Source organism: Lutra lutra, chromosome 5, assembly GCF_902655055.1.
Source record: "Lutra lutra chromosome 5, mLutLut1.2, whole genome shotgun sequence".
In the NCBI taxonomy this organism is placed as follows: Eukaryota; Metazoa; Chordata; class Mammalia; order Carnivora; family Mustelidae; genus Lutra; species Lutra lutra.
Genome location: NC_062282.1, coordinates 140,005,488 through 140,290,840, shown reverse-complemented (window position 1 = coordinate 140,290,840; position 285,353 = coordinate 140,005,488). Strand labels below are relative to the sequence as shown.

At 42.3% G+C, this 285,353-nt stretch overlaps 1 protein-coding gene and 1 long non-coding RNA gene across 9 annotated transcripts; both read left to right on the top strand.

Moving 5' to 3' along the window:
• Nucleotides 1–82,558: 82,558 nt before the first annotated feature.
• On the top strand, nt 82,559–241,762 carry SNCAIP (synuclein alpha interacting protein). 8 transcript variants are annotated; one of them, XM_047731135.1, is made up of 13 exons: nt 83,109–83,288; nt 91,161–91,617; nt 161,161–161,264; nt 174,412–174,484; nt 202,260–203,128; nt 204,784–204,963; nt 210,552–210,665; nt 218,382–218,507; nt 222,041–222,210; nt 227,735–227,821; nt 228,232–229,300; nt 230,591–230,661; nt 241,015–241,762. In XM_047731135.1, exons 3-13 carry the CDS (start codon nt 161,208–161,210, stop codon nt 241,097–241,099), a joined length of 2,901 nt encoding a protein of 966 aa, XP_047587091.1. In that variant the 5' UTR covers nt 83,109–83,288; nt 91,161–91,617; nt 161,161–161,207; the 3' UTR covers nt 241,100–241,762. The 8 variants fall into 8 exon arrangements, with proteins under 8 accessions (XP_047587092.1, XP_047587095.1, XP_047587091.1 ...); XM_047731136.1 differs by lacking the exons at nt 83,109–83,288; nt 91,161–91,617 and adding an exon at nt 82,559–82,677; XM_047731139.1 differs by lacking the exons at nt 83,109–83,288; nt 91,161–91,617 and adding an exon at nt 82,729–82,841.
• Nucleotides 241,763–246,437: 4,675 nt separating this feature from the next.
• Nucleotides 246,438–260,451, top strand: LOC125101083 (uncharacterized). The gene is made up of 3 exons (XR_007127763.1): nt 246,438–246,600; nt 251,173–251,273; nt 260,352–260,451. It is a non-coding gene; the product is annotated as an uncharacterized LOC125101083 (long non-coding RNA).
• The last annotated feature ends 24,902 nt before the right edge of the window (nt 260,452–285,353 follow it).

Sequence of the window (285,353 nt, the reverse complement as noted above, 5' to 3'; positions counted from 1 at the left end):
TCTCTGCCAGCGGCCCTCCCGCCAATTAATTCACTTCTGTGCCGATATTTGTACCGTGAGAAGAAAATAATCTAACAGTCGTTGGCACCTCCATGAACCGTGAATTTGAACCTAGCCGTGGTCCCGGTGGATACTCTCCTAGATGATGACAAGCAGACCCTAGATGAAGGTACTTGGAGCTCCTAGGCTCCCACGTCCACTCCCAGCCAGGCAGTTACTGGTCTGGGCTGCGTGAGTATTAGAGGCATGGGCAACACTGCACTGCCCTCTGCCGCTCCACTAACTGGGGCTGCAAACTTCCCTTAGATTCTCCTCTAGGAGGGGAGTGGGGTGGGGCAGGGAGTAACCAGGTGCAGGGAGTGGGGGGGGGCGTTAATGAGAGCAGATGTGAGGAGCATTGGGTGTTACAGGCACCTGATGAATCGCTAAACTCTACCTCTGAAACGAATAATACACTCTGTGTTCATTAATGGAATTTAAATTAAATAATAAATAACAAATAAAAGTTTAGGAATTGAAAAAAATCCCCTCTAGTTAAGGCTACAGGAAGGGTTTCAGGATTTCTGGACGCTCATTTGCATCTTCCATTCACATCGTAGGTGCAGGGGATGTCCTCTCTGCAGGGAACCCTGGGGACCCTGACTAGCAAGTCCTAGCAGGAGTGTGGAGAGGAGGGATCTCCTGCTGTGAGTCTTCCTCCCCACCCCGCCCAGAAGTGGAAATCTGTTAAGAGCTCCATTAGAGGGACTCTCCAGGAAGCCTCCTCAGAATATTTTCTGACACACAAGTATTTCTAACTGGGGTCTCCGGGCTGGCTCCTGGAAGACATTGCTTTGGCCTGAGGAATTCTGACCCTTGTCTGTTTGTGGAAAAAGAAGCTGTTGTGGCTCTGGACAGGCAGACTCATTTGCGGAGCAGAGTTGAGAGAGAGAGAGAGCAGGTATCCAATGTGTCTTCCTCCTGAGAAGAGCCCTGGGTCTTTCTGTATTTGTTCCCTTCTGACATTAGTAGCCTTTCTTCTCTACACCCCTATCTGAACTAACCTGTGTGGCTTTAATACTGTATCAGGTCAGGGCTGAAAGTTCAGGCCCCTTCTTTCCCACATCCTGAAGGATCCTTTCTTTTCTATGGCGACTGTTCTTCTTCCTTTACCGTTTACTACTTTCCTAGTGACCCACCATCGGGCCCATATATAATGGTGCGTCTCTCCTGCTGGTAGGGCCCGCTGTCTGGGAGCGCTGTGAACAGAGCCGAGACAGGAAGTTTTCCTGTACTTGGAGGAAATAGACTCCTTGGAGAAGCAGTCAAGTTTCCAATGGGGGCCAAACTGGGAGGTAGAGAGAGAATATATACTAGGACATATATGCTTTATCATAAGTTACTATATCTTTATACTTAGTTCTGCTTACATTTTGTTACAAAAATACTTAAATAAACACAACTCATAGGAAAAGTATAATGCAGTCTTATGTTCTCTACACCCAGGAAAACTCTCTTCTTGACATCTCACTGGAGTCAAACTTGAATGGTTTAAATTTCAGCTACTAATTTGGGGGGCAAAAGAACATAGGGCAAAACACGGGGCAAAAAGAACATTTTGGGGGCTGTTGAGAACATAGGATTCCAGGGTACCTATGATAACACCTTTCAGTTCTACTTACGGGAACATGAGATCAAGCCAGCCATGGATATCAACTTCAACTTAAGATGTGATTTAAAAAAAAAAAAAAAAAAAAAAAAGGAGAGAAACCTGCCCAAGGCATTATGAGGCATGGTCCTATCACTGAAATACTTTGATCACCTACAAGCCAAGGGTTTTCAGATGATCCTTAGTTGAGAATGTGGTAGGCAAAACAATAGCCCCCAACACTGGATGGCCAGTCCCCAAATCTTCTGAATATGTTATCTCACATGATACAAGAGACCTCCCAGATGTGATTAAGGTTGTAGACATAGAGACTGAGAGATGATCTCACATTATCTGCATTATCTTGGTGGGGGGGGAAGGGACAATCTGAACCACATGAGTCCTGAAAAGTGGAATAAGAAGGGAAGGGGGGCGGTGGTCAAAGAGGCAGCGGCATAGGAAGGATCCATCATCCCATTGCTGGCAGAGATGTAAGTAACTCCGTGTAAGGACCAGAGAGACGTCGTCAGGGGCTTAAGTGTGGCCCCAGCCAACAGCCAGTGAGGAAACTGGAACCTCAGTCCTACAACCACATGTTCCTGGATTTTATTAGCAACCTCAATGAGCAGGGAAACCAATTCTCCCCAGGAGCTTCCAGGAGAAAACGCTGCCCTGCCCATCCTGTGTTTTTATCTGGTGAATCCAGGGTTGAACTCCTGTCCTCAAGAGCTGTAAGAAAACAAAGGTGAAAAAAAAAAATGCATTGCTCAAGCCAGCAAGTTTTCAGTGATTTATTTTGGCAGCCACAGAAGACGAATAGAAGCAACCAGATGGCATAGGGTAGGACCAGTGTAACTACCGAGCAGAGCCGCAGTGCTCACATCTGTGAGGGACACCAGCCACCGCCATGGCTGGCCTCAGGGAGAGGAGAACACAACCAAAATTGGTCAGGGCAGATTGCCCAAGAAAACTGGCTCCAGGATTTACCACCCCTGAATACACAGGTGTTTCACAACATATCATCATCTGGATGCACATTTTTAATGTTCTGTTTCATCACTGTTAATTTAATGTCCTGTGAATATTTTGGGGGGGAGTGAAAACTTTTATATTAGTAACATATAATGTATTTTTTGTTTCAGGTGTACAGGTCTGTGATTCATTAGTCTTACACAATTCACAGCACTCACCATAGCACCTACCTTCCCCAGTGTCCATCACCCAACCACTCCTTCCCTCTAACCCCCGCCTCCAAGCAATCCTGTTTGTTTCCTGAGATTAAGAATCTCTTATGGTTTGTCTCCCTCTCTGGTTTCATCTTGTTTCATTTTTTCCTCTCTTCCCCTATGATCCTGTTAATATTTTTAACCACAAAACCGACTGTCGTACACACACAGTTGTTTTAAAACTAATATGTGGACAGATGCCACTGAATTATTTGGTCACTGAGTTTGGTGCCCATAACCCCAATGGCCTGGCTCTGCCCACCTGTCTGTCCTTTCCATGAACCAGGGAGAGAAAAATAACTTCATCATCTGAAATTGTTGTTCTTGTTAGAGGAATCTCTAAGGAAGGTCCTGACTGAAAAACAGTGGAAACATCCAAACCCTGAAAGGGCACGTATGGTCACGTTTGAACAAATCCCAAAGATCGCTGATGACTTTCCACAGGGCTCTCCTGAGGGCTGTGGGCAGGTCTAAAAGGTGGGCTGAGCCATCAAAATCACTCAAAATACAGAGCAAGGGTTGACAACTGATCTGGGACTGGTATTCAGCCAAAATTATTGAGTAAGACGTTTGCCTTCAATGCCTTCCTCTCCCTTCGTTGAAACTTCTGGTTCTTTCTCAAGGTTTCTCCAGGATCTTATTTATGGTGCCACATCCCACCCACTGCTGCCCAGGCTTCTGTGTCCACTGGAGCAAAAAATCAAGGGCTCCATGCTCCAGATATCCCTCAAGCTCTTCTTCAACCATCTGCCCTTCTACTTAACGGCCTGTGTCCCTTCCACGACTTTTCACTAGATGTTTCCGTAGAAAGAAATTTGACAAAGTCATCTCTGCAATGGGGTAATGAAAGGGAATGGTTTTATGTGCTCTTTCAGGTGATGTAGTTTTTTAAAAAATTTAATTCCAGTGTAGGTAACATCAGGGGATGTAATTTTTTTAAAGAGAATCTTCCTAAGAATATTATGTCTTTATCCAAAGTAATGAGATCTATGTGGTGAGTTTCAGACAGAATGTTGGGATGGAAGTCACAAAGACATGGGGGACAGGCCTCTCCTTGACTCTTAAGTGTCCATCCTCATACCATGCAGACCTCCGCTAACTCCACATCTCAGCAGGGGTGTCTCTGACGTATCCATTTATAGCTTGTGTTAAGGGGAGGCTAACTGGGGTACTAGACCCAAAACATGATGACCGAAATAATGCCAAAGTTTATTTTTTGCTTTAAAAGGAGCACTGGCCAAGTGGACAATTTAGGGGGTCTCCCCTCTTTGTGAAATCACTCTGAGCCCCAGGCTGATGAAGTCTCTATAATTTTCAGCATGGACCATTCAAAAGTTGGCCAGGGACAGCCTCTCCTTTCCACCCAGCCAAAAGGAGGAAATAGCATGTAGTTAGCAATTTGTCACTTTTGCAGGATCATACCCAGAAGAAATGCTCACCATTCCACTCACACCCATTGGCTACATCTCAGCCACAGGGCTGAGCCTAAGTGCAAAGCAGGCTGGGCATTGTTTGGCAAATTAGGGCCAAAACAGGCAAAAGTTTGAAAAATTTCGATCAGGAGTGCCTGGCTGGCGCAGTCGGGAGAGCCATGGGACTCTCGATCTGGGGGTCGTGAGTTCAAGCTCCATGTCCGGCATGGAGCCTGCTTATTTAAAAAAATAAGTAAATAAGAAAAATTGCAGTCATATGCACATATCAGGATACTAGCAGCATCATTTGATATTGGAAGGAAAGACTCTTTTTATTCGAGGAAACTCTTTAAGGGACTTTTCTAATACACAAAGCTTACCCCTGGTTTCAGTTTCATACAGGTGGCTGACACAAAGAAGAGAGGAACAATTCTGTAAGGGCATGGGAGTAGCCACCTTGACGGAGGACAGAGCTCCAACTTTGGGGAATTACTACTATATTTCATCCTCTGGGACTAGGGTGGGACAAAAACGAAATTGAAGTTTTGGACTCAGAACTGGGTCCAGGGGCATTCCCACTTTTATGAGGAGGGATTGAAATCATAGCAACATGTCCACAAGACCGAGGGAGGTGAGAGACATTAAGTAGGGGACTCCATACGTTGGGAGACGGCTGCTGGAGGTGGGAGCAAGGGTCCCTGTTACTAAGTTCTGAAGATTCCTGGCACATATTCCCGTTCTTATTATGTATCCTCAAGCTGCCTTGTTGTCTGTGCTGGGGTGGGGGTAAATCTGTATAATAAGAGGCCGAAGCCTACATAGGGACAAGCGGAGTAGCGAGACACTTGAGCCTGCACCGCGCATGCCCAGCAGTTAGCACGGGATCAGCCCTGCCGGTGCGTCTCTCCGCTCATCTTCAGTATCCTCTACGCGGGGGGCGGGGATTCGTGACGTCATCTAACGAGGACTCAGAGCTTGGTGGTTTCGGCCAAGCCAAGGGGTATGCAGCCCTGGAGGGCCAGAGAACGGGGCTAGAGGATTAAACAGGCTCCGAGGAAACGTGTGTGAATAACCCCAGAGCGCGTGTCCTCGTGCCCAGTGGTGGTGGACGGGCCCTGAGTCCTGCAGCCAGGGGGGACAGGGCAGCTGACACGATTAGGAAGACCGCGTAGCCGAGGGACGCCTGAGCTGGCCCTGAGAGAATGAATAGGTAGAGGCAGCTGGGGTCCTGAAGGACACCCCAAGAAGGACACCGCAGGAACCGTGGGCCGCCCCAAGAATTACGGAGTTCGGTATGTTTGGTTTGCATTCAAATCGGCTTTTTCCTTGTTACTGCTTGGGGGCCTGTCCACAGGATTTCCCGATGACGTGATAAGGCAAGGGCTTTGCCTTAATCTGGGGTGCGTTTTCTAGACCCCAGCTTCCTAACCAGTGTGCCCATTATTGGCCTGCTAACACATTAATCCCTCTGTCCCCCCACTCAGGCTGTCTGCCTGGTTGCGGTGGCCTCTGACTGTGAGCAGCCTCGGTGGGTAACGCCAGTGTGCGGGTCCCCAGTAAGCATTTCCTAGATATGCTCTAAAGCAAAGCACGCAGGGGAGATCTGCAGCCTTGGTGTTGGGAAGTAACGTTGCCCCTGATAAAGACCAGAAGGACGGAGGCTTTCCACTGTGGCATCCACTGTAAAAGAGTCATCAGAGTTCACTCTTTATAGTTACTTGCCCTGGCAGAAGGAGCTGTTTCTCTTCTTCTTTCTTCTTCTTCTTCTTCTTCTTTTTTTTTTTTAAAGATTTTATTTGTTTATTTGACAGAGAGAGATCACAAGTAGGCAGAGAGGCAGGCAGAGAGAGAGGAAGGGAAGCAGGCTCCTTGCTGAGCAGAGAGCCCGACGTGGGACTCAATCCCAGGACCCTGAGATCATGACCTGAGCCGAAGGCAGCGGCTTAACCCACTGAGCCACCCAGGCGCCCTCTTCTTCTTTCTTTAAACAGGCTTCCTTCCCAGCTTCTATCACCAATGTGGAACCCAGATTCAGCAGGTGGCAAAGCAATTCCATATACCATTTAGCAATAAGGGGAAACCCCTGGTGCCATCCTGGGAAGGCTCCTCAGGGGTTGGGGGCAGGTTCCAAAAGCAGGTCTGCTGCGAGTGGGAGGTTTTGGGGACAGGGACACGCACAGCAAGTCAGAGGAGCAGGTGAGGCAGGAGAAAGGGTGCCTGCGGAGTTTATGTACGAGGAAGAAGAGGGGCCCTGGCAGTGGTGCCTTCACTCTTCCAAGCCCTCAGCTTGCAGTGAGCTGCTCAAGCAAAGTCAGAGGAGTTCTAAGACTTGACTGTTTTTCTTCAGGTGGACGTTGGACAAGATCAAGGAGGACACACGGGGAGTCAGTGAAGGTTGGGGGGGGGCTGTAGATGGACCTGTCCCATTTTGTTCCCCCGTTTGTCTCATGGGGCTATTCATTCCTGTGTGGTATCCAGGCCTCTGTTCCCATCTTCCCCAAGCAAGCTCCTGTGTCTCCGCTCCACCAGTAAGCACTCTGACCAGAAGAGGGCAGCATGTGGAAGCAATATTATACAAATTCTGACCCTGCGAGACAGGAATGGCCTGGCCAGCGGGCTTCTCTGTTCTTGCTTACTCTAGAAGCAAACCTATAAAAGGGACATGAATTTACAGCTGAAGTCATATCGAGTGACTCCCTCATCTCGTCCCCTTGCCAGATTTTCAAAGAAATCGTAAATATTTAGGGTATAAATATCAACTTGGCTTCACAACAGGCCACGTCTTGGCCGGTTCTCTGAGAAAACGTATGCGGAATATAGAATGCAAAGATCCAGATCTCTTGAGTGATTTGCTTAAACTGTGCCTGCTCTTATAATGCGGTTGGCAAGTCGAATTTGTATTCTACCCAGTTTTTTGTTTTGTTTTGTTTTCAAAAATGATTGCACACATTGCAGATCAACTTTCCCAATACCTACTTTTTGAGTATCTTTTTGGGGTCCCATGCTGGCTGGACAGAGGGGGGTATGCAGATGAGCACAAGGAGAGGTAACAGATGATGTGGATGGATGGCATGGGATTGAAAGAAATGGGAGTTTGGGGAAAGGAAGAGAAAGTTCTAAAAAGGGAGAGCACGTAGGAATAAAGAGGGTGCTTGCCCCATCCCCAGGCACCGTCGAATATAGGGTATGGGAATCTGGCAGGGGACAGCTAAAAATGAGTTAGGGTATGAAGAAGAAGTCTTTTCAACATTTAGAGAAGAAATTGAGGGATGCCTAGGTGGCCTAGTCGGTTGAGCGTCAGCCTTTGGCTTGGGCGATGATCCCGGGGTCCCAGGATTGAGTCCTGTATCGGGCTCCCTGCTCAGTGAGGAGTACGCTTCTCCCTCCGCCTGCTGCTCCCCCTGCTTGTGCTTGCACTCTCAGTCTCTCTCTCTCTCTGACAAAGACATAAATAAAATCTTAAAAAAAAAAATAGAGAAGAAATTGAGATTACATTTTGCTGATAAAAACTATGAGGCAATAAAGAAAGGGTTTAGGGATGAACACGTGGGCAGTCTCCTGAGTGTATCATCTGCACACGGAAGGGACCCATGCTTGCCTTAATGTCTCACTGTCACCATCATAAAATTCCTACTCATTTTTGAAACAGGGACCCCACCTTTTCATTTTGCACTAGATTCTGCAAGTTATTATGGGAATCACAGATATGTGCAAGTTTGGGGAAAGTGATACTAGGGAATATCCAGATCGGTCTGCAGATAAGAGTCTCCATGAGGCCCTGGGAAGCCTGAATTTCTGGATAAAGTGTATCAAGTGAATGGGTATAATTCCCAACAAGATGAGTGCTGATGGTCTTTTAGAGAATGGCTGTTTCCACTTCCAGTTAAGGAGGCACTGTTCAAGACCACTTCCTGTTGTGTGGGTCAGGAAAGGTAGGTTTGACCTGGAGTACATGGGGCCTCGCTTAGGTTTAAGGGTACTTGGTTCTCAGTCCTTTCCTTTCTGCACTGTAGTGTGAAGTGTGGTGGGAGATGAAAGGGAGCTTTATGGGCTTTCCTTAAATCCCACAGTAGGCAACGCTGTATCTGGAAGAAAGGCATCTTACCAGGAAGTAGTTAAACATCTGAATGTGGTCAAGTATGTTAGACTTAGGCTTACTGAGTACGATGTCAAGCTTAAAAGGCCTCTCCATTCCCCCTGCCCCAAGACTACACAGACTCTTAAATTTCTCCTCTTCTTTTTTTTAAGTAGGCTCCATGCCCAACACAGGGCTTGAGCTCCCCTGAGATCCACGAACTCTAGCGACTGACCTACCCAGGTGCCCCGACTCTTCAATTTCTTCTAACAATATTTAGGGGGTTTTTTGTTTGGCCCTTTAAATCACCTGGAAGTTTATGATTCTATGGTATATAGTAGGGCTCTAACTTTTTTCTCCAATAAAGTGTTCCAGGATAGTTTACTATTTGATCCCATCTATAAATATGACCTTTTTTTTTTTTTGATGGAAATAGCATTTTATTTATTTATTTTTTTAAAGATTTTATTTATTTATTTGACAGACAGAGATCACAAGCAGGCAGAGAGGCAGGCAGAGAGAGAGAGGAGGAAGCAGGCTCCCTGCTGAGCAGAGAGCCCTATGCGGGGCTCCCTCCCAGGACCCTGGGACCATGACCCGAGCCGAAGGCAGAGGCTTTAACCCACTGAGCCACCCAGGTGCCCCTAAATATGACCATTTTTGATGTGCCATTCTGCTCTACTGATCTACTTGGCTGTCTCTGCAGTGTTATCACACTAATTACCAACTCTGTCTTTCCAGCATATTCTGATGTCATCTAGCAAAGACCTCCTTCTTTTCCACAGTTTTGCCAGGTCTTTTCCTCTTCTAGATGAATTCTAGAATCAACCAGGTCAAATCACATAAATAATTTTTTTAGGCTATTACTTTGTGTTGAATCAAATTGAAAACATCCCTTCGGGAAGAATCAGCATTTTTTCCCAAAAGGGACCCTTTCCCAGAAACACAGTATGCAATTTATGTTTAAAATCACAAATCCTCAACCCTGAGTTCCATTCACCCACCCGTGCTAATTTGTTTGTTTTGCTGATAACAATCCTTTTGCACATTTTCTGCTTTCTGTGGAACCCAGACATCTTGTTTTTCACAGCCATGTGTTTTTACATAACTGAAGGGTAGAGAATACACAACAAATTAAGAGTTTGAAGCCAGTAAAAACTGCATACTTAGGAGTTTTCTAACTACTATGAGACTTTGTTCATTTTTAAAATCTGTATTGTAAATAGTTTATTCTCTTAAGCACTGTGGAAAGATTTGGAATGTTTTGCCTTTGAGTCTGAGGACGTCCGTATCAACAATCCCTCTATAATCAGATGGTTAAAATATAAAGCCAGGTGAAATTAAATGCCAAACATTGCAAATGAATATACAGTTGCAAAAGCATTCCCTATATGTAGCTCACTATATTTTTTAGAAATCCAAAACCTTCCGCAATACCCATCTTGTATAATGAGGGTATTCAGAAAGAAGTGACTCATTTTTATTCAGCCAGTCGCTTATTCCACTGTCCAAAGCTAATCAAGGCATGTGATTAATAATATTCCCTTAAAATTGCATCGTGGGAAGTGTTTTCACTTAGGTTTAATGAAAAACACTTGGAAGCAATTGAGCGCTGTGGAGAAGTGGTTAGTGATTATCCTTGTTTATGAATTAGCATGACGCTGAAGCTTAAAGTTTCTAATCTCTTTTTCATAACAGTGTTTCATTGAAACAGAAACAGCAAGATTGACAAATGTCAGAGGGCATCTAGCCTGTGAAAGGAGCCAAAAGCCAGAGATCCAGAGTCTGAGATGGAGGACCGCGTAGCCAGATGGAAACGAGGAACCCAGCAGGGGGCAGTAGAGGCTCTTCTGTCCCCATCCTGGGCAGGCATTTCCAGTTAATCCAGCTTCTGAGCCCGTCATTAAGACAGACCTAATTCCAATCATCTATGGTCTCCTCGTTGTCATGGAAACAAAGGTAGGCGGAGTCAGAGTAGAACAGGAGGAATCAAGGTTTGTACATAAAATCCAAACCCTTGAGAAGGATTTTGTTTTTCCAAACCACAGGAGACTCCTATTCATAAAGAACGGGTAAGTTTCTATAGCCTCTGGACGTGTTATTTGTGAGGATTTTTTTCTTTCTCTTTCAGTTGGGACGGGACAATAAAACTTTAATCAGCAATAGTTTGCAATTTAATAGTGAGGCTCTTGGCAGACTCCTATGGCTTATTAGTTCAAAGGGAGCTCATTGAAATGTTTTAAATACTAATGATGGTTAGAAAAAGCAAAAATTTAAAAATCCCAAGTGTTCTCACGCAGAGCCTCTAGGAAACGATGTTACTCACAAGAAGGATTAGGAGGAGGGACACTTCAGGAGTAGGCTGGATTAGTATTTGCAAGGCACAGCAGTGTAATTCTCCAGGATAGTTCCCAAAGATCTGTCCTGAAAGGAGTAAGGCCTTTCTTTTAGTCTTTATTGTATTTGTAAATTATAGTTGGTGGAAACAACATGGACTTTGGAGCTTACAAGGTGCACTCAAAGCCCACCTGCACCAATTACTACTACCTGTGGGATTGTGGCTAAATTACGCTTTCTCTTCGTGCCTCAGTTTTTTGTAATCTGTAAAAGAGTGTCAGTATTTACCTCGTAGGGTTGTGTGTAATCAGCACGAAGCACTGTGATGCTGTGATTTATAATAAATACAGATTTGGCCTGTGTCTCTGTTTCCAGCACAGAGGTCTTAAAAACCTTTGGAATTTCACAAAGGGAAATGGGACCACAGCGGAGTCTCTTATTATGTTAATGAGGTGTCTTTTGGAAACACTTAAGGGAGAGTTCAGTTGCCCGGAGAAGGAACCAGGTGATTTGAGGGTTGGAACTATCAGTCCCACCCCGAGGCCTTCTGGGACAGAGGGGCTGGAGCTTGAGTTGGTGGCCAATGGCCAACAATTTCATTAATCCTGTTTGTGTAACAAAGTTTCTGTGAAAGCCCAAAAGGACCAATTCTGAGTGTTTCCTGGTTGGTGAACACAGGGCAGTTTGGGGAGAGAACTATACCTCTCTAGGGCATGGAAGCTCAGAGCCCTTTCCGCATATCTTGCCCTCTCCAACTTGAGGGTATGGCCACTCCTCATGACCCCAGTGCAGCTCTTTCTGCCCATGGGTCCTGTCCCCCGTGCTTTCATAAAACCACCATTTTCCACCAAAGACATCTCAAGAATTCATTCTTGGCTGTCAGCTTCGAACCCTAGCGTATTTCCTTAAGCTCAGGTGTCCTTCTGGACTTGGCAACGGGCATCTCAGTTAGTGGGGAGGGGGTTGTCTTTTAGGACAGAGCCTTTTACCTGTGGAATTTGGGTAGAGAGTGTCAGAATTGACTGGAATTGTAGAACACCCAGCTGGTGTCTAAGAATGGTTATTGGTATCGAAACTGCTCCCAACCCCCTTTCCCCTACTCCCGGGGAATTGGGTGTGGGACATTTAAGGGCTTAGAACTGTATAGAAGTACTTAACAGACATTGATTCTTGTGGCAGAGACAATTAGTGCTCAATACCGATTTATTTGTTCCACTGCATTTCCCAGCCTCCTCTGCATTGATTTTAAGACCATGTGCCTCATCGTAGTCCACGACCAAGAGCAGCAGGACTGAAGCAGTTAAGAGCTGCTGTGCTTTCATGGTCTCTTTCCCGAGGAAGAAAATGTGGAGGTTACATGTTCCCAATGGTATCGCTCCAAGATGGAGGAAAGCCAGCCAACCCCCGTAAAGGTACGATGAGGATGAGAATTGTTGTGTTATGTCCCCGAGATTTCAAGGTTAACTTATTTTCACAGCATAAGGAAGACATGAGATTTGACTATTAGAGTTCTTTATAATTACTGTTCGTTCTAGATAATGACTAACAGAATGTTGAGGTAGAATAAGTAGCAGACTGACTTTCAGTTCTTAATTAACAGAATGTAATATTCTTGGAGAGTAAGACATTTTTCTTAATTAGCACTGAAACCCCAGTGCCTAAAATAGTGCTCAGCTAACTAACTGCTGTATGTGTATTTCATGCATGCGTGTGTGTATGTGAAGACACTGCATTTCTCTTGTGCAGAACATTCTTAGTACATTGTGTAATACACAAGAAATTAAAACCAGGTCTTTGCCCTCAAGGAATATATAATCCATATGGGGGGACAGATGCCCTTTCTCTTCCCTTACTGTTCCCACCCCCCAGGTGCACAAAGCAATGACACTGCTGCTTCAGATGAGATGCCAGATTTAAACACTAACTTATACCACAGACTGAAGATAGGCAGATAAGGCAACACCCAGCCAGAGTAACAAAAAGCAGGGACCCGAAGATATAATACCTCAACAGGTTAGAGAAAGAGAGGGACCTGAATTCGAGAAAAGGTTAGTGAAATAGCTGGGGCAAAGACCTAGGACTCTCAACCGGAGACTACACCTGTTAATGCGGCAGGACCAGACTGAAGAATAAAACATATTGGAGAGGGGAAGAGAAGGAAAAGGGATGCTGGATGCCACGGTAGACCACCCAGGTCCTTGCTTTAAGACTAAAACAACCGCTCCCCAGATGCTTGGACTGTTGTCTGTTCAATCTCTCTGCTGAGACCCCTCCAGAAGTTGCTTCCAGCTGAAGGGAGCCCCCTGGGCCAAGGTTCCAACCTTCCTCCAGGGATAGCCTGTATCCAGTAACTGATGGCATTTAAGATACAAGGGCTGGGCTTCTTGCCTCCATGAAGAACCCATTCTGAGGGGTCATTCCAGCTCCCCGCATCCCATGGGATGGTCAGAGGCCTCTGCTCTGACCATATCACGGCCGGACGTCTCTTGCTGCTTCCCTCATCCAGCTTCCCTCACTTCCCCAAAGATAAGAATTCCCCAGTTGGCCCAGTGCTTCCTACATGCAAATCCCCACCTCAAAATCTGTTCGGTGCCAGATAGTAAGGGTGACACAGATGTACAGAGGGTCCCACAAGCCAGAAGGAGCTTAAACTTGTTGCAGGAGGAAAAGAGGGTCTCTGATGAACTCTGAGGAAGAGGAAGAACGCCTAGGAAGGATGTGGCCTGGTAATGGAGGGTAGTTGGAGGCAAAGATCTGTTTGGAAAGGCAAAAATCACTTTCAAGAATTTTGCTGAACCATCTATGGAGCCCTTCAATGCACTTCCACTGTCTAGACCCCAGAGTACTGGCTGGAATATGTCTAGTATTTCGAAGTCCACTTAGGACTCTGAGCTACAAGTGTGATGAAAATCAGGGAGTGAAATTCCTTCCTTGGCTCCATTTCCAACAGGATCATTTGACTAGAGAGGAGTTTGAGGAGTAGCCAGATTTAATGAGAATTCTAGGTTTCTTGAAGAAAAATCTCACTGTTTTGTGACCTTTCACAATGTAGAACTGGGATTCTGAGAAAGAGCCACTAGAAGCAAGACTACATCCTTATATGGTAGAGCTGGTCAGAGCTGTCTCATTCTTCCCCGTCAGGTCTTAGTGTTCAGTGATGGTACTGGCCACAGAATTAGAGACTACAATAGTAGTCTGTCAGGACACACACACACACACACAAGCGCACACACAGAAAAACGAGGGCAGATAGCCAAGAGTAGCTAAGTAGACATAAGCTATGAAAAACATTTATCAATAAATGTTGATTGTGTGATGTGGTCGCATTTTCAGACATAATTTATGTAACATTTAGTAAATTGTCTGTACACAAATAAGACCTTTTCTCTCTGCTCATCTTTCTTCTTAATTCTTAGTTCTTGCTTTAAAGATGGTTGTGAGACACTGGGCAGTACTGGAACTTCATGTCTTAAATCTGATCGCTCTGAGAATGATGTTCATTTGACAGAAACCACGTGCAAATCTAATAAATTTTATCAATGGGGTCTTGGGAAACGGCCATGTTGACTGGAGCAGTTTCTAGGAGGGTTGATTGAATATTTAAATAAGAACTTTGGGAAAAAGCTTAGCCTTCTAAAATGTTTTTATAATGGGGCCATTAGCTCCAGTGAGTTTGGCATGGTATATTGGTGATCACAGGCTGATGAAGCAGATGTTCTAAGGTGTAAATGTGGGAATTTATGTATTCAAAGGAAAGCACAAAGACGGGACATCCTAAAGACAGGATGTGTGCCATGAATGGTTTTGACGCTAATGAGCCCAGTAGGGTCGGAATTGTCTGCTTTCTAAACTCATTCAGCAAATATTTCTGGAGGCTTCACCCTGTGCCAAGCCCTACATGGGAGGGTGTTTGGCAGATTTAGAAAGAATTAGAAATGATAAGGCTTTCTGAATTCAGAAAGATGAGGGCAAAAAAGGCAAAAGAAATGAAGGGTTTGGGGAGAGGACTAAAACTTGTAATTGATGAATTAAGAGACCTGAGTGTGGTGGTGGTGTTAACAGCAGCACCTGCTGGGATTGTTGCTAGAACTTAATAAAACAGTTCATGTAGAATGTTCTATGCCATGCCTTGCATTCCCTCAAAACCCTTGAATAGAGGTGTGTGTGCTCTATGATGGTGCGTGTACTGTGTATAGGGAAATGAAAGGGTACCTGTCCTTGAGATGCAGTCCTTCCAGAAGTCCTGCCTATGTTCTCTAGGGGATGAGAAGGGAGAAATCACCCAGCCCAGCAGCATAAGGAGCAAAGCTGAGCCACATTCTCTTAGGACTCCTTCATCTCCCCACAGCTGTCCATACAGATGTGTAATTTCTTTTCCCCGTGAGTTTGTAGGCTTACAGGATGTCTTAGCTTCTGATAGACCACAAGGAGCTTCTGGAGACACTGAAGCAATTTTCAGAATTTTTGCTTAATAAGAATAATTCAGTCTAAGCGCTGAGTCTGCATAAATACTTTCTGACAGATGAAACAGTTTATAAATCCTTACGAGCTTCCTACTGCACTTGAAAAACCCTTTTCCCTATCTGTGTGCCCTAAGAGCCTGGTGTATGGGAAGGCCTCCCACTCTAAAGGACAAAGGCAAGGTGTTACTGTTTTCTTTATTTAAACAACAACAACAACAAAGATGTAGTTGTCTGGCAGGCCTGAGGTTCCCTCTGACTCAAATCTCCCCAATTCTGTCCAGTTGGAGTAGAGAGGCACTAGCAGGAGCAGGAGTGAGCCAGATTCTCAAGATTTCCCTGTTAGTGCTCCTATGTCCTTGCTTGACAGGTGACAAATGGCTTTTCTTCTTTTTTTTTCTTTCACCCTTGCAACCCCCGACACGTCTGAACTCTTGCTCTCGAGTCTTCTCTGGCCTTTGAGGAGAACAAAGCAGCTGTGTGTTAGGCAGAGGTGAAGTAGCCTTTGAAAGGGTTATTTTGGCTTTCATAAGCTCCAAATAAGAATAAAGAGAAGTGATTTAACTTGCCCCAAATGACAGTATATTCTGACAGGAGAGAAGAACAGCATATTTGGGGTTTTCCTCATCATTGTTTTTGGCATCATTCTGTAACTCCCATCTGACACACCAAAGCCAGGAGAGAGAAAAGGAGTGTTCACCTCCTGCCCTTTCTTCAGAGCTGGACACTTGGCTTTCAATCCTCCTGACATAAGCATGTGTGTGTGTGTTATGGACAGTACTTGGAGACCTATATCTTTGTGTATTTCTTTGGACATATTTTTGTGTATCATTTACATTAATGAAGTCCCTAGGGAAAAACCTACAGGAGATGGGGTGCTGAGAGACAATTCTCCATGAGTCTCTCAAGTTTCTGCCCATCTTGTGAAAAATACTGACAGTCCTTTCTTCTGGGCCAGATTTCTAAGGAGTAAACAGTCTTGGACACTGAGTATCTGCCTCTAGAGCAAAGCATGGACAGGCTTACTGCCTGTTATCAAAGATCCAGGTTACCTGAGCTCAGCTATGACCCACAGTGGCATAAAGCACTGCATGTCCTCGTGGGTTATGGCTTCCATCGCAGTGCCCTGTGGGACCTGGAGCTACTAGCAAAGAAATCTTACCGTAATCTCTATATGCAATAAGCTGTTCTTTATCTCTGATCCAGGAATCTTGTATCCTCTGCCAGCCTCCATGAAGCTGTGGCAAGCTAACTTGTTTGTATGTAGCTTAAACTGTCAGACTGTTCCAAGTTCTTGATCCATGGTCCCAAGTTTAAGATGATACAAGGAGATTGACTAGTGTACAAAACCCCTGACAAGGTTCTTAATGTGTTGCTATTGTATTAGACTGCTCAGGATTACCCAGTGCTTTCACAGACTCTCGGAAACTTATCCTGTGTGTGTCTAACAGGAGGTGCACTCATTCATGGTTTTCCTTGGATCATTATTTCTGGAAACTTCTTAAAAGTTAGCAAAAAGAGCATTCAGCTTTCAGACCACTGTCTAAATGTTGTCACAGCTTTGATCCATGCACCGAGGATAAAGCCCTGTAAATGGTTAGGACAGATTGTGTTCACTAAGCATACAAATGGTGTCTTTGTCCCCATTGTAGAGACAGGTCCACTTATTCTGAGCCACTCAGAATTCAAATCAATTTATGCATTTACTTAAAAATCTATTACACAGAAGTAACTAAGACAGGCCCACTCAGGTGTTCCTGGAACTTGTAGGTAGATGAATAGGGAATAGGATAGGATACAGTAACATAAAAAATAGTTACATAAATATTAAGTTATACATATAACAAGTAAAATAAAGGCTATGAAGTGCTCTGAAACAAGATAGAGGATGAAGTGGGTGATTTTTTTTAAATTCTTCAGATTTCAAAGTTAGCATAGGTTAGCAAAGAACTACACACCACAAAATTACAAAACTTTGAACAGCTCATTTTTTTTTTTTTTTTTGCCTTGGATCTTATATAGATAAAAAATAACTAAAATATCTGTGTTCTTCACAGCTTTACCTAAAGTAACATTTTCACTAGGTAAAGTGAATTTTTGGAAGGTTTCTTGAAAATTTCTGTAGAGAAAAAAGACCTTGCTTCATTGACCATCTTTGAGGAGAAGCTGAAGTTTGTTGGGCAGTTGTGTAGTGGTTAGAGCTGCTGGGAGTGTGGGAAAGGAAGAGGCACATTTCACTTCTCAAAACAGTAGGGCAGATTTAAGACCTGAAGGAATGTTCTCACCTTTCTCAACAACATTTCATAACTATATTTCGGTGACTACAGCCTATGATAAGCCTCTGATCCCTTAAGTATTAAAATCAGTCAATTGAAATAATGAGGAGGAGGGGAATGAATATAAAACAGTAGTTACAAACATCATGAATTAAAATTCCAGAAAAGCAGAAACTTGTAAAATTTTCTAGTCCGCTCTCAGCTTCATTTGATTCATGGGTTGATTTGAGCAGAAAAATGGCAAAACAGCAGAATCAACTGCTGTTCTGTAGGGAACAGTCTAGGTATCCTATTTGTCTGTCTCTCTGTCCCTGTCTCTTTGCCTGCACGTTTGTGAAATATATTTATCTAATCAGTTTCCTGATTAATTCAAACATTGATGTTTTCATTTGTAAATTTATTCTAAATTAAGCAGATAATTTGCTAAAATCTGTACTTTTGCCTAGTGTGGGTAAAATATAATCATAAAATCCAAGAAATAAAAGCTATTTTTAAGTGGGAATGAAGAAAGCATGGGATAGGGAGGGGTTTGATTGAGGGATAGTTAAAAAAGGGGGGGGAGGTATTATTATGTTCATCTAGATTAAAGGAGCCTAATCCACTTGAAATTATTCTTTTAAGGTGCTGCCAGAAAGGAATTTATTTTTCTTTGTAGTAATGCTAGGACTTGAAATAAGTAGTAATTAGTTACTTTGTGGGAACGAAAAATCTTATTTGTGTTTGCTTTACTAAAAATGAAGGCAAAGAAGCCAAGATGTGGTAGACCAGTTCTCTCCATTTGTGAGCAATGGTAGATGTTTATCTGTTTTTCCTTGAATGCTGCATATATATCCAGATGAGGCTGAGACTCACTGCCAAAGCAAACAGATGGATTCTTGCTATCCAGCAAATGATACCACTCCCAGCTTTCCTTCTGGTTTGATGACCCTCACTGCACTGTGCAGCTCATTTTGGACAGGGATCATTCAATATACACTGTCCCTTGCTCCTAAAAGTAAATGCCTTACAAACTGATGTATGATTCCTGGTTTGATGTCAGAGCATTGTTAGATAAGTATGTTTTCTCTAACCATTAGAGGCACAAACGCCCCCTCGTCCAGCATTTTAATTTTCTGAGACTTTCATCCTTGCCATCAAAGTCAAATAAAAGTTCAAAAGGCTATGTAGCCTTTTCTTTCATTTCTTCATCTCTGTGAGGGAGGGAATCCTGGAGCGAGGTATAAATGGGGTTAAAGGCCTTTTTTGAGTAAGAGGCAAGACTTCATTGTATTGCCTGTGTTTGGAAACACCCACGTGGCATTCACATCCAGTGCGGACACATAGCAATAAAAATCTGCTGTTTCCTGTAGGACTCTTGGTAGCTGCTACTACTTTATCTGAAGTATAGCCTATAAAATGATATAAACAACTAACTCCTATTGTGGTTTAATAAAGGAAATCCTCCTGCTGGATCCAAGTCAGTCTCACAGTGCCTGAACAGAAAGCAATTGTGCTGGGTTTATAATGGCATTCTTAGTCCAATCCATCCCTTAAAGAGTAGCTCTAAGAGACACCTTGAGAATTTTGTATAGAGTAAACCATTCCCATTTAATGGCAACTGAAACTAAAGTGAATATTTTCTTCTTTAGAAAGTTATCGTACAAAAATTTTCATTGGCAATTTAAGTGTTGCGAATCAGTGAGGTTTATAGAGAGTATACCTTTGGATGCACTTTTAAGTAGGGTAGAGTATGGGCTCTTGGTGGGCTCTGGCTGTTAGGCTTATAAATATAGAGACATTTACCTCAAAGACTGGTTTTTGGACTAGCCACATCATACTCAGTGGGGGAATTTTAAAAATTCTATAGATTAGGGGCGCCTGGGTGGCTCAGTGGGTTAAGCCGCTGCCTTCGGCTCAGGTCATGATCTCAGGGTCCTGGGATCGAGCCCCGCATCGGGCTCTCTGCTCAGCGGGGAGCCTGCTTCCTCCTCTCTCTCTGCCTGCCTCTCTGCCTGCTTGTGCTCTCTCTCTGTCAAATAAATAAATAAATAATCTTTAAAAAAAAATTCTATAGATTAGAAGACACTAGTCCCAGAAATTCTTACTCCGTATGAGGCAAAACTTTGGAATCAGCACTATTTATATCTCTTATTCAATGCTAAGATATGCCACACTTGGGAAACAATTTTCAAATCCCTAAGATACTTCAGTTACTTTTCTTAAAATGCTTTTTCATGAAAACATGAAGAAATAAGAACTTTGAACCATGTCACAATAAATGGATCATTGCTCTCCTGTTTGGTTGGGTCTTTATATTTTCAAAGAAAATGTTGTGGTGGCAAAGCCCTGGGTGGGAAGAGCCAGCTTAGGCAAATTTAGGTAATTTGTAAAAAATGTTTTAGGTACTCTTGGGCCCTCTCTCTGTCCACGGTTGCCTACGTGTCTGTACCAGCCAGGGTAAATTAGGTTATACTGTGGAAACAAACAGCCCCCAAATCTCAGTGGCTTAATACAGCAAAGTTTACTTACTGGGCATGCTGCAGATCCATATGATCGACTGCAGCTAAGCTCCACAGCATTTTCTCTGGGGCTCAGGCTGACAGAACAGCCTCTGTCTAGAACAGTGCTGGTTATTATGGCAGAGTGGCAAAGGGGACATGGTGAATCACGTGCTATTAGGGCTTCTGCCCTGGGAGGGTCACACAGCTATGCCTGAATTCCATGGGGAGGGCTATATAATCCCCCAACAGGAAGAGACAGCAAATATTTGAGAGTGCACCACGTAATTCTTTCTAGAAGATAAATAGTCCTAGTCTTAAACTGAAAGCAAGTATTTATTGAGTACCTACCATGTTCCAGGCACCAGGAATACAATAGTAAGTGGAAAACACAAAATCCCTGAAGTCTGAGGTTTTCATTGAAGGAGTGGGGGGAAAATAAAATTAAATATTGTTCTCTGAAGTAAAGGAGTAAGAGTGATAAGAGTCTAGGGAGTTGTGTTTGACATCATCAAGGAAGTGTCTTGTGAGATATTTGAGTATAGAATTTGAAGAAGAGAATGGAGACTATTCCAAAACTTGAGCAGGAAACGTTGAGACAGAGAGCAGCTAATGCAAGAGTCTGGAGGTAGGAACATGTGTGAACTGTTAGGAGGTACAGAAAATCCAGAGTGATAGATCCTTCCAGTCCAAAAAGGAGAAAAAGGAAAAACAAAACAAAACAAAAAATAGGGAGGGGTGGGTGGGTACCCCAAATAAGTCCCAATAGGTTCCAAATAAGTCCAGACTTCAACAAAGTCCATGAGATCTTAATGCTGAAGTATCATCCTGTCTGGTTTCATGTCTACCCTCCAGTCCAGGTGGGGCAGAGGTCCCACTTTCCAGACACACTGTGGTGGAATTCCTGCCTTGTGGACCCGCTGGGGTAGAATCTTGCATCTGAGCCTTTCCCAGGTTGGGGTGGGACCCCTCCCAAGGCTCTGGGAAACCCTACAGTTTGGGCAGATGGCTTCCCCTTTTGCAAACAAGGAGATGGTGCTATTCATCTCTGAATCACTGTCAGGGTTGTTCTTACGTTGTCGAAGAGTAGTGCACTTTCACAGGTAAATGGCTCTAGGGTTTTGTCTTACAAATCCCTGAAGCCTGAATTCTTTTTTCTTCCTTCCTATCTCCTCCCCTTTCTGTGCAACGGCCAGTTTTCCTGTTGAGGTGGCTGATTCAATCTTTGGTGCACAGATATTCTTATCCTCTTTATCAAAGTGAGGATGGGCTACCCTTGCTGTCCTTATTTTTTGCAACGTGGATAGGCTGAGCATTTCTCAGATCTTTGAGTTCTTCCTTTTTGCTTAATGATTCCATCTTTAGGTCATTCCAGCTCTCCCACGTTTTACTATAAGCAGTCAGAAGGAGGCAAGTCATACCTTCAACACTTGGCTTGGATATTTCTTCAGCTAAATAGTGTATTTCTTTGCTCACAAATTCTACCTTCTGCAAAACACCAGAACAGGAATGCAATTGAGTCAAATTCTTTGACACTTCATTTAAAGGATTGCTTTTTCTCTGGTTTTCATGAACAGTGTTCCTCATTTCTTTCAGAGACCTCATCAGAATGGGCATCATAGTCCATATTTCTACCAACGTCCTGTGCAGGATTACTTAGAAATTATGTAAGAAGATTAAAGCATTCTCTATAGCTCTCTTCCTCTGCTGAGTACTTACCAGAGTCATCCTCAGTGGTCTGTTCAGAGCATTATAGGGTTTTTTTCTAGAATGTACCTCAAAACTTCTCCAGCCACTGTACAATGTCCAGACTCTAGAACTGTTTTGGTATTTGTTAAAGCAGTGCATATCTTAGTTCATTCAAGCTATTAGGGACATAGATAAGAAATGTTATTTCTTACAGTTCTGAAGTCTCAGCAGTCCAAGTTCAAGGCACTTGGCAGATGCTCTGTCTGGTGAGGACTCACTTTCTGGTTCCTGGACAGCTGTCTTCTTGCTGTGTCCTCAGATGGTAGAAGGGGCGAGGGAAGTCTCTGAGCTCTGATTTACAAGGACACTAACTGCCAGAATGACCTAAACACCTCCCACAGGCCCACCTCCCAAAACTATCCTCTTGAGGAATCAGGATTTCAACCTATAAATTCTGGAGGGGCACAAATATTCTGTAGAATGGAAGTTCATTGGTCATTTTGGCAAGAGAGGCTTAAGTGAAGTTGGTAAGGATTAAAAAGCTTGACTGGAGTGGCAATGGAAACTTGAGAATTTGGAGAACAGATATAGACTTTTTTAAAAGGTTTCATTATAAATGCGAACAGGAAGCTAAGACACGTGGCTTATTAGTTCTTTTCTATTGTAATTGTACCATTTTATATACTTACTAGCAGTACTTTTAGACTTCCGTTTTTTTCTACGTCTTTGTCAACACTTGGTATGGTCAGTTTTTGTTCATTTTAACCGCTCTAATGAGTATAGAGTTTTATCTTTTTTTTTTTTAAGATTTTATTTATTTGACAGAGAAAGAGAGTGCGAGAGAAGGCACAAGCAAGGGGAGCAGCAGAGGGAGAGGGAGAAGCAGACTCCCTGCTCAGCAGGGAGCTGGATGCAGGGCTCTATCATAGGACCCTGACACCATAACATGAGACGAAGGTAGACACTCAACCGACTGAGACACTCAGGCGCCCCTAAAATAGTATCTTTTTTTTAAAGATTTTATTTATTTATTTGACAGACAGAGATTACAAGCAGGCAGAGAGACAGTCAGAGAGAGGAGGAAGCAGGCTCCCTGCTGAGCAGAGAGCCCGATGTGGGGCTCGATCCCAGGACCCTGGGATCATGACCTGAGCTGAAGGCAGAGGCTTTAACCCACTGAGCCACCCAGGCGCCCCCTAAAATAGTATCTTACAGTGGTTTTAATTTACATTTCCTTGATGACTAAGGAAACTGATCATTTCATGGGTTTATTAACCATTTATATAGCTTCTTTTGTAAGGTTCTCTTCAAATTTTCCACTTTTTTATTAGGTTTTTAGTCTTTATAATTGAGTTATAGAAGTGCTTTATGTATTCTGGATACAAGTCCTTTGTCTGATACCTGACTTGCTAGTAGTTTCCCATCATCCATGGCTTGCCTTTTTTTTGTTTTCTTGGTGATGTCTTTCAGGAAGAAAATTACCAATTTTGAGGCAATCTGGCTTACTAATTTTTCTTTAATGCTTCATACTGTCACTATTTTATCTAGGATAGAATCTACCTACCCCAAGGTCGCAAAGATTTTCTCTTATGCTTTCTTTCAAATGTTTTCTCATTTTGTGTATTACGTTTGTGTCTAAGATCTTTTTTGAGTTAAATATTAGGTATCATGTGATGTGAGGTTTGATGCTTCTATTTTCCTTGTGGATATCCATTTGATCCAACAATATTTGTTAAAATCATTTTCTTATTGAATTGCACTGGCAATTTGCCAAGACTCAGTTGACCATACATGTTAGCTTTACTAAAGAGTTGGCCAGTGGTCCCTCTTCCTCTTTTAAAAAAAAATATATTTGAGTAATATTGGTATTAGTTTTTCCTCTACTGCTTGATAGAATCCACCAGTGAAGCCATCCAGACTTAAACTTTTTCTTTCTGGGAGGAGTTTGGTAACAAATAAAATTACTTTAATAGACATAGAGTTACGCGTTTATTTTTTTCTTATGTTAACTTTGGTATCTTGTATTGTTTGGAAATATATTCATTTATCTCCATATTCTGATTTCTAGCATAAAGTTAGTCATAGCATTGTCTTATTGTTCTCTAATATTTGTATTATTGATAACCCTTTTAGTTAGTAATGTTGATGATTTTTATTCTTTTTTTTTCTTGATTAATCTTGCTAGAATTCTGTCAATTTTGTTGATCTTTTCAAAGAGCCAGTTTTTGGTTTTGCTTTATTTATTGTCCACTTTCTATTTCATTGATTTGTGCTCTTACCTTTCTTATTACTTTGCTCCTTTCCTAGTTTTGTGAAGTGAAACTCAAGTTAGTGCTTTTAGATCTTTCTTCTTTCTCATGTAATCATTTAAAGCAGCATTGCCCTCTAACCCCTGTGTGAGCGGCATCCTACAGATTTTGAAATCCTATATTTTCATTGTCATTCAAATCGAAAATATATCTGAGTGCTTGGGTGGTTCTGTCAATTAAGCATCTTCCTTCCGCTCAGTCATGATCCCAAGTTCTGAGGATCCAGGCCCACATCAGGCTCCCCGCTTAGCAGGGAGTCTGCTCCCTGTCCCTCTATCCTCCCCCACCACTCAGGCTCTCCCTTTCTCTCTCTCTCTCTCAAATAAATAAATAAATACAAATAAAAAATGTTTTCTTAATTATCCCCATGATTTCATTTTTAACCCATGACTATTATTTTAATTTCCAGATATGTAGGATCTTCCTAAGATGTGTTCTTGTTACTACTCTCTCATTTAATTCTTTATGGTCAAAGAACTCACTTTATGTAGTTTTGATACTTTTACTTCTATGAAAACATGTTACATGGCCCTACATATGATCTCTCTTTGTGTCAACGTTCTCCGAGCACTTGGGGAAAAAAAAAAAGGTGTATGCTCTAGTTTTTGAATGTAATATTCAGTAAATCAGATCAAGATGGTTGATAGTGTTATTCAGGTCTTCTGTATCTCCCCAGGTTCTTTGTCTCACTGCTCTATTAGCTGCTGGGGGATGGGTATAAAAATCGCCCATACCTCACGAAGTACTTAGACATGCATAGGTCATACTGAAATTGGGGCCTGCCCCCTCTAGTTCTCCTCCCCGTGGGGTCCTTCTCATTCTCCAGGCCCCAGAGACTTGTTTCCCTCACCCCTCTGACCAGATAGATATATGGGATATTTCTTGGAATTTTCACCACTCAGGGTTATCACAGCACTCCAGAAAACAGCCTGCCATTGGGGCAAAACCACAAGAGAAAAGAGGAAAAAGAAGTTCATCCCTATGCAATCACTTCTCCCAGCTGTGACTCCTTTTCACAATCTGCCTGCTTTTTTTTGCGTTTCAGGGTTCTCAAGTAGGTTGTTGTTGTTTTTTTTGTTTTTGTTTTATTTAGAGTGTTCAGTCATAATCCATGAGAAGGATGGGGCATATGTGGATGGAGGTTTTGTGCCATGCCGGTATTGAAATGTCCAAAAAGCTATAGAAGGTTCATGTAGAAAAAGTTATCTTTTTCACCAGGGATTCTGAATTTTGTATTTTTTCCTATAACATATTTCTTATCCTAAAAATGTATAAAAATATATATTCTATATTGTTTCTTTTAGCACTTTCAAGGTTCTTTTGTTTTGTTTTGAGCATACTTACCCAACTAAAATTCATTTTTAAATTTTTAACATGGGCTAAAGTGGAGATCTAACTTCAATTTTTTTTTTCACTTTAAATGGATAATTGTTCAAACATCATTTATTATTGTATATCATTTTCCCACATGAATTTGTTTCTGGATTATCCAGTGTGTTCTCTTGATCAACTTGATTATTAATTCCTCATATTATTATTATTTTAGTCCCTTTTTGGTCATAATGTTTATTATTCTTGTTTTATACTTACCATGTTTTCTAACTTTCAAAAATTTAATGAAGTAGAAATATAACCTTTTTTTAAAAGAGAATCAGTTGTTTCAATACCACATTTTGTATAGTCCCTCAGTCACTCACACACACACACACACACACACACACACACACAAATGCGATTCTAGATTCTCTATACTGTTCTACTGACCTATTAGTGTATTACTTTTCCAACATTTAGTAACACTGTGTTAAATCTTTTTTGATCATGATGTGTATGTGTATTATTCTTTTAAGGAAGTTCTAGTATTTTCTATAACTATGGTGAAAATGTGAACAAGACTTATTCTGGTGATCATTTCACCATACATACAAATATCAAATTATTCTGTTGTATACCTGAAACTAATACAACATTATATGTCATTTGTACCTGAATAAGAAAAAGTGCTAATATTTTATTTACGGTTTTTACATCTAGCTTTATAAGAGCGGGTGTATTGTGTTTTCTTCTTTTAATCTTCTAGTCTGATTTCGTATAATCCATCCATAAAATGTTGTGGTCCTGGTTTTTTATTATATTTTCCATTTTGTTTATGCTGCTGGTCTATTCTCTTTTTAACTTTCTGATATAATCTTACTAATATATATATATTTTTAGGAAAGTCAATCATTTTGATTTTAAAAATTACTTTGCATAAGAATGTTCTCTTATTTTTAAAAGTTTTGGGTTTTTTTTTTAAGATTTTATTTATCTATTTGACAGACAGAGATTACAAGTAGGCAGAGAGGCAGGCAGAGAGAGAGGGGGAAGCAGGCTCCCTGCTAAGCAGAGAGCCCGATGCGGGGCTCAATCCCAGGACCTGAGATCTTGACCTGAGCCAAAGGCAGAGGCTTTAACCCACTGAGCCACCCAGGCGCCCCTTATTTTTAAAAGTTTTAATCTCTTTATCATTCCATGGTTTTTAATTCTTGGTCTCTTTAGCTGTTTTTTATTCTTCTTAGAATTTCCAAAGAGGCAAGATTTGAGTTTACATGTATATTCTGTTGTCCTTATCTCTTCTAATGAATTAAATTCTAGTTTTATCTTTTAAGTCCTCTTCTAGTTTCTTGTGTTTTTCTCATTTTTTTTCTCTAGTTTATTTAAGTATTTGATTCATTTATATTTAGTTTTTAATTAAACATTTTCAAGACTTTTTTTATTAGGATTATCATTTTACATGTTTTTAAATTTCAAGGTGAATTGATTTTCCTACTTAGGTTTCTCTTTTTTTCTATCCTTTACAAGTTTTTGTTTGTTTGGTTTGTTTTTATTGCATTTTTGTCTACTTCGTGTGTGTGTGTGTGTGTGTGTATTTGTGTATTTGTTTTGTTTTTGTTTTTATCTCCTTGTGGTATTTTTTTTAAAGATTTTTTAATTGTTTATTTGACAGAGGTCATAAGTAGTCAGAGAGGCAGGCAGAGAGAGAGGAAGCAGGCTCCCTGCTGAGCAGAGAGCCAGATGTGGGGCTCAATTACAGCACCCTGAGATCGTGGTCTGAGCCAAAGGCAGAGGCTTAACCCACTGAGCCACCCAGGTGCCCCTTCTGGTGGTATTTCTTAGAAAGGTTTGTTAAGGTCTCCCAAATTAGAATACTCTCTTGTTACTGGACTGGGCTCAGAGCGTACATCCCAAGTTACCTATGGATTGCACTTTTTTTTTTTTAAAGATTTTATTTATTTATTTGACAGAGAGAGATCACAAATAGAGAGGCAAGCAGAGAGAGAGGGGGAAGCTGGCTCCCCACTGAGCAGAGAGCCTGATGTGGGGCTCTATCCGAGGACCCTGAGATCACGGCCTGAGCCGAAGGCAGAGGCTAAAACCACTGTGTCACCCAGGCACCCCATGGATTGCATTTTTAATGGCTTTCCATAACCTCTGGAGCCAGCTCAGAGTTCCAGAGGGAGAGAGCTGAAAAGACAATACCCAGAGGTCCTTAATGCAGTGCCTCTTGCATCATGTCTTTATCTCCCTAGCCAGAGCCAGATCAGCAGTACTTTTGGCAAGCCAGACCCTCTTTTTGGAGGTAACTGTATGTAAGTAATGAGCAATGCAGTCTCTCTCTGTATATGACATTATTTATAAGATCTTGATATGTTGAAGGAAATTGGAAATTCTCTGGGGGAAATCTTTGTATCTGCTCTGAGCACTTACTTCCGTAAGATACAAATGTCTAAACTGTTAAATGACCAAACAACTTTGACAATAGGACCTCCTTTTCAAAGAAAGACATTTTGGCTTATAATAAGGCTGAAAATGTCATAGCTTCAGAAAAGTTTTTGCAAAGTAAATTAAAATTCACGTGTATTGTAGTTCATAGAATATTTTCAGATACACTAGATAATTTTATATTAGTGACCATCCTGTAACAAAAGTAAAAAAGACATGGTTATCATCAACATGCTGACGGACACCATTGAGTATCAGAGACCAGAGGGACTTGTTCAAAGTTACACATCTAGGCCAAGATGAAGTCAGTATTGGAGTGCCCATCTTACACCAGCAAAGGTCAAGTTACTTGCACTTTACCTCAGCAATGTCCTAAAACCTAGTGAGTCTATTGCCATGGGAAAAATTTCCTTGGATTCCAATCTATGTAGATGATGGAATTTTGGAAATGAATTCTTCAAGTGTGGTTGTTGAATAGACATTGGTTGATTTTTTTAAATTCACTAATTAATTTTTTAAAGATTTATTTTTTAATTTAGTTTAATTTGTGTGTGTGTGTGTGTGTTCCAGAATTCATTCTTTATGCACCTCACCCAGTGCTCCATGCAATACGTGCCGTCCATAATGCCCACCACCAGGCTTACCCAACCCCCCACCCCTCCCCTCCAAAACCCTCAGTTTGTTCCTCAGAGTCCACAGTCTCTTCATGGTTTGTCTCCCCCTCCGATTTCCCCCAACTCACTTCTCCTCTCCATCTCCCAATGTCCTCCGTGTTATTCCTTATGCTCCACAAGTAAGTAAAACCATATGATAATTGACTCTCTCTGCTTGACTTATTTCACTCAGCATAATCTCCTCCAGTCCTGTCCATGTTGATACAGAAGTTGGGTATTCATCGTTTCTGATGGAGGCATAATATTCCATTGTATATATGGACCATATCTTCTTTATCCATTTGTCCATTGAAGGGCATCTTGGTTCTTTCCACAGTTTGGCAACTGTGGCCATTGCTGCTATGAACATTGGGGTACAGATAGCCCTTCTTTTCACAACATCTGTGTCTTAGGATAAATACCCAGTAGTGCAATTGCAGGGTCATAGGGTAGCTCTATTTTTAATTTCTTAAGGAATCCCCACACTGTTTTCCAAAGTGACTGCACCAACTTGCATTCCCACCAATAGTGTAAGAGGGTTCCCCTTTCTCCACATCTTCTCCAACACTTGTTGTTTACTGTCTTATTTATTTTGTCCATTCTAACTAGTGTGAGGTGGTTTCTCAATGTGGTTTTTTTTTTTTTTTTTAAAGATTTTATTTATTTATTTGACAGAGAGAGATCACAAGTAGACGGAGAGGCAGGCAGAGAGAGAGAGAGAGGGAAGCAGGCTCCCTGCCGAGCAGAGAGCCCGATGCGGGCCTCGATCCCAGGACCCTGAGATCATGACCTGAGCCGAAGGCAGCGGCTTAACCCACTGAGCCACCCAGGCGCCCCTCTCAATGTGGTTTTGATTTGAATCTCCTTGATGGCTAATAATAATGAACATTTTTTTCATGTGTCTGTTAAGCATTTGCATGTCTTCTTTGGAGAAGTGTCTGTTCATGTCTTGTGCCCTTTTGTTGACGTGATTATCTGTTTTGCGTCTGTTGGGTTTGAGGATTTATCCCTGGGATGCAAGGGTGGTTCAACATTTGCAAATCAATCAATGTGATAGAACAAATCAATAAGTGAAGAGAGAAGAACCACAAGGTCCTCTCAATTGATGTAGAAAAAGCATTTGACAAGATACAGCATCCATTCCTGATTAAAACCCTTCAAAGTACAGGGATAGAGGGAACATACCTCAACTTCATAAAATCTTTCTATGAAAAACCCACAGCGAATATCATCCTCAATGGGAAAAAGCTTGCAGCCTTCCCTTTGAGATCAGGAACATGACAGGGATGTCCACTCTCACCACTGTTGTTCAACATAGTACTAGAAGTCCTAGCAACAGCAATCAGACAACAAAGAGAAATAAAAGTTGTTCAAGTTGGCAAAGAAAAAGTCAAACTCTCTCTCTTCACAGATGACATGATACGTTATATGGAAAACTCAAAGGACTCCACCCCAAAATTACTAGAACTCATACAGCAATTCAGTAATGTGGCAGGATACAAAATCAATGTACAGAAATCAGTTGCTTTCTTATACACTAAGAATGAAAATATAGAAAGGGAAATTAGAGAATTGATTCCATTTACCATTTAATGATTCCATTACCAAGAACCATAAGATACCTCAAAATAAACCTAACCAAAGAGGTAAAGAATTTATACTCGAGGAACTACAGAACACTCATGAAAGAAATTGAAGAAGACACAAAAAGATGGAAGAACATTCCATGCTCATGGATCAGAAGAATAAACATTGTAAAAATGTCTGTACCACCTAGAGCAATCTATACTTTCAGCGCCATCCCGATCAAAATTCCACCGGTATTTTTCAAAGAGCTGGAACAAACAATCTGAAATTTGTATGGAACCAGAATAGACCCCAAATTACTAAGGAAATGTTGAAAAAGAAAAACAAAACTGGGGGCATCATGTTACCTGATTTCAGGCTTTACTACAAAGCTGTGGTCATCAAGACAGCATGGTACTGGCACAAAAACAGACACATAGACCAGTGGAACAGAGTAGAGAGCCCAGATATGGACCCTCAACTCTATGGTCAAATAATCTTTGACGGGGTGCCTGCGTGGCTCAGTGGGTTAAAGCCTCTGCCTTCAGCTCAGGTCATGATCTCAGGGCCCTGGGATCAAGGCCCGTGTTGTGCTGTCTGCTCAGTGGGGAGCCTGCTTCCCTTCTTCTCTCTTTGCCTGTCTCTCTGCCTACTTGTGATCTCTGTCTGTCAATGAATAAATAAAATATTTTAAAAAAATAATCTTTGACAAAGCAGGAAAAAATATTCAGTGGAAAAAAACCAGTCTCTTCATCCAGATGGCCAAAAGACACATGAAAAAGTGCTCCACATCACTCGGCATCAGGGAAGTACAAATCAAAACCACAATGAGATACCACCTCACACCAGTCAGAATGGCTAAAATTAGCAAGTCAGGAAATGACAGATGCTTGCAAGGATGCAGAGAAAGGGGAACCCTCCTACACAGTTTGTGGGAATGCAAGCTGGTGCAACCACTCTGGAAAATAGCATGGAGGTTCCTCAAAAAGTTGAAAATAGAGCTACTCTATGACCCAGCAATCACACTACTGGGTATTTACCCTGAAGATACAAATGTAGTGATCCAAAGGGGCACATGCACCCGAATGTTTATAGCAGCAATGTCCACAATAGCCAAACTATAGAAAGAACCTAGATGTCCATCAACAGATGAATGGATAAAGAAGATGTGATATATATATATATATATATATATATATATACACACACACAATGGAATACTATGCAGCCATCAAAAGAAATGAAATCTTGCCATTTGCAACGACGTGGATGGAACTAGAGGGTATTATGCTCAGTGAAATAAGTCAATCAGAGAAAGACAATTATATGATCTCCCTGATATGAGGAAGTTGAGAGGCAACATGGGGGGTTTGGGGGGTAGGAAAAGAATAAATGAAACAAGATGGGATCGGGAGGGAGATAAACCATAAGAGACTCTTAATCTCAAAAAACAAACTGAGGGTTGCCGGGAGGAGTGGGGTAGGGAGAGGGTGGTGGGGTTATGGACATTGGGGAAGGTATGTGCTATGAAGTGCGTAAATCTGGCGATTCATAGACCTGTTCCCCTGGGGCTAATAATACATTATATGTTAATAAATAAATAATTTTTATATAAATTATTTTATATAAAAATTAAAAATTTTTTAAAAACAGTCTCTTTAATAAATGGTGCTGGGAAAACTGGACAGCTATGTATATATAGAAGAATGAAACTCACGCATTCTATATATAGAAGAATGAAACTCACACATTCTATTATACCATACACAAAGATAAACTCAAAATGGATAAAAGACCTCAACATGAGGCAGGGATCTATCAAATCATAGAGGAGAACATAGGCAGTAACCTCTTCGACAGTGGCCATTAATTAATTTTTTAATCGAAGTACAGTTGACATACCATGTTGCATTACTTTCAGGTATACAACATAGTGATTCGTCAACTCTGTGTTAAGCTTTGCTCATAAGTGAGGCTACCATCTGTCACCATACAGTCCTATTTCATACCACTGGCTAGCTACTGGTTGATTTTAATAGGAAGGTGCTAGATCTCTTCCAGTTGTTCCTTCCTGCATTCTGCCATGCTCTGCACACCAGGAGGCCGACTTATACTCAGAGTTGTGGGCTCCCTTGCCTTTTCAGATTTGGTAAGATTGACCAACAGAGTGCCAGCAGGATACCTGAGGGAAGAAGAGAGTGAAGTTCAGGCTTTTATTTCCATTTACTCCTTCAGGTTGACTTGAGCTGGCAAGGAAATTAAAGATTTCAGCCTTCTTTGCCTTTTTTTGTTCTTTGCCTTCTTTGTCTTCCCCCCCTCCCCACCACCATTATGATAGCAGTTTCCTTCCCTTGACTTCTTAGGCCTAGAGTTAAGGTGCTTTTTTTTTTTTAAAGCAACATTACTTACCTAAGTACTGCACCATCCCTTGGGGTTTCTTTCTTTCTTTCTTAAGATTTTTTAAATAATTTATTTGACAGAGAGAGAGATCACAAGTAGGCAGAGAGGCAGGCAGAGAGAGAGGGGGAAGCAGGCTCCCCATTGAGCACAGAGCCTGATGCGGGGCTCCATCCCAGGACCCTACGATCATGACCTGAGTCGAGGGCAGGGGCTTAACCCACTGAGCCACCCAGGTGCCCTGCTTTGGGGTTTCTCTACACCCTGCTCATACCTTTGCAAAGGTCTCTTCTTAAATCATCCAGTTTGAATGTGCCAGCTGTTTTTTCCTTTGCAAGGACCCTGACTGATAAAGAAAACAAATTACTGTAAAAGTTTATAGCTTAAGTTAAAAAAGATGGGGTAAAGGAACGAGTTTCCTACCCAAGCCAAAAGCTATTCATATACTAACATCTGATTACTACAGTTTTGGAAAGAAATTGGCTCTTTTAATATGTTCTTCATTGGGGATTACACATTTTTCTGGACCAAAATCATAAATCCAAAAGCTTTCTAGTACTTTGTATATTCTTAATAAAATTTAACAGTAAAAGGAAAAAAGAAAGAGAGAAAAGGAGACGACAACCTCTCAGTTTCCAAAGCAGAGTGAAAAAATAGCACATTATTCCTCAATCACTCTATTGCCATGCAAACTTCTTTGCCATATCACCCGAAGAAATCCCTTGGAAGACTTAGATCCTCTTGATTCTGATTCTTTGGCAAGCTAAAACTAGCATGGGGCAATCCAAGGGCTCACTTGTGAAATTCAGTGGACAAAGGGAGTGGGAATGTTGATTATATGTGAAGAGAGGGATTGAAAATACATTTTTAATAGGCATCTATGTGCACATGACGATTCACACATAGACACACACACACACACACACACACACACACAGCTCTAGAAAGGCAAACCTATAGAGAAAAATGTTACAAATCTCAGAATTCATTCGATGCCTGGGCACTAGATGGGAATGGAGGCTATTACTTTCGTTATGAGCCACGGCAGGGTGATACTGTGACATGTTTGGTCTTTTCTGCTAGTTGGCCACAATTTGGGTGGGTAGGAAAATAAATATCATTCCCATTCTCCTCCCTTATTCCCCTGCCATGGGTTAATTTTTAATATCATGCCATAAAGCATATTGTAATTCAAAAAATAAGAAGGAAATCAAGCTTTGTAATTGCTTTATCAATAGAGAATAGATTTCCACTGTCAGAGTGGAGTGGAGCATTATCATCCAGTGGATTTGTTTTCCTGTTATTTGTACTAGAGGAAGACTGACTACATTTCCCTCTTTTGCATTTTAGTGATAAGCGGGAGTGAAATCTAAAATGTAATGGCTGTGCAGTCACTGAAGGGTGTGACGTCAAGCAAAGGAAGAGTGGGTCATTTCTGCTAACAGTTTTCGTTTTTGAAACAGTCTCTGCATTCTCATTCAAGGTAATGAGATAAAGTGGCCTACAGGAAGTTTAAGTTTTTAAATTTGTGTCCTCAAATAATTATTGTTGCAGTTGCTAATCCCTTGGTTCCATTTTTAGCAATGCAATAGATATTACTCTAGACCACCAACTCAGAGGTCCAGGTGTGGCATAAATTAATAATAAATCAATTTGTATATCAGCTATTTCAGGTTTGGAACAAGAAAGACAGTGAACACTTAAAAACTGAAATTATGATTGCCCAAATGAACATTTAATTCCTAATTTCTCAAACTGAAGAGAAATAGCTATGCTTAAAATGCAAATTGGTAACTTGAGAACCATAGGTTTAAACATATTATTTAAAACTATAATTGCTATTTGAACTTAAAATAGTCTGGTTTTCTTCATATGTTAAAAAAGAAGATAGCAAAGAAAGGAGACACAAGCTGTTAAAAGCAGAAAAGAACATTCATATGACAAGAAGTTGAATATGTTGGCTTGCCCATAAAATAAACAGTATAATCTACTAAATAAACAAAATGGCAGCTGGAAACTTCATGCTAATATCAGGCAGAGGCGAGCTCAAGCTAAAAACCTTCTATCATTGAATGATGCAGGTTAAAATCTACAGAGCAGGGGTGCCTGGGGGGCTCAGTGTGTTAAAGCCTCTGCCTTTGGCTCAGGTCATGATCCCAGGGTCCTGGGATCGAGCCCCGCATCAGGCTCTCTGCACGGCAGGGGGCCTGCTTCCTCCTCTCTCTCTCTGCCTGCCTCTCTGCCTACTTGTGATCTCTGTCAAATAAATAAATAAATAATCTAAAAAAAATCTACAGAACAGTTATAATTATTCTGTATTCCTTATGAGTAAAAATGTGAATAAAATACACAATTAGAGAGGATAAAATATACACTTACAGAAACAACAGTGGTAGAAGGTGACACCTCTCTTTTAATTCTTTATTGACAAAAAAGATAAAACTTAAATGCTGAATATTTGAATAGTAATGTGTATAGCAATAATTAATGGATATGTATTTGTCAAATATCCAATCCTAGAAATAATAAAATGCATCTTTTTTCAAGGACCCATAGATATTCACGGGTATTCATCATATTTTTTTGGAACAGAAGAATTTCCAAGTTCCCAAAAGTAGAAATACTGTAGGCAACATCTCTGACCAAAATGCATTCAATGCTAGAACTAATTAAAACAATTAGAGGGGCGCCTGGGCAGCTCAGTGGGTTAAGGCCTCTGCCTTCGGCTCAGGTCATGATCCTGGGGTCCTGAGATCGAGCCCCACATCAGGCTCTCTGCTCAGTGGGGAGCCTGCTTCCTCCTCTCTCTCTCTCTCTGCCTGCCTCTCCGCCTACTTGTGATCTCTCTCTCTCTCTCTCTCTAAAATAAATAAATAAAATCTTAAAAACAAAACAAAACAATTAGAAACAAAACACAAACTTACCTATTCAGTCATCCTCAGGTTAAAGAATCAATATAATCACAATTACAGATTGTCAGGAAAATACTAGTGAGAGAAAAACATTTTAAGCTGTGTACATTTATATTACTGAGAAAAAAATGGAAATAAATGAATGAGGTGCCTTTTGTTAAGTGAGAAAAATGAAAACTAAAATGAACTCTAGGAAAACAGAAGGAATTTTTAAAAGTAAGCAAAAAGCCATGAAGAGCAAAGTGATAGAAATTATAAATGAATTTAAGACTTGGTTCTGTGGGGAGAAAAAAAAAATACAATTAAATAAATTTTTTACCAGTACTAAATATGGGTGGGAACAAAAGGGAGAGAAAAAACACAAATTCATGTAACAAGAACTGAAAAGGGAAAAGGACTACAAATGATGGGAAAATCATCATATGAAAATACTTTAGGGGAGCCTGGGTGGCTCACTTGGTTGAGTGTCTGATTCTTAGTTTCAGCTCAGGTCGTAATCTCAGGGTCAGGGCATCTAACCTCTTATCCTACTCCTAGCTCAGTGGGGATCCTGCCTAGGATTCTCTCTCCCTCTGCTCATGAGGGAGATTCTCTCTCCCTCCCCCAACTCATGCACACACTCTCTTTCTCTTTCTCCGTGTCTCTCAAATATATAAATGATACTTCCAAAAAATATTTCACATAACTTTATACTAATAACTTTTAAAACCTGGGTACTTTTTTTCAAGAAGAAATAGATGGCAAATTGTGGGAGAAATTGTGAATGTTGTCAAAATTTCCCCAAAAGCTTCTGACACAGAAGGAGTCTTTGGTAATTTTTTTCATTCTTCCAGGAAAAAGATTACTCCAATATGATTTAAATTTGTTCCAGAGCAACACAAAATAAGGAATTCTCTTCAAATTCTTTTATGACACCAGCATATGTGTGTGATAGTAACATCGAACAGATTCTCTCCTACCCTCCTCCCATCTCTTTCTTCCTCACAAAAATTTTTTAAATCATATATTAGCCAAGAGAATTTAGCAGCACATCAGAAGGGTAATGCATTATAACCAACTGGGCTTAACTCTAAGAAGGTATCCAGTTCAATATTAGGAAATACATTGATTTCTTTCAATAAGACAAATCACAGTAGATGTAAAAAGGTGTTTGATTAGATTAAGGACCCATTCCTGACTTAATGAAAAATTTTTTGATCTCCCAAAAATTATAAATAAGATAGTCTTCTCATGGTAATAATTCAAATTAAGCAAAAAGATAATATAAGAGAAGTTGTAGTCAAAATAGTAATAAAAACACTACATAAAAATAAAATATACATGAATAAACTGATTAAGCATTATTCTGCAGAAGTGTAAAATTATTATGCAGAAATGTAAAAGAAAACAAATATTCTACAAAAGGGCATTAAACATAATTTCATAAATAAAAATTCCATGTTTCTATTCAGAAAAAAAAGTTTAAGGCTATTCATAGATTCACTTTCTTCAAAATACTCCTTAATATCCATGTATTTATGTTCAATATTGAAGCAATGTTTCTTTTGGAACTTGTCATTTTTTAAAATTTACTTTAAAAATAGATAAATAAAGCTAAGAAAATTTGGAAGGAGTTTAAAAAAAAAGCTATATGAATGTTTATCCTGCTAAGATATTAGTATTTGTGAATTATGTTACCTAAAACAGAACTGCTACAAGAGGCACAGAAGCAGTCTGAACTGAAACATGATAAAGTAGCCAGAAATAGACCCAAAGATATTTGGTATCAAGTATAGGATAAGGAAGGCACTTCACATTGGTGAAGAAATAAATAGCATATCCAACAAGTTACAGCTGGATTACTGGCTAGACAATAGGGGGGAAAAAGCTGAATCTCTTATGGGAAAAAAAGTTCTATGTAAATCAAAGGTTTAAATATGTACATAAAATTTAAAAAATAAGGAAAGAAATGAAAAAAGCATGAAACACCAGAAGAAAATATGGTATGATGGATAATTTTTAAAATCTTAGGAAAATCTAAGCAATATAAGTAATTTAAGATCTATAATTATATTTTGGTAAGCTTGATTATGTAATAATATAGAATTTCTGTACTATGAAATAAGCTTTTAAAGTAAATAAAAAAAAAAAAAACCCATAAAACCAACAAGCCAGGTAATAGATAAGAAAGAATTAATACACTTAGTATGTCAAGAGCTCTAGCATATCAATGAAACAACCCTTCCAACAGAAATATGGGTAAAAAAACCCAGCTGTTTCACAAAAGGAGAAATATAAGAACTGATAAACGTGGAAAATAGTTACTCTCACTAATAGAGAAAAGGAAAAGAAATCATACATATTATTTTTTACTCATGAAATTAACAGATGTTTATGTGACTGTAGGGAATGCTGAAATGTCCAAGTCTAATTGGTGGGAATGTAATTCTATAGATTTCTGGGAGGCAGAGTGGGTGTATATTATCTTAAATTAGATACCTTTGGCCTAAAAAACTCTATTTCTAAAAATTTTTCTCAAGGAGATCATTGTTTAGGTTAACTTAATATATGTGTGTGTGTGTGTGTGTGTGTGTGTGTGTGTGTGGATTTTCTTTAAGGTGTTTAAACAATCTATAGCTGTCCCTCGGTAGGAAACCAATTCAACAAATTAATATACAAAGTATAGAAAATTATATATCCAATAACATGAGAAAGCATATCTGAATATAATTACCCAAAAAGATGCTCATAATACACTTTTTGGTTGAGAAAATCAGGTTAAAAATACAATGTAAAGAATCAATTCAGTATGAAATTATATATAATAAAATCCATCTATGTAGATGTACACATGGAAGCATACAAACATTTACAATCATGTATCAGTTATATTTCCCTTCAATACAATACAGAAACTCAGAGCAAACTGACTTAAGCAGAAGGGGAATGTTTGGGCTCAGCTGAGAAATGTAGAATTTTGGTTGGTTTTCCAGGTTATCAGGAAGAGATGGTTCTTCTCTGTTTCCAGAGTTCTGTCCTGCTTCCTGTCTGGTAGCCCTGTTTTCAGAGCAGTGTCTCCCCTCATGGTGACAAAATGGCTGCCACAGCTTTTGCCACTCCTCTCCATTTCAGCACTAGCATGAAAGAGAGAAAGTCTTTTCCTGATTACTCAGTTGACAATTCTAGGTGCATCGGGCCTGGTCCACTAAGTTTAGACATGCCACCACACCCAAATCAACACTGTGATCTAGAAAATACAAGATTCTGATTGGTGTAGGCCTGTTTGCTGGGTCACATGTTCTAGCATGTATCCACATTTATATCCATATAGCCATATATTCATATATCATGATACCTATAGCATGCAGCTTGAGAGTTGGATGGAACTTTTCTTCTCTAAAGAAAATTTGTGGTACAATTACCTGGAGAAGGGTTAAGTGGTTACTGAGTTACTCTAAGAACAAAAGAAGTTTACTTCCTAATGATGATGTGTCTGGACATGTTTTTTTTTTCTTCCTACTTCTGTGTAGCATTTGAAAATTTACCATTTTTTGATTAGCACAACAATAAAAAGCTATTATCATGTGTCATTCTTATATTTGGACAGTCTGTTTTCAGTAGAAATCAAATATGTATTCTCTCATTCATGCTATCTTTGCTTTTTTTATTTATGCCTTTCACTTACTTTTCTTTCTTATGCACCTCTTGGTATTACTTCTTTCTGTTATCTTTCCATTGCTATTTATTCAAGTTTCCAAAGTCACATGCAAAAAAAAAAAAAAAAAAATCCACAAAAAGTAAAGGTATTTACCCCAGGAAGTATTTCAGAGAAAGAAGTAGAGAAGTCAAGAAATAGGTGGAGGTTTCAGAATGTTTACAGGGAGTATGAGGGCACACATTTTGAATTTTTACTCGAATAGCAAAGGTAGTTTTCTCCTTTGTTGGCAAATGTATACATGTTTGATTGCTGGAGGGAAAGGTGGCTCTCCACAGCGTGTTCCCTACTGACTTCTGTGAATGGTTCCTTTGCCTCAGTGCTTCAAATACCTTCAAATTCAAATTGCTGTGAGCCCCTGAGTCAAGTGGGAGCCTGCTTGAATACAGATTCTGATCCCAGATGTCCCATTTAGGGTGCAAGATTCTAGACTTTCCACAAGCTCCCAGGGAATATCAGTGCTACAAGCATACGCGCCAGACTTTGAAAAGGAAAGTTTGGATGACATTTCCCTATCTGTGAAGTAAAAACTCAAGCCAGCCATAGTCTGCATGTTTGTTTGGTTTATTCCCAGCATGGAGCCCAACACAGGGCTTGAACTCAGGACCCTGAGATCAAGACCTGAGCTGAGATCAAGAGTTGGACATTTAATCAACGGAACCACCCAGGCTCCCCTCTGCATGTTTTTTTTTTTTTTTTAATTAAAATGAGAAAAAGATTAAAATACAACTTTTCACTATTCCAGGTTCATTTGTAGATGCTAGTATTCTTCTATTTAGGGTTCAATTTCTTAAAACAACCAACAAAATCTGATTCCATGTCACCTCATTTTAAAATAAGGTTAAGACTTCAATTCTCTCCCCTAGTCTCTAATACAGAATCCCAAATCTGTTTTCACATTAATTCCATAAGGGAAAAAAATGGTTTCTTGCCATCTTAAATGCTATTTTTCTTGTTTGTTCTGGAACCAAAGATTACTCACTCCAACTTTGAATTACACTGGGGTTATGGAAAATCCTTTCTTGTTGAGATTTTAACAATGTGCTCCATCAAGGGCAAACTGAGAAGCTTATTTTATTGCTGTCGACCAGCATGACTTGTAAGGCAGAAGGAGCAAGGTGCAAAGAACATGTCTTGGAAGAAAAGTACATTAAAACTTCGATTCCCATGTGTGCAAAATGGTGTCCCCTCCTCCTTGCTCCAAATCCCTATGACCTTGGGCAGCAGACGCAGCCTGGACCTGGCTTTCAACACCAATATGGACTGGAGGCCCAAGCCATTGAACCTGTAAGAGGCAAATTTCTGTGGCTGCATGTGAATTCACTTTGGGTTACAAACATTTTTAATGATATTTATGTTTTTTAAACTTCACATACCCTCTCCAACTCCAGGCCCTTTGCCAGTCCCTCTTGGCTCTGCTGAGATTGATGGAATCTGGGAATCCAGATCAAGGGCAGGAGTCTGCTTTGTTCAAAAGGAGTGTGTGTTTGTGTGTGTGTATGTGTGTGTATGTGAGAGAGAGAGAGAGAGAAACAGAAATACCACTCTCCATGCCTCCATTGGTTTGTGTGCCTTTCTTCCAGCTTGCCCCAGAAGCCAGATATGCTTTTGGAAACTCCAGTAGGCAATTCCAAAATGGTAGCTGTGTTAAAATTTTAGCTTACGCATAAGCATCTCATTTGCCCTTGAGTTCCTATGTCTGTTTCTGAATAGGGCCGGCCTGTTGGGTCAGACGTGATGCTACCTCCCTTAGGCCCTTGTTGCTGTCCTGACTGCATATCTAGGTAATGTAGCTTTTGGAAGCTTAACTGGACCTAACTGGTCTGTACTTAACACCTACAACTACCTGTGTTCTTCTCTGGCTCCTCTAAGGCCACTGGCTATGTATTTTTCACCTCTATACTTCTTTAGATGTACCTCTGAGACAGTTCCTGACACTTGCTAAGAAGATGGAGAGATATGGTAACATAAGAATTTGTAACAAAAATCTTGTTGATGAAGCAAAATATCCTGACACCTGTATTTATTTTTGCCAGCCACATAGAGCTTTTGGTACCCCCACAACATCTCTTTTTTAAAGGCTTCTGCATAATAAACAACCTTTTTTTTTTTTTTTAACAACTTCTTTTTTACTAGAAAATCATGACACTTGGGTGCCTGGGTGGGTGGCTCAGTCGGTTAGGTGTGTGCCTTCGGCTCAGGTCATGATCCTGGAGACCAGAGATTGAGTCCAGCATTGGGCTCCCTGCTCAGTGGGGAGTCTGCTTCTCCCTCTCTCTCTGCCCCTCGTCCCTGCTCATGCTCTCTCTCTCTCATGCTCTCTCTGTCTCAAGTAAAATCTTTAAAAGAAAAAAGAAAATTGTAACGTTCTTTCGATAAGGAATGCTGGGTTGGCCTTTGCTGCAGCCAAAACCCGAAGGTGCGGTTCTATTTAGCCTCAAGCCTTGCCATCATGATGGTAGGAGCAGAGCTTGAAAATTCCCCTCCCACTTCCTTCTGCTGGCCTCAGGCACCTTGGTCACCCTATGGAATTGTAGGGTTAATGCCTCTAGCATTGTATATAGACAGAAAAAAAAGTCTTGCTTCTGGATGTAACTGAGTTTCAAGTGTATAAGGAGAAAATGATGTTTTAAGTTCATCGATCTTTGGGTACAAAAGTTAAGCCTTGGGAGAGAAAAAAAGATTCAAATATGTTTCAAATAATCATTTATTCTAGAGCATCTGGCAAACATAAACTTGGAAATATGGAGGAACCTCCATGTTAACAATGGCCACTTTCCAAAGAACAATAAGGGACATATATTTAAAAAGCAACAACAGAAAGGCACAAACCACAGTCTGCCACAGAAGTAATTAGTGCAGGAATTGTAAAGGACAGTGATAATAAGTGGAAGGTTATGCCTTTAAGTCTTGCCAGTGAAACCCCATTTAATGAAATGAGGGTTTAATTATGAAAACAAAGATGACTTTCACTTCTATTTTTAATTTTATGGATGAGAAGTAAGCCTCAGAAATATGAAAGGACCAAATAAAGGCATCACATAAGAATAACATAAACTCCTTTTCTTGTACTGGTTTGGCGGGGCGGGGGGGGGGGGTTGAAAAGTTCGAGAGCAGAGGATCATTTGGCAAGCAAGAGATAAATAGAAACAAACGTCTTTGACTTGGCCTTACGCAGCAACATCCGCGATGAAAACACAATTGAACGAGTCTGAGTTGATAAACACAGAGGCAATTCTTATTCTTATTTATTGGTTTATAAAGCACATCTTGCTTAATAGAAGGTGCTGGGCTGGAAAGCAGAAAGGCCATTAAAACCCCCAAATGGGGGTTCTGAGAGTTTAAGTCCCACACAGAGTATTTTCAATTACTTCAGGAAAGAAAATACCCTATGTAGAGCTACGTGTAGGACAGACTTGTGCTAAATGAGGATTGTGATTCCAAAATGAACACTGTGCCCTGTGCCAAACTGGGCATAACAGGGTGAACCCAAATAAAGGGTTTTGGCTAAAGCATTAAAACAAGTTAAAATATTTAAAATCAAATGTATTATCATTCTTGTATTACTTTAAAAGTTTTGGGGGGGGGAGTGGGAAGGTGATTGGGGGAGGGGGAAGCAGGAAGGAATTACAGAAGGACAGATGCCACAAGGGTTAAGTAAAAACTGGTTAACTTAATTCAGAGCAACTCAGTGGGAGGTCTGTATTATATTTTTTACATTTTGTAATAAACCCCAAATTCTGCTTTTTATTTTTTCTAAACTGGCAACTTCATGTGGCTATGTTCATCTATACCCAGTCTGAGTGGGCATCCCCACAAAGCCAAAGGTCTTAAAAAATTTTTTCGTCTGTTTCTGGGACATTTTAAAACTAATTTATTTTACTTTACATCATCATTGAGGGAGATTATTTAAACAGAGGCCCAGTCAACTTTTTGAATATCCTACCCTGGGACTAAAATTAGCAACTAAGCCCTTGAATTTAAACCATTCCAAGTTTTAGATCCAATCGTATTAACCTTTCTACCAGTTTTCCTGCTCAGTTTAATCTGATAGCCCCAAGAGATGGGTTCTGAAAGAGGGCCTGAGCTATTGGGGAAGGAAGTGGTTAAGAAGGAAGAAGTACGTTTCTTGGCAGAGTGTCTGAGAATGCAGCGACTTTACTCAGGGCTGGAATAGATAATGCCCAAATATCACTATCTCTAAAAACACAATTTGGAGTTGTCAAAAGGTTTACCAACTCTAAGATACTGACAGTCCCACCGTAAGTTTAGTCTACGAAATACGTTTGTTAACTGAACATTTTGAGGAGAGAGGGAACCTATCACGCACAGAGTTTTGTGTTTTGTATTTGTGGATGGTTAGAACAGGGATAAGATTATGGTCTTTGATTTCCCAAAGAGACCCAGGTCACATTTTCCAGATCATGTCGAGAGCGCAAATGGAAGCCCACATACAATATGGGTAAATATTTTAAGCCATTAATTAAAATTTTAAACAACTTTGTGGTGTCTTCAACATATAAAAGTTGTGTGTATTTAGCACATATAACTTAATGTTTTGATATAGGTGTACGTGGCAGACAGATCACCACAGTCAAGCTGAATAGCATAGCCACCATCTTTACATAGTTACAGTTGTGTGTGTGTGTGTGTGTGTGTGTGTGTGTGTGTGTGTTTTAAGGAGATTTAAATTAAGATCTAGCCTTTTAGAAGATTTCGGGTATATACTATTAACAGGTATTGTTAATGATTTTCATCAACATGCTGCACAGTATATCTCCAGAACCCATTCATTTTGCAAAACTGAAACTGCTCTCTCCACCTCTGGCAATCATCATTCTACTCTCTACTTCTATGAGATAAATTTGACTACTTTGGATTCCACATATAAGTGAGATAGGTAGTATTTGTCTTTTAAGTCTGCTTTATTTCATGTAGTATAATGTCCTCCAGGTACCTTCTTTTTTAAGGCTGAATAGTATTCTTAATTTCTTTTTTGGACATGTCATTATTAGTATATAGAAATGCCACCAAATTTTGTATGTTGTTTTTGTATCCTGCTATACTGCATTTGTTTATTAGTTCTGCTTTTTGTTGAACCTTTGGGGTTTTCTACATATATGATCATGTCATCTGCAAACAGAGATTATTTTATGTCTCTCTTTCTGATTTGGATGCATTATATTTCTTGTCTAATTGCTCTGTCTAGGACTTCCAGTACTATCTTGAATAGAACTGGGGAAAAGTGGGCATTCTTGCCTTCAACCAAGTCTAGAGGAAAAGCTGTCAGTTTTTCCTTACTGTTTATGATGTTAGCTGTGGGCTTTTCATATATGGCTTTTATTGTGATGAGGTAATTTCATTCCCTAGCAATTTTGTAGAGTTTTTATCGTGAAGGGATACTAAATTTTTCTGAAATGTTTCTTCTGCATCTATTAAATAATCATGTGGCTTTTATTTTTTATTTTGTTAATGGAGTATATCATCTTGATTGAGTTGTGTATGTTGAACCATCCTTGCATTAAGTTAGATCACTTGGTCATGGTATAGGATCCTTTTTATGTGCTGCTGAATTCAATTTCCCAGCATTTTATTGAGGATTTTTGCATCTATTTCATTTGGGGATTCTGGCCTATAGTTTTCTTTTCTTGAGGTGTCTTGTCTGTCTTTGGTGTCAAGGTGGTCAGCAACCAAAAAATGAGTGTTCTCTCTTTTTCCATTTTTTGGGAGAATTGAAGGATTCATACAAATTAACTTTTAAAATCAAAATTATTTTAAAAAATCAAATTAACTTAAGTAAAGCTGAATATATTTACATTTTGAAAACAATGAAATGTCACTAAATATTTTAATAAAAATAAAGCTATTTGCATTTTTAGCACTGAGTATCTCTTTCATTGCTAATGTAAAGAATTAGTAACATGTTCCATGCAGGTTATGTCAAGAGCTGCGTATGAATTGTTGAATATTTCAGCCACCATGGGCAACTCTTGTGAATGTCATACATCCAGAGGCATAAATGAGAACACAAAGAGAGGCAGGAAGAGAGATTCTTGGCACCACAAAGAAATGACTGTTATACAAAAACCTACTGCATTCATCTTCTGTAAAAGAGAGGATTTGACAGTTGCTAAGTTTGTCTTTCCTCTTTCCCAAGCACGTCTGTGCTCATCAAATCTTCCCCTTACTTCAGAGGAGCGCTGACTTCTCATGTGGGCAGGGGCACAGGCAACAAACCTTCCCAGTGTTCAAGTGCAGTTACCCTTGTTTTCAGGACATGAGACAAGAAACATGGACAAAGATGGTCTCTGGACCTGAACAGGTTTGTCGTAAGAGCTGGTGTTTAAGGTGGCAAGCTACATTGTGCCTATCTCCAGGGTTGAATCTCAAATGATCCAACTCCCACGGGTTTTTAAAACAAATGTAGCATTTTGGTGTTTTAATATATGGGGCTCAGGAAAGCATAGTTGCTGGGATGTGGGCTTTTGCCCAGGGTAAGGATGGCCCCACCACAGAGCCTCTAATTTAGCAAGAGAAATAGATACATGCATCATGAGCTATAGTCAGAGACCAAAAGAACAAATGTGTCACAGAGGAACAGCAAAAGTACCAACTGTTACTAGCTCCCTGGGTGCCACTCTCATGAGTGCTTTATTTCATATGGATCTCACCAGACAGTAAGTGAATACTGAAAACTACAGAACAGAGGTGCGGGAACATTAGGTGGCTTTACTCCAAGTATGTGAGTATCAGCCAGAGACTATATTTTAAAGTAAAGTTTGCTGGATATAGTGACATGCTAAATTTTATTTTAGACTTTTTAGAATACACGTTCATGAAAGGCATTGTTTCTTTAACCATTATGTTCTGGGCAGGTTTTGCATTCTCAATTTTAAAAATTCGTGTGTGTGTGTGTGTGTGTGTGTGTGTGTGTAGGTATGTATATATAAATAAAAAGAGCTAAATCTGAAATGTATATGGGAATGCCAAAAACCAAAAATCGCCATGATATTCTTACAGATCAAAGTTGGAAGATTCACAGTAGTGGATATTAAGACATAACCACAAATCTACCATTATCAAAACAATATTCAGAAAAGGGAAAACAAATCAAGGGAACATTGTAGAGAATTCAGAAATGGGCCCACACGCAAAAGGACATTTGATTTATGATAAAAACCATCCTGCCCAGAGTGGGACAAGGATAGGCTTTAATAAGTAATGATGGGCCAAATGGATATGTATATGTATATGAAAATAAGTGAAATTTCATTCTTGCCTCTCATTGTACCTGAACATCAATTCCAGGTAGACTGTATTTCTAAAAGTGAAAGGTAAAGCATCAGTGCTTCTAGAACATAGCATGGGATCATATTTTTCTGACCTTGAGGAATGAAAAGATATTTATAAAACAGAACATAAAAGCACTAACCATAAAGAAAAAGATTTTCAAATTGAACAAGATGACATCAAATTTAAAAAGTTCTTTTCTCAAAAAACATTAACAGGATGAAGTCAATCCAGAATGTGGCAGAAGATATTTTCAGTATGTATGTCTTTCAAGGATTCATATCCAGAATATGTAAAGAACAAATCCTGATTATACTACAGGAAAATGGGCAAGAAATTTGAGTAGACACTTCATAAAAGTTAATTCCACATGAGCAACAAACTTGAATGTATGCTAAACCTTAATTGTCATTAGAGCAATACAAGTCAAAATCCCAATGTTATGTAACAACGTATTTGCCAAAGGAGCTAAAATTATTTAAATTGATGATTAATACCAAGTGTTGGTACGGATGGATTTGAATGTACATTGGTACAACCACTTTGGAATCTTTATTTACAGACTGTATGTAACTGGACATTTTCTTGTTCAAAGACCTACTAATTGAACCTTTATGCATATACCCAGCAGAAATGCATAAACATGTACATCGAAACAATGGACCAGAGTGTTCATAGCACCATTCCTTGTAATAATCCCAAATTGTCCATCAGTAGTAATATGGATAAATATGCAGGATATAGTTATACAGTGAAATGTTCTGCTGTGAAAATGAATGAACCACCACTATATGCAGTGACATGGAGGAATCTTAAAGCATTATATTGCCTGAAAGAAGGCAGACAAAAAAACACATTCTACTTCATAAACTTATTATTTGTGAGAGAGAGAGACACCACATGTGAGTGAAGAGGGAGAGGCAGAGAGAGAAGGAGAGAAAGAACTTAAGCAGGCACCCCACTGAATGCAGAGCCGGAGGCAGGGCTCCACCTCACAACCCTGAGATCATGACCTGAGCTGAAATCAAGAGGCAGATATTTAACCGTCAGCCCCGTCAGCTTCATAAATTTAAAAAGACAAAGCTAATGAAGTTAGCTTCATTAGGATTGTGGCTCCTTTTGGGGTGGAAGAGGACGAATGACCCAGAGAAGCCATGGAGTGGGTATCTGGGATGCTGGCATCGTTCCACTTCTGGACGGAAGATCATTGTGTAGAAATCTGTCAAAATGGAGAGTTAAGATTTATGTACTTTTTGGTAAACATTAAATACTTGCAAACCAAATGTTGAAGTGCTGTGAAGGAATAATCTAGTAATGGTCTGGACAATAGGGAGGGAGTAAGGGAAAGGTTTAGGAAATGACACAAGAAGGAGAGCTGAAGGATAGGAAGGAGGTGCACAGCTGGGAAAATCAAATGCGCTCTGCAAAGGTGAGCGCATTACCTCAGTTTCACACAGAGAGTTTATTGCTTGATTCATTACTGCTCCTGTCATCTATCAAAGAACGAGTTCCTGTGACACAAAGTAAAATGCGTTTTGATGGACTATGGGACTGGGAAAGATTGAGAAATGGGAGAAGCTGCCTAGGGGGTCTGTGTGGGCATCGCTGAGCAGAAAGAGCCCTGAGGTACAGCATGAGGCCACTAAGTGAGAGGAAGGAAAGATGGCAGAAATGACAAGAATGAAAATGAGAATGTTGAACCCAATCTTGACCTCCTTCACAACTTCGCCTGTCCTTATCTCTGACATCAAGGGGTAGAATCAGAACCAAAAATATCAAGGAAAAAAAAATGACCAGGTGAGAAGAATGACTAAAGTTAGTCACAAAATACTGAGTTATGTGTGTGTGGCCAGTGCACATGTGTAGACCTGTTCGTGAATCCACATGAGCAAACCCACATGGGGGAACCCAACATACATAAGCAGGGGGTTTAGAGAAGAGAGACAAAGTTGAGAGACTCCATGAATAAATAGTGTGAAAAGTAGGTACATACGTTTGTTTGACATCATCTGGAAGAAAACCGAACCATTTTATTGACATTTCTCACCTTATAAGAAAACTATTATATGCATAAAACTTACGAACTGATGGGCCAAAAGGGGAAATGCATAGAAAAAAAAACAAAAAGCCTATTGAATGCCTTCCTGTGTACGGTCTTTGATAATATGAAAGAATGAACTAGAATCATATTCAGAAACAAGGACAACGCAAAAAAAAAAACCCCAAAAACACCAAAACAAAATTCATACCATGCCCACCTTCAGTGACATTTTTGCATTATTTCAAAATCACCTGGTATGTTACTCCTCCGAATAAGTAGGTTTTAGAATATAGGTGTGTTCGTGAAGAATATAGAATATATTTAGATTAGAATTAGATTAGAATATAGGTGTGTTCTTGAATATAGGTGTGTTCGTGCTTTTAGGCTAAAAATGTTGAAACAATGAACACTTCAAGCTTCTGAGCCTAAGGACAGCACAAAGTCTCACGCATTCACACACTGCTCACTCTGGCGAAGTTTTTGCAAGAATGCCACCGTGGGATCCATCTACTTTGCAACTTTGACTTCAGGTGATTGTTTTCCGCAGAAAAACTCAACACAGCCCAATTGAGCTTTGGGAGAAGAGTCTGAAATAAAATATAAAATCCAAAGACAGTTCCCGTCAGAGTTCTGAAACCATCACGGTGCGAAACTATAAAATTTACTTTTCCAGGTGTGAACCAGATGCTTTAAGATTATTTCAAGGTACTTTCTCTTCTGCAAAGACCTGCCTTTCAACATATTCCTAAGGATTACGTATCAATGATTCACACTTGTGCTGAACACATTCTTCGTTGCTTAGGTAGGAGTAAACTTCTAACAAAAATCAAAGAAAGGTTTTTGAAGATTTATTTAACTGCTGTTTTACTGGCTGTCATTTATTTTCTAGCATTTTTGGAGAAAAATCTGACAACCAATTTAAAATACAGTGGATTATTACAATTACTAAAAAGGACTCAGTGATATTAGAGGTGGTAAAGCAATAAGAAAAAAGCAGAATTCTTAAGATATCTTTTTTATGTATAGAATCCTTATTACATGTGTAATATTCAGCTCATTATAATAAAAGACTATCTCTGGACAAACAGATGTGAAATAGTTGGCAACTGAAATCTGATACCGTAAAATACGCAAAGGACAAACCCCAGCATCTTCAGGAAACTTACATAGAGCCCACACGTAGTAAAGAGATGAATAGGTATGTAGTATACATTTTCAGGTCAGGTTGAACAGAAATAATTTTATTGCACTGTAAGTAAAACTGAGAAAATATCTGGACCTTTCCCTCCAATATTTCCCACTAGGCCTGTGTGGTAAAAATAAATATTAGCAAAATACGGTGTACATTTATCATAGAATATAAAGCTGTGAGCAAGGCTGTGACAGACACCTTCAAGTCATGAAAGGAAACTGGTGCAAATCCTCAGCAAGCCAAGGCCCCCAGTGGGCATTGGCATGTCCTTCATTGACTGAACCGTCGTTACGGGAAGAGTCATGGAGGAAACAATTATACAAGGCTGAGGCATTTTTCTAGACTAATTGGGATGTGACGATAAGGGCGCGGAATCCTCTCTCTGACTGTCCTTGCTAGTTTCCAATGCCTGCAGCTGAGAGATTTCACTTCGTGGCCTTTCTCCCTCCAGGAAAACTGCGTATCTCAGGAAAGCTGGCTCTCCCCTAATATCGGCCATGACAGTGATGCGTTTGCCAGACATATGCTGGGGAGAAGCTTGGGCAGGCTGTCTACCATGCAATTATCATGACCTCACTAGAAAAAAATCGCTAGGTCCACACCCATGAAGACCCTCCCAAGATAAACATCCCCCCCCCCCCCGCCGCCCCTCTCCCTTTGACCACGTTCCCTGCTCTGCCTCCTTTCCATCTGGGACTCTGCCTCAGATCCCCATTTCTAGCCTCTCACTCTGCCTTTTTCCCCCCTTGTCTCCTGTTCTCCTGCCCATCTTGTTTTCTTCCTCTTCTTTTTCCTTCTGCAAGTCATTTCTTCTCCTTTGACCCCTTGTTTCTTTTTATCCTCCCTTCCCTTCTATGTCGTTCCCTCATCACCTAGGCGATTCTTTTGGGATGGATGCCTCCCTGAGCAAATTCTCTGTGGTACATTTTCGCAGCTGAGCCCAGAGTCACATCCTTTGACCCACTATATACCTCACCCTGTCCCACTATATACCACTGGCTCTTTGTAACCCAAATGTGTCATTCCCTTTGGGAAGGTGGAATGTTTAGAGCAGTGAACTCCCTATAGGAAATCAAAATCCTACTGATGTATTGCCATCAGCAACACATTTAGATCAGGTTTTTTGAAAAGGATTTATTTATCTGAGAGACAGAGCAGGGGGAGGGCCAGAGGGTGAGAGAGAGTCTCATGAAGAATTCCTGCTGAGTGCAGTGCTCCATGCAGAACTCGATCTCACAATCCTGACATCATGACTTGAGCTGAAATCAAGAGTCAAATACTTAACCCCGCTGAGCCACCCGGGCACCCCTAGGCCTGATTTTCAAGGGACCCTCCCTTTCAGAGTCTCCTGTATTTAAGGCTTCTGTTCGATTTATGCTTAAAGCCAGTAAGTTGTCTTCTGCAAAGAAAGAGGCGAAAACCAGTTTTATCTCATTAAAACAGATTTTCCTTTGAAAATCTGGTGGGGAAAGTTGGTGGGACATCAAGGTTCAAAAGACTGAGATTGGCCATTGCCAGGAGAATCAACAAGACAGTATGGTACCCATTGCAACCTAACGGGTTGGTTACAAGACGTCAGAGCCAACGACTGATATGGCTGTGATGGGTTAGGAGGGCTTGCATATCAGAAAGGAAATGGTTAAATTAAATCTAGGGCACCTGGGTGGCTCAGTGGGTTAAGCATCTGTCTTCGGCTCAGGTCATGATCCCAGGGTCCTGGGATCAAGTCCTGGATCAGGCTCCTTGCTGAGCGGGGAGTCTGCTTCTCCCTCTGCTTGTTATTCCCCCTGTTTGTCCTTGCTCTCTTCCCTAGCCCCTGTCAAATAAATAAATAAAATTTTTAAAAAAAGTTAATCTAAAATACTGGAAGGCATCATCTGTCACTACTGTTACATTGTACACACAAAATAGTTCGCAGTCAGAGTCAAGGAAAGAAGACCCTTTGGAGCTCTCTGGCTGTGGGTGCTCTGCTCGTGAAGTGACTGCCCATGTGACCCCAGGCATTCACAATAGCGCGATGCTGAGTCACCTCCAGGAATATTAGCCACTATCTGATAATAAATACTAATATTTATTATCTAATAGCACTAATAGATTAGGTACCCACCCACCTTTTTCCTCTTTCAAAATATGAACCCTTGGATTTTTACATTGTGGATTCTCTCATCATTTAAACAGGAGTTAAAAATAGTGCTTGTCTGTGTCGTTCTTGACAAAACTTCAAATGAAGCCATATTCTCTCATCCTGCTTGAACCAGAAAAGAAGTTACTGCCTTCCTGGTTTTTTTCTTGAATCCTCTTAGCTGTTCCATGATTTCATGGCTTAGTATGTGATCATGGCATTTCTGTGATTAACCCAAATTAAAATTTACATTGTCTGCTTTTTTTTTCCTTCAGATTTCCTAATAGGATGAAAGGAACACACTTAGCATTCCGTGGGAATTATGATAATGAAAATGACCCTAGTCAGCCATGAAGGCACTAAAAATACGTGGTTTGCTAATTACAAAAGGGGGGGGGGAGCTATTCCGTGAGATTAAAAGCTTCATCTCTTAATGGGCAGCAAGCTCAGAGTTTCTTTGTCTGAAGAGTATCTTCAAATCAGTTGTTTCCTTTGTATCAGTGTCCAAAGAGTCTGCTTTTGTTACTTGAAAAATTCAATAGAAATTTCTAGCAATATAAGGAATATTTTTAAATGGTCAAGGGTATTGTCTGAAATGAAAAGAATGCTATAGAGATAGATATATACAAAATCTTGTAACATATTAATATTTCCAAATCATAATAGAATGTTCACATTGAAGGGGATTTTACAGACCAGCCAGTGGGTCTCAAATTTAGCTCCAGAGCACCTGGAGGACTTGTTAAAATGCAAATGGTAGGCTCATACTCAGAGTTTCCAATTCAGCAGAATTTGCATTTGCAACAAGCACAAGTAATGCTGACCCTTTTGGTCCAGCAACAACTGACCCCGTGAGAACCTCTGAGCCAAGCCAACACTCTTTTTTTTTTTTTTTAAGATTTTATTTGACACAGAGAGAGATCACAAGTAGGCAGAGAGGCAGGCAGAGAGAGAGGGGGAAGCAGGCTCCCTACTAAGCAGAGAGCCCAATGTGGGACTCGATCCCAGGACCCTGAGATCATGACCTGAGCCGAAGGCAGAGGTTTAACCCACTGAGCCACCCAGGCGCCCCCCAAGCCAACACTCTTGATTTACATAGTAGGAACCTGCCATTTGAGTATGGTGCCTGGTGCTACATAGCTTGCAGGTGGAAGAGGGTCAAGAAAGAACCTGGCTGTTCTTGCTCCTGGTTCCATCCTTGGTCCTCTCCACCAGGGCTTCTCAAACTCTCATGTGCATTCACCATGACCCGGGGAACTGGTTTGAACATAGACTGTGGTTCAGTAGGTCTGAGGTGAGATCTGAGCTTGTATGTTTCTAACAAGCTCCCAGGTGCTGACCTTGAAGCTGGTTCACAGACTGACTTTGAGTAGCAAGGACTTACACTGTGTTATGCAACAGTGTTAGCTTCTTTATATGAATTATTTACCCTCCAAAAAGGTAGAACAAGTTTTTTTTTTCTAATAAAATTTATTTTAGAAAAGTGTTAGGTTCTGAGCAAAATGGAGCAGACAGTACGGAGGGTTTCCATGTACCCCCTGCCACCATGCACAACCTTGCCCGCTATCAATATCCCCAACGACAGTGGTAATGAACCTACACTAATCCATCATTATCACCCCAAGTCCATCATTTATACTAGGGCATACAATTGTTGTAAGTTCTATGGGTTTGGACAAATGTATAAGTGTGTTTCCGCTGTCATAGTGTATTACACAGAACACTTTCACTGCCTTCCCATCCATCCTTCCCTAACCCCTGGCAACCACTGATCTTTTTAACTGTCTCTTTTGTGTTTGCCTTTTCCAGAATGTTCTATAGTTGGAATCAGCTTTGTAGGCTTTTCAGTCTTGCCTTTTTTCACCATAGTTCCTCCATGTTCTTTTTATGGCTTGGTAGCTCATTTCTTTATAGCGCTGAATAATATTCCATCATCTGGATATATCACCATTTACCCGTTCAAGCACCGAAGGACATTTTGGTTGCTTCTAAGTCTTAGCAATTAGGAATAAAGCCGCTATAAACATCCATGTGTGGGTTTTTGTGTGGACATAAGTTTTCAACTCCTTTGGGTAAATACCAAGGAATGCAATTGCTGGATCATATGGTAGGAGTATGTTTAGTTTTGTAAGAAACTGCCAAATTGCCTTCCCAAGTGGCGGTCGCATTCTGCATTTCCACCAGCAACGTATGAGACTTCTCATTGCTCCACGTCCTCACTAGTATTTCGTGTAGTCGCTGCTGCACATTTTGATCATTCTAAGAGGTGTCTAGTGCTATCTCATTATTATTTTAATTTGCAATTCCCTAATGATACATGGTACTGTCCGTCTTTTCCTATGCTTATCTGCCATCCATGTATTTTCCTTGGTGAGGTGTCTGTTAAGTACTTTGGCTCATTTTTTAAATTGGCGTTATGTTTTAATTTTGGAGTTTTTAGAGTACTTTCTGTGTTTTGGGTAAGCCTTTCATAAGGTATGTCTTTTGCAGATGTTTTCTCCCAGTCTGTGACTTGTCTTCTTGAATTATTAAAAATATCTTTTAAACGACTTTTTAATTACATCAGAAGTGGAAGGGTTCTCTGAAAATGCTGAGTATTTTTTAAACTGTTTTAATGAGCAGTTGTTAAATAGCCATTGATCACTAGCTTGTATACGCGTCCATTCATTCAAGAGCCTCTATTATCAAGTGTTTTTCCTGTGCGAGGAATATGGAACACCAGAGTCTTAAGACCCAGTCTCAGGCATCAAGTCTGGTTAGAAAGGCAAGTGTAAGATGAGGAACAGAGTACACGGTTATAGGTGTGACCACAAGCAACGTATATAGGAATGGAATGAGTGCTGGGGGGAAAGAGTATTTAGAAACAACTTACCAGAGGAGGTGACTTCTGAGCTGAATTTAAAATTACACATGGGAGTTGAACAGATATTGAGAGGGGGATGGGGAAGGGACAGACATTCCAGACTGACATGTCACAGAACTTAAGAGTAGAAGAGCAAAGGTCTGAAGACAAAACACTGATGAAAGTTTATTTACATGTAGGGAGAGAGTGGAGGAAGATAAAGCAAAACAGAGTTAGGGCATCTTCAGATTCTTAGGAGAAGCTAATGTCCGGAGATAAATTTAAAAATGACATAGGTTTACCTATTGATTGTTCTTGGTCTCCAGTAGGCATAAACAACAAGCATCTAGCTTCTTATCAGATTTGTAGTCCACAGAAAACTCAATACACTATAGCTCAGTAGGACTGATTATTAAGGCAGACACACTGGCTTAACCTCCGGGACTCATATAAATTTAAAAGTTGCAGTTTTAAAAAAAAATTATCTCTCTTAAGCAATTAAAACTTTAACATATGAACAACTATTTCAAGTGAAACATACTTTAAAGCAATCCAATAAAACAGACTCATTTGGTCAGATTGGAAACTTAAGGCAGGCAAGAAATGTGACTTAAATTCATAAGGTCCTGAAAATTAATTAACTAGTATTTTTACTTTTACTCTTGCCCTTTCCTGCTTTTTAAATGTTATATATATAATATATATATATATCTAATATTTATATTTATCCCATATTTATTTTATATGCATATTACATATACATATATAAATCACATATTTATTTTATACATTGTATATATATATATATTAAGAAAGGTCTTGTTTTCTCTCTACATTTATTCTCAACTTAGCTCAGTTGCAAACCTCTGCTCTTTTTGGCAGCTCTCTTCTCTTTAGGGAGCGATCTTTCTCTGACTCAGACATTTCTGCCTTTTCCCCTCTCTCCTGTAAGACCTCTACCTAAATTTTCCAGCTATATTTCAGCTAAAATATCCCTTCTTTCCTGTGTGGATAATTCATTTTTTTCCAGTTTATTTTCTACTCTGCAGTTTTCCTGCCCTTCCCTGGAAGAAAGACCTTTTATAGAACTTTTCTAGCTCTCAACATGTCTACGCACAGTGATTGAGAGTTATGTTGCAAATTGTCCTCAAATATGACTTTTTACTTTGAGAGAGAATATCAGAATCTCTTCAGACAGAAACTGAAGTGAGACTTGAACTTATTCCATGCTAGTGAATTGATTTTCTGAACTGTTTTCTGTCTAAACTTGTGACAATAAACACTTACATACTAAACATTGTTACCAGTTTAAAGAATACTCAGTTTTTAACACTGTTAAAATAATATTTATAGACTGGCTATCAGGTCAACTCAGAAACTGTTAGTTTTTAATATGTAAAATATAAATATAGAAAAATATACTTTTCTACCATCAGGCAGAAGGAGAGAAATAATGAAGATCAGAGCATTAATCAATGAAATTGAAAACAGGAAAACAGAGAAAATCAATGGAACAAAAAGCTGGTTCTTTGAAAAAAATCAATAAAATTGATAAATCTCTAGCAAGACCGACAAAGATACAAAGAGAAAGGACACAAATCACCAATATTAGGAACAAAGCAGGAGCTATCAATACGGGTCCTGCAAACGTCATGACAAAGGAATACTACAAGCCACTTTATGCTCATAAATTTGACAGCTTAGAATAAATGGACCTGAAAATCACAAGGCACTAAAACTTAGCCAAGATGAAATAGGTAACCTGAATAGTCCTACAAACATCAAAATCAGTTGGTAATTAAAAAGCTCTTGAAAAAGGAACTTCTAAGCACAGATGGTTTCACTAGAGTATCCTACCAAACATTTAAGTAATTAACACCAATTTTACACAATCCCTTGCAGGAAATAGAAGAGGAGGGAACATTTCCCAGCTCATTGTATGAGGCTAAAGCTACCCTCATATCAAAATCAGAGAAAAATGATACAGAAAAAGAAAACCATAGGGCAGTATCTCTCATGAATTAATTGCAAAAATCCTCAACAAAATATTAACAGATCAAATCCAGCATCATATAAAATTATGTACTGTGACCAAGTGGGATTTTTTCCAGATCTGCAAGGTTGATTCAACATTTGAAAATCAATCAATATAATTCACCATATCAACAGGCTAAAGAGGAAAGATCATATGATTATATCAATTGATGTAGAAGTCGTACTTGACAAATCCATTACCTGATCATTAAAAAAAACCCTCAGCAAACTAACAATAGAGGGGAACTCCTTCAACTTGATAAAATGCATCTACAAAACACCTAGTGCTACCATCATACTTAACAGTGAAAGACCCAAGGCAAGGATATCCATTCTCACCATTCTTACTTAATGTAGGACTAGAAGTTTCAGCCATAAGATAAAGGAAGGACAGGAGGAAGGGAAAAAATAAGAGAAAATCTCTGGTAATAGATTAATAACAGAAAATCTGGTGACAGGTGTTACCAGGGAAGAGTTCTGAGACTTGACAACAATATTGCAATCCAAAAATGTAAAATTATTAAATTGGACCTCAACAAGCTCCAGACCAGGAGAAATATTTTCAAAGCACCCATCTGACAAAGGACTTAGTATCTAGACCATATTACGAGCCATCAAAACTCAATGTTACACAATGATCCAATTAAAAATGGGCAGAAGACATGGAGAAGTATTTCACCAAAAGGGGGATATAGATGACAAATAAGCATGGGAAAATACATCAGCCATTAGGGAAATGCAAAGGATAGCCACAATAAGGTATCATTACCTACCCATCAGAATGACTAAAATAAAGAAGAGCAACAGCAGCAAATGCTGGCAAGATTGCAGAGAAAATGAGTCACTCATACATTGCTGGTAAGAATGAAAAATGGTATTACTATTCTGGAAAATAGTTTGACAGCTTCTCACTCATCTACATACGCAGTTAGCCTATGACCCAGCAATTGTCTTTGGGCAATCCCAAAGAAATGGAAACTTACATTGACACAGAAACATTAATGGATGTTTTAATCATAGCCAAGAACTGGAAACAATCCACGTACCCTTCAACAGGCGAATGGTTAGACAAACTGTGGTACATCTATACCATAGAATATGACTCAACAATAAAAAGCATACCCTTTGAGAATATGTTTGAATCTGTGGGGAATTACAGAGTGAAAAGCCAATCCTAAAAGATTACATACTATAATCCATTTAGACAAATTCTTAATATGATAAAATTACAGAGATGGAAAGGAATAATTGGATGCCATTATGAAGCAATGTGGTAGGTGGACATGGTTGCAGAGGGGCAAAAAACAGGCTCTTTGCCTGTAGTAAAAGCAGTAACCTGGTTGTGATAGTTTACTGTAGTTTCATAAGATATTACCATTGAGGGAAACCGGGTCAAGTACGTGGGACCTCTCTGAATTCTTTTTTTTTTAAAGCTCTTTTATTTTATTTTATTTTTATTTTTTAAGATTTTATTTAGTCATGAGAGACAGAGAGAGAGAGTGGCAGAGGCAGAGGGGACTCAATCCCTGGGATTATGACCTGAGCCGAAGGCAGACGCTTAACTGATGGAGCCACTCAGGTGCCCTCCCTGAATTATTTCTTAAAGACTTCATATGAACCGCCAGTTATCTCAAATTAAAACTTTAATTTTAAAAATCAGTTCTGATCTTTTCCCACTTTCTAATTTTTTTTTGAAGATTTTATTTATTTATTTGATAGAGACACAGTGAGAGAGGGATCACAAGCAGGGGGAGTGGGAGAGGGAGAAGCAGGCTTCCCCCTGAGCAGGGAATCCCGATGCAGGACTCGATCTGAGGACCCCGGGATCAAGACCCAAGCCGAAGGCAGACACTTAATGAGCGTCTGCCACCGAGCCCCCGAGGCGCTCCCAACTATCTAATTATTTAATAAATTTTTCATCAATATCAAAAAAAAACCCCTGGAAATCAAATTATAATTGTATGGAGAGGCAAAGAAGAATTATTAATCTGTTTTACAAATATTGACTAATGCTTATAATATTAATAACATGTACTATAAACATGAAGTTCTCCCTATGGGATCTTGCAAGACAAACGGAATATGGCTTCGCCTCCCCAGATCTCCTACGGAGCAGTGTGGTGGGTGAGAAACCACAGGTCTATTGGGTGTGAGTACAATCTCAGATTCTCCGTCTGGGATGTTAACAAAGTGGCATTTCTATCTTCATCTCCTCCAAACTATGGCTGTCAGTAGAGTTTCTGCTGTGATTACTACTCAGGCTTATTAATGAGGTTTTTTTCTCTGATGATGGCACATTGATTAACATTAAGATAATTAACATGGGATTGTTTGTTAATTGGAGTGATTCTAAAATGCGAAATGAAAACCTCATCATTTCCATACAAAGAAAATCATTACAAGAGAGTACAGTCTCGGAATTAAGCCCTAGGATTGGATGCTGTAGCCACAAGCTCCTGTTTGTTCTTCACACAATCAGATATGGACCTTGACAGTACAGATAACATGCCATTCATGTATTATGTTATCTGTTAATTTATTCAATTTTATGTTCATTTATTCAACTAACAATTCCTGAGAATAAAGCATGTGCATTAAATTATGCTGGGCACTGAAGGAGAGCAGAGAGGTAAGAAATATCAAGAGTATAAAATAGAAAGTCTTAAATGCCCTAAGATACAGGCCATTTAAACGAAGGACAGTCGGGGTTCAGAAGAGACAAGTCTTTCCAACTCAGGGAAACTGGTGGAGGCTTTATGGAGAGAGTGATGTCTGGTGGAATTTTTAAGGAGGCGAGGTTGAAACAGAGTGAAGGTTTAGAACAGAGCAGGAGTCAAGGCCATCTGGAATTGCCAAGAAAGGCTGAGGCCACCTGGGATGATTAAGGGATAGATTTGATTCCATCTCTGCCACTGGTCACTGAAACTTGCTTGGATTCTCAGGGATAGCTCAGTGACTACCCTGCAGTGAACCTTCTTCAGCCATTCGGTGGGTTTCTTACTGGCACCTAGTTCCTTACTTGTAAGATAAAATTTACAGAAATTAAGGAACCACAGATAGCTCTAGTACCTACATGAATACGTAATTTCAGTATTTTCACCAGGAAAAAAGATAAAATAAGAGGGGCGTGTGGGTGGCTCAGTGAGTTAAAGCCTCTGCCTTCGGCTCAGGTCATGATCTCAGGGTCCTGGGATCAAGCCCTGCATTGGGCTCTCTGCTCAGCAGGGAGCCAGATTCCCCCCTCTTTCTCTCTGCCTGCCTCTCTGCCTACTTGTGATCTCTGTCTGTCAAATAAATAAATAAAATTCTTTAAAAAAAAAAAAGATAAAATAAGAGAAAGTGGAGGGCGCCTGGGTGGCTCAGTTGGTTAAGCAACTAACTGTCTTACACTCAGATCATGATCTCAGGGTCCTGGAATCGAGTCCCGCGTCGGGCTTACTGCTCCGTGGGGAGTCTGCTTCTCTGACTTTCCCCCTCTCATGCTCTCTCTCTCATTCTCTCTCTCAAATAAATAAAATCTTAAAAAAAAAAAAAAAGGGAGAAAGTGGACACAAAGTTTAGCAGTCAGATAGGAAATCAAATGCAAACATGAATTCTGGGTGGGGGGTGGGGACTAGGGTTTAAGAAGAGCAACACTCCAGGACCAGGCGACTTTGAGCTGGTGTCTGCAGGAAAAGAGAAATGCATGCTCGTTGTTGGAGGGCATTACAAGGAGTAGAATCTACCAGAAGTAAAAAATTTCATTTTTTCTGGCTCTTTGTACCAGGTGAAGTTCAGGTGGTAGATAATTTAAGTGCATATGTTATGAACTATTAACCCTTTAAAGAGTTTAAGGGAGGGGCTGAGATTTTTTTCATTGGCATATTTTGTTAATTAATTGGGGACATTGTTTCTGGTGCTCATTCTTGCACTTTCATATTGGATGCTTAGTAAAGTCTTCATGTCACGTAAAGTGCTCACAAATTTAAACGTTCTTTTTCCCTGTTCCCCAAATCTGGACACCTGCAGAAGCTGGACATCCCCCAAATATGGGTTGTGTGTGCGTGTGTGTGTGTGTGTGTGTATTTGCGTGTGTGTGTGTTTGTAAGTGCATTGGAGTACGGAAGAAAAAGACATAAAGAAAGGTGATTGTATCACATATAAACTATTGGAAAATTGATCTTAAATTTCCTTGAAATTCTAGGGAACCGCTTCCAATAACTAGAAAGTTATTTTCTTCTTAATAAAAAAGAGCAAAATGAAATGTGATGAGCCCTACAATTGTGCTGTTATGTGCCATCTGAGTAGGGGTTGGTCAGGTCCCAGACATAACTGAGTTATCAATTTCTTGATAATTTGATAAATATAATTTTAGAAACCTCAGATTTTGATCTCAAAAAATTTGTAAACGTTAGAATAGTTGGCCTTCCTTATGCCCCACCTCTAATTTGACTAACGGGAGACATAATCTGAACAACCTGTAAGCAAAGTTTTGAGATATAAACACAGAGGCCCTGCTTGCCCTGGCCTGCTCCTCCCACTTTCTAATTCCAGAGAGATATTATGAATTCATACGGCAGACCTGTTTCAATCAGCACATTGCAAAAAAAGGAAAATATTCAGATCAGCAAAGAGTGTTTTTAATTTAGCCTGATGAGCTGTATTTCAAACAGCCATGTAGATAGGAGGCTTAAGCGGCATTTGCTTACACACACAGGCACACAAACCTCCCCGTTTGAAGCTGACTCTTGTAATCACAAGATTGCAGGACTGAACTTCTTGGGAGACGTGCCATCTGAGAACCCACAACTTCACAGAGAAGTTTAATTATTACATTGCCCCATGGAGCTTACCCTCAACTCTGATGAGTAGATTCCATGTTAACCTTATAAACAAAATGTCTAAACTCTTACTGCTCGGAATAAAACATGGCTGTACATTTTCACCAGCAATCAGTCCCAACACGGAGAATCTCCAAAGAAAACAATCACTTGTAAGCCGATGTGGTCATGTCAAATACCACATCCCAGGCAAAGAGAGCCCATATGAGTTTTCTTCCTTGTGTGAAGGTCTAGTTCACTCACCTGAACAAACTGGCCTCTGATACACATTACATCATGAGTATGAGATCAGAATTTTCTTCTGTAGATAATACTTAATGCAGAAACATAGGAAGCCCGTGTTTCTCTCAAGAGCTGGAGTTACAATTATTTTAAAAGGCGCATAACTATTTGAGAGCAAACTTTTAAAGGTCCCAGATTATGAAGGGTTCCACCTCAGACAAATCATTCCACACGAAGATGCCTGACAGTTGTTCTCAGGGTCTGGATCTGTAACTCTTACCCTGGCACGTAGGTTTCTCTTAAAGTCTGTAATTACCCTGGTGTCCAAGTAGGAACTGAAAGGTAATTAAAAACAATAGTTAAAGTTCACACAGGAGACCAAGGAATCCAAGAAAACTGGTTGTTGACTATCTTTATCTTTCACAAGCATTAGCGATTGGAATTGTGGATTTGTCGTTTTGGGCAGATATGTTTCTTTTGTAGTGATGGAAACACTTGGCTGTGCAAAATGTGTTTTGGTCATGTAGACTCGGAACCCAGGCCATCCATCAGTGGGCTAATGTCAGGACTCAGATCATTTGGCAGGTGGAGGAGAACATGAATTCCCCAGGAGATGGAGCAGAGAGCAACCCCTGAATGAGTGGGTATCTGGGGGTGGTGACAGCAGCTGCGGGCCATTATCAGCTTCCTCACCCCAAGGCATATATCTGCAAATCAAAGAGTGACTCAGACCTTCTTGCATGTCTGCAGGACCCCAGTTCCTTTGGAAAGTGGGAAGAGGTCTGCCACAGGTCAGGTTGGGTCTTGAACATCTAGGTGCCTACCCTCTAAGCGGGTGGGCCATTCTAACCTCTTTTGTGCTGGGCACTCAGAGGTCTCAGCAGACTTAGAGGCATGGCCCGAACCTAGGGTAAGTACCTCCCACGATGGTCAGGTCACACCATCCTTATTCCCCCGGCAGGCGTGGTTTCTCCGTGGCCAGCCTCTTCTGAAATATAGACCAACCCAGTTCAACAATGGCTATGTACTGGTTGTGAGTTGGGAATGGGGGTAGATGACAAGGTGGCTACTCCTGACACAAATGAGCACAAATTCTCCTCTATGGGTTGTGCTCGATGTAAACAGCAAATTTTCCAAGTTGTTCTTTGTGTCTGCCCATCCTAACTCAAAGAGACTAAGACTCTTGTGTCCATACACAGGCAAAAATCCTCCCTTGAAGGGGTAACCAGGCCAGACACAGCATTTTAGGAAGCCTGACGAGTTTGCTGTGACATGAGGCTGCAATGATGCTACTATAGCAAACAGGGATACAAAGGCACTCCTTGTTTGAACTTCACCTTGAACACCTGACACTGGGTCCTCTGCCCTCCTCTGGACCACCATTCAAACTATATGACCCAGAAGGTGAGCAACCAGCAGATCCATCTTGCAGTAACAGCCTTTTAGTGTTAGGTGGGACAATAGCTAAAATATCTTCCCACTTTCTTGGACCCGCAAGTTTTCCTTATGCCTAAAGCACGCTTTGCCTTCCATGTACAACCTGGTACTGTGGGGGACCTGATAGAATTTTCCAGCTATTTTGGCTCGTGGTAAGGTCCTTTCACCAGGTGCTTTGCCTATGTCAAGGATATTTGTTTTTGAACCGCCTCACTGGTGATCCAAGATGGCAGACTGGTATTTTCACATTGCGTGGGTATGTACTTCTCCATGGTGATCTGTGCCCTCCTTGCGCCTCGTCATCAAAGCACAAGAGAGTAAGGATCTTTCACTCTTCCTTCGAGATTGAGGCCCCTCTGGCGTTCTGGGGGCTGAAGTCGGAGGGGGTATTCCTATTAATAGATGAAAGATGAATTTAATAGAAAGACTATTTAAAGATAAGCTCTTGCAGCGTGCACATCAAGCTGGCACTTGAGTTCCCGGTTTTGGTCTGTCTGGGATGAGGAGGAATGCTGGAGCCCCAGCTGCTTCTCATTTGGCTCCCCGTGAACAACGCCCCCCCCCACTGCCCCCTTTATATGTGTCACATGGTTCCACAGCTGAACGGGTTTTTCTCTAACTTGGCTGTTTCACGTGCAAAATATTTTGAGTCAGATACACATTAATGCTCAGAGGACCTTAATTTCAATCTCCTAAACTGAGATTTTTAAAAAGGGCTTGTTTTCTTTCTTTTATTTATTTTTTTTAAATTAAAGAAGGGAGGGGCTGCCTGTGGGGCAAAAGAGGTCAGAATGTTTCGTGTCAGCTTCATACCAAGATCTTCATTGGGATGGTTCCATGATTTTTCTCTCTGATGATGTTGTTTTTAGGGCCTAGGTGGTTTTATGTGTAAGAAACAAGAACCTAGACTGTTTCTGAAAAATTACACTGGAAAGAAAGAAGAAAAGCATGTTCCTTTGTAAAACCCAAACCCAATGATCTTAGGCTGATTTTTTCCACCTGATTTCTCTTTTATTAAGAATGTAAATATTTAATTAAAATCCGTTATGTGCATATTTGAATTAAGGTACAGAGTTCCGTGTGCAGACTTGGGTATTTCGAGTGGGAGAACCAATGGTCTAGCCTTTGAGATATGCTTAGATTAATGAAAAGGAAAAACTTGAGGAAAACAAGATTCATTCATGACTCTTCTTATACCGCCTCTTGATTTCTGTTCCTCTAGACACACAGGCTGAGTCCCTGGATTGACTCTTCTAGAAATAAGCTCCCTGAGGATCACAGATCCGTGATCCATTTTGACAGGAAATACAGGGAGGAGACATATTCTCAGGAAGGAATGCATGGAGACATATTCAAAATGTCTGCCCTAGGGTTGTCCTCAAGTCTTCAGGTGCCACCCTTCTCTTTCATATCCTAGTAACTTGGATCAATACCCAGTCAATCCCTCAGTGCCCCTTCTCATTATTTTCACAAATTTCCCAAAAGGATTTGTTTCCCAGTTTATCTTTTTCTCTGAATTCCTGTGAGTCTGGGACAGCCTACCTCCTTTTATATTCTCTCAGTCCATTTATTCTAGACAGCCCTAGGAATACCTTGCTGCACAGAGCTTGGGGACACTGCTCTCTTTGGAATCTACGGGGATGACATCTCCCAGAGCCCATCTAGGAGTCACTGGTGTTCCTGGCACTGGGCAATGCAACAGCTGCAAAGCTCAAAAAACAACAACAACAACAAGAAAACCTTTTTTTTTTTTTTTAACTTGCAAATGTACTATTAATGCAAGGTAGAAGTCTATGGAAAATGTTCTAATAGAGAGTAATTACATCACAGGGCAGCAAACCTTTTAGACCCTTTAGGCTAGGGGAGGAGAGGAGAAAGGGTTCCACTCTCATAGCTGAACAGAACCAGACCATGAGGGTATTTTACTGGGGGAAAAAAAAAAATTCTTGAAAAAAATTCTGCCTTCCTCCTAAGCCTTTGCCTCAAAATGCTAAAATGACAGGTATTTTTATTGCCTTGCCAGATGGCTTGAAGCGAAAGGAGGGAAGCCTGAGCTGAGACCGCGGGGATGATTTAGGACTATGGCAAAGCCCCAAGCTGAAATCCCTGGATTCATCCCCTACTTGCCACTTCGCATTATAAATTCAGCCTTCTGCAGACCGAGAGCGACGGGGAAATGCAGCTTTCAGAAACAAGTTTCTCTTATCTGTCCAGTGACAGCCAGTTGTTTACTCTATTGATTTAAAAGTCTCCCTCCTGCCCTAGGTCTTTCTTACATTGCCAATTAGCTGGTTCCTAACATCCTGTCACCAACATTAAGATCTCCTGATTAGGGATTTATAACCACAATCTTATTTTGTTAAATTTCTTGTGATGTGGAAGTTTTCCCCTACTGGGTTATTCTTGTCTTGAACATGAACATATTCAATTAAGGGAAAGGCAAATAAATTTTTATTTTATAACTGGTATAGGAGAGCTTAATGCAATCTAAATCTAAGTTTTTTTTAGAATCTAAGTCTTCAATTATTCTTTATCCTTAAAATAGCTACATTGTTGAATATTAAAACTATTGCTGTGCCTATAAATTTCCTTTATGTTGTACAAACCTATGTAAGTTGAACAAAGGCCTTCACCTATGGAAAAATTAGAAAATTCTGTGTTTAGATGTAACCATGTCCAAAATAGCTAAGTAGCCATGAAAATCTCTCCTTGTTAATGGAACATCAGTCATCTATTTCAAACTACCTTATAAAAGGACCTAATGGAACTAGAAGGATTAACAAGTGAATAATCAATTGACTTTAAGGATATTTTTGGAGGAAATACTATAGCCTATGAAGTGAATTTTTACTTATATTTAAGAAATACAAACAGATCAACTTTTTCCAAAGAACCTTAGATTGAATTTTCTTCCCTAGGATCCTAATCAAAAATCACTTATGTGATTTTTTATTTTTTATGCACATACTGCATTTTCAGTTGCTGCTTGGAAGATAAGATTGAAATCCTAAAAAGAGTCTACAGATCCTCCTTGGCTTGTGATGGGGTCACACCCCAATAAACCCATCATAAATTGAAAATACCGTGAGTCGAATACGCATTTAATACCTATGATCGTAGCTTAGTGTAGCCTCCCAGAAATGTGCCCAGAACCCTTACAGTAGCCTACAGCTGGAAAAAATTGTCTCACACAAAGCATATTTTATCACCAACTGCTGAATATTTCATGAGATTCATCGAATACTGTACTGAAAGTGAAAAGCAGAGTGATTGCATGGTGACAGAATGGCTCTAGGTGTGTTGGTTGTCTCCCTTCGTGACCAAGTGGCTGACTGGGAGTGGTGGCTGCCCAGCATGTCAGGGTATCATGCTGTACGTCGCTAGCCCAGGGAAAGAGCAAAACTCAAACTACCATTCCTACTGAATGCATACTGCTCTTGCACCGTAAGATAGAAAAGTTGTGAAGTCAAACCACGGTATGTCTGAGGCCATCTGCATACTGTTTAAAGAAAAAAAAAATCACGATATGAAACAGGGAATCTGAAGGTATCAGAAAATATGGGATTGAATTGAAAAGACAAAAAACAAAAGCCATTGCTGCATGTTTTATTCAGTTGGAACAATGCTGTCTTCTTCATCCCAGTTTGACTCCACATGTGGTGGGTATTTTTTGGGTTGGTTAATTTGTTTGTTTGTTTTGAGCTCCCTTGCTGAACACAAGGTGGTAGGCATTTACATGAGGTTCAACAGAAGCAGATAGCACGCCTAGAAACTCAGGTGCCTTCTAAAAGACGAGGGCCGGTTAGCCCCGGTGGTGGTGAGAGGTAAGTGTGAGAAAAGTCATTAGTAAAATCCACACATTTGAAACAACATGATCTTTCACTACCTCTCTCGTGCAATGTCAAGAGGCTGCCTTATGTAGGGGAATGTTCCCTGGCAGAGCTCTCTTCGCCTGCTGTGGGGAGGAGCGTCGTGACTGCTGAGTTATAGTTGTGGCTCTGTTAAGATATTCAATGAAGTTTCCTGTCAAAATGGCACTGGCAGAGAGCCGGGCTAGGTCGGTGTAGTAGGGAGCTGCCTCCTAATGTACTTTAAGGACTTTCTGAAAGCAACTCTGTCACTGAATACCACTGAATACCTCCCCCCATGGAAGTGCCTGCAGGCCTCACCATAATAGGCATTTCTTTTGCACAAAGGGGATTCTATCCAAATTTATGAGGAGCCTGTTACCTGCACACATAATCCAAGAAATGGACCCACTAGCAGCCTTCCCTTAAATAACTTTATCAGTGGGATGCCTGGGTGTCTCAGTGGGTTAAGCCTCTGCCTTCAGCTCAGGTCATGATCTCAGGGTCCTGGGATTGAGCCCCGCATTGGGCTCTCTGCTCAGCGGGGAATCTGCTTCCCCCTCTCTCTCTGCCTGCCTCTCTGCCTACTTGTGATCTCTGTCTGTCAAATAAATAAATAAAATGTTTAAAAAAAATAACTTTATCAGCTTTACTCCAGATCCCATGAGGACCCAGATGGAGTGGGACAAAAGACAAGTAGGTTTTGGTGGCATGTGTTGATTGGAGACGAAGAGTCTGGGATGTGGTACACAGTCCAGATCTAAGCATAAATTGTGGTCCTGGGCAGTGCACCCCAGGGTCAACATAGTGAATTTCCAGAGGCCAGGGAAGTGAGGGACTATTTTGAGAGAGAGAAGGCAGTTGAAAAGTGAAGTGAGGTGGTCGACCTAAGCTTTGCCTACCCCACAATTTTGCAGTCAAGTACTGGCCTTGAGGGAGGAAGGGACCCTGCCTCAATGGCAGCCAATTATGACCCACTGATGACTGCCATTGGAAAACAAAAGAACAGCCTGGAAGTCTGGTTGACCTGCGCCCCAAGCACCATTCCACATTTCAGTGTTGGACAGGAAGCTGCCATCGGGAGTTCGTCTTCCTTGTTAGCAAAGAGGCAAGGCTTGCTGTTTTTACTGGCCGGTGTTCATTGGCTAAATAACAGGCTACCATTGGAGATTTCACTAGAAAATCATCTCATGTTATTTTCTTACTTTGGGTAGAACTGAAGAAAAGAAAACAAGTGAATGTGGGCCCTACTGCCTCCCCAGGGTCCCAGGCCAGGTACCAGCACATCCTGGACCACTCAGGTTATCTGAGAACAAGCCATACATATCCATCAGCACATTTTACCTCCCGGCTTCAGGCATGAAAATGCCAGCACAAAGAAAATTAAGCCAGGTGATAAAGCACCCCAAGAAGGGATTACTTTTTCAACTTCTCCTGCCTGGAGAAGGTAGAGGAAAATATTACAGGTCATTGACTCAGGCTTCATTCACTCAGTGTCCTAAACCACCCCCCCCCACCAAAAAAAAAAAAAAAGGGGCTGATATTGTCTGCAGGTTTAATAATGACACAAAAGCAAAAAGAAAGGTCTAAACGATTTTTAAATCTCCATAAGTTTCCTTGGAAAGTAATTCAAGGCAGAAGTTAAAATAAATGGATACTGTCCACCAGGCTGATTAAAGAGTAGCAACTGTATTGTCAGCGCTGCCTGGGCTCAAACAGCCCCACGGAATCCAGAATTAGAGATGCTTGTAAGCCTCTTGCTCGAGACAAATGGACAACAGACATCTGCCTGAAGGTGAAGAGCTGTTTCACTAACTGTCTTGGCTGGTAATTGACAGAAGCCGACAACAAAAATGGCAGACGTGTAGGTCAGGAGGTCAGTCATCTGCCAACATCTGTAACTCTAGGGAAGGCAGCTATGCATGTATGGTTGTGGGTGTAGACCTCACCCGTCTTGGGCTAGATCATTTATATTCATGTTTCTCTTCATGTCACTCTTCAAACCGTGCCTCACTGCTGCCCATTTTGTGAGACCCAGTGTATGTGCACGTACAAGGGTGGGTGCAAGATGAAGATTTTAATTGGCCCTTGTTCTGATCACTACCTCATTGTTCATGAGGAGGAAACTGTTGTAACAATAATAAACATAATAAATAATAATAAAACAATAAATAAACAATAATAAAATAGTAAAAAATAAAAACCAAAAACAATACATAAATAAGAAAACAAAAAATTTAAAAAATGATAAAATAAAAAACAATAATAAAACAATAAAATCATAATTTTAAAAAGAGGAAGAGTATAAGAATATATTGAAGGTTGTTTGTTTTATCACTAGATCTAATAGTAAAAGCAAAAGCAAGCAAAAAAACTAGATAGACTGAATGTCCATCGATACACTGAAATATTAGGTACTACATAAGATGAGGTGGACCTATATATTCTACATGAAAAGATGTCCAGAAGATGCTCTTAATTGTTAAAAAATTAGGTGCGGAAACAAGATGCCAACTCTGAATTGATTTCATGTTAAAAGGAAACAAGATATTTTTGGATACACACAAGGAGAAGGATCTGGAAGAGTACACTCAAACACACACTTGAAGGGTAGGTTTGAAAAGTAAGGTTCGGATTTTCATTTTCTAATGAGTTGACTTCTTTACTACTTGCATATTTTTTTAAATGAGCAGATAATAGTTGATTGATTTTTTTAATAGTCCATCTTTTTCTTTAAGAAGAGGGAAATGGTGAAGCAGAAAAGGAATATGGAAAGAGCTAAGAGACAGGTTTCAAAAATGTGCACTTTTGCCTGCAGAGCACCTTGTATGCCAAGAATAGTCCATTTCATTGTGATGATTCAGTCTGTGTTCAATTCCAGTGAGTAAATTAAGATTGATAGTCTCTTTAGAATTTCAGAGTGTGCGTGTGTGTGTGATTTATATTAACACATTGAGAGAAGGAAGGAGAAATTATGTAATCATTTCCACTTTTCCTCTTTCCTCCTCTACTTTGGGAGGCCTGTGTTACTTTTTTGCTTTCTTTCTCTCTCTCTTTTTTACAGTTTTTATTTGCTCTTGAACATAATCTACCAGTTATAAGTCTTTTGAGGACAAGTGACAGAAACCTAGCTAAACGAGCTTATGCTGTAAAGGAAAACAGACTGGGAATTTGGGGATCATGTAGATAAGAAATTCAGGGACTTACATTTTTTCATCAATGTTTTCTTTCTTTTTACCTCTCTCAGTACTACTTTTTTCTCTGTTGGCTCCGTTCTCCATTAGGCTCTTGATGCGGTGGGGAGCAGAAATGGCCAACATGACTTCCTGAGACTCCTTTCACTCCAAAAACTAACAACCCAACAGAGCAAGAGAGAATGCCCTCTCTCAGTCACTCAACCAATCCCCCCTCTTTGCACAATCTCTAGGGCCACTAGAGTGAGAGACTCTGATGGGCTAGTCTTGGCCATGTGCCCATCCTGACGGTGAGGGAGGCAAGTCAGGGGATAAACAAATCTGTCAACTGAGGAAGGCTGAGTTCCCCTCCCCCCCCCCAAAAGATAATAGCTCTTACCAGAAGGGAGAAGGTCTGCTAAGTAGGCAAAAACTACGGATACACTAAACGTGGGATTTTAAAACGTCTCATGTTCCATATGAAGAAGTAACAGAGCCTCTCTCATCTTCTTGATCTTCATGAATTCTTGGAACTTTTCCCTCCTTAGGCTTCTGTAAGCTCTTTACAACCAACCGTCTCACTGGATTGGAAGACATGATTGCCTGTGATTCTCTTCCCTGTGTATCCTATTTCGAGCAAAAGGCTCTTTCTCTGTCTTGCCCAACTGTCCTGTCACTTGCCTTTTAGTGATTTATCTCAAAAGGAAACTCCAGTAAAATGAAAAATTCTGATTTTTAAGGTTTCCTATTTGATTATGGGAGAAGAAAATGCTTTGTTTCAGAGAGGCATTTTAAAAGTCTTGAGCTGGTGAGTTTTGCATAAAAATAACTTGTGTTCTTTTCCCTGAGCCAGGAGTCCTTTAAAAAAAGCAGGTGTTCCAGATACTAGAGATGACAAACAGCTTTATAACTAACACAAGGAAGAGCAGAGGACAGTGAACTCGTCTGCCAAGTGTTAAAGCCAAGGGCAAAATAGTCCAAAATGGATTTTTCTAGAAACATTTCAAAACAGGGGAAGCCAGAGGATTAGTAAAACAGTGAATGTACAGTCTGGTTACTTTGAAGGTTGACATATTAGCTAGTCTGCTAATGGTGTGCATTTACACAGATCTTTTCAAGGGAGATTTTTCCTCCAGCCAACTGTGAAGATATGATAGGTTTTTCCTCTGTCCTCAGCTCATGCTAAGCACCATCAACATCTGTTGCGTAGTCTACATGGAGTGGGGCTGTTGCCATGAAATTTTCAGAATATACATAGGATGCCTTAGCTCACTGACTGCAAAGGCTTATTTTCTGCTTGCTTAGTTGTTGCTTTGGAGGGAGGGAAAAGGAGGTGGGCTACAGGTTGGAGAATCATGCATGCTCCTTTGTTTAAAAAAAAAAAGCAGAAGTGGAGCACCTGGGTGACTGAGTTGGTTAAGCATCTGCCTTTGGCTCAGGTCATGATCCCAGGGTCCTGGGATCCCGTCCCGCATCAGGCTCCCTCCTTAGCAGGGAGTCTGCTACTCCCTCTGCCCCTCCCCCTGCTCATTCTCTCTCTTTCTCTCTCTCTCAAATAAACAAATAGTCTTGAAAGAAATAAATAAAAAAAAAAAAAAAACGGAAACAATCCGAAGGACCCTCAGTCACTGGGCACAGGGATAAAATAGTGTTTGGTTTTATTTTGTTTTGTATTTTTCCACTCATGGTTTCCTTCTGTGGAAGTATCTTCAGAGCACCTCAGTAATTTCCTCCAACGCTTACTGTTGAGTTTTTTGCCACGAACCCGTTCTTCCAATGCCGTGTAACTGTCACACCCACCTGTTACCTTCCACCTAAACCTAAAGCTGGTTAGCCACCTGTTTTCCCTCCATCAACACTGCCATCCATTTTGACAGAATGCTTTCAGATGGATGCTTAGGAAGCAGGTATGGTGAAGTCTGTTCCTTAGAACAGAGCCATCCAAGAGCAATACAATGTAAGCGGAATGTGTGAGTTGAAGCCTTGAAGTATGGGGATTAAAAAGATCAATGGTGAAATTAAATTTCAGTATTTTATTTAATCCAATTTAATACACACACACACACACACACACACATATATATATAATCCAATTTAATCCAATATATCCAAACATTATACAGTTATTAGTGGGATGTTTTTCCATTCGATTTTCTGTACTAAGACCATGAAATCTGGTGTGTGTGTTATATTTACAGCATGCCTCAATTTGGACTAGCATTAGCTCAAGCGCTTATAACTACCTCTGGCTAGTGCTTACTATGTTGAACAACATGGACCTAGAGGGACCCTGTAGGCTATGCTTGAAGTATTTGCTGTGGACTTGTTATGCTTTTTATATAACACTACCTAGTTCTGGGGAGTGCAGGATGCTGTGAACAATAGAATTGTGTTTTTTCCAAAAATGTTCATTTCCTCGATTCTGAATCAAGATTCCAAGTTCTTTTTCCCCTAGTCAGTCTAGCTTAGTAAAGCCGTTGCCAAGGTCATGACAGATGTGAGAAAAATGTGGAAGGTTCGAGCGGAGGAAAAGCACTCCAAATTTCGAAGTCACAATTCTTAAATTCCACATCAGATATCAAACATTTTTTGATGGATGTCCCTCATTATTTATGATCCTCATAGACCTTTTCATCCCCTGTGTGATTTCCTGCTACCCGACTTGCTCTGGAAAGTGCTTTGTGTTCCAGTCTCAATCGTCCAAGGTTTTGGAACAATTCATTGTCTTTCCACCTTGGCTACACATGTTCAGTAACAATGATTGATCTCTACACTACAGGGGATGCCGAGAACTTTCTACTTCCTCTGAAGACTCACTCTCTGGGGATGAGCCATGCAGTGATACTGTTCTCACAGATGCTTTGCAAGCACTTTTAATGGGTCAGCATGTCCATGTGTGTTTCCTGAGTGTACAGTTCATGGTGTTGTTGACTGTTTTTGTATGCGTATGGTGTCAGTCCAAGAGGTGGATTGATACGACCCTTCTTAAATCACTAATTATTTGGGAACTACTCTAAATGTTCTTTGGGCTTCTTAGTGGTTGGTGGATGTGTGCCCAGCAGTCCCAGCTGGCTCCTCCGCCTGGGACTCTCCTCTCACTGTCACAGGGTTGGCTTCTTCTCATTCTTCAAATCTCAGAGGTCTTCTCTGACCACCCACTATTATATTAGATCCTTTTTTTTTTTTAAAGATTTTTATGGGGCACCTGGGTGGCTCAGTGGGTTAAGCTCTCTACTCAGCTGTGCTCTCTGCTCAGCTGGGAGCCTGCTTCCCCCCTCTCTCTCTGCCTACTTCTCTGCCTGCTTGTGATCTCTCTCTCTGTCAAATAAATAAAATCTTAAAAAAAAAAAGATTTTATTTCTCTATTTGAGAGAGAGCATGAGGGGAGAAAGGGCAGAGGGAAAAGCAGACTCCCCACCGAGCAAGGAGCCCAATACAGGACTTGATCCCAGGACCCTGAGATCATGACCTAAGCCAAAGGCAGATGCTTAACCAACTGAAATACCCAGGCACCCCTAGATCTTTTATTTATTTATTTATTGCCACAATAGTTTGTTTTCTGCCTTCATAGCTCTTAGCAACGCTGAAATATACTTGTTTATTGACTATCTATAAGGGCAATCTGGTGTGTCGACTCTATCCACCCCAGTATAGCTTAAACTACTAACACAATGCCCAGTGCACAGCAGGTGCTCAAAATATTACTTTGCTGGATAAATGTAACAAGTTACTTTGTATTTTTCCAAGAACTGTTTCTATCACATTAATGGTAAACCCATCCAAATCATACCTTCATCCCTAGAGTTAGAGATACTGACAATGCTTCTCTGACTAAAGCCGTTTCATTTTTCAAAACACTTCCTCTTCATCTGTTTCTGCATTGTGCATCAAACCACCAGGGGAAGTCTGGGGAAAATGTTAAATGCTATTTAGAATCCAAAGTTAAACACCATATTAGAGGATCCACATTTCTACAAATCTTCGATTGTCAGAGCACCAGTGATGACACTTGAACCCAAACTGAATGGTTTCCCACAGTTCATGTCATCTTGGTGATTATAATAATCACTTATTATGTATTATATATATAATATTATTATACATATTAATATATATTAATATGTATATATTATAAATTATATATAATATATAGCATATATTATATATATACAATTATTATAATCATCTCAGTGATTATTTAAAAGTAAGGTCATGGATAACCATACACATACTGCAGGGGAAGCCAAGATGTACTTCTCCTCTGTTTATGGAGCAAAGAGCCCCAGTGCTATTTAATGCCGGGACACAGGTAGAGAAATAGTGAACCTCACAGCCCGCTGGCATAACCCTGGGCTTCAGAACCCATATTGCCAGGGAATTCATGTGGCTGCTGTCGACTTTCTAGAGTTCATTCTTTGGACAAATACTTATTCATATTCTTAGTGTTCAACTTTAAGTGCTCTTGGAATATTGACTTAATCAATTATCATAACAATCTGGTGAAATAGGCACTATTAGCATCCCATTTTGTAGTCGTGGAAACTAGGACCTAGGCACGTGTATGAGGATGGTATGAGTATGGTATGAGATGAATCTGAGATTTAAACCCAAAGAGTTTAACACCCAGAGTAGTGTGCTTACCCTCTACATTACAGGGTTGTTCTGGACTTTAAATTGAAAAGCATTTATTCTATCCACAATTACATCTTTCTCTATTCTTCCCATAAGCCGCCTTTAAAACATTTCCCATAATTTACAAGGAACATTTTTCATCGGCCATCAATTGTCCTTATCTAGTTCAATATGAATTTAGCTTTTCTCTCCTTATTTTCTTCTAAAGAGGAACATATGTCCTCAGGCTGAGGACTTGGGAACCGGAAACTATAAATTTAGAGGAAAAGAAGCAAAACTCACAACAGAGTCATATCTAAGAAGACTAAAAATCTTACTTCATTTTTCAGTTTTTCTTCCCAAAAGCTGTTTGGACATAGGATTTATTCGGGTTTGGAACAGAGGGTATTCTAATTACTTATGGCATCCCATTCATTGATGGCTTTCTTCTACAACTTAGATGTGACCAGTTCTAATGTCTTTGCATGGCTTATCCGAGGGGAAGAAGTTTTTGTTCTGTTAACCTACCAGAAGCTACTTAGAGATAAAGCCAAAAAATAGTCCATTATAGCTTTAGTCTCCATGACATCTAAATCTCTTTGTTGCCCTTCAGAGGGATAAGCATCAACAGTAGACCTACCCAGTCGTCTCCAAATGCATGAGTTTGGTTTCAAGGTAGAATAGGTAAGAAAAAAGGTGAATTCCTTATAAAGACAACAGAAACTTTGAATCCAGGCAGATATATAGAACAGTAACATTCACAGCACAGATTAGGTGCTATAGGGAAATGATTATCAAAATGAGGAAGAGAGACTGTGTTACTGCCCAGAGGACCAATCGTAATTAAAGGCACCGTGTGGTCACAGTAGGTGAGTAATCAGTGGAACGCATTTTCGTCGGGCTCCTATTCTGCATCTGGGACAGGTCCCCGGGAATGTGGTGTGGTGTTTGGAAGTTGACCTGCATTCCTCTCAGATCATTTAACCACGCTTGCTGACCTGCATTCCTTTTTATAACTATTTAATCAAATTCATTTCAAATACCAGAACCTCCAGTTCAAGATTTAATCGGTGTTTACACACACGTGTGAAATCTCTTGGTGTCCACAAGTGCCCTTGAGGACGAAGACTGCATGATTACGGAATTTCAAAAGACCTCCTGGTCATGTTGTTTCATTCTTAAATGAACATCCCTTCTCTCTTTCTACTCCCTCTCTCCTCCGCCTCCCTCCTCCTCTTCCTTTTTTTTAAATAAAGATTTTATTTATTCATTTGACAGAGAGAGATCACAAGTAGGCAGAGCAGCAGGCAGAGAGAGAGGAAGGGAAGCAGGCTCCCTGCTGAGCAAGGAGCCTGATGCGGGGCTCGATCCCAGGACCCTAGGACCATGACCTGAGCAGAAGGCAGAGGCTTAACCCACTGAGCCACCCAGGTGCCCCTCCTCCTCCCTTTCTTAAGAGGTCTTTAATCTGTGGACTATTCCAATTGTTGAAAGCACCCATCCTGCGCCCCTGTCTTAGAAATTATTTCTCTCTGCTCTTGGTCCATGTTGGAAAGTAGTGTAACCCAGTAGGCAAATTACTAACGTAGAAGCTCTGGAAATAGATTAATCCCATGGTAGAGCATAGAAAATCGGACTGAGTACTTCATAACTAAGATATTGTTATGTACACGTGTCATATTATGAAAGCAAGTATGCTGACCATTTGGCAACTTACAGCATTTTCATCTATCCCTAACTATACAGTTGGATGCTCTGATGTAGAAGGGCTATTCAAGTCACCAACAGAAAAAAGAAACCTGTGGAAAAATTGAATAATGAGACATGTGCAATTTGAAGGATTTAAAACACTGCTCAGTTATTGTTGTAGAGCATTAGGAATTTCCTTTGCAGACAAAAATGTTGGATGTAAAAGTTTGCTTAAAAATAACCATCTTAAGAGGTCTTTAATCTTAGGGGCGCCTGGGTGGCTCAGTGGGTTAAAGCCTCTGCCTTCTGCTCGGGTCGTGATCCCAGGGTCCTGGGATTGAGCCCTGCATTGGGCTCTCTGCTCAGTGGGGAGCCTGCTTCCTCCCCTCTCTCTCTCTGCCTACTTGTGATCTGTCTGTCAAATAAATAAATAAATAAATAAATAAATAAATAAATAAATAAAATCTTTAAAAAAAAAACATCTTATAATTAAATAATAGGTCCTTGGCCTCAATTCATGGCAGTGACTACAGTAGCTATTCATGAAGACGAAAAGGCACCAGAATCCAAAGGGGAAGAGGGTGGTATCAAAGCCAAACACAGGCAAGTAAGATTGATTTTATTCAGGTTCTTATGATAGCCTAAGCACCCTAAATCTGAGTATCAGAGTGTTTCTGCAGCGGGATTTTGTGTTAGACTTTTATAGGGAGGGGGAGATAAGTCGCAGGTGGGGTGACTTACAGTTGGGATTGCTTTGCAATCAAGGGAAGTCTAGGTCAGTTAGCTGAACAAGAAATGTTTTTTCTGTGTCTAGCAAGTTTCAGAGGGACAAACAGTTTAATCTCAGCTATTCATTCATGAGACAAAGAAAGGGAAGTTGGAAGGTCTGTGTCTAGTCTTGTCAACACCTTCAGGCAGAAAAGGAAAAGTCTGTGCTTGGCCTTGTCATAGGTAAACAAGGGAGCCAAACACCTGTGAATCTTACGGAGTCAGGAGAGAGAGTGGACCGTGAGTTTTATCAATCATATGGGGAAGTGACTCTTTGGGGTAAACCATTTCCCGGAACACAAAAAGGTGGGGACATCCGTTGCTGATTTCCGGGAGCACAAGGCTCAGACACATTTCGCCATTGTCAATGGCAGCCTGATTCAGACAGGCGGCGTCAGTAGACAGATAAGGAGATGGGCTATAACCCAGGGGGAGTCTGCTCCTACAGATCTGAAGGCAACAAGCCACCCTGAGAGGAAAAGCTTTCCATAAAAAGTATAGGGGGAAAAGATGACCTGTTAATAAAAATGATGTGAGGAGGATCCCTAGGAAAAGAAACCCATCCTTGGGCAGTTTGCTGAAGAAGTACCACTTCTTTAAAAAGAAAATGTTTATTTATTTGACAGAGAGAGAGAGAGAATGAGAGAGGGAACACAGGTAAGGGAAGTGGGAGAGGGAGAAGCAGGACCACAGGATCATGACCTGCGCTGAAGGCAGACACTTAGTGTCTGAGCCCTCCAGGCGCCCCTTTTAAATCAAACCTGAGGATTTATGGATGAAGCCTAGAAGAGAGGGCAGAGAGTCTCTCCCGGGCACCGGGGAAGTGGTGAGCCCAAGTCAACCTCAGGTGGAAGAAAGAACTAACCTGCAAAAATCTGGCCACTGGGTTTAAGTAAGTATAGTTAAATCCAGTCATGAAACTTACATACTGCCTGCCTGAATAGAGTTCGGATCCAGAGTTCCTCTAGGTATTTCAGCAGCTTTACAAAGTCACTGTGTTCTCTGCTAGTAACTCACCATGGAAGAGGAGCCCAGAGAAAAGACAGTGGCCCCAGATCAGTTGATTAACAAAAACAAACAAACAAAACAAAACAAAGCCAAAACCCCTGTGCCCCCGGTAGAGTCTTTTTGTATTTTGTACCAGACTGCCTCAGAACCATATGTCAAGATATTCCTTCACCTGATCCTGTTTTTGCACACGATTTAATGGTTTCCGTATAAAAATACCAACAATGAACTTCCAATGATCTATAAGAATAGGTAAAAGCGTAGTAATGGGATTAATTGAAATCCCAAAATAATCTCACTGAATCAGGTTAACAATCCATAAACTTCCTTCTATACCAAATCTTCGATTAAAGCTGCTCTATTATAAGCAGCTAAGCTGCGGTACTTGAATTTCATCTCCCTTGCAATTCTAACTTTATTAGAAGTCTAAGATGAAGCAAAAAGCTAAGAGAGAAAAGACACCCTAAAGGGGGAAAAAGTACTGGAAAGTGAAGAAATGACCATAGAAAACTTGTCATGTGAGGAGTGGCCAGTTCCTAGTCACACTCAGTGTAGGCAGGGGAAATCACACGGGTACAGCAGAGACGAGCACTGTCTAAAGAGCAGGTGGAAGAGGAGGGGGCAGGGAGTGTATCAGAGAAAGGGGGTGGGGAGAGCCAAGTGACTATGTCCTATAACCATCCCTTTCTCTGTGAAACTCAAAACTGTTCAAAAACTGAGCTCCTCATCATTTTTTCTCAGTTACGTTTCTTTACTGTGGTTTGGGCAATTTTTTTTTCAGAAAGTAAAACTTGCTATAGCATTTATACTTGGGTTCGACATCTATTCCCCTACTTAAACTCTAGGGCTTTCAGGTAAAATATACAGGGAATTTTCTCCTGTTTTATCTATGGTGAAATGTAAAATGTTCACATTTCCCCATCTTATTATTTACCAAACACTCTGGGTATGTTGTACGATGCCCATCCTTGTTCTCTTGTTTGTTTAAGATTTTATTTATTTGACAGAGAGCACAGAAGGGAGAGCAGCAGGCAGAGGGAGAGGGAGAAGCAGGCTCCCCGACATGGGGCTGGATCCCTGGACCCCGGGATCATGACCCCAGCCGAAGGCAGGTGCTTAACCAACTGAGCCAACCAGGACCCCCTCCTCCTTGCTCTCTGAGTGGTGGAGCCACATGACTAGTTCCCGCCAATGAGCTGTGAGCAGCAGTGACAGGTCTAGCTTCTAAACTGCAGCATCTAATTCCTGGTTAAAGACCCTTCTTAGTTCTCTTTCCTTCATGGAGTGATGAGCAATCTTGCTGTTAGCAAGCTGCTCCATTTGGCTGAGGCTTAAAATCAAAAAGACCTGAAGCAGAGGTGCAGCTGACCTGAACTTGACATCTAGTGAGAGTAAGAAATACATTTGTGTTAATCTATGAAAGTTTTGAATTGTTGCATGATTGTTACCCCAGGGTAACCTAACCCATCCTGACTGATACAATCACATTTATGCAAGAGTATGGTCTGATTCTCAATATAAATACCTTGTAATTACTTACATACATTTGTACAAACAAATGAAACAAACGTGACTCCAGGATAAAATAATAGTCTGCCCCAACCAAATTATTGTTCTCAACCAGAAATCAGGAAGGACTTCAAACAGATCTTCCCTCAATGACCCAGATGTACCACGAGAATTAAAAAAATCTGAGCCTTTAATACAGAGATGTTTTAGTAAAGAAAAATCTACATTTAAAAAATAGGGAAAAAAAGAATGGTTTTCGGCTTGATCAGTGACAATGTTATAGCAGGTTTATCCAGTGTTTGTCACACAATAAAGATATATTATGGGAACTGGGTAAAAGGATAGAGGCAGATGTTTAATTGTAATAATTGAATGAACAATTAGATGTCAGCTCTTTGGCAGATGATATACAGTGAAATGGAGTTTTGTACTAATTATTCTCAGTAGCTAACTCTTGAGTATAAAAATGTACTCAGTGTTGAAGATCCAAATATGAGTAATATGAACTCCCTGGCATCTTGATGGGAATCGACAGTTGAATAGTAGGGGATAAGAAATGGACACAAGGGATGCCTGGGTGGCTCAGTCGGTTAAGCGTCAGACCCTTGATTTTGGCTTAGGTCCTCATCTCTGGATCCTGGGATGGAGCCCTGATGTATGTATGTGGGGGTGGGGGGGTGTTCCACTCAGTGGGGACAGTGCTTGTCTCCCTCTGCCTCTCCCCCTGCACACACACCGCTCTCTCTCTCTCTCTCAAATAAATAGATCTTTCTCTCTCTCTCTCTCTTTTTTAAGAAATGGGCATGAAGCAGAAATATGCAAACTGCTGTTAAAGGTGCAGTGGTAGGCGTGGTGGGGAATATTCTTGAAAGGGGTAAATGGTCCAGTGGCTGCAGTTGCTAAGCCATTCCACGGTACTAACTAGCCTACCGAGGCAGCTCCTTGATTAGAAAACTGAGTATCAGAGACTGGTTGGTAATTGATAATAAGCAGCTAACAGACTAGGCAGAGTAGTTCATGAACTTGATAACTAGTCAACATGATGCTGAGGAAGCTGGCTTTCTTGCCATCCAATTTAAAATCTAGCAGGTCTCTTCCAACCCAACTACCTCACTCCTTCCATACTTTGTATATCAATTTGTGGTTTCGAGTTTAGCACCAGATTGCACAGGAAAAGCAAACCAACAAATGATCCAAGCAAAAGCAAACTCATAGACTATATAGGTTTAAATCACAGTGTAAAAATAATCACATGAAAACAATGGTAAACATGTAATCAAAAACATGTTAGAAAGAGAATAAACCATGAGAAAAGAACTATTAAAAAAACAGGGGAAACTGTCTGAAACAACATCGCAGAGACTGCCCTTTTACACTATGGCATGCTTTTCCTTGGGCTACACAACAACAGAGAATTTTTTTTTTCCTGGGACAACCCATTTTCTGTATATGCAACACAATCAGTCCCCTTCTTGAACCATTTAACATCTGGTGCACTGTTAGTGCTGGTAGGTGTTCAGGGCAGTAGGAAGAAGATACCCATTTATTATTCAACAGATTACTCCTTTGATACATTAAAATCTGATTTTAAAAAAATGGGATGTCAAAATATTTAATAGGATGGCAATGGAACTAGGCTCTCTACAGACCATGTCAAGGATGACACCAGTTTCCATCCATATCTACTGGATGGAAGCAAGATGTGCTTTTCTCAGAGTTTATACTAGGCAAAAAAAAAAAAAAAAAGGAAACACAAAAAACAGTATTTTTATTTTAACCAGATGTGAATGAATTAAGCCCAATATTTTCAAGTATTTTTAGAGCCATATGATGTCATCTGATTTTATATTTTTCTACTGAAGGATAATGCGTGTTCTTAAAATTGTGAAGCCACTTTCTATACATATACTTGAAGTCTTATATATGATCAATTACAATAAACAAATTACAACACTGCAGGACACACTCTTGGCCGATGATGTCAAAAAGCGGAGAGAGAGAAATTCAGTTTCTCAGTAGGAAATCAAATTAGAAGCATGTGAAATGTCTTCTGCTGGCCTTCAAGGGAGTCATCATCTCAAGTAATTACTGTACTTGTCCAAACAGGTCCAGAACGGATGGCGGGCCATGTCCTCCTAACCCTACAGTTTGCCTCTTTCCTGCCAACAGAGCAGCCCATGCACTGCATAGGCACTGGGTACAGTTTTACACTAGTCATCCAGAAAAGTCCAGTTTTTAAACAATCAGGCCGTTTCTGGTTGCTAGGTATTAAAGACATATTATTAACATATGTAATAATACATTATTATGGGTGCTATTAATATGTAATACATTATCTTTATTCTATGTAGTAAATATATTATCGATGATGTATTTTCAATGACAGGCTCACACATGCTGCACATCCTCAGTGCCATTAACCCAGATAAGTACTGAGTTTCCCAGGATCCTGGCGCCACTCTAGCTCCCTTGGAACTGGCAAGAGAACAAAGAGGATGGATGGACCAGAACTTGCTTCCTCACACTTTTCTCTGGGGCAAGAGCCGGCAAGCAGCCACACCCTAGAGCAAGAGAGTGGCCCTCAATAGCTTTGCTGAGTGAACTTCTCAGAGTCATCTCTCCTGGGAAAGAGATTTCTTCAAAACCATTTAAAGCTTTCCAAAGGGCAAAAAGAGAGATGGTCCTGAGCCAATGTTACCATAAATGCTTCCACTCTCCCTGATTTCATTTAGGAAATAAGGAAGGAAAGAGGCAGTCATTACGGCTGACTTGCCTACATGCCTCATCCAGCTGCCCCCCCCACCTCCGCCTCCCTTCAAGGAAAAAACGCTGAAAGTAAATTTTACAGTAGGGCTCGCGGTACAGCAAAGTTGTCGAATGAAAAAGCCATTATTTCAGCGCAAAGTCTCCATCCAGCACCCACGCCGGAGCAAAGGACAGTCCGGGCCAAGCCCCCTTTGCCATCCACTCCTCGCTGAAGCCCTGGAGGGCGCGAGCCTCGCGAGCAGGAGGGAGGAGAGGGGGCGAGGACTCCCTGCCAGCGCCACCTCCTCTGCCAAAGGCTTCTCAAGCTCAGCAGTGTCCCAGGACTGTGCCCACCTTCCGTTTCCTCTCCCCGAGTCCCTTTTCCCGGTTCAGGCTGGACCGGCGGACTGGTTTGGGGACCAATGAGGGGGCAGCGGCTGACGCGTGGATCCCGGTGAGGGGCGATTTCATTTCCAGGGGGAGAGGCCGCCGAGCGGGGGGCGGAGGAGAAAGGGGGGAGCGGGGGCAAAAAGTAGGAGGGGAGGAGAGAAGCAGCCCAGCTGCCGAGGAGCCGAGGCGGCAGAGGTGGACCGGCGAGAGGTGGAGAAGGAAGCGCAGGTTCGCGGACCGGAGCCGGGGCGGGCGGGGAGGCCGCGCGGGAGGGGCGCGGGCCGGCCGGGGAGGGTGGCCGTCAGTCCGGCGGAGCGGGACTCGCGGCCCGGGGCGAGGGGCGCGCGCGGGGCTGGGGCAGTCCCGGAGGTGTGGCCGCGCCCCCGTCCCCGGCGGTGCGCCCGCGCCGCGCCCCCGCGTCCCCCAGCGCCGGCTCCGCGCCCGGCCGCCCCGGGGCTGCCCCCGCCCCGCGCGCGCCCGTTGGGGGGCCGGGGGAGCGGCGCCGGCGGCCCGGCCGCATTGTGACGTAGCGGGCCGCGGCAGCGCCTCTGCCGCCCGCCCGCCCGCCGCCCGCCCGCTCCCGCTGCGGCGGCTCCTGCTCCCGCCGCCGCGGTCCACCCGTGCGTCCGTCAGTCGGTCCGCGCTCGCGAGTCGCCGGCGCGCCGGGCGCCCCGGGTGAGTCCAGGTCCCGGCGGGCGCGGCGGGGAGGCGGGGGGCGGCGGCGCGGGCGTCTGAGCCTTTCCAAGTTTGCACCGGGCGATCCCGGCGGGTGTCGCCCCTGCTTCCCACAGCCCCCGGGCCCCCTTTGTGCCGCGAGTCCGGGCGGCCCGGGCAGCGGCGGCGCCTCTGCAGAGCGGGTTTGGGGGAAGGTCTCTATAGTAACGGCGGCGGCGGCTGCCGAGCGGCAGCTTTCCTCTGGGGAAGGGGGGAGACAGCCCCCGCCTCGGCTGCCAAAGGATTGTTCTCTTCCTTTGCCCGTTTCGTGTGGTGGTTATCCGCGCTGCCACCTCACCTCGTGTCGGAGGCGGGAATGGGCAGGGCCCCAGCTCCTGAGAGCCCAGAGGACGAGGGGCCAAGTAATAGTAACAGCGACAGTACCCAATGACAATACTAATCAGCGCGGAAGGGGACGGCTGGGGTGGCTGCCGCTCCGGGGAGCTCCACGCGCATTCCCGGGGCTCCCTGGCTGCCTCCCGCTCCAGCCGGGGCTCAGAGCTGCCCCAGGCGCTGTCCTGCTTCCCAGGCTCGTCCGCGTCGATTTGAGCCAGAACGTGCCTCTCTCGGCCTTCCCTCGTGGTGATGACTTTCATCTGCAGGTGGTAAGTGAGGTGAACTGGTATTTTGGCTATTGTCAAATGCCACGTTTTGTTTATTTCATTTTTTACGAAAAGAAAAGAAGGGAAAATTATGAGCCATTCCTGGCAGCCATACAGTTTCCACAGGAAATACTAGCATTCTTTGAGGAACACGCTACTGCTTGCAGCGAAGAAAGTCTTTACGAAACAAAAAGGCAACAGCATTGTTGCTGGTTTTCAATGGACCGCTAGGAGGGGGGTGTGGGAGGTGGAACGTGTTGTTTTTTCCTGTGGGAACCTTGCTTTTCTTGGGAAAGTTCATTGAGGAAGCAGTACTCTTGGTGTCGGTTTTGCCCTGGCTGGTGGCTGGGCCTCCTCACTTCTCTCCACTATGAGGGACAAGTGCCCATCAGAGAGCCTGGAGGCAGGGAAGAACTCAGAGGAAGGGAGAGCCTGGGCAGGACAGTCTCACCACACACCACGTGCTGTGGAGTCCGGCCAGGGTGCATTTTGCAAAATGAAATAAGGGCTGTCTGGGGAGGTTTATGAGGATTACATGTGTGCAGAGAATGTCAGTTCTCCAAGGTGTCACTCTAAACACGTAATTTTCAAGCACCACTTTCCTTGCTGAATCTGCAAGAAGGCAAAAACCTATTTCTCTTATTACGGAGCAGACATCCCCATTGGGAATGGATTGAAATCTGTATTTCATTTGTACATATTGAAATTTTAAAAGGCAGAGAGAACAATGTCTAGGGAAGCAGTATGCTAATGTGTTCGCATCTGGGAGATGTCTATTGGCTACTCCTCATGCAGCTCAATGTTAATTTAGGCTCAGCGTGGTTCGTGGTTCGAGTGGAAGGGGCTTTAAGGGGTTCTTAAAACAATTTGAAGAAGATGTGACATTTTGCTGTCAATCATGGAAGTCTCTCCCAAAGGCAGTTCTAACTGGAGATTACCCATAGCCAAATATGTAGGAGTTCCCAGGTCTAGAATCAGAAAGAAGAAGGTGGTACTTCTCTAAGGATCTTTTGGACATCTCAAAAATAAAATAGAACAAAATAAGGGATATAACTTTGAATGTAAACTTCATTTTCTCCATCCGAAGAATTTCATGAAGGAAGGTTACAAGACAGTAGATGTGAAGTGAAGCTGCATTTATTGATTTGACATTTACTATGTGTTGATGTCCGAAAGGAAGTGACTAGCGTAGATGAATCTCTCTCTATACTATGTCACAGCTTTGCTAATTCCAGGCACTTGGTGCAGGTGTCTGTGGAAATGTAGAACAGAGGCCAAGAAACTTTGTGAGCGCCGTTGTTTTGGAAGGAGCTGTAGTAGTACTTTACTGCTCTTAAGAGGAGGGAAACCCACACAAACATCTAATACAAACAAATGATCTTTGATATTATCAGAGAAAGCCTGGAGCTGTTTTTCTTGCCAGATTTAAGGCATTGCTTGTCAGAAGAGGAAATCTCCCAAGAAGCAGGTGCACCATTATAAAAAACACAAGGGAAATTCTCTTTTAAATGCAAAAATCTAATTGAACCAGCAACAAGAGAATCAGTGACACTCTTAGAATAGAACCCTTATTTTTGGCAGTCTGTCAGGTTACAGTTGCAAACCACATAGGAGAAATCTGTGTCTTGGGAGAACAATAATATCCTGGCAAAAATCTAACAGTTGCTCCTGTGAAACTTTTACCCTTATGTATTTGTTTCCTTGGGTGCCTTTGATCGACAAGCAGGTTTAGTTACAAGGAGTAATTTATTGAAAATGAATCAATAAATCAGTTACTTGTAGGATTTATACTGTGGATGATTTTGCATTTCACATGGATGAGATAACCAGATTTCATGTATAGTTTGCATCTTCACTCTCTTTTAAGCTTTAAAGTCAGTGACCAAGTTATATGTTGAAATGATGACTATGAATTGATGAGACTGATGGCTAGGCCCTGGGCAAGCACTAATTGATTCCTAAACAGTTGCAGTGTATTCATTTCATGCATGTGTGGCATGTAAAAATATAAAGTGCACGATCTCTTCACAAGGCACTTAGAAGGGAGGAAACAGGACCCACAAAAGATACCTTATGGTCGAGCACCCAAGATGCTGAATAGTCATTGGAAAGGAGTTCTGGGGAGAAAATGACCAAATCAGCTCACATGTGCTATCAGTTAGGGGTCGCTGCCTAACCAATGACCCCAAAATGCAGTTGCTTAAAGCAGCTACTGAAGCTCATGATTCTGTGGTCCATGGTTTGGGCTGAGCTCAGCTGGGTGGTTCTTCTGCTGAACTTGACAGGCATCTTCAGTCTGCTGGTAGGTGGGCTGCTGGCAGGATAATGGGATGGCTTCGGTTACATCTGGCAGTTACCATGCTGTTAGCCAGATGAACAGGTGACCAAGACATGTACCTCCTGTTCTTGAGCCGACGAGACTGGGCGTCTTCACATAATAAACCCTGTACCAAGAGCAGCAAAAGAGCAAGCGTGAAGCCTCTGCTTATATCCTATTTGTTGCTCTCCCATGGGTCAGATCAAATCACAAGGTCACCTTGCATTCAAGGAGTGTAGAAAGATGCCACTTATAATGAGAGACAGCCACACACACACAAAATTGCAGCCCTTTCTGCCCCCCAATTTATTGCATGTTTGAACAATCATTTTGGCCTATGTTTTCTACTAAGGAAGAGTCTACTGTAAGTCAGGAGAGATTAGTGGGCAGGCCAGAATTTAGGTTAGGAAATGAACTGTAAATCACTGTCTTGTAGTCTTTGTTCTGTAAACCTGGGGTAGGTGAGGAATAATGCAGTGATAGTAAAATTTGAGTCACAACCTTCTGCCAGGGGCTTCAGATTGGTTTGGAGACAGTAGGCTGGTGGCAGAGTTGGGAGACCATTGTTGGGAGGTGAGGAAAGCTCTGGCAAAGGAGGAGGCAGAGACAGTGGAAAGGAGGGGATCACTCTGGGTGGGGGTCCCATAGTTTAGGTTTAGGTGACTGCTGATGATAGGGCATGACTGAAAGCCTCCAGTCCAAATCATTCTAAAATTTTAAAAAAGCTTAAGTGGCTGAAGGGATGAATGTGCCATCGTGAGAAACAGAGAAATCAGTAAGTGGTTTATTTGGGGGGAGAAGAAAAATTCAGTTCCAGAAGGGTTGATTAAAAGAGATAAGTTGAATGTGAAAGGACTTCATAAACTGCAGAGTATGTATAAGGTTGGCTGTGGCTTAGTGCTTAAGTTGCAGTGAATTGTATAGACTTGAGTTTCTCCAGAGTAAAGCAACAGAAACCAAAAGGCAATCTGGAGAATACCTCAGAGGTCAAAGGGAAGTCAGAAGAGCCACTTTTGGGATGGAAAGGGAATCACCATGGAGTCGGGGGAGTAAGAACTCGAGTTCTTTTCCTGCAAAGCACAGCCAGAGGTCTGCCCGTGGTTTTAGCATACCCGCAAAGAGAAAACCTTTGGGGGTGCCTGGGTTCAGTCAGTTGGGCATCTGACTCTGGGTTTCGGCTCCCATCATGATCTCAGAGTTGTAAGATGGAGCCCTGGGTCGGGCTCTGCCCTCAGCACGGAGACTACTTCTCCTCTTCTCTCTGCCCCTTCCCTTGTTCTCTGTTTCTCTCAAATAAATAAATAAAATCTTAAAAGAGAGAGAGAGAAACCTTTGGCCCAGCTTGAATGGCATGCACACTGCTTAGCTGGGCACGTTAGCTGACAGCCCCACTAAGACAGCACCCAATGGGAATTCAATAGGAGGACAGGGGCGAACTGCTGTCAGAAGTGAAACTGGACCCAGGGGCGCAGAACCAACACATGCCCAGCAGAAATGAACCCTTGCAGATTTATTTGGACCTAGCAACCCGAGAAGCCCACAGGGTGGGAGCTGACAGTTCAGGCCTATTACCTAGAGCTCTGCAGGTGCATTCATAAGAAAGAGTTAAACCCATGCTAGTGTCAGGGGCTTTGCATGGAAAGAGAGTAAAGAAAGAAGGCCCAACATTGCGCATCCTCCAGGCTCCTCCATAAAAATCAGCGGTTGTTTTATTAGAGGGGAGAGGAATTCAAAACGCGTTCAATGCTTTTTCACCTAAGGGCTCAGTGAAGGTGCGGCTTTACCAGCCTGGCTTTATTGATGGCCAGTCTGAAATTCAGGTGGCCTCGTCTGCATCAAGTGCAGCTGCGGGCCAGACAGAGCCACCTGGCCGCTCTGGCGTTGTACAATTAGTCTGCCCGGCACGCACAGCTGCTCGTTATGGAAGGCCGTGCGGATGGACCCGCTCAAATCCAAGCACACCACTTTTATTGCTGCTTTTGTACAAGTCTAAGAACCCTGAAGATATTCCATAAATGTTAATTTAATGAGTGAATGTGCCATGATCTGGTACAGTAACATTTTCTAAAGCAGTCTGGTTTGACTTTTCATTAGTCACAGTAGAATTTGCTATAAAATCCCTAAATGTCTTCTGTAGATTCAAATGTTTCAAGGTACTATTGTCTCAGTAACGGAGGTTTTTATAATCCACCACTCAACAGACCTAGCCTTTCCTTTTTTGAGACACGGTTTTCTTTACTTCTTATCTTTATGGGCGGCTCTTGGCCGCAAGTCATAGAAGCCCAGTTTATACTCGGTTAGGCAGGAAGGGGTATATATTGGGTCCCGTATAGGAAAAGTTCAGGAAGAATCCAGTTCTCATTTCCCCTCTTCTTCGTGGTGGTGAGATGGTCAACAGCAGCTTCAAGCTTAACCCCTGCAGGAAAAGAGAGTAATTTGGGATTAACTCGAATTACTGGGCACTTGCCATTGCCTGAACCAGCTACTGTGGCCAGGGGTTTGGAACATGTGATCTGGCTTGTCCTTGATAACATGCCCGGGCCTGGCGCCTAGGGAAACAGGAGGAGCAGTCTGTGTGGGGAGGCGGGAGATGGGGAATGCAGGAGCTACACAGGAGGGTGATCAGCAAAACCCTCCTAAACCCAGTGGGCTGAAAGCAGGAAAGGGGTTGTTCCTAAGAAGAAAATACAGAAAAGTAGAGAAAGGGGACACCATGCAAGCAAAGGGGCAGGTATCTTCTCTTGCATCTGTTTTCCCTGGTGGACGAATTGCCCTCTCACTCTGCCCCCAAGCCGTGAACCTGAGAATGATCCTAACGTGACCTCCACCTTGTCAGTCACCACGACTTCCTGCTCTGTCTCCACCTTATTCTTTCCCCATTAGTTTAGTTAGAGCCTCCGTTTCACCCTGCACAACACCCCTCTGAAAATGCCATACCCAGTCTATCCACTTCAACTCTGTCCTCCCCACCATGGCCCCAGTGCTCTTTCTAAAGAACAAAGACATGAACTTGAATTTTGGGTAACTGCCTAAGTGGGTGAGTAGGAGGGAGGTGCTCCGCAAGGCTTCTTCCAGCTGCCTCCGTTATCGCCATGCTGTGCTGAACTGTGCAACTCTAAGGTCCCCAAATGCTCCATCTTCTCTCATTTTCATGTATTGGCCTGTGCTTTCATCTCTATGGACTGTTGTTTCCCCTTTCGTGACCTTACTTGACCTTGAACATCCACCCCTCCTTCCACACTCAACCCAAGTATTGCTCTTGCAAGAAGCCTTTGCTGAACCCTCGGTCCAGCCCAGCCCCGCATCTAGTTGACTTTGAAACCTTGTTTCAAACTCTGGGATCTGTGACTGACTCTCCCAGAGTGCTCACAGTGACAGCTGTGTGGTGATTTTTGGTCCTTGTGTACCCCTGTACCTAGCCAGGGGTTCCTCACAGCACAGGTAGTCAAGAAGCTGCAGAGGAATGAGTGAAAACTCTGCACTGAGTCATTCATCTTGGTGATTTTCAAGGTTCACTCTATTTCCTTTAACTCGACTCTTAAATTTGCGTCTCACAGTGTTGGCTCCGAAAGCAGGTTCTCTTTGAAATTGCTGTTTGGACACTTTTCAGCTGTTTCCCCAGCTTCTTGGCGTGCTTGTTGCCTGCTTGGTTGCTAACAGCTACTTCAAGGAAGAGGCTGCAAAACATCAGTGGCCCGAAGTCAGTCTCAAAGCTAGAATGTATGGCTCAGAGAGCAGATGAGGAATGCTTCCCACCCCCCACCCTTCCCCCCGCCATAAAAGAGGTTATTTAATAGTTAATATTTATGAGGCACTTACTCTGCGTTGGGTGCTTAACAGATGACTTCCAATTATTTTCTTATTAATTCTCACAGCAGCCCTAGGAAGAAGGGATTATCATGATCCACCCTTTTTCTGCATAGGAGGAAACTGAGATTTACAGGGTTGGAGAGGCTTGCTTGCCCCTCAGGTCCTTCTGGTGCTTGTCCAGCTGTCAGACACTCTGGGTAGTTGAGGAGGAGAGTCAAGCTATGATTGGGCTCTTCCAATTCACCCATTAGGATTTTTGGTGTTACTGCTCTTACCTGAAGGGACCACCTCCTAAGAATAAAACATGCCACTTGCCGGGGCATCTGGGTGGCTCAGTGGGTTAAAGCCTCTGCCTTCAGCTCAGGTCATGATCCTAGGGTCCTGGGATTGAGCCCCAAATCGGGCTCTCTGCTAGGCGGGGAGCCTGCTTCCCTTCCTTTCCCTTCCTTTCTCTGACTCTCTCTGCCTACTTGTGATCTCGCTCTCAAATAAATGAATAAAATCTTTAAAAAAAAAAAAAAAAACCTTCCACTTGCCTCCCTTGGCCTTTGAATATGTCGAAAAGACTATGGAAACAGATGTATTTAAAGCAGTAAGGACAGTGGAAATGAAGAGGAATATCTCTCTCAGAAATTTCCTGTCATATTCTTGTGGTTCTGCTATTGCCCGACGTCTGAGGGGCTATTGAAGGCTTTTAATTTTTTAAGGATTTTAGTATTTATTTGACAGAGAGCAAGAGAGCACAAGCAGGGGGAGTAGTGGAGGGGGAGGGGGAAGCAGACTTCCTGCTGAGCAAGAAGCCCAGTTGTGGGTCTCGATTCCGGGACCCCGAGATCATGATCTGAGCTGAAGGCAGACATTTGACCGGCTGAGTCATCCAGGTGCCCCAAGCCTGTTGAGGTTCTGATGACAGTTATGGGTACTCTCCTCAGAGGAAATAGATGTGCCCCCACACCACTGAGCTCACGGGCTTTTGCTTGTGGATTTGCTATGGCTCCGTATATTCCAGGTTAGAAACCTTGTTGAGAAGCTCTAATCTAGGAGAAAGATAATAATAGCCATTGTTGTATGTTGATCACCCCCTGCAGGTCACCGTTTTTCCAGTGTTTACCCAGTGCCAGTCCTTTGGGAGAAGTACAGAGCAGTAAAGCACTCCTCTAAGATGTGGATTTTTGATCCCCATTAGAAGGGCTGGGGAGAGAAGGTAGGGGAGGAACATGGTTTCCCAGCCAGCAAGGGGTGAGAGTGGGATGGAACGCAGGACCTACACCTGAATCGTCTCTGTGCTCACTTGCTCCTCTTACCATGCTGGGCGTGAGTGACACAGGTGCCCCGGAAATTCCAAGGAAATTCCAAGCCTCCGTTAGACTGACTCCCCTCACCCTCAGCGTCCCTTTTGGAAGTGGGTCACACGCTGCTTCTGTTGGGGGAGCTGCTGGGAATGTCTCCCCTCAGGAACTGACAACAGCTGGGCAGGTCTCAGTGCCTCTCCTCTTTCCCCCATGAGGACAGCTCACACCCGCGTCTGAGACATATATCGCAGCTGCTGGAGCCTGCCTAGGTGAACGCTTCGCTCATTCCTGAGTGCAGTTTGCACACCCGGCAACCTTAACCACACAGGTCCCCTGCAGCAAAGCTGGCTGCAGATTCTCCATAGGAACCCCTTCCCAGACAGTTATTTTGAGCCCGCTGTACGCTGGGCACCTCTCAGAGCCGGAGTGACCTCACAGATGTGGTTCCCGAGCTCATGGTATTTCCATCAAGTCTATATCTCGCTGGGAAGGAGGCGAACAAGGAAATAAAGTGTGGTGTTAGTAGGAAAAAGGAAGTGTAAAGGATTGATTCCACTCCAGTTTCCACTCTTTGCGGCTTTACAACTCTAGGCACAAACGTGTCTCCTTCTCTAGCACTTTCCTCCGTCCCCTGGGATGTCAAGAGTCCTGATTTCCAGAGACTTTAATAGAGTAATGGGGACCCAGGCGCCCCAGTGCATCTCAGCCACCTCTTTGCAGAAGAGCAGGCAGAGTGACCAAATGACCAGCCAGACCGGGTAGAGACACGGGGCTAGCTAGTTGGTCTGGTCCCCAGCAGAGCGCGGCTCCCTGTAAACCACAGGCTGCTTCTAATTTATTTGTGATGTGATGATTGTCACTTTGGCCTTTATGTTGTGGTCTCCCTGCTGCACATGAATCTGGCAGGCGTGTCCTGCTCGGGAAGCAAACAGTACTAGCCTCTGCTTCGTCTTTGCAGCCCTTGAGACATGCCCCTGGGGGCTCTTTTCTATGCAGTTCCTCCTCCCTGCTCGCCCACCTGTGCCCCCCCTGCCCCTGAGCCAACCTCCCACGTTATTTCCCCAAGTGTTGCCTTATGGCTCCTTAGACCAGAGAACTGGCGGATAGCAATAATAGATCCATGAATGTGAGCCACTTAGGTAATTGGAAATTTTCTAGTTAGCACATAAAGAAAAGTAAGAGGAAACAGGTGGAATTAATTTTAACAATGGATTTTACTTAACCCGATATATCCCCCAATATGAGCATTTCCACATGTAATATAAAAAAAGATTAACCAGATAGCTTTTGTTCTTATTTTCCATATTTTCTGAAATTTGGCGTGTATTTTATTTTTAACTCAGACCCTAGGCCCACTTGTGCTACTCAGGAGCCTCGTGTGGCTTGTGGCTCCCATGGTGGACTCCAGGCTTGGGCTCTGAGGAGGCTTGGGCTCCCTTAGCAATCAGCTTGAACCTCTACTGTTGCCTCTGTTGGACATGGTGGTCTGTGCCCTAGAATGTGGGCCCTTGAGGTCAGGGAGGCATCTGTCATCTTCCTCCCCCTGGTGAGGAATGGAGTGTGTGGGAGGCCCACATTTGGTCTCTGGTACATTGGGAATTCATTAACGGATGAGGAAACGTTATTTGTTACCCTCAGGAACTGCAGGGTTTGGTGTGTGTGTGTGTGTGTGTGTGTGTGTGTGTGTGTGGTGGGATGGGGACTTGCTTCACATGACCTCTCTTTGCCTGTCACTGCCTGGCTCTGTCCAGTGCCACAGAACTGCATTTGAGTCGGACTGAATGGACAGGAAGCCTCTACCGGTGAAAAGGCATGTCCCAGCCTAGAATTGTTCTGAGCTCCTATATGTCTCCTTCAGCTTCAGGCTTCATGAACTCTTAACACTGAGTACTAGGACAACTTACACACAGCCCCATATGTTAAAGCGTACTGGTCTTATTTAATAGGATAACAACAACAACGACAAACCCAAATGAATAGGATAGACCTAACTAACACAAACAAGGCCAGCTGATATCCAGAACACTCAATATACAGGGAAGGAATCGCTGTGTCATGGAGCTGTAAGAGTCATCCTCATGAGATTTTTCTCTGTTTCCAGTGGTTTGGGAGTCATCACGCCTCCCCTGGGAGAACTGGAGAGTGGTATCCGGAGTAAATTAGCATTTGCACATACAGCTTATAAATTTTGTGAGTGCTTCAAACCCACTAACGGGCATGTGCCCATTGGTCCACTTTACCCGTAATGGAAAATGTCACTTGAAATAATTCATACAGCCAAGTCTCACAGATTGGCACTCCCATAAAGCCATACTAACCACATATTCAAATAAATGCAAAGTTTGAAAATGGAAGAAAATAAACTGTGTTTGATCTGGGAAGTCCTATAAATATTTTAAGAAATTCTTGTCTAAGAGAAGAGTATAGTCACTTCAGGCCCAATTGAAGAGTGCTTTGAAATAGAAAACAATTAGGCATAACCTCCATTTCACCATTGATGACCAGTTTCCACCTGGAAAGCTCATGAGCCTGCTTGGGGGTTTTCGTGTCTCAGAGGGCCCGTGGGGAAAAGTCAGTGCTGCTGTCACACACTATGAGGGGGTGGGACAGGGATGAATGAACCTCAGAAACGGAACAGTTCCTCAGCTAAACCGTTTGGAACAGTTTGGAGACAAGGTAGCTTGCCAGTATTTTTGCAAAGTACATTCTAAAAAGTTAAAAAAAAAATCATAGCCTATATCATAGACATCATATGGTAGAAAACTGAACGCTAGCCATGTTTAAGTATTTGGAAGATCCTTTCTTTAATAAGTCAAGGATGGTTCGAGACAGACAAAGCTTTACATCTTTTGGAGATGTAAACAGCGGTTTGGAGAATGCTGCTTTCATCTGCGTCTCTCAGGAAAGAACTCGTATCTCTCTGTGACCGTAACACACTTGGTCCAACATGATGGCTCTGCTGTGCTGTGTTGGTGTAATTGAAAACCTATAAAAAGGCTGAGAGCTACTTTTGAATTGGCTCGCTGAGCTTGGACTGGATCTGTCAAAGCGGTGAAAGGTTGAAAGGAATTTTCATAAATGAGGTCTCCAAGCTGTGTGTTAACCATCGAATTCCAATGAACTCCGAGGCCCATGAACTTGAAGAGCGCCTTAGAGAAGAGCAGTCATATCAAGATGGAAATAAATGATTCATTTTCATTCCCCGAGTTCTGCAGACATAAGCACCCTTAACTGCTGATCATCATAATTTAGCAGTACTGTTGTGCACTAAAAATACAATTTAAAAGTCTAATCTTTAATTAAATTGAGTACTCACAGATTAACATGGTTACAAATCTTGGGAGCTGGATATAGCACAATGTTTACTCATGTTGCTAGGAAATAGCAGAGCTCTTTGTAAGTTACAGACTGATTTGGTAAGTAGAGGGGTGTGGGCTTCTCCCAGTAAAGACTTGATGGTTTCTTCTCACTTTCTGTCTCATAATACATGTAAATGCATGTCGTGTAGCAGAAATCCTGCACACGAAGAGCTTTCGTTGGCCGCAGAAAGCACAGGTGTGTGCACCTGAGTAAACATTTGGGAGATCTTTGAAGGGTGATTTTACTGTGAGCTCTTAGATGAAATAAACATCATCAAGTGTTTGGGTTTTTAAGGAACTGCATTTGTCCATTTGTTAGAATTACCAAGAGAAAGAATCGCTCTTTAAAATATAAATACCGTGAGGCTAATTGATGGTTTTGCATCCTTGCCATTTGCGGGACACTGTGAAATTAGTGCAGAAATTTGAGACAGGTTGATGGTTTTCCAGAATCATTAAAACTTGCGTGTAGGAAATCAACTCTGCTATTCTTTCTGTTCTCTTTTCTCTCCCTTTGGCAAACCTCGCTGCACGACACACTGTACAATAGTTTTTAAAAATGCAAAGCTTTAGCTCGCATAGCATGAAAGGGAGTCACTTGCCTTGTCCCTGAAAAGACGAAAGATTTCTCTGTGCTATTTCAGATAAGATCAGGCAGCAAAGAGTGGCCTCCTCAAGCTCAAAAGTAGAACTGAGAAAAAACAAAAACCAAAAACAACCCACAGGGACAAATGACTATTTGATCTGTTCAAGGCAGCCTCTTTTCTTTGGAGCTGGTATTTTAAACCAGAGGCCCTTCCTGAGAGATGGAAAAATAGTAGGATACTTGATTGTCCCTAGGAACGACATCAGGGTTAGGATATTTATTACAGCGTTTTGTTTTTTGTTTTTGTTTTTTGTTTTTTTATTTGACAGATCACAAGTTGGCAGAGAGGCAGGCGGGGGGGGGGGGTAGGGTGAGTGGAGCAGGTTCCCTGCTGAGCAGAGAGTCCGATTTGGAACTCAATCCCAGGACCCTGGGATCATGACCTGAGCGGAAGAGGCTTTAACCCACTGAGCCACCCAGGCGCCCCTTATTACAACGTTTTAACCTGCATCCAAGCTCTGAACAACGTGGGGAGAAGTAAAGGATGGTGCTGCCCCTGGGGGGTGGGGGGCCGGGCAGGATCATGACTGCTCTCCCACATGTGTGCGCATGACCTCTGTTGGTAATGTCCACGCTTTTAACCTCCCTCTGGGTAATTGTTGACTCATCACTGCAGAAAGCAGTTGTTGATTCCGGTAAGAGCTGTTTTCTCAGTCTGGGCAAGTAGCTAGCGCGGCCTCAAGTATGTACTCTATGACCGGTACATACCGGCGGAATGCGCGAATCCTTCAGCATGTCTTGAAAATAAATGTATTAATATTACAAGACCTAAGGCTTACTCTGTTGCAGTAAATAGAGGTTAAGGACTTGTCTTCTCAAAAGATACTGTCATGTCACCTGTGTCATATATTTTCAGAACATCCTTCTGAGGCAGGATCCTATCAGACAAGGGGGCAGAATGCCATGTGATGGGAGGCGTCAGCCTCTAGTCGGAATTGGTGACGGAATTGTAAGTGGTGAGAGACATGCTATTATAGAACTTTTCTTTCAAGAAAGGAATTTGGGGATGTGACAATAATGAGATGGACAGATGAGGTAAAACTAGCACACCTTACAAGCTTCTTGGGGGTGGTAATTATTTACAGTCATTCTGTCTCCCCAGACACCAGACAACATGCTTACACATGGTGTGGGGTAGAGATGGTGGATGGGGGCAGAAGATCATTCTGGTTAAGAGCTTGAACTTTCACCTTGGAGCAAGGCTTGGCTCCGTCTCTTAAGACACTGTCTGCGTTTTCACATACTTGCTGAACCTCCTGATGTTTTGACATTATTTCTTCTCTTACTAACAGATACTCTTTGATTACCTCACTTATTTAGGGTAATTTTTGGATGCTTGGGATAAATGGGAATAGTGGGTAATTGGGTTCACGCTCTTCCTTTCTCCACCTGCTCTGTATGCTATTATTTTGGAACTAAATCAGCAGGTTCCTCTGTTCTCTGGCTTTTGGTTGGGTCTGGCCAGTAGGAGGCAGCATCAGGACCTGAGCAAGCAGGTGGGAAGGGAGTTTGAGCTCTTGACTTCTTGGATTCCCTCCTTAGCAGGTTACCTCTTGCTTCTGTAGGTAATGGCTCTTGGCAGGAAGCCAACTCTATCAGGCTGGTTTTTAAATTCTGGTAACTGCCCTCCTGCAGACACTTTATGCTGGTGAGCATTGTCCTTTTGACTCACTCTCTCACTGCAACGTCTCTTGGAGTTACTGCCCATACCTTTGTGCATGATCTCCTTATACCCTTGAACTGCATTTGTGTGTGTCACCTGTTTGCTTTTAGGAACCTGACCCATGTGATGACCTGTCTCAGAGGTCATTGTGAGAATGACATGATATAGGTAGAATTTAAAACAATGATGGGCTCATAATAAGTACTCAACAAGGTCTCATATTATTATCATCATTAGGTTTTTGTTTTTGTTTCTGTTTTCTACAGAGTATTGGGTTTGTCATAATAATTATCACTGCAGGGGCGCCTGGGTGGCTCAGTGGGTTAAAGCCTCTGCCTTCGGCTCAGGTCATGATCCCAGGGTCCTAGGATCGAGCCCCACATTGGGCTCTCTGCTCAGCGGGGAGCCTGCTTCCCTTCCTCTCTCTCTGCCTACTGTGATCTCTGTCTGTCAAATAAATAAAATCTTTAAAAAAAATAATTATCACTGCATTGTGTTAAAATCTTAAAAAGGTGAGACGAAAACAACTATCATGTTGCAAAGGTTAAAAATGGGAACTGCGTAAACCTGGCGATTCATAGACCTGTACCCCTGGGGATAAAAATATATGTTTATAAAAAATAAAATAAAAAAAATGGGAACTGCGAAACAGAGGGAGATCAAGGGCTAAGGTCAGCAAGTGCTCCCGTGGCAGAGCTGAAAAGTCAATTAAAGATATCTGACTTTGTTTCACTGCACAGGCTACATAGTCACCACATGTCTGAAAAAGAAAGTGACAACTTCCAAAGTCACTTAAAACATCACCTGCTTGGGATAATGGGGTCTGCTTCATGCAGCAAACCCTATTTGGGACCACGAAATAATAATTGGGCTGAATGATGGATGTGTCCGTACCTTCAGCTTCATAAGGCAGATGGTCGTCCAGACTGGATTTCTTCTAGGCTCTCGGGGGGTAGACGTGTCCCTGTATGGTCAGAGTTGGATAGGAGACCAGCACTGTGATGCTCGTGTAATAGATTTCCTGCACCTACATGTTTTTCTGACTTCTGTCTTTGAGTTCTCATTCTTGAATCCCATCAAATAGGTCACTGTGATATTTAGAGTCTTCTGTCTGTAACATATAGTACACTGATGAAACTGTTGGTCAAGGATGAAAACTTAATGGAGTCCCTGAAGAAGAAGGGACCAGCTTGAATATAAAACTTTCTATGACTTCTTAACATTTGATGATAAATTTGTCCTAGTTGTTGAAATTTCAGACTGGATGGATGTATCTTTCAGTGGCTTGGAAAAATTGTGCGAGTGTCCTCAAACTAGAGAGAGTACATTTCAGAAGTGTCTCATTTTTACAAATAAGGAGAGTCAGGGGAGGCATAGCAATTTGAAAGGCCTTTTGAGGTCAATCCAAATAAGGATTTATATATTGTCCCTTTTGTTCAAGGAGCTGAGTAGGGAAAACACATTTCCCCTTGCCAGAATTGCTGATGCTTCTCATTTGAACATTTGTATCTCTTTTTATCCTTTCAGGTTTAAGTCAAACGTAGGCAGGCTCCCTGCCTTCTTTCATTATGAAGAATATGTTTCTCATATATCGGGCACTTAGCAAATAGGAAGTTTCCTAATTCTATCTATCATCTGTATATTTATTGTCTTTAAACTGTCCTTTCTGCATGAGATATGTTAAAGTACCATCATGATCTCTCCGTTGATCCTAACGAAGCTTCCCATTGCTTTATTTCAGCCCATTACTTGCACTTGGGTTCCGTCTTTTGCTATTTTTTTGCTTTGAGTTAAGTACAGTGGCGTTTTCACCGAGAGGAACCAGTATATTCACAGCATTCATTATTCTAAATGATTACACTGTTGTCACCACATCAGTTGTGTTGACATGAGTACTAGTCACGCGGGAAAAAAATTAAATTCTTAGTCGATTGTACCAAAAATATCATGTTACTGTACCCAAGAACCTTCTGTGGCCGCTTGCCAAACAGAAGTAGTCATGAGTTCTTTAAAGCCAAGTAACTGGTGTTCGCAGATGGAAGACACATTACTTTATGCAGTCGTTCTGTAAACATGCTTTGATACCTTTCCTTCTGTAGACGCAGTCTTTTCCCTCTATGAACTTTCTGCCTCGTGGAGGAAAAAGACTTGTATGTCCAGAGGAGAGATGTGAGCAAGTTCTGTGCTAGGGAGGAGGCAGGAGCTATGAACAGCACCTGAGATGGGGAACCAGGTGGTTCAGGTCTTCCCAGGAAAGTGACCTTTGATTTAGAGCTCAAAGCCAAATGGGTGTTCACCAGGCAGAAAATTTAGGGGAAGGTGATGGGGTCTCATAGACTTGTGAAGTTCAAAGTATTTTGATGTGACTTCACAGTAAGGTAGAGGTGTGGAGAGGCAGGAGAAAATGTCAAAGGGATGACCAGAGCCAAATCTTCATCTGTTTCCCACTATGGACAAAAGGGGGCTTATGTTTCTTTCTTTCTTTTTTTTTTTTTTTAAGATTTTATTTATTTATTTGACAGAGATCACAAGTAGATGGAGAGGCAGGCAGAGAGAGAGAGAGGGAAGCAGGCACCCTGCTGAGCAGAGAGCCCGATGTGGGACTCGATCCCAGGACCCCGAGATCATGACCTGAGCTGAAGGCAGCGGCTTAATCCACTGAGCCACCCAGGCGCCCCTTATGTTTCTTTTTTAAAGTGATGCTCATAAATAATCCTACATAGATTCCTGTGACATCTACTCTCAAGGTTTATATGATCACCTGTGTTGGTGACTTCCAGGTTTTTCTCTCTAGCCCCGGAGTAGGGATTCTTTTTGTCTTCCAATCATGTACATTGTGGTTTTATTAACTCTCATAGTTTACACTCCCCAGAGTAAATCCAACCTTTCCCTCAAAATCTTGGCTTGTCTTCCATTTCTTAATTTAGTGAATGGCCCCAGCTTTCAAGGAAATTATCTGTAGTACTCTGTTCTTTTAAATCGCCCCCCCCCAGTATCTCCCAGCATGCTCTTACTCAGTAAGCCTTGCCTTGTTTGTTCAGTTATTCTCAACATCATCGACTGTTTTCCACCCACATTTCTCGTATCTTTTTTCAAGGTGTCATCATTTTTTCCCTTGATTACCATAGCAACCTCTCAACCCAACCCTACCCTTTCTGATTAGTTCCCACACTATTACCAAGTTGATCTTTCTAAAATTGATTGTGTCAGTGATTGTACCAGTATATTTGTAGTAGGTTTTCATTGCCTGTGGATAAAATAAAAAATCCTTAGCATGACACACAAGCCCTCATGATTGGCCCTGCACACCTGTCCAGCCTCATGGGTCCCCTGGCCAATCCCCCACCCGTCTCCAGACTTATTCAGTGACTTAGATCACTATAATTTCCAGTCTAGTAGTCTTCTGGGAATTGTCCTGTTTCTCTTCCCAGGCTTCTTGCCTTGCAAACTCATTACCCTTGACATCTGCCTCCACCCACATTGCAGTGAGGTGTTTCCACAACTGTGTGGTGATAGATTATTTACTTTTTTTTACCCTTTGGTATCCACTAGACTCACAGCTCCTCAATGCCAAGCTCCATGTCTCCTTCATCTCTGCCATATTCCCAGCACTTACCTTCATGTCTGGCACGTAGTTGTAGCAAAAATAAGAGTGTTTATTTATTATAGACCAGGCAAAGGGTTAATTTACTTACATATATTATCTCCTTTAAAGGGGCAAAACAACATCAAGGTCTGTTTTGAAAGGGAACATGGCAGAAAAGTGCAGGCTGGGTAAGAGATTTGTTACAGGGAGTCAACTGGGGGTAGTATTTTTTTTTTTTTCTAAATTTATTTATTTGAGAGACAGAGAGAGAGCATGAGAGGGGAAGTCAGAGGGAGAAGCAGACTCCCCATGGAGCTGGGAGCCCGATGTGGGACTCGATCCCAGGACTCTGGGATCATGACCTGAGCCGAAGGCAGTTGCTTAACCAACTGAGCCACCCAGGCGCCCCTGGGGGTAGTATTTTAAAGATTTTATTTATTATTTGACAGACAGAGATCACAAGTAGGCAGAGAGGCAGGCAGAGAGAGAGAGGGAAGCAGTCTCCCTGCGGAGCAAAGAGCCCGATGCCGGGCTTGATCCCAGGACCCTGGACCTGAGCTGAAGGCAGAGACTTTAACCCACTGAGCCACCCAGGCGCCCCAATTCAGGGTAGTATTTTAGCAACTGAGAATTTAAAAGAGAACTTTACTAGTGTTGAACCAATAGAAGTTAAGTGAAGAGAATTTATTTTAGTGATTTTTAGAGATGCTGAGTGGATGGATGGGGGCGGTGGGTAGGTAATGGATGGAGAGCCCAGCACGTGTTCCTTAGAATTTACTGTGGAACTTAACTTAGGAATCTTATTAACCTTGGTGTAGCAAGCTTATTAGGACTGGAGCAGCAACTCTCTGATGCAGGTGCAGAAGCAGGCTGCCCGGGAGCATCTGGAGAGGAAACCAAGTCCAAAGCAGACACGGTGTAAGAGAGTATTATGGGATGGCTTTTAAAAATAGATATTTAAAACTTTATGTATAAAATTATTAAATTAAGTTCAAAATTGTTCAGGTAGGTGTGGGAGTCTGTTATATCATTGAGAATTTTTTCAACCAGAAACAAAGCTTGGGGCAAAGTAATCCCCAGCTTAGGGATTGTAGGCAGAGTAATGGTCAAAAGCATGGAACTTGGAGTCAGAGAGGCTGGTCTGAATTCTTGCTCAGACATGTCAGCTGTAGGTATCGGGTCCAATTCTTGACCTCTAAAGTGGCAGCACCTCTGTTGGGGCGTTGTAACAATGAAATGAGAAGAAAAAAGTGTGTGCCACTGTGGCACAGTGGGGTGTGGTGGCCCCTCACTGAAGTCTGGGTTTACCTCTGGGTACAAACTTAGTTGTTAGCAGTCGTGGGAAAGGGAGCATTTACTGCATTTGTGGTTCACCTTATGGGTTTTTAAAAAATATTTTATTGATGTATTTGAGAGAGAGAGCGCGGCAGAGGGAGAGGGAGAAGCCAGGGAAATCAGAAAATATTTGTTGTTTTAATGAATGGCTGCCTAACAATAATGAACAGAACAATGAATGAATGAATGAATGATAATCCCTTGAAGTAGCCCTCACCTAGTGAGGTCCGTCTCACTGCTTTTTTGCTTTCTCTGGTTTCTTTGATAGTTCAAGTCCATACGTGCAGCATCTTCCCTCAATTTCCTGTTATTCTCTGTACCTTTACTTTGTGTTATTTTTTTCTCTCTTAATATTTACCCCAATCTATCCTACGTTTATTTGCTTTTCTATCGTCTACCATCGCCCACCTGAATGTAAACCCACATGTGGAAGACTTGCCTTTGTGCACTGCTATATTCCCCAAAGCTGGTAGAGTGTCTGGCCCACAGCAAAAATTGAGTAAATATTTGTTGAATGAATAAATGTACCGTTGTAAGCCTGTGCTTGGTAGAGAGCCTTAGGCAGGTTGTGTGGCCACATAAATGTGTTTTTGTAAATACTGTTTGCTGAATACATTAGGATGCTTGTTTGTGTTTATGAAAACATAAAACTGGGAAAATATGAAGTATCAGTGGAAGACTTTTTTTTTTTTTTTATTTGACAGAGAGAAATCACAAGTAGGCAGAGAGGCAGGCAGAGAGAGAGAGGAGGAAGCAGGCTTCCTGCCGAGCAGAAAGCCCGATGTGGGGCTCGAACCCCGGACCTGGGATCATGACCTGAGCCGAAGGCAGCGGCTTAACCCACTGAGCCACCCAGGCGCCCCTCAGTGGAAGACTTTTAAATCACTCTCCAACTCTAAGGCAGTGATTTCAGATTTTGGTGTGTGAGCCTGTCATGTATTTGATAGCATAATTACATGTCTTCTTGGATGTATTACTTTGTACCTTGCATCTTTTCATTTGGTATCATATCATCAGTATCTTCTTGTGTTTTTACAAACCTTTTTGTAAAGACTTCTATTTAAAAATAATGGAGGAAAAGTACATTTCTTGCCACCTTCCAAACAATGACAGGAATAAGGAAAAACAGAGAAGAAAATCCATCTGTAATGAAACAAGTCATTAACAACAAGCCCAGAGCACCTGAGGTATACCTGCCAAGCATGTCATGTTTGGACACAGGTGAAGAAAGACATAAGAACCTACACTTAATCATCTTGGACCTTGAGCCAGACCCAGATTTCCTTCAAATTCACTGCACTGCTGTAAAGACTTCTCCAGGGTCCCCGAGGTGTGTGACAAAACCTAGAGCTGTGGAGAGACTGTGGGAAAAGTTGGGAGTGATTCCGTCAATACCCAAGTGTCTGCCACTAAAAGACAGAAGGATGGCACTGGAGGAGAAACCATTCCGAGGCACCGTTTTAATTTTCTTCTCCCTAGCTTACTGGCTTGGGGAGCCTGGTCAAAATGAAGCGCAGAAAGGAGAGAGAACAGGCAGCCACTGGGGCTTTGCCTCAAGGCACATGGAAGCAAGCATTGAGAGGAGCTCGAGACAGAAGAGAAAACCTCTCTGGTAGAGCCATCCCAGGCTTCTAGGGAAATTCATTACCTATTTCAGACTCTGAGAACATGCTAAGACACTAAATAGTATATGGTGAACTGAAAGAGTGAATACTTTCCCCCTGACCTATTTGGTAGAGGGACATCGCCACTAGGGAGAAAATAACCCATTAAGATTAGAACTAAGAATGAAATAGCTGAGCTTGTACAAACTCTGTGTAGTTTACAGAAAGAGGTTAGCACGAAGATAGGAGCCATAAATCAAAGATTAAGCAACATGGCACAAAAGGGCATGTGTTTCTGTAATTGTAAAATGAGCTTTGTAGCAGAAGGTGAAGCCGAGCTTTTCAAATTTCTGGAATGTCACTGTTTATTTATGAGCCAAGATAAAACTCATTTTTAGATAAATGACTAAATTGAAATACTATAATGCATACCATTCAAGCGCTGTTATGGTTTAAAAATGTGACTATAAAAGTGTCACATTATCGTGGAAGCTATTTGTTGGTGAGGTGTTTTTCGAGTCCTATCTGCTCTGTTTATTGACTCCCACTAGGTTTCCCTGCCGCCTGCCTTGCAGAGCCAATACACAGTAGCTACTGTGAAAGCAGGCGATGGGCCATTCTACCGCATACAGCCCTGAAGATCTCGGGACCTCCTTAAGCCAGAGCGGAAGTTCTTGACCGTGATATTCGATGAAGTAGATGTAAGAGCTCTTCACTGACAGAGACTGTTTACTGTAAAGCCATGGGCTCGTCAAAATTCTGTTCGTGTTTCATTTGAAACTTAACGTCTTCCTCCCTAGTTTTTCTACCCCTGTCCTTGAGCACTCAAGCTGTGATAATATCTCCCTACCAGATCTGATCAAGGCAGAGCTTACTCTGTAACTAATTAAAAAAAAAAAAAAAAAAAGCCAGAGCACATCCTGCATATTGTATACCTTACAGGTAATGAATTGAGACCTACAGCAATGTTAGTAGCTCACAGAACTGCAAAACTCCAGTGCTGGGGGAAATAGTGAACTTGAGAGTGTTCTCATGATTCCTTTGTCTTTCAGTTTAAAATTTTCCTTTTCTTGTATTCTTTCTTTCCTTTTCAAATAGCTTTTTTTTTCCCAAATAGTTTCTTATTTTATGAACTTTTGTTTTTAAGTCTTTTTTTTAACTTTCGGTTTTAATTTGCATTTTATAGCTATATTTGTCATTTTTGGCTTCCTTTCACTGTATGCAATTTTATTTTTGTGTGTGTATATATATGTATTTTTATATATATACACTTTGTATATATATAAATATATATAATGTGTATATATATATTTCATATGTATATGAACTTTGCTTTCTTTAAAATTTGGGGCTTTAGTGTCTTCTAACAAACAGACCAAAATACACCCAGGACCAAGTGGAGCACCCTGTTTTGTCCACCTGGGAGATTATGTTCTCTTTTTATTCCCTTTTGTTTGTTTGTTTCTGACCTCTGCAGATTTGCCTAGTATGTATTTTGCTTGGGTCATGGTTGATATTTTTTATTTTGTCCTCTAGTTCATCCATTCTTCTCTGGGCAAAATGACTAGAAGAAGGAATTTACAAGAAAGGAAAGAACCAGCAGTAATTCTCTCTGCCACAGATCTGATTGATACGGATATAAGTAAAATGTCAGAGCTGGAATTCAGGATAACAATTATAAAAGCACCAGCTGGGCTTGAAAAAAGTGTAAAAGACACTAGAGAATCTCTCAGAGCGCAAATAAAATCTAACCAGGCCAAAATTAAAAATGCTTTAACTGAGAGCCAGTCTAAATTGGATGCTCTAATAGGTAGAGTAAAGGAGTCAGAAGAGAGAGTCAGTGACATAGAAGAAAAGGTGATGGAAAGGAAGGAAGCTGAGGAAAAGAGAAGAACAACTAATAGACCATGAGGGGAGGCTTCGAGAAATCAATGATCTCATAAAGCAAAACAATATTAGAATTAATAAGACCAATAAACCTCTGACCAGACTTAATGAAAAAGAAGAGAAAGGACTCGAATTAATAAAATCATGAATGAAGCAGGAGAAATCACAACTAACACCAAGGAAATAGAAACAATTGTTAGAAGTTACTACCAGCAACTATATGCCAACGAATTAAGCAACCTGGAAGAAATGGGTGTCTTCCTAGAAGCTTATAAACTACCAAGACTGAAACAGGAAGAAATAGACAACCTGAACAGACCTATAGCTAGTAACAAAATTGAAGCAGTAATGAAAAACCTTCCAAAACACAAAAGTCCAGGGCCAGATGTCTTCCCAGGGGAATTCTATCAAACTTTCAAAGAAGACGTAATATCTATCCTACTGAAGCTGTTTCAAAAAATAGAAACAGAAGGAAAACTTCCAGATTCATTCCATGAGGCCAAGACCAGGCAAAGACTCCATCAAAAAGAATTACAGGCCAATATCCCTGATGAGCACGGGTGCCAAAATACTCAACAAGATCCTAGGCAATAGGATCAAACAGTACATTAAAAGGATTCTTCACCATGACCAATAAGATTTATTCCTGGCCTGCAAGGGTAGTTCAACATTTGCAAATCAATCAAGCGATACGTTGCATTAATAAAAGAAAGGATGATAGACTTCAAGCTCTATTACAAAGCTGTAATGGTCCAGATGGTACGGTACTAGTACAAAAATAGACACATAGATCAATGTAACAGAGTAGAGATCCCAGATATGGACCCTCAGCTCTATGGTCAACTAATCTTCAACAAAGCAGGAAAGGATATCCAGTGGAAAAAGGACAGTCTCTTCAATAAATGGTTCTGGGAAAACTGGACAGCCACATGCAGAAGAATGAAACTGGACCATTCTCTTACACCACACACAAAGATAAACTCAAAATGGATGAAAGACCTAAATGTGAGACCGAAATCTGTTGAAATCCTAGAGGAGAACACAGGCAGCAACCTCTTCAACTTCAGCCGTAGCAGCTTCTCGCTAGACATGCCTCCAAAGGTGAGGGAAACAAAAGCAAAAATGAACTATTGGGACTTCACCAAGACAAAAAGCTTCTGCACGGCAGAGGAAACAGTCAACAAAATAAAAATAAAACGAAATAAAATAAAACAAAATAAAAATAAAACAACAAAAATAAAAGTCAACCTGTGGAATGAGAGAAGATATTTGCAAATGACAGATAAAGGGCTAGTATCCAAGATCTATAAAGAACTTATTGAATTCAACACCTAAAGAACAAATAATTTAGTCAAGAAATGGGCAGAAGACATGAACAGACACTTCTGCAAAGAAGACATACAAAGAGCCAACAGACACATGAAAGAACATTCAACATCACTTGGCATCAGAGAAATCCAAAGCCACCATGAGATACCACCTCACACCAGTCAGAATGGCTAACATTAACAAGACAGGAAACAACAAATGTTGCTGAGGATGTGGAGAAACGGGAACCCTCCTATACTGTTGGTGGGAATGCAAGTTGGAACAGCCACCCTGGAAAACAGCATGGAGATTCCTTAGGAAGTTAAAAAGACAGCTGTCTTATGACCTAGAAATTGCGGTACTAGGTATTTACCCCAAAGATACCAATATAATGATCTGAAGGGGCACCTGCACCCCAGTGTTCATAGCAGCAATGTCCATGATCACCAAACTGTGGAAGGATCTGAGATGTCCACTGACAAATGAGTGCATAAAGAAGATGTAGTATTTATGTCCAATGGATTATTACTCAGCCATCAGAAAAGATGAATACCTACCATTTAGATTGAAATGGATGATACTGGAGGGTATTATGCTGAGCGAGTAAAATCACTCCGAGAAAGACAATTATCATATGGTTTCTCTCCTATGTGAAGTATAAGAAACAGTGCAGATGATCATAGGTGAAGGGGGGTGGAAACAGAATGGGAAGTCATCAGAGAGGGAGATAAACCATGAGAGACTCTTAGCTCTAGGGAACAAACTGAGGGTTGCTGGAGGGGAGGGCAGTAGGAGGGATGGGGTGATGGGCATTAAGGAGGTCACGTGATGCGATGAGCACTGGGTGTTATATGCAACTGATATATTTTTGTACACTACATCTGAAACTAATGATGTACTATATGTTGGCTAATTGAATTTAATTTTTTTTTAAAAGGAAGAAACCTTTAAAGCACACTGAGATTTGACAGATGATTTCTCCGGACTATAATGTTGCACATCAGGTCCCCTGGAAACAAAGTCTGTGTAGGAAGTTGATTAGAGAGTTCTCTTGAGATCAACCCCTGTGGAAAGAAGGGAGGGAAGCAGAGGTGGGCAGAAGTAGTTGGGCTCCGATGCAGGCTTGTCAAAGGCCTCAGTGGCCCATGAGGAGCTCCGAAGCCAGGAGGGCCACTGCGAGTGTATCGAGTTGGGACAGAAAGGCCTGGCCTGTGTAACTCCATTCCAGCCAGTCAGTGGAGGCTGGCTGGCCCTGGAAGGTGGCTTGCTCCAGCCCGGGAAAATTCCCAGAGAAAGTGGACAGCTAAGGGCAACATCCTTTCCAGCAGCCGGGGAAGTAAGTCCTCTGGGTAACATGCAATCATGCTGTCAACTACTAAACTGTGGCAATTATTACTAAACTATACCAAAGTGTTTGGAAATTTTAGGATAACACTGGAAATAATTAAAAACAGTATCTGCATTTTATCCTTGACATTGAGGTTATATATGGCGTTATCACAGAAACCTCATTTTATGAAGAAAGTAAAGCTAAGAGAAATTTTGTTATTTGCATAAATCTTCTTTTGCATGGCAAAGGGGAAAAGGCCCTATCTTTAGTTACATACTGGTTATCAAGAGAATGTGAGAGTGTGTAAAAGATTGAGCCACTTTTAGTCTTGGGCTCTGTGTCAAAAGCTCAGTGTTCTGAATCTGTGGGACTCTCCTGTGAGCAAGGTGTTGTCCTGATTCTACCAATAAAGAAACAGAATCACAGAGGTCAAGTGACAGGTCCAAGATCACACAGCTAATTAGCAGTGTAGTCATGACTCTAAATCAAATCTGCCTGAATCAAAGTTCTTTTTCTTGGTCCTGTGCTCTATAGTCAGTTCTAATCCTTGAACTTTTGCCAGAGATTTTCTGCTTCAGTAGATAATTTTCTACCCTCGTTTTAATGATGTTTCCTTATCTAGGTTTCTGGTCTCCCTAACCGCAGAAATTTGATACTTAAACTGAGTGCTTATTGCATTTGACCCTTGCCATGACTTCTGTAGATAAAAGGCAAGTATGTTTATCCCCATCTATGAAGATGGTAGAGCCAATGGCAGTGGCCGGTCACCGTGTGAAAAGGGGCACTTCTAAGATGGCTTCTGCCCCCACTTAATAGATGAGTTAGCAGGTAAGGGAAATTCGTGATGCAAACGTGGAGGAGTCAGAAGTGAAGCTGGGTGTACCGATTCCAGAGCATAGGATTAGCAGAGGAGAAACTGTGTGTGTGTGTGTGTGTGTGTGTGTGTGTGTGTGTGTGTGTGTGTGTGGCGTGTACAGAAACAAACCAACCTTTAAATGACCCTACATTATAATCATTTCATTTATGATGACATTTTGGAACCAGTAGAAAGAAATCCCTGGAGTGGCCACTAGGAAAAATAGAAGCCTATAGATTTGAAGCATGTGACTTTTGGAATAAATTAAAACCTCATTTAAATTAGAATAACTTCCTGTGGGCTTCTCATTTGATTAGGATGCCTGAACTGTGTTCTCTTACACTCTGTTCTGCATGCATTCTGAGAGAGTATGGTTCACTGCTCCCTACAGTTGCATCAGGTTACAAATGATGCAACACTGCTATTACTCTGTGACAGTCGACTTCCTCCAGTTGGTTTGACAGCACAATCAAAGTAGACAAGGCTCTCTTGTTCCTTCGCTTACTTTAATAGAGTACTGCTCGTGTCAGATAATCCAAGAGGACTTTAAGACATTTCTCAGATTTTCATATCATTTTTCATCTTCTTTAATAAAAAAAAAGGGGGGAATGAGAGTCACTGTAGTCTCTTTCGTCACATATATTCTTTGAGGTAATGAAGTAAATGACAAATAAGCTCAATGTGAAGTATTTTATATCTTTTCTCAGGCACCGATTGCTTTATTCATTCGTCGTTGGTTTCAGCTGCGATCTTAATTTAATGGAGGATTTCAGGAACAGCTGGATGGAGCAGATATTTTCCCATGATGGATGCAGTGTTCCGTATATACTGTGTAACTCTGCTTTATAAATTATTAGGGATTTTAGTATTAAAAACAGGTGACAGTGCATTTGCTTTTTGAAATACAGAAAGGAGGGTGTTTTTATATAAACATACAGAGATCTGAATATATCACGAGCACATACACATGCATGTGTGTGCGTTATCAGCCTTGGGTCAGGCCCTTTGAAATAAGCATTCTCAATTTATATTGATCTAAACGTCTGCACACTGATTATCGCTACTAGCCGTCAAGACCAGCTAAGGATCTGTTATTCGTTTTTTACTCTTCTGGGTATGAAAATGGTCATGGAACTGCAGCGACACTGTTTCATATTTATACATGCATATCATGAAATTGTGTTGACCCTGACAGTTTATAAAGGTTTATGAATGAGAACCACATTAAAGATGTCTTTGGGTTCTCTTTCTGGTTTCATACAGTGAAGTCGGAAATCAGGTACTAATAAAATCCCTGAAAATTAATATCTAATGTGCTACAATTTAATAAAGACCTTTGGGTCACAATGTTATTTTAGATCCCTGTAGTGTTTGAATGAGGTTTTGTGTGTCATTTGAGTCTGTTGGCCCCTGTCTTCGAGGGAATGCTCATTTCCTAAAACCTCTTCATGGGCTAAGCCTGAGAGTTGATAAAGGGACTCACACGCCCCCCTGCTTCTTCTAAGGGCAAATACACTAAAGTCTGGTGAGTACAGAGTCTGGAGGGTGCCTGGAGACCTGGAGGGGGATCTGGGTATCAAACAGTGGGGAGTGGTGGAAACTGGCAAACTGAATGATGTAGGTATGGTCTGAATGAGGCAGCTGGGTTTGTGATCACTTGGGAAGGTAGTGCCAATTTCTCCACATCTGATTTTTAAGAGAAGACAAAAATATGGATCTTTTTGCAAAATGCCCTATTTTTAGAAGACCAAGCAGGCCCAGTCAAACCACTATGAGGGCTACATGTGACCCAAAGGTCTCCAGTGTTCATATTCTCACATAAGTCATGGAGTCTGGAGTCTCAAGTTGTCCACTATATTACATACATGGGATGCCAATATAGTTGAAATAGAAAAATAATAGAAGCCCCAAAATAGAATCAAAACCAATTTGGGATAGGTTTAAATTTTCTTCTTCAAGTGTTAAAAACAAAACAAAACCTCTCCAGATTTCTAGTTTAAGCCATGTCTATGTACTCGTCAGCCAAATAAAGAGGGGAGGAGTAGAATCCTGTTATACATGGGATATTGTCTTTTATTATTGATTGATCCAAAATTGGACACCAAATTTCCTGTTCCCATTTATATCTCAGTATGAAATTTCCTGTCTTGATTCAAGCCTTTGTGGCCCTTTTTTATCTGATCATTTGTCTGTCTGATATCCTTGATAATGTTTTTATAACATTTTTTACAGAAAATGTAAGTACTATTTATGGAAAGCAAGCCGGTTGGCTGTGAAAGGTCTCCTGTGATTTCTCAAGTTGTTTTCACGTTCGACAGATACTGGCTTCTAGAACAGAAGTCTGGGAACTAGCCTGAATGTTAGACCCCTGAACATGGGTTTCTTTCCTTTCCAAGTCTGTCTTCAGTGGCAGAGAGAAAAGACGAATGGGGATGGAAAATAGATGTGTGCCACTGAGCAGGAGGTTAATTGTATTAATTTCAGACTCAACCCAGCTTGAAGACCATATAATAATCTATAAAAAATGGAAGGCCAACAAGAAGCCAAAGTACGATTACCTTTTTCTTTCTGAGCGCACAATATGTTAGAGTCATCAGGAGCTCATAAATTGCCCTTACAAGCAGTTTAGAAAAGGACACTGTATGAAGCCTACTTAGAATTGGAAACTGGGGAGATTCTTTTCCCTGTTGCACCTGAGGTATTTTTTCCATGTGTTGAGTTTCATTTTGGTGGTTCAGTGGAGAATATGGGAATTCTGCTGGGCTCCTCCAGCATGTGATGGATGGAGGGGTCAAGATGCAATTGAGTATTTTAAATACTGAAGAGCCCAATGTAAATAGTCCTCTGCAGTGCTGTTTCTCCTTGTATATGTGAATACAGGGGTCCATCATGTTTCCCCCTCATTTGCACTAAGTCACCTGGTGAGAATTACATGGTGGATGAGAAAGGCAATGAGTAGACTGATGAAACATTCTGATTTCTTCCCACACCGACCTCTCCCTTCCCTCATTAGGGAAGCGTTGGTTCTCTCCTTCCTCAGCAAGTACTGAGAATCACTGGGCAACAGACCAGTGAGGACTGTCGATGTCTCGAAACAGAGGAATGGTTTTCAAAATCTCTACAGCACTAATGAAAGTAACTCAGAATGTCGGGTGATCTGCCCTTAAAGTAGTCAGCTTTGCCCATGGCACATACTGTCTTCAATATTGACTCCTTGTCTTATAAACATAACTTCAGTGCCCCCCCTTTGTTAAAACATAGAAACACTTAACATTTCGTTATCTCAAAGAAGCTCAGGATCCTACAATGTCTTGGAAATCTTGAAGTAAATTTCACTGTCTCATCACCTGTGTCCAGACAAATTTATTAGGCACTGGCTGATGGTGAGTAATGCCTGTTTATTAAGCTGATTTTCAGGCTACTTACAGGAGAGCTTCCATAAATTAGCTTTAGTACCTTCGAACTTAAGCTTAAACTGGAGATTAGGCATTCATAAATTGAATCAACTGATCTTGGTCTAAGATGGAAGAAAAATGTTTTTTAATGCATTTTTGGCCCGCCACCCCTCCCTTCCTTTCAACCCCAGGAGCCTGTTTTACCATAAGGAAGGATATATTTAAAGTTACAATCTCTAGTGCCAGAAATTTCTACTTTATGTCTTGGCTAACCAGTGAGGATAATCAGCACCTTGTCTCTCTTAAAACTGACAGGGTACATTTTTAAAGTGTTGAAAGAGAAGTATACAGAGCTCACAGGTTGAGCAGTCTCAATTCCCCCGCCTCGGTGAAGATTTTGAAACTTCAGTTGTTTTCAGTTGTCAGGGTAACACACTGTGGTCACTTAGATGAATTGGGCTACTTGACACATTGGTATTCTAGCTAATACAGAAAAATCAGAAGTGCATAGTCTGAAATCTAAAAATCGAGCTCATTCACGGCAGCGTTCATCTTGTTTTGGGGTTCATGGTACCTTTTCTAAAAGGAGCACTCCGGTTTCCCACTTTGGTAAGCCTGTCAGCTGTTTACTGTGTTAACAAAGGCGAACCATGTCAAGACTCAGATTTTATCTTTTGGACGTGAATCCAGTCTCAGGTTTTAAATGAACTCTACTTGAACTCTGTGCTCTCACAAGTGCAATGATCCTCCCAATTTACTTTGCTCTTCTATGTGGAAAACAGTAGGATTGCCTATGCCTCTTGTCATGGAAGTTTTACTGCCTTCAAGACCTTCTCAGAAGAGCAGTAACAATCTTCGTCTCTTCAGGTCCTGTGGGAAACCATTGTCTTGGGTCCGCCACTAGAAACCCAGCCCTTCTATCTTGGAAGTCCCGGATAGGAAGAGATACATGGTGGTGCGGTGGGAGTAGCCAGCACTTAAATCAACAATACCCCATCCTGAATTTCCAGAGTCCTTTATCTCTCATAAATTCACTTCTTGATTATGTCATAGCATCAAATGTTGAAGGAGTAAAACCTAAACTTTGAAGACAGTTTCTCTAGCAAATTTAAATAAAATATGCTTTTTGTCTCAAAGCCACTTTTCTCTCTCGGGGAGTGGAATGAACTAATGTGGATGGAGAAGTGTGGGAGGTTTTGGGTTTTAGCAGTGTTTGCCCACCAGCTACAGGTTCTCATGCTGCTCTGGCTGCCAAAGGTAAAACACCCAAAGTTAGCATTTTTTTTGTTTTGCGTTTCCTCCTCTTCTACTTTTCGGTGGTTGATCCACTCTTGTCTGCTTGCTCTAGTACTTACATGAGAGTTGGGTGGTTTGGGGGATGGAACCAGCCCAGCCCTGTTCCCTCCCAGTGGGACACCCTGCTCCCAGCATGTATGTGTTTCTGTAGCATCCACAGAGAGGACAACCGCAGGCTTCCAGCTTCTCCAGCAAGCCAAGCTCTGCCATCCCTTTACCACGATTCAGATCGTTGGATATGGATTTGGATGCTAAACAAAAGGCAGGATCATTTCAATCCACTTGCCACTGCCAGTTGTAATTGAAGCCTACAGAGTGCCCAGTGGAGTGCAAGTATTCACGATGGTGTCTCATGTATCCTCATGATAGTCCTCGGGGAAACTCGGAGGGCCACTATCCCCAGTTTACAGGGCAGCCAACTAGGCTTATAAAGAAGTCATGGAACTTGCCCCCAGTTACAGTGGAGTCAGTCCTGGCCTCAGAGCCCAGGTGCTTCATAGCGCCATGTGTCCTCCCAACTGTCTCCTTCACTCACCGATACGTAAATGCATCCCACAGTGTTAGTTCCCTTACTCTGTCCCATGTTTTCTTGGCAACAGGATGACAGCAGGCCTTGCTCTTTTTCCAATGGCAGAATGTTTAAGATACGTTGTTCTTAGAGATGGTTCACAAGTGATTTTTGCAATAGATAAGTGAAACTCTTATCTCCATATTTGCCTCGAGTAAGAAACAAAATAGAATCTCTTCCCTTCCTTCCTCACACTTGTGTTTACACTTGAATGGTAAGAGGTGTCATGGCAGATGGCATCTTAAAATAGTATTAGCAAATAAGTTCAGGAGTTAAAATTATAGAAGTTGTTCATACCAACTAGGTTTGCCTGTTACATAATTGAAACTGAATTTTTTTTTAATTTTTTATTTTTTCAGCATAACAGTATTCATTATTTTTGCACCACACCCAGTGCTCCATGCAATCCGTGCCCTCTACAATACCCACCACCTGGTGCCCCCAACCTCCCACCCCCCACCCCTTCAAAATTCTCAGATCGTTTTTCAGAGTCCATAGTCTCTCATGGTTCACCTCCCCTTCCAATTTCCCTCAACTCCCTTCTCCTCTCCATCTCCCCTTGTCCTCCATGCTATTTGTTATGCTCCACAAATAAGTGAAACCATATGATAATTGACTCTCTCTGCTTGACTTATTTCACTCAACATAATCTCTTCCAGTCCCGTCCATGTTGCTACAAAACTTGGGTATTCATCCTTTCTTTTTTCTTTTTTTTTTTTTTACAGCTTTATAAACATATATTTTTATCCCCAGGGGTACAGGTCTGCGAATCGCCAGGTTTACACACTTCACAGCACTCACCATAGCACATACCCTCCCCAATATCCATAACCCCACCCCCCTCTCCCAACCCCCTCCCCCCATCAACCCTCAGTTTGTTTTGTGAGATTAAGAGTCACTTATGGTTTGTCTCCCTCCCAATCCCATCTTGTTTCATTTACTCTTCTCCTACCCCCTCAACCCCCCATGTTGCATCTCCTCTCCCTCATATCAGGGAGATCATATGATAGTTGTCTTTCTCGATTGACTTATTTCGCTAAGCATGATACCCTCTAGTTCCATCCACGTCGTCGCAAATGGCAAGATTTCATTTCTTTTGATGGCTGCATAGTATTCCATTGTGTATATATACCACATCTTCTTTATCCATTCGTCTGTAGATGGACATCTAGGTTCTTTCCATAGTTTGGCTATTGTAGACATTGCTGCTATAAACATTCGGGTGCACGTGCCCCTTCGGATCACTACGTTTGTATCTTTAGGGTAAATACCCAGCAGTGCAATTGCTGGGTCATAGGGTAGTTCTATTTTCAACATTTTGAGGAACCTCCACACTGTTTTCCAGAGTGGTTGCACCAGCTTGCATTCCCACCAACAGTGTAGGAGGGTTCCCCTTTCTCCGCATCCTTGCCAGCATCTGTCATTTCCTGACTTGTTAATTTTAGCCATTCTGACTGGTGTGAGGTGATATCTCATTGTGGTTTTGATTTGTATTTCCCTGATGCCAAGTGATGTGGAGCACTTTTTCATGTGTCTGTTGGCCATCTGGATGTCTTCTTTGCAGAAATGTCTGTTCATGTCCTCTGCCCATTTCTTGATTGGATTATTTGTTCTTTGGGTGTTGAGTTTGCTAAGTTCTTTATAGATTTTGGACACTAGCCCTTTATCTGATATGTCATTTGCAAATATCTTCTCCCATTCTGTCAGTTGTCTTTTGGTTTTGTTCACTGTTTCCTTTGCTGTGCAAAAGCTTTTGATCTTGATAAAATCCCAATAGTTCATTTTTGCCCTTGCTTCCCTTGCCTTTGGTGATGTTCCTAGGAAGATGTTGCTGCGGCTGAGGTCGAAGAGGTTGCTGCCTGTGTTCTCCTCAAGGATTTTGATGGATTCCTTTCTCACATTGAGATCCTTCATCCATTTTGAGTCTATTTTCGTGTGTGGTGTAAGGAAATGATCCAATTTCATTTTTCTGCATGTGGCTGTCCAATTTTCCCAACACCATTTATTGAAGAGGCTGTCTTTTTTCCATTGGACATTCTTTCCTGCTTTGTCGAAGATGAGTTGACCATAGAGTTGAGGGTCCATTTCTGGGCTCTCTATTCTGTTCCATTGATCTATGTGTCTGTTTTTGTGCCAGTACCATGCTGTCTTGATGATGACAGCTTTGTAATAGAGCTTGAAGTCCAGAATTGTGATGCCACCAACTTTGGCTTTCTTTTTCAATATTCCTGAAACTGAATTTTTAATGCAGAAAGCTACTTGGGCACTTAGTTCTCAAACTCAGTCAAACAAGTGTTAGTTTCTGCTCGTGTCTTAGTTGTAGAGGGGGAAGTATTTGCTTAGAGACCTAAATTCTTGCCAGACAAGTCATTTTCTCATGTTCTTGTTGATGTCCCCTCCCCTCTATCACTAGAGTAGGAACACAGTTTTCAAAATTCAATACTTTGAACTGGGGGACTGTTGAAATTAGCGCAAAGTTCAGTTACGGGATATTTGAAAGAACAGGAGTTTCGGCTTTTATATGGAAGCAGTTATTTTATCTGACATAGTGAAATGTTAGTAATGATACCTTGCTTTACTCGACCACTGAGATTGTTGTGTAAACAAGCTCTGTGTGGATATTCTGAGCGGATGCTGTGTTGTTGTGTTTTCTCCTAGGCAGGCAGTGAGGGTTTTGGAGAGACCAAGCACGCCTCGTTCTTGTTGATAAGATTTCTTTCTCAGCCTCAGTTCTCCTGATGTTTTGGGCCGGGTCATTTGCCATTGTGGGACTGTCCTCCTGCACTGTAGGACATGGAGGACCAGCTCTGGCCTCTCCCCACTGGATGCCAGCAGCACCTTCTTCCCAGTTGTGACAATCAGAAATGTTTAGACCCTGCCTGGCATCCCATAGGGACCCAAATGGCTCCAGACTGAAAACCATTGTTTTTTGGTTCTCCACAGGGGAAATCACAGTTAGGGATCAAAATACCCACTCTTTAAATGGGCAAGCTGAGGTGGAGACCACACCTAACATCTAAGGCCAAGATGGATTTGTTTTGTCTTTTCAAACACCTCTGCCCAGCTGTTGTCTTACCGACGAGCCTTCTATAACCACTCCATTGAGAAGTAGTGTAACTCTGATGACCGTCCCCATCCCCCTCACCCAGCTCTACTCATCTTCCTAGCCCCCTCCTCAGTCTAAAGTTATATGTTTAACTCTGACTTACTTTTCCCCCATCACAACGTAAGCCGAGAGCCGGAAATGTGTGTTATGTTCAGGACTATAACCCCAGAGCATAGCTCAATGCCTGGCACCTAATTTGGAGTCCATGACTATTGGCTCAATGAGTCAATTATTTAGAGACACTTGCTGCAAAAATGTGAAGAGTCATGGTATTACAGATCACAAATATAGCTTAAAAGAAATTGTTGAGGAATTTTTAATGAGGAGGCATGGCTTCACATATGACAGTTCTACCTAATGGTTTTGTAATTAATTATTCCATAATTGAGACTTGCATTTTTCCTTCATTTGATGTAATTAGTTTTACTAGAGTCTATTTTTCATGTCAAGAAAACAATAGCTTCAAACAAGAGAAAGCTTGGAGCTGTAAGAGAATGAGAGAAAGCCTAGATGATGCATGATCTTCCTAGGAAGATCCTAGGAAAACACCAACATTTCTCATATAAGCAATCTTTGAAAATGTTTCAGTAAGGAAAAAGGCGGTTAGGTGGTTTCACTGGAAGGAGTAAAAGAACAAATAGAATATTCCTTTGAATGCTTGTTTTGTCATCGCTGAACTTAATAACAGAACTTTGGAATTGAAAGCAAATAATTTCTCCACTGAGAGTTTAAAATTTTCATTCCATATTTTCAAAACTTTCCTTGTTTCGTACTGACTTTTCAGCTCCTTAAGTGTAACCAACTGCAACTATTTTTAAGTACCCTTACACTCAGCCTTTTGAATTAAAATAGTTGCCTTTATGAGGAAATCTGCATTTCATCATAAAGATGAAACACAAAATCCTGGGCAAGATGGACATTCGAACGAATGTGTTTTAACCTTGAAAATTATGGATGCGTGTCCCGGCAAGGTGAAGAAGGCAGCCCCTTCAGGCTGTGCCCTGAGCACCACTGAAATTTTATATAACAAGAACGACCCCCTCTGGCCCTGGGCAGAGGCCAAAATTCACAGCATCTTCCACAGAGGGTCTGTGATCATTTATCTTTCTGCAAGTGTTAATATCAAATTCATTGTTATTGCTCTCAGGGGTTTTGTAATTATGCCTCTTGAGTTCTTTCAAAGAACCTAACATTTCTCACTTTCAAACAAAGGATGATAGAATTAGTAAGAATGCTAGATTTGTTTTGTTTTTGTCCCTTCTCAGTATCTGCTTCCTGAGATATAAGTGAAGTCCCCAAGAGTCCAGGAGGACGGCCCTCGGGCTATGGAATGGGTACCTGTTTGTTGCTTCTTCCATTTATTTGCTGAGACTTGGAGATGTGTTGGCCCACCGGGTCTCACATAATATGTTACTGATAGATCCATCTCACCTGGTCTCTCCTGATTTCTGTCCAGTGTTATTCCCATCCTCCACTTATGGTATCATGTGACCCTGGCTTATCCTACGTGGATTATAACATTGCTCAGCCCCTGGAGTGAGACTTTTTGGTAGAGTTTTATAATGATAATAAGATGCATGGAGGTGACAGGGAGCAGAGAGACAAGAGAGAGCTGCCATTCTCTTAAATTCTATCCAATAGCAGAACATTTTAGAAGTATGTGCACTCGGGGCGCCTGGGTGGCTCAGTGGATTAAGCCGCTGCCTTCGGCTCAGGTCATGATCTCAGGGTCCTGGGATCGAGTCCCGCATTGGGCTCTCTGCTCAGCAGGGTGCCTGCTTCCCTCTCTCTCTCTCTCTCTGCCTGCCTCTCCATCTACTTGTGATCTCTCTCTGTCAAATAAATAAATAAAATCTTAAAAAAAAAAAGAAGTATGTGCACTCAACAGACTTGCTAAGTTTCTGCTCAGTGCAAGATATCATTGGTGATATGGGAGATACAGAAATGGATATGATCTGGCGCTGCCCTCCAGGAAAGCTTGCCTTCTAATGATTTTCTTGCTGGAGTCTGTCCAGGGCAGCCCTTAGTCGCAGACCTTTGTGGAAGTGCTAGAGATTCAAGAAAATCATACTCCTGTGACTTTTGGAGACCCGACAGAATTACATTGTATGGTTTGGCTGGTAGCATTTTTGTAGGTCTTTAGAATTCAGCCTCTCAGACTTTTTTCTTAAAAACTAAAAAATGTATTTCATTTATCCCATGATTGGGTCTGTGTGGCTTTTTATTTTATAAGTACATTAACATCACTAAATGAGGTTAAAATAGGATTCCAGTGTTAGAGATGAGGGAATAAAGCTTGTCTCGAATAGCTGATGATTTTTCCACAACTGAAACAAAACTTCCTCTCTTCTCTCTTTTCAAGTGGAAGGAAATTTGACCAGTATGTACAACTGTATCCTGTCTTCTATAAAGCATATATTCATGGACTAATACAGTGTAAGAACTAAAATTATTAGAGATGACCTAGACAGCTAAATCAGGGGCGACTTAAATACAAGTCTTCCTTCTTGCTATTGAATAATAGGATTCTCATTTTCTTTCCTAATAACTTATTGGAATTTGGGTGAATGGAATTAGGGCTGATATGATCTATTCCTTCCAACATGTCCAGTCCATGGTAATATAAAGCCAAGATGTCAATTTTAAAACCTTTTAGTAGCCACACAGCAAATAATCATTTTATTGACCACTGAGGTATTTAAACTGTGGGGTTGTAAGCAAAACTAATGATACGGATAGAATAATGGATGTAATGAAAGCACTTGTCAATGGATCGTGTCGGGTTTTTTGTTTTTTTTTTTTTTTTCAAAAACATTAATTATATTACCAAATAATTAGAACAGAGTTTGAGGCAATCTTTCCAGGAATGATTCCCAGATGTGAGCGAGCTCATTTTTATCATTAGATTGGAGATAACGTTTTAATGCCGCTAGAGGGGAAAAAAAAAAAAGTACTCCAGCAGAACCTTCAAGAAGCCGGGTGTTCTTTAACTTTCTTCATTTTACCCACAAATTATTTGAAAAGATAGACTATGAATTCTTTGTCATCCATAATATATTACAGCTTTCTGGAAGGGCTATGTGAGAAATGCTTTTTAAAGCTTGCTGGGATAAAGTGGCAATCATAGCATCTTGACCGCAAAGAACATCTGTTTACCAGCTCTGCTTTCTTTCCTGGTTGTAGGAGTGCTTGAGGGAATGATTTCTTTTTCGTGTCTTGACAGGCTTCTGTGCTCAAGGCCAGACTTGTGAAGATAATAGTAGTGTGTGTGTGTGTGTGTGTGTGTGTGTGTGTCCCCATATGTGCAGAGCATGCTGGTATTGGAAGCATGGCCACAGCATTCCACTTTAGATAGGGAGAAGATAAGGAAGAAGTCCTTGGTACTTTCACGTATGTGTAGAGATACCCTCAGTTTGGGAAAAAAATCAATATTTTCCCATGTCTCCCTTCTGAGTCCTCAATTTCTAGACACGCAATACATTTTTAACTAAAACAATGCATTCACAGTGGCACCTTAGAATAATGAGCACCGTATTCAGGCGGTTCTGTTTGTAGAATATTTTATTTGTAGAATATTGTGAAAAGAAGAAGTATCTTATGCTTTTTTTGGCCTGAAATTGAACTGGGAAGTTCTTTAAGGGAAGGAAAAGTTGAATTTGGGAAACATTCGTTCTAATTTTCTCTGTGATACCATATTTTATTCAAAAAATAAAAAATAAAAGTGTTTATCTTCTTATTTCTCCTTTTTTCTCAGCCTTTGCATATTCAGTATTAACAAGCATGTAATGAGCAAAAACCAAATTATAGCTAATTTGTTTTTACTTCTTAAATTAAAAGTGATTTTCCATATGTAAAGTACTGCAAATATTAATCATTGGTTATATGTACATTTTGTTAAGTTTCTGGGAGTCCCTCCCTTATATCAAATTCCAAGGGACAAATATCTGTCATTCAAAATATTTTAACTGTTGGGATACAATTGAAAAATTTTAAATTTCCATGTATTTTCTATGTTGCAAAAAGAAATGTGAAACATGGAAACCACTACTTACAAAGTTATTAGTTCATATTAAGATATCTTTGTTCGGGGCGCCTGGGTGGCTCAGTGGGTTAGGCCTCTGCCTTCGGCTCAGGTCATGATCTCAGGGTCTTGGGATCGAGCCCCGCATCGGGCTCTCTGCTCTGCAGTGAGCCTGCTTCCTCCTCTCTCTGCCTGCCTCTCTGCCTACTTGTGATCTCTCTTTCTCTCTGTCAAATAAATAAATAAAATCTTTAAAAAAAAAAGGTATCTTTGTTCATTAAAGGAAATAAGACATATAAACCCAACTTTCACTTTCTGGGACATTGGTCTAGGGAATTATGGTTATTCATTACCTTGATGTTCTTGAATGAGTGGTGTGATAAGCCCTCAGCATCTCAGTCCTCAAGTGCAGTTACAAGGTGAGGTGTCTTAAGAGGAAAATGTTCACTGAAGAAGCAACTAATTATAAAAATAGCCTTCAAAAACCGTGTCAACTTAATGTCTCTTTTCATCAGTTTTGGGCTGATTATAAGATACTTACAAGAATTAAAAGCAAAAAATGCAGTGTTAGAAATGCTTTGCCCATACAATCCATATAACAAGGTGCATTGATTGCAGATTTATTTATTTTTTGGTAAAGGTTTAATTTTTTTAAGTAATGTCTACACCCAATGTGAGGCTAAAATTTATAACCCTGAGATCAAGAGTCACATGCTCTATCAACCGAGACAACAAGGCACCCTCTACATATTCTTTAATTCAAAGAAATTAATGTTGGAAAACAGCATGAGGATATCAATGGACATAAATTCATTGGTAAGTGAAGACCCATCAGAGTTATACCAATGAACAGTTTAAATGAGAGAACTGAAATGGATGAGGACATAAGTTAGATGTTTCACATGAGAATTATTTCAGAGTCAAGGGATGAGAGGAACTCGGGAATATCAGTGACATTTTTGAGAATTCTTTGCATACAGTTCTAGTTTAGGCAGAACTGTTGTATAATTTTTTCAGAAAAGAAAAATCTTAGGGATACCTAGGTGGCTCATTTGGTTGGGCATCTGACACTTGATCTCAGGTCAGGTCTTGATCTCAGGGTCATAGTTCAAGCCCCATGTTGGGCTCCATGCTGGGCATGGAGCCTAACACAAAGAGAAGAAAAGGAAAGGAAAATTTTGTCCTGAAAAATCAAACCTTGATTCAATCTTTACTCCAATTCGTAGCCACAGTAACAGATTAAACCTGATTCCTTATGATATAATTTTAATGAATTTAAGATAACAACCCAGCATGATTTTTTTTTTCACTATTTCTCTGAAAAAGTGCATTTGGCCTTTTCCTGTTACGTTTTCCTCTAATAATGAAAACCTCCTGCATAGAGCCATGGCTCTGAGTTATCCATCATCAGTAGTTATGAATAGAATGTGCTTTAGCTGACCACCACCTTTAAAACCCTAATTATTTCTTTGTCTCTTCTCAGAATATAATTTAGCAACGTAGTTCTCAACTCTGGTCACACTTTAAAAATACTTGAGGAGTCTTTTAAAATCCCAGTGGCCTGGCTGCACTCCCAGAACATTTAAACGTCCCAGGAGATACCAGTAAGTACCCCTAAGAGGACATCAGTGGGGTATTAAAACTCCCAACAATTAGCTTTACAACCAAAGAAAAGGGACGATAGGACTTTTCCCCCTTTCATACGTTTTTTAATACATTGGGACCTTCTAAGGTTTGCCCTACAACTCCAAGTCAAATTTGAAGAAGTAATGAGAGCTTCTTAGGTCCTTTTTTACCAGGAAGAGAAATATTCTTAAGCAAGGGAACTCATTTCTGTATTTTGAAAACTATTTCTTTCGTGTGTCTTCTCTCCTATGTTTGCTATCTCTGGAGAAAGCATCACATTCCTACTCATGTTTCTGAGAGATTGAGGACCCTTCAGGAAGGCCCTCTGGAGACTCTTCCCACCTCACCCTTTCTCATCCCCTTTCCTCTGCCATCCCATCATGCAACCTCCTCTAGCCACACCAGTGTACCATCTGTTTCCTAAATCTGTGATGCTTCATCCAGCCGTGATGCTTTTGATGGAACTCGTCTCTGCCCATGGCTCTCTTGCTCACCTGCCTATCCCAGCCCTCCCAGCCAGCCTGTAGAACACCTCCCAACGTCCAAAGCCCGTACCATCACCATCAGCTGAATGTTCTCTCCGAAGATCAATTGCATTGCATTCTTCCCTACACAGATTTTCCCATTTGCTCATATTAGTGAGATGGTAAGTTCCTCATTAGGAAATGACAGAGAAGGATGTAATGGGGGGGTTGTTTCTCAAAGTTGCAGTCATGTATAATAGATTACTCCATGTCAAGATGCATTTTCTTGGTCATGTTGTATTTCTGCATTTAGAGCAAGTTAAGAATGGCAGTGTCTGGGGGCACCTGGGTGGCTCAGTCAGTTAAGCATCTGTCTTTGGCTCAGATCAAGATCCCAGGGTTCTGGGGTCAAGCTCCACATCGGACTCCCTGCACAATGGAGAGCCTGCTTCTTCCTCTCCCTCTGCTGCTCCCCTGCTTGTTCTTCCTCTCTCTATCTCTCTCTCTCTTTCTCTGTCAAATAAATAAATAAAATATTTTTTAAAAAAAGATTTTCAGTGTCTCAATCCAGGAGTCTATCCCAGCTGAAAGACTTATAAATACATAAATAAGTTGGCTGATTTATATGTTTTAGAAGAAAGAGCTATCAGAGGTACTCATGTAAGTTCCCTTTGAATATGGAAGATAACTTCTTTCTTAATTCAGTTCCAACTAACAGATTTTTTTAAAAATTGGATGACGTGATTTTTTCATACTATTATTTTCTTCATTGTACACTAAGTGGGTCTGATAGTTTCGATTTGTGCATTCCTTTCATGCCCAAAGAATAATGCCTTACGAAGGGTTTATAAGGTTTAGAGTTTAGCTCGAATCATTGATGATTAGGAAGGTCTTATAAGTCATCTTCCTCTATTTTAGCTCACATTCTGACTCACAGATCATCACTGACCAATCTTAACAGCACAGATTCCTTGCCCATGTTATTTTAGTTTTCTTTTGTGCTTACGTGTGCCACAGAGCCTGGAGGTCACATAATACAAGCAACGGGTTTGGAAGACAGGTTTCCAGACCACTCTGTGACAAAAAAGGTGGACTCCAGATGGGAATGTGGAATGAAGGGGAAAGGTATGAGATGAGCTCTCCCACAGTGAAGTAGGGAGAATTGATTGGGTGGTACCAAGGATTTCTTGAGGCTTAACAGAAGCCAGAACACCAGAGATTGCGTAATAGCGGAGACATTCACTGTTTGTTCTTGCTTACAGTGTTGAGAGCTGTTTACTTCTTTAAAGAGACTTGTTAGACACATTAACCGTGGGTCTGGTGCGTCACTTACAGTAACCCAGATCTTTTACTCTCTCTGTGCTATAGCTCCCAACATTTTTCTACTGATTTGGCATATTCACTTTTGTGTTTTCTTGCATATATAGTGTTACCCTTTTGCATGTTTCGTTACCCTGCCTGAATTCCGTTTTGTGGTATCTTCTCTACTCGTTTTGTATCTCCCCCCCCCCCCCGCTAATAGATGTGCTTTCTGATTTCGGAGGTTAATTAACAGTGTGAACCAATGAAAGACATATTATTTCTTCCGTAGTGTTTTTGCACTTAGCATAACCAGTAAGCAGCTTTTTATTCCGCACTGAATGTCCTCAGGACCCAGACTGCCTGAACAAGGGGGACCAATGAGCAGTGTGCAGTGTCTTCTGCGTTTGGACCTAGTTGTAACTGGGAGGTTTGTACTCACTGCATCAAGAAAGGCTGGCTGCTTACAAACTTGGCCAACCCTAGCTCGAACCAGAAGAGTTTGCATACAGTATGTTGGCTGCGTACCAGGAGACCAGATGATTTCTTTGCTCAGAAAGAAGGGTTTGTCAGTGGGAGTGACCTCTTGTTTCCCCAAAAGCAAGACATTGTGATCTCATCCACTGATACCCTCTCGGAGGCAGGCCATGTCTGATTCATCTAATGGTCGTGTTGGAAGCCACAGGGCTTACGAACGATTGGCAAAGTGCAATTTTCAAAATCTTGGATGCTCATTGTTTGTTAATGATGTTTTCAGAAACATAGTAAATTGGTACATCTTGTATTTTCTGTGAAACTCCCCCATTATCTTGTCTCTGCTCCTTTTACCAGATTTCACTCAAACCCTCCCAGAAAAATGAGTCCTTGTGTATCACTTCTACCTTGTCATCAAAGATGACATCACTGCTTGTATGAAAATCTCAAAGGTCTTTACACAGTTTCTCTGATTTTTTTTAAAACTGTATGCTTCTATTAAACCTTCTTTTTATTTTTTTTAAAGATTTTATTTATTTATTTGACAGAGAGAGAGATCACAAGGAGGCAGAGAGATAGACGGAAAGAGAAGGAAGCAGGCTCCCCGCTGAGCAGAGAGCCTGATGTGGGGCTCGATCCCAGGACCCTGAGACCATGACCTGAGCCAAAGGCAGAGGCATAACCCACTGAGCCACCCAGGCACCCCAAGCCTTCTTTTTAAAAATGTCCAAGATTTAATAGTTTCTTTTAAAACATTGGAGTTTCTTTTGGGCTCTCTTTAATAGGGTTAAAATCTACTTTTTTGTGCTAAGCTGTCTTCTCTGATTACTTCTCTGATTTTCTACTTTTCTTCCTGAAAGACTAATTGCAAATATGGGATTCCAACAATTTTTTTATTTGCGAGAGTCTCTTGTACAGTAGAGTAGAAACCTTTCTTCATGGTTCTCTAAGGTGGAAAAAATAGCTCCTCACCACAAAAGAGGTTTTTGTAGGTTTTTAAAAAAATATTTTAATCTCTTTAAAATTTTAGATAGCTTTAAAAAATTTAGTTATTTGACATTAATGCATTGCATATTAATATAAACAGTATACACTATTATTTTGAGGTAAGATTTGACCTCATAGAATCTTATTCTAACAAAAGACAGAAGTTGGAAAATATTATTTATCCTGCTTACAATACTCAAGTCTAAAAGCAAAGATTCAGAGATTCATTTTAAACTTCAGGTAAGTTTTCTCAATTCTGATGTCTTGTTTCCTGGGTTTGCTAGGTAATACTCTCGTTTACAAAATCAAAGATTATTCTTCACTTTCTTTGTGATTTTTCCTACATATCAAAAATGTTTTTTCTCTAAGAAGTGCTTTCTTTTGACCTTACTATATCTGATCATTTAAGGAAAATAAAAGACAAATTTTTCACTTTTGAAAGAGCTAAGTTTCTTTTTAATTTTATTTATCATGTTTGATTACTTTTAATTATTTCTTTTGATTAAGGAACCAAATATTACTAGAAAGTCACCCCTGATCCTATCTTAATGAAAGGTATACGTTTCCTTTGAGAGGTCTTTGAATTTTGCCTTCCCTAGTTCAGATTTTAAATATAGAAAAGTAACTAAATTGCCAGGATATCTTTTACACCTAAAACTAACTTTGAAATTTCATAGTCATGGAAACTATCACAAAGATATATACTTTCATCTTGTACAAGGGATGTACTAGAAATAATGAGTTCTGTTTGAAATGTTACTTTGTAAAAGTTCATGGGAAGAGCTGTATAGCAAGGATAGTCTCTCAGCCTTCCCTGTGTTATAACTGGGTAGATAAATTGTTTTTAATATAAATATTTCTGAATTGTATGCTTTCATGGAAAGTCCCTGGATATTTGTCAATTCCCCCACTTTCCATATTTTTAATAGACATTATTTTTTAAAATAGTTATAGACAGCAAAATCGAGAGTAAGGTACAGAGATTTCCCAGATACTTCTAGCCCCCAACATGCATAGACTCCCTCATTATCAACACCCCCCACCAGAGTCGTACATTTGGTACAATTGGTGACCCTACATTTCGATATCATTCCTACCCAAAGTCTTTAGTTTACACTAGGCTTTGTTCTTGGTATTGTACAGTTCATGGGTCTTGACAAGTATATAATGACATATATCCACCTTTACAGTATCATACAGACTAGTTTCCCTACCCGGTAAATTCTCTGTGTTCTGCCTCTTCCTTCCTTCCTCCCACAGCTTTCTCTTGCCCACTCTAAATTTTGTGGGGGGGAAAAAATCAAGCTTTTTAGTCCTCAAAGGGAATGGACAAGAAAAAAAAAATCACTGTGAGCAGATGACAGAACATAAGACAACTTTGGGTTCCTTGAAAAGAGGGCTTTTAGCCCATCCTTGCAACACATACTTCCTTCTCTTATCTTTGTGCAAATGAGTTATAGGCTACTCACAATCACCCCGCTTTACGCATACATAACATGGTTAACTACAGCTTATACGCTGTGGCTGTAACTGAACAATGAGTTAGAACTGTAGACTGTTGGGAACTTTATCGAGCACAGTTCTAGAATCATCAGCCGATTCCAGTAGCTCGTTCCTAGTGGATACGGAAGTCCATCTCCATGGGCAGTCCTTTAATACATGTCGACGAAGAGTCATCGCCTTGGCTCTGCTTAGAGCTCTATTACTATTGTACCACCCTGGATGTTTTCAGAAGTTATTTTTCTTGTATACTGGATTAGTAATTAGCATCAGTAGAATTTTAGACTTGGAAGGAATGAATGAACAGTTACATACAACAGTGTGGATGAGTTTTCCTAACAGTATGTTGAACAAAGAAGCCAGAAAACTCTGTGATTCCATTTAGGTAAAGTTAACAAGGCTACCTGATTGTGTGGGAATTCAGGAGAGCGGTTACCTAGGGTAGGGAAAGGAGCAATGACTGAAAGGAGACAAGGAGAGAGCTTCAGTCTGTGAAGATTCATTATTCTTACAATTAGAATTTGTTTACTTTACAACCAAACACTTAAAATAATCCTAACAATCATATAATCTGGAGGTGGTGGAGGGGTGGGGTAGAAACAGCTGCTATAGTTAAAGCAGGGATAGTATGGGGGACTCAAATGGGGGTCACGTGAGGGTGAGCCAGGGTGAAAAATCACTGGTGTGATTTTCTACAACCCGTTGTAGAGCTGAGGGAAGAAGGCTTCCCCAGAGACCTTAAGTCGACCAGATTATATAGCTACTTGCTGAGAACATTTATTAACGCATTCAATACGTATATAGAACATGGACCAACCCCTAGGTATGAGCCGGGATGCTGGGATATAGTTGGGAACCGGACTGACCCAGCCAGACCCTGCCCTCACAGAGTCTAGAATTCAGAGTTTCTAGCTGACCCCATTGCCTGAAGTGGCCCACCCAAGTAGACATTTGAGTTTGCTCTTCTTGACTCACATTAATTTAACTACTTCAGAAAAATGGGACATTTCCTTTCCCTAAGGCTCAGACTAGAATTTCTTTCCCACTTCTACGTGCTCCCTGTTCCATGGTGTTCGAGAAACACTGAGGCTTGGCCACTGGAGTCGCCATTATTTCTGGGTGGGTAAACTCTCTCACATCACTTGGCTCCCAGGCTCTTCATTTGAGCAGGCTCTCATCTGCATGTCAATGAGGCTTAAAGCCCATGGAAAGAATTAACTGGTCTGGGATGTTGATGCAACTCTTCAGCAAAGACAATAGAAAGGAGAGCTACCCTGACTGAGCTGATTATCTTGGAGCAGATACAGGGTGAAGTAATCATGTTAACATTATGTGACTCGGGTTAGATGATATTTTCAGTGATCAGCCTAGTAGGAGTTTAAACATGAGGAAAAACACAAACTAATCAAAAACAGTAAATGAAACATCCCTTTTAAAGTAGATCAACTGACCTTTTATTTATTTTTAAACTTTTCTGATTCAGATTAAAGCCTAGGACAAATTCAGATTTCCTTCGGTTTATGAGCCATGTTTTCTATTGAGGTTTAAACCAACAATATTAATTTCCAGTTGTATTTCTTTTCCTTTAGGACTAATTAAAGAAAACATGTTTGTTTTTCTAGGCATCACTCCCAAATCTTCCAGTGCCAGGACATAAATTCTGGTTTTATGTTCCAAAAGAATGTTTAGGTTTTGAGATCATATAATCTTTCATAGAATAAAAGTTTGCAGTGTGAGGGGGTGCATATATTCTTTGTTCACAAGTTTCTCCTCATACCATAGACCTTTCTAGAAAGGTAAGCAAATTCCAGGCAAAGACAATCCTGTTAATTCGCCATGGGTTATTAAAATAAACACACAACAAATTCAATTTAGATTTAAAGCTATGTTTCAGAGGCCACACATTTAATAGGTAAAATGTCTATATTTTCTTTTTTGTGTTAGCGTCCTTCATGTAAAAGATGACTTCCTCCAAAAATTCTTGAGAGAGCTTGATTTTCAAATTGATTCAAACTGCAAGACGGTAATAGACGATCATTCATGATCTTCCTTCTGAGAAAAGTTGAAGCAAGCCTGTGCCAATCATGGTACACAGTGAACCCCCTTTCTCTAAAGTGATTAGGTTATACACCCAGTGCACGAGGCCAAAATTATGTCTAGTGAAAATGACCCTTGAATGCCCGTTAAATTGTCCATGAAATCCACCTTCCTGTAAGCCCAGTGCTTTGTTTGAGTGTCCAATGAAGTACACCCTGCTCTAGGAAAAAGTTACCCTAGAAAGGCACCCAGCATGGTAAGATACCCCACACCGTGAAATGCATGGGAACCAAGTCAATGGGTGGGACAGCTAATTTCCTGTCTTGACTCTCTTGTTCATTATTAGGCCTAGACTCACGGAAAGGAACAGAGAATGGAATTTCCTACACTAGGGCAGTTGCTTTGCTTTCTTCCCCCATTTCTCCGTGGAGTTGGATTTAAGCTAAATGCCTCCATGTGGTGACTGTGAAACCCCTAAGGGGCTTTTCTGTGCATAACACACCAATGGCCCCGTCTCTTGTCAACACCTGAAAAGAACACACATAATGAGAGATTTCAGTGGTCCAGACCCCAGCTCTGCTACTAGATAGCATTTGATTATGGTTTCAGATAACTGCTTTTGAAGGTAGGTGGCACTTATGCACTTTTGAATATATAGAGATTATATTTAATACTATGCCAGAGTGTATTTTGGCAACGGTAGAACATTGTACAGTTGGCTTTGTTTTTAAAAGGTGATTACACAGTTTATATGCCTAACGTTAAAGAAGTTCTTTTTGATCAGATTGAAGTAATTGGGCATATTTTACCTAAAGTGTTATTCATATACATAGACACACACACAGGCTTCCTCACATTACCAATAAGAACTTTTCTAGTTTGACTAGATCTTGGAAGATCCAAGATTTTTCTCCTGCTGTTCAGTGTTCAAAGGTCATTCCCTCCTCAGAGTTTGGTGATGTTGGGATAAGCTTTACAGCTAACTTGGGAATCCTCCTTTTCCATCTCCCCTTGCTTCCTCACATCCACATATCCTGTGGCTATATACTTCATCTTCTACATAAAGGACATTAACACAGACGAGAGTATAGACACATGTGTCCATCACCAAGCCAAGGCCTGTTGGCTCCACCCTCACCACACAGTCTGGGTCTGTCCCTGGCATGGTGCCAGATGAGCCATGGGAGCATGGGACCCAACTACTGGGCTCCTGCTTAACTGATCACTATGTCCACCCTTCCACTCCGGCAGTCTGGTCTTCAGCCAGCCACATGTCTGATCTTTCTGAATGTAAATCAGCTCATGGTACTCTCCCACTTGAACCTGATCCTTGGCTTCTGTCCACATCAGAAGATACTCCAGACCCCTTTGTGTGGGCTGGGTGGCCCTGCCATGCATGCTCACACCTCTACTGCCTTTCCAACTCCATCCTCTCAGACTCCCTCCCCCTGTCCTCCATGGTGGCCTTCTTGCTGTATCTCCTTTTTTTTTTTTTAAATTAAATTAAATTTAATTTCTTTTCAGTGTTCCAGAATTCATTGTTTATGTACCACACCCAGTGCTCCATGCAATACATGCCCTCCACAATACCCACCACCAGGCTTACCCAACACCCCCCTCCCCTTCCCCTCCAAAGCCCTCAGTTTGTTTCTCAGAGTCCACAGTCTCTCATGGTTTGTCTCCCCCTCCGATTTCCCCCAACTCACTTCTCCTCTCCATCTCCCAATGTCCTCCGTGTTATTCCTTATGCTCCACAAATAAGCGAAACCATGTGATAATTGACTCTCTCCACTTGACTTATTTCACTCAGCATAATCTCCTCCAGTTCTGTCCATGTTGATACAAAAGTTGGGTATTCATCCTTTCTGATGGAGGCATAATACTCCATTGTGTATATGGACCATATCTTCCTTATCCATTGGTCTATTGAAAGGCATCTTGGTTCTTTCTACAGTTTGGTGACCATGGCCATTGCTGCTATGAACACTGGGGTACAGATGGCCCTTCTTTTCCCTACATCTGTATATTTGGGGTAAATACCCAGTAGTGCAATTGCAGGGTCTCTTGCTGTATCTCCTTGAAGGTCACTGTCAGCTCAGGCTCTTTGCCCTTTCCATTCCCTCTATTTATAATCCTCTTCCCCCACATTTTTGTGTGGCTAGATGCCCTTTGTCATGCAGAAAGAGGCCTTTCTTGACCCACCAGAATTAAAAGAGCCCAACCTTCCCACTGTCACCCTCAGTCTGCGTTTTGTTTTTGTTTTTTTTTTTAATTGCCCTCATCCAAACCCAAAAAGATTTTATGTCTGCTTATGTACTTGTTGATTGTCTGATTAATCCTTTGGAACACTGCTGTCTCATATAGCATAGCCACCAGCCGTATGTGGCCATTTGAGTTCAAATGTAAGAAATGGAAATGAAATAAAATTTAAAATTAAGTTTCTCAGTTGTGCTAGCCTCCTGACGCAGGCTCCATAGTCACCCCATCAGGAAATGCAAATAAAGAACATTCCCATCCATACAGAAGATTTGTTGGCACTGCATTGAAGTAGGAGTTCCCTGAGGGCACCAAGCCTAGCTAGCTGCTTCTGCTGAATGCCTGACGGCTGTGTGCTGTCCTGGGTGCTCAGTAGGTAAGAGGGAAGGAAGGGAGGGAGGGAGAGAAGGAGGGAGAGAGAGAGAACAGGGAGGCGGCCAAGAGCCTTATATTTTTCAAGGACAGAGATCTTCATTTCTCCAATCCTTCCAGACCTCTAAGTTGACTTAAAATTCAGGATTAAAATAATCAAAATGTGTTTCTTAAGAGGGGTAGTATTAACCATCTTCTGTGGAATCCCTTTTCATACCCCTTTGTTGATCATGTTTTACCCAGTCTCCTTAGAGCCTGACTTTCGGGGACTCCAGCCTACAAATAAAGAAGTGACTTCCAGGAGAAAAGCATACTTTTCCTTGTCTCTTTTCAACACAACACAACACAACACAACACAAAAAGAAACCATTTTCCTCCCTTTATCTCCAGGATGTATGCACAATTTTTTTTTTCTCTTACTAGGGCTCCAGTTCTCAAAAGTTAGAAATCTGGAATGTGTGTACCTATAGGTTATTTGTGTAATTTTTTCTGAATTTACCTTTTTGAAAGCGTCTTGACAGGGTGTGGATTTGCCACCATCTGTGTCATGCTGGACTGGGGAGACTGGGTAGTGTAGTTTAAGAGCAGCCCCTTCCCCCCGGCTTGCTTCAGAGCTAAGACCCCTATAAATTGTTGCTGTGAACTTTTGAACTCGGAGAAACTTCTGCATATATGTAAGAAGAAGTAAGATAATCCAGGGCTAAGAATTTGTGTCTTCCTCATAACAAATCACATCTAGGAAAAAAACAAGTTTGATTCTTGGCTTTTTAAGACTTACTTATAATTTAATGTTTTAAAACTTATCCAGAACGCTTAAATATACTTCATAGAAGGTTTTAAAAATATATCTTAATATACAATTGTCTAGATAGGAAATAGTTCCATGTAGTAGAAATGAAAATTATTTTCAAATAAGGATGGGTTCAAAAACAATTTTTGTCATTTTGACATTAAGACAGAGAAATTAGTTAAGAACAGAACAATTTAGTTAAATCATGTTCTGAAGCCTAGATAACCAGAAATTTATTAGGTTTGAACTGTCACAATAATGTCAGAACTTTTAAATTTTTGAGCAGGATTCTTGTCAAAGGTTCCATTGCCCTGAGTAACAACATGAGATGTTGAGATCTTGAATAAAACTAAAACACTTTGCAGATCTACTGTGCCTTTCTCCAGCAAACCTAATGAGTTAGTGAATACTTCTATTTAATAAGATCTTACAAGAGAGGGGCGCCTGGGTGGCTCAGTGGGTTAAAGCCTCTGCCTTTGGCTCCAGTCATGGTCCTGGGGTCCTGGGATTGAGCCCTGCATCGGGCTCTCTGCTTGGCAGGGAGCCTGCTTCCTCCTGTCTCTCTCTGCCGGCCTCTCTGCCTACTTGTGATCTCTGTCTGTCAAGTAAATAAACAAAATCTTTAAAAATAAAAATAAAAATAAAAAAAGATCTTACAAGAGAAATAGAATGGCTAAATGGTGGAAAGTTGTATTAATTTCATTTTTATTGGAGAAGGTAGAGCATAAAATGCCTTTAAAAGCTGAATGCTAAGCATCCTGAATTTGTAGGCTTAGAGGTAAAGATCTGGTCTCTGACATGCGTTACTGGCCACAAAGTATATTCCCTTCAGCTCCTCAAGAGGAGGGGCATGTCACGCTGCAAGCATCCTAAGTATGGTACATGCTACAGCTTAAAGAACCTATTGGGGTTCTAAGAACCTCTTTTGGCTTCTGGTGGGGCTCTTTCATACCAAAGTAGGGGAAACATCATTCTAGGGAGCACCTGTAACCACTTTCTTGAAGTCCTTTTTGGATTTTAACATTTTGATGTCAGAATTGCTTCTGGCTCCCTGAGCCCCAAGTATTAGTAACATAGCCTCTCTCCTCAGAAGAATATCCCACAACAGGTGGTTATGTAAGAGTGCTTGGAAGTGCTTCAGATGTCTCGAGCCCTACCTGTTGAGCAGAATGCCTGGAACCACCTTGGACCCATACATTTTCTGTCCTCCAGAAATGACATTTCACTTTCTCTCTTTATTGGCGGCTGGTAACGAATAGTGTTGTATTAGCGACTGAACTGCAAACGCCTGTGGTTCCCACCAACTCCAGCAGTCTGCACCGAATCTGTTGTCTCCTTAGCCCAACGTGGAATCATCCTGGGCTCTCATTCCATGGGGATTGTAATCCTTTCCCCTCCAGTCACTTCCTCTGTGAGCTAGTGACAGTCACTTCTCCCATGTCTGTTTTCCTGTCTCTAAAATGGGGATGCTTACACCAGCTTGGCCGAGTTGTTGAGAGCACTAGAAGTCAGGCATGTAAAGGTCCCAGCATGTGATTAATTGCTCAGAAAATAGGACTGTCTCTTTAGCTTCATGAAATTCATTAGCTGGAACTCTTCTTGGAGAAGAGAACTCTGTTTTTGGATTGCGTTCACTTAGCACTTAACTTTTATTTTGTCTTGTCTCCAAGTATGCTCCATGAAAAAAAAAAAAAAAAAGTATGGTTATTTGTACCAGAGCTCCTCGATATCTGAGAGTAGCTGGGAAGTGGAACAAAAGACCCTTAAAGTGAAGTCACTAAACACTGGAACATGTCTTCCTAGTAAAAAGTAAATCAAACCAACAAAACTAATAAGATTTCGGTTAGAACTTTGAATGAATTGGCAGTCAAGTCAACAATGCATTCATACAACATGGCATCCATCATTTTGCGTTTGGCTTTGCGGTATATAACAATGGTCATTTTTACAGAAAAAAAGAGAGAGTGAGTTAGTTCTTGGGCTTCACCAACTGACCCACAGCTTCTCTTTCTCATTTGAGAGTCAACTCATTCTCTTGTGAAACATCTATTAGACTGCCAATAAAGAGAGAAATTGAAATGTCATTTCTGGAGGACAGAAGATGTATGGGTCCAAGGTGGTTCCAGGCATTCTACTCAACGGGTGGGGCTCAAGACATTTGAAGCACTTCCAAGCACTCTTACATAACCACCTGTTGTGGGATATTCTTCTGAGGAGAAACATCTATTAGACCATCCTTGCTGACGTGTTTCTGAAGTTACTCACGGCTGCAGCTTCTCCAGTGACCTGATGTATATTTCCCAGAATTCCTTAGCATCCTTGTTTCTGATTTCAGGAATGCTGCATCCTTTGTAAGCTTTGCAGTTTTACTTCCAATCCACTTATGCTGTGTCTGTTTTGCACTGTTGGGGGAGGGTGTGTTTTAAAACCACCCATAGTCAGTGTAGGATCGACTTCGGAAGATGTTGATTTAATGGATAGAGAGCTTTGCTACTTCTAAGCAGGGGAGAAACACTTGAGCGTGGGGGAGGGTTTCAAAACTGTCAATTCATGACTATTTTCATGTTATGATGACTTTTATATCACGGCACACCCTGGAAACTGTGGGAGGTTGGATAACCAGGCCTCCCATTGTGGCACAATTGTCATTCCCTGATGAAGAAGAGCTGTATACCTGACCTGTAGGTCCCCAGCAGGATCTTTTTCAGCATGTTTGCTCATGCTGGCCCCTGGGTTTTCCAGAATGGCTTTTCCATCGGTACCATTTGATCTTCTGCTTTCACATAATCAGTTCCTAATGACAGCCCAGACGTAGAAAAAGGGGGAAAGGATCTATCTTGCTTCCTTAGCCCTGTATCAGCACAATCTACTTTGACCATCTATAAAACTAGCCTGTATTGATTTTTTTTTCAATGACCTTCGTAATCTACTACTGGAAGATAGACACAGTTTGGGGACAACTAAAAATAGCCAAGAATGTGTGACTGTTCTGAATTCCAGCTGCAGAGTCCTGATTTCCAAATCATCACCGACCTTGATGCACTGAGTAATTTTACTTATCACTGGAGATACGTACGTAGTTGATCTATACTGAGAATAAAAATTAAAAGTTACAACTAACATCTACTGAGTACTATTCTAACGACCTGGCCTGCATGATCTCATTGAATCTTCGTAATATCCCCAGAGGTCAAGTGTGCTTCTGTTACAGATAAAGACACTGAGTCCCCATCCCTTAAAAGCCTGTGAACATTGGGTGATGAAGTAGAAATCCAGCAAGAGTATGGGGTGAATAAGGATGTTGCTCACTGAGGTATAAAGACATACCAGTATGGATCACCACTGTAGGGTGGTGGTGTTGGAAATTCAGGAATCTGGTGTTTTTGGAGCAAATGGAAAGAGTAATGATGGAGAGCCAGGTTTTTCCTTTGTTAAGTTCAGCGACATGCCCGTGAGCCAGGGACTCAATTAGAGTTTGACGAATGAAGCAGAGGTCCAACTGAGGTGGAACAAAGCGTGAGCCATACTCAGTGGCCTTGGCGATGCCTCCCTCCCCTAACAATGATACAGCAAACACATGCAAATGAATTACATCATGCAGCTGGCCATGGCCAGCTGCACTGGCGGGGAGAGGGTTTGAAAAGCTCAACAAGGGTTTGAGACCCAGACAAAAGATGTGTCTAAGAGGGAAGGAATCTCTGTTTAAAACATTGCATTTATAGGTATCACGGTTTCTGTTGTTAGTTTCACTGACTTGCTTTCACAGAATATGAGCAATCCAATTAGTCCCCTGTTGTCTTGTCTGCTCTACCAGGTGGCAGTGCTTCCTGCAAGGGTCTTGGTCTGGAAATGACAGAGCTTTTCCTGAGACCCTGTGGAAGGTGGCTGAGATTGGTTGGGACCCCAGTGGTTGAAATTAGCTCCCTTTGAAGTACCTCACCTGGAAGAGTCAGGCCCAGGAAAAGGGAAATTGGGAGTAGAACTAGAACAAAACATGGGCATTGAAATTGAGAATCCCAACATGATTGAGGTACAGAAGGAAAAGGAAGGAAGAAAACAAAAGCCCGATTTTCCATAACACCTAGAACAGTACTGGAAACTGATGAGGAGTTAAAGAACGTTTCTTGATTAATTTAAAATGGTTTGAATCTGAAAATTTTCCTAAGGAGACACTACATAAAATATATCTAATAAAGTAAATATCTGTATTTAACTTCTTACTCAGGTGTTGATGTAGATGTGAGACTTTGGATGCACGGTCTAGAAAATTGTATTCAAAACGTATTGTCTGGATCAACATGTCCTATGACTGCTTGTGAGGAGAATGGGACCCCCTGTCTCGATGGATGTCTCGCTAATGACTTCATTAGGTGTTTTGGTGTGACTGTATGGGTAGCAGTCAACTTTAAGTCATGTTGCTTTAATGTCAAAAAATAAATTTTACCCACTGATTTTATTTCACTTATTTGTATTACTATTATTTATTTATTTAATTATTTAATTTTCAATAAATTCAAAATATGCAGCAGGCAGAACAACCAGGAGATATGTTCTCTCCTCCCAACACAACTTAGGAAGTTGTATTAGGCCTTAAGCAATTTTAGATGTAATTTCCTTAATTTGTAAGCTGATAAGATTGTGCCAGGCAATCACTATGTTTCTAAGTACTTCTTAATTTTTTTAGAAAAGTTTTAGGTTCGCAGCAAAATTGGCAGGAATCTAGAGAGATTTCCTGTGTACCCCCTGCCGCCATACATGCCTAGCCTCCCCCATTACCTACATCCCCCACCGGAGTGGCACATTTTTTAACAACTGTTGAATCTACGTTGACACATCTTAAGTATCCAAAATCCATGGTTTTTATCTTACACTCTTGGTGTTGTATAATGACATGTATCCACAATTACAGGATCATACAGACTGTTTTCACTCCTTTATAAATCTTCTGTGCTCTGGCCACTCATCCCTCTCCCAGTACCTCACACACCTGGCAACCACTGAATTTTTTATAGTTCTGCCTTTTCATCATGTCAAATGGTTAGGATCACCCAGAATATGGACTTCCCGATTGGCTTCTTTCATTTAGTAATATGCATTTAAAGTTCCTCCACGTCCTCTGATGGCTTGAGAGCTCATTTGTTTTTAGTGCCGAATTATTTCCCATTATGTGAATGTACCCTAGCTTATTTATCCCTTCACCTACTGAAGGACATCTTCATGCCTTCCAAGTTTTGGAATTGTGAGTAAAGCTGCTATAAACATCCCCAAGCAGATTTTTGCGTGGACATTGTTTTCCACTTCTGTGGGTAAATATCAAGGAGCAGAATTGCTGGATCTCATGGTAAGAATATGCTTAGTTTTGTAACATACTGCCAAACTGTCTTCCAGTAGGGCTGTACTGTTTTGCATTCCCACCACCAGTGAATGAAAGTTCCTGTTGCTCCACATCCTTGCCAGCATTGGGTGTTGTCAGTGTTCTGGATTTAGGCCATTCTAGTAGGTGTGTGGAAGTATCTCATCATTATCTGAATGTCATTTTCCTGATACCGTATGATATGGGGCATTTTTTCATATGCTTACTTGCCATCTGTATATCTTCTTTGGTGAGATGTCTTTAAAGATCTTTGGTCCATTTTTTAATGGTTGTTTACTTTTTGTATTGTTGAGTTTCAAGAGTGCTTTGGCATTTTGGACAGCAGTGCTTTCTCAGATGTGTCTTACACAAATATTCTCTTCCAGTGTGGGACTTGTCTTATCATTCTGTGGGAACAGCCTTTCACAGAAGTATTTAATTTTAATGAAGTCCAGTTTATCAGTGATCTCTTTTATGGATTGTGCCTTTGGTGTCTTAGCTAAAAAGTATCACCATACCCAAGGTTATCTAGGTTTTCCTCTATGTTACCTTCCAAGAGTTTCATAGTTTTGCATTTTACATTCACTGTGATCCATCTTGAATTAATTTTTTAAAAGATTTTATTTATTTATTTGACAGAGAGAGATCACAAGTAGGCAGAGAGGCAGGCAAAGAGAGGGGGAAGCAGGCTCCCTGCTGAGCAGAGAGCCGATGTGGAGCTTTAACCCAGGACCCTGAGATCATGACCTGAATTGAAGGCAGAGGCTTAACTCACTGAGCCACCCAGGCGCCCCATCTTGAATTAATTTTTATGAAGGATAAGGTTTCTACATAGATTAGGTTTTTTGCATGTGGATGTCCAGTTTCTCCAGCACTGGTTGTTGAAAGGACTACCTTTTATTCATTGTATTCCCTTTCTTCTTTGTCAAAGATTAATTAACTGTATTCATGTGGACCTATTTCTGGGCTAACTATTCTGTTCTGTTGATCTATATATTCTCTTTGCCAGTACCATGCTATCATGATTACTATGGCTTAATAATAAGTCCTCAAGTCAGGTAATGTCAGTCCTCCCACTTTGTTCCTCTCTTTCAATATTGTGTTGGCTATTCTGGGTCTTTTGCCTCTCCATATAGATTTTAGTACTAGTTCATTAGTACCCACAAAATAACTTCTTGGAGTCTTGTTTGTAGTTGCATAGAATCTATAGATCAAGTTGGGAGGAACTGACATCTTGATAATATTGAGTCTTCCTATCCATAAATATGGACTATCTGTCCATTTATGTAGTTCTTTAATTTTGTTCATTAGTATTTTGTAGTTTTCCTTAGATATTGTACATACTTTATTAGATTTTAAATATTTTTTAAAATTTTATTTATTTGAGACAGTGAGCAAGCAAGAGAGCACAAGCAGGGGGAGGGGCAGAGGGAGAGGGAGAGGGAGAAGCAGACTCCCCACTGATCAGGGAACTTGATGTGGGACTCGATCCCAGGATCCTGGGATCATGACCTGAGCTGAAGGCAGCCACTTAAGTAACCAAGCCACCCAGGCACCCCATACTTTATTAGATTTATATCTAAGTATTTCATTTTAGGGGTGTTAATGTAAGTAATCCTGTCTTTTTAATTTCAAATTCCACTTGTTCGTTGCTGGTGCGTATGTAACATATTAACCTTATATCCTGCAGCCCTGCCACAACGGCTTATTCTAGGAGTTTTCTGTCAGTTCTTTCAGATTTCCTAAATGGACACAGTTTTCTTTCTTTCCAATCTGTGTAAATTTTTATTTCCCTCATCTAGTTGCATTAGGTAAGACTTGCAGAACAGTGTTGGAAAGTAGTGGTGAGGGAGGATATTGTTGCTTGATGCAGAGTTTTGTAAATATTATTAACTTGAGCAAGTTTCTTTCTATTCAGTAATTTTAAAAATAATAGTCTTCAGTGGTATTCACCAAGGAAAGGAAACACAAAAGAGAATAGTAGTAAGAAGAGGTAACGTAAAACATTTGGATGAGACTAGAGTTTGAACTTAAAATGATTCTCAGAAGAACTGGTCATTCTTACTGGTGGCTTCTCCCCCGCTTTGATTCCTGCCTGCTTTGTTGCCCTCCCCTGACCCTTGTCTGGTCAGCCTTGTTTGGTAAGTTCACTGCTGTCAAATCTCCATCTTTTTCTTACCTTCTCCAATTCTCTCTGTAAACTGTTTCAAACCATGAACCCTAAGGTTTTTGGAATAATGACTTTGATTTTATCATTCATGCCCTTCCCCAAAATGCAATTATGCCCTATATTTACTTTAACTATATTAAACTATGATTTGTTTTGTGGTAAGACTTTCTGTAATACTGGTACAGAAAATTTTGTATGCCTTCTGTGGCTAAACTAAAGTTAGCTTCTTACAAAAATAACCCTGTTTGGTTTCACTGCTTCATTCAGTGGACTTTTTATTCATTCAATAAATTCTTGAGTGCCTTCCATATGCCACAGTATGTGCTGAGCACTGTGGCTTATGGTGGACAAGACAAAGGACCTCATCAGGAAGGAGAGATACACGAGCAGATAATAGTATTAAGTTGCTATACGTACTGAATGTAATTTGCTCAGTAATTTTACACAGAGGAAAAGGCAGGGAGGTACTCTGAACTTGACGTCAGGTGCAGACTTGGACACTTCTTAGGAGTTACTTCCCAAGTCACCCCCAACGTAAGTCTTTGAAAGTATGTTTGTTTAAAGGGTAAACACAGTGAACTGGTCAAACAACAACAAACAGAAACTACTGTAGATATTCCAAAATAGGGCTTTGGTTACTTCATTGCTGGAAGAGCTGAAACACCAAACTATGCAAGATAGAGCTGTCCTGAGATCAGCAAAAGCAGAGAAGCCACCACCACTCCTTGGGCTGAAAGGGCAAACGAAGAAGGTCTGTTACCACCTTCCAGTTAGGATGACTGTGCCTTCTAGTGCAAGTGAGAGTGCAAATGGTGCTAATAGTGCCTGCCTTGTAGGAGCTGATGGCATGTAGGAGATACTGCCTGTACCAAGACAAGTGTGTGTGTGTGTGTGTGTGTGTGTGTGTGTGTGTGATATAGATATATATAGATAGACAGACACTTACCAAGTCGTCCTCTCTACCTCTAATCTTCTGCCCAAGCCCGCCCTTGCCCAGACCTACCAGGAAGCCAGGCAGCTGGCAAAGAGCTTAAGAAATACAGTTGTTTCCGAGAGAGTGGATCTGAGAATAAATAGGCAAATGAGTGTACTCTTCATTGGCAAATGAAAAGCCAGAGGTGGGGGTTTGGACATTTTGAGGTGGTCCCAAGAAGGGGGGGATATACACAGAGATAGTAGCATCAGCCCAAACCCCAGGACATGGAAGAGCACAGGATATGCACAGACTCTCATTTGGTGTTCTTAAAATTTCCAGTGTAAGCCAGTGGTTGGTCGGAGGCCCCCAGCGGGGTTGGGCCCTTATGACTATGGAGGAATGGGCCATCTGTCTCCTAAGCAGTGGGAAGACACTCAAACATTTTCAGTAAGCCATCTTTGTGTTTTAAATCACCGGATGGTTGGGTAGACACAGAGAATGATTTTGAAGAATAAAAGTGTACTAATATTTTGGCTTATATTTTTGTCCTTCTCTATGCATTCAAGTAAGAAACAAGGAGACAAAGCTGTAATAAGAAGGGGTCAGAAGGATGGAAAGGATAAAAACTTAATTGAAAGGATGAGTGAATGTCAGGTGAGGGAGAGAAAGGGACCAGGGGTAATACCCAAGTCTCTAACCTTAGCTGAGCAAAGGAGGATGGTATCCCAAGTCAGGTTGTTTGAGTCGGAGACCTGTGGGAAAGCCAAGGAGGGATATCAAAGAACAGGTGGCTGGCTATATGTGTAGGGGTCAGTCGTTGAGTGGGATGTGGACCAAGACTTTGGACACACAGGGAGCAAAATATTGGAGCTGTGAAGGAAAAAGAGAAAGAATGTCAGACAGGTCCATGGGATATTGGATTTAGTATTTAGGAGCTGATCTTGTTCTAAGGCATTTTTAGAGGAAAAAGCAGTGGAAAAAAAAAAAGCAGTAGAAACTCAAACATGGGGAGTTCCAAGTCAAAGAACGCGGGAAAGTGGCAAGTGTGAAAGTAGATGCCTCTTTTGAGAAGTTTGGACAAGAGGAGGGAAAAGTTGGGGTGGAATCCGAGCCAGGATGGGTCTTATGTGTAGTGTTGGTGGGACTTGAGGATGTGTCTGGTCAGGTGCCATACAGTCAGAGATGGGTTTTATCTTCAAAGAACTTAGTAGAGACAGAGACCCAGGGTCTCAGGGCTGGAGTTGGGCCTGGAGAAGGTCAGAGGAATTTTTTGCAGCTGCTTGCCAAGGAACTTAGCCCTATGCTGTGAAAACTGTGCATCCAGAAGTCCAGCCTTCAGCCATGAACTGATGTAGCCCCTTCCACTTACAAGCAGAAGGCACCTTCACAACTGTATTATTTTAGGACATAAATACTCAGAACACCCGTGGTTGTAGAGCACCTTCGGACTGGGTTCACAATCTCATTGACCCTGTGATCGCCCCATAGTTGTGTGTGTCAACAAAAATGTACGCATGCATACAAACCTAGCTGTATGCATTTGTATGCACTTGTACACTTAGACACACACACACACACACACACACACGGCTAGATATATTTCATTGTGTCTTGGAAACTCCTCATTGGGAGCCTGAGACTCAGAGCAGCTACGCCTCCACAAGCTCTCACAATCCATTCATGACTGAAGCCAGGCTTCTGGCCTCCAAGTTCTAGGGACAGCCTTTGTCATTCTCATAGCCTGGCCTGAAGAGTGTCAGATAGATACAGCCCCACTCCACACTACTCTCCGGTTGACTAGGCCTTTTCATCCCAGACAGCCGGGGGTCTCTCCTCTGGCACCTCTGGTGTTGAGGGGCTGAGCAACTCCCCTGTGCCCCAGAAAGCTGGTCCTCTTCTTACGTTGGTAGCTTGTCCACTGACAACCAGGCTTCTGTGTTCTCATGTCATGCCTTCCCCATATTCGGCCAACAGAGCCTTTCAACCTTGGGCTCTTCCTGTCCACATACAGCAAGGAACGGTGCCACCGGGGGCCTTACACTTGTGGACTTTTCATCAAGGCCTAGTTCTCAGATTCTCTCCTCTTTCCCTGCTCCCAAATTTCTTCGAGCCTTTAAATCCAGTATTTCTCCCCGTTCTGACTCAAGGCCCTGCCCACCCAGTGCTCTTTGGAACCACACTGCTGTTGGGGGATTCCTGATTTGGGGATGTCTCAGCAGGAACCAGCTGGAAGGTTACTCGGGATTATTGAAGCTAATAATACCTTGTAGGTTATGGGGAGGATTTCAGGAGAAAACTTGTGTGTGAAGGACCCAGCTCAGTGCCAGCCTTAATCAATCTTCTCTGCCTTTCCCCGCCCCAGTGGCCTGGAGCTCTTACCCACATTTCCCAGCACTTAACGCACTAATATAATTAGCAACATTAATGTATCTAAAAGGCAATTACCATTTAATTGCTCTGACCCCAGCCAGCCTGAAGTTCCATTCCACTCACTTCTAATTTGGAGCTAGGGGGTTTTAGTCCTACCGGGCTGGTCAGGAAATCACTGCCTTATAGAGAATTGAACAGAACTTCAGGCAGCCGTCGATTACAAGGCAAAAGATTTGGTAATCCTCTCCATTTTGCTCTATATAAAAATGCAAATATCAGTTTGCTCCTGGCCAGTGGACAAATCGGACAATTTCAAGCAGCAGCTTTCTGTGACTTAGTGAATTATGCTGCTTGGTTAGACCAGCCCCGGCTTTCCAGAAGGCGTGCCTTTCCCCATATGCGCTCTACGGATCTTCATTGAAATGAATTAGTGCTCTTGTATAGATTCAGACTTAGAATCAAGTTTCAGGCATCTTGTCTTAGAAGACATTTATTTATATTACATACTCAATTTAAAGGAATAAATGCCCTTCCCTCAGCCTGCAAAGTTTGTTTATCTTAGCGCTACTGTGAGAATCTAACGTCCAATTGAAGGCCGTGTGTTTTCTGTTTTTTGGGTTTTTTTTTGTCCTCCTCCGAACCAACATCGCCTAAAGTAACAGCAGTCTCTAATCAAGGGGAACCCGAAGTACTTTGAGACTTTTGAATCCCAGTCTTTAATATTAGAACTGCATATGTGTGTTTGAGGAAACCTAGATTGCCCTAAGCCACACGGAAAGCATTGACATCTGAACCGCTCCACATGTGATTGGGAGCTTAAGGAAAATCTAAATAACTCGAGCAGTTTGTGATTTGGAAAACAGCCTGGGCCATATAAATTTCTCCCCTTCTTTCTTTTTCTGTTAAATCTAACGCCAAAGTAAATGGAAGCCGTGGAGAACCTTTGAACTCCTCAGTTCTCCAGTGACCTCAGTGAGGCTGAATTGGCAGAAGCAGTGATGCATTTCCAAAGGAAGACTTTTTTCCCTTCCCTCCTTGAAATGCACACGTGACCATTACCTCCCCAGGTGGAAGATGCAGGTTTACAGCCGGCCCTCCCCAGCCCTGCGCTGCACTGGCCCCGTGCTGCCTCTGTGAAATGGGCTTTGCACAGTCAGGAGCTCCTTGCTGCAGCCATTGGGGCGCCCTGGACTTGGCCCCCGGGCTTCTTAGCACCACTGCCTCACAATTCAGGCAGTTTTTCCCCCTTGCTTCCCTTTTGGAAAGAGCTGTGGGAAGCAAGAGGTCTGGAACATATCCACCTGTTGCTGCCAGTTTCAGCAAGCGCTTCGCTTGTCCCAGCTCCCCTTTCCTTTTTTATGAACTGGAGAATGAAAAAAAAAAAAAATAGCCATGCCCACGAGAGTCCCTTTCTCTGAATGTCTTATTCTTGTCCTTGTGACCAGTTTATCTTGTATGGTGTGTTATTTATGCATGATTAATAATTACCTATAAAATACGTCTTAGGACAAATGACCTCACATATTTAATGTGTGTATGTATATGTAATACAGTATATATATTCTGTTGTATTACATATATTACATATATATTCATATATATTCTGTTATATTACATATATATATATATATATATATAAACTACATATTACACATGACTAGACCATTTTTTGCCTCTCAAAGGCAGGGACAGTGGCAATGGACATTCTCAGCCATGTGATTTTTCTGTCTTAGGAAGGCATCTCTTCAGCCCTTCTGTGCCATTGGTAAAGAAGAGTACTATCCATCCATCTAGACGATATTCACCAAAATTGTTTACTCTCCCCCCCCCTTTTTTTTTTTGACAGACAGATCACAAGTAGGCAGAGAGGCAGGTAGAGAGACAGGAGGAAGCAGGCTCCCTGCTGAGCAGAGAGCCTGATGCGGGGCTCAATCCCAGGACGCTAGATCATGACCTGAGCTGAAGGCAGAGGCTTTAACCCACTGAGCCACCCAGGCACCCCTACTCCCCTTATATTTTAATGTATGCTGTTTTCTAGTATGGAAATAACCCTGAAGGGGAGAAAAAAATGACACGTTTTACACTTTCGCTCTAACGCAAAGGAATGTATTGCATGTTTGCTAATCCTTTGAAAACCAAAAAATGTTTATGTAAGTCTTTATTTTGGGGGGCTGTGGAGGTTTATAAAACATTTTTTTACCCTGAGCCCTCAGCTCTGAAAAGTCAGTGTTATTGGCCATCAGTTGTTACTATTTGGGCATACTTGAGAAATGGCGTCATATAGACAGTTTCTTAGTGTATTATCCCCAGATCAAATCTCAAATTATGATTATAGTCTCATGACTATATTTTGTCTGCTGTTTAGGGCGGTTCTTCCTTGCTCTCCAAATTCATTCCAGGTGGTCATTGTACCTCTTTAAACACAAATAAGGAGTACGGGGGGCTCACTAGTGCTGGAGAGAGCCTTTCTCTGTTCCAGTCAGGCAGCAGGGACCAGTGTGCAGAATATTTCAAGATCTTTATGGATCTGGAAGTCTGAGTGCCTGAAATGTGTACCCTTGGAGGAGGGAAAACCATTGCCTCTAAAAATCTGCATGACTTATATTATAAACCTGAGGAAACTCTTCTCTAAAGGATTTGCTTAGAGGCGCTCCATGGTGGGAGTGTCTATGGTAAAGCCTTTGGGGAAGATAGAGAATAGTCCACGGAAAATCCATAGTCTGACAGCACGTGTGAAGATAGTGACTGAGAGCCAGTGCTTTGGGAACCTTTCATACGTGGCGTTGATTCCTGTCTCCATTACTCAGTAGCTTTGAGCAATTTATTTCTAGACTGGTCCTCTATTTACTCAGTAAAACAAGAATTTTAGGTTTTAAATAAGATTCAGTTTATAAAGGAACACACCAACGTGGTGTCTGGCTCAAATTGGTGTCAGAGAAATGTTAGTGGATGTGAGCCTTGTGATTGTGTCATTACTGTTATTTTTACCAGTGTTATTATTACTAGCATCATAAGAAACTCAGGGGCGCTGTTTGACAGAGTGTAAATAATGCTGAGTTAATGGATATGCTTCAGGGAGGAAAAATGTGGTGTGAGGATTCTGAGGTGGCTCTATCTGTCTTCAGAACCAATTAGGGATAAGGGGGTTAATAGGAAGGGTCAGCTCCCCAAACACCACTCTTCTCCCACCCATCCCCTGGAAGCTTTCTTCCCCTGGAAGCATGCTGCCATAAACCTTTTACACATATCCTTACTGAAGGCATTTGGTGAGTACCAAATACCAATCTAATCCTTAGATAGATAATCTGCCCACCTCTTATCTCCCGGATCTGGATTTTTTGCTCAGGCCAGTGTTGTTCTAGTATAGTCCTGTCCCCTAATCGAAAGCCCTGATTTGTAGCATTTGATCATTTGTGTGGTGTCAGTACTCGCAGCATACCCAATGTCAAGCTCCCAGCATGAAGCTGGTTGTGCGTGGTTGCTCAAGTGAGGGCAGGCTCAAGTGGGCCCCGTAAACCACTGAGGCAGACTGAAGCATGAGCTGGGACCATAGGGAATGGGATGCTTGGCAGCAGAATGTAGAAGTGGAGGGAAAGTAGTTTGTCCCCAGCACAGAGCATTACTACATGCGTAGCCAACAGAATTCATCCAGGAATGAATTAATGGCTGATTTCTTGAGTGACGTGTTCCAGCGTTATTCTTCTGTCCTTGCTCTTTTACTCTCCAGACATTCCTAGGACAGAAGTCTTTTCCAGACTTCTGTGCACTGGGGGATGGGGAAGTGGATGGGTCCACTTAATCGCTTCCCAACGGTCAGCAATTGTTGGGAAATTTGGTCATGGACATAATGCCCATGTTTATGAAAGTGTCCTCCTCGTGTCCTCTCTTCTGCCCTCCTTTTTCTCCTCCCTTCCTTCCTTCTTCCCTTCTTTATTACCTTCCCTACTGTAATTGAGAATATTTCCTAACATCTCCTTCATTATGTCAACAATGCCATGAGATCTTCAGGATAGATAATAGTATTCCCGCTTTGTAAAAATGGTAGAGGTACTAGAAAACTGCCATACCTCATGAAGCTTCCTTGTTACCATCACTGGTCATTGGTCATTTTGTTATTCGGAAATCCTATTATTCAGATACCTCATTCCTTTGATTTTTTTTTTCGCATGAGCAGAGACAGTCATTTCAACCACTGGCCACCTTTCCTTTGCAGTCCCACGTTTAATGTCATTTTCTCCCCTATGGTTGTCAAAAACTGTACCACAGGCTATGTAGGAAATTGCATTATGGTGGCTATAAATAGATTTCCAAGAATCTTTAATTAAGGACACCTGGAACTTTCTCATAGCACTTAAGTCCCCAGAGATGATAAAACAGACTCCCCTTGGAAAACTGTTCTGTTTTCCGCCGCCCATCATCGCTGGAGCCAGTGGGATGCTATCACAGACACCTCATAACTGTTAGGATGATCAGAGTTGATGTTCTGCCACCAACCAGCTTTGCCAGCCCAGTGGACTAAAAAGCCCAGGTCTCTTCACTAAGACGTTTTCCAAACACCTAATGACTTAAGAGAAGACATCCATGATAACCAGTTGGTCACTGACCATGAAGCCATCTGCCGACGTGCTTGAGATCGTTGCTTGCACCCTCCTAATCCTCGTGAGTGTGGTTGGAAACGTGTGTTTATTTTATTCCACAAGGAAGTGTACCGCCAGGCGTTTACAGACGTCCTTCCTCCTGATTTTCAGCCTTGTATTTGTCCGCCTCCTGAAAAACTTGGTGGTGAATGTCCTGAAAATTATTTATTCTTCCGGTTTCATGTTGGATTCTGCAGGCTGCAAAGTAGTGCACTTCACAGCTTCCCTGACAACCTCGCTGGCCATCTGGTTCGTGTTGCACTTTGCCTTGTTCTACCACCAGAAGCTTTACCACGCTGTCCACCCCTTGAGTGAGGCACCCAACCCCAATCATCCGAAACGTTCTTGGAAGATGCTGTGTGCCCTTGGGGGGTCTGGGTTGGCGGTGTACCTCCCGGTTTTACTGTACGCTAGAAAATCAGAGCACCACAGTGCAGGAAATGATACAGACCCCTTGTCTCCTAATAGGATTTACGTGGATTGTCTAATTGACTATGGAAACCGGCAGGTAGAGTTTTACTATGGGAAAATATTTTTAGCTCTGACTGATATCCTTCCTTTAGCCACCTTAGTCTTTGTCTGTTTTTGGATGTCTGTTCTCCTTTTGGAAAGAAAGAAAATGACATATGGCGACATCTGGATGGGAGATGATGATTCAGAAGTTGAAATCCTTAGAGGGGCGAAGTTCAGTATTTTATTAATGTGGCTGATCACTCCACTTTGGATTTCTCACTTTATCTTAGTCTGTTTCTTAAAAGACTTGGCAGCCTGTGTCTTTTTCCCAGCTGTTCTCACAGCTCTCTCTTCAGGCTTCTCAGCTCTGAGTCCTTTCCTGCTCATTTTGGTGCACTACAGAATGAAGTTCATATCCTTCTGTGGTCCCAGAGAGGAAAGACCCACACCTCCACCTGGAGAGGTTATTCTTTCTCCCTATGCTTAGTGGCAAGGACTCAGTTTCTTTCTTTTTTTTTTTAATTACTTTTTTTTTGTTTATTCCAGTATAGGTAACATACAGTGTTCTATTAGTTTCAGGTGTATGATAGCTTGGTCCGGCAGGTCCATACATCACCCTGCGCTCATCACAACAAGTGTGCTCCTTAATCCCCATCATCTGTTACAACCATCACCTCCCACTCGCTCTGCTCTGGTAACCGTCATTTTCAAGAACTTGCTTTTCATCCCTGGGAAATGGGCCCTGGCCTGGGAAGGTGCAGCTGAGGCTTCCCTAGCCGTCATCACTAGACAGTTTTTGCAAAGGGGCTCGAAGATCCCCTCCTATCTGAAAGCAGAGCTCTGGGGGAAATGGCAAGAAAGTAACGTGAACACAAAGTTTTTAAAAGCTAAAGAACAGTCATCAGGACATTTGTCATTGGGGACAAGACCGAGATTTTGAATGTAGAAATTCCAAAGTGAGCGAGCAAGAGTCACAGTCTGGAAATAAACTCTACTTAACAAATAATAAGTATTTACCCTCGGCCAGGTATTGCTTTAGAAAAACAGGGTATCGTTGAAGCTAAGGCTAATACTTCCTCGCTGAATTGCCATTGGTACTTGACACTAATCTTGCGTTTCCATCATATGTTTTTCTTAACATGCTTTGCCACGTGTTGAAAATCATTCGTGAAGTATGCAGTGTTCAATTTTTGCACTATTAGTCATAGTACCTCATCTAAGTGGGAAGCAGATTGCATTCATTTTCCTTTAAGAGTCTTCAGTAAATTAGGGGTAGATGAAAGCATTGGATCAAAGAATTAGTGCTTGCTTAATCATCCTCTGAGTGTATGCATCGATGTGCAAATATTTGGTTACTGAGCTAGGCTTGCTTAATTATCTACAAATCAGACTATCTTCTTCTTCAGAAAAAAGAGTCACTCACTTTATAGAGAGTTTATTTCCTCTTTTGGTTATTAAGGCAGTACATTTTAATTGGAGGGATTGATGAAATCTCCATAGTAATCTGATTTCTGGATTTGGATTCAATAAAAATAAGCACTTTATAACCACAATTAATTAAAAATACATGGCCAGTGGGATGCCTGGGTGGTTCAGTTGGTTGAGCATCTGCCTTCGGCTCAGGTCATGAACCCAGGGTCCTGGAGTTGAGCCCCACTTCAGGCTCCCTGCTCAGTGCAGGGGCAGGGGGGCTGCTTCTCCCTCTCCCTCTACCCCTCCTCCCTGCTTAGCTTCTCTTTCTCTCTCTCAAATAAATAAATAAATAAAATCTTTAAAAAAAAAAAAACAAACAAACATGGCCAGGATTTTATTTTTCATAGGGAGCCAGTATAGCCATTTGGACTTCTTCAGATTCAGGGAGTATTTTAGATATCTTATGATGTGCACATGTTGTATAAGCATTGGAATTTATGCTAATTCTCATTAGATGCTTATATTTTTTTCTTTCATTTTCCTTCTTTATTAGTAGACATGGGGTTTATTATACTGTAGTTCTTGTGACTGGATATCCCTGTATTGAGATTCTTGCTCTGTAAAGGCTGCATCTAAAATTATAAACCTGGATCTCATTAACAGGAGAAACTGAGAACATCTTTGTTGCCATGAAGCGCTATGAAGAAAAGAAATTTTAAAGTAACCAAGGCCTAAATTTTGTAGGGTTTTGTAGGCGGGCGTCTGTCCCTTGTATAGCACTGGGAATTAAAACAGACACACACACACACACACAGAGAGAGACTTAAGGTCTTCTAGTTTTCTGGGTGGTCTTCATGGGAAACGCTCAGTGGAGTCCACGGAGGCAGTTTAATTAGAAGGGCACTAGGCATGGATCCTGTATAATGAAGTTAACATCTGTGGACATGGAGGATGTGGGGAAGAGGTCACCATCTTTTAATTAAGTGCAGATGTAGCTGGGGCTGGGATGAGCTATCGATCTTAGGTAGCAGCTCTCAAGTGCAGTTCTGGGACCAACACAATCAGCATCACCTGGGAACTTGTGAGAAATGAAAATTCCCAGGCCCCCACCCAAGCATATTGAATCAGAAACCCTTGGGGTTGGACCCAGCAATCTGCTTTAATAAATTTCCTGGGGGATTCTTCTGTGGACTGAACTTGGAGAACACTGGTTTAAGGCTGCTCAGGAGTTCAATCTTTACAAATCCTGGGAGGGAGGAGAACTCAGCCAAGATGGCCGACTCCTGATAGAGTCTTGAACACTCTCCGTGCATGTTGCTGTTATGTCTACTTCCGTCTAAAAAGGAGTCGAGATTGTCATCTGTGTTCCATCCACCCTCAATAATAATTGCCAAGCAAATCCACTGCAGAAATCAAACAATCTTTGCAAAATCAGAAGTAAAGCATGACCACTTCAGGTGCGCCAAAAATTTGGAACTTGGATTTGGATAGTTTCCTATACATAACAGAGTAAGGGATCCAGTTCCAAAATTATTCCATAGTTCCTTTCCAGAAGCCAGTGGAAGACACAACTGGCTAATGTCCAGGTTCAACTTCCCAGTGCTAGAAATGTTTCCTTTTTCTTCCCAGATAATTTCTTTTTGTTTGGGCCTCATTAGGTCATAGTTTTGTCCTTGTAGAATTGATAAGTTTTTATCTACAACAGAGAGTAAATCATATTCTCACTGAATGAACAACATCACAGTTCTCTTTTAAAAATTAATTCTCTTTAATTCTCTTGCTGTCTCTCAATCTCCGTATTTCCTTCACATTCCTTGTGGGATCCAGGTGGTAGATGAGACAGGTTGAGGGAAGTTTGACAGAGATTGTCATGGCAGCACTGAGGTGAGAGGTCCAGATGGGTCAAGACTGTCCTGAGGTCCTGCCCCGGTTTTAGGGGTGTTCCCACTACCATCTCACACCACACAGAATCTTTGTGTTAGGAGGCTGTCTCTTCCTCCTTACAAATATGGAAGTCCCATCTTTTACCCTCGAAGGATCCCTCCAAACTTCTAGATGAACAATTTCTTGTTGGCGTGGTTGTGATCTCATAAAACAGCCTGTTCCATTAAGCCCATTCCAGTTACCATTAGGAGGAAGTCTGCTGAGATAGGTGTCCCCAAAACTTCCTCTAAGATCAACCCTTGGGATTAAATCTTGTCTTTACATGGTGGCTTTTGGTGTATGTCATAGAGGGAGAGGAGATTCTCTTCTCCACCTTAGATGCTTCCTTGGCTGTGCCACATGAGACAGGCTTTCCAAACCCAGCTGTCCTGACTTCCTTATTCTGTCTTGGTACATAACAGTTTGCCTCTGATCTTCATAAGAAGGGACATCCAGGGGGCACCTGGGTGGCTCAGTATGTTAAAGCCTCTGCCTTCGGCTCAGGTCGTGATCTCAGGGTCCTGGGATCGAGCCCCGCATCAGGCTCTCTGTTCAGCGGGGAACCTGCTTCCCCCTGTCCCTCTGCCTGCCTCTCTGCCTACTTGTGATTTCTGTCTGTCAAATAAATAAATAAATAAATCTTTAAAAAAAAAAAAAAGAAAGAAACAGCTAAAAAAAAAAAGAAGGGACATCCAGAACCAAACACAGTATAATATTTTCGTGTTTAGGGGTGTATCTCTACTCTTTTCTGTTACACATTCTCTTGTCTTGTGAAGCTCCTCTAAGTATGGTTCTTTTTCTTCCTCTTTCCAGTAAGATTTTCAAATAATAAATTTATTTTAAATCTCTCTCTCTCTCTCTCTCTCACACACACACACACCACAATTTAAAAGTACCTCTTCCTCTAGGCTTAACCACTGAAGTCTTTTCAAGCTCTAAAACCTTTGGAAGTTGGTTCATGGTCAGCATTTAGATTTTAGAAATAATGAAGTGACCTGCAAATCATTTGCAAGAATTTTACACTATAAGCAAGAGCTCTAAACTACCAAAAGACCAACCTTTGTAGGGATTTGTCAGAGCAGTGCTGATCTCCAGAATGAGGTTTTCCAACAGAGGGCTGTGTTACTTGCCTTTTTAATAAGACATCAGAAAAGACGTTCATCATTGTTTTCTTTGAGGTTGAAGTCAAAATATTAAACCAAAACACTGTGGAACATAATGTTTTATGGACCAGTTCAGGGGCCTCTTTGGGTAAGGAATGTTAGGTGCACAAAGATCCATATACTCTTTTTCTGTTGAGATTCTGCTGGGTAGGGGAAAAAGTCGTTTTCTTGGCATTACAGTTTGTAAGCCCCTAAAGCGATACAATGAAGGATTAGGGATGTCTATGGAATTCTGACCCAGATGGTTCAAAGGCATACCCATGTTTCAGAACGATCTGGAGGGCAAACCAGTAGAGTCCCAGAATTAGTGGGAAGTGGCTTGTCTGAGCTGCTTTTCTCCTACTTAGTGGTACTTAATTTGGGCCAAAACATTCCTGTGTTTCCCATCTGTGAAATAGAAAGGAAATGACTACAATTCATGATACACACACTCTACCTCTTCACAGAGTTGTAATAAAGTCCGATAAAAAAAATTAAAGGTGACTTGAAAAAAGTCAAATGTCTGATACAGGCAAAGTATTACTCTGACCCCTGCAGTTTGGGGCAAGCTGGAATAAGGGAGAAAAGCAAACTTAACATCAAAAACCCTGGCTGTGTGTCTGTGAGGCAATTAGAGAACCTCTCTGAGCTTCAATTTCTTTATCTCCACCAAAGAAATTCTGAAGAAATTATAAAGGCTTTCAGAGCCTTTGTGAAACATAAATGGGAGAGGGTATGTAGAAACACTTAGACCCTGGGTATAAAGTTTGTTCCAGATCGGGCACCAGACCCAGACCCCAGTATAGAGCTTTGCCTTACCACCATTCCTGTGGGCAGTCACAAAGGAAGAGCAACACTCCTTCCCTGGGAGCTGGAGCAGCGTCAATATGTTGTCTCTTGTTTGATAGCAAACATTTACTTGTGTTTTCTCCAACCAAGCTGGAAAATGTGATATTCCAAGAAAATGTGCTGTGTTTACACTCTGGCTTTGGAAATAATCCTCCGACCACCCCAGCTTACCACTCTGGCCTTCACCCTCCAAGACTCCTTCTTTGGAGCAAAGGTACGAAATCAATGTGATCCGTCTTTCTGAAAGTTCTGTTTGAGCATTTTCAGCCTTTGCCCATGCTGCCACCACTGCCTGGGACACCTCCTCCAGCCCTCCAGCTCCCCTCACCGCTCACACCCTTGTCCCTCAGCGTTCAGCTTAGACCTGACATGTCCCAGACAGACTGCCTCACCTCCAAGGTCTGGGTTGGGTGTCTCAGGCTTCTGTGGGTTCATTTCTCGTAGTGAGAACCACATTTTACTGTAATGGCTTGTGTTCTTATCTCTGTCCCTTTGTACCATAGGCCCCACACCGGTGTGGAGAATGTGCTCGCAGAGAGAGTCCTTACATGAAGATAGAGATGAAATCCCCAGAGCTCGTGCTTTCCGCCTTACCCCGTGTGTGTACTTCTTGGCTCCCCTTCAGTTGCCTCTTGCCAGTAGAAATGTCTTGCCTCTATCATTTTTCTGCTTCAGGACCAGGCATTTAGTGACTGCCGTGTTTCTGGCCACTGCTGAATCAAAGAGTAAAAGAAACCGAATCCAATATTTGGAATGAGTTGCTTCCTTGCCAGCCAAGCTACTGAGCCAAATGGGGACGACATTTCATATATTTCACTTTTTTCCACCCGTGCTTTCCAGTACTTAGTTGGTGATTTTTTGGGGGGAGAGGGGGAAGCTCTTGTTATACTAAAGGAAGCAAGTCCAGTATCTGTGTATAAGCTTGCAGACTGAACATGTATCCCAGTACGGATTTGGCTCTTTGTGTTTTGTGTGTGTGTGTGTGTGTGTGTGTACATGTGTGCGTGTGTGCATGCACGCAGGACTATAGGCTGCTGTGTTTTCCCAAGTACCGGTGAATTAAAGAGCAAAGAAAGAAGCTGTAACGCACATCGATAGAGATTACCTCATCACTTCGAGTCCTCGGCTCATTTATTTTGACAAGCCCAACTTCGGTTTAATCACCAGGCCTTCGTAGTCGACCGGTAAACGGAGCAATAGTGACTTTGGCAGCAAAGGAGAGATCTGTGTAACATGAGCCTTCAGAGTGAGTTCGTGCTGACTCCCTATAAAAGGGAGTGAGGCAATTCATTTTAAGAAGAACTTCAGTAGAGCAACTGAGGTAATGTGTGACTGTAGTCACAAATCCATGAGCCTTTTACGAGCCAAGCACACCAGAATGTGTACCTTAAGTGAGGGTAGCTTCTCACAGAAATTTTGTGGGCCCTTTCAAGCTTTTTCCACTTTATGATGCCATTAGCCAACAGATTTTTGGAAGTATTCATTTGGAATGACTTTTAGAGTACATTTTCAAGTCACAACAAAAAAATAAAAAATATCACCTGAAGATCAGCATAATACTAGAACAGGGGAAGGCTATTTTTTTTTAATTGCTTGCTTCCTTTTTTTTTTTTTTAATCCATTTGGATTTCTCATTACTTTGAGCTCTTTCCCCAGACTGGATCTTCCCTCAGAGGAAGCAGTGGGGCTATCACTGAGGTCTCTTATGAGAAGGTGACATGGTGTTGATAGACCCATTAGGGCCATGAGCCCCTTCTGTACACTTTAATAGCCACTGGAGAGACTTCTGTTTTTGGCAGTTTATCAAATTCCATGAGAGTAGAAAAAATCCTGTGGACTTTGTGGAGAGTTGGTGCTCATTAAGTTGTCCTTTATCTCCTCTGACTGGGCATCCACTTGGAGCTCGGGTGGAGTTTCTCCCAGTACCTTGGGCACACCAAAAGGAAGGGGTAATGTGTCACTGACAGCTTCTGGACAGCATACAGGTCCCAGCCACCTAGCCCTATGTCCCCACACTCTAATATTTTCCTTCCTATAGATTTTCCTACTGAAATTGGTAGCACTGAACCATTGGAAAATATTTTCTTTACCTTTCTCTACTCTCCCACTAGCTTTCATCTTCATCTCTTCCCACCCTTAAAAAAATATTCAACACAGAACCTACCTACCTAAGTGAATAACAAATTAAAAATGGCTGACCTCCATGATGAGAAAGGAAAGGCCCAGCTGAGCTTGAAATGGAATGATTTCAGTCAGTCAACAGTAGCTAAGGTAGACAGATCCTGTAAGAGGTATATTGGGGTGAAGAGGGGAAGTAATACAAAAGAAAGCCTTTGGGACCTTAGAGAACCTGGGGCAAGTGACTATAGCTTGTAGGGTCAGGGCTAATGGAGGTGGGGTACAGTGCAAATTATAAATGACTGGGTTTTGAGATCTCAAAGGGGCCCAAGGCCAACTATGATGCACAGCAATAAAAATCTCACGTAAAAGTATTTTTTACCTACGTGTAAACCCGCTCTTGTTGGCCCTGTGTAAAGTTAGCTCTCTTGCGTCCAAGCTGCTAGTGTGGCCAGATGGTGGATGGCCTTGGTTTTCTTTTGGGCTTGCACTTGACACAGCTTGTGCCCTTCCCTCTGGTTGCAACAGCGAAGTAGCACCATGTCAGTCTACAGCAGCAATCACAACAAAGCAAGAACCCTTCCTTCCTCCAGCTGTACAGTGAAGGAAACCGAATCCCCACCTTGCGACATTTGATGACGTGTGTGAAGGTTTTCTTTTTCTAGTCCTAGGCGAGAAAATGGAGGCTTTGTGAAAGCACAAATTATAACAAGCTGGTAATTTGTGTGTAAGACGTTTTCTTGTTGCTGTTGTGGCATGAGAATTTAAAACAATCTTAGAATACGAATATGATCTTGGAATACAAATGAAGTAAACAGTATTTGGCAGGAGGTACCCATACCAGAAGGGGGTGGGTGATGGGAATTATTGTTTAATGCTGAATTCCTCTGACGGATCAAACACTCACATGCCCTCAAGGCCAGGCAGGGGTCCTCAGTGAGGGGAGCCGAAGAAGGGAAGCTGGTGAACTGGGGAGCACATGCCTGTCTATGAGGCAGCTTAGCTCCAGCCAACTGTTGTCATGGGGAATGCGGATCAGTGTTGGCCAGAGCCTCAGATATTTTTAAAGCAAAGCCAGAAATCCAGAATTTTATGTGAAATCACCCAAGGTCTACAAATTGGCAACTCATCCCGTTTTTTAAAAAACACTGTTAGGGCCAGACACATCACATCTGTGGGCCAGACTCCACTCACGGGCCTCCGGTGTGTGCCCTCTGTAGCTGTGTATTCCCTTAGAACATGTGGTTGGGAAAGGGGACATGCTGGTTTCCACCATGGGCTGGCGTGCGGGGGTGCACAAGATGGTGTCACTAGAGCAGGATGAGAAAACCACCGGCCACCTGGCCCAGTTCCTTTATCATGTTGGATGATTTTCAGCCACTGCTCTAAGCTGACTTCATCCCTTCCCATCTCATCCCTCATTCCTCAGGAGTCCCCATGCATGCCACATGCCCCACAGAAAGGCAGATGTGTAGGTAATGTAATGCCCACTGGTACACCTGTGGTCTCATTCTCTACTGAAAAGGAGCAATGAATATCAGGAATGTTGCTGGGTTGGTGAAACATGGAGATTTCTGCACTTTATAACCAAGGATGTAGCACTTTCAAAGTGCTTCTCTCTTGAAAGAGAGAAGCTCTGAAACCAGACAAGAGGAATTGGGTGGTAGAGAGAATAAGGCATCTTAAGGAGATGGACGCATGTGGAAGTCTGTTAGGAGGAGAGGAGGGTTCTGGATGCCTTGGCCCCCTTTGTCTGAGACCAGACCACCCAGCCCACTGAGATAAATATGGGCAGTGGCCCAGCTCTTCCCGTCATGAGCTGGAACTCTTGTAACTCTTGGGTTCTGGCTTACGGAATAAGGAATCTCACTACCATCTCCAAGTCTAACCATGAAGATCGTCTACTTTAATGTCATGCTCTATATTATCCACTGGCTATGTCCCATTAGAATGGCTGCTCTAGAGTGGATACTGCTGAATGTATTGCCAGAACACCTCAAACAGAGGCTTGATGATTTCTTGTGAATTTGCTTCGTCAAGACGTGTTCATATGCATTTTATATTTAGTGTGTATGTCCTCATATTTAAAGATGCGCTTGACCCCCAGTCTTGAAACATGATTTCCTGCTTCATCTCCCATGAATCCATGTTTCTGCTGATAGTCCTTTTGTCTGCACCCCATCCTGATGCCCACAGTCATCTTGTGTTTACCAAGACCATGGGAATAGAGTTTGTAGGTGAACCATTCAACCTGGAGTACAGATGTAGTGAAAAGAAACGAGATTCAAAGGAAGTCTGTCCGCTGACGAGCTAGAATCCAAATAGTCTGGAATGGAAGAGAAAGGCATTTTGTATAATTTGCAAGTATGAATGTGCATTATTTTTCTCTGGAAACCTTTGTGAGGATTAGAGGAAAAGTGATATATTTTTGTTCCAAGCAATTTGCTTAAGAACCTCTTCTTAGGGGTGTCTGGGTGGCTCAATGGGTTAAAGCCTCTGCCTTTGGCTCAGGTCATGATCCCAGGGTCCTGGGATCGAGCCCCGCATTGGGCTCTCTGCTCAGCAGGGAGCCCCCTCTCCCTCTGCCTGCCTCTCTGCCTACTTGTGATCTCTCTCTCTCTCTGTCAAATAAATAAATAAAATCTTTAAAAAAAAAAAAAGAATGTCTTCTTATAAATACAGAATAAATACAATAATAGATATATAAATACATAACATGTATCGGTATTATTATTTAACATTAATGATTAGTATGACTAATATAATTATTGTATAATTATTCATATAATGCTAATAACAACTTAATGTATATATGTAAACTTGATATATAATATTATATATGTAACAAATACAAATTGATTTTGTTTTCATTTTAAATCTTAATGTGATTTCAGAAGAAATCACTTTTTTTTTTTTTTAAAGAAGGGGAGGTGGGAGAAGGGAAGGGCAGAAAGAGAATCTTAAGCAGTCTCCAAGCCCAGTGTGGAAGTCTATGCAGGGCTTGATCTCACAATCCTGGTATCCTGACCTGAGCTGAAATCAAGAGTTGGACACTCAGCTGACTGAGCCACTCAGGTGCCCCCAGAAGAACTTTTAGTATTTATTCTAAATGGATAATCTCATTTGAACATGGTAGTAGCCTCCTAATCCTTTCTTGGATCAACTCTGTATGCACTATAATTAAAAATATGTAAACGGGGCACCTGGGTGGCTCAGTGGGTTAAAGCCTCTGCCTTCAGCTTGGGTCGTGATCCCAGGGTCCTGGGATCGAGCCCCACATTGGACTCTCTGCTCAGCAGGGAGCCTGTTTTCTCCTCTCTCTCTGCCTGCTTGTGATCTCTGTCAAATAAATAAATAGAATATTTTTTAAAAAATTTAAAAAATGTAAAAATGGTATATACATGTGGGAAGAGAAGGAAACACTGGAAATTAAGTCACCTGATGGTTTTGAGGTATGGATAGCAAGTGATTTTTTTCTCCCCATTTACTGTAATTAAGCAATTTGTATAGCTTAAAAAAAGAAAAGATCTCAAAATGAGAAAGCAATGCAATGCCTCCAAAAGGAGTCGTTTTTACACTCTTGATCTTATATTCCTTAAACCCATTTTCATCATTAATTAAACCCATTTTCATCAGCCTAGATTTATTTTCACTTTCCAATAACGTATTCCTTAGTCATCTTATTTCTCGGTCTCATCAAGATACCCCCTTGATTAGAGAACGGAAAGAGGAGAGAATACATTATTTCAGAGGCTCAAGTCTGAATACAGAAGACTTGGTTTCTGTAATAAGAAAGACAAATTACAGGAAAGGGGATCTCGTTCAGTCTCAGAGTGGGTGCTGCAGGAGACGCTGTGCACTCAGGCACTGCCCAGAGATCTATATTTCTGTTCTTGACATCTCTAGGTGACACTGCCACCGCCAATGGTGATGATGATAAGTGCTGGGAAAGCGAACTGGGAGGTGGTGTATCTTCCTTGACAGATTTAAAGGATTGCCACAGGCAGCCCAGAGGCAAGTGCTGACAGAGGACATTCTGACGCCTGCCTGTGTCAGGTCACTGTGGCACAGTCAGGCAATGCTGGGAGAAGCCCAGAGCCAGGGGGAAACCCTGGGGTTTACATCTATGCCTGGATCCTGTTTGTGGGGGGGGGGCAGGGGGTGATCTGGACATCATCCTACAACGTCTGAAGTAGCCATTACTGTTGGTTAGTTGGTCTCTGTCTTGTACTTGGGTTATTTCTGTGGGGGGCCAGGATTTACTGCTTCATGCATGGCTTCCAAGGATATGCCTGCAGTAGACATTGGAATATGGTGACTATCCTACGATTTTGAGGTTTGCTCCCCATCCCCAAAGCCCTGCTTTTACCCAGGGTGTGGTAAGTGCTAGGTGCGGGCTAGGTCAGTCCTAATATTGCTGTCTGGGGAAGCGGCTGACCTGAGTTACTGTCCTGGCAAAAATAAGCAAACAAAGATGAAGTGAAGTGAAGCAAAGGCCCTTGGGTGCTCCCTGGGGAGCCTGAGGAGCTGAGCTCCTGTTTCTGAAAAGCCAGGCTGGGCCATCCAAAGAGCAGACCTGTGCTCCAAGGCAGCCCTAGCACCCAGTGACTCTTCTCATTCTTGTTTGTTTCTGTATAAATGGGACTTCGGGTTATAAAACAGCTAACCCTTTTACTTTTCTTTTTTGTCTCTGTCTTCCCCAGGGCTTTTATAAGTATTTGACTTGACTCAAAATGTGCATAGAGGAATAATGGAAGCGCCCGAATACCTTGACTTGGATGAGATTGACTTCAGTGACGATATATCCGTAAGTAGCCCTTCTTGCAAGGGACACTTGATGGGATTCTGCCTTCACCTCCGTGGGCTGCCTTATCTGTAGGTCCGAAACTCTCCCAATAGCATTTAGCAGTTGACAGCAGAAATCCTGTGTGACAGACAAAGTGTGGTTTCGGGGTCTCCTAGACCAAGAAGTGAATCTCACTTGATGGGATGTGTGGTGGGGGAGGAGTTTGACCTCACTGATCCTCCTCTTCCCTTCCTAATCTGTTTCCTTGTCAAAATATTCACTGAGTAATGTATAAAGTGCCTGCGTATAGTGCACGATTATAACCCTTCAGGGATAATTCCCTTTATACGACTGGCATTCTCTTGCATTCACAAGGACACAAGGATGGCCAAGTTATTAACTGATGAGCAAAAGCACAGATTGGACGCTTTGTGGGGAATACTGAGAAAGCGTCATGCCTTGATAAGGACTGGACAGGCTGCCCTCTGAGGGCACCACTTAAGCCTGTCAAGCTGTGTGGGCCGACGAGCTTCCTTGTTCTTGCAAAAGCCGCCAACTTCCTGCTGCCTCCAGCTTCCCTCATGGTGGTTCTCGGGTCATCCGCACATAGCCTGCATAGAGCTGATTGTGGCTTACCCTTGGCCACACAGTCAGTTCTGTCACAGAGCCAACCGGCAGCCATGTTGGCTTCTCAGCCCTGAGCCAAACTGGGCTCTCCCGAGTGTGTGAACCGAAGGCTGCTGTTTCCGAGCTAGCCACCTAACCTTTCTTCCCAGCGCCTCCATGGTCACAGTTGCTGACCCCACTTTTCATCACTCTCTCAGGACCTGGAGCTTTGGGACCCTGCTAGAAAATGGTCTCAAAAAGATAAGCTGTTTTCACACACCTCTGGCAAGGGGTCATTTCTCTACTTCGCCATTCACTTTGAAGTAAAATTTGCATATCATATGCAAGAACTGGATTACTAGGGCGAGTTTGATGAATGACCTGCTCTGTATAAGCTTGGATGAGTCCTTGTGTACCAGGGGCATGTGAATTCAGTCTCTCCCGATCCTAGCTTCCAGACAATCTTTGTTAATCCTCGTCAAGACCGACGTGAAGTGAATTTCTTCCTTTCCACGGTTTGTTCCTGTCTCTCTCTCTCTTTTTTAAAATATTTTATTTACTTATTTAACAGAGAGAGGTTGCAAGTAGGCAGAGAGGCAGGCGGTAGGGGGGAGGAGCAGGCTCCCTGCTGAGCAGAGAGCCCGATTCGGGGCTCGATCCCAGAACCCTGAGATCATGACCTGAGCTGAAGGCAGAGGCTTAATGACCTGAGTTGAAGGCGGAGACTTAACCCACTGAGCCACCCAGGCGCCCTCCTGTCTCTTGCTCTCTCTCTCTCAGTAAGTTACTATGCTTAAAAGTGTTCAGAGCATGGTTCTTTCACAACACTCAACTCAGGGTATTTGAGCTGAATGGAGAGAAGCAAGGAAAGAATCATGTGGGGAGGTGGAGGGAGTGTGGAAACCATCTTAGCAGGAGAAACATGCGTTATGATGAAGAACTGAGGGTCACTCTCAGCGTTGACAATGAAGCTGCAATATAAGAGCATAGGCTTTGGAAGAGGGCATTAGGGCCCAGTCTTGCTGCTCTTCACTGATGGGGAGCATAGTAACTTTGCCTCTCCAAGATACCCACCTAACTTTTAAGGCTGTTTTGGGCACTGGGTGACCTGATAATGGAGCACTTAGCTTGGCACACAGTAAGTTGCTCTTAAAGTAGCTGGTGTGATTATTTCAGTGATTAGTAACAATAATATTTATATGACCAATGGTTAAGAAAGAACTCAAGGGGGAAAAACCAGGCATCATGTCAGGACTGTTTTGGGTTTTTTTGTTTTTGTTTTTGTTTTTTAATACAATAGAGCGTTTGTATTTACAGAAGATCATCTGGTAGCAGCCTATAATTTTGATGAATTAGGGATCTCCACTTGAAAGATAATAAAGCACGTTAGGCAATAGTTGGCACTGTTGAGCAAATCAGGGATACAGAATTGTGTAAGAGTTGAGCTTCTACAACTTGACCACTCGGAAACATAAATAAAGATTGCCCATCTGTAACTGTGTTGCTGCACTCAGGCCTTCTCCTACCCCCTTTAAATTGGTTTCTATTGTTTGGCTCTTTAACCTGCCTTTACACTGAAACAGAAGGGAAAAAAAAATGGCAGTACTTAGAATGGTTGAAACAGTAATGGCTCGCGTAGAATGGTTGAAACAGTAATGGCTCACATTTCCCGAGTGTTCACATGGGCAGAAGCATTATCTTGTTTAATCCTCACAACAATCCTGTGAGGCAGGAATTCATCATGACCTTTGTTTTACGGAAGAGAAAACCAAAGTGTGGAGGTGTTACCCATCTTGTCCAGGGCCACCCAGCTCGTTGGGGGCACTCTGTCTCTAGAATACCTGCTCTGGGCACGATACTTGACTGACTCTCTTGGTGAATATAGTCTACTGCAATGGTCCTTGTCGGGTGCATTGGTCCTTTGGTCTAGTGGTCCAATGGTCCAATGGTCCTTTTACCTACACCCCAGGGGATCATTTGGCAATGCCTGGAGCCATTTTTGGTTGTCCTGGTTGGGGAGGGGTCCCACTGGCATCTAGTGGGTAGACACCAAGGATGCTTCTGAACGACCTAAAATGCACAAGAAATTCCCCTACAACAAAGAATTCCCTGACCTAACATGTCAGTAGTACTGAGCGCAAGCCATCTGTTTTTTGTGGGTTTTTGTTTTGTTTTGTTTTGTTTTGTTTTAGACCCCATAAAATGAAAGAAGCTCTAATATGGCAACCTCTAGAACATGGCAGATTATTTTATAATAGTTTCATTGGATCCGAGTCAGTTCCTTAAATGTGCCAGAATCGTGTTGTTCTTAGATAACAACTTCTTAGGGAAAGCAGTGGTGACCTCTTTAATGTTAAAATGATTATCCTCAGCCTCTTTAGGTAAACCAACAGCAGTAAATGTTACAACTGCTTTAAGAGTCAAACGGAAGCTATTCAGAGGCTGACATTTAAAAATGAAGATGTGTTCAACTTGTTAATTCACTGGCGTAAAAAGAACCTAGTCAGTCCCCCATAAGCATGCCTTCACTTTTAGGATGCCATAAACTCCATCTCTCACAGCCCTTAATGTCTCTTCCCTGGTTGAGTGGAAGAGTAGGGAGGAAAATGCCCAGTATATTTGGAAAAGATGTTCACCCAAAAGATGCCCAAGTTCGCAACTGCCCTTCTTATTCTCTAGCTGTGGCCCTATGACGTAGTCCATCCATGCTTTCTATCTCATGATCCCCCCCGCGACACCCCTCTGCACTGGTCATGAGCCTGGTTCTTGTTTTAATTAAGACCCAGGCTGTGTATTGGTTCAAAACAGCAACTAGAACTTTTTTGCGTTTACCTAATGAGACAAAACCCAGAAGGCAATCACATTATTTTGAAGTTTCCCAGACCCCAAAATAACATTCATCCTTTGCAAACTGCAGGGATGAATTGAACTGCTCGTTCTTGTAACCCTGCCATCTCCAAGGAGCGAACATTGCCCCATCCCTGCAGGTTGTGGAGGGAGATGACGACATGCAGAAACACCACAGTTCAAAGCAGGGCTCTTCTGTCTCCGCAAATGGGTTTCCAGATTTCTTTCTTTACTCCTGTGGAAGGCAGACCTCTCTCTTAAAAAAAGAAAAATATCCCAGAATATTAGTTTCTAGTAGGCTTAGGTGTATTTGAGTAAGAAGGGCCATTTTGCTTTCCCCAAAAATAGTAATAGACACAGGACTGAACAAAACAAAGGCTGAACTGTGCATCTCTGGAGGGACCTCACCGCTAGCTCAGACATGGGTTCTACCATGCATGGTGCCCCATGCTGTGGGTCCAGTATCTTGGTTGAAGCCTCCCATCAGCTCCTATTGGAATCCCATTCGGCAGATGAAAAAAATTGAGCCTTGGGAAGATCGTCTGGCTTTCACAAGGGTATAGGTACATAAGTGACAGGGTCAGGAATTAAATACAGAACTCTGTGACATGTTACTCTTCCCCTTCTGAGTGACTTGGAGTAGAGACCCTGGACCAGTCTGTAAGATGCCTTCGCTTTCCACATTTGGTACTGATGTGATTGCAAATCGCTCTTTGGAAGTAATGGAGTTGGTATGTATTCTAAATAAAATATAAAACGAGCTGAAGCAAACATAGGCAGATCTCTTAATTTTTTTGCCCTTGGGTTTTCCCATCTCTAAAATGGTAATAATCAGCTACCTATTGCCCTGGGTTTTATGGATAAAATACAAAATTTTATATATGTATATATATAAATCCATACCCACATACTTATATAATACACATGTGTACACACATACCGATATGCATACCTACATGTGCATATGCACAAATACACATATATACACACAGACACATGCACATGCATGCATACAGACAGACAGAAGGGAGGATATATTCTGTTCCTCTACTCGGGAATTTTTGCCACCTTTCTGTATCACCGTGACTACAACTTCGGTGAAAGATGACGTGTTTTGACAACCTATTTTTTGTGTAGGTCACATGAGATCAAGACAAGCAAATGTCCTTGGCACTTCATATCCCCTTTAAACCAACCCAGAGTAACAGCAGGGAATTATGTGGATGCATATTCCTAAAGTGACTGGTAGGAAAATAACTTCTTATGGCAAACAAATCTCCTTTCAATGGGTTTCCACATTTTTCCATCCTTGCCTGCCACCCTCTGGCTTGCAAGCACTACTTTTTACTCAACGCAGTCCACTGACACCTCCAAGATTTCATCACATTTCTGCGAAGCCATTTTGTAGCAGCAGTAGGCCCCAAGGAAAGGCACATGGAGCTTATCAAGTGGACTCAGGCAGAGAGTTGAGTAGGTCAAGAGTACAGCTTTTGCCCTGATTTTAGGAGTGAAAAAGAATGTGCAGTTATTCAAGGTAGAAAGAACCTGGCTTGCCCCTCCTGTCTAGCAAGAGGTCTGCGTGAGCATGAGCCTATCATAGTTCCCTGTGTGCTTCCTAGAAAGTGACCAAGACACTCTCACGTGGCCTCGGGCTGCCTTTGCCCCTTGCTTCACTGTCCCGTCCATCAGCCCTGCCCTTCCCAGCACTCAGCTGTTCTCATCCCCATTAAAACTTTTCTTAGTGCTTCTCAATATGATCTAGTTTTGCTGAATGTTCTCACATTCTTTTGCCAATGTCCTGTGTTCGAGTCTTCATTACCCTTCACTCCTCCCTTCTGTGGTCCCCGTTATCGAAAGCCTCATGTCTTGTTCAGCTATCATATGTCATCCCTGTTCTCTTGTTTTTCTGAACACCTGCCATGAAGGGAATTAGGAATAATCTAATCCAGACAAGATGAATTATATTTTCCTATCCCATGGGTACTCTAAGAGGCCAAGACCAGAACCTGGGCCCCCAGCCTCCACGTCCTGGACTCAATACCTCTTCCTGAGAAGGTGGAGAGAGGCTGTAGAGGATGATTTCCAAGAATGAGCGACTGCCAGATTTTTTTTTTGCTCTTCCCTTACTCTGCAAATAGCCCTAAAAGATCTTATCTTGCCTGCTAGTTATAGCATGTGTTAGACTCAGTGCAGATTTTTACACGATGTACCTCTTATGTACAACTAGATTCTGTGCTGATCTATTCAACAACACCTATTAGACATTACCAGTGTGCCAAGAGCAGTTCTGGGCTCGGGTGAACTACATGGGCTTGATCTATGTTCTCAGGGCTTATGGAACCCCATCAGAACAATTGAGCCTCTTATGAAATGTCAGGCTAACTTCATAGAAGGTCAGATTGAATTACAATTTCAAGCTCCAATCTTGACCGTCTTTATATTTCTGGGATGATTGGTTATTGGCTCGCAATTAAAACTAGACCATCATTGAAGCTGAACAGGGATTATAGCCAGCCATGTGCCCCACCGCAACATAAATTTCTTTTGTAATTCCTTTGTAATTTTAATGCTTGCCTCAGTAGTTGCCATTGCTTTGGCTTCACTTCTTAAATGCTTATTTTAATGTAAATCATATTAATAGCTAGCATTTACTGAACACTTCCTACACATCAGAAAGGATTACCTATACTTTATATGATTAGCTCATAAGCTTCACAGCTAGGCTCTGATGGAAGTACTATGGTTACCCTGTTTTACAGATGAAGAAACTGATAGGAGTTTCGGAATTACCGTTAGGTAGGTAGAAAGTGGTGAAGCCAGAATATAATGTGGGCAGTCTAGCTCTAGATACCATGTAGGTAACTTCTGTTGAAATGACTTCTCCAGGGCACATTGGTCACCTCTGGTTGGCTGGGTCCATCCAGGTCTCTTCTCATCCATGACCACCCCTCCTAGCAGAAGGGGATCTTTGAGTGCTGTGATGTCTCCCCACATTTGCCAATGTAGACCTTCATCTTTTGCCTGACCACATGTTAGCATTATAATCCTATGTGTGGTATACTCTTCAAATGGTCAAAACAGCTACTGAGTTTTCCCAAGCTGCAAAAGATGTCTTAGTGTAAAAGAATTGGATTATTATTAATTTTTTAAAAATCCTCTTGATGGATTAAAAACTAGGAACCAGAACAAAAATGCATTTGAAAATAAGATTAGTTATATTTTTCTCTAACGGAAACTAAATGGTAGAAAGAAATGTATTTAAAGCAGCCTGGGATAAATACATGAAAATGTAGATCACCTGTATCCCCACCCTATAGATGCAGTGGCTGGAACTGTGGGCATCTGTACAGTCACCTGTGAAATATGGAATGTGGAAAGAAGAATAGTCCCAAGGACAGAACTGTGCAGAAGTATGTCCCACATCGTATGGAGAAGAAGAGCCTTCTACAAAGGAGACTGGAAAACAGTTTCATAAATATAGGAGGAATACTAAGGGGACCTAAAAGGGAGAGAGGGATCTGAAGAATTTAAAGAAGCAAGTGACCAATAGTGGGAAATAGGCCATATATTATAAAGAGAATGGTTGGATTTTCCGGTGAAGACCTATCGGTGGCTATAATAAGAGTGGGGGCTTTGGGATGGTGGAGTGGATCCATGCTAGAGGAGTAAATGCAAGAGATGAGGAAGGAGAGAAAAGAATCATAGGAATTCTCTCAGAAAAGATGGCGGTGAACACAAGAGCTAGGAAGCCCATGGTCGAGGCAGCATATCTTGAGGGGGTGAGAGCGCTTGTTTGTTTTTTAGGATCAGTGGCGAGAGCCAAGGTGAAGAGGGTGCTGAAGAGAAGGAGAGAAGAGGGATGATGGCAGAGCCAGAGTTCTGAAGGGACGGGAGAGGAAGAGACCTGAACACAAGTGGAGGGCTAGTGGTGAAGGGGAGGACTCTTACTGCCACATCCTCAGCACCATCTGTGGGGAGGATGTGACGTCAGGAAGGGCAGACTACTGGAGAGGAGGCCCAAACTGCAGAAAAATACCGTGTCTCTGAAAATCTCACTCCAGGGTGTGCCTGCTTCCGCCACCAGCCTTGTATGTACACGTGGCGGCCATTTCCTTTTATGCCTGTCGAGATGCCTGCCTCCCTTCTCGAAAGCTTTGTGAGGAAGCATGAATTTCAGGATAGTTGTTTGGGCGACTGGCTTAATTGTTTCTTTTGGAAACTTAATGAGACCCTAGTTGTTTAAAAGTCTCTAACTTCAAAAGGTGCTGGGGATTTTCGTTCTTTTATTCTCTGTGGCTCATTACTGTTTGAGTAATGTCTGCTTGTTCACCCAACTGGCTCCGGCTTTCCGGAGTCAGGGCCAAAGCTTTTCAGTCGTGAGCAATATCTAGGGTGGTCAGAGATCCTCACGGTTTGGTGTAGAAACCACGCACTGTTTTTACAAATCCCATGCACGTTCAAACTGTTTTGCATGGCAGAGTGACAGAAGTGACTGGCGCAGGCTGGGACGTGTAGGATTGTCTTGCGTCACATCGACTCTGTAGTTTGTGAAGCTAAGTTTCAGTGTCAGCCCTTGGCCGTGGACTCTCTTGGAGGAGGAAAGACCATAGAGAAGCCAAAGAACATGCAGGGAAAGGCTGGGCTCTCCTCTTTTCCAGTCCCAGCTCGGCCCTCTCTTCCGATCTCTTTAGTTCCCACATCTTGATCTTCTGAGCTTAAAATCAGGAGGGGAATGAAGGTGGGAGGGAAGAAGGACTCTGTCCACACATGGAGAACAGGTCAGGGGAAGAGACAAAAACATTCAGCATCATTCTACTGCTTGCAAACTGACTTCACTTGCATTATCTTATATGATCACCTGTGTTCTATCTGTTAAAAAAAAAGAGCCCCAGAGGGGTGCCTGGGTGGTTCAGTCGTTAAGCTTCTGCCTTCAGCTCAAGTCATGATCTCGGGGTTCTGGGATTGAGCCTTCCATCGGGCTCCCTACTCAGCAGAGTGTCTGCTTCTCCCTCCTCCTCTCCCCCAGCTTGTGTTCCCTCTCTCACTGTCTCTCTCTCTCTCTCTCTCTCTGTCAAATAAATAAATAAAATCTTAAAAAAAAAAAAAAGTGAGTCCCAGAGATACGAAATGATTTGTCCAGAACTCCAGTTAATAAATATCAGAACAGGGGCTTGAATCTAGTAGATCTTCTGGCTCCAAATCCATTGTTCTTCATACAAAAGACTAAGGCATCATCTAGTAACAATGCTATTAATCTATTAGAAGTGCATTCTTTTCTTTTAGCTATACCACGATTGCATCTCTAGACTTGTAATAATGCGCCTTTCTAGGAAGACCAGTGCCATATAAATATTAATTGCTGTAAATATTATTTTTATTTTTGCCATTAAAGTCATGGTTACATAGGGGAATTCTCTTTATTCAGTTAAATAAGTGTCCAGTATCTTTAGCAAATAAAATATTGTCCACACCCTCAGAAAGCAGAGAGAGCAATGATGGGAACATGTAGGCAAAATGCCCTGTGATAGACTCGTAATGGACATGTGCCTAAAATCTGTACAGAGAGCAGTTGTTCTTGGACGTTAGCATTCAACAGAATCACCTGGTTGGCTTGTAAAAATGCCAGTTGCTAGGCTCTGTCCTCAGAGTTTCAAGGATGGGGCCCAAGAATGCGAATTCCTAATAAGTTCCTAGATGGCGTTGATGCCACTGGTCCAGACATCACACTTTGAAAGCTAGAAGCACTTCCATCTGGAAGGGTGGGAGAAGATTTTGTAGATCTGATTCTTTTTTTTTTTTTTTTTTTTTTTTTTAGATTTTATTTATTTATTTCACAGAGAGAGATCACAAGTAGGCAGAGAGGCAGGCAGAGAGAGAGAGAGGAGGAAGCAGGCTCTCCACCAAGCAGAGAGCCCGATGCGGGACTCGATCCCAGGACCCCGAGATCATGACCCGAGCCGAAGGCAGCGGCCCAACCCACTGAGCCACCCAGGTGCCCTGTAGATCTGATTCTTAAGCAGAGCTTGAAGAATTGAAAAGAGTCTAAGTGGAATGGCTGCAGTGGCATTCTGGGTGGACAGAATAGCATGCATAAAGGTATAAACAGAACAGTGGATAGGGGATCCATAAGAAATTTCACTTGGCCATCATCCAAAGAGAAATGGACAATGGGAAGAGATAATCCTGAGCTCATGCAGGCCTTTATGTGCCCTGCTAAGCCTTTGCCCTGTAACCCATCTGAAACAGAGAAGCAGCTTAGTCAAATCTGCATTTTGGAAAGCTAATTAATTCTAGTGCAAGTACGGAAGCCTAGAGGAAATTCCCATTTAGCACCTAAATACGAAAGAGCTTCTTTGAACATCTATAATATTGTGCCCAGGGATTAATCAGACATGTGCTTGTCTTGATATTTCAAATAGTTTATAAGACACTGTTCCTCGCATACCTGCAAGTCAAAGACCCCATCCTTTCCCTCGGGCACTTGGGGGAGCCAACATTAACACCCAGGAAACAACAGAGCACAAGGCGAGGCAGTATTTTACCAAAGGCAGAGAGGAGTGGAGGCTTTCAGTGCTGCAGCACTTAGCTAGGGGTTCATGCAGAAAGAACACCTGCTCTCCTTACAGAGCCATGGCTCTTGCCTGGCCACCAGAAGGCTTTACAGGCAAAGAGGACCCTGGAGTAAAGGTACAGAAGATGGAACTAAACGTTGAAGGCACAGGGTCATTGAAGAAGCTGAGGATTTTCTGGAGACATGATAGAGGAGTGCAAATGAACTGTGGTTCAGAAAGGCTATTTCTATGGGAATAACCTCTGGAAGATTTTTTTTTTTTTTTAAATAAATCAGAGCAACATAAAGTCAGGAAACGTGTTGCTTCTCAACCATCTGCAAGCCCCCCCCCCCCCACTTTATCACCCAAGGATAATAGCTACCAAGGGAACAGAATACAAAGGCATGGGTTGGGGGCAAGGAACAGGGAAGACACATTGGGCTTTGGTTCTGGTAGGGCCAAAATGACAGTAGTTGTTGCCCAGGGAGTTGTTGGCTGTTGCCTGGGGAATGAGGTGGTTTGGCGATCAGGCAGCTACTAATAAAAGGCCATCTGTCCTTTGCACTGGGATGAGGGCCTGGGAAGCCCTCCCTTTCAGCTCCCAGATGGTAATACTATGTGCTTGTGTAAGGGAGACTTCCTGGGTCATTTGCTTATTCCCGAATGTGCACATATGAAAATGTTTTTGCATGTTGGTTTTATGAATTTTGTGTTTCCTCTGCTACTCTCCCCATCATGACCTAACCATACAGCATTCTGTCAGGCTTTATCTTCTATCCAAAGTGCAGTGTGTGTGCTTACTGAAACAAATACACAAACGGATGTTTTCCTTGTGCCTTTTTTAAAGGGTGGTGGATTTGTTCACAGTGTAGGTTGGAGTCTTTGCTGAATTTGACATTCCAAATACCCTGACAGTTATCCAGAACTTTGATTTTCTGGCCAATACATCGTCCTTTTCTCAAATTGCTATACTTGTAATTTTCATTACCAGGAGCAGCAAATGACTTTTTCTTCAAGGTCATTATTCCCAATGAATTAAGATGTCTGCCTTCACAGACGTGACTTTCTGCATGCCAGGGGTGGAGAGGCAAAACTGCCACGTGGGATGGGGGTTGAGGCAGTAGGTGGGGTCAGGGAGACTCCTCCTCTGCCTGTAGCTCTGTCCCCACACCAGCCAGGCCGCCTGCACTACTCTAAACCTCATTACATTAAGAGTTACTACAGGCTACAGGCCTTTGAGGTCACACAGGAAGAGCTGAAGTTACAGCTAATAACTCAGAGATTCTGACATGCCTGACTTTGAGGTGAGAGGTAGCAGTTAGGATGCACGTGGCTGAAAATGCAGAAAGCAACAAACCCGATTTAATCAAATACATATCATTAAGCTCAGGGAGCGACCTTACTGCATTTATCATGAACTATATTTCAACACGATCCATCTTAAATTCCCCCTTTCAAACATTTCACCTTGGAAGAAAAACAGAGCAAACCAGAAGGAGAGGGGGCGAGACTTTGCCAAGGGGGGCTTCCCTGGGGCACATGGCAGCTGAAACACAAGGCCTCATTTTAATTGAATTATAAACTGTGTAATTATTTAACCTGTACCAGCTGGTCTCAAGAAGCTACCAGATTCCTTAGAGAGCTCGTACTTGGCCAGGAACATAAGGTACCTTATTAGTAACAAGAAAAATGCCTTGTGTACCTATGTTAACCTCAGCCCCCAAAGAGCAAACTGCAGAAGGGGGGAAATGCTTGAAGTTCATTTTTGGTTTAAGAGACAGCCCTCTCTCCTCCTGAGTATGTGGTAGATTGACTGAAGTTCCTGTAGTCTCACAGGAACGGGCACCATAAACAGGATATCATTGCATCAGACAGGTAAGAGTAATTCCTCTAATTAGTCATTTGAGATTTCATTTTCCACTTGGAAGAACTGGAAATTTAATTTGCTTGTGACAGGCGATTGGCAAACTGGCAGTAGCTACCATTGCTGTCCTGACGTCGTCGTGGAGAAAGCATTGGGGGTGGGGGTGGTCTTCGATGTAAACACTTGGCTTCATCTGTCTACATCAAGCTAACTAAAGTACCTTCTTATTGACAGATGTGCCCTAGTTATACATTCCTCACTTGTAATGCTAGAATAATCTTAATGAGTTTCCCGTGATCATTTTTCTTTCAGATTAAAGATTTGTTTTCAATCCCCCCAAATTTTGCAGCAGTCTAAGTAATTTATAATACATTCTCACTGCCATAAGAACATTGTTCCCAAAGGTACAGAGCAAGATATTTTTAGGGAGCCGTCGTTTAGGAATTAATGTGTGATTGAAGATAGTCGTTTGGTTAAAGAAATAGCTCATCCTATCTATTTTGTTTCAAAACCTCCTTCTCTGAAGAAAGATGGAGTGGCATCAGACGTAGTGCCCATAAATCATAGCTATTGATTTTACATTTGTTTTGGCTCATCTGATTTTATGCCCCCTCGTGTTGTAATTTGTTATCCTGAGAGCTGGTCCCTGAGTTGGTACTGGGTTGATGCTGGGAGGTGGGGGTTTTTTTCAGTTTGGATTAATCTGTACATGAAACAGTTTAGCTTGCAGACATAGAACCACGGTCCTCTTGCTTCTCATAACATTTCCCCCAGGATTTCCCGTGGAGCTCACAGATGCCACCCAGTGACATCTCTGGCAGGTGACAACATGAGGTTTGTGTAGTCCAGCCAGTGTGGGCACGGGTAAAGCTCCTGGCAGCCCTGGGGGGCTGCCGGAAGCTGGGGACTTCTCCCCTAGGCCCTTCACACCCGGACTCAACATTCACATATTCTGGACACCTGGAGCTTCTCGGGGCCAGAAATTCCTTCCACCTTCCACCAGTAGCAGAAGTAACAGGAGGGAGAATGTCTGCTTGGCCACGCCCTGGGTGTGGAATGGGGGTGCCTCGGAGCCCCTATTAATGTGCATCTGCTTAGATGCTTCTAGGTGGAGCCAGGGCTGCCGCCAGGTCCCCAAGCAGCCCATTTCAGATAAAATTAGACAGACTTTCTGCATATATACGTGTTGGACTCAAGTATCACTTCTTGTGTTTTGCCTTTTCTGCCCAATTTGAATGAATGTCACGTTCTCGTTTTAAAATGCTGTTTTCTTCCCTTTGTCCTCTGGCTTCCCATTCAGTACTCAGTCACGTCACTGAAGACCATCCCAGAACTGTGCAGAAGATGTGACTCGCAGAGCGAAGACAGATCAGGTACGGCTCGCTCCCCAGCCCTCTCCTGCCCCCGACTCTTAGAGAGCGGAGGACTCCGGAGAGCTGTTTCCCCCTCACACTCATTGCTCCTGCCTTCTGTCTGTCTTTTACAGCCTCTCTCTTCCTCCCCCCCTACACACACGCCCTCTGCAAACAGATGTCAGGTCATCCTCCAAGGCTAACGGGACAGGGAGGCCCTAATGAGGACACGGCTGTATATGGCTCAACAGGGGCCGTCATCTCGACAGCTCCAAACCGCAGTATACGCAGCAATTTACTGAAAACCCGAGAAACCATTGGTGACAAAATATAATGATGCAGGCGCCAACGAAAAAAATGTTGGACGCATTCACTACCCATATGGCCGGGACCAGCTTGGGGGATGGGGCTTCGCCAGGGTCTGAAACCCTATCATGGATGCGACATGATAGGATCTGCAGGAAGGCATACTGGAACAGTTAAGATTAAAGCAAAGCTTGGGAGTTTAATAGTGTAAACTAAACAGAGAATTATGGCATATAGATGAAAACCAGCTGGTTGACCTTTTCTCCTTGCAGACGCCCCCACCCCGGCAAAAAGAAATAAATTAATAAAGGATATTCAGGGTTGTTTTTCCCCCTCTGTAAATCAAATTAAGCCTCTCTTCTTTTCTCTTTGTGTTGGGCAAAAATGAAAATTAAAAAGGATGTTGATGGGCACGATACCATGGCATTAAATGATGAAAGGATGTTTATTGTTTTTCGGAGTAATTACTGTAAAGCATTGCCATTAATCGTGCCGAAGCTGGATCTCCTCTGATGGTAGCTCGAATCCTGAGAACCATGGGCTGTGGAAGCCTCAAGATAATCGTCCTATCATGTGTATCGTGTTTCAAAGTAAATAGATGGCCCTTGTCTGGACAGCTACTAGAGTTCTAGGCCATTCTCACTGAAAGGACTTGCACAAAGCTCATTTACTTGTCTCTTCAACTGCTCATTCACTTTTGACATTTTGCTTAGATGAGATGGGGCAAATAATCAGTCTTTCAAGGTTTGTTTATCTCTGTTTTTGTGAGTGAGAGTAATGCTTCAGTGTTGTGTCAAAAACACAGAGGATAGTTCTAAGTTCTCATAAAAGTTTTCATTCATCTTCAGTTTTGGGGAGGGGGTTCGGTTTTTGTTTTTTAAATTGCAAACACACTCAAGTTTCTGTCAGGTGTAACAGAGGCTTTGGCCGCGAGGCTCCAGGGGCGTGCCTCCTGACAAGGCATCCCCAGGTTCCAAGTAGGATCCTTGACTGGGGGCAGTGACGTGGGTTCAAGTTAGGGTTCAATCAGTTATCAGCTATACAACCTAGAGCTTGAGAGTGATCGTCTACAAAATAAAGAAGAAGCTTGTTCTGCCAATGTTACCAGGCACCATTAAGATGAGATTAGGTGATGCATCTGAAGTTACTTTGTAGACGCAGGATTTTCTTCTTTAAAAGGTGGGAGTAAGAGAGAAGAAATAATAGCAACCACTTGCATCGTGCTCAGTGTGGGAGGTTCTGTTGTAAGCCCTTCAAGTACGTTAACTCAGTTAATCCAAAAAATGCTCAAGAGTTGAGTACTTAAGATGTTTACGTTATAGGTGGGCAAACGGAGGCACAGAACAGAGAAGTCAAATATCTTGCCTAGAGTCACACAGCAGTTAAATTGCCGAGCTGGGATTCACACCGCAGCAAGTCTGTCCTGGAGTGGGTTCTCTATCCTTACACATAAGTACCCCGAGATAGCTTGACTTAGTGATATTCATTTAATTTTAGGAGATTATCCTTTTAAAACTTTAAAAATCAGCATTTTCCCTTATTGATTAAGCGGTGGATTTCCCTTCTCTGTTTAGTAGCTATTCTAGCTTACCAAGGTAAGTGAATTAACCCAAGTTTTCAAAAATAATTTTTCCTGGGATGGGTCCATCCCATTTTCTCCAGGTCATGTGATTTCTCACTGCTTGCACAATATGAAATCGGACATTTCTTCTCTGGTTGAGAAGGACGCCAGTTTGAAGTTCAGAAGCCTTTAAACTTCACCCAGAGCAAAGACCCAGTGCTCAAGGTCATTGGCAATAATTAGACCTGACAGGAAATGGATGTCTATGGGCAAGACTCAGGCCTCTTAATGGAATCACATATATACCTTCAATGGAATCACATGTACACCTAATTTGGAGGCTGTCAAACCACTTTCTAACAGAGCCAGAGTGATCCTAGAAAAAGAACACAGAAAAATCCATCTCTCCATAGTAGCACTGTAGATTATCTGTGAGCTCCCTTAAAAGAAATCTCAACATAGTCAAGATTTTTCACAGCTAGTTTCTGATAGAACTGAGCCATTCTTGATTCATTCCAAGAGCATCGAGCTCTAGAAAAACCCTTTGCACCCCTCTAGTCTTCCCGTGTCCATCACCAGGAGGAGCTTGCTCTGGGAGGGCTTGCCAATTTCCATCTTCATAGTAATCTTTTCAAACAGATGGTAGCAGAAGGCCCGCTGGCCTCTGAGAAGAGTCCACACCTTCTCTTGGGACAAGGGCATCTTCTGGGGAAACATTCCCCAAACTCCTGTCACTTAGAATATATGCCCCCAGATGAAGGCTCTTTATCGTTCTCAAGTTTGTTAAGCAATTTCTATTTTGTGTAAGTTGTCAAATGCTACCAAGTCCATCCTTGCATTAACAAGCCTTTGATCAGATGTTCTCGGGCCCGTTTGTTCTTTTATTCATTCATTCAGCCAATAACTGAATATTTTGCTGTCAAAGGCACTCAGGACGTAGTAACAAATAAGACAGCGACAAGGTCCCCATTCTTGTGACATTTACATTCTAGGGAGTGACGAACAAAAGACAAGCAAACGAATACATAAGCCAGATCATTTCACCTAGTGAAATGAAGAGGTGACTCGAAGCGACATGATAGAGTAACTTGTAGGAGTTGGAGGAGGGCACTTGTGGGGGTCTTGGGAGCGGTAGCAGGACCCAGCCAGTAGATAACAAGCGAAGATCATTGAAGGCAGAGGAACTAGGAAGTGCAAAGACCCTGAGCCAGGAATGAGCTTAACAAGTATGAGGAAGAAAAAGAAAACCAGTTTGCGACAGGGTGCTCAAAATGAAGATGAGAGCTGGGAGATGGTCAGGGTCGGACTCTGTATGGCCCCAATGATCATGTGTGCAGACGTGCCATGAGAAGCATCACCAGCAGGATGTCAGATTTTCTAAAATATTACTTGGAAAAAAGCCTCAGTATGTAGAATCATAATTCTCAACAGAAGAAGGGACCCCAAAATCATCTAATTGGAGAGAGCAAGAGAGCGAGAGAGAGAGCATGTGAAAGTACAAATAATAAAGCAAATGGATAAAATGCTGAAAACTGATGAATAAGGTTAAAATATATACAGGTGTTCTTTGTGCCAGTTATATATTTTAACATTTTCATAAATTTATTTACAAATGAAAAAATTATTTCCAAATAAAAAGTTTTTTTAAAGGCAAAAAAAAATAATCACTTAGTCCATAATCTTTTGGATCTTCAACGAGGATCCTTATTATCCTGCTTATACGTCACAGCTCCGGTGACAGAGAGTTCACGGTCTCATGAGGCAACTCGTCCATAAATGCTAGTATCTTCATTCAGTCAAAATCAGTGTCCCTCAAATTAACATCCCTCATCCCTGGTTCTTCTTGGATCCATGGAGAACAGCAACCCCTCCTCGACAAGGTGCCAGTAAGTGTTTAAAGATGGCGGTCACCCTTGGTCTTTTCTTCTCCAGGTTAAAATTTCCCTCCGTGGTTTTAAGTCTATCCTATTCTTCCTTCTTGCTCTCTGGTGGATGACTGTAAATCACCAGCACCCTCCTTAGAGTGGAGCCCTCAGAGCTGAACCCAGAGGTTGCTCCCCACGTGGTCTGAGGAAAACATGCCAACCCTGCTCTTCAACCTCCAGGACTCCCCACGTATACGCCTTGCCTTCCCAAGTGCTCCAGAGACAGTGCTCATGCCTGGCCTTCCTGCCTGTTTCTCAAGTGTCCTGAGAGGAGCAGTAATGTCAAAGGAGCCTGTTGGTGGCCTTGGAAGCCCCTCTGTAAAACATCCAGCCCAGAGCTCACCCCCCTTCATCCCTAGACCTTGGGCCATGCCTTGGTGGGGTCTGAGAAAGGCAAATGGCAGTGTTGTCAGAAGCCTGGGGCAGCATTCTATTCTCCTCCATTAACTGTCCCATGCACATGCCCTAGAGGTGTCCTTCCTCTACCTGAAGGCTTTGACCCCTAGTGAAATCTGCACTTTCCTCTGACAGAAGCAATAGTTTAAACTGTCCTCTACCCATGACTCTATGACCGAACTTCACATTTTTGAGAGAGAAGTTTTGAAAAGACAGTGAAGGTATTGCAGAGACAACAACAAGGCAAGAGGGAGGCGAAGAGGTAGAAACTGGACCCTTGAGAATAAACTTGGCCTGTCTTGAGACTTCCTGGTTATCTCTTAGGTGTTCTTCTGGTTCTCTGTATACACCTTCTTTGTCCTCAGAATGATTCTCTGAGGGAGGATCATGAGTATCCCCAATTTATTAATGAGGAAACCAAGACTCCTAGAAGATCAATAATTTGTCCACAGTTCTGGAGCTGGCAAGTCTTCTAAACCAGCTGTGTTGATTCCAGAGCCCCATGGAGTTGAACCAACTGAGTAACTGTCACCCGAGGAGCCACGTGTGGCTACTAGCGTGAATCAAGGATTAGCAGGAAGGAAGTTATGTGTGAAAAACTTGCACCTCTCCAAGGAAGTGATTTGTGGAACATTTGCACGTATTCTCTGCTTAATCCCTGCTGCTTGAGTAGGAGAAGGGGCCAGAGCAAGGCAGGGAGTGTTAACTCTGCCCTACGGTCTTTGCCAAATAAGGGCTAAAATAGGCCAACATACGGTCTTCAAATCAGACATATTCAGTTTCATCGGCTTCGAGTTTTCTTTAATTAATTGGACATTCAAATACACATTCGTTTCAATTCACAGTGCTTTAAGGATCTTGTGATTCTTTCGAAATACGTATCTGCTAAGGCCATTGGATAATTTTCTCATGAAAGAAAGCAGATAAATACTAATGCAGTGCTGCCTCCAAGAACAAGACACACTGAGGAGAGAAAACTCAGTTATAGAACAGCAATAAATGGCCCCGGGATGGGTTTGAGAAGAATTTTAATACCCACATAATATGGACCATAATTTGCGTGACAGGGAGAAAAGGAGAGCCATTCTTTTTAAACTTAGTATCTGATATCTATCTGGTAGAATGCATTTTGGTTGTCGATGTAAAAGCATTGCAGATTGGCTCTATTTTTAGCCCCTCGGAGTGCAGATTTTGTGACAAACTCTGAACCCTTGAAAATATGTGGTTTCTCCAAGATGTTCAAGGATTTCAGCCAGCACCAAAAATAGTAAATTGACGTGAAATTTATCCCCTTGACCCTTCTGTAACATAGCTGATGATGCTAAATATGTAAACCCCCTATTTTCGATTTTATTAAGGTTTAATGCTAAAAGCTTGCAAGCGGACATAGGTGGGGCAGTTGAAACGAGAAGCCTGCTTGCGACTCCAGCTCACGTGATATATTGTCAAATGGACTCCAAAGAATAGGGAAACACATTTTTCTAAGATCTCAATTAAAAAAAACAAACAACAACAACAAAAAACGAACGCGTCAACCCAGGACTGCGAAGAATTGAACACCCATGACAAAAATCTCAGTTTCTACCACAGCAACAACGCACATACAGCAAAACCTCTAGATGAGAATGTTACCAAGTGAAACACTTACTTTTCTCTCTCTTTAGCAAAATCTTACTTATCAAGGTGATAACAATCCATTATAAAAAATGAAAATCGAAAACTCCAGCTGATGCTGCCACCACAACTAAATGTGACTTTGTTTCTTTCTAGCATTGTTACGGTTGCAGTCCTCATGCCAGGAGAGGGTTATCTGCTGCTTTTTTTCAGCTGCTACCCAAGGCGTGTGGACGTTGTGTTGCATGAAGCCCAGAACATACCTGGGAAAGTACACGCGCCCCGTTGGTCCAGAGGGAGAGACCACCTCTGCTTTAATCCATTAACATTTAGCTTATGTTCCCGAGAGAAAGGGTGTAAGTCAATGTAGGGTAAGACAAGAGCAGGGGACGATAGAAAAGTTAAAAGTGAAACTTCGGTCATGTTTAGCAATGAAAGGGGCTCGAAGGAGCAGGGCTTTAGTACATCCCACACTTGGCCCTTCCTCTCTCTTCATCTGCACATTTCTTATCTTTCCTTAGCCAGACCCATGAGTGTCAACACTCCCTGGTGTTCTAAAACCTTACTAGCATTGTGGAATTAAGAAAGAAATGAGACAATATGAGAGGGAGAGGAAACTTAGGGGAAGGGGACCCAGTCTCCTCTCCCCCTATTTAGTTTATTTTTGTTGGGCTCTGAGAAACCTGTTTTGCACCCTCAAAATTGATAGAGAAATCTTGGTAGAAGTGACTTCAAGAGTCTCTGCAGGAAAGAAGGATAAAAATTCTGAAGCAGGGAGATATAAGATAACCATTAAGGCAGGAAGGCAAAGACTTGAAGCTAAGGAACAGGGAAGAAGTGATACAGAACCAAAGTGCCTTGTACCTTGAGTGGCCTCCAGAGTTCATTACTGTCATAAGGGAGAGTGGTTTCCTAGTCTCGTCTTCCCAATCCAAGGCAAGAGTGTGTGTATGTGTTAAGGGTGTGGGGGCGGTGATACTCGTTTCGGAGCTCCATAGCATCTCTGAGAGCATCCCACTTCTTGCTGGAAATATATCCTTTTTCCTCCATCTCCCAAAATTAAATGCACCCCATCTTCCCATTAAAAATGAGCCCTCTTTGGGATGCCTGGATGGCTCAGTTGGTTAAGCGTCTGCCTTCGGATCTGGTCATGATCACAGTCCTGGGATCGAGCCCTGCACTGTTCAGTGGGGAGTCTTCTGCTCCCCCTGCTTGTGCACACTTTCTCTCTCTGACAAATAAAATCTTAAAAAGAAATGAGCCCTCTTTGTCCACATACCTCCTTTGCCCTAACTCTTCGCTTAAAAAAAATAAAAGTCCTAAAAGAAACTGAAGTCATAGAAAAATTCTAGGGGTGTCTGGGTGGTTCCATTGGTTAAGCCTCTGCGTTCAGCTCAGGTCATGATCCTCAGGTCATGATCCTTCAGCTCAGGTCATGATCCCAGAGTCCAGAGATCAAGTCCTGCATCGGGCTCCCTGCTCAGTGGAGAGAGCCTGCTTCTCCCTCTCCATCTGCCTGCTGCTCTGCCTACTTGGGCTCTCTCTATCAAATAAATAAAATCTTAAAAAAAAAAAAAAGAATAAAAAAGGAAGAAAAGAAAATTCTAGAATTTCATAGTTCAAAGATCCTTGGAAAGTGTCAAGAGTCAACTACAAAAGTCCAGACCCTTCGGGGGGCACCTCAAAGTGTGTCTCGAGGCCAGAGCCAGCACCATCAGCATCACCTGGCAGCTTGTCAGGAAGACAGACTCTCGGACCTCCCGGAACAGAATCTGCATTTTGTAATAAGCTCTCCAAGTGAACGGTGCATATTCAAGATTGAGGAACACTGACTTGGGACACCCTGGTGCTCATCTGGTGTCCATGATGAGTGTCACTCCACGCTCAAAACCAAGCAGTAGTTCCCCAGTGTGGTTCTCAAGACATACAATGGGAAACTCTCTCCTGTGGTCTTCGGGCCCCTATGTGATCTCCTCCTGGTTCAGCAAGCTTCTTCACATGCCCCTCTCCTCCCACTGTCTGCCTGCTGCATCAGGGAACCTTCTTCAGGTCTTCCAGTGCACTGTGTTTTTCCCATGACATTCCCTTCTTCCACCTCCCACGTCACCTCCTCAGGGCCCTTTACCACACTCCCTAGACCACCATGTTCCAACAGAAATATAATGCGCGCCACTGACCTAATTGACTTTTTTTTTCCCTAAGAACCACATTTTAAAACTATAAATGAATGAGATTAATTTAATATCTTTAATTTAACGCAACACATCAAAACTGTTATTTGAATGTGGACCACCAGCCAGCCACATTTTAACTGCTTAATAGCCACAGGTGTCTAGTGGCTCCCACTGTGGACAGTTTGAGCCTAGATGAATTTAGCACTGTTCTCCCAACTTACTCTATGATATCCTAGCTCTGTGTTTTAAAGAATTATTAACTATTAATATCTGTGTTTCAAAGAATTATTAACAATATGATGTTAGCTCGATACCAGTTTTCTCTAGTAGACTAATCGTAATCTCTTGTTTGTAAGGAATCCCCAGCCCTTGACAATGGAGCCTTGTATAGATCTGAGGGATGGATGGGCAAATGAAGATGTGAAAAGGCAAAAGAATGCCTCCCTCCTTTGGCTTTTGTATCATAATTGAGATATGAACCAGCCGATTGTTTGCTTCTTTTCATTTGACATGATACCTTGATCCTTCAGGTTTCCTCTTTTATCTGTACCATCGGTATCTTTCTCTCTATGGGGTCATTACCCTCATCAAACAAGCACTCTCTGATCATCTCTTGTCTTAAAAAGCAAACAAACAGGGAGCGCCGGGGTGGCTCAGTGAAGCATCAGACTCTTGATTTCAGCTCTGGTCGTGATCTCAGGGTCATGAGTTCAAACCCCACATAGGGCTCTGCACTGAGTGTGGAGCCTGTTTAAGATTCTTTCCCTCCCTCTCCCTCTGCCCCTCCCCGTCCAACATTCCACCCCTCCATGTGTGCTCACTCTCTCTCTTAAAAAAAAAAAAAAGCAATCAAACTGTACCTCCTCTGGTGACTCCCACCCTCGTTCCCTGTTCCTTCCTTTCCCCACCCCCTCTACCCCCTTCCAATACAGCCAACCTGCTACAAAGAGTTAAGGGAACCCCCATCATTGCCCTCCCCCCTTCTTCACTTGAAGTATCTCCAAATGACCTCCACCTCCCTGGGGAAGGCCACGAATTCCACAGTGCCACATCTGCCGACACGGAGACTCTCCTCTCTCTTGGCCCCTCTGCATCATTTGAGACTCTTGGCCACTCCTTTCTGGAAGCATTCTCCTCTCTTGGCTTTGTGATACCACCTATCTCCTCATTTTTCTTCCAACGCTCTGACATCTCCTTATCTCCTTTGCAAGTCCTCCTCCTCCTTTACTTGGACTTTAAATACCCAAGTGGGGCTTCTGGTTTCAATAGGACCCTCTCTCTTCTTGGTCTCCAAGTCTCTGTGGGCTGGGCGCTCCTCCACTGTCATGGCCTCACACGTCACTTACACGCTGCTACTGCTGCTTATCTGGGCTTCTAGTCACCTCCTTACGTGCCAGCTGCGTGTTTATGTTGGATGTCTCATGGAATTCTAAAGAGGATCCTTGAATCCCGTTCCCTGCCTTGTTCCTTCTTAGACGCTCCCTCAGTCCTGGGCATTCAGTTTACTGATACACACACTCAGTGACTGCAGTCCCTCTCCCTCACGCTCCCCTTCAGCCTATCACCAGCTCCTGAGTGATCTGTGCTCAAAATATGTGCCCATCTGTCCTCTTTTCTCCATCTTCTCAGCCACTGGCTAGGAGAGGCCACCTATATGTTTCATTGGGGTTAATGGCATGAACCAGTCCCACCCATTTCTTCACCACCGACCCTTGCACACCCGGTTTCCCACAGAGTGGCCAGAAGGGTGTATTTTAAAATGCCACGTGGATCCTTTCACTTCTCCGTGAAATTCCCCCAGACACCCCATTTCTGTTAAAATTCTTCCTTGTGGCCAGGAAACCCCCAAATGAGTTGGCCTGTGACAACTTTCCCTAACCACATCTTTGACAGCTTTCTCTCTGGCTCACTGTGCTCTAGAGGTAAGAACTATAGAACCTGCCAGACTTTTTTCTGCTTTAGGCATTCAAAAATGTGCTTCCTTCTACCCAGATCTCCACAAAATGATCTCATCTCTTGTGTTTTCCCTCAGATCTTCACGTAGTTGGCTTCTCGTTCCCTGGTCTCAGCTTAAATGTCACCTCCGCGATGAGACTTCTCAGCTGCTCTCTTCTAGGACCCTGCAAAGTGCTCTGCATTTTGTGATTCCTCATTCATCTGTATGCTTGCTTTACTGTCTGGTTCCCTCATGAGGACAGGGATTATGTCTATTTCATTCCCCTCTGCACCCCCAGAACCGTATGCTAATAGGTGTTGAATAAATGAACTGTATAAGAGTATTTTAGCATTCTGTTAATTCAGCGCTTCTGAACGAGCTTTGTTAGATTCTTATCTTGCTTACATGCGAGATTGCCACATTTCAACAGTTGAAAGAATTGGCAGCTGAAAGAACAAATTCTCAGTGATAAGAGGACCCTACATTTAGGCTAATGCCATTAACGATAAACAATGTAGGGAACTTCTTCCACTCAACTGTTTCTAAGAAAAGTTGTTAAGGAATACCATTTTCCTAACTTTGCTCCCATCCGGAAGCTTCTCAGTTAAGTGCTTACCAAAACCAAGGCAGGGAGCAGGCTTTGGGATTTAGGGCCTTAGGAACCTTAGGAATCTGAAATGAGCTCAATCGGGTTTTACCACTGGTTTCTTAGATTCCATTACCTATATGTGACCCAAATAGAGAAAATATAGGTGACTCAGCTGGAAAGCATCTGCCTTCGCCTCAGGTCATGATCCCAGGGCCCTAAGATCAGGCCCCACATCGGGCTCCCTGCTCAGCGGGGAGTCTGACTCTCCCTCTCCCCTCCCCTCACTTGTGCTTGCACACTTTCTCTCTCTCTCTCTCTCAAATGAATAAAAATCTTAAGAAGAAAATATGAACTGCATGTTTAAGGAATAACTATAGTTTTGATAAGGTCATTATGCCCTGTTTTGGAAAGAAAGCTGGAGTCAGGGAACCTTGGTGTTGGTGGAAGAGTCGGCAAGCACGCTCTGCGATTTGCGACATCATACTTAAAATTCCCAGAGTTCTCATTTATTTCAGGTGAGAATAAGGAAGAACTGCTCATCCATCCTGCAGAGTTGTTGCCCAAACCTCTAACGAAAACGAACCCTTGGCCTTGTACTCAGAAACTTAGAAAACCTTGCACAAATACATGGTATTAGCAATTTAAAAATATTACAAGCAATGAATCACAGAGCACTGCATCAAAAACTAATGATGTACTGTATGGTGACTAACATAACATAATAAAAAAAATGCTAGATGGAGGAAATTTTAGGAACATTCCAATTAAAGAATATCATTTTTGAGAAATTCGTAAAATACACTGAAGGTTTTTTTTTTTTCATTGTTTATAGTAGTGCTTGTAAAGTGTATATCGAGCTGCCCCAGGAGACAGAAGAAGGGAACTCTGCCACTCATTTATCCTGGGAAAAGCCTCTGTCTGCACTCTGCATTTGTTTGGCTGTACCTGCTCTTTCTCTCAGAGGCCTCCTAACTAAAACCTGGGGTGCAGGTGGAGCTCTTGTGTACAGACCCCAGGAGGGCTGTCAAGAGAAGAGAAAGCTACAGCCAACTCTAGGCCTAACTCCTCTTTCTCCTCCCCTCCAGACCTTACACTGCTTTCCTCTCAAAAAGGAGACCATGTTTCACAGACTTACCACTTTGCTTCTCATGGAAAACAGAATTCATTTCACTTTTAGCCAGAAAACAGAAGAGAATACTCTGCTTTTACCCTGAAGACATATGCCTCTTCTCCTTCTTTTTCTTGGGTCTGAGGCTCTATTTCTAATGGAAATACCTAGCTCTGATTTAGAAATCAAATCCTCAGGCACTGGGGGAGTCAGCGGTTGGAGATGGAGAATAGAGAGATGGGGAGTAGAGGGTAGAGAGGAGGGATTTTCCCACCCCCACACGTCCTCCATCTGCCTCCCCTTCTCTCCCTTCTGGAAGACCAGTAACTTGGTGTTCTTTGTCCTTGGCCATAGATCAACCCTGTAAAACATCGCCACCTTCAGTTAAAACTGGTAAGTGTGTGTCTGCGCTTTCCAGAAGGCACACTGAGCTTCCTCTAACACTTTGCAGATAGCGCCCAGAGCAAGCTGTCCCCTGTTTCAGTGCTTAGTTTGATGAGCCTCTTCTCTGTCCCTCATCCTACGTGTCTCTCCCTACAGTTCAGCACAGCAGGGAGAGAAAGAAAAGAAGGAGCCTGGAACGGGGGCCTGGAGTGAATACAAGGCTTAATGCACTCAAGGGGTTTGGTTAATGGCAAAGTGAAGGTCAGCATACTTTTTAGATGACAGAATGACTGAAACCATGGACTTTCTTCAGACCCATCAACTGCTCTTCTGCGTAAACTGTGCTTTCGGAGCTCGGAGGTTTAAAGTTGTCAAAATATTGAGTCTGATTTCGTGAGAGAATGTGCCTCTTTGGTGAAGTATCTTTTCTGTCTAGTGTAGTGTAAGGGCTTGAGGATGATTTGGAGTTTTCACAGAACAAAGAAATGGGTACAGATAGGGCACAAAGTTACAAGAGCAAGTCTGGACACTTCTGGGTAGAGCTGGAAGTAATGAAACATGAATCTGACACTTTCAGCAGCTGCTTGATACCAACAGCCACTTAAAGTCAGAACTTGAGAACCAAACCAGCATTTCCTTCCCAATAGAATTTAATGTCTAATGTGAATAGATCATTGGTTGCTATTTTTATAATGAGAAAGAAAGAGCTCTGTTTTCCCCCTTAAGACTTATAATACCCCCAATAAAGGGTTCATGGCATCAATGAAAGAGAGGAACCAGCAGTAACGTGGGAAAGTTCCAGAAACAGGCTTTCTTCACACAGAAGAAACATCATGGTCCTACACAATTCTCCAAATCCAGAGTTAACGCAACCCTTTGTTTTGGATCAGGTTACAGTCTAGTCTCCCAGGACGGACCAGAAGAGCGCCCAGCAGGTCATCCACACTCTTCTTCCTATAGTCATGAGGTGGTATGAGTCACCTGTCACCATTCCTTCCAGAGCCTGAGGTGTTTGCAAGAAGTGAGCCCACTGCAGATTTAAGTTTACAGTGGTTTAAGGAAACTCATGACTAATGCTGACACTCCCAGTCTTTCATAATGTCCTTCTCTTCGGTGTAAAAATAGAAGCAAATAGAATGTTGGAGAACTTAACAGGTATGTCCTTGAAGGTGCCTGGACTTTGGCAACTATAGATGTGGCGTGTGTGGTTAATGTACATTTTGAGGCAATTACAAGTAAAACTGACCATCTTGTTTCTCTTGGAAAATAGAAGTCATTTAACTTTGACAGTAAAATGTAGGGAAACCCTATTTTATCCTAAAGACATACCCCTTTTCTTTCTCTTCTTGATGTCTAAAGCTAATTTTCTAATAGGGACACATAACTCCATATTTAGAAGTAAAATAAATAGGCATCTGGGGAGCCAGCATTGACGTTCGTTCTCGAAAATTGGATCCACTGATGGAATAGCAAACTGTACATTATCTTCCTAAGAAAATACTAATTTATCAGTCCCAAGAGCCAACGAGTTGTTCTGTGTCAGCAATCAGCTTAGCCTCATAATTATAAATTTGTAAGGATCTGTTGAAAGACATGGATCCAGAAGAATTATAGTGTTTCATAGTGAGTCACTTAGAAGAAAGAGCCCTGTTATTTGTAGACATTCCATATAGTCATAGAAATTTAGAGATGGATCAGGTCTTAGCAATCATATAGTCTAACCCTTTTATTTTACACATGAAGAAATCAAGGCCTGGAACCTATTGTAGGAAACATATGAAAATATTTCCATATGCAGCACATCTTCGAAATGTCTGACTGTCTTCAATACGTTGCTAACTCTGCCTTTGAAATGTTCAACACGATGTGCCCCTAATGTGGCAAGGGTGACTCATTGTTACAAGACAGCTCGAATCTGTAGACTGTACTTTGCATCTTTAGCATATTCTTTTCTTCCTTTCCTTCCACCCTCCTCCCTTCATTCATTCATTCATTAAAAGATAAGCCACTGGGCCCCTGTATCTGTGAGATGCTAGCTAGGCCAGACAGATGGCTGATTGGAAACATAAGGAGGTTCATGAGCAATCTTTGCCTTAGAGGTACTCTCAAGATATATGGTGAGACAGATGCAGGTGTGAAGAGTTGCAAAAGAGCTTCATAAATATCTAACTCTTGGTACGGGCAAGTATATCTCAGGACACTGAGAAGCAGGGAATAAGGGTTTCCTGGGAGAGTCAGTCACCCTGAGGGGAATCTCCTCAGATGAGCCTCATCTCGGGCAGAGAAAGCAATCAGGGCATTATCGGAAGAGGGGGATCTTGCCCAAAGGCAGGAGCATTGAAGGAAGAACGTGGTATGTCGGGAAATGGGGAGTTTAGCAATGGAGGGTGCAGGGAGAAATTAGTAATGTGGGATGATGGGTGCTTCAATGAGAAGATAAATTAGAAAATAAACACAGGTGTACCTCCTTCTTATTGCACTTCATTTTCCTCATGCCTTTCAAATATTGCATTTTTATTGATTTATTTTCTTTTTTACAAATTGAAGGTTTGTGGCAGTGCGGTCAAACAAGTCTCTCTGCACGATTTTCCCAACAGCATTCGCTCACTTCATGTCTCTGTCACATTTTGGTCATTCTGACAATTTTTAAATTTTTTTTTCATTCTTACTATGTGCATGAGGATGATCGATGACCCATGATCTTTGCTGTTACTCTTGTAATTGTTTTGGAGCTCATGAACCACACCCATATCAGATGGCAAATTTAATCGATAAAGGCTGTGTGTGTACTGACTACTCCACCAACCAGCCGTTTTCCCATCTCCCTCTCCTCGGGCCTCTCTGTTCCCTGAGACTCCCCAGTATTGAAATTAGGTCAGTCAGTGATCCTACAAGGACCTCGCAGGCTTCAAGTGAAAGAAGAGTTGCACATCTCTACTTCAGATCAAAAGCTAGAAAGGATTACATTTAGCGAGAAAGGCATGATTCAAAGCTAGGACAGGCTGAAAGCTAGGCTTCTTGCATCCAACAGTCAGGTTGTGAAGGCAAAAGAAAAATTCTTAAAGGAAATTAAAAGCGCTGCTCCAGTGAACACACAAATGATAAGAAAGCAAAACAGCCTTATTGCTGATATGGAGAGAGTCTTAGTTTAGTAGTTCCATTAGAAGATCAAAGCAGCCACAACGTTGCCTTGAGCCAAAGCCTCATGGAGAGCAGGCTCTTAACTTTCTTCAATTCTGTGGAGGCTGAGAGAGGTGAGGAAGTTGCAGAAGAAAAGTTGGAAGCTAGTAGATATTGGTTTTTGACACTTAAGGAAAGAAGCTGTTTTTGTAACAGAAAGTGGGGAAGGGGGAAGCAGCTTATGTAGAAGCTACAGCAAGTTCTCCAGAAGATCTAGCTAAGACCATTCATGAAAGTGGCTCCACCAGACAACAGATTTTCAGTGTAGATGAAACAGCCCTCTGTCAGAAGAAGGTGCTGTCTAGGACTTTTATAGCTAGGGAGAAGAAATCAGGTTCTGGCTTCAAGGGACAGGTGACTGTCCTGTTAAGAGCTCATGTAGCTCGAAGCTTTAAGTTGAAGCCAGTGCTCATTTGCCATTTTGAAGATCCTAGGACCCTTAAGAATTATGCTAAATGTTCTCTGCCTGTGCCCTGAGAATGGAACAACAAAACCTACAGGATAGCACATCTGTTTACAACATGGTTTACTGAATATTTTAAGTTAAGATCTACCAGTCAGGAAAAAAAAATTTTTTTTTCTTTCAAAATATCACTGCTCATTGACCATATACCTACCTGGTCACCCAAGAGCTTTGATGGAGATGGACGATGACAATGTTGTTTTCATGCCTACTAACACAACATTCATTCGGTAGCCCATGGATCAAGGAGTCATATTGACTTTCAAGTCTTGTTATTAAAGAAACACATTTTGGAAGGCTAGAGCTGCCATGGATAGTGATTGCTCTGATGGTTCTCGGCAAAGTAAGTTGAAAACCTTGTGGAAAGGAGTCACCATTCTAGATAAATAAAGCATATCTGTAGTTCATGAGAAGAGGTACAAATACCAACATTCACAGAAGTTTGGAAGAGGTTGATTCCACTTCTCATGGATGAGCTTGAAGGGATCAAGACTTCAGTGGAGGAAGTCATTGCAGATGTGATGGAAATAGAAGAGAACTAGACTTGGAAGTAGAGCCTGAAGATGCGATTTAATTGCTGCATTTCATGATAAAACTTGAATGGATGAGAAGTGGCTTCTTATGGATGTGCAAAGATGAATCTACTCCTGAGGAAGGTGCTGTGAAGGTTGCTGAAAGGACAACAAAGGATTTAGAACAGGACATAAACTTGGTTGCTGCAACAGTGGCAGGGTTTGAGAGGACTGTGTCCAAACTTGAAAGATTCAACTGTTGGGTAAATGCTATCAAACAACATCACATGCTACCGAGGAATTGTTAGTGAATCTATTGATGTAGCAAATGTCATCATTGTATTTAAGAAATTGCCAAGGCCACCCCAGCACCCACCACCTTGATGGGTCAGCAACCATCTGCATCAAGGCAAGACGCTCCATTGGCCAAAAGATGACTTGCTGAAAGGTCAGATGATGGTTAGCATTTTTCAGTAATACAGTATTTTTCGCTAAGGTATGTATGTTGTTTTTTTGGATCTAATGCAATTACACACTTAATAACATGGACATAACTTTTATACACCCGGGGATGTCAGAAGATTCATTTGACTTGCTTTATTGAGATTTTCCCCTTATCATAGCGGTTTGGAATTGAACCTGCAAGATCTCTGAGGTATGCCTGTAAAAAGAAAAATCTGCATCTTTTTTTATTAATTAATTTTTTTTAATAAACATATAATGTATTTTTATCCCCAGGGGTACAGGTCTGTGAATCGCCAGGTTTACACATTGCACAGCACTCATCATAGCACATACCCTCCCCAATATCCATAACCCCACCCCCCTCTCCCAACCCCCTCCCCCCATCAACCCTCAGTTTGTTTTGTGAGATTAAGAGTCACTTATGGTTTGTCTCCCTCCCAATCCCATCTTGTTTCATTTACTCTTCTCCTACCCCCTCAACCCCCCATGTTGCATCTCCTCTCCCTCATATCAGGGAGATCATATGATAGTTGTCTTTCTCCGATTGACTTATTTCGCTAAGCATAATACCCTCTAGTTCCATCCACGTCGTCGCAAATGGCAAGATTTCATTTCTTTTGATGGCTGCATAGTATTCCATTGTGTATATATACCACCTCTTCTTTATCCATTCATCTGTTGATGGACATCTAGGTTCTTTCCATAGTTTGGCTGTTATGGACATTGCTGCTATAAACATTCGGGTGCACGTGCCCCTTCGGAGCACCACGTTTGTATCTTTAGGGTAATACCCAGTAATGCAATCGCTGGGTCATAGGGTAGCTCTATCTTCAGTTTTTTAAGGAACCTCCACACTGCTTTCCAGAGTGGTTGCACCAGCTTGCATTCCCACCAACAGTGTAGGAGGGTTCCTCTTTCTCCGCATCCTCGCCAGCATCTGTCATTTCTTGACTTGTTAATTTTAGCCATTCTGACTGGTGTGAGGTGGTATCTCATTGTGGTTTTGATTTGTATTTCCCTGATGCCCAGTGATGTGGAGCATTTTTTCATGTGTCTGTTGGCCATCTGGATGTCTTCTTTGCAGAAATGTCTGTTCATGTCCTCTGCCCATTTCTTGATTGGATTATTTGTTCTCTGGGTGTTGAGTTTGCTAAGCTCTTTATAGATTTTGGATACTAGCCCTTTATGTGATATGTCATTTGCAAATATCTTCTCCCATTCTGTCAGTTGTCTTTTGGTTTTGTTAACTGTTTGCTTTGCTGTGCAAAAGCTTTTGATCTTGATGAAATCCCAGTAGTTCATTTTTGCCCTTGATTCTGTTGTCTTTGGCGATGTTCCTAGGAAGAAGTTGCTGCGGTTGAGGTCAAAGAGGTTGCTGCCTGTGTTCTCCTCAAGGATTTTTTTTTTAAGATTTTATTTATTTATTTGACAGACAGAGATCACAAGTAGGCAGAGAGGCAGGCAGAGAGAGAGAGGAAGGGAAGCAGGCTCCCCGCTGAGCAGAAAGCCCGACACGGGGCTCGATCCCAGGACCCCGGGATCATGACCTGAGCTGAAGGCAGTGGCTTTAACCCACTGAGCCACCCAGGCGCCCCTCTCCTCAAGGATTTTGATGGATTCCTTTCTCACATTGAGATCCTTCATCCATTTTGAGTCCATTTTCATGTGTGGTGTAAGGAAATAGTCTAATTTCATTTTTCTGCATGTGGCTATCCAATTTTCCCAGCACCATTTGTTGAAGAGGCTGTCTTTTTTTCTATTGGACATTCCTTCCTGCTTTGTCGAAGATCAGTTGACCATAGAGTTGAGGGTCTATTTCTGGGCTCTCTATTCTGTTCCATTGATCTATGTGTCTGTTTTTGTGCCAGTACCATACTGTCTTGATGAAGACAGCTTTGTAATAGAGCTTGAGGTCTGGAATTGTGATGCCATTGACTTTGGCTTTCTTTTTCAATATTTCTTTGGCTATTCAAGGTCTTTTCTGGTTCCATATAAATTTTAGGATTGTTTGTTCTATTTCTTTGAAAAAAAATGGATGGGATTTTGATAGGGATTGCATTAAATGTGTAGATTGCTTTGGGTAGAATAGACATTTTCACAGTATTTGTTCTTCCAATCCATGAGCATGGAACATTTTTCCATTTCTTTGTGTCTTCCTCAATTTCTTTCATGAGTACTTTATAGTTTTCTGTGTATAGATTCTTAGCCTCTTTGGTTAGGTTTATTCCTAGGTCTCTTATGGTTTTGGGTGCAATTGTAAATGGGACTGACTCCTTAATTTTCTCTTTTTTCTGTCTTGTTGTTAGTGTAAAGAAATGTAACTGATTTCTGTGCATTGACTTTATATCCTGACACTTTACTGAATTCCTGTACAAGTTCTAGCAGTTTGGGAGTGGAGTCTTTTGGGTTTTCCACATATAGTATCATATCATCTGCAAAGAGTGATAGTTTGCCTTCTTCTTTGCCGATTTGGATGCCTTTAATTTCCTTTTGTTGTCTGATTGCTGAGGCTAGGACTTCTAGTACTGTGTTGAATAGCAGTGGTGATAATGGACATCCCTGCCGTGTTCCTGACCTTAGTGGAAAAGCTCTCAGTTTTTCTCCATTGAGAATGATATTTGCGGTGGGTTTTTCATAGATGGCTTTGATAATATTGAGGTATGTGCCCTCTGTCCCTACACTATGAAGAGTTTTAATCAGGAAGGGATGCTGCACTTTGTCAAACGCTTTTTCAGCATCTATTGAGAATATCATATGGTTCTTCTTTCTTTTATTAATGTATTGTATCACATTGATTGATTTGTGGATGTTGAACCAACCTTGCAGCCCTGGAATAAATCCCACTTGGTCGTAGTGAATAACCCTTTTAATGTACTGTTGGATCCTATTGGCCAGTATTTTGGTGAGAATTTTCGCATCTGTGTTCATCAAGGATATTGGTCTGTAATTCTCTTTTTTGATGGGATCCTTGTCTGGTTTTGGGATCAAGGTGATTCTGGCCTCATAAAATGAGTTTGGAAGTTTTCCTTCCATTTCTATTTTTTGGAACAGTTTCAGGAGAATAAGAATTAGTTCTTCTTTAAATGTTTGGTAGAATTCCCCTGGGAAGCCGTCTGGCCCTGGACTTTTGTTTGTTTGGAGATTCTTGATGACTGTTTCAATCTCCTTACTGGTTATGGGTCTGTTCAGGTTTTCTATTTCTTCCTGGTTCAGTTGTGGTAGTTTGTATGTCTCTAGAAATGTATCCATTTCTTCCAGATTGTCAAATTGGTTGGCGTAGAGTTGCTCATAGTATGTTCTTATAATTGTTTGTATTTCTTTGGTGTTGGTTGTGATCTCTCCTCTTTCATTCATGATTTTATTTATTTGGGTCCTTTCTCTTTTCTTTTTGATAAGTCTGGCCAGGGGTTTGTCAATCTTATTAATTCTTTCAAAGAACCAGCTCCTGGTTTTGTTGATTTGTTTGGGTTTTTTTTTGTTTGTTTGTTTTTGTTTTTTTTTTGTTTCTATTTCATTGATTTCTGCTCTGATCTTTATGATTTCTCTTCTCCTGCTGGGTTTAGGGTTTCTTTCTTGTTCTTTCTCCAGCTCCTTTAGGTGTAGGGTTAGGTTGTGTATTTGAGACCTTTCTTGTTTCTTGAGAAAGGCTTGTACCACTATATATTTTCCTCTCAGGACTGCCTTTGTTGTGTCCCACAGATTTTGAACTGTTGTGCTTTCATTATCATTTGTTTCCATGAATTTTTTCAATTCTTCTTTAATTTCTTGGCTGATCCATTCATTTTTTAGAAGGATGCTGTTTAGTCTCCTTGTATTTGGGTTCTTTCCAAATTTCCTCTTGTGATTGAGTTCTAGCTTCAGAGCTTTGTGGTCTGAATATATGCAGGGAATGATCCCAAATCTTTTGATACCGGTTGAGACGTGATTTATGACCCAGGATGTGGTCTATTCTGGAGAATGTGCCATGTGCACTAGAGAAGAATGTATATTCTGTGCTTTGGGATGGAATGTTCTGAATATATCTGTGATGTCCATCTGGTCCAGTGTGTCATTTAAGGCCTTTATTTCCTTGTTGATCTTTTGCTTAAATGATCTGTCCATTTCAGTGAGGGGAGTGTTAAAGTCCCCTACTATTATTGTATTATTGTCAATATATTTCTTTGATTTTGTTATTAATTGGTTTATATAGTTGGCTGCTCCCATGTTAGGGGCGTAGATATTTAAAATTGTTAGTTCTTCTTGTTGGACAGACCCTTTGAGTATGATATAGTGTCCTTCCTCATCTCTTATTATAGTCTTTGGCTTAAAATCTAATTGATCTGATATAAGGATTGCCACCCCAGCTTTCTTCTGATGTCCATTAGCATGGTACATTGTTTTCCACCCCCTCACTTTAAATCTGGAGGTGTCTTCGGGTCTAAAATGAGTTTCTTGTAGGCAGCATATTGATGATATCCTGTGTCCTTTGATTTAGCCCATTAACATTCAGGGTAACTATTGAGAGATAGGAATTTAGTGCCATTGTATTGCCTGTATATTGTCTCTGTTTCTTTCTGATCTACTACTTTTAGGGTCTCTCTTTGCTTAGAGTACCCCTTTCAATATTTCCTGTAGAGCTGGTTTGGTGTTTGCAAATTCTTTCATTTTTGTTTGTCCTGGAAGCTTTTAATCTCTCCTTCTATTTTCAATGATAGCCTAGCTGAATATAGTATTCTTGGCTGCATGTTTTTCTCGTTTAGTGCTCTGAATATATCATGCCAGTTCTTTCTGGCCTGCGAGGTCTCTGTGGATAGGTCTGCTGCCAATCTAATGTTTTTACCCTTGTATGTTACAGACTTCTTTTCCCGGGCTGCTTTCAGAATTTTCTCTTTGTCACTAAGACTTGTAAATTTTACAATCAGGTGACGAGGTGTGGACCTATTTTTATTGATTTTGAGGGGGGTTCTCTGAACCTCCTGGATTTTGATGCTTGTTCCCTTTGCCATATTAGGGAAATTCTCTACAATAATTCTCTACAATATATCTTCTGCTCCCCTCTCTCTTTCTTCTTCTTCTTCTGGAATCCCAATTATTCTAACGTTTTTTCGTCTTATGGTGTCACTTATCTCTCGAATTCTCTCCTTGTGGTACAATATTTGTTTGTCTCTCTTTTACTCAGCTTCTTTATTCTCTGTCATTTGGTCTTCTATGTCACTAATTCTTTCTTCTGCCTCATTTACCCTAGCAGTAAGAGCTTCCATTTTTTTATTGCACCTCATTAATAGCTTTTTAAATTTCAACTTGGTTAGATTTTAGTTCTTTTATTTCTCCAGAAAGGGCTTTTGTCTCTCCAGAGAGGGTTTCTCTAATATCTTCTATGCCTTTTTCAAGCCTGGCTAGAACCTTGAGAATCGTTATTCTTAACTCTAGATCTGTGATATTACCAATGTCTGTATTGATTAGGTCCCCAGCCTTCAGTACTGCCTCTTGTTCTTTTTTTTTTTGTGGTGAGTTTTTCCGCCTTGTCATTTTGTCCAGATAAGACTTGCTTTCTCCTCCTCTGGAATTCTGCTGTTCTCCTTGGTGAGTGAAGGTGGTCTTGGCTGGGTTTCTTGTTGATCTTCTGGGGGGGGGGGGCCTGTTGTAGTGATTCTCAAGTGTCTTTGCCCCAGGCAGAATTACACCGCCCTTACCAGGGGCCCAGGTTAAGTAATCAGCTCGGGTTTGCTTTCGGGAGCTTTTGTTCCCTGAGCACTTTCCGTAGAGTTCCAGAGGACAGGAATGAAGATGGTGGCCTCCCAGTCTCTAGCCCGGAGGAGCCGAGAGCTCGGGGTCCCGCTCCTCAATGCGCCCTCAGAGAAAAGCGCCCAACTGCCCCCATCTCCCTGGCCTCTGGTCATACTTGGAGAAAAGTGCCCGGTCGCTTCCATCTCCGTGGCCTCCGGCCGCGCTCCGTGCTCACCGAGCCTGCGACTGGCTCAAGGTAACCTCGAGCTGAGAGCTCACTCCTCGGCTCTGTCTCTATAGCCGGCTTCCCCGCTCTAATACCTGCAAGCTCTGCAACACTCAGACACCCCTGGTCCTTCTGTGACCCCACGGGACCTTGGGTTACGCTGACCCCACATGGGCTTCCCCCCGGTTTAGCCTCTGGAGCGATGTCCCTCCGTGGAGCAGACTTTTAAAAGTCCCGATTTTGTACTCTGTTGCTCCGCCGTTTGCCGGGAGCTGGCCCCTCCCTCCGCGGTCTATCTTTCCGATGCTTTGGATTCACTTCTCCGCAGGTCCTACCTTTCAGAAAGTGATCGGTTTTCTGTTTCTAGAATTGTTGTTCTTCTTCTCTTCAATTTCCCATTGGATTTGTAGGTGTTTGCAATGGTTAGATGAGCTATCTAGCTGATCTCCTGCTACCTGATGTCGTCTCAGCCTGCTACTTCTCCGCCATCTTGACTCCTCCGAAAAATCTGCATCTTATGCTGAGGAATTTAGTTACTATCCTGAGTGACAGTTTCCCAAACCTTAGTAATTTAAGTATTATTTCCATAATATGTGTTATATCCAAAGCTGCCTTATGTTATTTTTGCTCTCCTTGTAAACTACTTGTACTGTTATTTGTTTAACATTTTCCTCAAATGTCTTACTTCGAAACATAACCTGTTTTCAAAAGAAACTTCACACCAGTATTGTAAATAGAAAATCAACGTCACGGTGTCTGGGTGGCTCAGTCGGTTAAGCGTCTGCCTTCAGCTCAGGTCATGATCCTGGAGTCCTGGGATTGGGCCCCAGGTTGGACTCCCTGCACAATGGGGAGTCTGCTTCTCCCTCTTCCCCTTACTCCACTTGTGTGCATGCTCTCTCTCTGAAATAAATAAAATCTTAAAAAAAAAAAAAAGAAAACCAAGATCACTTGCAGTCAATTCAAGGTCACCATTAAAATGAATGTGATTAAAATAAAACATTCCTGTTAACTCTTTGGTTCTCAAAGTCTCTGAGCCTGAGGCTTATAGTTTCATTATTTTAAAGGGAGATGGTAGGTTTGGGAGAGGAGTTAAATTCACTGTAGCAGTAAACTGAGACTCCTCGAATGAGTAAGGGGGAAGAAAGAGAGTTGAACAACACATGGCTCCCTTACACTCTAAGTCAAGAGTGTTCAGCATGGTTCCTGTGTACCATGTTCGATACTGCAGGGATATGCATGCCACGTAGGGGGACATGTTATAGGCCGTACTGGGCTACCTGAGGATTCAGAGCTAAGAAGTGACAAAATCAGACCTACTGGAGAGTGATTAACTCAGGACTAGAAAAGGAGACCAGAGAAGTAGCTAGAACTTTGTAGAGGAGGTACAAGGATTTCCGTATGGTCCAGTCAGTATAATAGGATGAAAAAGAGGGACCAGATTTGAGAAAAATCTGTGATCGGGCCACAGCAAGAGTTGGTGCCTGGAGGGATGAGCAATGCAGGTCAAGGAAAGAGAAGGGCTGGTGATGCTCCCCAGCGGGATTGTTTGGGAGACTGCATGTGTGGTCACGTGACCCAGGCCACGTTTACAAAGAAGAGATAGTAGTAGAGTATATGATGAGTGGTGGGGAGGGAGGGAGCAAATAAGGGATGAGAGTGCTAAGATTCCCTGCTTTGGAACGTGCTGCCTGTGACAAATATGCACCCATCCTAGGCTCACATCAAATTTTTGCTGAGGATACAGCAGAGTGGGGAAGGTCGGCAAGCAGGCCACTGGAAACCACCCTGCTGGAGCTCAGAGACAGTCCCAACACCAGAGAGTTTGGAAGGGACCCCGGTGGCCTATCAATCAGCCTCAAAAACACTTGAATTTACTTAATGACCATTTCAGAAAATTTGTATCATAAGCAGGTAGACAAGTTCAAGGTATACTAGACACATTTACTTTCGTAAGATGTTAGAAATGAATCCATCCAACCAAAAACTCATTAAGAACCTCTTTCTATAAAGCAATTTACTGAGTGCTTTTAGGGATAGAGAGATAAATTAGACACAGACCCTGTTCTCATAGAGCTTGTAAAGATCTAATAAGAGAATGGATAAAATTTTCAGGGATACGAGGCCTTTATTCATGATTTCCAGAGAACAAATTTAGCCTCAAAACCTCCCTAGTAAGCATAATCTGAACTTTGTCTTCAAGTGTTTTTAGAAATTGATGATGGTGATGGTGTAGAACAACAATATAAATGAAATTCGGGGTAGCCTCATAAAATTGGAAATTAAAACCTTGTCAATCATTAGTAGCCCCTTTTCCTATGTTGTACTTAAAATGCTCATTTTCCCAGCTCAGGAGAAATAATCTCAAGTTATGTCTTACGTATAGCATAAACTTGCCCTTCCTTCTCAGATGTGTATATGTAGTAACGAATTGGAACATTCTCATCAGACCCTCTTGAACAATCAATTTCATGTAACTGGGATTTTTTGTTCCTGATCAACAGGACACAGACTAGAAAGCATAGATTTCACTCTGAGCCTACAAAAGAATCAGAGGTTTGAAGAAGAGGAAGGACAACAAGCCTAACGTTGATGCTCCTTCTTCAGTCTCTAGACCCATCTCTGGAAAGAAGTGTTTTCATAAGACTCAGACAGAATTCATTTCCACAGAGCATTCTTAATGGCTCCTGTCAGTACAAAACAGCTGGGAAACATATGGTATCCATTTCCCTGTATCACTTGGAAAAAATTTCACGTGTAAATAAAGCCAACATAAAAGAGTAGCCCTTTGAACCCATGACCTTATACAATACCTAAATAGATTGGTACAATCCACTCGTTGTATTGGTCCACTAAATTATGTGACTTTAAAAATTGTTTATTACCTCCTGAGATGCACGTTTTCAAGAAGTTCCAAAGGAATCAAGGTAATTGGCAAGATATTAGCAAATACCATCCCTAATAATAAGTACATATCTATGAAATGTCAAGGAGTATGTATGTGTATAAATACACACACACACACATAAACACACATATGTTGGCCACTGTATTTTAAGCATTTCAGAAAAATTGATGGATAAAATTAAAAGCATATTTACACATTATAAACTTTACATCCGCTATCTCTCTGCTGTTTGAAATACGTAACCATGTGTTCTTAAAAGGAAGAGAGAAAAGCTTGGCAGAAATTTCTGGCAGACAGTTTTTCATAGCTTCACATTTTGGGGGAAAAATAGACCTATAAAGGATAGGAAGTCTTTTAAATTTATAATGGACCAACTGGAATTAGTCTTTGCCTTTGCATATTTACATTTCATAAATAACTTTAGAAAACCCAGCTCTCATTGGTGATTATCACTCCTCTGAGTTTATTAACGGGACTTTTGTCCCCTGTGATATTAAGCTGTAAATCCCTCAGAAGGATGCTCTTCGGGCATTTACAAGGAGATTTAATGTGTTGCACAAAGTGAGATTCAAATTCAAATACTAGCATTTGTTAATTTGTGCCAAGTACTGTGTACAGCTTAGAACCAGAGCCAACGAAAGGGAAGAGAAGTGGCAGCTCAGCAGCATCTAGATACCTTTCTTCCCTTCTGGAGCATTCCTTGTTAATACCTGTTCCTTACTGGACAGAATCCAGGCCTCCCTCCACAGCTTATAGGATTCTCTTCATAGATTTTAACAGTCTTGGAACCAGACCATTTAGTGCAGACCCTCTGGAAAACCCCATGCCAAATTATGGTCTGTTTGGAGGTAAGACCCCATCCACCCACAGTTACATAGTATTCTGGCTCAGAATAGTTCCTCTCACCTCCTTAGCTTGCTTCCAGAACTTTCTCTGAATCCTTTTAGAACACTTCCCAATAGGAACAAGACTGACTGGTGATCTAAATTTGGGGAACTTTTAATAACTTTTACGCCACTTTCACCCCTAGAATTGTGGTAGCCAGGGACTGTCCTAGAAGTGACAGGCCTGAATTCACCCCACCTCTCTCTTTCCTTCTTTGGTTGTGTCCAGTAGCAAAGAATGGACACAAGACCATGCTTTGGGATTAAATACTTCCTACCTGTTGTTGTTCCAGAAGAGGAGAGCGAGATGGGAGGCTCCTAGATGGAGGGCATGTGCTAAAACCTCCCCTCCACTGTGAAAGGGGGATGGTGTAAATGTAAGTGTAAGGGGAGGAGGCCATAAATCAGAGGTCTCCCAAGTTTTCAAGGGAGCCGGGTCAGTGGTCTAGTCAGGGGTGTGTCCCAGAGAGGAAGCAGGATCATCATGAGGGAGGAGACTGTTGTTCCTGTGCCAGAAGGCACAGGGTTATCTTCCATGAGGCTAACCCGGAGAGACGGTGTTCTCTTTAACTTCCAGATGCATTGTTTCACTCACACTCTGTGTCTACCAGACGCTCTCTCAAAGGCAAACCAGACCATCTTAATCTAAGCTTTGCAGATAACTGAGAAGAAACAAAAATGCCTACCAACGTGCACATCTCGGCCTCCCTTCTCTCCCTTTGCAGCTCCTTCTCCTCCTGGTTGTTTCCAGCTTTGCCAACATTGGAGGACACCCTTGAATCTCACAGCATGTTCTGTTGTGAAGTGTTAATACATGACATTGCTGTGTCATTTTCCAGAGAGCACCGGGAAATACCCCTGAATGGTGGTTCTCTGGGATAACCATCTGTGGGGGGACAGTCACCCAATGGGTCACGGTTTCAGTTTGCCCAATATTAAGTAATTTACCCCTTTTCTATGTGGGACTTCTTAAACTTTAGGGATATACATATACGTATGTATGCATGAGTATATGTGTGTGTGTGTGTGTGTGTGTGTGTGTGTGTGTGCACGTCCCTTCTCTCCCCAAACTACTTTGGAAGTTCAACACAGAGGATCCAGTCTCTCATTTCTGTTTTCCAAGGTCGTGACAAGTATCCTAATCATTCCAAAGAGGTATACCCAGGGAATGAGCCTAAAAATCTTGGTTTGTTTGTTTGCATGTTTGTTTCAGCAGACTGCTTTTTCCATGATTAGTATTTTCATTAATTTTGAGCCAATAGGTCATAACTTTTATCACTCACTGTTTTCCAGCGGTCAGCATGAACTGTTTGGTTTACCGTACACGTTCTCTCGAGGTCGTCCCCTCAGGCAGGGGCTTTCTTTGAACGTAACGTGAGTGGACTACGCCTGCCTGCGTGGCCAAGATACCTTCGGCATTTCAATGTAATACTCTCCTCTTGTATGTATTTCTAAACAGTTTCGAGCTCCGGCTGGAATTGCAGCGTGTCGGCCCTCATTACAAACACGCAGAAGCCCACGGGAATCGCCGACGTGTACAGTAAGTTCCGTCCCGTGAAGCGAGTTTCCCCGCTAAAGCACCAGCCAGAGACTCTGGAGAACAACGAAAGCGATGACCAGAAGAACCAGAAGGTGGAGTACCAGAAAGGGGGTGATTCCGACCCAGGTCCCCAATCCGAAGAGCTCAGCCCTGGAGATGGAGACAGCGGTCCCCAAAGTAAGAGCACCGAGCCCAGCACCTTGCTGGGAGAACTGGAGCACTATGACCTTGACATGGATGAGATTCTGGATGTGCCTTACATTAAATCCAGTCAGCAGCTTGCCTCTTACACCAAGGTGACTCCAGAGAAGAGAATTTTGGGTTTGTGCAGCACCATCAATGGCCTTTCTGGCAAAGCCTGCTCTCCTGGCAGTGCTGAGAGCTCTCCAGCCAACACGACCCCGTTCTGTGTTCTTTCACCTGTGAAAAGCCCTCAGCTGAGAAAAGCGTTGTCCGTCGTCCGCGACCAGCAAAAGCTCTCTGCTGAAGAGTCTGAGAACTCACCAGCACTGGTGAAGTGTGGCTCCGCCTATGAGCCCGAGAACCAGAATAAGGACTTCTTCAACAAGACCTTTAATGATGCTCCAGGTCGAAAACGTGAGAAGGCAGTGACAGACTGTCAGCTCAGGGCCTTCCATCTGCAGTCCGCAGCCACGGAACCCAAACTAGAAGAGCCCATCGGGAGTGGGAACTGGACCAGCTCCCAGGGTCCGGAAGAAAGGAGTGAGCATCTGAAAAAAGTGAAAAGCATCTTGAACATTGTTAAGGAAGGACAGATCTCTCTCCTGGTAAGTGTGATCTAAGTCCATCTTCTGGAGACTTCGGTTTCATTGGCTCTATTCATGAGTAACGGAATGATGAGCGTTTGTTCCCTTCTGGCTTCATCTTTACTCATAGCTTGAGTTAGGGGATGTGCCTTCTGAATTTTAAAATGCAAAGGTAGGAGGTTAATACAGGGAGAAAACCAACGGCTGGAGAAGGAGTGTTATTCCACTTTAACTGTGCATGAATCTGACAGGAATAGGACCCATAATCTAAACAAAAACAAAACAAAGTCCAGCCCTTGCTTTCACATGAATCTTAATGTCCTTCTTTTCCATGTTCAAATGGGTCCCCGTGCTCTCACTCAGTTACTTGTGGGGACGTCGGTTCCTTGCTGATGGTGGGCCTGCCACATAACATGAACAGAGCGTCTTCTGTTTTATCCTGATCATTATTCAGAAGACTTGGACCAGGAAGTTTGAAAGCATTTGCAGATAGAAGCTTCCCCTAGAGCTTAGTTGCCCTCTGACCTCCATGGAGTTTTTACTCAGTTCCAATGCTGCGAGTCCAGGGAGCCTGAAGAAGCTTTTCTAAAGACTCAAGTCACAGAGTTAATGTGATGTAAGAAAAGTCTGTTCTGCTTCGGCTCAGAGAAAGCTCAACTGAAATCACACCCCATCTGCCTGCATTGTTCTTTTCTGGCTTCCAGACTTGGATCAAACAGTAGCAAGCCTGGGCTGATACTATGATGTTAATTAAAATCGCACTCGAGAAAATCATCACATCTTGGCAGTGTAATTCCATTTAGGGTAAAGCCGTGCAGAGATAAGTACCATGTGCCTGGTCTCTTGTCACAAATCAGACTCTTGTCATAGGCGGATAGGCTTGAACACTTTCCTCCCCCCACAAAAATGTAATATTTTTTTTCTCCTGAAAATAGCTTTTTCCATTTCTCCTGGCTCTTCCTCTCTTTTTCTCTCTGGTTCATTCTTTTCTTCTGCCCATTCCACATTTTCATGTTTCCCTGATGACAACACCTCTTGACTCTTCCAACAGTCCCTCTCAACCATGTCATACACAGAGAAGTAAGCTTCACTAGAGGCGAGAACACTAATGGCCAGGTATAGCCTCCAGGTGCCCCAGGAGTTTGTTTGGGGTGCAATTGTCTGGAAAGAAATCCCGTGGTAGCTCTAGTTGTGGCAGCTGTCAGATAGCTTGCGATCAAAGCCAGTTCTCCGTTGTTTGAGGCAGACCAGATGGTGGAGAGAAGTAGTTCCTTCATTCAACAAACCTACAGCAGAGGATACAACACAGTCTGGCTGTCAGCACTTAGCTGTCGAGTGGAGGAGACAGAGAGGGAACGTGCTAATTACCATAAATGTCATTGGAGTTGTTTAGAAAGCCATCTTGGCCCCTCTGTGAGCTCGCTGACCAAGCCCTGTCGCCATGTCTCCCATGAAGGTAAGTCCCTTGAGGACTCGGGTTCCAAAGGATAGGATAGAAAAACTGTAATGGAAAGTCATTAGCATTAATAGTAGGGAATTTTTGACTTCTCAGATCCCCAGGATGGCCACCAGACCTCCTGGAAACTCAGCTCTTGTTCCCAGTGTCCACAGCGAAACCCCCACAGCATCTCATTCTGATTCTTGACTCAAGTGGTCTAATCTTACCGTCCCGACAGCCACACCTCGCTGCCGACAACCTAGACAAAATTCACGATGAAAATGGCAACAATCTCTTACATGTGGCCGCGTCGCAGGGACACGCCGAGTGTCTGCAGCACCTCACCTCTTTGATGGGAGAAGACTGCCTCAGTGAGCGAAACGCAGAGAAGCTGACTCCAGCGGGCCTGGCCATCAAGGTGATGATGGGTTGGGGTTGGGCCCGGCACAGCTAGAAGGTGGATTTTTGGTTTTGAAGATTCCTAGTGAGCTTAGCTGGAGAGCGGAGTATGGGGAGAGAGTAGCGTTGGGTACCAGACAAATGGCAAATGAGCATACTACATTTAAGAGAATAATCATTTCCATTACTAACTGCTTTGAGCTTTGGAAACTACTTTCCAGTTTATGGTGCAACGAGGGTAAGCTTCACATCAGCTAATAGAGAGGAACGAAAATGATCTCTTGTGGTTCTCAGAGCTTTTGTTATTCATGACGACTGCGATTTAAATTTTTAACCACACCTGAATTTGTCTGAGACTGTTTCATTTTTTCCTAATGTGAGTATAATGAGCGAGACAAATGAGGAAAAGGTGTATTTTAAGGAATGGTAAGTCTCAAGAGTATTTCAGATAATAAAGCAGGGTTCTAATGGATCACGTCTGAAATGTAAATATCTTCGATACCAAGAGTTGTTTAGAATATCAGAGCCAAGTTCTGAGTGTCATGTCGACTGGGATAGAGTTAAAAAATTAGAAATTGTGAGTCAGGGAAACATGGTCTTTTATATCTCACTGCAGTGAGTGCCTCTGTAAAACATAACACATCACTAGAAGGTTGGCTATTAAACTACGCTTACTTTTAAGATCTTTGGCCCCTAAGTGTAGAATTCAGTCCTATTTGTGAAGAAGCCAGAAGTGAAGTTCCGGGAAATACAATACATCTGGTGCTTCTGCATATGTGCTCTGCTTTACATAATAGCCATGTCCTCTAAAAGCTGAAGAATCATTTTTAGAAATTTTGAAATTTACTAGGAGAACTCGCTAGTTAAAGAAATGTACATGCGTATTCAATGAAGAACATGTTACATTTGAAATACAAGTGAGTGCTGTCCTACCCTTGCTATATCTTATGCAAATCTGAATTTTTGCATCTTTAATTTATTTACCATTCACTGCACTTTTTAATTTTTTTATTTTTTAAAGATTTTATTTATTTATTTGACAGACAGAGATCACAAGTAGACAGAGAGGCAGGCAGAGAGAGAGGAAGGGAAGCAGGCTGTGCACTGAGCAGAGAGCCGGATGCGGGGCTCGATCCCAGGACGCTGGCATCATGACCTGAGCCAAAGGCAGAGGCTTATCCTACTGAGCTACCCAGGTGCTCCTCACTCCACTTTTTAAAAAGATTTTATTTATTTATTTGAGAGAGAGAAAGAGAGAGAGCATAAGTGGAAGAACGGCAGGGAAGAGGGAGAAGCAAACTCCCCAATGAGCAGGGAACCCAAAGCAGGACTTGATCCCAGGACCCAAAGATCATGACCTGAGGTGAAAGCAGACACTTAACCAACTGAGCCACCCAGGCGCCCCACCATTCAGTGAAGTTTTATGTATGAAAAGTTTCTTTCTGCTTTATGTAATTGTATTCAATGATAATGTGTTATTTCCAAGATAGTATAGAAAATGGTATATCTTTGATAAAATAAGAGATCGAAGACCCTGGTAGATATTGCTTTCCTTTAGTGAATGTCGCTATGTCGTATTAGGAGCTGAACTGCAGGCAGCCATCATGAAGAAAGAGAAATGAGATGGGAAGTCAAGGTGCAGGATAGATGAGTTCAAAAATGTGTACCATGTCCACCAGGTACTGTGTTAGGTGGTGACAATACAATATGTATGAGATTTAGTCCCTTTTCCTCAGAAGCTGATAGCCAGATAGATAGGGCAGGTAAGTTACTAGTAATTCAAGTGCATGATGGCAAATTTGGTTCTAGACCTATATCAGAGTCCTGTGGGAAGACAGGGGTTGGATCTGGTCATCAATGGATGTGGGTCAGTGTTGAATAAAATATTCTTGCAATGCCAAGAATTGTTGACATTTGCCTTGCTCTTTTAGTGTTTATAAAATACAGTACTCATGAGCTTTCCTAACTGTTGTTAGATTATGGAGTATATCATAGCTATACAGGGGGATGAGAAAGTTTTTTTCTTCATTTATATACCCTAGTGCTTGTTTTCATGGATTAAGAATTCTCAGAGTAGGACAGTATCTAAGAAACTTGTGGTCATTAGGCCAATCCTGGCTATAAACTCCTTCTACAGTACCGATATTGGTAATTCATTCTTAAACTCCTCCAGTCAACATACTGCTGTCATGTAACCAGCATGTAACCTTGAAATGCAGTGGTTTATTTTTCTGTTTTAATGAAGAACGCATATCAAACCCATGAGATTCAAAAGCTCTTATGGATTTGGGGTCTCGGATATTTCATGGACGATGATATGAGAAATGGAACTCTTCTTCTATTTCTTCATTTAATCTAGAATTTACAAAAGAAGTTAATACAAATGTTTCATAGTAAGTGCTATCCCCTTTGGGAATCTGACTTGACACAAATCCTGCCTCAGTCCATTCAGTGTCATTTGATAGACATCAGAGAAGTTGAGGGAGTTCTATGAAGTCATCATTCTTCTGTTTTAGGAATTGTTTTGAACACCAGTGACCAACTGATGGTGTTTCACCTCATTAAGCATAGGTCTGAGAGCCCTGCTCTCACTAAAGACAACAAACTTGGTTCATATGAGCAGAAGACACTGAGATCATGTGACTCGACTGACAGAAAGCAGAGTCAGAGATAGGGTATCAAATAAAAAAATTACCTGAGAAAGGGGCTTTGAAGGCTTTAGAACACCTATTGCCTCCCCTTAAACTCCTTAAATGGAACATAATAAATTCTTACCAGTTACATGCAGAATTTATTTAGAGTTTTCTGGGGAACCCAACACTAGATCCTGTGGCAGTTCAGGGCATTACTGAATGCCCTTTGGGAACAGTTAAGCAAAATAACTGGAAAGAAAGATTTCTATATGGTGTGTTTCTAAAATAGGGCCAAAACAATTCATTGTTTTAGGAGCTAAGCAGACTTGGAATGAAATAACCTTAGTTTCCTTTTTACTTCTCCTTCAGTCCTCTGATGAAGCTCAAAGATAACACAATGGTCTGGTGAGAAAATAGCTTCAAAGACATAACCTACTGTCTTCCTTTTTTTTTTTTTTTTTAATTTATTTTCAGTGTAATAGTATTTATTGTTTTTGCACCACACCCAGTGCTCCATGCAATACGTGCCCTCTACAATACCCACCACCTGGTTCCCCCAACCTTCCACCCCCTGCCCCTTCAGACCCCTCAGATTGTTTTTCAGCGTCCATAGTCTCTCATGGTTCACCTTCCTTTTTAACTCCCGTGAGTGACCCCAGTTTCAGAGACTTCAGCAGCAAAACTCTCCTGTTTGAATTTAATGATTTTTTTGTTTTGTTTTCTTGGTCTTTCTGTTTATGGCAAGCAATGTTGTGTTCAAAACCATAGTAGCAATCTATTTCCTTCTGCCTTTATAGTAGCATATTATTATTTGATACATTTATTATTTAAACATTGCCTTTTTGAATAACTAGAACTAACAGATACCTGACATTCTACCCAACAAAAACAGAATACATATTCTCCCCTAATACAGATGGAACATTCTCCAGAATAAACCATATGTTGGGCCACAGAACAGGTCTCAATAAATATGAAAGGAATGAAATCATACAAAGTATATCCTTTAACCATAATGAAATGCAATTAGGAATCAGTAACAGAAGGAAATTAGGAATACTCACAAGTCTCTGGAATTAACACACACCAAAATAATCATTTAATCAAAGAAGAAATTACAAAGGAAACTGGAAAATATTTGGAGATGAAAGAAAATGGAATATATTATCACTTAAGGATACAGCTAAAACAATGCTGAGAGAGAAATTTTATAGTCATAAATGCCAGTATTTAAAAAAAGAAAAGCAGGGATGCCTGGGTGGCTCAATGGGTTAAGTATCTGCCTCCAGCTCAGATCATGATCCCAGGATTCTGAGGTAGAGCCTCTCCCCACCCCGGCCCTGTCAGGCTCCCTGCTCAGCAAGGAGTCTGCTTTCCCCTCTCCTACTCCCTCTCCCCCCTACTTGTGCACTCTCTTTCTCACAAATAAATAGATAAACCTTTTTTTTAAAAAGGAAAAAGGAAAGCTCTGAAGTGAATAGCTTAACCCTCTACCTTAAGAAACTTGAAAAAGAATAACAAACTATATTCAAAACAAGCAGAAGAAAAGAAATTTAAAAATTCAAGCAGGCAAGGGAGCCAGCCCATACAGACCAACCTACTCTGGCAGCAAGGAGTGCAAAGGCAGGAGGAGACAGATCTGAGGTGGCACCTGGAAGCTATTCACCACCCACTTGATCTTGCTAGATTCCCCCAGTGGAAGAATAGTGTCTGCCTGTGAATGGTTGAGAGTTGACTACTTGAAATTCCACTATCCAAATAGGTATAGATGAAAAATGAGTAGATTACCTCCTATATCTTGTATCTAGAATAAGCTTCCCTGACTCCATGGCACAGTAGCTCTTTTCTTCTGGACTAAGGTCCCTACCGTGGGCAAACCAGGAAGGCAGCTGAATGTCTCATGTGTGGTAGAGAGGATCTGGGAGAGTGTGCTACTAGTAAAAGGTAACAGTGTTGTGTGCTGAGTTATCTCATAGGTTTTGTCTCATCTGGTGCTCACAGTTACTTTATGAAGCAGTTAATACTATCCCTGCCATTTCACAGATGAGAAAACTGAGTGCCAGGGAGGGGAAGCTACTTATTCAAGGCCTTAAATCTAAGTAGTGAATTCAGGATTTAAATCCATTGTCCTAATGACTAGGTTATACATTTCACAGCTGCCTTCCTGGTTTGTACAATGTGGGATCTCAGCACAGGAGGAAAAAACCAGTGTGGGGATGGAGTCACCAAAGATTTTGGTGAACATAGCATAGCATTTGAGCCAATATAATAAAGTTATTTTCTCTTTTTTGATTTTGGAATCCTACCATTTCAAATTATGAAAGGTAAAAACCTATTATAAGAGCAAATGAATGAACAAATGTTGGTATATTCATACAAGGGAATACTTACCAGCAATTAACAACAACAACAAAAAAGAACAAACCTTTCATACAAGAAGAAGCTTGGATGAATCTCAGAGGCATGAATGTTGAGTGACAAAAGTGAGACACAGAAGACTATGTACTCTCTCCTGTTGTGATGGAAATCCTATCACCGGTTGCCTAGGGCAAAGACCAGAGGAGTCCTAAAGATTTTGGGAAAGCGGGGAGTGGAAATGTTCTCTATCTTGATTGGAGGAGCAGTTATAAGAGAATATGTATTTGTCAAAATTCATCAAAGTATATGCTTAAAAAGAGTGGAGTATATTTTATAGTGTGCAAATTATGCCTCAATAAAGTCATTTTAAACTAGCTGATTATAGTTATGAAGATGCATTTCAGTAAAAATTCCCCATCAGATTTTGAGCCAAAAGCATAGACCAGAGATAAAATAGAAAAGCACAGACCAGTTTGATAGACTGCAAATAAATGAAGCCATATACGAGAACCAAAGTTCACGTGATTTCTTCCCTTGGCAAAGTTACCATTTATGAGGTATTTTTCAAACTTCAGTGACCTTGAATTTCTTTCTTTCCTTCTTTTTTCCAATGTAGAATGGTCAGTTGGAGTGCGTCCGTTGGATGGTGAGTGAAACAGAAGCCATCGCAGAGCTGAGTTGTTCTAAGGATTTCCCAAGCCTTATTCATTATGCAGGTTGCTTTGGCCAGGTAGGAAGAATTTTTAAAGATCAGGTTTATAAGCCATCATTTCCTTGTAACATTTTTCAATGAAAAACATGTTTTAAACAACCTAAATATTTCCCAATAAAGTAATGGATAAATAACAAAGCTACATACCTATGATGGAATTTTATGGGAAAACATGGGGATTAGATGATACTAAACTGTCTGATACAAAACCATTCGTATAATTTGGTACCAACTTTGAATTCTGGAGAGAGAGAAGAAGAGAAATAGGTAATAAGACTTGAAAAAAAAAAACAAAAACCCAAAAAAACTATGTCCCATCATGTTTAGAGTAGTTATCACTCGGGGTGGAATTAGAAATGGCTCTTGTCTTCTTTGTTGTATTTTTCAGGATTTTACAAGTTTCCTACAATAAATTCATTTAACTTTTGTCAGAAGGGAAAATGATAAAGTTTCTATACCCAATAATAAAAGGAAAATCTTCAGTAAGATGTTAATTAAGGAAGTCTCTCTCTATTGAACAAACACACTAACTAGATGAGTCTCAGTTACAACCAGTTCCTACACTAGGAAATCCCAGGGTGAGTAATAGAGGTACACAGATCCCAGTCCAAGGTATGGAGTAAAAAAAAAAAAAAAAAAAGTCCTTTTATTTATCCTTTGAGAAGGATAAGTATAAATTATACATATTTTTTTAAGTTGGCACCACAAAATGCCAATCTCAGTCTTAAAAAAATAAATAAAGTCAGCACTGGATTAAAATAGATTTAATTATATTTGTTTGTGGCAAAGAAAATTGCTTCTCATGCATATAACCGTATCCCCTTTGGCTTCATAACCTTTCCCAGCGGCAGTAAATTGTGGTATTGTCAACAAGAGATTATACTTTTTCGAGCATGACAATCTCTAGTTCAAAAAATACCCTTGGAGAATATTTCTTCTTTAGTGGGAGTCCATGTTAGGTGATGGCTTATTCTGTGCCATGTAACTTCATATGTAAACATGTATAATATGTATAATAATATACACATCAATATGTAATATAAATATATGTACATTGATATGTGTAACTATATGTGTAATAATATTTATTAATATATAATATTTCCTGTATGGGCCAGGCACCAGGCCATTGGATTTTGTGTACATTATCTGACTTCTTCCTTAAAAAAAACCCTGTTGGAGCCTACTGTTTTTACCCATTCTATAGATGAGAGTAAGAAAGAAATTGAAGTGACTTGCACATGTTCCAAGGCCTAGTAAGCAAAGACTACATCTCAGCTGAAGCCTGTCTTGTGCCCACCTGTGTCAGTAATTTGTATAGCCTGTTTATAGCGCCATCGATCTAGTCGAGGAAGGCTTTTTTTCCTTACAATCTTAGCTAACAACACACTGTGACACACAGCTCAATCGAAGAAGGGAGTATCTGGTACTAAATTTATGAGATGAAGAAAGAGGCATGAAGAACATTTAAGATTTGTCAAACTCTTTTGAAACAATCACTCCGTTTTTCTCTGTGTACTGTCCTCGTGAGCCCCAGCCATGATTTTCTACCAACAACCATAACAGTTAATAAGCATTTGTGAGGGATGCCTCTTTTTTTGCTTATACTGGCAAAGAGGAGACTAGAATTTTCGAATGACCAGAAGAATGTCATCACTGATAATTTTCATAAATCATTTGCAGTCTAAATAACAGAACGTTCTTTATTCCCGGACTGTTTGAATAATTGCTTCATGTCCCTGAGTTCATTTTGTTTATCTAAAGCCTCACAAGGAATTTTTGATACCAGTGGAAAGGCTACCTGCTCTTTTGGTAGAGCTCGCCAAAGAGAGGCAGGAGAGGATTACATTGCCCTTCTGAGACCCTAAGTATAAACAGTTTGGGCCCCCGGCCTTCTTTGTCTCAGGAAATGCTCCTTGATGCGTGCCAGTTTCTCTGGTCAGCTCTCACAGTGGGTTTCTCATAATTGTGAAGCTCTTGGGACAGAACCAGAGCAAGTGCCCTTTCTGGAACCGGTTGGGTGATGGCGTGGCTTGCTAGAAGGGACTCGAGGAAAAGCCGAAAGTGGGTGACGTAGTAGAAGAGCCATGTCAGCCATTTGCCTCATGGGAGTTATCAGGCTCCAGGTTGTTATAAGCATTGTGCGTGACCTCGAGGCCAGCAGCGAGCAGCCCAGCCCAGTGGCGCCCTTAGGAGAGCATTCCTACCCAAGTGGAAATCGTAGAAGCCCTTCAAAGCCGTGAATTCTCTTCCGTCCAGCCATCCTGCGGCCACCGCAGGCACTTATGTAACAGATAACCTGTCGAGATGCTGAACTTGGAACCGGGACAAGCCTAATATTTTCACAAGGAAGACTGTTAGCGAACAGTTTTCTAATGGATTCAGCACATGCAAGTTTTTCCTCTGTCAGGCAGGCAGTCGAGTGTGTCCTGGTTTTGTTTCTTGAGTAAATACCTCTGGAAGGGATAGTGCCGAGCAAAATTCCTCTCTCGGTTTACTTTCGTTGCCCTCTGCCCCTCATATGGATTCTTAAAGAGCAGGCTCTCGTTGACTCCCAATTTGTGTCCTTTTTCTTGTAAAAATTACCTTAAACACTCCAATACCACGGGGCAGCCAGCAGTTTTTAGTGGTCTCCTGAAGCGATGGATCTTCGGGTGATACGAATTTATTTTCCTCATCGTGACACGTCAAGTCTCAGAGGGTGCAATTACTTCATGGCCTGAGTGTCCAAAGCAGAGCTCGCCACAGGGAGTGCCAAGGCGAGAGCTGTGGGGGGTACTGGGGGGGAAAAGCAGGGATGTCCTCCAGTCTGCCCGCTTTGCTGTCCCTTGAGAGAGACGTTGCTGGCGAAACAATGGGAACAGAAGTGTCTCGAGTCAGCGTCACCAGCCGTGTGACTGGGTCTGTTTGCTTTCAACATGAAGGTTCCAGTGGGCTGGTCCCCACTCCCTGCAAGGCTGTCTCCCTCAGCTGCTCGAGGCGGGGATGGGGGTGCTTCGGCCCGTTCCACGCTGGACATTGGTTCAGTGGGCTCTGTTATTATTTGCAATGTCAAACCTGGGGATCGTTGTGCTCCTGAGTCTGCCCTGTGACTTTTGATATGGAGATCCTGCTACAGAAACAACTCTGTGGTAGCATTCGGCATATACCGACAACACCTTTGCCTACACTGTGTGCATTTTCCCATTTTAAATGTTTGCTCTAATATAGATTTAAAAAAAGAGAGAGAGAGAGGTGGGGGGAGAGGTTGTACACTTTCTGAATAAAGAAGAGTGTCAGCAGTTCCTACAAATAGTCATGAACAGTGATAGGCAGGCTAGCAAGAGGGATATTTCCACAGGGTGTGTGTTACTGTTTTTCCACAATTCAAAAGGATAATATTCTGTTAACTTCACTATTTCACCGTCATGGGGAAGAAACAAATAAAGAACCCAGACAGTGCTGTGATCGCAGATGAAAGCAAAATAGAAAAATCTTTAATTAGCCTGGGCATCCATCTGCTCTCCAAGGACAGCTCTTTGAAACAGCCTAAGCGACCCTGAGCTCCGCGAACCCACCGACTGATGGGCTGTTAACCATGCTTCCTGGGACCCTATGGGTGCAGAATGAGTGTGTCTGTCGTGGAATCAGGGGTCACAGGTCAGTGAGCAACAGGTTGTGGACATTCACATTCAGTAGACAGCAAGCGGAGACATGGAGAACACGAGCTCCGTGTCTGGGTTCAAATCCTAACCCTACCACTTATTAGCTCAGTGGCCTTGGAGACATTTATTTATTTATTTATTTTTAAAGAAGAAAAGCTCTTTCTGCACCTCAGTTTCCTCATCTCTAACATGGAGGTAAAAGAACCTTCACTGGGCAGCTCCGGGGACTAAGAGGAAAAAAAACCATATGAAACATTGCCCTTACTGGCACATAGTAGATATAAATATTGGTTCTTAGGATTATTGGATGTCTCCCAATTTCCCATTTTTATTGATATCAGGATTGTTGAATTTACTTACTTCATCATAAGTAAAGCGTAAGGGAAATTGGGCAAAAAATATTTAGGCCTTAACCAATTTAAGAAATACTTCGATATACTTTTTTTTTTTCTTTCACATTTTACTATCTCTGGAGTCTACCTTTATCTTATAATAAAGGACATCATGAGGGGCGCCTGGGTGGCTCAGTGGGTTAAGCCGCTGCCTTCAGCTCAGGTCATGATCTCAGGGTACTGGGATCGAGTCCCGCATCGGGCTCTCTGCTCAGCGGGGAGCCTGCTTCCCTCTCTCTCTCTCTCTCTCTCTGCCTGCCTCTCTGTCTACTTGTGATCTCTCTCTGTCAAATAAACAAATAAAATCTTTAAAAAAAAATAAAAAAAATAAAGGACATCATGAAATTATGGCTGGCCACTTTTCTATACTTTGCCATCTCAAAAAACCAGACCGAATCATACCATTGATGGTGTATTGGATTTGATGATATACGATTGCAGAAAAATCTGCCTCCTTTAGGACTTAACGGTTGTAACGAAAACTGTAGAGACTATTGATGACAGTAATAAACCTCAGGCCCCCTTTTCTGTTACGTTTTTATTAGACTTTGTCCAGAAAATTTCATTTTCCTGTATTAATTGTCTCATTAAACAAACTTCAATGCCTTTAAGAACACACAAAATAACACCAATAAAGCAGGTTCCCCAAAGAGCAGAACATCCCCCAGAAGAGGAAACCAGGACATGAGGGAAGTTTTTAGTCAAGAGAGGAACATTGAAGATATCAGTGAGTGTGTGGGTCGATGGGTAGAATGGTAAGCTGGAGAGGCATTCTGTTAAACAGAACTAACACAGAAGGGCTTCTCCCGCCACGTGACTGCGTCAGCTATTCTCTGAAAGCAACACTTAAGGGAAGATGAAAATCAGGAATTACATTCTCCACTGAGCATCTTCCTTATGTACACGCGTGTGTGCGCACACAGGCCCAGGAAGAGAGCGCTGGATGTCTAAGGAGAGAGGTAGACCTCACTGCATATAAATATATATATATATATATTTATATACATATAAATATATATATATATATTTATATACATATAAATATATATATATATTGAATACACATACACATTCATAAGGCCCTTCCTAGTTGGAGAAGATAGTTCTGTTTGTTCTCCTTTCTAGGTAGTTCTCAAATAAGTCGCTGTCTGAATTATAGGACCGTCGATTTCTGCTGGCACATTCTCCAGAATCAGAGCAGAAAGCTTCATTTCTCTGAGAGTGGATGCTACGTATGCTCTTACCAGAACCCAGGAATTCTAGATCTTTGGTTTCTGTGAGGTTTCTCAGTGAACAGGCTGATTACTTCTCTTCTTATTAAAGTAAATTGCCCACTATGGAACACAAAACTGAATGTGAGGGGCTCAGCAAAGACGTGCCTCTTCGGAACAGTAGAATAACGGTTCTTCCTTTATATAAATGTTGCATAATGAATTGGGTAAGAGCCTTAATTACCGGAAGAGCTTTTCATGCCTTCAGAAGAAAATAAGGCAGGTTATTGAGCAATCCGGACTGAACCTGACTTGGAGGACTGTCGCGAGCCTAGGCAGCTCTTGGCCTCATACAGACCTTGGCCTGTTTGCCCAGATTTTCAAGCCCCTGCAAAGTCCAGGTCTCTAGATTCTTCCCCATATGTTGACAAAGAGAAAATTCCTAGTCTTATGAAATGTAGTATTCTATTTTCTACAACCCTGTTACTAAAAGTCAACACACCGTGAATAATAGTAAAGGTCATTTTCTTTTCAGGTGAAACAGCCTTATCCACTATGATATGAATTGAGTCTGAAAAATGTGAAAATATGCCTGCAAGCAGTTACATATGGAACATTTCTAGCTAGGACATCAGAGAATACATACTTGTCTTCTTTGGCTTTCTGATTTGTAAAACAAGGGTGTTTGAATTGGATAATTCCCTCAAGTCTCCCCCACTCTGCAATTTCAAGATTCCATGATTAATATCAGAGAGCAAGCCAAGTCACCACAGGCTTGACAACGACCCACTGAGGTGGCAGGGCTCTCCTTGTCACCCGTTGGGTCACGGCAACCCGCCTTCTTGCTGTTTCCAGATCTTCTCCATCAGCTTCAAACGAGTAGGTTGTGTTTTTCATCCAAAGAAACATCCACTCACCCAGATCTTTTAAGGAGTTAAGATCCCACGGTAGAATCATCTGGTTCCAAGTCAAAGTCATACCATTTCCCCCTTCCCAATTAGGAAACCGAAAGAAAGTTGTCTGCCTTGAACATAGGATACATCACCACCCACTCTGGTCCAAATATCAGCCCCAAATTTCCCCAGGTTTGCCTCCGAAGAAGAGGACAAGCACATCAGCAAACCCTGATCCAGAGTCCCACTCCCAGCCCTGGCCTCCAGCCTTCGCCCCGCCTCATTCTCCAGGGACCTTGAGGGTTTCATGTTCTGCAGGGTCTGCTTTTGCAGCTGACACTCACCCTGTGTTCCCTGGGTGCCTCCTTGGTAGGTAATAGGCATTGACCGCATGTTACCCTTCTTGTTCTTTGGGGGGGTCTTACTCCCTGCTCGCTCCCCCTGAAAGAGTGGTGCGAATGTTTTCTGTCCCTGATGTTGCCAACGCCTTTGTAAACAGTGCCTGGCTCCCCCCACAAAGGGCGAACCATGAAAGGAGTTGGCTGTTTTTATCCAACATTCCTTAAGCAGATTAGTTGGCATGTTCGGAAGGTGAAGGCAAATCTAATCCAGAAAAGTATAAAAGTTCATGACCAGTCCGAGCAAGTAACTGGAAAAAAAGAAAAAAAACCTTTACAAGGCAAAGGAGAGGATCAAGGCTATTTCAAACCCACGATCATCTTTTTAAATGTCAAATTCCACTCACTAAACTTCATGCTGTTGTTTTTACCACTCTTGTGTTTTTTTTAACATTATACTTAATTCATCTATTTTAAAACAGTGAAATCCCATCCCCCTGCTTTCTCCTGAGGCCAAACATAACATGAAAATACCACAAAATACTCAGGGGGTAGAACGCAAACGGATTTTGACAACACGCTGAGCACATTATGTCTTTGCTCTTGAAAGGTTGCATTCAGATCATCGGATGCCCTCCATTTGGCAGGGAATAAGGGAACCCTTTGCCTTTCAAACCCCACTGACATCTCGTCAGAGAAGGCAGGAGGGTCCTGGTTTTCTCTCGGTGAGGTTATCTCAGAGTCAGCCACTTAAGCTCTGTCAGCCTGTTGACTGCAGGAGGTCTGGGATCACCAAGGCATGGTCATCAACTTCAAAGGAGAAGCTGGTTCTCTTATGCCTGAGGTTTTGTAATAATATTCCCTGGACCCTAAAGACAGGACAACAAAGGAGCAAAAATTGCCTTGGCCTCGAAAGACTTAGATTCTGGTCCCGCTTTCCACCTGTCTAGCTGTGTCACTTGGAAGAAGTACTCAAATGTTCTACAAACCAACTGTACATCTAAAGAATAACTAAGTAAACCAAGACTAGTTCGGACAGAACTTCCCACTCTTAAAATTCTCTGGGCTTTCCTCCTTCATGGACTTTGAGTCAGAGAGATGCATGGATTTTCAGCTCAGGAGGAATGGTATTTTCTGCTGTTAAGATAAAACTGGTTCTATGCAAGCTTCCCACATCAGAGTTTTGTTTTCCTCTGACTTTATTTCAGACTTGCTGCATGATAGTCCATTAATTGCCGCTGTCTTTGTGTTTGCAGGAAAAAATTCTTCTTTGGCTTCTTCAGTTTATGCAAGAACAGGGCATCTCCCTGGATGAAGTGGACCAAGATGGCAACAGCGCCGTCCACGTAGCCTCCCAGCACGGCTTCCTCGGGTGCATCCAGGTACACAGTCCCATTGCTTTGAGGAGACAAATGAGTTTATCAAGTCACGAAACTAAAAAATGGAAATATTGTTTACTGGAAGACATGTGTGGATTAAGTGAGCTTTTTCTGTTGTAGTAGATCATAAGGAATTACACTGATAGGTTCATTTTTCCAGAAACTCACAGAAACTTCAGCCTAAAGAGCCCTATGGGTTTCCTGTTGAGTGTTGCGTTATGTCAAAAGAGACCAGAGATGGAGGGCTGTGATTTCTCCCCTTGCTGTGGGGCAGGGCGGAGCTTCTCGAATGCCTTCAGAAAGCCCCAGAATTAAAAACAGGGAGGCCTCAGATATTACCGTTGCTCCCCTCATTCCGTGGGCAGGCTAGGCAGGGTGGCCAGCCTCTCCACCCAACAGCCTCAGGTGGCCCCCCCTTGTATGCCTACCTGCCTCACAGGTGTTACCATAGTCTGTGTGTGCAAGAGTGTAGGGTTGGGGAGCAGAGCCACAGAAGGGTGGGGGAGGTTCAGCCCCTGGCTGCCAGCCGCATGCTGCTTAGAGTGCGCGGAGTTCCCATAAGAAGAGGACTTGAAATCTCATCCCTCGGCCGAATGCTTTGGAGCATGAAGCCGAGCCAAACCCAGTGCTGCCATCGTAATAGCATGTGGCTGAAAGCCCAGTCAGGGTCCTCAGGAGTTTGAGGCACGTGTGACTATAAAAACCAGGTAGATCCCTTGACTTCAAAAAATGTTAAGGCCCTGAGTGACAGAGCAAAGAGGGAAGGTGACCAACGATAAGGAGGGGGAGCAAGAGGAGTGTGACCGTGTGAGGGAAGGAAAGGCTATATACATCAGAAATGAAGTTTGTTTAGATTTGGCCTGGAATTTGATTTAGGAGTGCATCATTACCCACATCAGACCAACCACACCATTGTTATCACGGAAAGTGACCTGCATCTGTGGATGTGTTCCCACATCTGCCTGAGGTGTAGGAAATTCCTGACTGACCAAGTACAGCTGAAGGCAGGAAAGAAGTGCTTTTACCTCACGGAGTTCACGCAGTTCAGAATAAGCTATGTGTATACAGCAACTCTAAGAAAACAGCATCTCTTGTTGCCTTATTATATGGTATTTCTTTTATTGCAATGCAGCATGCTGATTTAACAGGAGCTTACTGATGTCCTACTATGTGTAAAGTAGATTGTATCCAAAAAAGAAAATCGGGCAGTGAGAACCAGTTGCTTAGAAAGGTAGAAGGGACTGGAGAGGATCTGGAAAAGCTGTAGGCATGGAAGGCAAGAAACTAATAAAAGCAAAAAACAGAGGTAATAGCAGAATGCTCCCTAGAGCATCTGCCCTTTGGAGAATGAAGTTGATAGGAAATATTCCACGTGTCTGGAAATTTCCCCACTAATGCTGGCAACGTGTGCATCTTTTCATTTAAGGCACAATGTTGTAAAAGCAGTGATGAGAACTCAGGGCCGAGAAAAAAGAGAAATTTAAATTGTTACCAGGATCTACAAAAGATGAAAGAAGTAGCCTGCCTTTTTGTGGAGGAAAAATAATTGAACATAACCGAAAACTTCAATTTTTTTCCATTTAACAAAACACTCTAATATTTAATAGTCTTGAACTTTTTTTTTTTATCAGCTAATAAGTGACTGAAAGCCAAAGAAAACCAGCTGATAGCACTAATTCTGTTTGAGATTTCGGTTATTTTTCTTTTATATGCGAAGAGAGGCTGTCTGTGCTTTCGGGCCATTCATCTCTCCACTTAACACAAATGATATTTTTGGCAGTCGATACAGTGCCTGTGGAAACTTGGATGATCTTGGAAGCGGGTCTATCCACTGGATGTGAGATTTTTTTAAAAAGGAAAGACACGGAGAGACTGAGGGCAGAGCAGGAGGTGACCAAGGGCCCTTTTGAGGGGAGGCAGAGACCGAATCTAGGAAACTTTGGGAGGAAGATGGCAGAGGCCAGAGTCAAGGGAGTGAGTGTTGACAAGGACATTCTGGGGAGGCCATGGGCGCTCTGGGCTGAGGTGATCAGCAGTGCCACTCCCATAAGGAGTAACTTGGACTTTCACGGTGAGTGGCTGTAAACCAGAAGGAGATGAAGCCCCTTGTGACTTCTGAGTTTAAGCAAAATCTAGGAATTTAAAAATCTCGAGTGTTAATTTTGGGAGCAGCAGTACCTTTTACTAATATAAAGCCAGAGGTCGGTCTCATCTTGATAGTGTCAAAGGATTTGTTAGATTGTGGTAGCTGATTAATATTGATGTAACAGCTTTTTGTGGCATCTCATGTCACCACAGTATAAGTAGAAAAGAATTTTGATTTTTTTAAAATTAATGATGTCAACCGTGGTCCATTAAGTCTCTCTTCTTTTAACGATGCCTTGGCCAGATTCCATAGCTTTCTGCTTGCTTGTGACTTAACATTCACTCTAAACCAGTTTAAAATCTCGGTGTTACTTCGGAATCAAAGTGTTCTCCTCTCCAACCCAGATTAGACTCAGGGTTCAAAGGACACAGCCTGAGGATGGAGCCATGACTGGCTTTGTACACCTCACCTTAGCCCCGTTCCCCCTCCCTCTGCTGGGCACAGTGTTGGGGACGAGGAGGAGGGTGGGGAGAAAAGTTACGTGTCTCTTTGCTTACCTGGCAAAGGTCATGGCACTGTCTGTGAAAGCGGTCATGGCTTCTCTGGCTCACTGTGGTGGGCCACTAATGTCCTCTGTGGCAGGCTTCTGTGCTGACTCTCTGCTGGGTGTGATAACAGGTAAGGTCTTTAGGGAGCTCTCTGGAGCCTCCCCTCTGATACCTGACTTGGGAACTCTCACCCTGGCTTCACATCCTCCTCCTCCCACACAGTCCCCTCCGCCTGTCACACCCACTACTCTTGCTGCCGGAGAACCGTCTCCTTCCGTAGTTGGGTGATAGCAAGCTCACCCCAAGCCCCCTTCTATGATGTCTCCTCAATTCCTGGGTCATATCCTTGCCAGACACACGGTGGGAGTGCGGGCTGCTCCCCACACAGCCCCTACAGGTCACTTCTCTTCAGTTCTTTTTTTATTTCTGACGGGGTAGGCTCAGCGACAGACTACATAGGCTTTCCGAGCAAATAGGAACAGGTAAACAAAATCCATCCCACTGTCTCGTCACAGCTGTCCTCAACTTTATGGGCCCACCCATTGAAAGGGACAAATCAGCCCACCTAGCCACTGCCTGCTCGGGAGATAGCCCTCTCAGTACAGCAGCCGGCTCTGCCCCTCACAGCCAGCTCCCACCAGGCTGGGTGCCATTGGTAGGACGGGGTCTGTTGCATGTGTGTGGGCTCTGAGGCAGGTATCTGATACCAACTCCTACAAGCTCCCCAGAGGCTCTCTTCTGTATGTGGTGATACCACTTGCCCCCTTCCACACCCTGCCATGGGCTCTGGTAACTGGTATCGGACTGGCAGGAAATGTTTCACTCACCTTTCTCTTCCCATCCATACAAAAGGTTGCCGGGGAGGTCTCATAACAATCCCATGCCTCTGCGTGTTCCCACAGACATTGGTTGAATATGGAGCAAATGTCACCATGCAGAACCACGCAGGGGAAAAGCCATCCCAGAGCGCCGAGCACCATGGGCACACGCTGTGCTCCCGATACCTGGTGGTGGTGGAGACCTGCATGTCGCTGGCGTCTCAGGTGGTGAAGCTAACCAAACAGCTGAAGGAGTAAGTGGCCCATCCTTTCCCTGCGAACTGAGTGGGCTGGTCCTCACCTGGCTGAGGTTTGAGCCTGCTGCCCTGGTGAGCTGCCCACATGCCAGTTGTCTAGAGAATTCCTAGCCTTCTGCCCGTCTTGTCTTCCTCTTCCATCCCAAGTCCTGCCAGGCAGCATCCATGCAGTGGGAATAGGCTAGTCCCCCAAGAAGAAAGTGCAGAGCACACTCCGTGAGTGGGGAGTGAGACGGCTCTGCCCCTCACAGCCAGCTCCTCCCAGGATGGCTGCAATTGGTAGGACAGGGTCTGTTGCATGTGTGTGGACTCTGAGTTGGATGAGACAGTCTCTCTCCACGTGCACAGTTCATGGCCCCATGACTTAAGCACACACACATGCATCCTCCCCAAACTTCTGTCCTTTACACTCTAAGAAATCATAAGAAGCCTGAGAGAGTGGGGGAAAAAAATAGACATGGGCCAGTTTCCCAGGTTTTCTAATGAAAAATGTATATTGGGGGAATCATCCAACAACTATCACCAGTAAATTTATGATTCATGAGTCCTTGGGATGTAAAATAGCATTCGGTCAGCATGATGTTCTGTCTTGGTCTCGACGGAGTCTGTTCTGTTCTTGATGAGATTATCAAACTGGTAGCCATTGCCTACAGAGAGGTCAGGGAGCATTTCTGGGAGGTTGTCATGATATGCCTGATGACAGGGGGACAGAGGAGAAGCCATCAGGTAGGTCACTAGGAGTCCAAAGAATCAAGGAGCTGACACCTTCTGGGAGCTCTAAGGTCAGCCCTTGGCAAACATACCAGCCAAAGTACAGTTGCCATGATGAGGAGGGATTCACCAACGATCCCACTCAGTATTCCAAGTCACGTAGACAGATTACGAGAATACACCCAAAAAATTAGACGTTAGAGGCAAAATAGTGTTTTAAATTATTTTAAAATATATTCTTTATTAGGCACCTGGGTGGCTCAGTCAGTTAAGCAAGCATCTGCCTTCGGCTCAGGTCATGATCCCAGGAGCCTGCTTCTCCCTCTGCCCCTCCCCCCTGCTCATGATCTCTCTCACGCTCTCTCTCTCTCTCTCTCAAGTAAATAAATGGAATCTTAGAAAATTAAAAAAAAATAAAAATACTCTTTTTCCTCTTGAAAAGAGACCTATTATGGCTGGGGGCCTTCACTGATCATGCGGCAGTATGATAAGTCCTTATACCCTCCAGCTCTTCTCTAAGCTGGGACAAACCTTCCTCTGTCCACTTCCGCCCTCTTGCCCCAGAGGCCAAGTCTCTGTCCCCTCCCAACCTCCCCCTACTAGAGTACGCACTTTAATGAGCTGGTTAGGATTTTACTAGATACAAATAAGGTTTAAAAATTAAATATTAAAAGGGTTCCCTCCAAGCGTCCTCTGCCCAGTTACACAAAACTCCCCTGGGGCAGGTGTGTTAAATGAGCTTCAAGGACTTAGAGCAACTGAAGGGAAAATACAAACTCACAACTCAGTGAGTTGCCTTTCCAAAGCAATCACACTCGTATGTATATTTTTACCTGCATGTGTAAGTATTTCTAAGGTTAAGTTCCTAGAATGCGAATTGCTAAAACACAGGGCATATGTATTTAAACTGTGCATAGATATTGCCTAATACCTTTCCAGAAATGTTGTAGAAACATCCCTCCCCCACCGGGAAGTGTATGGACATATCCATTCAGAGGAACTTTAAAACAGTCCAATAGAATGTTTTTTTTTTCTTTTCCCCTAAGATTCATACTCAGAGGGAAGATCTCAAAACACTCTCCTCAGCCCTGTATCGTGGAGTCTGTGAGCTGTTCATGAGCTATAACTCTTTACTGGTGAACTCTTCAAGGTCAGGGTCTTGGCTGTCCTCTCTGTTGATGGGCCCAGAATAAAATGCACATGTACGCTAATAGATAACAGTTCTTCCGTTGTCTCCGAGGCTGAATGCTGTAGACAGTTACGGTTAGGCCAGTGACAAGATAAAATATGAGAGGTTAGGCTGCAGACCCCGGTCTTTTACTTACTGTGTGCCTCAGTGAGACGGGCTGAACTAGAAGTTAACAGCGAAGTCCACTGAGTATGGCCACCATAGCCTGTGCCCTTTAGGCTCCAGGCCTCCCCCACCCCCACCAGCACCGAAAAGTGCAGGAGGAGGGGTGAGAACCATGAGTTTTTCCAGTCCAAAATTCTGAGTTGGAGACGGTCCTGAGTGCCTTTTCCTACCAGAATACCTTTACTAACTCTTTGCAGTGAATAAACGTAATTGCTATTTAAAAAGTGACAACCTTCAGCTCTGTTAGAAATCCTGATGTACAAGCCTAGATATTACAGGTTGAATTGTGCCATCCCCTTGACCCCGAAAAAATAGGGTAGAGTCCTAACTCCTCATACCTCAGAATTTCCACTTATTCGGAGATGGGGTCTTTACAGAAGGAGTCAAGTTAAAATGAGGTCATGAGGGTGTGCCCAAATCCAGTATCACTGGCGTTGTCATGCAAGGGGGAAATTTAGGGACGCATGGGGGTGATCAGTCACTGAAGCATCTGCCTTCGACTCAAGTCATGATCTCAGGGTTCGAGGATCGAGCCCTGTGTCAGGCTCTCCGCTCAGCGCCAAGTCTGCTTGTCCCTCTCCCTCTCACTCTGTGATCTCTCTCACTCTCTCTCAAATCAATCAATCAATCAATCAATCTTTGAAAAAAAGGGGGGGAATTTAGCTATGGAGGCAGACACACACAGGGAGAACACCGTGTGAGCATGAGGTCAATGATCAGAGTGATGAATCTACAAGCCAGAGATCTCCAGCAAACCATCAGAAACAAGAAGAGAATCAGGGAGCAGCCTCCATCTCAGCCCTCAGAGGACACCAACACTGCCAACCCCTCGGACTCAGACTTCCAGCCTCCAGAACTGTGAGACAATAAATTTCTGCCATTTTAGCCCCCCAGCTGGTGTGGCTTGGTTCACAATGGTCCCAGCATGGCATATGTCCATATATGTTCTCACATTTCATAAACTTTTGTATATTAATATTTCACATGATTATGTATTTAAAACTGGGCAGTCCTTGCTGAGGGCTTCTTTAGAATCTAGAGAATAGAGTCCTTTTTTTTTCCCCCATTCATACCTGGAATTTCAACCATCAGTCAACCCAATCACCCCCAAATAGTTTTCTTAACTATACCATAATTCAATTTGACACCTAACAAACCCTTTAAGAGTAGACCGTAATCTTGCTTCATCCACTTTAGCCCCTCGCTATTGTTCTTAAAAACTTGACTTGCAATACCAGCTTGCAAAGTGGGAAAAGTAGAATGTTCTTAGGTACTTTTGTTTTTTTTCTTTCTTTAGACTAAGGGTTAACCAACTGTAGACTATGGGCCAAATCCAGCCCATTGTCTGTTTTTGTAAGTAAAGTTTTATTGGAACCCAGCCACACATTCAATTACTTACTGTGCAGGGTTGATCTCATGCTAGAAAAGCAGAGTTGAGTAGTTATGACACAGACCGTATGACTCACAAGCCTAAAATATTTATTATCTGACCTTTAGGGAAAAGTAGGTGAGTCACAGAATGAATGAGACAAATTGAAATTACAGATGTTTCTTGTCTTAGGGATGAAATGTTAGGACTAAGACTAACCATGTCTGAAAAACAGGGTGCTTGGGGAGATGGAAGGGTGTCATCCCAGTCTGATCTCATGGAATTAGATTTAGGTGGCCAATGGCTGTTGGATATGTGCAGTGACACTTGGCAGGGAGAACACTGGGCTTCCTCAAGCTCAGATCTAAGGTCAGACAGTCATTTTAAGAACACTTAGAACTCGGGGAACCTGGGTGGCTCAGTGGTGTCCAACTCTTGATTTAGGCTCGGGTGATAATTTCAGGGTCGTGACATCAAGCCCATTTGGGGGCTTTCACTGGGCACGGAACCTGCTTAAGATTCTCTCTCCCTCTGCCACTACCCCCCCCCACATGCTTGTGTGTACGTGCTTACACTCTCTCTCTCTCAAAAACAAAAACAAAAAACCCACACATAAAACACTTGCAACTCATTCATTTAGTTCCATGTCCTGGCTCATGAGAGGGCCTACCATTTTTAATGCCAATTGTATTAGTTCTCTATTCCCATAACAAATCACAATACACCTAATAGCTTAAAACAACACAAATTCATCTTACAGCTCTACAGGTCCAAAGACCAGAATGGGTCTCCAGATTAAAATTGAGGTGTCCAGAGGTCCAATTCCTTTCTGGAGGATCTAGGATGGGTCTGGTTGCAGAATCAGTTCCTTGGGGTTGTAGGACCGAGGTCCCCTTTTTTGCTGGCTGGCAGCAAAGGGTCATTGCCAGTCCCTAGGGGCCACTGCATTCCTTGACTCATGACGCCTTCTTTCATCTTCAGAGCCAGCAACCACAGATCAAGTCTTTACACTCTGAGTGGCTCTGACCTCATCTTCTACCTCCTCCTTACTGTTAAAGATTCGTGACTAGATTAGATAACCCTTAATAATAATAATCCAGGATAATCTCCCTGTTTTCCTATCAGCCTATAAATAATCTTGATTCTGTCTCAACGCTAATTCCCTTTTGCCACAAAAGGTAACATAGTCCCAATTTCTAGGGATTAGAATGTAATAGAAATCTCACAGGGAGCGGGGAGGTCACCACACTAACACTAGAGTTTAGTAAACAGTGCTCTTCTTTGGGAGTCAGAATCAGTTGGGTTTATTTTTCTCAAGTTCTCAAGTAATATGCTTTCTAAACAGATTGCAGTTTCTGTAACCTATGGCTTTTAACTGATTTTCTTAAATTTAAAACACGCTCTCATTCATATGCTCTTATTTCCAGAATAAAATGAGTGTTGCCATATCATGTTTCCCTTCATGTAAGAAAATACCAATATGGAAATAGTTGTGTTGTTTTATTTTGCTCTTTTCTGATCATTAAATTAATTCAATTACTTTAAAGATTTAAACAATTCAGAAAGAGTAAATAATATATATAAGCATATATATTATAAGTAATATATTTATATATGTTATATAGAGAGATTTCTTTAAAATGGTATTACACTACACACAGTATTTTGTAACTTCCTTTTTTACTTTATATACATACTTTTATACTTTGTGTGTGTGTGTGTGTGTGTATGTGTACTTTATATATACACATATATTAGGGAAACATTTTCTATGTCATAGATACTGAAATATATTCTCAATTTTAGTAGTTGCCCTTATGGAAATAACTAAATTATTCACTTAGTCTTGTTGATGAGCATTCAGGTTACTTACAGTTTTTTCTAATGTGAATAAAAAGCCTCCTTTTGGGTACTTGCTAGTGTCCTTAGGAAAATTCCTGCACTGCAAAATGAAAAATATGCACATGTGTGAGGCTTTGAGATTTGTTGCAATTTATTGCAAATAATCACGAAAAAGTTTATAAGTACTCATTTATAGTAGTGGCCATGTATCAGAGAGCTCACACCGCTCCGTTTGTCTTTCCTAGACAGACAGTGGAACGTGTCACATTGCAAAACCAGCTCCAGCAACTTCTAGAAGCCCAGAAATCAGAGTCACTCCTTTCTTCGCCCAGGTAATACTAGGAACATGGGTGGTTAGAGTGCTGAGTTATCTTTAATCTCTGAGCCTTCTTTTGGACTTTTAGAAAAGATATCTTTAAAACTCTTCCAGACTCTATTTCTTCATCTTTTAAAATGGGAACATGGATATGTAGGTTCATAAGGTTGTTGAAGATGAGAATAATGGATGAAATTAGTGCCAAATGGATGTATAAACAGCAAAGCAGTAGACAAATTTATCGTCATGGCATTAGGTATGAGGCACTACTATACTCTGGTCATAGTTGCCACTCTGGAGATTGGTTTGTGTGGCCATTGAGGGATTATCCTTATTCCAGTCCTGTTGATTTGTTGTATGTCATTCGTGTCAGTAAAGGAAATCAGTGAGAGGAAATCCCCTCATATGTTCTTCATCATCTTTCAGTTCACCATCCTCCCCGGCTTCCAGAAGGTCCCAGTGGAAATCTCCAGATGCAGATGATGAGTCTGTAGCCAAAAGCAAACCTGGAGTCCAAGAGGGGATTCAGGTTCTCGGAAGCCTGTCTGCATCCAGCCGGGCCAGGGTCAAAGCAAAAGACGAAGATTCTGACAAAATCCTACGCCAGTTACTGGGAAAGGATATCTCAGAGAGCGTCTGCACCCAGGAAAAGCTGTCCTTGGAATTCCAAGATGCCCAGGCTTCCTCTAGAAACTCCAAGAAGATCCCTGTGGAGAAGAGGGAACTGAAGTTAGCTCGGCTGAGGCAGCTGATGCAGCGGTCCCTGAGTGAGTCCGACACCGATTCCAACACCTCTGAGGACCCCAAGAGCACACCTGTAAGGAAGGCCGACAGGCCCCGGCCGCAGCCCATTGTGGGATGTATGGAGAGCGTGGACAGCGCAGAAAGCTTACACCTGATGATAAAGAAACACACCTTGACATCAGGACGTAGGTTTCCTTTTGGCATCAAGGCCTCCAAATCTCTGGATGGCCATAGCCCATCCCCCACCTCAGAGAGCAGCGAACCTGACTTGGAATCCCAGTGTCCCGGAACAGGGACCACTCCCCCAAGCCAGCCCTCTGGAGACCCCACTCAGCTCAGCCCTGACAGCACCGTTGCCCAGAAAGTGGCTATGAGCCCCAAGAGTGCCCTCAAGTCTCCATCTTCCAAGCGCCGGACCTCCCAGAACTTGAAACTCAGAGTTACCTTTGAGGAGCCTGTGGTACAGATGGAACAAAGTAGCCTTGAGCTAAATGGAGAGAAGGAGAGAGATAAAGGCAGGACCCTCCAGAGGGCCTCCATGAGTAGTGAATTGGGGGACCAACTGAAAAGGCCTTTTGGAACCTTCCGGTCTATCATGGAGACACTCAGCGGCAACCAGAACAATAATAATAACTACCAGGCAGCCAATCAGCTGAAGACGTCCACACTGCCCTTAACCTCACTTGGCAGGAAGACAACAGATGCCAAGGGAAATCCCGTGAGCTCTGCTGGCAAAGGAAAGAATAAGGCGGTGAGTGCTATTTGGAGACCCCCTTTTTTGCCTTTGAATTCACTATGCTGTTCCTCACGCTAAGATGGGTGACTCTTGCCACCGTGAGGGAATGCCCAGAAAAATTCCCAAGAGATGCACAGAAAGCCCCATCCATGTGTTTTCTAATGAGATATGGCATATTAGAGTCTAGGCCCTTGGCTCTTTCTCTAGAAAATGCTCTAAGAGAGAAAGATCAGATACACCACAGGACATGATATGCTGATCCTCCAGTTGCCCGAAATAGTGTGACCCCTGAGTGTTAGGAGTCCTAACCTGGGAGGCATTTCTACAAGATCAGACCACCAGGTGGTGTGAAATCAGGCCCTTCCTTGGCACTTGGTCTTCCTCGGGAAGCGTTTGCTTATCTGACTCGCTAGTCAAACCCAGTGGAAGAGCACGTAAAGAGATATTCTATTTCTAAAGACTTAACTGCTCAACTTTGGGATGACCTTTGACAGGAATACACCCGCAGGGACCCTCCGCATTGGCATTTTATGACACAAACGCCCCTGAGCGTTGATCAGGATAATGCTGGAGCCATCTAAAGCGCTCGGTACCTGAGGCATGGCCGAGTGTGCCATGAACTACATTTTGTAATTGTATTTCCTAGAAAGGCTTGTGCTTTAAAAACCAGTGAAGAGCTAGAAACATTTTTATCAGCGATAAATGTTTGCTCTGTGCTCTGTGCATGTGGTGCCATCCCCCCAGAAATGGTATGGCATCCCAGATGTGAACCTCTAAGGAATGGAAGGACCCCAAATATCCCTCCAATCTAGAGAGTCCCAACTTGTATAATAGATTATGAGCCATAAGGAGAAACTCCATGACGCTGAGGTTTAAGACCTGTCCAGATTCTTTATGCAATTCCGAAATCGAGTTTCTGTTAATATCATTCTCATTAATTGAACGCCCGTTTTAACTACACATTGAATTCCAACGTGAATTGTCTGTTGTAAGGGACTTCCGTGTTGTATGCATTTCAGCTAGAAAAGCCCCCCCCCACCCGCCGCCCCTCGTGCCCCAATCCCTAGCCCCTTTGGGTTTCACGTGACCAGCCTTACCTTGCTCACATTAGACTTTCCCAAGTCACTTAATGGGTTCTGTCACCGGGAGGGAACGGATGACCTCAGCAGCTCCCTGCGCTCCTGAACGTGTGAACAAAGCTTCTGTCCACTAATCTGCCTCCTGCATGCCTCCTGTTGTTTGAGACATGTGCATGTGCCGAGCTCTGTTGCATGTTTCAGATGATGTTTAATTGCACCTCTCCAGGAGATGTACGGCAGCTGCATCACCCTTTCTTCTAACACGCTGACTGAAGAGCCTCAGCGTAACCGCGCACGGTACGTGGTGCTAGCTCGCGGGTCCCTCGCGCACTGGGGCCACGCCTTGGCTTCCAGCAGTGTGACCTTTGAAACCACGGTCCCTGAGCACCCTTAGCAGGAATTGATACTGACAAAGAAAATGACCCCTTCCCCCGCAACACAAACCCCCAACAGAAGCAGCCAGTCTTATAATGGGGCTTTAGAAAGGGACCAAGGGCCCGATTGTGCCGGGGTTTCATTCCAGCTGCAGAGGGCAGAGGAAGCTACTCACCTTACAAACATGCTGAGTCTCCTGGTTGACTTTGGCTTTCAGTCTTTGTTTTAATGGAGTCAAGTACCCAGTAAGTATAGAAATTAAATTTCCTGTCACGGGTGGACGGAGTCGATCTCTGATCAGAATCGGAGCTGTGAAGGAGGGCTGAGGTTTTATTTCATTGCTGATGCTAGACTGAAAGCTCCTTTCATCATCGTGCTTGGGAGAAGCAAGGCCCTGCCATTCTGAAACTGCTCTCGCTTAACGCTCAGAACCCCCGTGCCCTGCCGTCAGCCCGTCTGGGTGTGCCCACCAGACAAACCACGGGGCTTTCCCAAATAAAATATTTACGCTTCAAAATGTATGGACTGTATACAGAAAAGAGTCATCTTTAAAGGTCCCCGGGGGCTTGGGCGCTTCTCTGGGCAAAGTCCTTCTGCATCGGGACTTTCTTTCCTCCCCTCCCCACAACCTCCTGGGGAATGTGTCCAACCCCCACTCCCAGACAAAGCAGGAAACAGGAGCAGTGAAAGGAGAGTCGTGGAAGGCAACTTCCTGCACTTGGTGCACAGGGTGCCTGGCTTCTGTCAGAAGAAACCCCCAAATTCATGTTAAGGGAGGTTGTCACTTTTAAATCATTCAATCTTGCTTTAATATGATTAAGTTAAAAGAAAAACCCGCAACGCCTTGCAGCACCCTTCCAAAATCCTCTGCAGCATTTTTATGAATGTGCATCTGTTTCTATAGAATGACAAACACACCCAAATCGGAGTGTATGTATTGTAAGTATAAATTTATACATTTTAGTTCAGAATACTAAGGCACAAGAAATGTCACTCTTTTTGTTGTTGTTGTTTTTGACCCCTTAAGTCAAGTTTAATCTGCTCCAGGTCTCTGGTCAGCCCAAAGGAGAAGTAAATCTCTGGCATTTCTGGGAGTGCCCCTAGGGGACTCATTAATTCAGTACATTGAAGGAAGCATCTTGGAGCTTAGGTATTTACTGGTCACCAACATTCAGTTTGAGTCAGGCTCACACAGTGCCTGAGTTTGGGCTGCTTCCAGCCACCCTGGGGCAGGGAATCTCAACCAGTTTTGTGAACCCAGGGCTTGGGATAGGAAGGAAATAGAAAAAAAAAAAAATGTCCATTCCCTTCCCAGACATTGGTATTAGTCACCTTCTGTTCCTCTCAACCCACCTCCCCACCCCCATGTCCTTCTTAGTCCCAGGTGAGGTCAGGTGTGTCTTATGGTACCTGGAAGATTCTGCTCTTGTCCTTAAACAGAAATCACCAGCAATACCCTCAGGAAAGGCAGCACAAAGACTTGACAAACTCTTGGGAGGGAGAAGGAGAACATCTGTCATCTCTTGAAGGTTCCTACAATACCTAGAAACAAGACAGTATCATGGTAGATTATCCTGCCTGAAATATTTCATCCTTTTTATAAGCCATGGAACAAAGCTGAACGACCTTCTGTAATAGAATTGCAAAAGTCAGAACACCAAGTGAGGCTTTGGGGCTACAGAGCTATCTAACTCTAAGTTAAACCTTTCCTACTCAGTTTAGGGAACAATCCTTCTAAAGGCTCAGTTTTGAGTCTCAGAGTCACTAGATTTTCATATTAACAGAGTTTGAGTTCAGCGATAAGCAGAAACGTGAAAATAAAAATATTCAGTGTATTTAAATAAGCATCCTGACCCCTTCCCCTCCCTCCTTTATAAATTAACCTCTACTTTATCATGGTTCCCGTTTAGCGTGTGTTCCACAGAAAGAGAAAAGTCCCTTGTTGGCTCACACTGGAGAGGGGAGGTTTCTCGAATTCCCTCATAAATAACACAGAGGCAGAGAGAATGGGGCCAAGTTCACTCTTTAGACAAAATAAGGGTGGATAGCTATAGTGGAAATGAATATTCCTCTGAGAAATTAACACTAGCATGAGATCATGGGCATGAAAAACACCTAACTGACTGTAGTACTTGCTTCATATTGTCCATGGGACCCACTGAAGGAACGTCCCACAGAAAGATACAATGTAGAAAGGAACCCACATGTTCCTCCCTCAGTGATGCCTTCAGATCCTGGCCCAAGAATTTGCTTGAAGGCTAAACATCTCCTCTCGGGTAACAGAGATTCCCAGGCTTATATAACTGTGGAAACCAATGGCAGTCGTTGGGTTGGAGTTGGTTCCAAAAATTAATGCTATCAAATGGCCCTATCCCTATGACCACAGGAGAAAGAGTGGGGCCCCAGCACCTAGTTGCAGGCATACACTGGAGTCACATTTTAGTTCCTAAGTAATGTTTATTTTTCCTGGTAAGGGAAAGATATGAGCAATAAACACATTTGAAAGAACATCACCTCTGGGTGGGGGTTCTGTTTGCTGTTTATTTTCCTAAATTGGTCACAGCTTGATAGCCCAGACTCTAAATTTCTTTTCAATGCCCTTTAAAATTAGATCCAACTCCATTACTCTGGACAGCTTTCCCAGAGTGTTTCCACAGACGATGATGACTTTGTTTATAACAAACAGATTTGTCTTTACTTTTTCCTATCAAGGACAAGTTGGTTTTGAGTTATCACAACCCCAAGGGGATGTTTGCAATTACTTGTCTTAAAACGCCAATAAGACATTCATTTCCCAGAGTTTAAGTCTAAGTGAGACCTGGGACATGGGGCATGAGTTTTGCATCCAGCTACCAAGAGGCAGAGGACATCAGCCCCCTGGCGACTCCTAGCCACATGCTCTGTGACCACAGTGCCACTGTGGCCTGAAACCCTCGTCCTCCTGCCAACACCAGTGCAGACTGCTTCAGAAGACAGGAAGTGATAAACACCATGCATGTGGGTTTTACTGCCAAGGAATCAGCCACCTGGGAAATGATCCATCCAGAACCAAGAGCTCCGGTATCCGATATTTTGTGTAGATGTCAAGGTTGTTCAATAACCCCTCAACAAGAGTCCTATATTTGGCCTGACATGATGTGAGGTATGGCGGTGGTCATCTGTGAGGCCCAGTAGGAGGTCAGAGTTGAGGGTGCCCACCCCTTCCAACACACACACGGATGCAAGTGCTTGCACACACACACATTATGTCCTTACTGTCAGGATACCATACTAAACAAAAAAAGTGAGCAAAGACGGGGTAATCATTGGAAAAGTAGAGGTGAGGCCCTGGCTGAGAGCTCTCTCCCAAGTACAGTGAGTGCACTCAGCCCCACTGATGAGCATTTCCAGACTCATGATGGGAAAATCCAGTTGGCACCAAAAAAACTAGCCCCTGATCTTGCTGAACAAAGGCATCCTTGCCGTCATTTCTCTGGATATAAGAAAATAACCACATTCTAATCTTGTCTTTAATTTTTTTAGCTTAAAGTATCTATTTTTAATTCATATGCTTTTTAAGAATTCTTGAAAGGATGCGTCTATAATTTCTTGGTCACGGCTGTGTGATACCTCGAGGACTTAGTTCTAGAGAGACCTCCCCGGGAGCAGACAGAGTCTTCCCAATGTAACAGTTTAGAAAAGTTGGTTCAAGGGCTAATACAAAAAGGGAATTTAGTGATTACAGACAACGGCATTATTGCTCAAAAATTATAGTTTCGACTTCTAAGCCTTGATCTGAAGTGGATATTCATTTTTAAAATACTATACTAGCTCTGGGGCCTAGAGCCGGCCCATCAGCAGGAACTGATACCAGCTCCCTGAGGTGACTTCCTCTACTCCCGAACCCCCTAGAACCCACTTGGTCTCCTTCCCCTCCCTTCGCCCCATGTGTCCCCAGCTTCTGTATGTTCCCTGTACAACTCTTATCCCTCCCACCCTCACCTCTGCCTCCTTAGGGTTCATATTAGTTTCACAGGAAAAACCCCATATTTTGTACTAGAGCTTTGTCCCTATGACTTAGAGGAGAGAGGAAAACCCAGTCTTGAACATTTCCCCAAGAGCAGGTTCTCCTTTGCATGGGCCATGGTTTTGCATTACCCTTGGCTGTTGCACAGCAGAATTTTGTGTTTAGAGGGAAATACTCATGTTGTGGGGGATAGTTGAAATGATCAGACCCTCCCAATGTCTCAGCACAACTTCGCAAACCCTTCATAACAGCCACCAGAGTCCCCAAGGTTGACCAGAACCTGATTCACGAATGGAGTTTCTCTTCGTACATGCCGTATATCCACCGGGAAAAGGAGAAAGCATATTCTGCTACAGAAAGACAATTACAGTTTAGTCTCCAAATATGAGGAGCTGAGACACAGAAAAAGCTATTGCAACTGAGATCCCAGGTTCAGTCTTCAAGCACTGTCCTTGGAAGGCGGGAAATGAAGATATGCAACAGCCAGGAACGAGAAGTAGGAGGGTCCAGAGAGAAGACCTTCCTTCCAAACCAAAACCATCCCCCCAGAAATACGTTCTTTCAGCATGTGAATCCTGGTTTGAATGCAATCACAGAATTGAAGAACAAATGACTCCTTTCTCCCACCTCCATCCTCTTTTCCTCCCTCCCCTCCACAATCCTGGTGTGAACCATGAAATGTCACAGAGGAAATCGTCCTCTTAGTGTCCTATAGACACCATCTCTGCTACCACGGGGGTGTCTCCGAACATTAAAAGAGAAGTTCCTCTCTATAAGCTCAGAGGAAGGCTGGAGTTTCCAAGAAGCAGCAATTCATTTGAGGTTTAAAGTACCAGCTAGAGACTTTACCCAGACAACTTCCAGTACCTTCACCAAGCATCCCTGCTCCAACCACAGTCATGTGGGATTTTCCTTCCCACACTGAGAATCGAGCGGATACATTACCTTCCCGAATGCCACATCCCTGGTTTGCCAGTGCACTCAATGGCACCACCATCTTTCCCTCTAAAGCCGGGCATTTCGTTGTGCCAGCATGAGATATGCTGCCTTCCTAAAAGAGATCAGAATCCAGGCAGAATTAAAAGACTATACAGTTAAAACACAGTAAACTCCAGGAAACGCATAGGAGCTTCATGAAGGTGGGGACCCTTGACAGCCTCCCTACAACCCCCATTTGTAACCCCAGTGTCCAGCTTGGTGCCTGACCCATGCTAGAGACTTCATAAATATTTGGTGAGAAAGAGAGTGGAGAGAGGAAAGAAAGAAGAGGTAAAAGCAGAAACAAAATAAAAAGGGCTGAGCCTGTCATCCCAAGAAAAGATGGTGTCCTCCATCTAAAATCTAGGCTCTTCAATTACAGGCCCACCTGCCTACAGTGAGTTTTTCATGTGGGTACTTGGAGGGCAAGTTGTTTATTCTTTGAGCCGGAAGCCCATTTTTTAGTAGATGGGATTTAGAGATTTGCTCTCAGTATGGTTCTGAAGGAGATCACAAAAGTAACAAAGTCTCCCTGTTTTGGGTATCAGTGGAAGAGTAATGCATGCCGGTGGACCCTTTTAGACTAATCCTCTAAGTAAATTGCTATCTGGTCATGATGGGCTGTGGAAATGTGGAATCCGTGCCTAGATGAATCAGCAAGTTAGATTACTTGCAAAACTGTTATTTAAATTTAAGCCTTTTCTTCTTCCCAATTTTGGTCACTGAGAATGTGATTTCATATCCAAAAATGAAATCAAGGAACAGCTAATTATCTGAATAATTCATGCCAAAATTACCCAAACAATTCTGTTCCTTTGAATACTGGTAATTCAAGACTAGGAAGGAAATTGAAGGATTCGGGGAGCCTCGAATTATCCTGATATTATTCAAATAAATGCCTCAAATACACACTCGACTCTTATCATGCTGGGTTGTGTCCTGCAGAAAGTGTTCTTTTTTAATGTTCTTGACCACAACACCCCTTATATTAAAGCAGAAATACTGTTAGTGTCTAAATGATGAGATCATCCTTAAATTACAACCTAACCCTTCTTTTTAACTTTTATTGATTTTTCATTTACTTTTTTGTTGAACTGCTATAGGTTCATATATATATATATATATATATATATATATATATATATATATTCAGAGAGAGAGAGAGAAAGAGAGAGAGAAAGAAAGACAGTAATGCTAGCTAGCGTTCTAATGAAAAATTGCTCTCCTCTGCCCAACCTACTCTGTTCTGTAATTCCACTCCTCTGAATCAATCACTTGGCTTTCTTTCACATGTATTTTCTAGTATTCTGCCTTGTTAAGTCACATGCTCATTCAGATATTTAACTTTAGATATTCTCTCTGTTCATTCTACTATACTTCTATAGTATAAAATGATAGCTCACACTTATAAAGCAATTACAGGTATGAAAGAATATTCCAGGCACCACATGCATCATAACTGTTTTAACCTTCATAATGACCTAGTATGTTAGGTACTATTATTATCAAATTTTGCAGATTGGAAGCCAAGGCACAGAGAGATTATGATCTTACCCAAGCTTGTATAGTAATGATGATAACAAATTATGGAGCCAGGATTCAAAGAATCTATATTCTCCACAAAGAACCAAACTTATCTAGCTCTATTTTAGCACCTAACACTGTCCCCTACCCCCAAACACACACAAACACACACACACCCCCATCCTTCCTCTTCCCACCATTAATAATACAGTTGTATCTCTCTTTGGGGTTAAGTCAGTATTTGGTGTTATTAGTATGGCTGTATAAATATTAATCACAGTAGGTCCAAGGAGTATGCCATAATGTGTTTCCTTTCTAATTATAACCTTACATTTTGGGGGCAGAAAATAATTTTGACTTCTCAGGGTACAGTTCCTTTCTAAATACTTTGTGGGAGACAGAAACCTCCCTTTAGCACATTCAGGCAGATTAGGTGTCTCTCATTTTGTCTGTTGGTAGAGACAACCTCTGTCCTCCTGCCCTAGTCTGGACTGCTGTGATCTAGCAGTGCTGCACAGCTGTCTTCCTGGTGTTTCCCCCCCATACATTATTCTGGGAATTGCTTCTGCTTCTCTCTTGTGTAGAGCCCTATTTCCTGAATCTGTCTTTTCCCATTTTGGGTTTATGCTCATGTTTTGGTAAACACATCTTCCCATCTTTGGGAGGTGAATGGGTGCTAAATTTGTTGAGACCTTGCCTGTCTGAAAACATCTTCAATTTGCCCTCATACTGGGTTAGATGTATTTGGCTGGGTATAGAATTCTAGGTAGGAAACACTTTTCCTCAGAATCTCTAACACTTTTCATTTTCCTCTTGCTTCCAATGTGCCTGTTGCGAAGCTCCATTCCTCTCAAATTGCAAATCCCTTGGAAGCTATTGTGATTTTCTCTTCATCCCCAGTACTTTGTCATGATGTCATTAACACTCCTGACATGTGGGCACGCAGCAGGCTTTTTCAGTCTGGAAACCTATGTTTCAGTTCTGGGAAACGTTTTTGTACAATTTCTTTGAAATTTTTGTCCATTGCAATTTCTCTGTTTACTCTTTCTGGAAATCGTACTATTGTAATGTTGGGCACACTGAATCAGTCCTCAGATTTGCTAACTAGTTTTCTATCTTTATCCATACTTTTGTCTTTTTTAGTTCTTTTAGGAAAGAACTGACCTGTAACTTCCAACCTTCTAATTTTTTATTTTTGCTATAATAGTGTTAATTTCTAAAAGTACCTTGTTGGTTTTCTCTTTGTTTCCTTATTGTAGCGTTATACATGTGAATTTTACAGACAAATATAAATGTATATATTTTTTTCTTTTCCTCCTTTTTGCAGTAAAAGGTATTTACATTGGTATTATTTCACTGTATGAATGTACTATTTTTAATGCTTCATTTTATTGAGATTCCGGCCTTCTTCTTTTGACTTATAGCAGCTCTTTCTAAATTACATATTAGGAAGACTAACCCTTTATAGTATGAATTGCAGACATTTTCCCAGTTTTTCTTTCCTTGTTAAAGATGTTTAAAGCTCTCATTGGCTCCGTATGTCATCTCTAGTCACTTTGACTTCCATTTCTGTTTATTTTGGTTCTGTCTTTCATAGTAGCACTTTCCTCAAATATCTGATGATCTCTGACTCATTTATATTCACTAAAGCTGAATGGAAGTTCTGACTTAATGGGCGAGGCTTGTTGACTGGTCAGTGTTGCTTCACATGAACTGGTGAGGACTAGGCTCTTCTGTTGGGAAAGTCCCTACTAGTATTTTTAAGTCTTTTCTCTTGGCCAGTTCATTTCTCAAGTTAAGGAAACTCCAATCTCCTGCTGGTGCCCATAACCTGAGTGCCAAGAATTCATGAGTCAGACTAATAGGAGATGGGTTGAGAATCATATTCTCACTTAGGGAGACTTTCATTTAATCTCATGGGTTCTGCCCCCTTTAGCTGAATTCTCTCTGGTTCGCGCCTTGCAAATTGTAACCTCCAGTCTTTTTCACAGTGGGAAAGAGACAGTCACCCAGCTACACTGGGTCAGAGAGATAATCTGGGATCTGAATTGCTACTTCCAAAAATTTTTCTAATAATCTGGGGTGCCTGGGTGGCTCAGTGGGTTAAGCGTCTGCCTTCAGCTCAGGTCATATCTCAGGGTCCTGGGATCAAGCCCGACGTCGGGCTCTCTGCTCAGTGGGGAACCTGCTTCTCCCTCTCTCTCTGTACTCTGCCTACTTGTGATCTCTCTCCGTGTCAAATAAATAAATAAAATCTTAAAAAATTTTTTTTTCCAATAATCTTCCCATTTTTAGCACCCATTCAGCACCCACTGTCACCTCCAGAAGTACATGGTGCTTTTGGTTTCTGCATCTTGCAGCATACATCAGTTTGCTGGGTTCCCTGTCCATGGGCTTAGATTTCTGTATCTTCTGCTCTGCTGAATCAGCTCCACAAGCTCTTCGACCTTCCTGTTTCTGAAATAGTGTTGGTATTTTGTATATTATCATCCCCTCTCACTTCCCTTGTTTAGGTTTATTCCTTTCTTATTTCTTTACTTTCCTTTTAGTGTTGTTTTGTGAGAATGGGGTGATGAGTGTGTGTATTTAATCCACCATGTTTAATTGGAAGTCCTTAGAGCATCTTTTTACCAATCAGGTTTTTCTTTCCCTTTCTTTCCTTTCTTGCCCATAGACAATCTCTAAAGTTCTACTCAGGGGCACTTGGCTGGCTTGGTCAGTAAAGCTTGCAACTCTTGATCTCAGGGTTGTAAGCTCGAGCCCCACGTTGGGTGTAGAGATTACTTATAAGTAAAATCTTTTTAAAAAAATTAATAAAGTTCTTTTCAGAGGAATAAATAAAGAAAGAATTAGAACTTTCAGGTGTTGGTGAGGATCAAATACTTCCTGGAACACTGAAAATAGTCTACACAGTCTTTGCAAGCAAGCATGATTTTGAGGCCATTACACTCCACTTGAAGCTCCCCATCCAAATATGTCCTCATGTTAGCAAGTAGCATTATTGGAAACACTTTGTGTCTAATGTAGCAACAAGAAGGAATTTATTAATATGTAGGCTCACCCACCTTCAGAAGGTGACTCCTCTCTGAAGATTTGTATATCCAGAATGTGAACAAATGCGTCCACCTAGAAGGAAATTCACTTACAAAACATGACTGTTCCAAGGCTTAAGGTTGTGCTTCTTTCCATAGGCTTACTAGGTATCAAATATGGGGGGTGGGATGGGGTGGGGTGGAGAATGGCATTACTTTTTCTTAGTTTTTTTTTTGTTTTTCCCCTAGACTTTCCTACTTATTGTCTTCCAGCAATAATCCCACCACCAAATAAGCAGCTTCTTTGAAAAATTAGGACTCAAGCTTATTGGACATTAAAGAGGTCACCAATGAATCGGTGTCAGTAAAATATAAACATCTCATTTCCACTCAACCAGCATTACTATACTTACTATCTGATTTGACATGACTTTGACATGAATTTTATAAAATTCACTTGACTAGAATCTTGCCTGGATTCCAGTCAGCATGATTGAGAAATAACTTCCAGAACCAAATTAAAAAGTGTTTGCTAAGTGTGTGTTATTACATGACTGTAGTTTTTATTGTTTAAAGAGTGGTTTATATGAAAGAATAATTTGCCTAGTAGAATAAAGTGTTCTTCAGTGTGGTTTGTATGAGGATAATTTCCATTTTTGGTAAGTTGTTTAGTGGTGTTGTAACTTGACCATAGTTTTATCTAATTCTGGCCTTTATGGTTTTTCTTCTGCTTAGGCATAATGACATCAATAGAAAAATGAAGAAATCCTACAGCATAAAGCACAATGCTGAGCCAGAGTCAAAAGAACTCTTCTTGTAAATCATTTTTTTTCTTATCTCTCATTTCTGCCCTTTGGACACCATTGGAAATTTCTGGACTATCCACTGTGGAAATAGAATCATGAGAACAATGCCTCACCAGCAGAAGAACAATATCAGGATGCCTTAAATTTATAGTGGTAGACTATATAATACACATTTTGGGGTGATATTTGTATATATAACTTGTTTCTAAAGAGATGCCATTTAAAAGCATGATTGGGCCAATGTATGTTTTTTTAGGATTGGATTGGTACATCCACCAAGCCACTGGCACCATCTTGTCTTTCATCAGTTGCATGAGTGTTTGCTAATGTTGACTGAACTTTCCTTTCCTAGTAAAATGGGCAGTTTGGTAATGGGCAGTTGCTCTCATTGAGGGCTCAGCTCCTCAATGAGACCAGGTCAGTGGTATTGTTTTCTGTCAAGGGTGTTTTTTTCTGTCATTTCTACTTTTTGTATAAAGGAAATAAAACAATGTTAACAGCACCTAGAAGCTTGGGGCACCTACTTTGTAATCAGCCTGTGATGTTCTGCTTTCTAAGGGACCTTGAGAGTATTTTGATTGCTGATATTTTATTTCAGGAACAAACTGCCTGTTTTAGCTATTTTCCCATAGGGGTGAAATAAAACATTCTAGTTTTCATTAAGTACTAAAGGATCAGACAAGTATATAAAGTAAGTCAATTCCTTCTGTCTTCTCAAATCCCAGCGTTGACATGGGAAAATGCTAATGACAGCTAAGGATTCAGCCCCTACTTGGGTCACTTTTTCTGTCTAGAACACATTATGAGACCTGTCTAATCCCTTGGGAGACAGTGTGGAGCCTGAGTTTATAACAACCCTATTGTTGATACAGCTCTTTCAGTCCATGTAAGCAGTAAGTTCCAGATGGTTTCGTCCTATCATGTAAAAATATATTTCTGCTGCAACTTCAAGAGTTTTATTTTCAAAGTGTTGGCATGGCCCATAAGAGGCCTGTCAAATTTTAGTTTGGAAGGTGAGTGTGTTCTTCCCAGTAGGAGGGAGCACTATATGTTACCCACAGTTACGAGCAGTGTTCCAGCCATCAAATATGGGCCATTCTGTATCTTGGTTGACACAAGAGGCCAAGTTACTAAGTTAGGAGGTAATCTTAGATATATGGGTGACAAACCTGGCCTGACAAACTTGGGCTTGACAAGATGCAATGAGGTCTAGAAGAAGGACCTTTTATGTACCAGTCACACTTATGTAGTGATATTACTACAACCATTTTATAGCTTAGCAAATTAAACTTCAGAAAGCTTTAAGTCCTACGTCCAAAGTAATACAACTTGTAAACAGCAGACTTGGCTCTGGCCCAGCTTTGCTCATTATTCCCACTGGACTAGTACACAGGGATCCTGAGTTGTGTTGGCTCTACTTCTGGATGGGTCTTGGGGAAGAAACATTGCCTCCTCAATCAACCTGGAAAAGGGCAAGACTGGCCTACATGCACATCTAGGAGGTAAGTTCCTTTCGACCTACAGAGCAACATGTCTAGGAATTCAACCAAATAGTTCTGTCGTTGTTTGGGTCCTCTGAGTTCCTGTCGTTACAGCCTGGTGCCCTTCATAGCTCTGAGTTGCTCATGTGGTTTTTTTCCTCAAATGAGAGTCCCTATTCTGGTTTTGGCCCCTTGTCCTCAGGGATCCTCTCTGCTTCTTCACATTTTATTGCGGGGTCCTAGGGTTGTGATTCTAATATAGAATATATGGCCAGCACATGTGGAGATTCTCGTGATTTCTGCTTGGTACACATGAGCCAAGTTTTGGATTTAGTTCTAGAATGGGGCTTGCAAGGGAAAGGGACCCAGAGAGTTCTCTTTCTGTTCCCCAGAAGCCCCAGCTTTGTTCTTAGACAGATGGGGTTTTTTAACTTAAAAGTTGAAGGGGGAGCATTCTGTAGAGATTTTTATGAGCCAGACACAGAGTTCCCAATTAAATGTAGCAGAGAAAACCAAGAGTTTGAAAAAAAGAGATGCTACCTTGACCAAGAAAACTGGCAATTCAATTGTTTTTGGACACAAGCACTTCAGACACCAGAGTATTAAACCCTGAAGACCAAAGATTTAAAAAAAAAAAAAAAGGCAAAGTAGGAAAATCCAGTAGATTCAGATGAGCCAGACTGCCGACACAATGCATTCTGTGTTTATTGATGTTGTTAGCACACTAAAAATGCTGATCCTTAAATCACACATGTATACCATCTTTACCATCCAAGTTCTTTATGAAATGGATAAATTACGCTTGCCTGAAATAAATAGAAATGATGTGTTCCTTACCACAAGCTCAGTTGTGTGCAGAATTTATAAAATGAAACACAGACTTATTTCTTCACAGAAATGGAGACACACACGTTAAAGAAAGAGAGAGTGTGTTTCCTTGAAGTTAGCAGAACTTTGGGGCCCCCCGCCCCCTCTCCCTCCCACTGGGCTAGTAAAATGAGTGAAGCTCTATCTGCCTGCCTAATTACATGCAGCAGAGCTGGAAACTCAGCCCCACTGTAAAAAACTCTCTCAGCATCTGTCAGCGTCTTTTAAAGACTGGCTGCTTTTATGTCACTAAAGGGACTCATTTTGCCAAAGTTCAACCCATCAAATTAAGAATGTTTCTTAGAAAAGATAACAAGATACCAAACCTTCACCACTTTGAATGGATTGAATGCCCCTTCTGTAGTCTCATAAAACATTAGTACCATGACCTCAACTCTAAGAAGAAACTTCTAGATGGGCATCGTGGGGTTAGGAGTGGGATGAGGACTCTCAAAGGTATCTATCTTCAAGTAAATAGTGAAATTAATTTTTTTTCAGAATATTTGCAGGCAACATACTGGATGGTATAGGCTTGAGGAAATAACTACAAAATATTTAAATAATACCCTGAAAGACCCCCTGATAATGAAATGGGTTAAATGTTATCTCTTCAGGAGCCACCTATGTACATAATCTGAGTTAAGCTAATAAAGCCAAGTAAGAATAAGGAACCCATAGCAACGGAGTTAATACCATTTCCCCACATGAAAATGGAGTTCATCTTATCTATTGCCTTGAAACTCTCATTTGTTGATGGGTCTCTCTATAAGTCCCATGTTATCTCCAGTTTTATTTCCCTTTATTCTTCATTGCATAGTTCAGTGTTGAGTGCCTGATTCCTGTCTCCTAATGAGATCCTACATTCTTTGAGCTCCACAAGAACCTCTGACGTCTCTCAGAGATGGTGTTTAGTAAATATCTACCAGCAATTTTTGTCAGTGTTTTTCAACTTCTGCTACCTTTATATCAATCTTAGTTTCTTCTTCTTTCTTCCCCATTCTTCTTCCATCCCTTCTTCCTCCTCCTCTTTTTCTCTCTCTCCTTCCTTCCCTTCCTCTCTTTCCTCTGCTGACATCTCTGCTCCCCATTTTTCCCCTTTGTCTCCCTAGGTTCCCAAGATCTGGAAAACCCCTTTTATGGGCTTTCCTTGGAAGAAGCCTGGCAAAGGAACTGCAGTGAGTGTGAAGTGTGCTGAATCCGTATTTACAATGAAAAGTAAATCCTCTCTCCCTTCTTGCCACAGCATGTGAATAGAACGGCATCTTTCTATATGCTGATGTGGTCATCAGACTCTGATTGAGCCCATACCAAGAATGGGGTCCCATGCTAGGCACTGTCTTGGAATAACCCCCCCCCCCCAGAAGTTGGTATTAACCGTGGTGGGGGTGCACAAGGATATGTAAGGGACACATGGACACATGGGGGAAAGTAATTGGTTCAGAGCTTATGGTTCTCAAATATTGCTATACATTAGAATCATCTGGGGGAGCTTTTAAAAATCTGATGTCCAGGGGCATCTGGGTGGCTCTCTCAGTTAAGCATCTGACTCTTAATTTCAGCTCAGGCGTCATCTCCTGATCATGGGGTCAAGCCCCACATTGGGCTCTGTGTTCAGTGCAGAGTCCGATTGGGATTTTCCCTCTTCCTTTGCCTTCCCCCCCCCCCCCGCTAAAAAAAATAAAAAATCTGATGCCCACACCAACCCTATAAAAAATCTAACTCTCTGGGTAGAACCCAGACAGAAGTATTTGTAAAAACTTCTCCCACAATTCCAATCATGAAAGTGTGGTCAGAGAATTGTATGGGCATCAGCTGGGAGCATATCAGAAACTCAGAATCATGTGACATTCACCGTGGGCCCTATTTCTAATTTTGTGAGGCTGTGAACTGTCTATCAGAACAATATTTGAGAAGACAGTTTGACAGAAAAGACCCTTCCTCAAAGAAAGGGGAAGAATGATGAGCCCCTACATGTAGGTCTGGATATAAAGAGGGTATTAAGTGTTTTCAGGAAATATCACTGGCAGCGTCACACTCTTCTGTTTCGCTAAGCAGTATCCATAAGTTTGTGTATATATGGAAATCCTATTCCATACTATAATTTCATATGCAGAAAGTTCAAAATCATACAATTACAGAAACTGAGGCTTCTATTCTGGATGGGAGGGGTAGAAGAAATCGTAATTTTTCAAGAAAGGATTGGGCCATTGCACTTTTTAAATCATACTGGGGGTAGCTTTTCCATTGTTTTCAAAGTTCTCTAAAATCTGGATGTATGAAATCAAATCATCAGAAAGCTACCCATCTGGCAGGGGCATAAGGAAGACAAAAGCACAGCCAAGCAAAGACTGAAACCCTTCCCAGAACCACTCCTCAACCACCACTGCGGGGCTTCCCATATATGCCACCAGAACACACGACTTCATGATTTTATGATGTGAGGACACAGTGCAGTGCTATATTGTACGCCAAAGACGCTCCTTTGTTTACACAACACACACACACAGACACACACGAAAACACACCCCGCGAATGACTACCACGTGCACAGCTCTGTCCCAAAGGGCAGAAAGGCAAGCATAAATCTGGGGTAATGAATGCATATTGCTCTTGATGAAATGTGGAGAGTCTGAGTTCAGCAGGAGAAATCTGGAAAGCAGAGCTCTCTGCTATGATGCTGCGCCCCTAGTCGCATGAATATTTTATATTTGTTTTCTTTCCATGTTGTCTGTTTCATGCCGTCCTTCAGCCCATGAGGAGCAAGGGAGGAAGGATTTCATTTCTATGACTTGTGCTCGGCCCTGCTGGTTGTCTTATCAGTCAATAGCCTTTCTCTCTTTATTCCCAATTAAGTGCAGCCAGCTAAATATTCTCAGATAAAACGACTTTCCCAGGAGCCCCGGAAACTAGGTACAGTCACGTGACTCGGCTCTGGCCAATGGGAAGCCGGTAGCGCTGTTACTGCGCTTCCGGAAGTGTTGGGGAAGAGGAAGCGTGCCTGGCCTTCCTGGTTTGCTGCTCTTGCTTTCCGCTCTGGGACACAGCAGTGACTCCTGCAGCCACGAGCACGGAAGTGACCTGCCAAAAAGGGACTAGAAGAGAAGAGAAAGAACCCGGCTCCATGAGCGGCTGCGCAGGCTTATGGACCGTCCCTCCAAATTCCGGAAGTGAGTCAGATAAGCTCTTCACCGACTAGGTCCCTTGTAGCCGCCCTCGGGTAGGAGCAGCCGAATAGAAAACCGAACGGGGGTGCTCATCCTACAGAATAAAGAGCATCCATCCAGGCTCTGGGAATAAAGCCGCATGTCACAAAGACCGGGAGATCTGGGAGATTATTTTAGCCGTGCTTCAGGAGTAAAGTATGTTCTGCTAGTTCAGGACATGGGGCCTAGAAAAATCCCCGATCCGTTGTGAGGGACCACCTTCAAAAGTCTGGCACTTAGCCCCCCTCATTGGCGGCTGCTGGCCCAGAGCCCTGAGGTGGTAGCTTCCTCAGGGAACCGCCCTGAGGACATCGCCTCGGAAGGACAGCTTGGATCCAGTGAGTGGTGGGGTGTAGGGTCCCAGCCCCTCCCCCAACGAGAGGCACCTCCAGAAAGGCACCCCCCGGTCCAGTGTCCCCGCTGGCTTTCACTTCACTTCCTCCTCCACTTTGTCTTGCGCCCCTCCTCTGCCTCCCTTCTGCTCTGCTCCCCTCCTCTTGTCTTCCTGAGGAACCGACCCCGGGAGCCCTCTGTAGTAACCTTCCTACACACTAATCTCCAGTCAGGTTTGTCTCCCCAAGGAGCTGTGAGAGCACATTAGCCTAGGCTAGTCTCGGGGAATCTCAGAATACACATTTCATTGTGTCTGGTGCTTCAGTGGATGAGTAAACCAGAGGATTTTTCCTTGGGAACGCTTGTTTGGGTCTTAGCAGGGTCAATTTTAGATCATTGTACGTATATGGAATTTATTACGATAAAGGCCCAGTGTCAAATTGAGATCTATGTGTTGGGACCCAGCTGTTGGGCCAAATTAAAAAAGAATACAGCCAAGGTTATATTCTCTTTTAATACAACTTCGTTTGTTTGCTAATAATCTCATATTGCTACTTAGCCTGTGGGCATTACAAGCTGGATCCCACCTTTCCCAGGGTCCCTTCCACAGGCTACAGGCCCAGACATCATCCTTCAACCTCATTTCCCTGCTGGGGGCTGAACTCCATCCTAAATCCCCAAAGAAATGTCATCTCTGAAATATGACATTTATCAAAAATCAATGTAAGAAGTGACCATACAGAAAAAAGAAGTTTCTATTATTTTTTAAGTTTTTTTTTTATAAAATTGAAACCATCATATATTTTAAAAGTCAATGTCTTTATAAGGGACCATAAAAGAAATTCTTAAAGTTAGTGCTGGGGGACGGGGGAATAATCTGCTTGTACAGAAAAGCTGGCATGCTTCTATTTACTAGCTAATAAGAACCTTATATAACTTGTATTTTCCTTTTTGTCTTGCCTGCCAGGAAAAGGTCAAGAGTAAGGTTTGTATTCAATCTCAGTAGCAATCCTTAGCTTCATTTTTTTGTAGCTGTACCCAGGCCAACTTCACCCCCTTTCGTTGTCCTTATTTCCTCATACTTTGTTTTTTTTAAATATATTTGACAGATAGCATCATATAAGTTGACAACGTTGTATATTTTGATCCTTTTTCTTGGTTGAAATACATCTGAGTCTTCTATTATAAGTGACTGCTAATCCTAAAAAGTAAATAGGCTGAAATACATGTTTGTTTGGGTGTTTTTTCCCCCACCTTACCCCCCTGGCTGCTCATTCCCTTTATTTACCTGATGTGAAAACCCCAAACAACGATGTATGCAAAAGAATACTGATTCAAAGTATAAGACAATGGTTAGCTTCAAATTGTGCGTTATCTTTCAAGGATGGGACAAGTCATAGAGACACATATGTAAAGTGCAAGACAGAAGTAATATGGGGGGTGGGGGCTTAGGAGACAATGTTGTTGAGAGGAGGGAGGAATCCCTTTGACTTTGGCTGAGGCCAGGCAGGTGTCCTGTAAGGTCTGCATTTAATAAAGGCAGACAAATGAACTCAGGTACAGTGATTGGCTACCCCAGTCCCCAGGTAATGCTATTATCAAAAGGAGCCTCCCAGATCTGCACACAACATCATGTATCCACAGAATTGGTAGCCTACAACTGGTAGTAGTTGGACTGGTCCAACTCTGAGAATCTCGTATAATGTTCATTCTGCCCTGAACTTGACCGAGCAAGGTTTTCTCACCCATAGGCAAGTGAGCAGAGATTGAGAAGTGAGTCCTCTGTATAATCCCACTTGTCTTCTTGCTCTAGCCCAGATGCGGGGCCATAGTCCTAGACCCTTAGAACCTTCACTGTGACCTTGCCTGTGTCAGCACCATGTGTCCCTCCTTGTGGTGGCTGTGAAGTTAGTCTTGCTGAGCTATCTTCTGGAGAAGCTTCTATGGGACGCCCCTCCTGCTTCATTGTGGTGCTCACCCCAGGGCCACACTTCTCCCCAGGTTTTCTTGGACAATGAGCACAGCAGGGGTATTAGCTGGGGGACTCTTCTAAGGGATGGTGGTGGCCTGGGACTCCCCTTTATTTTGGTACCATTTTCTCCACAATATGGTATAGTCTGAGAGTCTTCCTGTATGATTCCCCTCTGCCCTTCCCTCTTTCCTTCCCCTGTGTCAGCCCTGCACCCCAGTCTGAAGGCTCTCCCTGCCACCTCCTGCCCCTCCCCCTTTATTTTTCAGAGAGTCATGTCCCTCAAGGAACCTCTTGCACATCTAATCCCATTTTGGTGGCTGCTTCTCAGATGACTTTAAGGGACAAACTCCTTGACCTTCCTCCTATGTCTTCCTCCTTTTACTTCCCCTTGCACTCCATTCCAAGTTCAGTTTCCTCTTGGCTGCGGCACTCAGCATGGGCTGTCCTCCTCTCTTTGCTCCACTAGGCAGGGGGAGGTGAGGATGGGGCCTAGGACCTTACAGGTGGAGGTAGGTAGGGCAACAGGTCTTCTCATAGCAAAGATGAACTTGGTGCTACTATGGATGTTGCCCGTAACTTACATCCTGATTTCCTTCCATAACTTGAGTTACATCACAAAAAGCCATATTCTGTTCTTTTAGGCCCCATAAGCTCCAGACAGAAGGACAAGGTCTTGGCTAGGTGGGAGAAAGAGTGGGGCCAGTGGGGCGGAGAGAGGTGGTATATGATGGAGGAAAACTCATCCTACCACACAGGTAGAGCGTGATATCTGAGTTTGAAGAAAATTAGACTTTATGAGAGGTGAAGAGAACTTCTGTTTTACATAAAGCTCCCCTCCCCAGTGATTTTTGGTTGTTCTTTTCACATCTATTGCTTGTTGCTCAAAGAATCTTGCTTTTCAGAGGCACCTGGGTGGCTCAGTTGGTTCAATGTCTGACTCGTGATTTCAGCTCAGGTCATGATCATGTGGTCCTAAGATCAAGCTCTGAGCTCTGGGCATGGAGTTTGCTTAAGATTCTCCCTCCCCTTCAGTCTCGACTTCTCCCCCTGCTCACTCGCATGGTCACACACACACACGCTCTCTCTCTCTCCTTCTCTGAAATAAATAAATAAATAAATAAACCCTTTTTTAAAAAATCTTGTTTTCACAGGTGACTAACTCACACTCCCTTCCCTCACCTCCGGTTTCTCCTTCACATCATCTGTCTCCCTATGTAGGTTAATTAGCACCAAGAACACATAAGCAAATAACTAAAATTACTCATCACTCTAGGATTTATTTCCCTTGCATTCATCTCTATTGAAAGACTTGTATTTTTAAACATAAACATATTTAAAATTTTCATAAACTTGCTACAGGCAGTAAACTGCAGGTACAGGGAGTAAATATTCGGTAGAATTGCAAAGTTGCTGGTCCTTATGTTACTGATGGAGGTTGCCTCTCCCAACCCACATGCAAGATGTATAGTCCCAGCCGGTTTCCAAAACCTATAGAGACTGCAAGGAGAAAAGCTCCATTCTGTTTGTGCCTTATCTGAATAGATGCCTGGCATCCTGGCTGCAGACTTCCAGGTTTATCTGGATTTGCACACACGTCTGTGAAAAAAACCTTGTGATGTCACATTCCCAACCCTTGCTGGAGTGTCATGATAAGTCTCCAGCAGAAGCCATTTATCCTGAAGTTTCAGAGTGGTCAGGAGAGGATGGCAAGCCCTTCTTTCTGCTTGCATCTACAAAAGCAGCTTTCCAAGGGAATTCTGAACCATGGTTTCTTCCCACACTGACATCATGACGACTAGGAAAAATCACACCTCTGATTTCTAGCGCCATTTTGCTAGAATTCATCTCAGCCCACTGAACCTTTAAAAATACTTTATTTGAATATCCTTCAGCCTCCTTCTAGACAAGTTTCAAAGGCTGAGCTTCCTCTCCCATGCCCCTTCTGTTTTCCAGACACACCACAGCCTGTATGATACAAAATGTGCAGCAGCAGAATTTCTGGATTGGCTACCTAATTAAATAAATTTCCTTGCCCGGAGCAAACAAAGTTAAAATAACATTGAGGTCCGTCTCTCTGCCCACAAAAGAGAAGAAAATTAAAAACCAGGGCTGCAAATGTCCTCTCTTTCACAATGCGTAGTGCAGAAAGCCCTGTCAGATGAAGTTTCAGACATGGACTAGCATTTTCCAAAACACAAGTTCAAACCCCACAGTCTCCTTAAATGTTGCAGGTCTGGCCGATGTTCATTCCTGGAGGATTGTGCCCGTAGAAACCATCACCACAGAAGTGGCTTTGCCAACATGACCTGTGATTAAATCTTCTTACTGGAAGGTAAGAGCACCATTTCCTCTGCTTTTTAGTACTAAACACCTGGAAAGGAAAAGCATGGTACTCCGAGGAGAGACCTGAGAGGTCAGCCACCTGCCAGCATTTGTGAGAAAGGTCACTATGTTTCTTAACTGTACAGAGAAGGAGAGCCCACCATACCTCTAGGGAACTTTTTCAGAGTTAAGTGAATGGCAGTCATCTCTTCTCCTTTTTTCTACTCATTTGAGTGGGGCTGCCTTCTGAGAAAAGCTCCCATTCAGACTGACCTGGTTGGCCATGACAGGCACCCAATATAGTGCAAACAGAGAAAGAGGGAGAAAGAATCAGCTCTGGAAGGAGATAATTGGAAGAGAGAAATTAGACACCACTTTAAGTGCCAGGTCTAAGCATCAACAGTTCATTTTTCAACCATAAAAGTACTAAAATATATCCCCTCGGGAAGCCATGTTTTGCTAGCATGTATGGGGTTCAGTCAGATGAGAACCACTTTAAAGGTAATAAATGGCTCATACTCCTCTTGACCCAGGCAATAAATAATCGTGAAGGACAGACTTCTTGGGGTTGTACATCATTTTGTTGGTGTGTTTGTGATAATTGAATGTTGAAGGCATCATAGCTACCTAGCCAATTCCTACTGACAGATTTGTACCCAACAGCCGGCTCTATCAGACCCCTGGAGACAGATCCTCTTGAAGGACGTTAGGAGAGCTAGCATCTAGTGTAGGTACACCCCTCCGCCTCCCAGTTACACAAAAATCTATTACACTGGAATTACCTGGTTTGTTTGCATATTAGTGTGCGACATTGAGTATGGCTTGCTAACATGGTTTCCCATATTTTCTGGGCATGAGTGTTTATGGGAAAAACTCGAGATGCATACAAGGCTTTGGACATGTGACTCACATAAACTGGAATAAGAGCATTGTTGCTAAAACCTAGGGTTTGCTTTGAAGCCTCATCACAGTGTTCCTGGGAAACCATTAAGCAAAATGCCCTGAAGGATAGGAAAAAACTGCATTGAGCAATAAAATGTCAACAAACGACAGAATTTGAACATCAAGCACTTTAATCTAAACATGCCCTTCTCTCCTTTCACTTGGCAGGGGTTTGGTTTTTAAAAAGTAATAAACTCTAGCCCTCCAGCTGACCTGGGGATGTGTTTAAGAAATCCAACCCTAGAGCCAGAAGCATTATGACCTTTAATGTGGACTCCCTACCTCAGGAAAACTGTAGAATCAGAAATCTAAACAGAAAAGGAGAACAGAAATCTACGTCTCAATTGTCTCCGTTTTGGACTTTTTTTTTTTTTTCTTTTTTGAAGAGGGTACACAACAAAACTTTCAGCCAGAAGGAACAATCTTAAATCTGTTTAAACAGGTGTCCGGTACTTGGTATCTCACGAAGAGCAAATTAATATAACCATAGCACAGTGTAAGAAGGATATGAGCAAGGAAAATGTATCCACAAGCCTGTGTAACCTTATAAACCCGGGCCAGAGACCGTTTGGTCTCAGAACAGAACTGTAGTCAAGAAAACAGCTTCCCACAACCAAAAGTAATTTCAATAACTCAAACCCTTTCCTTAGGTTCCCTGGGAACCATAAAGGGAATCCAGATTCAAAGACCATAACAATATGTATTCAAATCTCTTTTCTTCTTCTTCCTGTCTCCCTCACATTGGGTGCCAGTCCAGAGCCCTTCCATTCACAATTCCCCAAAACTGCTCTCAACACATCATTCTCCTCTTTCTGTCTGTCCTCACTATTTTCTGTATCGCTTCCGCATGTATATGAACCTTACCTCTCTTGTAGCAGAAAAAAAAAATTCCTCTTTTTAGGAAGAAAAATAATCAGGAGATTGATCTGGTAATTAGAGAATTCTCTTTGGCTGGCTAGGGGAGGGGAAGAGACAGTAGTCATCCCACATTCAAAATTTGATCCTAACATAACTGCCATGAGTTAAAAACTGCTGGTAGGGGAGGGCTGTATCTTCAGTATATCCTTAAAACCAAGACCCAGAAAATCTGAGAGCCGTGATGTGGGTACATTACATTTGCATAGTATTAGAGATAATGTTTGCCTAGAAAAACTCATGTGTATTAAAGCACAGAGAAGACGATCTTTGTTCTCTAACTCCAAAAAATAGATTTTTGTTTCGGAAGGACAAATCTGATAGGTTACCAGGTGGAGGTCTAGAATTTCTTAGAGAATGAAGTGCAAGGAGGTGTCATGTGCACTGGGAAAGGTCACACGGTTTGGTAAGCCAGGGTTTGCCTGTATGTGACTGGCGTTAGCTTTCTCGTAGGTTCTATCCTACTAGATCAGGAATGGTGAACCCAAATCCTCTAAGAGTCAAGCCATGTCAATCAATCAAGAGGTACAGACTAAGAACTATGACAACATGGAAAGAGACTGCCCTATCTAAAGTAATTACTCCTTTCCCACTAATTCTTATCATGTAGGAATGTTGGCTTAGTGTTGCCAGATTCCCACTTATCCAGGAGAACCTGAAAATCCAGATGCTGGATATAAGACCTTTCCCCTGCAATCTTGGATGTTGGCAGTTGACTATTTTTCACCTTTGTGAATGCCAAATTGCCGTGCCTGAGGGCTGATGCAGCCCACAGACCACATCAACTCTGCAGGAAAAAATGAACCATGCAAAAAATATAGGCTCAGGTCCAAGAAGTCAGTATCAAAATGGGAAAGTGCCTTGAAAGTGGATCCCCATATATATCAATTCCACTTTTAGAAAACTATACAATGAAAAAATCTCTTAGTTACACAAAAGCTACTATATGAGGATATTTATCACAATATGTAACTGAAAAAAATGAAAACAACTAAGTTATCCAACAATAGAGGCCTAGTTTAAATAAATTTTGTACAATATATCTGTAATGTACTAAATTGCATGAAAAATGATGTTGCAGAAAATTATCAGAAAGGTGTTCTTGATTTACTGTTAAGTCTGAAAGCAGGTTACAGATAGAATATAATGCCATTTCTTTTTATTCTTATATGTTTGTGTGTATATATTCTGTTTAAAGAAGTTACAAAGGGAATGAGAAAAAAGCTTTATTTTTTCCTTTTAAAGTGAGGGGTGTCTGGGTGGCTCAGTTGGTTAAGTGTCTGCCATTGGCTCAGGTCATGATCTCAGGGTCCTGGGACCAAGCCCCGCATTGGGCTCCCTGCTCAGTGGGGAGCCTGCTTCTCCCTCTGCCTGCCACACCAACTGCTTGTGCTGGCTTGTTCTCAAATAAATAAAATCTTTAAAAAGAAAAGAAAAGAAAAACAGTGAAAACACGGTATATCAGCATCTGTGGAATGCAGCAACAACAATACCAAGTGACAAACATTTAGATTTTAATGCTTATATTAGAAAAGAAGTTTAAAGTCATTTATATAAGTTTCCACATTAAGAAGCTATAAAAAGAGAAGCATTTAAACCTGAGGTAAATTGAATGAGTAAAATAATGAATAAGAACATAAATCTAATAAATATTTTTAAAATAAAAAATACAAATATAATTATATCAATAAAAATGTATTCGAAATTTTTAAAAAAGACCAGAAATCAATGAAAAACAAAATAAACCATAGAGAAAAATCTGTGGGAGGGAAAAACTAGATATTGGAAGAGATTTGTAAAATTGGTAAATGCCAGGCTGATCAAGAAAAAATTAAAAAAAAAATCTATATCAGCAATGAAATAGTCATTTTTGCTATAAATCCTATGGCCAATTAAAATGATAATAGAATACTGTGAAGAATTCTATGACAATGAATTTGACAACTTTACAAAAAATGAACACATTTCTTAGAAGACATAAATTGCCAAAATCGACACAATAAGAAACAGAAGATCTGAATAACCATATTTATGTCATAGAATCCTATATCTAATATATAAATTGAATTAGTGATTTTTTAAAAACTTTAGGTGAACTTCAGATAAAAATAGCTTCACTGGTTAACTCTATCACACATTTAAGAAATGATGCTGATTTCATAGAAACTCAGAAAATCAAGGTGGAGAGAATATTTCCTAATTTATTTTACTTCCCTGATTTTAAAACCAGATAAATACATTAAAAAAAAACTATAGATAAATATTCCTTGTGAAAATAGAAGCCAACAATCTTTAATAAAAATTTAGCAAACTGAAGTTGGCACTACAGAGAATAATACATACTTACCAAGTGGGGTTTATTTCAGGGCCACAAGGTTGATTTTTATAATTTTAAAATCATTCAATAGGATATACCACAATAAGACAATAAAATAGAAAAGCATATGATGATGTTAACATACAGTAAAAGCATTTGCCAAAACTTAATATCCATTTGTGAGTAAAACTTTTAACCATCAAGGCAAAAAGAAACATTTTTAACCGGATAAGCATGTTAGAAAAGCCTACATTCTACATAATGGCAAACATTTTTACTGTTTTCCTTGAGATTAAGATGAGGAATAAAGCAAGGATGTGCCATCTAATCGCTATAATTTAAATTGTAATGGAATTCCTGGCCAGTGTATTAATGCAAGGAAGAACAATAAAGTGCCTGCAACTTGGAAAAGAATAAAGTTGTCATTATTCAGAGATGACATGATGATTTACAAAGAAAATCCTAAAGCATCTACAAAGTAACCTACTAGAATTAATCAGTAAATTTTTAAAAATTAATTTTATTTAATTTTTACAGTGTTCTGAGATTCATTGTTTATGCACCACACCCAGAATCCATGCAATTTGTGCCCTCCATAATACCCACCACCAGGTTCACCCAACCCCTCACCCCCACCCCTCCAAAACCCTCAGTTTGTTTCTAAGAGTTCACAGTTTTTCATGGTTTGTCTCCCCCTCCCGATTTCCCTCAACTCACTTCTCCGCTCCATTTCCCCATGTCCTTCGTGTTATTCTACTTGTTATGCTCCACAAGTAAGTGAAACCATATGATAATTGACTTTCTCTGCTTGACTTACTTCACTCAGCATAATCTCCTCCGGTCCCATCCATGTTGATATAAAAGTCAGGTATTCATCCTTTCTGATGGAGGTATAATACTCCATTGTATATATGGACCATATCTTCTTTATCCATTCGTCTGTTGAAGGGCATCTTGGCTCTTTCCACAGTTTGGTGATTGTGGCCATTGCTGCTATGAACATTGGGGTACAGATGGCCCTTCTTTTCCCTACATCTGTATATTTGGGGTAAATACCCAGTAGTGCAATTGCAGGGTCATAGGGTAGCTCTATTTTTAATTTCTTAAGGAATCTCCACATTGTTTTCCAAAGTGGCTGCACCAATTTGCATTCCCAACCAACAGTGGAAGAGGGTTCCCCTTTCTCCACATCCTCTCCAACACTTGTTTCCTGTCCTGTTAATTTTGGCCATTCTAACTGGTGCAAGGTCATATCTCAGTGAGGTTTTGATTTGAATTTTCCTGATGGCTAATGATGATGAACATTTTTTCATGTGTCTATTAGCCATTTGTATGTCTTCTTTGGAGGAGTGTCTGTTCATATCTTCTGCCCATTTTTTGATGTGATTATCTGTTTTTTGGGTGTTGAGTTTGAGGAATTCTTTATATATCTTGGATATCAGCCCATTGTCTATAGTGTCATTTGCAAATATGTTCTCCCATTCTGTGGGTTGCCTCTTTGTTTTGTGGACTATTTCCTTTGCTGTGCAGAAGCTGTTATCTTGATGAAGTCCCAGTAGTTCATTTTTGCTTTTATTTCCTTTGCTGTTGGAGACATGTCTTGAAAAGAAGCTGCTGTGGTTGATATCGAAGAGGTTACTGCCTATGTTCTCTAGGATTTTGATAGTTTCCTGCCTCACATTGAGGTCTTCCATTTCGAGTTTATCTTTGTGTATGGGTTAAGAGAATGGTTGAGTTTCATTCTCCTATACATAGCTGTCCAGTTTTCCCAGCACTGTTTATTGAAGAGACTGTTGTTTTTCCATTGGATATTTTTTCCTACTTTGTCGAAGATTATTTGACCATAGAGTTGAGGGTCCATATCTGGACTCTCTGTTCCACTGGTCTGTGTGTCTGTTTTTTGTGCCAGTACTATGCTGTCTTGGTGATCACAGCTTTGTAGTAAAGCCAGCATTACCCTTATCCCCAAACCCAAAGACCCCATCAAAAAGGAGAATTTCAGACCAATATCCCTGATGAATATGGATGCCAAGATTCTCAACAAGATCCTAGCTAATAGGATCCGATAGTGCATTAAAAAGATTATCCACCATGACCGGTGGGATTTATCCCTGGGATGCAAGGGTGGTTCAACATTCACAAATCAATCATGATAGAGCAAATCAACAGGAGAAGAGAGAAGAACCACATGGTCCTCTCAATTGATACAGAAAAAGTATTTGACAAAATACAGCATCCATTCCTGATTAAAAGTCTTCAGAGTATAGGGGTAGAGGGAACATTCCTTAACTTCATAAAATCTATCTATGAAAAACCCACAGTGAATATTATCCTCAATGGGGAAAAGCTGACTACCTTCCCTTTGAGATCAGGAACATGACAAGGATGCCCACTCTCACCACTCTTACTCAACATAGTATTAGAAGTCCTAGCAACAGCAATCAGACAACAAAGAGAAATAAAAGGTGTTCAGATTGACAAAGAAGAAGTCAAACTTTCTTTCTTCACAGATGACATGATACTTTATATGGAAAACCCAAAGATTCCACCCCAAACTACTAGAACTCATACAGCAATTCAGTAATATGTCGGGATACAAACTCAATGTGCAGAAATCAGTTGCTTTCTTATACACTAACAATGAAAATACAGAAAGGGAAATTGGAGAATTGATTCCATTTACTATAGCACCAAGAACCATAAGATACCTGGGAATAAACCTAACGAAAGAGGTAAAGGATCTGTACTTGAGGAACTATAGAACACTCATGAAAGAAACTGAAGAAGTCACAAAAAGATGGAAGAGCATTCAATGCTCATGGATCAGAAGAATAAACATTGTTAAAATGTCTGTACTGCCTAGAGCAATCTATACTTTCAGTGCCATCCCGATCGAAATTCCCCCGGCATTTTTCAAAGTGCTGGAGCAAACAATCCTAAAATGTGTATGGAACCAGAAGAGACCCTGAATTGCTAAGGAAATGTTGAAAAAGAAAAACAAAGCTTGGGGCATCATGTTGCCTGATTTCAAGCTTAAATCAGTGAATTTTGCATGGTCTTAGTATGCAAGGTCAAAACACAAAAATAAATTGCATTTCTATGTCTTAGCAGTGAATAATTGCAAAGTAAAATTTTAAAAATATTTTTATAATAGCATCAAAAACAAGAGACTACTTAGAAAAAATTGAACAAAATGCATGTAAGACTTTTACACTGAAAACTACAAAACATTGCTGAGAGAAATTGAAAACCTAAAAACACAGGAATAAACTTTGTTTACAGATTAAAAAATTCAATATTGCTAACATATCTGTTGTCCCAAATTGGCCTATTGTTTCTATACAATCCCAATGAAATGTCTGAAAGGAGTTTAGATTTTCAGAAATTACATACTGATTTCAAAATATAGGGATGTCTGGGTGGCTCAGTCGGTTAAGCATCTGCCTGTGGCTCAGGTCATGATCCCAGGGTCCTGTGATCAAGCCTCACATCATACTCTCTTTTCAGCCCAGGGTCTGCTTGAGATTCTCTCTCTCCCTCTCCCTCTTTCCCACTCTTCCGCTTGTGCTCTCTCTCAAATAAATACATAAAATCTTAAAAAAAAAAATTCACTTAAGACTGTCCCACTCCTGGGGCGCCTGGGTGGCTCAGTGGGTTAAGCCGCTGTCTTCGGCTCAGGTCATGATCTCAGGGTCCTGAGTTCGAGCCCCTCGTCGGGTTCTCTGCTCGGCAGGGAGCCTGCTTCCTCCTCTCTCTCTGCCTGCCTCTCTGCCTGCTTGTGATCTCTCTCTGTCAAATAAATAAATAAAATCTTTAAAAAAAAAAAAAAAAGACTGTCCCACTCCTGCCCCACAGCTGGTCAAGACCTCTTGCATCTGGCAGTCTCCCACCCAGACCTCCTGGAGAGATTTTCCCTGTTTTCTAGGGATCAGCACGTATATCCTCCAGCCCTTGTCTACTCCCCTAGAGTAGGCCTTTATATAGAAAGTGCTCTCAGGTCTGCCTGCCTGGGCCTCACAGTCACCTGGGGTATCCATTAAAAAAAATGCAGGTTCCTGTGTCCTATCCCTGCAAAGTCTGACCATAGGTCTACTTTAAATCCAAGACAAATGATATGGTGCTGTCCTGTGTTCACTGTTCATGCTCCCAGTGGCACTAGATTTGAGTCGCTGCTGCAGGCTCTGCGGAAACTCAGTTCCCCCTTGTGTCCGGGCTGGCCCTACTGGACATTGGCCTCACTTTTTAATAACAGCCTCTCTCAAACTTCACCATCTTAGGGGACAAAATGATGTCATTCTGATCATTTATACAGCAAATTATGAGGGCTCTGAGACAAATTAACAGCTCAGTTTTTTTCATAGGGTCCTCACCCCTCAGTAACCCCAAAACTCTCCAGGGTAGGCGCTTACATGGGCACAGGAATCATCAGCAACTGCTTGTCAGGGCATTGGGAACTCACACTTCCCCCTGAGATCCTGGATTAAGGATAAAATCCTTTAATAGTGCAGTGAAAATGAAGGTCTCTGCTCTGGCTCCATGTCAAGGTGACCCTAAGGGAGTCTTACTATGCAACTGTTGTGTTAAATCAGAGGACGTTTTTCTGCAGTCTGTGCCATAAGACCCCGGTTAGAAAATTGCTTCGTCTGAAAACCTTTATTTGCTAGTCTGGTCTGATTAGAAAAGTCTCGAAGATTGTACCTACAAACCCATGGGTATTGAGATAGGCATGCATGAGGCTGCTCACTTGGGATTTCTACCAAAGCGAGGTTTTGTTTGCTGTCTCCTAGCCTCCAGGGTAACCTGACAGAGAAATAGGGTGTGTGTGAGTTGCGGGGGGGCGGTGTGCACGAAGGTGCGTATGTGTGTACACAGAAGAACATGTCTGAGACCACAGTTTTTATCCCTCCATTTCAGGTCCTAGAAGACCATGTAAGAAGAAGACACTGGACCATTTGTTTCAAACTGTAGATGTTCTGTAGGCCTCGTGGTCACTGTACTAGAAGTGTTTTTCATCATTTGGGCTGCCATCAGCACCCAGGAGATGGGAACTCTAGCTGGATGACAAGGCAACAAGACAAATCTCTGTGCAGAGCAATAGAGCGGTCAAGGAGAGGAATGATTTAGAAGGCAAATGGCAACACAAGGAAACTCAATAGCTAGAGTCCAATAACTGGGGTGAAAAGTAGACTCAGAAAGGAAGGGGTGGGTTGGAATGCAGAATGCAGGCTTGACCTTCTCTGCAGCTTTGCCTGGGGCCCTGGTGACAGCTCTTCACTCTCCAACGTCTCTACACGCTTGCCAACAAGGGCGCTTTGGAAAGTACGGAGCACACCTTCCGTGATTTCTCCTAGTTTCCACTATTGAAACATTCTGACTCCTTATTATGTTTTTCTGATTCTCTCCAGTGGAAAAGAAAAAAGAGACAAGACTACCCCTTTGCTAAACATTCTGTCTTGTCGGTAGGCTCTTGACAGAATTCCCCCTAGGTTAGTATCTTCTAGGAATCCCCAAGGGATCCTGTTCTACCAAATTGATGACGCTTGTAGGATTTTTATAGACCCATACAATTTTAGAACTAGAGAGGATATTGGAAATTTTGTAATCCCAACTCTTAATTTGAGGCATTTAGTTCTTTATGCAAAAATAAAGATTGCTATCCCCCCTACTATGGAGCCGGGAACCAGAAAGAGCCTGAGACTTGCCCTCAAATACCTCCATGTCCCTTGTTTACCCCCTCTAACTGGTGGCTCTGAATTGCCCTTAATGTGGGGCTATAAGTCCTTTAGGTAACTGTGTGCTATATTCCTTATCTTAATTCCTTGCACTGTTCCTCAGTTCATCTGCTTTGGACTCTAGAAATAGGTCCTAGGCATACAGTCATACAGACGAACGTCCTGCCCTAGGTGAGTTTATATTCTAGTGGATAAAACAGTCAACAAAACTAAATATACACATGCTATCACATCAGAAACTGATGATAAAAGAAGAAAAATCAGAGGATCATGATTGAGAGGCTGGCAGTGTGCTTAGAAGGAGGGGATAGAAAAAACCTCCCCATTTTGGTGACACTTGAATAGACACATAGGTGAACTAAGAGAATGAACCCCATGGAAATCTGGGACCAGTATTCCAGGCCCCAAAAAAACTCTGAGGTGCGAATGAGTTGGGCATATTGAAGAAACAGCAAGATACTCCCTAGAGCCAGAGAGTGAATGAGGCAGATAGGAGGTGACGTCAGAGAAAAAAGAGGACAGATAACATGCAGGTGTAGGGCCTGGAAGGCAACAGAGGGATAACAAGTGGTTTTCCAAGGGCACAGGTACGATTTGTCCTGCCTCTACTAGACCAAAGATAACTGTTTTTTTTTTTTTAAGATTTTATTTATTTATTTGACAGAGAGAGATCACAAGTAGGCAGAGAGGCGGGGGTCCCGTGGCAGGCCAGCTGGGCAGAATGAACTAGTAAACCTGGCACGCCTTAACATGGGTCGCTATCCAGATTGCAGTTCATACTAGTAAAATATAAATAGGTCCTGTTTTTTCCACAAAGTAGACCGCTTCTCAAGTGAACTTTCAAAGCCCCTCCTCCTGAAGGTCTGCCTGCCCAGGACCGCTGCCCAAGAGTGCTGCTCCCTGAGAATAAGTGATTATTTTTTTTTTTAATCTGAAGCTTAGATAATTTAATATGTTTCCCAAGAAATTAGTCCAGAATGGGAAAATTCCTAGACTGTTAGGAATAAGTAAAAAAGGAAAAGAAGTAATTTTGTGTACTTCACATGTAATCGAGTCTTAATGGAGCACTAAGAAAGAGAGGTATGGCTTTTATTAACAAAAAACCAGTATCTCCTCACCCCTGTTACATAAAGATTAAACAGATACACAAAGCCTGTATCCATCTGAAGGGGTACCAAATGATATACCTTCCATGGGCCTCATATTTCCAGGTCCAGCTTCACTATCATCTTATTTTCTCAAACGTGATGAGATCTAGGAATGCCTTCCCCTCTCTTGCCCTAAATGGAAATGAATATTTGATCCCACTTGATCCTGAAAACGTATTTGGACAAGAACCAACAGTGCTGGCCATTAGGTAAATGGAAGACTTAGAGTTGGAGATGTTTTTCCTCATATGGGACCTGGAATTCGAGGGATTCATATATGAACATGAGCATCCAAAAGAGGTGAACTTGGGACTCATCTAAGAAATTGCTACTTATATAGCCGCTAGTTCAAGAACTTACACCCCTGCTTGGAGAGAAGTGAAAGATTTGATAGGGTCCTCATGGAAGCCCCAGCTTAGAGGAGGTAAACAAGGCGTGTCTCTCTGTCTTCCGTTCCATGAGGAGGTCAGCTGAGCCCCTTTTCTGGGCATGCCTTAGTGTCTCCTTCAGGCACAGAGCACCCACTACACAGGCAGATCTTAGGCTTATGTTGTAAGGATATATGGTTTAAGACACCAAGAGGCAATGGTTTTTAGGGTCTTAAATTACCTTGATAGTTCAAGGAACTCAGAAAAGTCTAGCAATTCAGAAGAATTCATATTTTGTAGATTGTTGCCTGAGAAGTGTTTATCTCTTAGAAATTTTGTTGTTGGCTAAACGGAGACCTCTGGTTTTGTTCAACTATTTGACATGTCCTATGCCTGTCCACGTGATTCAGGAGTTTTCTCAGACTAGCCCATGGCCTGGAATCTTCTCTAAATTCCTAAAGAACTATCTGTGCCCCTCATTTGTCATTTAATATATGCTTTTTTATAAGATCCTCCCTCCCTTCCTCCCTCCCTCTCCCTCAGTTCCTCCCTCCCTTCCTTTGAGAACAGGATGAGCCATCCCTGAAAGGAATATGAGGACTAACCCAATTTGAATGGAAAGGTACATGTTGAGAGATATAACTGGGATTTTTCAAACCATGAAAGATTTGATAGGGTCCTCATGGAATTATCTTTATCATTTTTAAATAGGTTTTCCTACTGAAGGTAGAGTCAATTTTTTTAAAAAAATATTTTATTTATTTGCGTGAGAGAGATTGCACAGAGGGAGAGGGAGAAGCAGACTCCCTTTCTTTGTCCCTCTTTTCTACCTTCCCTCCCTCCCTTTTTCCTTCCACTTCTCCTTCTCCTAAAATTTATTGACTCCTTATTTTGTAAGACTGATCTCATCTCTTTTTGGTTGATTTTCTAATATAATCCTCTCAACAATTCTATTATCTAATCTCTCCCAATTGGGTGTAGATACTGTCTTACTGCTCTTTGGATCCTAAGTTCCCAAGACTCTTATTTATCCAAAATAGTAAGAATAATTGACCACAATCTGTGTACTAGAGTCTACTTGAGTTTGACGTGTCTCTTATTCCAGTATAACTAAAAAAAGAATTTTCCATTCTTCATCAGTTCTATTACTATGTCTTGGGTCTGTAAATATCATCAATGCATGGCTGGCCCTAAAACAAAAGATTTTTATGGAAACAAGGAAGGAAGAAGGAAAGGAGGGAGGAAGAGGGAGAGGATATTGGAGGACTGACATGATACCTCACACTTTGATAAACTGCAAAATAAATGTCCTCTTTATATGCTCTTCCCCTTCTGTATTCTTAAAATCGGCCCAGAGAAGATGATTAATTTCTTGAAGAATGCTTTTCTATGTAATTATATAAAAATGTTCACATTTCCAAGATTGTATGTGTTGGAGGTGGTAGAGGAAAAGAGGGAACATTCCATAAACCCTGATCAGCAACCCTAAAAAGTCCATTTTCTCAAAATTATAAATTTCTAAGAACTAGTTCCCTCTTTATAAACTCTTTAAAAACTCTACTACTAAATCAGTTTGGATCAGGTCTAAGCCCTGAATCCCAAAGGCTAGGGATTCAAACCTTGGCTTCAGAAACCATCAGTGACCTACACATTCATAATGAGAAGTGAAAGGGTCTGTTCAAACCCCAAAATGAGCAATAAGAAGGCCAAAATCCCTAAGCTCATGGGGCTGCTGATCCCATTCTACAGGAATGTTGAAAACACCAGCTTTCCCGGAGAGAGACCCCACACTATACTTTTAGGTGATGCAATCCAAGCCAAGCTTCCTTACGTGGCCAGAGACAGAGCCAAGGACATTTCTGTCAGTTCTACTTCTTGAACTCTTTGGTCACCACAAATCTGACATTACTATAACAATAAAAATTATCTAGGAAAATTCACAGAGTCCTGACACGGTAATAATGGTTGTCCTTTGAAGACCTACCACACTGGAATTAACCAACTGGACATTTTTCTAAGTCTTATAATGACCGTAGGAAATATTTTGTGGACAAGGATATTGGGACTCAGAGAAGCTAAGTAACCATTAGCAACAGAACCATGTAGAGCCCAGGCCCTCTCTCAGCGTTTCTCAACAAGGAGCACTTTTGCCCCCTAGGGAATGTTTGATAATGGCTGGAGATGTATGTGGTTGACATAGCTCATGGAATTTCCTGGGCAGAGGGATGGTGCTAGATATCCTGCCGTGCACAGGACAGCCCCTGTCACACAGGATCCAGCCCCAAATGTCAGTAGTCCTCAGAAATCCTTATCTCCCTGATTCTAAGGCTGACTTTTTGCTTGGCATCTGAATACACAGAGAAATGCAGATGGGACTGTGAGACTGTGGGTGAGAGCCAAAGAGGATGAAGGGAAGACACTGCCTTGAGGTGGACATTTCCACTCATTGGTAATGGAGGCAGAGGAAGTAAGCAGGGAAAAGAATTGCCCATCATTTAAATGAACTGTCCCCTCTGTTGGCTGATGAACAGCAGCCAGCCATGGTGGATGATACAGAAGACGAGCCAACGGATCTGGACAAAACCAAGCATTCCAGTCCGGAGAACCACAATTGTGGCTGCCTCCTGACATGATCTGCTTGCCTTGAGATTGATAGAGTAACCAAGGCAGCTTGTTAGGCCAGCTTACCTAGGCACCATAGCTGTCTGAGAGTGAGCCCTGCCAATGTCTGCTTTACCATGGCCCAGACTCTGACTATCAGCTCCTGGAGCTGGAGGAGTTGGGGAGCCAGGCAAGGCGGCTGGTCCCAGATACCCAGGCCCATTCTCTGTCCTCCATCTACTAATAAATGGTATTCGCAGGGCCGCCAATGCAGGGATCAGGGGATCTGTCAACAAGGCCGCCATTTTTCTATGCCTGCTTGGAGCATGAAAAGCAGAAGCTTTCTTGGGTTGTAGTTGAGTGTAGATGCTCTGTCTCGCATTTTCTTCACCATTAACCAGTCATAAATCAATCCGCTCTGCAACTTCTGTACCTTTCCGTGTAGATTTATTCATCCCTTTCTAGAATTGGGCTATGTTGGAGGAATTGCCTAGGGAGTTCCAGAAGAGTCTCACGTCTTGCTCGGCACCCTTCCCCTCCACTCCCAGGGCAAGATGGGGCTTTGTGCAGGGCCCAGGGCTCTTGTCATTCTCCAGCAGAACCATCCCTCTCTGTGTGTCTAGGGCTCCTGGCTGGCCTGTGAGTTTGTTCCCTGCTCCGTCATCTACTGTCACCCTCAGCAGCAGAGGATCTGGTCCTCACAGCTTCATCTGATTGCAAGTGGGGTTGTATCTGGGCACATGTCCTTTGAAGTAGTCATCATGGTGTGTTGTCACTTTCACATGCCTGGCTGGTCTACAGAATGGAAAGCTCCTTGAGAGCTGGGGCCATGTCTTTGCTCCTTTGTACTCCCAGTGCCTGGTGTGTAATAGAAGCTAAAACAGTTCCCTGAGCACAAAAGAGTAAAATGAAGCCACTGATGAATCTGGGTTTGAGAGTGTCTCTATATTGGATTTCCGGGGTCAAAACCAGGGACCAGAGATACCACAACTTCTGTGTTTGATAAAACCCACAAAACCGTGCACAAAAGGGAATGGATTTTTGCCATGTATTAAATTAATTTTTTTAATGAGAAAGAATGTAAGAAATGGACCAGGGAATCCCCGGTCCATTTAAATCCCTTTAACAGGTGACCAGTATAAAATTTAAAAGCAATTCTCTCTCTTAAAAACGTGACAGAAGAAAAAGATGCCAGTTACCACAAAAGGAGCACTTGACTGGCATATAAAAAGGAGTATTTCACAACTGTCTTTCGAATGTCAGCAAAGTCTTACTTCATACACAGTCTCTTGGTGAAAATGAGGCATTTCCAGTTCCTGAAGGCAATATTCAGCTACAAATATGTCTTTAGAGAGTAGGTGTTCTTTAAGTAGAATGTAACTCGACTAGATTCTTTAAATGCTGTGTGTTAAAACTCCTGAGTTGTAAAAATTGCATTTTGCCTGAAGGATTGATTTATTTATGTCCTAACATATTACATCATAAAGTAATACATGAATTGCCGGGAACAGCTTTCTAGGGACACAGACACTTAATCTGGCACTGCATTGACAGAATATTTTTGAAATTAAAAATATTCCATGATTTAGGGGAAAAAGTGCTTTAGAATGGGAGAAAGGAATAATAAACAGGGTGCCAAAGATTGTATCTTTAGTACAAAATGACCGAATTGTCACCGTCCTTCTCATGGTCTTCCGTGACTCTTGCAGCTTCTGCCTAAATCCCTGACCTCTGGATTCTGCTGGCACTTTCTGTTGGTATTTGCTGAGACTGAGATCATCAGCCTAAGGCAGATTCTATTGAGGCCACGTGTACAATGGACACAGTGGGAGTTTTGTGTGTGTATGTTATTTTGTTTGACTTGTAGTTTTATAAAGTTTTGAATATGTTCACATTTCCAAAACTGGTCAATTTTCTTGTACAAATCCAGTGTTCTCCGTTCTCTTGAGGGATCAGAAGGATTGGGTAACGCTCAGTCCACGTTCCTGTGTGGCTGAAGCCAAGGGACAGCTACTTTCGTAGAAAGAGCAGATGCCTTCTGGCTGGCCAGTGTCTCTCCAGTCCTGTGGGGAACTTCTCGGGCCTCTGTGGACTTTGAATATGCAGCTCGGCCCCAGGGCTTGGCCAGGTGTAGGTGACCTTGGTGCAGACCTGCTGGACATAGGTAAGTAGGCTAGGGTGGTTGCTGAGACCATGCTCACTGGTACTGGATCAAAGATCCTGGCTGTGAGTATGCCAAAGCCGTGAAGCTACAGGGAAGGCGCCCAGGCTGAGCGAATCAGGACATGTCTATAGGGGTTACAGATGGCTTGTAGGAGGGTCTGGCTCACAGTGGACAGGGATTCCCCAAGAGGAGAAAATAGCTTGTATCAGCAACATGGTGTTATCATCTGGGGCCAAGTCACGACCTTTGACAGGCTCTGCCTTGGCAGTTTCCTTCTAAAACATTTCCTTCTATGGAACCACAGAATAGCAGGGATCCCATAAGAGTTCTCCATGATTCTTGGGGTGAAGGTTCTCACCAGGGTCACTGCTGTCCTCTGAGGCTGAGGTTCTGGCCTCAGAAACCTTCATAGAGGCCTCATTTGGACAACCACTCATATCCTATCTGCTGTTGACTTTCAGTGTATGTTTTATTTCTTCAGTAAGACAGCTACTTGTGCGCGGGTGAAATGCCTTACATTTCACCTGTTACCACCTATGTCATACTACTATGTATTAGTGGAATGGCTCATGCTCCTTATTTTTTCTGACTTGAATCAGCAGTCTGTCTTTTGTGCAAGAGTAAAGACATGAAGACAAAGTGGCAGAGCGGTAATGGCAGAAATAAGGCTGGGGCCATGGAACAAGGAAGCTTGGCCTTCCTTGGCTCTCCATGAGAACCGGGACCTCTTTGGCCCCTGCTAAGCTGGAGTTCCACAAAGAGAACTCTTTAAGATGCATATCTCGAAATATTCCAAAGTAACTACTAGGCAGAAATACAAGAAGTCTTAGGTCTCACCAGATACCATCTGGGAACACGTAGTGTACAAATGCAATATCGTCCATGGGATTTTGAGGGCAGGTCCTCCTCTGAAAGTTAAATGGTTTCAAACAACTCCCACCTAACTATCAAAAGGGATTTGTACCTATACTCAGACAGGATTCTATCAGAAATGAGCTCAAAGAACCACAAGAAGGAAGACTCTTCCGTTGGTGTAAACACTGGTCTATCAGCCTTGCTTCTCATTAACATACACCCTGCCTTGTAATTATGCCCTAATTTGTACTGTGCAAACATCTAACAGTCCCTCCACCAACAGCTTTACTAATTAGTCAGAAAATCAGTGGCAGATGTGAAACTCATGGGATTCTGAATGTAAAATGTTAATTAATTTGAAAAACTCTGAGTCCTCTTGAAAAACCTTCTCTGTGAAAACTTTACATGAGGGCCTCATTCACAGAGACCCTCACAGAGTTTTTTTCTTTTATCATGCTACCTTTTGAATCTGACTTACACCTTTTCTAGACTCTTCTCTGGACTACAGCTGTTTGGGGGAATTCGTTAACCCTTAAATCACTGCTTAAGTAGGTACGGAATTGGTCACTCCAACATCTTTGATCAAATACCTGACTGGCCTGTTGAACTCTGGTGATCTCTGGTGACCTGCCCGCTCACTTCAGAGGAACCTGAGAAAAGTCTTAGAGTCTGTGGATTTGTCACCACCAAGGATGAGGGCCTGGGATTCTCCTTGTGGGTTGCATCCCATCTCACATTCAGACAGTTCCCAAGACCTCTGCGGTTGCTCTGGAACTTTGCTGGGGCACAATGGCCCCCAAGGATGGTATAGTGTGAGGAGTCTCTCTGCCTCCAGATTTAACAGGCCTCATGCTTCAGGGAACAGCTGGCAACCATCTGGTCAGTAACTGACGCCCACCTTTGTGGGAAAGGGGCTACAAGACTTCCAACAGAGACAGTCATTTTTAGTCACCCCTACAACAAAGCATGGAAACAAATTCCTCTCCCTGCTTCCCAGAGTAGCTGGGCCATTCTCCTTCAGCACATGAAGTTCTGCCTGAGGTGAAAAGTTTGCAGCTCTGCCTGTGTTTTCCCATCTCTGGCTGTCACTTCAGAGGACAGCAGCTGCCTCTGGCCTGACCAGCCTTCTCTTACTAGCTGGGTTCCAGCTGTGCTGCCCTCCTGACATGTCTGCTTGCCAACGCTAAGGAAGGATCCTTGTTGCAGGGGTATAAAAATTCTCCACAAACCAACTAAAAACACTATTTTTTTTTTTTGTACACCCCCTCCCATGGCAGTCACCTGTGTTTTCATTAGATTTCCTTTTGGAAGACTTAAGAAATGTTTCTTCAGAGCTGAAATAGAAATCATAAAAATACTAACACTTAGTATGTCCCTCAGCATGTCCTAAATACCACTCAAAGCACATCACGTGGATGACTCCCCCCACCCAACACCTCTCTGAGGTGAGTGCTCTAATTGTTGCTATTTTACAGAGGGGAAAACTGAGGCCTTGTGAGGTGAAGCAGCACGCTGGGGTAACAGAGTCAGTGGCAAAACTGCGAGTCAAACTCTGGGAAGCTTCGAAGGCTTCTCTCCATCTGACCGCTCATTGCAATCGCCAGACCCACTAGTTATGTGTCCCTCTGTCCCCTAGGGCGGGTTTCTTTCCACATGGTTGCACCCGCTCAGGTGGAAAGCTGTACTTTCCCTGCCACCCTAAAATGCCACTCCCCTGAGATGCTCATCCCTGAGGGCTGGCTGGTGGCTGCTGCCTGACCCTAAGCTCTTCCCAGAGTGGCTCTGGGCCTGAAGCATGTAGAACTCTCAGTCCTGTGCTGCAGACATAAAGGCACATTCTTCCCACTGATCCCCATCCCACCCCTTCTGTTTACAGTGTCCCTCCATGTTGGGTGTTGACCGAGGTTCACATGTGCGCATGCGCATACAACTGACCCCAGGTTTAAGCTCCCTGAGGGACAGCAGTGGACTTCAGCCCTCTCTGTCAGTGAGGGGGACTTCAGAGAGAACGGGGACATGTTTATGGTCCTAAAGAGCCTCACAATATCCAAAAATACTTGGTGCGACTTTTGTGTCTGTTCCCATTGTTTCACCTGATCCTTGACAGCCAGTCAAGCCTACCTCATTTCAAAAATACTCTGTTCTTAAAAATTGCTTTTTACAGCCACCTGGGTGGCTCTGTTGGTTGAGTATCTAATCCTTGATTTCAGCTCAGGTCATGATCTCAGGGACCTGAGATGGAGCCCAGCACCTGGGCTCTACCCTCGGTGCAAAGTCTGCTTGTCCCTCTCCCTTCCCCACTTGCCCCCCAACAAATAAATAAATAAATAAATTCTTTAAAGTAAAATTGCTTTTTAGCTTGTACACGTTAGCTGATTTTGCATAAAGGTGAAAAAAAAAGTGTTCTCTTAATAAAACATTTTTAAAAACAACCTAACATCATGCAGGTATATGAAAAGGTACTTTTAAGGCAGTGGGTTCCCAACCTTGAGTGCATATTTTCATCATCTAGGGAGCGTTTATAAATCTCAGTGGCAGGCCACACCCTAGACCAGTTTCATCAGAACCTCAGAGGGTGGAACCCGTGTTCAGACATTTTTTCAAGCTCTCCAAGCAATTCCAACATGCAGCTAATTCTGAATACCACCTTTTTTGGGGGTGGGGGTGGGGGAAGAAACGCAGGCTTGCTTCCTGCTAAATCCATTGCTTCCCAAATTACTGTATGGTTAGCAAGCTTTCTCCCTTGAGGCTGGGTTCAATCTTCCTTGGAGAGTGAAAAGCTCAGCTTGCACTGAAGTTGATAATATGTACCATATGTTGGGGGCTTCCTCTGCACAAACATATCCTAGATGCTTCCTGCGGATGGTCTCAGTGAACCCTCCCAAGAACACTGTGGGGGTGGGACTCAATCTTACTCCCATTTTAGGGAGGAAGAAGCTAAGGCTCAGAAAAGCCAAATCGTTTGCCCAAAGTCAAACAGGCTAAAAAGTGGTGGGATCAGGATTTGACCCCCATGAGTCAGGCTCTGAGACAGAAATTTCTAAATTCTTCCGGTGACCAGGATCTGGGAGTTTTTTAGACGTTTTTCGTATTTTTTTTTTTTTTACCACCTATAATGTGATTTGAAAATACTGGGAATTCCCACAAGGAAACAGACTCCTAATACACAAAACCCCTGCCCCCACCACCATGGCTCATGCCTCCTTTGCAAATGCTTCCGGCTTGCTGGAAAAGCCATGCTTCCCAAAGACAAGTGTGTCTTCGTCCATCCCAGTTTCAGGGTTCCCAGAGTCAGAGCAATGTGTGCTCCCTCTGCCGGGTGCTGTGCAAGTGCTGATGGCGGTGTCTTGCTCAGTTATCCCTGCAGTCTCTGGGTCCTGCAGCTCACACCCTGACTTGACAGATGAGGAAAGAGATGTAGAGAGCTTCTGGGATGGGCCCCATGCTTCCTAGCAGGTGGCAGAGCTGCCCCCCCACGCCCCCCCCCCGCCATTACCCGGCACCCCAACCCAAGCTCCCATTCAAGTCTCGGGAGGGAAAGAGTGAACATTTTTTAATCCATGCAAGCTCCAGCTTCTAAAAAAGCAGGGATGGTTAGAGAAGCTGTCGCAGGCAGGAGATGGTTAAGAGTGGTCACAAGAGGGAGACAGAGCTCGTGACATCAGCAGGCCTGCCTGCTTTAGCCACAATTGGCCAAATGCAGAGAAGCTGGAAGAGACCAGCCAGGGCTGAAATTCTGTGTTTTGGTTCCATTTCTTCCTCTACTGCGGCTGTTTTCCTTTCCTCCACCCCTTCCTCCTCCTGGTCTACCCTCCCCTTGCCTGGTGTGTTTCTAACCAGTAGGGAGCAGCTGTAGGAGCATGGCGCCCAAGGAGGCTCTGGGGTAGGGTGGGGGGAACCACCTCCACCCTGTGCCCTGAGCATCAGCACCTGCAGCCCAAGCAAGCCATCAAGACCCTGGTGCCCTGGAGTTTCCACAGTCAGATCCTGGGGTTCTTGACAGAGCTGCAAGAGCAACACTAGATACAAATTTTTTTTGAAGGAAGAAAATGGAAACGGCCAAGGCAAAGGAGAGTTCGATTGGGATTCATCTGTAGGACTGTTTGCCTGAAAACTGGAAGTTAGATTCATAAATACCAGAATATTCCGTGTAAGGAACAGATCCAGAAGCTACACTGATACCATCTGGTCTCACTTTTTAAAGAACCAACGTCTAATTTCTGGATTTTAAACTTTCTTTAGGCTTCTCCTTAGAATATGTGCCACACCATGGGAGGGGAAAGTATTACTGATGGAGTTAAAATACAATTTTCTCTTGATTCACAGCAGACCTGATTGAAGAAGACATTTAGTCCCCTAACACCGAGCTACTAAGAGGGGAAACTTGACATTATTAATCTAGACTTCTCTGGTGCCTCTTGAGTGTGTTGGCATGAGAAAGATAGGTAGTTATTGATTAATGACAAATCTGCAATTACCTTTCCTCAGTACAGAACCCACACCTACAAAGAAAGGCCGATTCTGCCACACCACCAGGTAGCCCATCTGAGAGAACAAGTTTGGAGAACAGGACCCAGGCATACCCAGTAGTGGGTCCCCTGGTTCCTCCCCTCACGGGGTTCTGCCTACCCGCTTGACCTAGTCAGGGATTATTTGGCGAAAATAACAAACCCACTTAACATAGGCTAAAGGGGAGGAAAGACGTGATCCTGGAAGAACTTAAGAATATTTCACAGATCATAAGGGCAGAAAGCAGCTCAGCCTTCTGCAAGACCTAGGAATAAGGACAGAAGAGTAGTGAGGGACCAAAGCGACCTCAGTCTCCCCATGCTCTTCACTGTCTTGCCAGAAGACCTATCTCCTTCTCCCTGCACATCTGTTTGCTTCTTTTCCATGGATTGGTTTTGTCTCTTCCTCTGTATAGGTAGAAAAATGGCTGCCCAGACAACCCAGTATGACCTCTGAACTCAGTGTCCTGACTGTCACTGAGTCCCACCCAGTTCCATGAGTCCCAGTTCCATTTTCCCCCAGCAGAGTCTAGCCCAGGTTGGGTCAGGTGTTAACCTTGGATCTAGAAAGCTCTGGCCAAAGGAATGAGATCACTTCCCCTACTACCCATTTAGCAGCCAGCACCTCCATGTTCTTAAAGACAGCCTATAGTGCACTAAGCCTCTTCTTGGTAGATGGCTGCTGTTTGAAGGACCTCAGAGCGACCACATCCTTCACTCTGGTTTGGTCCACCTCAATGGAACAGGATTAAAACACTGAAGGAAAAGTTTCAGTGACTGTCTCCAGTGAAGACCCCTGTATTTATAATTATTAAATATGGCTCAAAATCATTTCCTATAAACATGATTTGGCTGATGGTAATTTCGCCATGTGAAACTCCCAACTGCTTACCAACACATCTGGTACCATCTTGAGGCACGTTTCAAGTTGCCCATGACCATGTATCTGTGTGTGTTCTTCATTTCTGCAGTATCCAGAATGTATGATCAAAAAATTACAATTTCAGAATGTGTGCCTTTCTTCTGGGAGATGGGAAAAGTCTTGAATGAGAAAGCAACAGTTGTAAGATGGGAGAAGTTGAAGGCCAAGGGGTGGTTGAGGACAACCACTTTGGCAGTGGTTCATCAAGATGGCTTCAGGTTCAAAGTGAAGGGAGATATTTGGTTGACACTGAAGGGTTTCAGACCTCTTCTCCCTGGTGTACCGCAGAAGCTACAATGAATTTCAAAAGAGCTCAAGCACATAGGAATCCTAAAGCTTTGTCATCTTACCTGATCAATGTAAGAACACACAAATCCCACAGCATACTCCTAGATCACTGAATATTTGGCACAAATGAATATTCAGGAATAGAATAAAGGCCAAATTTCTGCAGTCCATCTTATAATCCAAGCCTTATGCCAGTGGTTTGTGACCTGTGGCCACATTGCTATGTGGATGGCTTTGCAAGACAGGCTTTTGCGAGCCATTTATCACCAAATGCAAGGGTAAGGGACTACGCCAAAATTAAAATGACTGCCACAAACTGGGTTAAAATCATCAAAAATGATGAGCTATAATTTGCATAAAATCTTGTTTCATTGTTTAGTTTATCATATAAGCCACAGTTTTATGGGAAACAACTTTTGGAACACCTCATTAAATCTGATTTTTATTTTACTTAACAAATATTTAATAAATACTTATATTTCTAAGCACTGTAAAAAGCACCAACTTGGGGCACCTCGGTGGCTCAGTCAGTTAAGCGTCTGACTCTTGATTTCAACTCAGGTCAAGATCTCAGGGTCGTGAGATCAAATTCTACTTCAGGCTCTGCACTTAGCAGGGAGTCTGCTTCTTCCTCTCCCTGTGCTCTTCTCCCCACTAGCGCTCTCTCTCTCTCTCTCTCTCTCTCAAATAAATAAATAAAATATATTTTTTAAAAGGAATACTTTTTAAAAAATAGATAAAAAGTACTAACTTAATCCTTACAATAGCCTTATTTGCTGATGAGGATACTGAGTCCCAGATGGGTTAAATAACATGCCAAGGCCATAAGCTAATCAGTGGCTTAATAAATAATGGAATCAGAGTATATTTTATCTGTGTTTTTTGAAGTTTCCCCTCCCCAGACAGTCCTCTTTAATAGTATATTATAAATTCTCAGGTCCTTTCCTATTATCTTCTTTGATCCTCAGTATTCCATGAGAGTCACCTCCTGCTAACAGATAAACAGATGAGATCCCAGCCATCAGATGACCCCCCAAAGCTCTGAGAGCTGGTAAGGGATGTAGTTAGGACTCCAACCAGGGCCCCTGATGCCTCCTGCTTAACGTTCTTACCGCTCACCCACAAATCTAATGTGACCTTCTGGTGGTCAACTTGCTAAAAAGACAAAGTTCTCCTTAGCCTGAAGTAAAACTTGGTCTTGGTGGAAATAAATGCAGGTCTTGCTATGTAAAATATTTATTCATTCCTCATTCCTCTTGGGGAGAAGGAGTCTTCTGTATCAGCAACTGAATTATTTTTCTGACAGAGACAATGCCCCCATTAAAACAGTAACTCATTGGGGTGCCTGGGTGGCTCAGTCAGTCAAGCATCTGCCTTTTGCTCAGGTCATGATCTTCAGGGTCCTGGGATCGAGCCCCACATTGGGCTCCCTGCTCAGTGGAGAGTCTGTTTCTCCCCCTCCCTCTGCCCCTCCCCCCATGCATGTGCTCACTCTTGCGCTCTCTCTCGCTCTCAAATAAATAAAATTTAAATAAATAAATAAATAAATAAATAAATAAATAAATAAATAAATCAGAAACTCATTGTACTTGTTGGTCAGAGATGACATCCAAGCTCTGGTTCCCTTTCCCTCCCCACAGTCCTCCAAGTAGACCAGGAAGCAGGCTCATCTACGGTTGGTTTTGGTTTTCCTGTTTTTGCTTGTTTGCTTGCTTGCATGTTTTGCTGTCTTCATTTTGGTAGCAGGAACTTTGTCTTGCCTCATAGAATGAGGTGAGAAGCTCTCCATTTTTCTTTTGCTCTGGAATGGCTTTTCAAATACATATTTGATATGATCTCTCCTATAAAACTACTAGGGCTCTGACTACATTTTAAACTATTTCCAAAAGTATTTCTTGATTCACATGTTACTTCTTGATTTTAAGCCTTCATATTTGGGGGATATATTCAGTAGGAGTCTAAAGCTTATTATGAAAGGCTTCATGATGGGGGCACCTGAGTGGCTTGGGGGGTTAAGCTTCTGACTCTTGATTTTGGCTCAGGTTCATGATCTCAGAGTCCTACTTGAGATTCTCTCTCTCTTCCTCTCTCCCTCCCCCTCCTACTCTCTCTCTCTCACAAATAAACAAATAATAAACCTTTTAAAAAAAGAAAAGTTTCATGATGAGAACACTTCTGCAGATCCATAGCTGAGAAAGTAGCACCGGTCAAGAGTGGGGCGTATATAAGTGGGGAGTACATGAGACAGCAAGGAGTTTCGAGGAAGAGTAATGGTTGTCTAACCATAACTGGGCCAAGAGGTTAGAGAAGGGCAATGTATAATCAAGAAAAACATTGAGATTTTAGCTCTGTTTGTCTCTCCCAGATGTTCTCCTTTAGGCACATGGAATGCAATATCAAGGTGAAAAGAGAAGCCACCCAATACTGTTGAAGAACTTCAGGTTACACGTCCCATATTCAAGCTACACTCGGCCTTTCTTCCACTTGCTACAGGAGCTTGGTCTGTTGATAAGCTCCCTGAGTATTGCCTACAAATCTGCAGGTCCCCATTGCTAAGATACCTATAGAACAGTCTCTCTGTGGTCACAACTAGCATTGGCCCTGTGTCCTTGGGGATGGCAAGTACTTACTTTCCGACATGCCACCAAATGGTGTAGCTGTACTTAGCTGTATTGAAAATGAGTCTGAGTTCTGCCCAAACCTAACAAAAGTGAGCTCCATGACCGATTAACAGTGGTGTGCCATGAGTGAGTCGTTTATTTGCCATCTCTGCCCCAGATTAAGAAAACAGCTATGGTGGTTTAGTTTTACAGTTTGTAAGCTGGTGGCTTCCTCCTTCAGAGGTCACGTAAGAAACGGAAGGTATACCTTAAGACTTTGGATGGAAGGGTAGTAAAATTTCTGTAGGCGTGGCCATGGGGTTGTGCTTTGAGCCAAAGTTGAGAAAGTGCTCGTGTGTCCACAACTCCGTTGATATTTGTGGGCCCTCCTTTGTAAGTTATCCCATGGTGAATCATTTTTTGTCTTAGGCAAGACGTCCTGCTCGAGACAGTATAACAAAAGTCCTTTACCAATTAAAATCTTCTGAACACACTAAGTTGAATGAGAGAAGTTAAATCAGTATTTATTTCTTGAGTTTATTGGGCTCTGATTGATTTTTCTCAAGTCATGCAAAAAGATAACAATGATTCCGGGTAGCCACTGACCCCACCCCCCCCACAAGTGGTGGATGGATGGGAAGCCTCTGTCTCTGTCTCTGCTCACCATGTCATGGCAATGCTCTATTGGAAACTCCACCCCAGCACAGAAGAAATACAAGAAGTGGGTAAAGGAGACAGTGTAGAAAAAGCAATCCGAGATTCAGGGTGATGATCACAAATTGAGAGTTCGTGCACAGGGCAGCCCCCCTTCGGTTCACATTGTGGATGGTGGTCCTTTGTGGGGGAAGTAAAGATCTGGTGAGATTGTCATCTCGTGAAGAATTATGATATGAAGGCTACCACCGAGTTCTCCTTCCAACTTCTTCACTTTGTCATTGATTCAACTGGCATGATTTGATCATCTACTATGGGACAGCGATGGGGCTACCTGGGGATTAAAGAAATGAATTAGAGCCCTTTTAGAGGGTTCATGGTTTGGAGAGGAAGAAGGACACATGGAGAGCTGTAAACACTCCAGGAAAGGGATGCAGTTTTCTTTGGGAGCAAATCTTCGATGGTGAGACTAGTCCCTGTATGTGTACATATGTCACAGAGTAGGAGCTGAAACTAGAGATAAACAAATACTTATGAGCTTTGGTCTTCCGTAGTTATTAGGTCACTGGATTTCCAAGTGATTTTAATGACTCTGAAAGCAAGTTTTAAAGACACTCTGGCCAATGCATCCAGTTTAACTCTAGTCTCATTTCTTCCTGACTCTTTAAATAAGCCTTAGCGATATTGCATTCACATTTAGTGAAGTAAATATAATTTGCGGCATTCCAGGTCTCTTAATGTGAGAAGTACTTATGATTATGTCAGTGCTTCTTCTTTTGGGTTTATTTATGTGTTTATTTGAGGCCCTTTTCCCCTATAAACAGAGCTATTTGCTTTGCTGCCATCTCAATGTTTCTGGGGATATTTTTTGTCTTACCTCCAGCTGTTCATCAGTAAACCATTCTCTTTAGCCCCACGTAACTACTTAGCTCTGGAATCTTAAACAATATTTATAACTACTTTGCACCTGGTGGAATTTTCCAGGTAAATGAAAGAGATGGTACCTCAGTCCTTATTTCGCCCCTGATCCATAATCTAGACCCAAGTCGTGGTTTCTCATTCTGCTGGTCTGGCTTTTTATAAGAGCAAATGCCAGTGCCAGAATTGATCAAGTTTTAATCCAAATGATAGACTTCTTAGGGGACATCAGGAACTTTCTCGGAGCCTGTTACGTGGTAGTGGTAACACTGGAGATTGTCTGGTATGGCAACTGTGAACTTGGCTGCAAGCTACTGGAGGTAGGGCTGTGTGTCATCTTGTCCCCTGTGCACCTGCCCCCCCAAGTGGAATGTGATAGATCAATCTGTGTTGAAATGAATGCACTCCTCAATTATGTCTTAATGTATTTCAGAACAGTTAATAATAATGGAAAGAATTTTAAAGCATTTGTTCTACTAGTTTGGCATAAAATCCTTTGACTGTTTACGTGCTTTTCGGTCTCTGTAGTAAAAGCTCCTTGACTCTTAGTCTTTCGACTGAGATTTCTGGACTCAGAACACAGACCTAGTGCTCTTAGTAAGCAGCATACTCCTCAAGTATTTGTTTGAACCAGGATGTCACAAAAAAGCCAGAAGAAAAAAAATTTCTGTGTGAGCTACCTGTTCGTTCTCTGTCACTCAATAACAACTTATCCCAAAGCTTCATGACTTAAAACAATAAACATTATCTTACAGATTCTGTGGGTCTCAAATCCAGGCACAGCTCCTCCGGGAGTCTCTGGTTCATGGTTTGTTAGTAGACTGAGATAAAGCTGTTGGCTGAGGCTTTAGCTATCTTGAGGCTTAATGGGGGATGGATCGGCTTCCACACTCCCTGGGAGGGCTTCAGAGCCTCACTAGCTACTGGTTAAAGACACTGGTCCCTTACCAAATGGCCTTCTCCACAGGGCAGCTCACAACATGGCAGCTTACAACATGGCAGCCAGCTTCCCTCAGAGGGAACAAGTTCAAGAGTAGAAGGCACAAGAGACCAAAGCCAGAGTCCTTCAGCATACTAATCTCAGAAGTGACATCTCCTTGCTTTTCCATTTGTTCGCATCAAGTCACAAGGGCCAGCACTGAAGAGGGGGTAATTCCCACAAGGGCAAGGATTCCAGGGGAGAGGGGGTGACAGGGAACCCATCTTGGAGGCTGCATACCGCAGACTCAAAATATATACATGAGTGTACATGAGTTTGGAAGCTGATCCCTCCCTAGTCAAACCTCAAGATAGCTAAAGTCTCAGCCAATAGCCTGGTTACTGCTTAGTAACAGACCATGAGCTGGGGCCACCCATATGTTCTGTGCCTGGATGCCTGGACCACCAAATATTCAAGATAGATTTGTTGTTTCAAGTCACTAAGCTTCGGCATAATTTGTTATGCACGTGTGTGTGTGTGTGTGTGTGTGTGTGTGTGTGTGTGTGTGTGTGTGTAGGTATATGTATATGCTTATACACATGCCCCACATCCATAGGGGTTCAACTTAAATATCCTTCAAAACAAGATGCATTTCTGATAAAAAATGATTCTTGTAGGTTCAAGAGTCTGTTTTGTAATCACTAAACACATTCTTGATAGACAGGTTTATGTTTTCAGGATGACTCTCTGCCTTGCAATATTTCTCAAGTTGGGAAATAAAATATTTACTTCTGTGTCCTGAAGGAAAGAAGCAATCAATAGCTTTGGGTTTTTGTTCCTGGGAAAAGCAAATGCAACCTTCATGTCTGTGGGATGAGCAAGCTACCCGGGTTAATTTGCTCAACGCTTATCAGTGGATTTTTCAAATGTGTAATTCTAAAACCTTCCTGAGCCACCAATAAAATAAGCTGCTGTTAGGAAGCATTTGATATTAATAATGATCTTAATGCCGGAACTGAATCAAGAAGGCAGAATGGATCCCAGGATAGAGAAAATTCGGAGGCGTTCTTGGACCCAGACACCACGAGCTCCAGGTCTCATGAGTCTTCACACTCTCCACAATCAAGGAGAGATCAAAAAATGGTCATGAAGGAGAATGATTTTCCAGGTTGGGACTGGATACACAGATATCCACCCTTGACTAAGCCCAAGGCAAAAATGGCCAAATGTGAAGCAGCCAAGAAGAAAGAAAACTGTGGTGGCCTCTTCTGGATCTTTGGCCCAAACACCATCCCTGCTCATTGACTGGTCCTTCCTGTGATTTTGCAGGTCCTGCCTGCCACCTACAAGCTGACTACCCGCCACCTCTCGGACTCCTCCAGCTTGTCCCCCCACACCAGCCAGGCTCACCTGCTGCTGTTCCAAGGGCACCCCAGCTTCAGAACCTGGTGCTTAGTGGTCTTCTTGGAACACTACTTCTGGGGTCATCATCCTCACGGCTTGGGTCTCGTAGTTCACTTAATGTCTCTTCCCCAATGCCATTTTCCCAGGGAAGCCTTTCCTTTCAAAAACAAACAAACAAACAAAACCAAAAAGCTTTCCCTCCGTCAAAAAGCACCCTAGTCACTGTCTAGCCCTTATGCTGCTTTATTTTTCTTGGCAGAACATCATTCCAGATTATCTTAAATTGAACATCTGTCTTCCCCAGCTAGATGGCACGATAGGAACTCAGCCAACTTTTATTAAATCACCAAGTATTGAAAGCTTACTTTTTGCCACACACAGTGCCCTGCAGCTCTGTCCATTTTCTCCTATAACCCTCGCAAGAGCTGCTGACAGAGATCCTGTTGCCATTACCAATAATTGAGAGTTGAAGAACTCGAAGAAATTAAATGACCCAAGACTGCCCAGTGACCGAGTGACGGATGTGGCTGTGAGCCCAGGGCTGTTTAGTCCGTGCTCTTTGCCAACTGACCCCTTTCAGTGAAATGCTTACACAAATACAGTCAGCTTTGAGGTAGTAACAGAAACTCTTGTCACATTGTATATGTCAGTGGGACTTGGCCAGGCCCCCACTGGTGAAAATGCCACCTGAATAAGACAGGGACCGACATCCAGGCCAGTATCAGCAGGTTCTGTCAGTGCTATAATGGAGTTCCTTTCCTCCCTGCAACCCCATCTTCTCTCTCTTTTCTGGAAGAGAGCTATTAAGAAATTTGGGTGAATTATGTTTAACTTGAAAATAAAGGACAGAAAAGCAAACTCTGGGGTAATTGCAGGAGGATTGAAGGGGAAGAAAATAGGTTTGTGGGGCACCTCGGTGGTTTGGTCCGTTGTTAAGCATCTGACTCTTGATCTCCGTTCAGGTGTCCATCTCAGGGTCATGAGTTCAACCCTGTATTCATCTCCACACTGGCCATGGAGTCTACTTAAATGAAGGAATGGAGGAAGGAAGGAAGGAAGGAAGGAAGGATGGATGGAAGGAAGGAAGGAAGAAAATAAGAAAATAACTGTTTTCAATGCCAGGAGCAGCAGGCTGATGAGGCAAGAGACTGGTGCTGGGAATAGAGTACCCAGCAATCAGATTCTCATTCCAAGAGCCTGCCAGTGCCCAATTTCTAGAAGGAATTGAGGAGATTAGAGAGTTTGTGCTGGCCTTGGGAACAAATGGTTTTGTTTTATTTCGTTTTGTTTGTCCTAGCCATTCTGTATTAATTGCTTTCTGAGTGGCAGGCACCATGCAGTGCAAATAACTTACTATGTCCCCTTAAACTCTCAGTGAGAGAGGGATTTGGCTGTCAAAGTGTTCATCATTTAGAAACACCAGCATTTGCTCCAAATACTGGTAACTGAATAAATAGTGGTCATTGAAAGCCATCTGTTTCATCTCCCGAATTAGATGCTGAAAGATTCTGGGTTTTTTTCATTACAGAATATATACCTAAACATTTGTTTAGTTTGGTGGACAGAGAAGCGCAGACCCAAAGCTGGAGTCAAATACAGGGTTGTGGGAGCAGGTTGGTTCTCCCACGTGATTTTTGCAGCATTGAGAGGAGAGAAACCTTCCACCATAAACCTATCTTTCCATAGTTCATGCTTCTGTTACTCTGTTGTTCACCAGCACACCTGAAGCTAATGGCATTGGTTAGAGTAATCACAAAAATAGTGATCAGTAAGGGGCAGCTGGAAGTTAGTGAGAATATGCTAGAATCATAGAGGAAAATCACAGAACTCCCTAAGCCTGGGTCACGCCCCTTCTGGGCAGAATCACAAAAATTTTCAAAGGCCAAGGATGAATTTCTAGGAAAAATAAAAGACTTAAGGACACACAGTTTCCTGTAAAAATAACAAAAACTTAAATTTAAATTTAAAAAAGCAGGGAGGACAACGTAGTCCCCTGAGATGTAAGGTTATGGTACATAAATAAATCAACTAGTCAACAGTCAGTGGGTCCCCATGCAGTTCCCTGAAATTCCAGTAGAGAGCGCTGTTGGCATGCACATGTTTCCTTTGATCTCCAACCCTTCCAAGTTTCACATTACAGTCTTCCTAAAATGGGATTTGATATGGGGAAGGACGGCTTTAGGTTAACCTAAAAAGCACTGGACTTTAATCAGAAGATACACAATAAAGATACAACCCTAACCCTACCTACACTCTTGGTAAGTTTCTCTGAATCAGTTTGGGATCTGTCAAATGAGGGAGTGCACTGGACCAGTAAAAAATACCATTTTCCTTTTCCTGAGGACTTCCTGAATGCCAGACCCCATGCTGGGCCCTTCCCTCAGCAGGGGTTCAAATCCTGCCTAGGCAACATTTCTGCATCTCTGTGATTTGGGACCAGTTACTTAATCTCTTTAAACTTTAGGTTCCTTATCTCCAGGCTAGTGATAACCAAGCCTCCTGGAGTAAATGAAGTAGATGTATATAAAGCACTTAGGCACCTGGGTGGCTCAGAGGTTAGGCCTCTGCCTTCAGCTCAGGTCATGATCTCAGGGTCCTCTGCTCTTTGGGGAGCCTGCTTCCCTCTCTTTCTCTGCCTGCTCTCTGCCTACTTGTGATCTCTCTGTCAAATAAATAAAATCTTTAAAAAGAAAAAAAAGCACTTAGGCACAAGGCCTGGCATGTACATGTCAATAAATGGCAGCTGTCATCAATTACTGATTTCATTTTATCCTCACAGCCACCCTGCAAGGGCGTGAGTCCATTTTTGCTATTACATAAGGATCACTGAGGCTCAGAGAGATTTAGAATGCGTCCATGGCGACCCAGCTCAGAAGGAACGTCACCTGGATCAAAAGCCAGCTGCGATCTTGCCACTACACAATGCTAAGCATTTTTAGATTGTACACGCTGTGTTTTGACTGTAACGTCTTTTGGACTCTCACTTAGCAACTGGAAATACAGCAGGTGGGATCAGAGACAGACGGGCATTCACAAGCTGTAGGAGGCTAAGGAGCCCTCCCTAGGATCAGAACAAGCTTACGGTGCGCGGAGGGGTGGAGTCAGCTCTGAACCTTGCCAGTTTGGTACCCACCCGCAACCCCCACTTTAAATGATCTCTTGGCAATTTATGTTGTTGTTTGGGCCATTTTCTTCCACCTTTCAAAGTATGTGTTGAAACTAATTCTCTAAGGGGATATAAGCCATCTTTTGTCTAAAGATCCCTGAAGAAGCAGTGTTAAATCAAGGGCTCTTGAATAAAATCTGACAAAACGCCATTCGGGAAGTTTCTGCTTCACGGGTGCATTGCCTTTCATCCCTTAGGTGGATGGAACCCTCCCCCGCAGTATGGACAGGGACCTGCCCACTGCTGGATTGCCTCACACCTCACTTGCTGCGTTACAAATAACACAAGCCACCCTTGGCATCTGCCTCCGGGTTCCATTCTGTGCTCAGCCCCCAACCTGTACTGCTCTCTGTTCTCCCAATAACACTGCAGTGTTTGCCTTTTCTTCTATGTTGGACAGTAGAGGACACAGAAGCCTGGGGAAATGGTGAACCCCATGGTATGTGACCAAACGGGGATTCGAACTCAAGATCGTTGGACTCCCAAATCCACTGCCATCTTGCTGCTCCATTTCACTGCCTGGCTTGGCTTCAGAAGTGGGCTTTCAGGGCACCTGGGTGGTTCAGTCCATTAAGCCTCTGCCTTCAGCTCGGGTCATGATCCCAGGGTCCTAGGATGGAGCCCCACTTTGGGCTTCCTGCTCAGTGGGGAGTCATCTTCTCCCTCTGCGCCCCGCCCCCAAGCTTGCTCTCACTCTTTCTTTCAAATAAGTAAATAAAATATTTTTTTCAAGAAAGACGGAGGAGGAGAAGTGGGCTCTCTTCTGCACCTCAAGCTACCCCATGTCTTTGGAAAGTCAAACGGTTATATCCTGGCTTGGTTCAGTTGAGTTTTGTCATAAGCATTCATTCTCACCTCCCTTGTAGGCTCTCTACCAGGAGTAGCCTGGGATACATTTTTTTCTGTTCCTTTGCATTGGGGTTTTGGATAAAATCTGTGCTCTTGGACACAGTGAGAGGCATTGTGTTGGATTTGGAAAGTGAGCATTATTCTTTTCCCCCAGCAGTGGCAACAGGTGTGGGCTGTGGAGGAGAGCAGCCTCCACAGTCCCTTACCTGTCATCAACTCTGTACTGAGGTGGCTCTATGAGGTTGCCAGGGGTCCCTGTCCCCTGGAGGGTGGCAGCAGCACTGACTCTGGACTACACTTATGGCAATGAACCAGGAACCTACTGTCAGACGCCCAGCCTCTCCAATGTTTTAGTAAACACCTGCATCCTCATTTGAAATACTTGTAGTTATTTCTAGCTCCTTGTCTCAACCCTGACCAGCATCATTCTTAGCTCCTTCTGCATGCTGCTTCTCTTCTAACTCCTCCTCAACTGTAAGTCCATTCTCAGGTTCCAGATCTTCCCTTCTTGTCTTCTTACTTATGACACTTTCTGGGAGATCACCTGCATCTATGTTTTCAGTTATAGTCTTTGTGCCTGTGATGGCCAGTTCAGCCTTTCCAGCCTCAACCTACACTGGGAGCTCCAGGACACACAGCCAGATCCGCACCGGACATTTTTTTCTGAATATCTCCCATGTCTCTGATTCCCCATAACTATTACCATGTAGCAAACCACCCCAAAATGGAGTGGTATTGAACAACCATGATACTGTGCTCACAGATTCTTTGGGCCAGGAATTCAGAGGGGATACAAGAGGGATGACTGATCTGTGATGTG

What these genes read in the sequence shown, in the direction of transcription:
- SNCAIP (XM_047731136.1), top strand. Translation starts at nt 161,208, where the DNA reads ATGGAAGCGCCCGAATACCTTGACTTGGATGAGATTGACTTCAGTGAC. An exon ending in GCTTCCTCGGGTGCATCCAG is followed by an intron (nt 218,508 to 222,040) that starts GTACACAGTCCC and finishes GTGTTCCCACAG; the next exon opens with ACATTGGTTGAATATGGAGC. An exon ending in TCACTCCTTTCTTCGCCCAG is followed by an intron (nt 227,822 to 228,231) that starts GTAATACTAGGA and finishes ATCATCTTTCAG; the next exon opens with TTCACCATCCTCCCCGGCTT.